At 43.1% G+C, this 263172-nt stretch overlaps 5 protein-coding genes, 4 long non-coding RNA genes and 1 other non-coding gene across 16 annotated transcripts; 6 read left to right on the plus strand and 4 right to left on the minus strand.

Moving 5' to 3' along the window:
- The first annotated feature begins 10891 nt into the window (after window positions 1-10891).
- On the plus strand, window positions 10892-10964 carry TRNAV-CAC (transfer RNA valine (anticodon CAC)). The gene has a single exon. It is a non-coding gene; the product is annotated as a tRNA-Val (tRNA).
- Window positions 10965-42338: 31374 nt separating this feature from the next.
- On the plus strand, window positions 42339-52885 carry VSX1 (visual system homeobox 1). The gene is made up of 5 exons (XM_053383549.1): window positions 42339-42832; window positions 45897-45975; window positions 47753-47876; window positions 49356-49536; window positions 50891-52885. The coding sequence occupies exons 1-5, from the start codon at window positions 42379-42381 to the stop codon at window positions 51160-51162; spliced, it is 1110 nt and encodes a 369-aa protein (XP_053239524.1). The 5' UTR covers window positions 42339-42378; the 3' UTR covers window positions 51163-52885.
- Window positions 52886-56524: 3639 nt separating this feature from the next.
- Window positions 56525-64834, minus strand: LOC128411324 (uncharacterized). The gene is made up of 2 exons (XR_008329759.1): window positions 64685-64834; window positions 56525-59131 (listed from the first exon to the last, which is right to left on the minus strand). It is a non-coding gene; the product is annotated as an uncharacterized LOC128411324 (long non-coding RNA).
- An 80-nt stretch (window positions 64835-64914) lies between these two features.
- ACSS1 (acyl-CoA synthetase short chain family member 1) lies at window positions 64915-98760 on the plus strand. Of its 5 annotated transcripts, XR_008329760.1 has the most exons (15): window positions 64915-65613; window positions 72345-72441; window positions 78205-78404; window positions 78994-79169; window positions 80900-81052; window positions 82265-82412; window positions 85205-85342; window positions 86652-86744; window positions 91459-91571; window positions 92032-92158; window positions 92629-92756; window positions 93366-93429; window positions 94439-94557; window positions 95745-96015; window positions 98536-98760. XR_008329760.1 is itself a non-coding variant. In XM_053383550.1 (14 exons), the coding sequence occupies exons 1-14, from the start codon at window positions 65262-65264 to the stop codon at window positions 95919-95921; spliced, it is 2085 nt and encodes a 694-aa protein (XP_053239525.1). In that variant the 5' UTR covers window positions 64915-65261; the 3' UTR covers window positions 95922-96949. The 5 variants fall into 5 exon arrangements, 4 of the variants coding, with proteins under 4 accessions (XP_053239525.1, XP_053239527.1, XP_053239529.1 ...); XM_053383550.1 differs by lacking the exon at window positions 98536-98760 and having other exon boundaries at window positions 95745-96949; XM_053383552.1 differs by lacking the exons at window positions 64915-65613; window positions 98536-98760 and adding an exon at window positions 66407-66888 and having other exon boundaries at window positions 95745-96949.
- LOC128411329 (uncharacterized) lies at window positions 79134-99714 on the minus strand. Its single transcript, XR_008329763.1, has 3 exons — window positions 99529-99714; window positions 80255-80449; window positions 79134-79213 (listed from the first exon to the last, which is right to left on the minus strand). It is a non-coding gene; the product is annotated as an uncharacterized LOC128411329 (long non-coding RNA).
- Window positions 99715-99855: 141 nt separating this feature from the next.
- On the plus strand, window positions 99856-121384 carry APMAP (adipocyte plasma membrane associated protein). Its single transcript, XM_053383555.1, has 9 exons — window positions 99856-100119; window positions 104679-104795; window positions 108320-108435; window positions 111993-112085; window positions 114628-114744; window positions 115645-115819; window positions 118278-118412; window positions 118755-118947; window positions 119932-121384. Exons 1-9 carry the CDS (start codon window positions 100028-100030, stop codon window positions 120139-120141), a joined length of 1248 nt encoding a protein of 415 aa, XP_053239530.1. The 5' UTR covers window positions 99856-100027; the 3' UTR covers window positions 120142-121384.
- On the minus strand, window positions 113852-118759 carry LOC128411331 (uncharacterized). The gene is made up of 2 exons (XR_008329764.1): window positions 118610-118759; window positions 113852-113949 (listed from the first exon to the last, which is right to left on the minus strand). It is a non-coding gene; the product is annotated as an uncharacterized LOC128411331 (long non-coding RNA).
- A 2349-nt stretch (window positions 121385-123733) lies between the features above and the next one.
- On the minus strand, window positions 123734-144910 carry LOC128411328 (uncharacterized). Of its 2 annotated transcripts, none has more exons than XR_008329761.1 (4): window positions 144858-144910; window positions 135079-135240; window positions 133410-133506; window positions 123734-124048 (listed from the first exon to the last, which is right to left on the minus strand). It is a non-coding gene; the product is annotated as an uncharacterized LOC128411328 (long non-coding RNA). The 2 variants fall into 2 exon arrangements; XR_008329762.1 differs by having other exon boundaries at window positions 133410-133595.
- Window positions 144911-145093: 183 nt separating this feature from the next.
- Window positions 145094-154234, plus strand: EPCAM (epithelial cell adhesion molecule). Of its 2 annotated transcripts, none has more exons than XM_053383556.1 (9): window positions 145094-145433; window positions 148531-148635; window positions 148770-149013; window positions 149620-149685; window positions 150111-150171; window positions 151168-151269; window positions 151591-151785; window positions 153004-153045; window positions 153770-154234. In XM_053383556.1, the coding sequence occupies exons 1-9, from the start codon at window positions 145364-145366 to the stop codon at window positions 153809-153811; spliced, it is 927 nt and encodes a 308-aa protein (XP_053239531.1). In that variant the 5' UTR covers window positions 145094-145363; the 3' UTR covers window positions 153812-154234. The 2 variants fall into 2 exon arrangements, with proteins under 2 accessions (XP_053239531.1, XP_053239532.1); XM_053383557.1 differs by having other exon boundaries at window positions 151591-151726.
- Window positions 154235-158174: 3940 nt separating this feature from the next.
- Window positions 158175-214775, plus strand: MSH2 (mutS homolog 2). Its single transcript, XM_053383560.1, has 16 exons — window positions 158175-158541; window positions 161628-161782; window positions 162892-163170; window positions 165447-165593; window positions 171575-171724; window positions 173698-173831; window positions 188085-188281; window positions 189591-189700; window positions 201359-201482; window positions 202944-203094; window positions 203239-203336; window positions 209609-209854; window positions 210513-210717; window positions 211597-211844; window positions 212835-213007; window positions 214309-214775. The coding sequence occupies exons 1-16, from the start codon at window positions 158271-158273 to the stop codon at window positions 214477-214479; spliced, it is 2859 nt and encodes a 952-aa protein (XP_053239535.1). The 5' UTR covers window positions 158175-158270; the 3' UTR covers window positions 214480-214775.
- The last annotated feature ends 48397 nt before the right edge of the window (window positions 214776-263172 follow it).

A 263172-nucleotide genomic window follows, 5' to 3' on the forward strand; every position in this document is an offset into this window, starting at 1 on the left:
AGGATAAGAACAGAAATCGTGCTTTGGCAGCGCGGCGGCAGCAGGAGGCCCCATTAGCTAAAGTGCTTCAGGTTAAGAACAGTTTCAGGTTAAGAACGGATCTCCGGAACGAATTAAGTACTTAACCTAAAGTACCACTGTAATTCAAAAACATCAGTTCTTCGGCAATCAGCCTTCTTTATGGTCCAGCTCTCACTTCCATACATCACTACTGGGAAAACCATAGCTTTAACTATATGGACCTGCTTCCTTTACCATGCAGTTAAATATTTATTGCTCGCCTAACGCTGTTTGCAGTGTCCTATGGCTGTCTATTGAAAGAAACATACACCTGAAGTTCCTGGCAAGGTTGAAAGAAATCACCGGTTTTCCAAACGTTTCAAAAGTGCTTTTTAAAAAGTGTTTTTCATATTACAGATAACTTTTCCTGCCATGGGCCTCAATGGGAGGAAGGGCAGTATAAACACTGAATAAAACTAAATAGCCAGCAAGTATGCTTGCTGCTTAAAATAAGAATTGGAGGTGCAATTACCGGTAATCCTTGAAAGGTACTGGAATTACACTTGATGTTAGCTTTCTTGAGTAAGCTTGGTTAGGCTTTGATTGAAAGAGTGTTAATGTTCTGCACATTTGATATAGAAACAGTCGTTTATGTGAGCAGAAAGTTCCAGGTGGGGAAGGGGATTTTGCAATGCACCTAAATCAGGAATCTGAAGAAAGTGACAAGTTTCTCTTCTACCACATGGCAGTTGCTACAAATGGAGAAGCAATTATGTAGAAGCTTCTGCTTAAGTTGGCAAATGGCTATGTGCCCTCAGCATCAGCTTTTGCCATATCTAAAAAATGAATACATCTTTTAATACAAAATCTTCATTTTCCTAGTTCTAATAGGCTATTGTCAAAAGAGCCCTAGAGGTAGAAATCTCTGAAAGCATCTGTGTCAGGTTTGCCTCATTCTAGTAGCTACAGAGTTCCAGAAAGACATCTACTTCTGCTTCATTGACTATGCAAAAGCCTTTGACTGTGTCGACTACAGCAAACTATGGCAAGTTCTTAAAGAAATGGGAGTGCCTGATCACCTCATTTGTCTCCTGAGAAATCTCTATGTGGGACAAGAAGCTACAGTTAGAACTGGATATGGAACAACTGATTGGTTCAAAATTGGGAAAGGAGTACGACAAGGCTGTATATTGTCTCCCTGCTTATTTAACTTATATGCAGAATTCATCATGCGAAAGGCTGGGCTGGATGAATCCCAAGCCGGAATTAAGATTGCCAGAAGAAATATCAGCAACCTCAGATATGCAGATGACACAACATTGATGGCAGAAAGTGAGGAGGAATTAAAGAACCTTTTAGTGAGGGTGAAAGAGGAGAGCGCAAAATATGGTCTGAAGCTCAACATCAAAAAACGAAGATCATGGCCACTGGGCCCATCACCTCCTGGCAAATAGAAGGGGAAGAAATGGAGGCAGTCAGAGATTTTACTTTCTTGGGCTCCATGATCACTGCAGACGGTGACAGCAGCCACGAAATTAAAAGACGCCTGCTTCTTAGGAGAAAAGCAATGACAAACCTAGACAGCATCTTAAAAAGCAGAGACATCACCTTGCCAACAAAGGTCCGTATAGTTAAAGCTATGGTTTTCCCAGTAGTGATGTATGGAAGTGAGAGCCGGACCATAAAGAAGGCTGATCGCCGAAGAATTGATGCTTTTGAATTATGGTGCTGGAGGAGACTCTTGAGAGTCCCATGGACTGCAAGAAGATCAAACCTCTCCATTCTTAAGGAAATCAGCCCTGAGTGCTCACTGGAAGGACAAATCCTGAAGCTGAGACTCCGATACTTTGACCACCTCATGAGAAGAGAAGACTCCCTGGAAAAGACCCTGATGTTGGGAAAGATTGAGGGCACAAGGAGAAGGGGACGACAGAGGATGAGATGGTTGGACAGTGTTCTCAAAGCTACCAGCATGAGTTTGACCAAACTGCGGGAGGCAGTGGAAGACAGGAGTGCCTGGTGTGCTCTGGTCCATGGGGTCACGAAGAGTTGGACACGACTAAACAACTAAACAAGTACAGTACAGTATCTGATATTGCCTGTGGTATTATGACATCTAGTGGCTATAACTGGAAATAACCATTAGAAATTTGCCAATGAGAATATAAGAGCTGGGCTGGATCACACCAAAAGAGATCTAGTCCAGCAACCTCTTTCCATATTAGGCAACCAGTACTCTTCCCAAGTGTGATCCCCAGCTACTGGTGTACTGAGGCAAACCATCTCTAATTTGGAGCTATCATGCCTAGTAATTTCATTGATAATTTCATTGGCCTCTGGGTCAAGAGACAATGGAGTGTGCCTCTGGGGGTGAAGTTAGGCATTAGCAGCACCAAAGTGACCTCCCCGGGGTACAGGCCTGGGCAGTGTGTATGGAGGTCTTGGACTGCCCAGATGCCAAGACCCCCTCTTGACCTCACTGATGTGGTCCAAAGGCAAGCAGAGCAAATGTGTGTAATCCTTTTTCAAAGCTATCCAAGTTTGTTGCCTTCACTACATGTTGTGGGACTTAATTCAAGAGTTTTAACTATGCATTGTGTAAATAAATAGTTTATTTTGTCTGTCCTGAATCATTGAATGGTCCTGTGATCTAATATTATGAGAGAGGCAGAGAATTTTCTCTCATCCACTTTCTCAACACAATGCTAACTTTAAACATTTCTGTCAGTTCCCCGCTTACTTGCTTTTTTTCTAAAGTAAAAAGTTCCAGAAGTTGTAACCTTTCCTCATAGGGGAGTTACTCCAATCTCTTGGTCCTTTTGGTTGAACCTATTCTGATATTCCAAATGTGGCAACACCATAGATTTGTATAACAGCTTCTTGATATTGGCAGTTTTATTTTCAATCTGTTACCTTACGATGCCTAAGCTAGATTTTGCCCTGCCATACATTGGGTTGACATCTTCACTGAGCTATCCACTACAACCCCAAGGTCTCATTTATGCTTCTTTGGCTACATGTCTCATCCTTACACATTCAAAATGCAGAAAATTATTGTTCAGTCACAGGAAAACAAGCCCCTTCTTGTATAGTGGAATTATGTAGGGGTGCATGTGGGTAGAGAAATTCAAGGTACAGAACTATGTGGTTTTGGAATTCCTAACTAAACACCAATTTTGTTGGTTTTGTGACTTGGACCATCTGAGCTTCAGTGGAACTTCCTACCAAGTCAGTGTTCATGGGTCATTCTTAACTTGAAATCATGAAATGTGATGTCAAAGTGCTAATTGTTCTATTCTTTAAGGTTCTTTAACCAATAAAACAGTTTTTAACCAACAGGGGGCAACATTTTGCTACGCAAACTTGCATTTTGACTCCTGCTTGTTATTAAGCGCGTAGGCTGAGTCCTTTTACTTGGAACAGAATTATCTTCACATTTGCGTGTGCGAACCAAGCTGCTAGCGCTTTCAGACTGCCTTTCATAGTGCAGGTTGGGAAGATCCGTAGCTCAGTGGAGAACACAGGTGTCAGGTTAAGTTCTTAACATTCCCAATTAGACTTCAAATGAAAGTTGCACTTGCTGAGATTATCTCTTCTACACAACTATTAAAAATGCAGGAGTCCTGTTTTCTTTTGCATCTGGACACCCTATTTTTTATTTATTTACAAAAATATAAATATATATATTGCCCACTCCTAAAACATCAAGGTGGTGTATTCCCTCAGAGGAGTGCAACCCCATTCAGAACAGGCAACTGGCCTGTCTTCCAGACACAGGAACCACCTCCCCACAGAGCCTTCATCTTCACAGGCTCTGGCCTAAGTTTATTGACCCTCATCCAGTCCACCACTGCATTCAGGCATTGGTCCAGAACTTGCACAGCCACATTCAGATATTATGAAGAAACCAAGCAGCATGTCATCAGCATATTGATAACACTCTGCTCCAAAACCCATAACAGCCATTCCCATCCACTTCATGTAGAGATGTTAAATAGAATCAGGGACAAATTGTGGGTGGGGGGAATCATTGGGACAATTGAATGTAGAGAAAGAGCTCAATACTCCTTGCCCCTTCAGCCCATTTACACTGCAGGGTTGCCATATTTTGAACAGCAGAAAAGAGGACACATTTGTTGACTTCTACTTCTAACTTTGGATCTTTATGATGACTCACTTTACATACTCATGAAAAAGAGGACCTGTGGCAACCCTAATTTACAGTTATGGTTGCTCTGCTGCTGCTGCTTTAGGGATGGGGGGGACTGATAACAACAACAACAACAACAACAACAACAACAACAAAAATTTATTATTTATACCCCAGCCACTCTGGGTGGCTTCCAACCAAATATTAAAACACAGTAATCCATCAAACATTAAAAGCTTCCTTAAACAGGACTGCCTTCAGATGTCTTCTAAAAGTTTGGTAGTTGTTGTTCTCTTTGACATCTGGTGGGAGGGCGTTCCACAGGGCGGGTGCCACTACCGAGAAGGCCCTCTGCCTGGTTCCCTGTAACTTGGCTTCTTGCAGCGAGGGAACCGCCAGAAGGCCCTCGGAGCTGGACCTCAGTGTCCGGGTAGAACGATGGGGGTGGAGACGCTCCTTCAGGTATACTGGACCGAGGCCATTTAGGGCTTTAAAGGTCAGCACCAACACTTTGAACACCTGGAAACGTACTGAGAGCCAATGTAGGTCTTTCAAGACCGGTGTTATGTGGTCTCGGCGGCCACTCCCAGTCACCAGTCTAGCTGCCGCATTCTGGATTAGTTGTACCTGACATTCAGAAGACATCTTAAGGCAGCCCTGTTCAGGGAAGTTTTTAACGTGTGATATTTTACTGTATTTTTGTTTTTTATGGAAGCCGCCCAGAGTGGCTGGGGAGGCCCAGCCAGATGGGCGGGGTATAAATAATAAATTATTATTATTATTATTATTGTAGTTTCCGGGTCACCTTCAAAGGTAGCCCCACGTAGAGCGCATTGTAGTAGTCCAAGCGGGAGATAACCAGAGCATGCTCTACTCTGGCGAGGCAGTCCGCAGGCAGGTAGGGTCTCAGCCTGCGTACCAGATGGAGCTGGTAAACAGCTGCCCTGGACACAGAATTCACCTGTGCCTCCATGGACAGTTGTGAGTTCAAAATGACTCCCAGGCTGCGCACCTGGTCCTTCAGGGGCACAGTTACCCCATTCAGGACCAGGGAGTCCTCCACACCCACCCGCCTCCTGTCCCCCAAAAACAGTACTTCTGTCGTGTCAGGATTCAACCTGAATCTGATATAAAGGGATGAAAAAGGCTTGTGATAGAACTGATTCCTAAAGAAGAGAGAGAGACCATACAGACAGAAATGGCTAGAGCAATCTATGCAGGCCATAGTCACTCAGAATGGGAGTGTGATAGACCATCTACACCTGGGGAACTGGGCACCTATTCCACTGAATTACACGTCAGGTTTTCTGAGCTTGCTAAACGGAAAACATGAGGAGTGTGCCTTTTGATTATTATAAGATGAATGGTGGGCATGATTCAGCACTTTCAAGTCTCATGAGTTTCAAATGGAGACTAAAACATGTAGATTAGGCAACAGCAATACATCCATGTGGAATCAGTGATACTCACTACTGAGTAAACATTTAAAGGAGTAAATGGAAGTCAGTGCAGCTTTTTGTAACAGGCAACCAAATCCCATGCACATTTACACAGAAATCAGTTCAGTGAAGCAAGTAGAGATTGGTGGCGCTCTGCTGCAGTCCTCTGAACAGTTTAGGAATGAGTTCTTTTGAACTCAGAAGAGCTTACATTTGAATAAGCATGTGATCAGAGTGGAAAATGTGTAAAGCAGGCTGGCAAAACATAAATAGACTGACATCAGGATTAAGGCTGAGCAGGCCTCCCCTCCCTTAAAAAGCAAGCTGGATCAAAGCCCCTAAGCAGCAGAATAGAGTGTTATGGTGTTTGTCCAGCAAAACCTTCAGCTTCTTAGCTAGCCTTTGCCTCTTTAACTTTTAACACACTTCTCCAATTAAGCTCTGGCCCTCAATTAATCATTAAGATGACAGAACTGAAGAGTCAGGCACAGCTGCTGCAATTTGATTTATCCACCAAGCAGACCTGTTGATGAGGGGAGAAACATTGGCTTTAATTTAGAGTGAATTGGGTCTGAGGATTTGGTGGGTTGTTGTTGTGATGAACTGGAACCTCGTCTTTTCCAGCTTTGACAGCGGGAAGATCTTGATGTGATTTGTGTGGGCTCTTCCAAGGCTTGACGTTTTTCTCTGAACAAGGCTATAGTCATTATATTGGACGTGCCAATATTAATAATTTAGGCTCCCTCTCTTTCAGTTCTTTAAAAGATAGTATCTTTTACTTTCAAAGATAAAATAAATAATAGGCATACAGCATTCTGGTTTTTCGTTCACCAAGAATTAATCCTACTTGTTACTAGGCTCTTTGCTAACAAATGCAAGGGCTAACAAGACTTTATATTTTCAACTTCTATTAAATAATAATAACAAACAATTAGATATTAATAAAATTTAAAATGACAAAACCCTTATCCACCAAGGCGAGGCATATGCGTTTACTGACCAGAACATTGGTATCGACAAAAAACGTTTTTTTACTGCAATAAACCAGTGATAGTTCAATTTAGTTGCCGTATGGAAATTGGACAGTGATAATCTCAGAAGCAGGAGCGTTACAGTGCAGATAGCTCTTGGTTTGGGAAGAGCTCCTTTGATCCTCCCAAAGAGCAACAGTTGTCAAGAAAAGCCTGGTTAAATGTAAACTCTCCCTCTCTTATTCCCCAAGGATGAAGCCACACTAGGTAATAGTAGATAGGTAGAGTTGGATTGTCCGAAAAAGACCAAGCTAGGCTGGAGACTGCCTCCAGCTAACCTATTGCTGACCCATCTCCCATGAAAAGCATTCCCATTGCTAGAATGCTCCCACGAGTAGCTTGGGTTTGAAATTTACCAAACCAAAGTGATATGCCCCTCCAGCCCTCTATTCATTACTTCAATTAACAATCAGTCGCCTGAAAAATGCCCCAATCTGTTTCATGGGGAGGTGCGTGGAAAATCTATGAGCCAAGCCAATTAGCATCCCGTTTGTGGCTCTCTGGGGAATTTAATTGGAGCTACTTGGTTGATCGAAGGCCCAATAACATTTTCATTTTGTTAGGGAGAATGCAAGGTTTGTTAAATGAGCAGATTCCCTTAAGGCCCATCTGCGGATCGGCATTTCCAGGCCAGAAGGGGCAATAAGGCAAGCGTGCTTTTTTTTGCATACACATGGCTTCTGTATTCCCGGGACCAGGCTACAGCAGCTGGACACAAACAGAACAAGCCTTTGCCACCCGGGGTGGGCGTTACAGCTTCTCCACTAAATTGTTGCACACATGAGCAGGCCCATTGTCTCCTTTTAAAAGGGCATTTCAACTGCCCATTACCAGGCAGCCGCCAGACAACAAAAAGGATGCAGCCTCTGTGTGGACAACCTGTCTGCTGAACATATTGTTAGGGGGCAATTAATTTGCAAATTGCCTGTTTGTAAATCCAGGCCTGAATCAGTTACCTTCCTCTCCCCAAAGCGTGCTTTCATTTTCAATTACGATTGTTGTTGTTTCTCCCCTCTCTTCATAAAAGGAAGTCCCATGAATAAGTAGGGTAATCTGACGAGGAGCACTGAACAAAAAGAGTAATTGTTTCTGCCTTGACAAGTGGAAGAAGAAACAGTTTTAAGCAGAGCTTTTTTTCTGGGGGGACGCAGGGGTACGCGTACTCCCTAAACATTTTGTGAATCTCTGTACTTTTGTCCATTTACTGTATTTATTTTCCCTGATTTGAACTATAAAATGGTGATTTTCTTGAGTCAAAATGAGAGTACCCATAAACATTTTTTTAAAGAAAAAAAGCACTGGCTTTAAGGGGGGGGGTCAGATAATAATTTTTGAAGTGATTTGAAGATGGTATGATTCACCCACCATTCCTCTTGTATTACAATATTTTCCTTTGATTGGCTATTGTTTCTGGTCAAGTAAGTTTGGCAGGTTTTTGAAGTGCTTCAAAGAATTTGCAAACAAGCAATATAATAGAGGAGTGTTCAAGCCACGTGGAATGATGCTTCCTCACAAAACATTTAATGCTGAAAAAAATTGTCTCCAGCTTGAATATATTGAAGGACAATGGTCTGTTTTGCCTGTAATGGAAAACAAAGGTTTCTGCCTTTGTGAATGAACTGCAGCGAACTCTTTCTTCACCTTCTATCAGAGGAGCAGATTAGAAGCTTCTGAGTTTAAACAAATATCAGTTCACTGTGACATCTAAGTTTGGGAAACTGTGGATTTTTTAACCCTAGTTAGTGGGCATAAACCAGATCAAACTGTGGTTTCAGATCCTAGTTTGTTCACTAACTAGTGGTGAAAAACACACATTCCCTTTAGAACAGATAACATGGGAGCTGTGGTTTGTTGAAAATTGGAAGTGGGAGCTTCTGATCCCCTTCCTTGACAAGGGAACATTGTTACATTTCCCTAATATATGCATATTATATGTATTTACATATTACAGATATGCATTGATGCAAGTCTATCTGTGTTGTAGAAAACGACGACAGTCTGTGGGTAGTTATTGTTATTTCCTATTGAGCAACACAGGAAACCTCTCTCTAAATGAATAGGTGTACACCCAGAAATGGAACACGTGAGTACAAAAAAAGACAGGTTTGCAAACACATGCTCATATTTTCTAGGCTGCAGCTCCCTGCTGAGTGTATACACTTGGTGGCAAAACCCAGATTGGCCTCCCCGTAATGTATGAATGCCCCTAATTTGTAGAATGGATGGTTGCTGGTAGGATTTAATTTCTTCAAATTGGGTTGTGGCACAATTTTTTGAGAGGACTTGCTACTGCCTTGTTAGTGAAATGTGGAAAACAACATCGGCTGAGCAAAGAAGCAATTAACTTATTGCTGTTTGTTCATGTAGTAGCCTTATGCCATATTGCACCCTTTCCCTTCCCAAACTTGTCAGTTCCAAACCAGCTTTGTATCTTTATTCTGTGCCATTGACAATAGAAAAAGTGGTATATTTATCATGGCAAATTCTCTAGGATGAGCGGATTATTGCTGTCAGGAAATAAATAGACGTTTTGCCGTTTGCACTATGGTAGGCTGCTGGGGGTAAAGGGGATTGAAGCTGTTATTATGCCTTTAAGACAACAGAGGGGATTGGGTTATTCGAAATTGATTAGGAAAAAAATGCTTTCAATTTGATTTCTTTACAATAAAAAGTTAATAATGTCAAAGCTAAATAATAACATTGTTTATTTATCTGGGTCTTCCAAGTCAAGCACTTTTGGGGATCAGGCATCCGGCTGGTGTAAAGGTTTCTCCTGGTGTAAATCAAAGCAACTCTGTTTCATATGATAGTTTTATGCTGAAGATAAAGCCATGTGATTCCTTGCAAACCATCACCTTGCTATCAGAATCATGGGAAATCATATAACAGGATTTGATGAAAGCCAATCATATTAAAGAGCAAATAAGGTAGGTTAGGGACATGTGAGAGGGAGACTATTTAATTTGTCATCTTATGAACGTTTTAATATCTGAAAAGCTACCAATTTGTCAAGTCGGTTCGAAACTCAGGAGAGAGCTGCTAATCTTTTTATGATTATCTACATTTTTTATTACTGATATTATTTCTATTTACTACAGAAAATCAGGAGGCGTACACCTGGCCTAGCAATACTCTTGGCCTAATCTTCTTTAAAGCTCTGTAGGGCATTACCAGATATAATCTAACCCTCCCAGGTTAATGTCAATGCCCTTATGGGCATAAACTCTTCTCCAAGAGAATTAGGTATTTTCCTTGTTATGAATGCAATACCTTTCCAGAGAATGTCACAAAAGAAGTTTCCATGAAAACTGGATTGGTTTCTAGCAGAATGATGCTGTTTTTCTTGAGAAAGGGAAAAGTGCATGGGAAGAGTAAACACCCCTGTTTACTTTACTGCCCCCCTAAATAAAAAAACTGGCCAGAATAACAGGTGATAGTCATATTGATCATCAAACCAGAAAACAGTGGTACCCAGCAACTTGTTTGACTGCAATATTTGGGGAAGGGTTGGTATTCTGACCATAACTGTCAACTTACAGATTTGAAAATAAGGGACCAGCAGCCTCGAAAATAAGGGATCAGCAGCCAAAATAAGGGATCAACAATTACTTTGATAAAATACATATTTTGTTGCGTGCAAATGGCTTTAGATACCTATTAGGTCCATAAATTACCATATAGCATATATTCAACACAAAAAAGCAACAATTTGTTGTTGACAAAGGACAGCTGGACATAGAAAGGGCTCCATTACCTTCAGTAGCTTATTTAAGGGACATCATCAATAAGGGACAGCAGCGGGACATGGCGCTGGGATAAGGAACTGTCCCGCCAAATAAGGGACGCTTGACAGCTATGATTCTGACTCCTGTCAATTTAGCTAGAGACTGGGATGCAGAGGCATTATTTAAGGAGGACAGGATAAGTATTTCCCACTACATTTTAGACTCCATGTGATTATTACTTAGGAGCACATGTCTGTCTGGCCCACCTTTAGTTCTACAGAATAACAATTTTCCTAAGTAATTAAACTGACATAGGTTTTAGGTATGTATGCCAACAGCACCACCATCTCTTTACTTTATAAGAAGGGGGTGAATGGATTTGCTGTTCAAGAAAAAACTGAGCGGTGTTCAATACTAGTCCTACTGAAGGTAGAATTTAGTTGGGGACAACCCTGGGTCCAGCCTTAGAAATTGCTTCTATTTTAAAAACAAATTACTGACTTATGAAAGTTATATATATACAGCTGGGTTTCTGTATACAGCTGGGTTTCTGTAGTGTAGTGGTTATCACGTTCGCCTCACATGCGAAAGGTCCCCGGTTCAAAACCAGGCAGAAACAGCCTTACATACATTTTCCTGCCAACCTAGCAGTTCGAAAGCATGTCAAAGTGCAAGTAGATAAATAGGTACTGCTCCGGCGGGAAGTAAACGGCGTTTCCGTGTGCAGCTCTGGTTCGCCAGAAGCAGCTTAGTCATGCTGGCCACATGACCCGGAAGCTGTACGCCGGCTCCCTTGGCCAATAAAGCGAGATGAGCGCCGCAACCTCAGTCGGCCACGACTGGACCTAATGGTCAGGGGTCCCTTTACCTTCACTATATATATATATATATATATATATATATATATATATATATATAATTGTTGCAAACCACTTTGATTTCTTTAAAAAATGTAATTGCAGTGTACAAGTATGGAAAATAAATGAATAAATGACTTATGAAGACACTCCCTTGCTGAGTCCTGCAGACTTGGTTCCTGATGGACAGCTCCCCACCTGGTCTCTGTCCCTCTGTTCTCATTTTGTGCTTTTTTTATGTTGTGAACCGCCCTGCGATCTCCAAATGATGGGTGGTGTACAAATTTCATTCATTCATTCATTCATTCATAGTACCTGCTGCCATGTGTCATATCATGATGGACATCTCCAGCTAATTCACATCTCTTTAAATTCTCAGGAGCACCCACTTCTGCTTTTTAAAGTATATTCTCCTCCTGTGTGTGCCTTCACTCATGTTACCAGGATGGCAGAGTTGGGCATCACCCTTAGGGGAAGACATGGTATAGGTGCCTAAGATACAGCTCATGCTCAGCTTCACAACTGAACTAGTAATAGGTATATATACAACTGCCTTAAACAGTGGCTCACCCATCAGTTTTGGCCCTTCTTTCTGTGCCTTCATTTTTTGCCTTCATTGGTTTGCCTTCATTTTTTAATTTATAAAAGTACTGCCTGAACATTTCCCCCTTCACTCATCCCCCTTTTCACTGAAAATTTGATTTATTTATTTTTAAAGGTACAAAACTACTATTTGGGCTTTTTCTAGAGCAGGGCAGCCAGCCAGTGTTATGTACAACAGTTTTCTGGTTTCAGACTTCCAGAATCCTTCCCTAACCCCACAACCCACAAGTTAAAGTTTGCTTGGATTGACTTACAGTGTGGGCATTTCCAGAGCAATCCCCCAAAATGAAATGTTTGTCTTGACCCTTAGATTGCTTTCTGTTTGGAAGAGCCCTTGTACATTCGACAGCATGATCTTCTGCTGCAAGCTGCAAGCACCCAACGCCCTCTAACTTTTAAAAGTATGCTGCTGCCCTTTTCAAAACATCCCTCCCTCTCTTCTCCAAAGGGTTAAGCACTTTATTTAGATGGGTTTGTTGGTTACGTTATAGTGCTTTGCTTGTTCTGAGAATTAATGAAAGATAAGCTAAAAGTTCATTTATAAGAGTATTAAAGGATAATTATGATGGAGTAAATGCAGAGGGTCAAAAAGCATTATGATGAACAGCTACATAACATACCGCTTGGGAAACTGGCTAAAACATATCTAGTAATAATACTAAATACCCACCTTTGGATTCCATCAGATGGGGCATTCTTCCATTTTATATTTTATTTTTATCATTAAACTCTTCCTTTGCTTCCTCCCCCCCCCCCAATTTTAATTTAAAGTGAGCTATTTGGAATTTTCTCTTCATCTGCCCATCATGATAACTCAGCCTCTGCGACTTAAATTAAAGTTGAAGGCAGGATCGCGAATATGTGACCTTTTAATATCAACAAAATAATAAAAAAGATTTGGGTAGGAAATCTGTTTCAATCAGATTAGAAGAAAAGTGGGTAAAGCTGATTACAAGCCCACTAAACACAGCATTTGGGCAGAGTGTTTGTTCAGGAACAATAGTGTTAATTCCACTCTAACAAGAATTATCAGGGAAATCAATAATTAATGGAAACCTGTTATTAACTTGCAAAGTTAGGTGTAGGGAAAGTGAAGGGGAAAAATGGACTGCCCTGTTTTAGCGTGACCTATTAGATGGATAAACTCCAAACAGCATTGTAGGCGAGGAGGGGGGGCAGCGAGATGCTGGGCCCCTTCAGGCTGCTGTAGACCCTTTCCCTGAATATTCAGCTTTCATTTTTTAAGAGAAAGGCCTTTTACTCGTGGGGATGTATGGAAAGATATATAGGCTCTGTATTCAAGCCAGTTGACTAAGTGAAAAAGCCACTGTACTAGGTTGGCTGACAAACACTAAAACCCCCCAACATATTTTAAAATGTGTATGTGTGTGTGTAATTATAAAAGTCCCACAAATTGTCTGAAAATGGATTTAATTTCAGATAGGCTTTTTGGGGTGGGACATGGGTTGCTGTCAATAAGCCAAAATTTATTTCTGGCCACCCTCTTACAGCTGCTCTTGAAACTTCTCAGTTCTACATATTTGCTAATGAGGGATGGAAGAACCTGCAAGTTATGCCTGGCTTCTTTTGCAAATACACAGTTAAAAATGTGGAACTGGCATGGTTACAGGGGCCACATAATATTCATTCTGCTCTTCGAAGAAACCCATATTTTAATACACCCTTTGGAACTCCCTGCTGTTGACATCAGACAAGCACCTCCTCTGCATACTAATTGGTGTATTTTTGTCCAGACAAGGCTATCCAAACATGTAGAAGATGATACATGTTTTAATCTGTTTTTAGCTTAACTGCGACATTTTACTTTTGAATATTTTAAACACCTGTTTTTAACTTTGTTCAATTTTTGGAGTGTCTCAATTCCCAGTACTTTTAATATAACACATTTTCATTGGATGCTTGATCATGAGAGAATGGCCAAGCACCCAGTGATAATACATGTAGATGCTTTTGCTTTTTCTGAACGTAGGCTCAGCTCCAAATGTGATGGGCCTTTGGCTAAGTTTCCTCGGGTGGGTCCCCTCTTAGACTGGTGGGTCTTCATCTGCAGGCTCCCCTGGCAGTGGCAGGTAGCTGTTTAAATACCCAAGATTGCTCCAAAGCAATGCTATGTCGGGGAGTATTGTGGGAAACCCTCACACCTAATGTCTGTAAGCCAATGGTCAGGGCCCAGGGCAGGCATCAGCACCAGAAGGCCCTACCAGGATGCTGGGGACCTGGCAGCTGCCCAAGGGTGCTTGGTGCTGGTATCTGAATGAACGTGTGCAATTAGGGGAGCCTTATTGGAAAACACGCAGGGGAAAGTGCTGCAAACCGGAAGGTCGCTGGCTCACTTCTCATCTTGGCCACTGGCTAATTTCAGACATTCTCTAAAGGCCAGATTGTACATTACCATAAATGCATCGCCTGCTGCCACCCGGCATCATCTCATGGCTCCTGGATATGTTTTAAATTGGAACAGGATCACAATATCATGTCATCACGCTGAGTGTTTCCTTGTCCCACCTCTGCTAGTCTGACTGCCACTTGAGGCAGGGAGGGAAATAAATCTGGCCAGGACCTGGTGATTATTGGCTTGCGGTAACACAAGAGGCAGACTTTTTCACTGGCAGCACAGGTGTTATGGAACGCACTCCCTGCTGAAATACAAGACATCACATCTGTGTTGACGTTCCTCCAGCTTTTGAAGACACACCTCTTTGCCCAGGCAATCCCTTGATCGCTCAATCTATCCTTTTTTGAAATTGCTCCATTGTTTTAAAGGGATTTCATTACTGCGTATTTTAATTATAGAAATTTACATTTTACTCTTTGTATGACTTTTTAAATATTTTGTAAACTGCTTGGAAGCCTATTTTGGCATCAAGCAGTGTATACATTAATAAATAATAGCGATGCTGAGTGTGATGGTGTCACATTGTGCACCTGCTTTCACTAAACTTTGCTGGGAAATGTGGGAAGAAAACATGAGCCATAAGCAGCCTTATTTGGCTCTTAGAATGAATATGGCAATAGAGGGGGAGTAATATTGGCCTGGGACGTGGGTGGCACTGTGGGTTAAACCACAGAGCCTAGGGCTTGCCGATCAGAAGGTTGGCGGTTCGAATCCCTGCGACGGGGTGAGCTCCTGTTGCTCGGTCCCTGCTCCTGCCAACCTAGCAGTTCGAAAGCACATCAAAATGCAAGTAGATAAATAGGTACCACTCCGGCAGGAAGGTAAACGGCGTTTCCGTGCGCTGCTCTGGTTCGCCAGAAGTGGCTTAGTCATGCTGGCCACAAGACCCAGAAGCTGTACGCCGGCTCCCTCGGCCAGTAAAGCGAGATGAGTGCCGCAACCCCAGAGTCGGCCACGACTGGACCTAATGGTCAGGGGTCCCTTTACCTTAATATTGGCCTACCTATTGTAAAGATTACTAAGCGGCATACAGATCACTTTGAACACTCATCGCGTACTATATATAAATATTTCACTTTACTGTAGTGCTAAGGAAAGCTGGACTAGAACTTAAGAGATTTAGGGTGGTGTTATACTAAGAAGTCCAGAAAGTGTGGTGGTGGGACGTCTTTGCTCTAGAGGGATGGGGGACCCCCTGGTACAGATTTAGAAGGACAGAGAGTGGCAAGCAGAAATTCTTGCTCCGATGAAATAATTAGTGCCAAGTAGGATTCCACCCCGAGGCTCAAATGGCCACTCAGCCGACTGCAAAAATAAAACAAGAGGAGCTTCCTGAAAGAAAGGTGAAATGAAAATGAAATAGACCCATGAGTATTGAGACTGTTCTGTATAAATAGCTATGAAAAATTCTGTAGGAGAATGACAGAAGCGATTGTGCTCTGGGCTAGCCTAGTGATGCTAAACACCACATATAATGCTCGATGCTGTAAAGCAAGGAAGACTTAATGTTCGGGGAGGAGGGGGGTAGACGAGCCCTTATTACAATCTGTCCTGTCTTCTGACATGGTTAAGTGCCCTCGTAACAGGTTTCTTTCTTTTTTTGTTGTGGGAGTTAAAGTGGCATGTGTAAAAGCATGTGAATTGATCCCAGCTTCACCAGCTTCCCCTCCCCATGCTGGCCCCTTTTGATAAAAACAGCCTCATCTGTCCTTTGCATATGGTGTGTGTGTGTGTGTGTGTGTGTGTGTGTGTGTGTGTGTGTAAGAACAACGCGTGTGACTTGTCATTGGAGTAGGTCATTGCAACCAGATGCCAAACAGATAATAGTTTGGGGAAGACAATATACTTCCAGATTATACAGATGTTCTGTACAAGGGAGATGAGCTTGCATTTGCAAACAAAATAAATAAAAAATTGTTGCTCTCCGACTACACATGCCTATTTGCTTCACCGAAGCTTTCTCCAAGAGAACCTCTCAAGAGCTGAGCTGCCGTCCTAGAAGGTGGAATGCATTCTTCACATACAAAATCTCCCATATTTGATCCTTACCCACAACTACAGGCACATGTGACTTGAGAGCCTTGTCTAGTCCTCTCCTTGTCCCATACATCAGGCAAGCAGAGAGATGCTGCTACCTGCCTACTCACCCTCTGGAAGCATTTTGTTTTCTTTAGTTTTGGAAGAGAGGAGCAAAGAAGGAATTTCTGACTGTTTTCTTTTTTGATTCTTTAAACTATTCATGCTTATGTTGAGCAGGAACAACAAGCTATATCAGAAACAGCAAGGCTGGAAAACAGCAGGGAGCAGCCTCCTTGTTCTTACCTCCAGAAAACTGAGGTACCGAGAGGCTAACAGATAGCTCAAGGTGCCTGGAAGTGGTTCATGGAGCTAATGTGTTTCAGGAGTCCGGAGGTTTTTTATACATGTGGAACCTCACTCTATCATTTGTAAGACAAGCAAGAACCACCATATCATCAATAAACATGTATGCACCAGTTCCATTCAGGGCCAAAAGGAGCAAGAACCCCTTCCCCTCTTTGCTGAGTTACAGTTAGGAAAGTTGATGAACGGATACCAGAATTTGCTTGTCTTCTCCTTCCCTGTGCATTCCTTTTTCCTTTCATGTTGTGTCTTTTAGGTCGTGAACCTGTGGTCAGGAATTAACTTGCTTGTATCTTGAACACACTTACCAGGGAAAATGCCCTACTATGTATAGTGGGACTTACACCTGGGTAAAAGGGACGTGGGTGGTGCTGTGGGTTAAACCACAGAGCCTAGGGCTTGCCGATCAGAAGGTCGGCGGTTTGAATCCCCGTGATGGGGTGAGCTCCCATTGCTTGGTCCCTGCTCCTGCCAACCTAGCAGTTTGAAAGCACAAAGTGCAAGTAGATAAATGGGTACTGCTCCGGCGGGAAGGTAAACGGCGTTTCTGTGCACTGCTCTGGTTCGCCAGAAGTGGCTTAGTCATGCTGGCCTCATGACCTGGAAGCTGTACGCCAGCTCCCTCGGCCAGTAAAGCGAGATGAGCGCCGCAACCCCAGAGTCATCCGTGACTGGACCTAACGGTCAGGGGTCCCTTTACCTTTACATCTGGATAAACATGCATAGTTTGTATTGTTTTTAGGAACTTTTAGGCACATTATTATTATTATTAATCACTGTGTTCTGTTGATACCACTCAGTTTGATACTGAAGGTTATACAGACCTCCACTAGTGATGTCATGATTGCCCTTTAGCATAAAGCAGCATTTCCTGCCAGACTTTTTTTGGGTGGGGGGCTGGCCTCTCAACACCACTCTCCCCACTGACCATTCCCTTGCTGTTTTCCTCCGGCGGCAATCTACACAATTGCTCAGAGGGAGAGTGCAAGGCAAGGGGCAGCTGTTGCTCCTTCAGCACATAAGAAGAGCCCTGCTGGATCAGGCCGAAGGTCAATCCGGTCCAGCTCTCTGTTTCCATAGTGACCAACTGGATGCAAACCCACAAACAGAACCTGAGCTCAGCAACATCCTCCCCAGTTGCAATTTCCAGTAACTGTTACTCCAAAGCATTCTGCCTCTGACACTGGAAGTTGGTCTTTTCCCTGCTTGAACGTTTGGAGAGGGCAAGCGAATGGGCTGTACCAGTGAGGAAGAGGAAGAGGAAGAGCAGTGCCATGAGGTTGCTGCGGATGGACTTCTGCTGGGGATGGACGTTGTCAGGTGTCTAGCAATGGCGGCTTGTAGTATCAGCTTTGGCATAAGGAGTTGGAAACTGAAACATTCTCATGAGCCTTTGTAAATTATCAAAAGTCATTAGAGGTCCTAAGACCCTTTGATGTTCTGAAACTAGGAGCCATTATCACTGGCTCAGTGTAGGCATTACTGCTGTCACACAGTGTGTGAAAATCAAGGCGCCACCCATGGGGTGAAAAACTGGCATTTCAGTTGACCAGGAGACACCATTCATTTTGCAAATCTCTTCGCTAACTGATTGGTTTACTTGATTAGAAAGCTGGACGAAGAAGCCATTATCTGGGGCTAGGAAATAGAATCAATCTGATTATTCGAAGCTGCCTTTCCTCTGGAATGCATAAACACCAAGCTGTTTGTGTCAAATGGGGACAAAAGAGTGGGAAGCACAATGTAAGGGACGAAATCCTCCGATGTCGTAAGTCCCGTGGAGATGCCATAGAGGGAATGGTCTGATCGTGGGGAAAGGGTGGGAGGATCTCAGAGAGCTGGGGCTTGAGGACTCCAGGGAGGGTGCCAGCGGCTTGCAGGAGGCAAAATAAGCCCTCACCCCCCAAAAATGTCAGAACCTGAGGAGGCAGGGAGTGAGCTAGAGAGTAAGGAGCTGGATCCAGGGGAGGGACCAAGTGTTCTGAGAAGTGTTCTGCCACTGCATTTTATATTTTATTTCATAAAATGTATATAGTTGAAGTTAGTTGTTGTTGTTGTTTAGTCGTTTAGTCGTGTCCGACTCTTCGTGACCCCATGGACCAGAGCACGCCAGGCACTCCTGTCTTCCACTGCCTCCCGCAGTTTGGTCAAACTCATGCTGGCAGCTTCGAGAACACTGTCCAACCAGCTCGTCCTCTGTCGTCCCCTTCTCCTTGTGCCCTCCATCTTTCCCAACATCAGGGTCTTTTCCAGGGAGTCTTCTCTTCTCATGAGGTGGCCAAAGTATTGGAGCCTCAGCTTCAGGATCTGTCCTTCCAGTGAGCGCTCAGGGCTGATTTCCTTAAGGATGGATAGGTTTGATCTTCTTGCAGTCCATGGGACTCTCAAGAGTCTCCTCCAGCACCATAATTCAAAAGCATCAATTCTTCGGCGATCAGCTTTCTTTATGGTCCAGCTCTCACTTCCATACATCACTACTGGGAAAACCATAGCTTTAACTATACGGACCTTTGTTGGCAAGGTGATGTCTCTGCTTTTTAAGATGCTGTCTAGGTTTGTCATTGCTTTTCTCCCAAGAAGCAGGCGTCTTTTAATTTCGTGACTGCTCTCACCATCTGCAGTGATCATGAAGGCCAAGAAAGTTGAAGTTAGTAATGCAGCTAAATACCAATTGCTAGAAACCACAGGAAGAGAGAGTGCTCTTGTGCTTGGACCCTGCTTGCAGGTTTCGAACAGGCAACTGATGGATCACTGTGAGGAGAAAATGGTGGACTGGATGGGCCATTGGCCTTAAGAACCTAAAAAGAGTCCTGTGGAACAAGCAAATAGTACTACTTCCCCCACCCCTGCAATCAACATGTGATATACACCATCAAGCCGCACTGAAATGAATGGGAAGGGATTGCACAAGAATAGAATAACGTTCTTGCCTACATTTGGGTCATTTCAACTGGGCTTGCCCAGGACCATTCTCAGTCTCATTTTCTGCTACCTTTAATGGCATTCAAAAACTGCCAGCTGATGTAGCTGCTCCACGATCACATAGTTGGAAGGGGTCTTGCCAGGCTACTTAGGGTGACTGGTTTATTCAGCAGCTATCCTAATCTCTTTATGTGGTGGTTAGACTATGTCTGATCTTTATTGAGCAGCCATTCTGATTTGTTTGTGGGGTGGTTATATGACAGCAGGCTTTCATCTTGATTTGCTTATGGGGTGTTTACACATCTTCCCACTAATCACCCATTGGTCCTATGCTTTTCAGTGCATTTCTCTGTCACTTTTCAAGACACAAGGATTCTGTCTTTTAAAAAGTAGCTTTGTTCCATTAAGGCCACAGAACAGTTTAATCCACTGTAAGTGCTCAAACCTAAAGTTCTGGTGTGCGCTTGAATCCATCCTGCAACATACTAACAGCCTGGAGTTACCTCTAGGTCAATCCCGTGCGTAATGCAGAGCATACACAAAAGATGGCTAGCCAGCTTTTGCTTGAAGAGCCACCATCCTTCTAGGTAACTGTTTCCATTATTCCACTGACCATCAAGGAGTTTCTCCTTATATTCAACTGACATCTACCATCCTGTTACTTAAGCCCTTTAGATCTAGTCCCGTCCTCTGGGGCAGCAGAGAACATGTCTTTGCCCTATTTTATATGATAGTCCTTTGTGTATTTAAAAAGTACTATTGCGTCCCTCCACATTCTTCTCCTCCAAGCTAAACATTCCCAGCATCTTCAGCCTTGGTTTGCATAGTGCTGGCCATCTCCATTGTGCTCTTCTGAGCCCGTTGCAATTTGTCTATATCCTCCTTGAAGGGGTGTGGGTGGTGCTGTGGTCCAAACTACTGAGCCTCTTGGGCTTGCCGATCGGAAGGTCGGCGGTTCAAATCCCCACAACGGGGTGAGCTCCCATTGCTCTGTCCCAGCTTCTGCCAACTTAGCAGTTCAAAAGCACACCACTGCAAGTAGATAAATAGGTACCGCTGCGGCGGGAAGGTAACTGGTGTTTCCGTGTGCCCTGGCTTCCATCACAATGTCCCGTTGCACCAGAAGTGGTTTAGTCATGCTGGCCACGACCTGGAAAACTGTCTGTGGACAAATGCTGGCTCTCTTGGCCTGAAGCAAGATGAACGTCACACCCCATAGTCACTTCTGACTGGACTTAACCGTCCAGGGGTCCTTTAACCTTTTTAAAAAATATCCTCCTTAAAGTGCTCCAGATAATGTTTGACTTGCACAAAAAGTAGTGATACTAAATCCTTAGGAACTTTGGTTCTACTGATTTGTGCTTGGATCACTTCTGAGTCATGACACATGTCAGCAGAGACCTTTGTGATCATATTCTGCAGAATGTGTGTGATACCATTAACGTACTGGAGCGGTAAAGCTGGTACCAGTTTTAGAACAAGGATGGCAGGCAGCAAGAATATAAGGTGCACAGACTTCCTGGTGCTTCTTCCAGCTTCTTAAAAAGTCTGCAGTGATCATCACTGACCAGAGGTCTCGGCAGCTGCCTGAAATGTAAATGGGATGCCCTTCCCTCCTTGCAAGGATTTTGTGAGCGGAGGTTTGCCCCTAAGAAACAGCATGCAGATTGTGCCGCAGTGTCAGTTCCTTGACAATCGGTGACACTCGAAGCTTTCAGCAAAAAGAACAGATTGAAGACAGATTGCACGGATGATGTGCTGTGGTGCTACATAGATAGGGAGTGGCTACAGAGATATTTAATCATTCAACATTAACACAAGACATCTGTCACCATGCTCAGCAGTGATGGGGCTTTGCTGCAGCTTGGAGCAAAAACAATATGTTCTGGACCTCATAATCACTTGAGGGGAAATTCTACTTTTGCAAAGAGTTCTCTTAAGCGAACAGTATAAATCTGTATATTTTATTATAGCAATCCCAACTCAAATCCTTCAATAAATGGAGTTGTTATTAATGTGCAGCTGTTAAATAACAAAAAAGCAATAACAGATGAATCCCTGAATAATCATGCTGATCTCAAATGGTATGAACAAGGAACCAAAATAAATGCCTACATATTTTTATTATTGTTTTCCATACATGTTTCAGTTTCCCCCCAAATCCTTGTTTCTTAATTCCTCTCTCCCAAATGTCTCATTCTGTAATTTAAATTGTTACGTGTGTTTGCTTGTTTGTTTCAGTATTCATATACCACCTTTCTATGATGATGTGTACTCAAGGCAGCGTACAGAATGTGCGTGTATAATGACCAAAATACCCCTTAAAAATAACAACACCTAAAATACAGTCCTAATAAGAAAGCTTAGGCAAATGACAGAAAACAAGACCATAAAATGCATAATCGAAAAGGTTCAAAATAAATGATGCCTTAAGAATAGATTTTGAGATTTCGATATTTTATGGATTCAAGCACAGAAGTAAAATGAGATGGCTACAAGCCCAGTTAAGAACTACACCTTTAGAAAAGACATGTTTTGAGATGTTCTGAATTAACTTTGCTCCCCAGATGGTTTAGGCTGGTACATAAATTTCTGAGAACATGTCAGTTATTTAGTAGCATACTGTAGGTACAGCTACCATACTGCAAGTCTTGTGACTTCATCCTATGCATTCTCCATCAAAAAGCACACTGATGAATGTGTCATCGAAATATTCTCATGACTGTATTCCTTGCATGAGGACCCCCTGCCCCTACTAACAGTGCTACAGATGTGTATTATTAATTTGTTTCATTTCTAAAAGCAGTTTAACAATGGAAACATATATAAAAACATTTTCAAATCCAATACAGGTGCAGACTTGGATAAAAATCTCCACTTTAAAAAACTTGTTGGGAAAGCCAGGTCCTCAACAGGTAGGCTCTGAGATGGCCCCTATCAAAAAAGCAGTGGGAGGGAGTTCAAGAGGGTAGGTGCTGTTACATTAAAGGCCCAGTTCCTACATTGTATGGAACAAACCACCTGGTGAAATGGTGTCTATAGGAGGCCCTCTCCTGCAGAAAGAATCATTCAGTTGACTATGAACAAGGTAAAATGACATTTCAGGTAAAGGCAAAGGTAAAGGTAAAGTACCCCTAGATAGTTAAGTCCAGTCTAAGGCAACTATGGGGTTGCGGCACTCATCATGCTTTCATGCCGAGCTAGCTGGTGTTTGTGCACAGACAGCTTTCCAGTTCATGTGGCCAGTATGACTAAACTGCATCTGGTGCAATGGAACACCGTGATGGAAACCAGAGCACATGGAAATGCCGTTTACCTTCCTGCTGCAGTGGTACCTATTTATCTACTTGCACTGGTGTGCTTTGAAACTTCTAGATTGGCAGGAGCTGGGACAGAGCAACGGGAGCTCACTCCATCACAGGGATTTGAACCGCTGACCTTCCGATCAGCAAGCCCAAGAGGCTCAGTGGTTTAGACCACAGCGCCGTCCCAAGCATGCCAGTACCAGCACTTTGAACTTAGCCCAGTCGCTATCTGCAATTCTTTCACTAGCAGCTTAACATAATGGTGTCTCCAGCGAGCAATTCAGCTGCTGCATTTCTGAGTCAACTTCAGGAGCAGCCCCACATAAGAGTAAAAGCCACTTCTGGAACTATAGCAGAATATAGTGCAAGTTTACCACTCCATTCCATATTATTTGCAAATGGATTCCCCCCCCCCCGAAAGCAAATAATATGGAAGTTAGCACCAAACTTGCAGTATTTTGCACTATTGTTCTAGAAATGGCTTTTACATTGTGTGAAAGCTCGAACGTAATGTGGAACTTAACAGTCAGAGAAACATTGCGAAAACAGAATAAACTGCCAAGTGAATGTAGCCTTGGATATGGAAAACAGTCCACTAGTTTTCCTGATTATATTACTAGTACTTCTGCCCTGCTTTTTCATGTTTCTTTCTGATTGCAGTACCTGCTGGGTTATAGAACTGTGGCTTTTTGACTGGTATATGAGCATGCCATGCTAAGTTCCATTCATACCAGTGGGCGTGGTGTGGCACAACAAATATTATTGGACAATATTGCTACTCCCCTATGCTTTCAGCACACACCTGCTTCTGTTTCCCTGTGAGTCACCCATGAAAACAGCAGGAATGAACTGTATGTAGGTATACCACCTCAAATTCCATCTCTGTACACCCACGATATTCTGCGTTAACGGGGGTTGCAAACGGTTTTCTTTCTGGAAGGAATTAACATGGAAATGAGCACTAAACTTCCACTATATTCTGCTAGATTTATGGAAGTGGCTTTTACGTTGTGTGAAAACTCACATTTAATGCAGAAATTAACAGTTATAGATATGCTGGGGAAACAGAATAAACTGCTGTGTGAAGGTAGCTAAGGTCTGCTTCTGCCTCTCTGGCATCGTTTTGACTTCTCAAACGGTGATGCAGGATTCCTCACCTCACCAACCATTTAAGGCTCCATTCTCCACTGTAAACAGATATAAGGTGAACATTGAGGGTAAAGGTAAAGGGACCCCTGACCATTAGGTCCAGTCGTGACCGACTCTGGGGTTGCGGCGCTCATCTCACTTTATTGACCGAGGGAGCCGGCGTACAGCTTCCAGGTCATGTGGCCAGCATGACTAAGCCGCTTCTGGCGAACCAGAGCAGCACACGGAAACGCCGTTTACCTTCCCACCAGAGTGGTACCTATTAATCTACTCGCACTTTGACATGCTTTCGAACTGCTAGGTTGGCAGGAACAGAGACCGAGCAATGGGAGCTCACCCCATCGCAGGGATTCGAACCACCGACCTTCTGATCGGCAAGTCCTAGGCTCTGTGGTTTAACCCACAGCGCCACCTGCGTCCGAAACATCGAGGGTGGTTACTCACAAATGTTAGTGTGAGATTCTGTTATAGGGTTCTGGCTTTTGAAAATGTTGTTAGCTTTCAGCAGTCTGCAGTAGTCTACATTTATGTTATTTTGATGAAGTCAAAGCGATATTCATCTTTCTTGGGAGCTGTCCAAGGCTCTGCACAATCTGAGCCATCCTTGGCAGCTTGAAACCTGTTCTCCTTACTTGGTTTTTTGATGCTGGATGACCCATGGCCTGGGTCTGTACCCTCCAGGTCTTGTAAAGTTTCCTGTGGGCTCATTCTTTCTTGAGTAGGGTACAATCCTGTACAGCTGCTATTCATTTCACATGTTTATTTGGCTACTCTTTTTACAGTGCCCCTCCCATTTTACCCTCACAACAACCATGTGAGGTTGCTTAGGTTGAGATTTAGCAGCTGGCCTGAACACCAACCAGAAAGATTAATGGTTGAATGGGAATTTGAACCCATGCCTAAATCCAACTCTGAACGTGGCAGCTTCTCTGCCTTGGATTGGGCCCTAACATGTGCTTGAACCCCTCAATAATTTTTGCAGTCCCAAGCAGGCAATGAAACAGGACATCTATTGAGCCCTTGGTGGGCTGACATACATGGTTGGTGAGGGGGGCGGGTTGTAAGTCTTGTGTTATATCCATTTTAGAGATTGATCAGCTGAGGCAAAGAGATTTTAACTTTTCTATGAAAACTATCAGTGAAGTTGAAAGCAGGCACTGGATGAAATCAAGTAAACCTCCTTAACTTCTTGTCTCCCATAATTAGGAAGAAAATTTTTCCCACTGAAAATAATTAAAGATGGCACCTATATAGCTGTAGTACCAGAAGGAGTTTAGTCCTTGAAAGCAATGATGCACAACTGTTAACTCAAGTTTGGGTGTCAGTCTGCATTTGGAAGAAGATGACAGCCATTGGTGAATTCTAAATGCGACAGGGTGCTTCTTTATCTTATGGTCATATGTCTATTTTAATTTTTAGATGGGTTAACTTTCCCCCCCACTCCAAGCCATACTTTGCAACAGGGGGCTTCCCTCTGAAAATTAATACCATATGGTAAGCTATTCAAGCTATCAAACTTGGATAGTAATTAATATAGAAATACTTCTGTGGATGCTTTGTAACCCGGTGTGTGCCAATTAGAGATGGGTGAACTGGCCTGGAAATAGTAAAGGATCAGACATGCTTTAACCCAGATTTCTAACTGTGCTGAATTCTGTGCCAGGCAGCTCTTAGAAAGCGTAGATCTGTGCCTCTTAATCCCCCTGCCCATTACTCAGGGTAAACTCAATTGAGTATGGCAAATGGTTTTCAACCCGTACTCCAGACCACTTAAATTGCTGGGTATCTCAACACACCACAACTTTGTCCTTTGGTGCTGGCATCATCAAACATCATCATCAGCATCATAATGAGGCCCTGGGCCAGGCTGCTAAGAAGGGCTCTTTATTATTTATTAAATTTCAATACTGCTCTTCATCGAAGGATCAGAGGGCAGCTTACAATATAAAAACAGAAGAAAATGCATGCTATAGTAATGAACACCCCCACCCCATAAGAGGAATACTTTTGCCTGATGCCTAAAGATATGCAATGAAGTTGCCAGGCTTGCTTCCCTGGAGAGTGCCTCATGGAGGAGGCACAGAAAGAAGAGCCTCCAGATCACCCTCTTCCTGCCCAGTTGAGAAAACATGGTCCAGATGTGTTGGACTGATGACATGTTGGGACAGCCCCATGGTTATGAAGTCCTGAGCCACCCTAGAGACTTTTGCCTTGGCATGGATGTTGAAGTCCCCCAGAACCAGCCGTCTGAGATTCCTCAGCACCATTTCTGATGGCCACCAACTTGGATGGCTGTAAAAGAGAATTAGACAGAGGCCAGAGATATCTAGTCTGCTGCCACATGCCTGGTCATCTGTATTTCTGTTTCCCTGGGTTAGGGGTTATATACTGGTGGTGGTGTTCTGTGACTGGGTGTTGAGTTACACCATTCCCTATGCTCTCTCGTGGTGATGTGGGCAGGGTGGTCATGAATGAGGAGGAGAAGCTATTTCCTTCCCTCCCACTGAAGTTTGGAAGAGGGAAATTTTATGCAGCAATTCTGAGGCTGATTTAAAGTTCAATAATCAAAAGAGCTGTAGTCACATAAGGATATAAGGTAACACAAAAGTGGTGCCATGGATGTCTTACTACAATTTTTCCCATTTTAGCCACCTGAGATCTTCTTTTAGCATATCTGTCGTGGGTGGCCTCATAGGCTGTGTTTTGCCAGCGTTTGTGGCTGGGGCTGATGGGAGTTGTAGTCCAAAACATCTGGAGGGCACCAGATTGGTGGAGGCTGCTTTATAGGCTGATATTTCACTCTTTTGATTAATTTCATTAAAAATGTTGGCCAGAGCTTACACTGGATTAGCAACCATTAGCATCTCATCACTGCATACTGTACAATTATCTGTTCCATTTTTTTAATTGATTAATTATAAGCCACTGTTATGATATTATTCTGAAATGTATTTGGTGACAGATGTTCACTAAAAAGGGGACATAGCAATAGGAAAAATACGTATGTTTTCCTCTCTTTTGAGAGTTTAAACATTTTAAAGTACAATTTATGTGCTTGCCCAAGAGAATTGTACAAATTCTTGCGCTATCTCTGGAAAGAGAGCTTTAAGGATTCTCTGCTTTGTCAAAGTCTTGAACGTGTTCTTTTATTTCCTTCTTTAATTATCATCTTTCTCTGTATCTGATACTATCTCTAAATTTCCTGCACTTAACAGCTAAACTGACTATTAGCTTGTGCTGCTAAATTTACTGGAAGACACAGGAATGTCACAATAGCAACAGTTTCGTTCACAGTCTAAAATGGGCAAACAAGGAAGGGATGAAGACTAACAGCTTGGAGGGCAGGCTGGCTACTGCCAAGTAGCAAGGCAAAGTCCTGATTTTCAGGACCTTGGAAAGCTCTCGTTTAAGAGATATGATGCCTCAGAGTCCCCTGGGGACTGACACAGAACACCCTACTTGTCCAGAGTTTCTGTGCTCTTTCTGAAGCCGTTTTGCTCCTTTTGGAGGATGTTGATTTAATGAATATGGCAGCTATTGTATGTGGCTCCTTCTTTGGTGCTTATATTTTCTTTTTTCCATTTTAATGAGAGGCTCACTAATGAGCTTGATGGTTTCTGTTTAAATTAGCACATTTGGAAGGAGTGATCAAAATAATAAGTTGAGGCAATTGGACAAGCATAGTGCACTAAAATAATAGCTCTTTTGCAGAGATAACTGAAGTGGACATCCTTTTAGCTAGTTTGCAGCTTATCACAGCTGGAGTTCCACTACTCGGTTCTGCCGTGTGGCCAGGTCTTCCCACCAGCCCACCAAGTTGCAGCTCCTGTTGTCCTTTCAATTAACTCTAATTAGGTATAAGCAAGTGCAAATAATTGCTATGTCCAAAGCTAATTTAGTACTTGTGCTATATTTAATTTACAAGTGATGCTGGACTTTGACTGAAAGACTAATGGAGATCCCTCCATTGACTTCAGAGTATTTTGTAGAGGGTCCCTTGGTAAATAGAGACTGAATTCAGGAAGGCAAGAGTCTCTTTATTTTGAAGGGTTTCAGGTGGTTAAATAATTTGGCTCACCAGCTGTTTATTTTAAGCAAGCATAATTTACAATGGCTGGCAAAACACTTGGATTATCGAATGATTTAAGGAGTTGGATATATGACTTATGAAGTGCTGTACATAATTAATCCTACAAGGGGGACTTTGAATTTACATTCAGTGGCTTCTAATCATTATGGCTATATTGTACCTGAACTGTCAGACACATTGTTATGCCTTTGAATACCACTTGCTGGGAAAGGCAGGTGGGCAGTGTGCTGTGGCATCCATGTCCATCTTTCAGGCTTCCCAGAGGCATCTGGTTGGCCACAGTGGACTTCTTCCATTGTGCAATTTGCAAGATAGCATACATCATTTCAGGTTGTGCTTATGTAACTATTTTTGATATGATTCTTAATGTTTGTTTGGTCATTACTAAGTGTCTCTGAAGGGACTCACGGCAAAGGCAGTGGCAGAGACAAGTAATATATACACATAAACCATTAATAGTGTTTTGTCTAAATAAAATGATTTTTATACATTACTAAAATTAAATCATTATCACATACAGTGGTACCTCGGGTTACAGACCCTTCAGGTTACAGACTCCGCTAACCTAGAAATAGTACCTCGGGTTAAGAACTTTGCTTCAGGATGAGAACAGAAATTGTGCTCCGGTGGCATGGTGGCAGCAGGAGGCCCTATTAGCTAAAGTGGTGCTTCAGGTTAAGAACAGTTTCAGGTTAAGAATGGACTTCCAGAACGAATTAAGTTCTTAACCCGAGGTACCACTGTAGTAACATATGAGCACCACCAAATTCTCAGCTGTAGAGAAACAATCTGACTCTTAAATTTGGTCTTGTTGGAATTAGCTGTGCCTTCTCCACCTCTAAACCTGAGGAACTTCATATATTATTTCAAATAATTTCACCACCCAGCTGTTTCCAGAGCTACCTAAATGCCCCACTGGGCCTGTGTTCTATGAAGTAGCTGAAAAGGTTGCTACATGGTAAGGTAAAAGGTAAAGGACCCCTGGATGGTTAAATCCAGCCAAAGGTGACTATGGGGTGTGGCACTCATCTCGCTTCAGGTTGAGGGAGCCAGCATTTGTCCACAGACAGATTTCCAGGTCATGTGGCCAGCATGACTAAACTGCTTCTGGCGCAACGTGACATTGTGATGGAAGCCAGGGCACACAGAAACGCCAATTACCTTCCCGCCACAGCAGTACCTATTTATCTACTTGCACTGGCCTGCTTTCGAACTTCTAGGTTGGCTGGGGCAGAGTAATGGGAGCTCACTGTGTCACACGGATTCGAACTGCCGACCTTCCAATTGGCAAGCCCAAGAGGGTCAGTGGTTTAAACCACAGCACCACCCACGTCCAGTGTTACATGGAAACTAGGCACATTCACTTATCTTTAATTCTAATTTTATTGGTTTAGTCTATTACCATTGTAAACTAAACATTCTTTCTGTCACTCGCATAATGTTGTTCTTCACTCTTGTTCTAAGTACTTGTAGGCAGTATGGGGTTCAAGCCTTCTGGATTGTTAACAACCAAAGGACAAAATAGGAGCAAAACAAAACACAGAAAGTAATCTATTGGGTGCAGAAAATAGGGACCTTCCTTGGTAAGTAGGGAGAGTTGGAGCCTATGGAGCAGAAAATGCAATTCTGTCCATGATTCTAGAAGGCCAGTGAGGAATCTGGACATAAAAGGAAATATTATGCATCTTTAACTAATGTAAACTTTGCCCAGCATTGGGTGGGAGAAATGCCCTTAAAATGAATTTGTTGTTGCTGTGAATTGAGGCACATGGGGTGCAATCCTATATATGTCAGCTCAGAGGTAAGTCCTGCTAAGTCTAATACACCATGCTCTCAGGTAAGTGTGTATTAGGCTGCAATCCAGTATTGTCTGGGAATAATTCTCAATGAACTCAGTGGGGCTTATTTCTGAGTAGACAAGTATAGGATTGCAACTGTAAGTGTATGAGGCAGGTGCCATTTCAAGTTACTGAAATAACTGTGTTTTTTTAATGGATATATTTTGCATCTTGCCACATTAGGAACTGGATGTTCATTTACTTCTCTCCCCGCACCCACTGTGTATTTCTCCACGAATTAATTAAAAGATCTAGCCAGGACTGCTCTGACAGCTGTCTTGCTCTTCCACTTTCCAGCAGTTTGATTAATCTGTGACACTCCAGATGCAAAAGTCGAGTGTGTCAACACACGCTTTGCTCTTATCTTAAAGTCCATTTAAATCATGACTGCTCTTCTGTTTTTAATCAAAGAGAAACGCCTTAAGAAAGAAATCTATTACCAGGAATTAGCAAGGATGTTGACTGGGCACCCTGCAGATGAGGCTAACAGGAATATATTGTAGCACCAGAATTGGAGCATGCAACCAATTGAATGGGTGTGACTTCAGATATATATTAATTATAAAGGAAAGATGTGAGGGTGCACTTTTAGACTTTCCCTTTCCTCCAGATGATACTAATACATCATTCCTGTATCTGAAATTCATATGTGACACCTACACAATAACCCCTTTTGAGGCAAGGTGCTTGAGAGGGTGGTTGCAGTTCAGCTCCAGGTACTTTTGGAGGAAACCAATAATCTGGACCCATTCCAGTCTGGGTTCAGGTCTGGCTTTGGTACAGAATCAGCTCTTGTCATGCTCCTTGAGGGATAGAAATGGGGAGTGTGACCCCCTGCTCCCATTGGAGCTGTCAGTGGATTTTGACATCATTGACTCTGGTGTACTGCTGGACTATTTTTGTGGGCGGGGAGCCGAAGGCAGTTTTTACAATGGTTTCACTCCTACCGGCATAGATGATCTTGGAGAACAGAACTGGGGTGTCTACACCCTGGTAACTCAGTTGTGGGTTACCACAAGGCATTGTTTCATCCCCAATGTTATTAAACATCTATATGAAGCCATTGAGAACAGTCATCAGGAAGTCTTCGGTGTCTTCGGTATACTAACACCCGGTTCTATTTCTCCATTAAATCTGAGACAGAAGAGGCTGTGCGGAAGCTGAAGCTGAAGGTAGGCTAGGTGTGGATCAGTAGACAGAAGCTGAATCCTGCTAAGACAAAGGTACTGTAGGTGAATGGTTCCCCGGTCTGAGAATTGGGAGTGTTGCCTAGATTCTGCTGTCCACAAAGGTGAGTGTGGTTTCTTGATAAACATGCAGAAATTAGGATCCTATCAATTAAAAGCTAGATGCAGGCATTAATTTGATCGGTCACTTCAGAGGACTAAGGAGATATCAGGTGCAACTATTGTTGTTGTTGTTTAGTCGTTTAGTCGTGTCCAACTCTTTGTGACCCCATGGACCAGAGCATGCCAGGCACTCCTGTCTTCCACTGCCTCCCACAGCTTGGTCAAACTCATGCTGGTAGCTTCGAAGACACTATCCATCCATCTCGTCCTCTGTCGTCCCCTTCTCGTTGCTCCCTCCATCTTTCCCAGCATCAGGGTCTTTTCCAGGGAGTCTTCTCTTCTCACGAGGTGGCCAAAGTATTGGAGCCTCAGCTTCAGGATCTGTCCTTCCAGTGAGCACTCAGGGCTGATTTCCTTCAGAATGAATAAGTTTGATCTTCTTGCAGTCCATAGGGACATAAACCTGTGCCAGACAACTAGGCAGAGACTGGAGGAATGTTAAGGAGTTTGTTCTTCCTTGTAGTCCATACAATGGGGCCAATGCACTGATTTGTCAAGGATACATTCATCTTTCTGTCTTATGTGTTTGTAGATGCTAAATTGGTCTGGAGTATGACAGCAGCACTATAAGGTAGGTTTGAGTTAAAATGACATGCTTTCCCATAGAGCTTTATGATGCAACTGCTTCAGGCAGCAGACTCCAATGAAAGCAACCATTACCTTGTGTCTGATCAACAGGTATGTCTAGCTTTGGTGCATGACACTTGACCCAGAAGGTGAGACCTGCATGGAGATGAGCAAATCCATAATCATTCACTTCCTAATTGCTGAGGACACACTAGAAAGGTGATATTGCTCTTTTTGGAATGCCCTCTGGCAATGTTTTGACAAGTCTTACATTTTGTTGCTGCTATGGTTAAACAGTTGGGAGTCAGAAATCCTCACTGATCTTCTGCAAGTCACCCAGAGAACTATCAGTACATCTCGATCTACTTTCTGCGCTCCCAATGCAAACGCAATCCCCAGGATTGCCTTACACGTGACTGTAGAGTCTCCATGTGCCCTGGAGGGAGGGGATGCTAGAAAATTAGAGCGAGGAGCGATGTTTGATGTCCTGCTCTTTAAGGGATTAATAATCTTTTGGCGTCGGGGAATAGGCCAAAAATCTTCCCTTGCAAAATAATGAGCAGAGAAACATTTACTGATTAGTTTAATTCCAGATAATCCTATCTGATGAGCATATATCAAGAGATCCTTTAACTGATTTACTGTCAAAAGGCTCAGTCCAGAGCATGCTCTACTTGTGTTCTTCTTTGCCCCCCCCCCCTTGCAAGAAAGAAAGTGTGCAAATCATGGGAGAACGCAGTGCGGAAGTGCAAAAGCCATGTCCGTGCAAAGCGAAGCCCAGGAGCAAAAAAGTACACTGACAAAGGGTTCAGAGTAGAAGATGCGTAGAAAATACGCAAGCTAGAGCACGCAACAGGCACATATTCCTGCAAAATCCCCAGGTACACTGCAGAAAGCCGGTCTTTATGTCTAGCTGGTAGTTTTTGTCTGCTTCTGTGTAAGTAATCACATCTCTCTCTCTAAAGTGCAGGAGATTTAAAACTCTTATTTCCTCTCCTCTGTCTATCGGCTTTCTCTCGCTTTTGAGCTTTTATGTTTCATAAACTGATTAGGAGCAATTATATATGCTTTATCCCTCAACTTTCCAAATGACTTGGCCATATGCATATTTAAGGCTTCCTCATCCCCGCCAGGAGCTCAGCCTTTAACGTAAAACTGCTGAAATTAAGCTGATTCTGGTGCCACATCCAAAAAAGGGTGGGGGGGGAGGGGAGGGGGAAATTAGGGGTTTATCCATTAATATCTAGTCGGACAGGAAATTTGTTGTGGGTGGTGGTCGGATTACTGCTTCTCTAATTACTACATCAGATTTGCTCCCTTGCACTACCAGTGAAAGTCTTCCTCCCCACCCCACCCCAGTATTTTTACTGTGTTTACAGTTTTAAGCAGGTTTTAATAATAACAAAGAAAAAAAGAGTAAAAATAAATAATGCAATTGTCGTAACTTGGAGATCGTAAATAAAATAAAGGTAAAACTTGCAAAGTCAGTACCAAGACATGCCATCAGTAAAATATTTTGCAGCTTGTGACTACATAGTAACAGACAGTAATTCCAAAAATAAAGTACAGATGACAAGCTAGAATTTTACTAAATCCAGACATTTGCCTAAACCAGTGGGACTTGGTGTCGTTCAGCTGCTACATTCACACCAGGGCCTGCCCAATACATTTGGGCACCTGAGGTGGACCCCAAAATTGGGGGGGGGGGAGTCCTTCCCACTGGGGAAGTAGAGGTGAAGGAAGATCTACATCAAGGACAAGTGGGGGGAAGGAAGGTTGATATTGGGATATGCTGCCCCAGTGAATCCTGCCACCAGAGGCACTCAACCTCACCTTGTCTCATGTGTGGGCTGGCCCTGATTCATGCAGAAAATAAAATCAAACCTAATGACAATAAAGCAATATTGGGCACTTTGACCTCTGGATACTTTTAACTTTCGCAAAATAATTTCAAGGAAGGCAAATTGCCAAGTCTTGGTATACCAACAATCCAAATTATCAAGACTAAAAATCTTCCAAAACTTTGCAATTGTAGCCTGTTCTGCTGTAAGGAGATGTGAAACAGATTCTCTGCTCTTCAAATCCTGATCAGTGTTTACAAATAAATTTGAAAGTACCAGATAAGGGGAAGAGTGGACTGTTTACTCAGTTATTTATTTTATTTATTTCATAAAATTTATACACCACTTGATTGAAAAAACGTACACACCCTCAACGTGGTTTACAAAAGGAGTGAAACAAAATTATTGGTAAAAACAGTTTAAAACAGCTATTTAAAACATTTTATAAAAAATTATAGGCAGTGATAAACTAAAAACACTAATCAACTTTCTACATATCTGGATAGGCTTGTATAAAAAAAATATGTTTTGTTTTAGGTGCCTAAAAGAATACAGTGAAGGTGCCAGCCTGATGCCAGTAGGGAATTCCAAACTGTAGACACTGCCACACCATAAGATCAATTTCTTACAATATGGAACGGGTATTATGTGATACCTGTAACAGTGGCACAGATCTAAGCAGTTGAGTGGGCATTTATGTTCTCAATGAGATTTCCTCAAATACCTTCTCCCAAAACCCCTGGGAAACCCAGCCAGATGGGTGGGGTATAAATTAATAATAATAATAATAATAATAATAATTATTTTGGGACAATTCCACCACATTTCAAAAAAAGTCTCATTTTCCTGGCACTCCCTCCAGTATAATGGGATGGCGCTCTGGTGTATAAAAGAGAAAGGTTGTGACATTTAATATCAGCCATGTTTTATAGTGTTCTCGAAGCCACAAACATGAGTCTGACCAAACTGCGGGAGGTAGTGGAGGACAGAGGTGCCTGGCGTGCTCTGGTCCATGGGGTCACGAAGAGTCGGACACGACTAAACGACTAAACAACAACAACAACAACAACAACAACATGTTTTATTTCCAATGAGAGTTCTCTAGGATGCCCCTGTCTTCTTCCCACCCAGGCCTATGATTCTGGTTTAAATTAAAAGTGGCCTTTAACAAAATGTTGTACAGCAGTGAAACCAGCTCCTTTATAACACTCTGAAGAGTCAACAATAATTCTCTCAACTGGGGTTAACTGTTTAGTGACATCTTTTTAAACTGATCGGCAGGGAAGAAATGCTCTTAATTGACAACCTAAAAGCCCTTGAAGGGGTTTATCCCCCAAACAAGTTTTCATTGCCACAATGGTTAATGGAGTGCCTTATTTATAAAAAATCCAGCAAGAGGAACAATTTACAAGTTTGCCAGGAGTCATTGTTATATATGACTCCTGGGTGGGTAATGTTACAGTGATAAGCAGAGACATTTCTGGTGCTAGAATCGCCACCCAAATGTTAAATAACTTAGGAATAGAATTCATGTTTCCAAAAATGTTTAGTATTTAGTAAGGCACTATGTGTCTCAAGGTTCTCCATTGTTACCCACTGTAGCCAAAGGAGCTTTTTCCCAAATCAGTGTGCATAGGATTTCAATTTTCAATTATAATACACAAATTAATCTCTTATAGGTACACTAAACTCAGTACTGTTAATATGAACTAAAATTCCTAAGCATATCCTTTCAACCTTCCACATCTTTAAAAAAAGAGACCCCCCCCCACTTTATTTACTTAAATTAAGAACAAATTTTAACATGCTAATATTTTCATTAGGATGTTCTGGATACAACTACTGTTCCAAAATGCATTCAACTTTTAATGTAATTCTTAACTTTAATTTTTGTTCCCTGCTTTCCAACTAGTAGATCAGTCACCTAAAGATTTAATTGGTTCAATGGGACCAATTCTGATCTACAGACCATGTTGTGCAGCACACAGGTTAAATTTGGGATTTGTTTTGTGTGTAATATACTAGGGATTGAAAAGGTTAAATATGGTAATAAAGATTTACTTTCCTTTGAACAAATAAGGGTAGTTATTTATTGTTTGAAATGCTCAGGTAGCTTCATAGTTTAATTTATCTATTTAAGATAGGAAAAAAATTGAGATGCTGGTAATCTACAGATATATTTAAATATAATCAGTAACTTAAATCAAAGGCAGATGAATCAAACAAAATTCTGTAGTTAGATGACAGCTGTAATAAAATGTCTTTACACATCAGTGTGTGTGTGTGCTTTTAACAGTGTTACTGAGGCAAGGAAGAAGGGCTACCCCTATGCTATCCATATAATCAGTTATCAGTAATCAATATATTCATATATATGCTCACACATAATCAGGGCTTACAGTATTTTATAATCCATTTGAATCAAAGGGAAGCTGTGCCTTAGCTAACTGCATATTGCTTGAAACAGCAAAATTAGGAGCCGACCTTTCCCCTACAAACATCCGTGTACCCTGGACAAGGGGAAGACGTGAATCTGAGATTCTGGTACAAAATCCCCTCAGATACAGGCTAAATTAATCCACAGAACAGGAAGAGCAAAACCACAAAATCTCCAAACTCCCTGTCCTGTCATAACTAGGGGAGAGGTTAGACAGAGCGTCACTGCAAGCAACGGAAAGCAGAACTAGAACTCCGTGCTTGACCAGTGCTTGACCAGGAGCTGGTAGCATGGCAAGAAGCTTGCTAATTGGCTAATTTTCGCTGACAATATTGTGAGTCCCTCATGGTTGTCTCATGATCTATGATTTGCTGTGATCTGCACAGGTATAAAGACCTCTGGATTTCTGTCAATCGGGGTCCCAGTTCCTTTTGGAAGAGATTCCAAACTGGGTCCTTATTGCCTGGCAATAAACTTCACCTTCTTATTCTCCATTGCTGAGTCTGCCTGATCCTTATTTAGCACCGGGCGAGTACCTGCTTACGTTCTCGTGCTTCATTACCTGTCTTGAGACCATGGAACAATATAGGCTACAAATCTCAGGCATGAATCATGTTTCTATTCTGTAGTCATCAATATGTTGCTGTTCCAAACAGTGCAATCCTATATATATCTCCCAATAAGTTCAATGGGACTTACTCTTTGATAAGTGGATACAAAGCAGCCAATGTTGCTTCTTAAAAATCTACAGCTATTTCCCCTTTCCTGGTTTGGGGGAAGCAGAGCTGCTAGCAAAATTACCAGCAGTCCTAATAGCATTGTCATCAATGAGTCAGTCTGAAACTACTAACTCCTTCTTTTCTTTTCTTTTCTTTTCTTTCCCTTCACACCTGACTAATTCAAAACGAGATTCCAGCTTTTTCTTCTAAACCAAGAATAATAATGATCAAAAAGCAATCGTCAAAAGCAAAACCATAAAACCCAAGCCATTCACATCACAATTACCCTAAATGAAAGTTATTGTTTTGCTAATCCCAGGAACAGCTTGCAAGGGGAGATTTGGGTCTTTCTTTAATAATGTAAAGTTAATACGCAGTCCTCTTGTAATTATCTTTATCAGAAGACCCCTGTTTAATCTGCATGTTTAGCAGAAAAGGACCAAATCAAAAAGTGATCTGCTTTAGAGCACTTGATGTAAGCTGTTTGTAAATCGTTTGCATAAACAGATGAAGCGGGGAAATGCAATCCAGGTGCAAGAAATGGAATCAGAGGTACAAATAGCTGCAGTCTCCCCTCTCCCGCTTTTCTGTTTTTGTTTGGTAACACGTGGCTCGTGGTTAAACGCAACAACTCTCTCAATTTAAAAGAGAGAGCCTGAAACCTAGCAGATTTTAGCTTTACTGGTGGATTTGACGGATGCTAAAAATAAAGTTGACCTGGAATCACAGCTTGAATTTGGCCAAGCCTGATGCCAGTGTCCAAAAGACACACTGAAGAGCTGGCAAGCTGGCTTTGTTGGTCAGCCAAATAACAAACCACCCAGAAACAGTGTGGAATTTGCAGTTTTTCTTTCTTTCCTTAAGAATGCATTTTAGTTAGGATATATTTTTCTTGTGATCACTGCTAATGCAGAATAGAAACTGGGAGGGGAGAAAGCCAGTTTAAAACCAATTGTACATGCTAACCAATGTAGGTTATATGGTGGAATTTCAACATGGAGTGTGTTCCTGAGAGATACCCTACAATCTCCCCTGATACAACACAGATTTGGAGCAAGTTGCTCTCAGGTGTCCTTTTCCCTCCCAGTAATTGCCAAAATAAACAATAAATGAGAAGTGTGTGTGTGTGTGTGTGTATGAGAGGGGGGGTATGTGTGTGTGTCAGTTTATCTCTTCTTTTCTGCTCACATGTGAAGTGGAAGTTTCTATTCTGTATCAATAATTTTGAGTGAGGGGCTAAAGGGTAGCAATTATTCCAGATTAATTCTTACAGAATAGATTGCTGCAATCCTAGGACTATCATTTACAGAATAGGGAGCATTGAAAGGAGGGTAAAGGGAGGCTTGCTCCCAAGAAGTGCTGGATGTTTTGGGGAAGTTTAAATCATAAACTGGAAATTAAGATAAGGCTACAATCTTAGACATGTTTATTTGAAAGTTAACTTTAAAAAGATCAGTGGGATTTGCTGGAGATTTGGAGTGGGAGAATTCATGTCATAGGGTCCATTATTTCTCTTTCAGATGTCTGAAATGTGGGGCAAGCCTTGCCCCCTCCCCAGAAATACACTTGCCTCACCCCACAGCTTCCACCTGCCCCCAATGCTGCCCATGCTATCACTTGTAGATGGACTGAGAAGCAACTCCCTCTTCCCTTTGGGATAATCGCAAAAGCAGCTTGTAGAGTGCAGCAGCTGAGAGTCATTTGTACACCTGACACTGATTCCTGCCCCCCTCCCCAAAAACAAAATTCCATTTCCCATTTCTTTTTGTGCAGCTTACTAATGGAACACCAAAACACCACACCAGTGAACAGACAGCAATATATTGTCTAAGATCCTAAGCGAAAAGGACAATGTGTCTGTGAGCACATGTGCCAGTGAAGAGCTTTTTTTAAAGTTGAGGGCCACATTTCCTTCTAGGCAACCTTCCAGGGGCCATATGCCAATAGTGAGTGGGGATCAGAGGCACAAATAGGTGGAGCAACAAATGTATATTTTACCTATGTGCAGTAGGCTAGTTTCTACACATGTTGCTCACAGACCCTAGTCTTTAGCTAGGCTAGCAGGAGGCAAACTAGAGTTCAAGGACACATTTCATGCTCATGGAGGGTGTGAAGCAAGCCAGTAAGGGGTACAGCCTGGAGAAAAAGAATGTCATTAGGGAGAATACCCAGACTGAGAGGCTTGGAGGGCTGCATTTGGGGGGGGGCAGGGGGATTGATATGAAGAGAGGCAGACTCCTTGGTTTTCTCCATCTGTGTTGCTTTGTTTGCCCCCATCCCATTGTTTACCATCTTGTCTGATGAAGAACTATGGAGAACTCAAAAGCTTACACATTGCTTTGTGATAGATTAAGGTAAAGGTAAAGGGACCCCTGACCGTTAGGTCCAGTTGTGGATGACTCTGGGGTTGTGGCGCTCATCTCGCTTTATTGGTGGAGGGAGCTGGTGTACAGCTTCCAGGTCATGTGTCCAGCATGACTAAGCCACTTCTGGCGAACCAGAGCAGTGCACAGAAACGCCGTTTACCTTCCCGCCAGAGTAGTACCCATTTATCTACTTGCACTTTGTGCTTTCAAACTGCTAGGTTGGCAGGAGCAGGGACCAAGCAATGGGAGCTCACCTCATTGCAGGGATTCGAACCGCCGACCTTCTGATCGGCAAGTCCTAGGCTCTGTGGTCTAACCCACAGTGCCACCCGCGTCCCTTGTGATAGTTTAGTTGTCCTATTAAAGGTATTGTCTTAATATGGATTTTGGCATTCATGCAACAAATAACCTTGCTCATGGGACCTGTCCAGGGTTCTGAAGGATTTCTTTCTGATTGCATGTGCTTCCTAATTTTGTCCCCCGTCCTTAAGAGTCCTTAGAGTTGTAACTTTCCTGCCTTTTAGTCCCCTGCTCTGCGAGTCTACCATAAACTCCTGCCTAACTTTCTTCCTTCAGACTCCCATTGACTCATCCTTGCCTTAATTGGAAAAGGGGTTTTCCCTGTCTAGGGGAGAAGACGATGGAACCTCTATTGGAAGATGCCATAGTTCAGTGGGAGAGCACATGCTTCCCATGCAAAAGGCCTCAGGCTCAATCTCTGGCATTTCCAGCTAAAAGGCTCAAGTTGTGGGTAATGAGAAAGCCTGAGAGCTGCTGCCAGCCAGAGTACAGAATTTGGGGCTAGAATGATGAACAAATGGCTTGAACTTCTGTAAGGCGGCTTTGCAGATACAGTCTGGCTGCCATGGCTTACAATAGATATTACTTCTAATGGAATGTTTTGTAAAGCATGCTGTGATTTTAATAAATCAACTGTTCCTCCTGTGCCATCAGTATTCCCTCACTACATAGAGAATTAAGACAGAACAGGCAATTAAAGGTATCCAAGGGTTCATTGCCAAGAAATCTGATGATTCTTGATTTTCCAGGTCCGAATGGCTGCAGATGATTATTGGGATGCCTTCACTGTCTAATGAATGGTTATGCTAAATATGCTACAATGTAGACCCCCACTTATGGGACACGGGTGGCACTGTGGTCTAAACCACTGAGCCTTGGGCTTGCTGATCAGAAAGTCGGCGGTTCGAATCCCCACGACGGGGTGAGCTCCCGTTGCTCAGTCCCTGCTCCTGCCAACCTAGCAGTTCAAAAGCATGTCAAAGTGCAAGTAGATAAATAGGTACCGCTCGGGCGGGAAGGTAAACGGCGTTTCCATGCGCTGCTCTGGTTTGCCAGAAGCGGCTTAGTCATGCTGGCCACATGACCCAGAAGCTGTATGCTGGCTCCCTCGGCCAGTAAAGCGAGATGAGTGCCACAACCCCAGAGTCGTCCGCAACTGGACCTAATGGTCAGGGGTCCCTTTACCTTTAGACCCCCACTTACAGTTATGCTGTGTTAGTATCTCTGAACAGACACCCTGCTATGTTGCTAGTGGTTATCTTTAGCATTCTTTATTACTATCTGTCGCCATATCACTATGACAGAATGAAGAGGTGGTTAAGGGGTGACAATATCCAGTGGTCCTGAGGGGAAGACCATAGCTCTGTGGCAAAACATCTACTTTGCATGTAGAAGGTCCCAGGTCCAATCCCTGGGATCTGTAGGTGGGGTTGGGAGAGAACCCCATCTGAAACGCAGGAGAGCTGCTGCCAATCAGTGTAGGTAGTACTGAGCTAAATGGCCACCTGTCTGACTTGATATAGCTTCCTATGGGCTATGCCTTGAGAATCCACAAAAGGGCAACCAAAATGATCCAGGAGGTGGAGCTACTCAAGGTTGCAGCTTTTGGGACTTCTAGGTTTAGAGAAAAGGAGAGTAAGGTGACAGGATAGAAGTTTGGATAATACTGGAATTCGTAGACACCCAATGAAGCTGAATGCTGGAGGATTTTGGACAGATAAAATACTTTTTAATGCAGTTAAACTACGGAACTCTCTTCCAGAAGAGGCAGTGACGGCCACCAACTTGGATGGCTTCAAAAGAGGGTTAGACCAGGATGCTTCTGAATGCCAGTTGCTGGAAACTGCAGGAAAGGAGGGTGCCGTTGCGCTGAGGTCCTGCTTGCAGGTTCTCACAGGGATGTGGGTGGCCAGTGTATGAGAACAGGATCCTGGATTAAGATGGGCCACTGGTCAGATCCTGCAGGCTCTTCTTGTGTGCCAGTGACGGGGGGTGGACGGCGTGGAGGGCAGGGAGACGGGGGACAAACGCCGAAGCCGATGGGGCTTCCACACCTCGTAGTGAAATCTGTTGTTGTTGTTTAGTCGTTTAGTCGTGTCCGACTCTTCGTGACCCCATGGACCAGAGCACGCCAGGCACTCCTGTCTTCCATTGCCTCCCACAGTTTGGTCAAACTCATGCTGGTAGCTTCGAGAACACAGTCCAGCCATCTCATCCTCTGTCGTCCCCTTCTCCTTGTGCCCTCAATCTTTCCCAACATCAGGGTCTTTTCCAGGGAGTCTTCTCTTCTCATAAGGTGGCCAAAGTATTGGAGCATCAGCTTCAGGATCTGTCCTTCCAGTGAGCACTCAGGGCTGATTTCCTTAAGAATGGATAGGTTTGATCTTCTTGCAGTCCATGGGACTCTCAAGAGTCTCCTCCAGCACCATAATTCAAAAGCATCAATTCTTCGGGGATCATCCTTCTTTATGGTCCAGCTCTCACCTCCATACTTCACTACTGGGAAAACCATAGCTTTAACTATACGGACCTTTGTTGGCAAGGTGATGTCTCTGCTTTTTAAGATGCTGTCTATGTTTGTCATCGCTTTTCTCCCAAGAAGCAGGCGTCTTTTATTGTTACCCAGAGCAAATAATACCTAAGTCAGAAAGCGGAGAGGGAAAAGAGGGAGGGAGAGCAGGGGAAAGAGTGATCGGACCGCGAGGAAATTGGTGGCAATTAATTCTCAGGGAGTGACCCCCCCCCGTCCCGCGCACACTTTCCCTGGAGCTGATTGGCGCCGGGCGGCTTGGGGCGCGCAGGATAAAAAGCCTCGGAGAGTCTCTCGGCGCTTGTGTGTAGGCGCCCGGCTGCCGAGGAGAGGCGAGCAGAGGCAGCAGCAGCAGCAGCAGCATGACGGGCCGCGAGGAGATCGCGGAGGGCAAAGCCAAGGGGAAAGCGCTGGCGCCCAGCGGAGGCGGCGGCGGCCCCGAGAAGGCGCGCTTGGGGAGCCCGTCGGGAGGCAGCCTGCGCTCCAAGGGCTTCGCCATCACCGACCTGCTGGGCTTGGAGGCGGAGCTGCAGCCGCCCGCCACCTCCTCCGTGACCGGCTCGGGCTGCGAAGGCGGCGGCGGGGCAGCGGGACTGGCAGGAGGAGGCGGCGGCGGCGGAGGTCCCTTGCCCGTGGGCTTGGGCTTCTTGTGCGGCTTCGCCACGCAGCAGCCGGCCGGGGCGCATTGCCTCCTGCCGGCGCACCTGCCCTTTCTGCAAGCGCGCCCGGAGCACCATCACCACTCGCACCACCACCCGAGCCACCACCCGCACCAATACGGCCCCGGAGCCGAAAAGCACAAGGAGAACATCTCCGGTAAGCGAGATCCCGCTTGGGGCAGGTCCTCTCCGGAGGGAGGGGAACCCAGGAGAGCGACTGCCGTGGGGCGAGAGGCCGGGAGGGGTGGAGGAGCGCAGGCCGGGTTAGATCGAGCAGTGAGCGGCCGGAGGAAGCGCACCAAGCAGGGCAGGAGCCCGACCTTTGCGCAGCGTGGCTGCTTCGGGACAGCGCTGCTTTCCGCAGGGCGCTCAGACAGCACAGAGCTGGCTGGCTGGCAGGCGCCGATCAGCTCCTTTTGGACACCCCCGAAGTTCCAAGAGCACTTTGAAAGAGTTGTTGTGTGCCACCTTACGGACCGAGAGATCTTTTGGTAGGGTCAGCGGGCTGGAATTTACTTACCAGATGCGTGAAATATTAAAAGTTGGTAGGTGCGTGCACTGCACGCCATAGATAGACGAACGAACGAACGAACCAACCAACCAACCAACCAACCCACCCGTTAGGTCTTCATACTGCATGGGTCTTGCATTAATAGGCTATCACCAATCTTTATTTTCCAGCGCAACATGCAAATTTGGTTTCCATATCTAAAGTTGATAACAATCTTAAGTTTAATATATTTGCTAACAGATACCCTGTGCCTTTTAAAAGCAGTATAATATGAACCACCACAACATGAGGTTTCCTCAACTCTCACTACATCTCTGTACAGGCAAAAGTGCCACCTGTTGAATCCTGGAGATCATGTAGCTGTTAAACAGGACCTGTCTGTGTCCATGAAAAAGGTGTTTGCATCTTGTCCTTCCAACAACCCACATTACAGCTTCACACCGTTCTAACACCCTACGGTGTGTTGCTTGAGAAACAGTAACTTGGAAACATAGAAAGAATCAGACCACTAGTCAATCTGGTTCAATTTTGTCAACATTGACTGGCAGCAGCTCTCCATAATTTAAGACACCAGTCGCTGCTAGCCCTTCCTGGAGATGCTGAGGATTAAATCTGAAACCTTCTATGCACAAAGTACATGTTTTACCACTGAGCTACGGCCCTTCCCAAAGAGAGCCCATACCCAGCCAGTGAGCTTCATAACTGAGCAGAAATCTGATCATGGAGTTTATCATATCTGTCACCAATACTCTAGCCCCTGTTCTAGCCAAAGGCAGAGCTACATGGATATGCTAATATTTTACATGAAATCCTGGTGACCTGATCTGCTGGGGGAAAGATTTGGAAGGAGATGATTTGGAGCACCAGGCGGCTATTTCAGAACCATTAACTGCTGGCAGACATTAAACAATTTCTGCAAATAAAAGTGCTGATGAGAGAACTCCAAAAAGATCTGAAACAATCCTTATATGGATGGGCCATTTGGATGACAAGCTTCTGCATGTGGGAACACACATGCAGAAATATTTTCACATGTGCAAATGTTCACACAGATTCACCAAGGACCATTTATGTGACATTCTGTTTATAAGGGATAACGTTTGGATGTGCAGATGTATATAGGTGTAGAAATATAAGGCAAACAGCTTGTTGGGACAGGTGAGTCCGTGGGAAGAATCTAACAGCATTGCTGCTTACAGCACTATTATTGGGTGAGGAGCATGGGTCAAATATTGTGGCACGGTGTTTTCCAGTGTGTGACTTTGGTAATTATCTCTGTGGGTGAACACTAGGACTTAAAAGTTATATGCACATTTTTGCTCATGCATGTTTTCACTCAGATCTTCACACAACACACACCAAACCATGCTTGAGTTTCTCTTCAGTGGTTATAGTTCATTTAGCTGCAGTGTTGAACATCAGCATGGCCAATGGCAATCAAAGGTAGGCCTTTCTCACTTGATTGGAATCCTCCACCATGGTGGGGTTCTAACCAGGTAGGAAACACCATGGCACTGGGCTTCCTCAGGTTTCCCATGGGATTCAATCACTGCTGTGTAAGCGTGTGATGGCAGCTTCTGTCTTTCCAGGGAAGAGATTAAAGGAATGCCTGCTTGAGTTAGTAATCTCAGAGGCAGCACGGCTGCCAGCTGAGAGGTCAGCATAAAACTGAAGGAGGGAAAGGGCACTAAAATACTATTGAGCTGAAAATTTCAGCGGCTGTTTGAAGGTGTTGGTTCTTACAGAATTTTGCTGAGCTAGAGTTCTCTTGGGTTTTTTAAGGGTTCTGCAAAACAGTATACATTGGAATAAAAAACTGTCCTATGCACTATGGGAGAACGGAGGCGTTTCAAAGTAATTTGCTTAAACAAGCAATCTCATATAATATTTGATTCTGTATATCTTATGCATTAATAAAATATTGAAATGGAAAAATAAAGGCTGTTTGATAACTTTTATTGTGATTCAGAGAAGGCTCCATCTAGGACCAACTAGGTTTACTTTGGAGCCCCCTATTCTGTTGGTCCCTTGGTAGAAGAATTGGACTTCCTCTGATTCTATTCCTGGCCTAGCCCACCTGCTCTAGTTGCTCTGCTAGTGCTGAAAAGCTGGTGTTTGTGGCAGCTTCCCTCCCATTTATTTTGCCAGGCAGTGGAGATGGCTGGAGTTGACCTATATTCCTAATGACTGAGGAGAGCAGTTTCAATCAGCTCTGGCCACTTGCCAGCCCTGTTTGTAGTCCTGGTTGGCAGCTACCTGCCCCCCTCCTTGGTGCTTGCCACAACAGGGACTATTGGACATAGGCTGGTTCAAAGGTGGCATATGTGGTAGGTAACAGTCAATATATGCTCATTAGTGGCTATTTTTTGACACTGAAGATGCTGTACTAAGTAGAATATTAGTTGGCACTGCAGCTGTGAAATGCCCTCCCTGGGGAAGTCTACAGAGCTCCCTCTCCCATTTTTAGATGGGCCTTAAAAGCAGAGTTGCCATTAACAAATTGTACTTCTGAAAGCTGTCTTGTTGGATTTTTACACTAATGTTGATTTTCTTCACAGTAATTTTTATTGCTCTTTTACAATTTGGAAACGGCTTTGGGGAAAAAAATCTGTTTTAAACAGTGCATATAAATAAGTTGAATAGAACAATGCTTATATGGGGAAAAACTTTTGATCTATATTTATGTTTTTCTCCCCAACCAAACTATTAGATGAAGACAGTTTGTCGGGGGACAAGAACAACCTCAAGGCATCCGATTCTCAGATCAAGAGAAAGAAACGGCGGCACAGGTATGACAGATAAATATAACTGGAGTCTTCCCAGACACAGCTTGTAGCATTAGATCCCAAAGTTAAACTTTGTAAGTACGCTACATTCTCTCTCTTTAAAATCTCACTTAAGCTGCAATCTTATATTCACCCACCTGGGAGTGAGGATCATTAAACTCAATAGGGCTTACCTCTGAGTAGACACACACAATAGGATTTCACTGTTAGCATTTCTGTATTGTATTGGACAGTACTGTATAACTTTTTAAAATGAGTTATCTGGTTTGTAGATGTTGGAGAAAGAAACTGCCAGTTGATCAGACATGTGAATTTTTGCTAGAGAATTCTGGGGCTTGGGACAAGACAGAAATCACACCATTTAACCTGGAAGTCCTAATGGTTAGTTGTGGTTACTCAGTGGCAAAGGAAAGACACTTTGCACATGGTCAGAATCTTTTTCTTTTTTTATATGCTCAGTGCTAAGCCTCAGCAGTGAAAACAATATATTGGGGAAAACCTGGCTCAAAGTAAGCCCTGAAGGCACAACAGAGACATAGCTCAGTAGTAAAACCCATGTTTTCCACACAGAAGGTCCCAGGTTCAACCCCCAGCATCTCCAGTTGAAAAAAGGATTAGCAAGTGATGGGAAAAGCCTGAGACCTTGAAGAGCTAATGCCAGCCAGTGTAGGCAGTACTGGGCTGGATGGACAAGTAGCCTGACTTAGTATAAAGGTGGCTCTCTGTGTTCCCAGATTAACTGAGCCATCCTAACCATGTCTACTCAGAAGCAAGGCCTATTTAATTCAAGGGGGCTTACTCCCAGGTAAGTGGGGTTGTAAACCTATGCATATCTAAGGTTGCACTGTCTTGAAAGCACAACAGTAAACTTCTAGGCAGCATGAAATCTGATTGAGCTAGGAGATTCTGAGTTAATTTAAATCACAGGTTGGTAATGAAAGGATTTCTCTTCCGTTTTAGACTTGGAAGACCTGGTAATATTTCTGGATTTTACAGAAAAAAATAAATTCCTAGGCAGATGGAAACACAAAGGGACACCCTTCTATGCCAGTTCTTATTTTGTACAGCATTCTGGAAGTTATAGTTTGCGCTCTGCCTGCTTGTCTGAGCAGCAGAGCTTGGGGTGGACTCTAGCTCCCTCTTGTTCATTCCCATTACCTTGCACAAGAGCAAGGTAATTTAGACATCAAGGTCTCAGACCAGGTTGGAACAACTCCAATCAGCCCGTCAGTAAACCCAATGGTCAAGGATGATGGGAGCTGGAGTCCATCAACAGCTGGTGGCTACTAGTTTCCCAACCCTGCCTAAGGCATCAAAGATTAAAAGTCACAAATAACTGTGCTGCTTTTATAGTAGTGAAAACATTGTGGGCACTTTTCCCATAGAAAGCAATGCCAAAAAATACAGCTCATGTGTTAATTTCTCATTCCTCCAGATGTTCCTGGACTATATAATTCCCATCATCCCTGACCATTAGCCATGCTGACTGAGGCTTATGGGAGGTGGAGTTCAATAATACTGGGGACCACCAAATATTATCTGAGGCCTGCAGGATGAATGCAGTCCACCAGCCATGTACTCCATCACACACACATGCAAACACACACACACACTTGCAGTTCCAGGCAAATAGCAAATACAGGAGTTGAACAAGTTCACTTGGTATTTCTCACTCTGGACTATATAATTCCAACCTACACATCTGCTACTAGAGCAGAAAGTATTTTCTGAAGGATGTGACACGGCCATCTGTGAATTACTGAGATTATTGTCCCTGTAGGACTGTGTTTACTGCCCATCAGCTGGAGGAATTGGAAAAGGCTTTCAATGAAGCCCACTACCCGGATGTGTATGCCAGAGAAATGTTAGCCATGAAAACAGAGCTCCCTGAGGATAGGATACAGGTATGTTGTTTGTTATTGTTAAGCCACCATAAAGTGTGGAAATGGAAAGTTCATTTAGAGAAGTTTTTAATGTTTGAAGTTTTATTCTGTTTAATATTCTGTTGGGAGCCGCACAGAGTGGCTGGGGAAACCCAGCCAGATGGGTGGGCTAATAATAATAATAATAATAATAATAATAATAATAATAATAATAATAATTTACAGTCTTCAGTAAAGGCTGCCTGTATTGAGTGACAACACATTCATTTAAAGCACTGATCAAACACAAATCATGGGAGCTTACTAGACCCTCAGAGCAGGTAGGAATGGATATGTTCCTGGACTACAATTCCTGTCATGCCTGACTATTGACCATGTTGGCTGAGGCTGAAGGAAGTTGAAGACCAACAGCATCTTTTATTTTCAGTTAAAAAAATGTTGAGTATCTGCCTGATGGGGAATTTGGTACTCTAGCCCATCTGACTTTGACACCTTTGGATTAAGGAGCGGCTGGGTAAATCGTTCTAAGGAATTATTTTTCCTAGCAAATTGTGCAACAGTGCAGGAGGTTAGGCTGTATAATCTTCCAGCCATCTGATTCTAATTCATTCTATAAAAATGTACAGTGGTACCTCGGGTTACAGACGCTTCAGGTTACAGACCTCGCTAACCCAGAAATAGTACATCGGGTTAAGAACTTTGCTTCAGGATGAGAACAGAAATCACGCAGCAGCGGCGCAGCAGCAGCGGGAGGCCCCATTAGCTAAAGTGGTGCTTCAGGTTAAGAACAGTTTCAGGTTAAGAATGGACCACCAGAACGAATTAAATTCTTAACCCGAGGTACCACTGTATATAGATGGACAGGAATGGCCCATTGAAATAAGTAAAAAAATAACTGATGTTAGTTGCGATATCTAGCCTGCACTTTCCAATATTATGACTCTCTTGCCACTGTAAATTTGCACCAGCAGGGTGCTGGTACTATACAAAATGTAGAAGTGACATGATTCCAGACCAGGTAGTATTTCACAAGTAAGGCAGTGTTAGGTAGTATTAAGAAAGAAAAAGAATAGCAAAAGGCGTGAAGCTTAACCTTATCAGTTAATTTATGTAGTATCATCTTCACTTGGAACAAAGAGTTTTTTTAAACTGGAACTTAGTTCTGGCACCTCTCAGGTGGGCACCATTGCCATTATAAGAGAACAAGCAGGTGTTCATAGAAACTTCTGTTTCTAGAAAAATAGCACTGAACACAATGAAAGGAAAAAGAATTTCTATTGGTTATTTAGTGCAGGAATAAGATTGAGAAACTGTTCATTTGGTTGTTTGTGTCTTCTATCTTATTTATGCCAACAGAGAACTCAAAAATTACTTAGAAAATATGCTTTCTTGATCTGACATGTTTTATTTGATGTTCTTTCCTCCCCCCCTCCCCCTCAGTCCTCCACACAAATATCGATACTTTTGCTAAATATATACTTCTTGGTGTACATCCAAAAGGTTTGGTTTCAAAACCGAAGAGCCAAGTGGCGAAAGCGTGAGAAGTGCTGGGGCCGCAGCAGCGTGATGGCAGAATATGGTCTCTATGGTGCTATGGTGAGACACTCCATCCCACTACCTGAATCAATCATCAACTCTGCCAAAAGTGGGCTTGTGGGCTCCTGTGCCCCCTGGCTGCTCGGTAAGCAAACATATAGTGCTCTGCATTTGCTGGTTGGGCTGAAACTCAGTTAATTAAGTGGGAAGGGCTTTCAAAATGAAAGACACTACTGGGGTAGAGAGCAGACTTGGGCTTCACAGCCTTCATCCCAGTTGTGTTGCTGAGTGCATTTGTGGGCACTGCTGCAATGATGGTGAAATCTACCTTCCAACCTTCACTGACAAGGATCCCACTGTGTTGGGGTGGGTGGGTGTGCACTCATGTGTTTGCTCATGCTTGCACACATACTTATAATAATATACAAATCCATTCTCTATTTACACCCTATACACCCACTCTCTACCCCAGCAATGCTTGTCATTTTGAAAGCCCTTCTCACTTCATTAACTGAGAAATAAGGAAGTGATTGTTAGCTGACTTGCCATCACTTTTATAAAACACTAGAGTGAAATTTAGATTTAATTACATAAAGCGACATTTTGTTCTTGTGTTAAGCACAGATTAACCTTTGGTTAAGAATTTTATCAGAGCTGATAGAACAGCTTTCTTCCTAGTCCTTCAAACTTCCTCCTTGTACGACAGGGACATTGCATGGAGAAAACAGCTGCCTTGCTTGTGAAATCCCCTATGGAGATCCCGCCATGCTTGAATATCAGAAGCAGAGCTACTGACCTGTCTTCCATGAATCCAGTTGTATGATATCTTAGTATGCATGGCTAATGATGGAACCATGTGGATGGGGAGGGCAGATCTGCTCATGTGTTTTACATGAGCAAGCTATGGCATGTGTGGTACTGCAATGGATGCAGCCGTTTATGACTATTATTTATTTTTATTTCACAATATTTATATACTCTTTGATTGCAATGAAACCTCAAAGTGGTGTACAACAAGAATAAAACGATAAAATTATCAGTTAAAAAAAAAGTTAACGATTTAAAACATTCAAAAAATAATTAAAATGATAAACTAAAAACTGTATTAAAACACATGTCAATATTTAACATGTCTGGACAGGCTTGCCTAAGCAAAAATGTTTTTAACCTGACACCCAAAAAAGTAGAGTGATGTACTCCTGATGTCAGTAGACAAGGAGTTCCGAAATATGGGTGCTGCTGCACTAAAATGTAAATTTCTTACAAATGCAGAATGAGTATTGTGCGGCACCTGTATTAGTACTAGTTCTGCAGACTGAAGCAATTGAGCGGGCATATATGGGATAAGGTTATCTTGCAGGTCTACTGATTTCAGTGGGCTGCTATGAGTTGACCCCAATGAGTTTCAGTCAAGCTAGAGTACTAGCTTTCTCAGTCACTGTTAGGTTTAATCAGTATTCTCTCTCAGTACTCTCTCTGGTCTTTGCTTTTCTTTAAAGGAATGCATAAAAAATCAATGGATGTTACAACTAAGCCCGAAAGCGAGGAAAAGGGGAACAGTGACTGGAAATCTCAACGCCCTGAAGAGGAATTAAAAATTAAGCAGGTAGAGCAGGAAAGAAGCTCCACTGACAAATTTACCTCAATGGACAATTCGGATGACATTGCAATGGATCTCTCCAGCACAGCAAAGCATGAGAAAAAGCACGACACTTTGAGACAGTGTCTCAGTGGAGGCCCCCAGCCCAAAATGAAGGACAGTGAGCACTAAGAATCAGAAAGAGGAGAGATGTGATACAATAGAAAATAAATAAATAAATAAAGAAACCTCTTCAATGCTATGGGAAAATATATTTATTAATGTTAAATTAATATTTATTAGTATTTTTCAACTAACTAATGCAACATTTTACATAAAAGTGGGACCTTTTTTAGATGGTGCCCATCCAAAATATAAAATTTATTTTTTCAGCATTAAAGTTGTTTATACGTAAACAAGATAAATTGGGGTTACTGACTTTTTTCCTTTAAAATGTCTCACTAAGTCACCTTTTATTAGCAGCTCCAGAAAAATGGCCAGGGCATCCTCATTCTATAACATGGGAGAGATTAACCTGTGGCCCTCCGGATGCTGGACTACAACTCCCATCATCGCTGATGATTGGCCAAGCTGGCTGAGGCCAATGGGAGTTGCAGACCAAAAGCAACTGGTTAGCCACACCTGCTATAGTAGAAAAAGAAACGGAAGACACTCCATCTAAGCTAATCCAAGGTGTGGTATTGACAAAAATGCTTTGGGTGTTGTTATCAGAAGTGATCAACCTTAGGGAAAATTTGTTCCTTAGATTACATACTACTATAGGACAGGAATGGTTAATTTCTATATTTCTGGTGACATTACAAAGATTAGGGAGAGGAGGGGAGGGGATACAACAAACCAGCCTTGACAAGCAATGCCTAGCGATTTAAGGGCTTAACATGTATCGAAGACATGATGTTGGAATGTGTATGGAGAACCATGGCTTCTTTTCCTTACAAGTGAAATTGTCAACAAAAAGCGTTTGTGCACATCTTGAGTCCTACAGGGGGTCGACTATCTGTTGACCTTTCATTCTATAGTAAACAAGGTATACTTATACAAAACTCTGAAGGCCACCAGAATCTGTTCTGACAGCATCCCCTTTAATTTCACCAGGATTCACACCACCACCACCACATGCTGAATTGAATCCTCTTGCCCAGATAGAGAGTTCTGTGGAACACATGCACTGTTTTCTTTTGTGTCAGAGAATGCTGTGTACAGCTCTAGAAAATGAGAATCTCAGTCTATAACAGAACACTGTGCTGAACAAATTCACTTTGCACACAAAGACTATTTCCTGACCCTGAAGAAAACAGATTAGATCTTGCCTGCACAAAGCTGTGTATCAACCCTCTTTGTTTAGAAGATGCTACATCAGGGTACCTGTGTTTACAATATGCAGTAGGTCCAACTGATGCAGGGAAGCAGATGGTACCTGGGAACACTGTGGACTATCTCCTTTTTCTTGACTCACTGATTTCACTTTGAGCTGCAGCACATTCTACTTGATAAGGAATCTGTCCCTTTTACCATGATTTGAGCATAATAAATGGAATTACACTGTGCATTTGTACAAATTTGTATTTGGGAAAACATATGCAATAACTCTACATTTTTGAATGTTATTTGACATGCTATGCATAGAATTCACACTTGTATTAAAATATCAAGCCATAGAACCCAGAAATAAAAATTCCTATTTTGTAAAATGCCATAGGAAAAATATTTTGTAATTATGTCTGTAAAAGTGTTAATGTTTAATCTTTTTTCCTTTGTCTTTTTATATTTGTCTGAAAGCACTTTAGATACCTCCATTTTCTGAATGTTCCCCTACTTGTTTTGTTTGCCACTTATTTATTATTATACATTCACAAATAAAGTTCTGTGTTTGTTTGTGGCTTTTGAAGATATATATCTATATTAGCTGCTTGATTTTGAGAATACAGCTTCTAAGCAAGTCCTATTTTGGTTACAAAAAGCTTTGTTGATGAAAGAGAGAGACTTGGGTGGCCTAGATTTTTCAGCAAACGGCCCCCCTGCTGCAAAGACTACATTGCTGATTTGACATCAGCCTACTGTACTCAAAGCTATGTATGAACATAGAGCAAATGTGTGAGCTTGTGGGGTAGCCCGTTTCAAAATCTGCAGTCACTCTCTCTGTGCAGTGTGCAGAATAAATCTTCACAGGGCACTAAGACTGCTATCAGACAATACAATGCTTCATTATTTCCTATAAGCTATCTGTCATAAAATCATAGAATTGTAGAGCTGGAAGGGTCCCAAGGGTCATCTAGTCCAACCCTTCGCATTGCAGGAATCTCAGCTAAAGCAGCGGCGACAGATTGCCATCCAACCTCTGCTTAAAAGCCTCCGAGGGAGTCTGTTCCACTGTCAAACAGCTCTTACTAACAAAGTTTTTCCTGATGTTTACTTGGAATCTATTTTCCTGTAACTTGGTTCGAGTCCTACCCTCCAGAGCAGGAGAAAATTTGTTCCCTCTTCCATGTGAGATATCTGAAGATGGCTGTATCTCTTCTCAGTCTATTTTCCAGGCTAAACAAACCCAGCTCCTTCAACTGTTCCTCATAAGACTTGGTCTCCAGACCCTTGATCATCTTGGTTGACCTTCTCTACACATGTTCCAGCTTGTCAACATCCTTCTTAAACTGTGGTGCCCAGAACTGGGCACAGTATTCCAGGTGTGGTTTGACCAAGGCAGAACAGAGTGGCACTATGACTTGCCTTGATCGGGACACTACTGTTGATGCAGCCTAGAATAACATTAGCTGTTTTTGTTCCTGCATCACACAGTTGACTCAGGTTAAGCTTGTGGTCCACCAAGACTTCTAGATCCTTTTCACATGTACTGCTAGTAAGCCAAATGTCCCCCATCCTATATTGGTGCACTTGGTTCTTCCTGCCTAGGTGCAGAACCTTACATTTGTCCTTATTGAAATTCATTTTGTTAGCTTGCGCCCAGTTCTCCAATCTGTTAAGGTCATTTTGAATTCTAATTCTGTCTTCTGCTGCATTAGGTACCTCTTCCTGTTTGGTGTCATCTGCAAATTTGATGAGCATCACCTTAATTCCTTCATCCGAGTCATTTATAAAGATGTTGGGCAACAAAGGCCCAGTACAGAACCCTGCGGCACCCCACTTGTCGTCACTTTTTCTCAGGATGATGAGGAACCATACATACTGGGTTCAATAGAACGTCCAAAGTATCTGAATATAGATAGCTAGATATAATCCCTCAATATAGGAGCATTTAGAATGATCCAGTTTCTGCCTACATTAAGATTATTAGAAAATTATCCTACTTTTTCCTCTAAAGAAACCAAGCAGATATTGAGAAAGGGAGAAATAATTTTGTTTTCACAGCAATTTAAATAAATAAAATTCATGCACATGACGGATCTTTAGGTGACATGCCATAGCCCCAGACACTGTCTGAATGTCCTTTAGAAACAGCTTCTTAGACAACATGAAGAGCTGAACAGGCAGTGTGGGGGTCCCACTGTCACCTAGAGGTATCAAGCAAAATGTGATGACACACTGGGCTTAGCATTGCCTTGCCCTCTGATGTTTACCTGATAGCAATATCCTGCTGGTAATAACAATTCCCCCACCCAACAGCACTGGTTCTAGCTTCTCATATTAAGGCATTGATACATATCCCCATCTCAGTGTCAGATCAGGGTTTTGATTTCCTGCTTTTGGGCACCTGAGAGTCCTGGATTTCAGTGCTTGACAACAAGGGAGACAAAGATGCCACAGCAGGGCTGAAAGCAGTTTTCACTATGTCTGAGGACTTCCCAGAGATACAGTGGATCACTGGTACTACAGACTAGAAAGGTGCTTTTCACAAGCTTCAATCATTGACCAAGAAGTTATCCATGAGGGTGGTGCTGGTATAAAGAGACAGGGCTCAATTTCATACATTGATTTTCTTAACTAGATAATTTTTTGGATGTAGCTTTTTAGTCTTCCTAAAAAACATTTGTTAGTAAATACATAATTTTTAAAGATGTAAATTACAGGTGGATTTGGGGACAGTGGCTGTGGGTTGTAATCCAGAAAGTAAAATAATATTTTTTAAATGACTAAACGTCATACCATTTGATAAACCCGTAGTACATTTTCATCTTCTGTGTAAGACAGAATTGGCCCCAAATCACATTCTAACAGACATATTGAAATGTTTCCAATTTTTTCTGCCAGACAAATTTTATCTGAAAATGATGTAAAGGTTTTATTAAAATCTAGGTAATTCCAGTCTGGAAAGATTCCTAATAGAGATCAACATGTGAACAAACACGTAATGATATTCCCACCTGGAGCAGGACTGGCAGGTTGTCTACACAGCAAGAAAATGTAGAGAGAACTCTAACAAAAACATGAGCTATGAAAATTTTAGGAAAATATTGTTCAGGACATCATAGTAATGCAAACGCTATGATCAACAGATGCTCCGGATTGTTATCCTAATGCATGTTTTGAAACACTCTCAAAATAACTAGGTTTGGCTGGAATAAACAGGAAAGGATGAAAAGAGATTGGCGAGTAAGTAATTATTTGTGAGTGACTCAAATGCTGAGTTCCTAAAAGTGAATTTGCAGTGAACATGATAAATAATGATGGGTAAAGGCTTATTTAATCAGAAATTAGGCTTTACAAGAGCCGAGGTTTGGCACATTTAAAGCCTAATCCTGATTCGGCAGCATTTGCAAACAAATTTATCTGGGCCGTGCAGTGCTGGCACTAGCATTTTGTTGCATTTATGACCACACCCCTTACATGACACAGATGGCACATCTCTTTGCTTGTCACATTGGAAAACAGAAGCCAGATATCACTGGAAATAATAAAAGCAGAGAAAACATACATATTAAAAGCAGGAATTTCTAAGCTTCAGTTTTTCAACCCTCTCCCTTTTAGGCACCGTAAAATCACCTCTGCTATGACCCACCCCATTATTCAGGCTATGCTGTTATACCTAGAACCTGTATTTCTATTGCTTTGACATCTCTCTGAACAAGCCCTTCACACACACCTTTCTACTCTACAGATGTCCCAACACAATCCTAACTATGTATGTCTGAATAGAGAGGAAGTATTTTGTGGATTCTTCTAATATAAAACACATTGATGAATAACACAAAAAGGGCTCGCGATATGTAGCCTTGGTTTTTGCTATCTAAACCAAAACGATTAACCAATTCTTGACAGGGAAAACCTCAAATAAGGTTATGTAAGTATTAGAGGGTGGCACTGCATCTCAGTTAAAGGGGGACAAATTTTGATTGGGTTGCAATAGAAATATAATAAAATAAAATGGTATTTACAAGCCAACCTCTTTCATATAAACATTACCCTAATGATTATCACTACTACCATTTATTGTGATGATGCTGAACCATTAGTTGGTTGGTTGAAGTGATCTGAACGGGGCTAGTAAGCAGCAAGAATAAACAGTACAAATGCTTTTCTAGAAACAACCATCTCTCTCCATCTGGAATGTTTAAAATAGAAACATGCATAATGCTGTAAGTAATTTCACATTCTTTTTAATTTATCTGGGTTACAACAACATTTTCTTTCATATTTACATCTTTTCACTTTGCCATATGGACAGTTAGATCCTAGGATTTAAGAGTATTTGCTGAATTAATGATGAGAGGTGTGGGGGTAGGGAGGACATAAAAAATGAAATGTGAAAAAAATGAGATTATTTAGATTTTAATTTGTGGAGGGGGTTACGAGATTGACTGGATTATATGTTTCTTTGGCTTTCATAAGAAGACTTTCCCCCATTCTTTTTAATAATGAATGACTCATGTTCACATAAAAGGGAAGGCTGTGTGCATTTGTTGCAGAAACATCTGTATTCTGCCATTACTGAATGATTTAGGAATATTAATTTTTAACTGGCATTTTATCTAGGTTTATCCCATCTTGCTGCTTGATAGAGTTTCAGATTGAAAGATTAAGCAAATGTGATGTTTAAAGAGATTGCCCCCCAGAGGGTAATACAGGTTATTGCACATGAGAGAGAACATGAAGTGTTCATTACTATCCAGTAAGTCATATAGAAGAAACAAGCTGTGTTCCCCGCCTGCCCCCAAGATCGCAGATGAACTGTGGGATTATGATCCACGTCCCTTTTTCCGTAGTTCTGGTTTGCATTGCTGATAGCAAGTTTGCCTTGAGCCTCCTGCTATGTCCATTTTCTTTCCCCCCCCCATGTATGTAGTTACACTGGAGGCCTTAGTTTGTATATATTCAATTAGTAATGCCTATTTCACTTCTCCATGAGCACAGCAATCCAAACTATGGTTAACCACATTTTGTGTGGCTGCTGACAATCTGGCAGTGCAAACAATGCTGCATCCAAATCTTGCTCAGTGGTGACTGGGAGGGGCCACAACTGGCAGAAAGCGCTGAAGCCAAGCAGAGGTCAGAAATACTAGCAGAATGCAGCAGCTAGGTTACTTGTGGGGGCAAAGTACCATCTGCATATAAAACCTTTATTGCGGTATTTACACTGGCTGTCTATCTCCTATTGGGCCAAGTTCAAGTGACTTGACAGATCACTTTATCTACTGTATGTTTTGGAAAATACTTTGTCCGTTCATCCACCTGTTTTCTATAGGTTCTTGAGAACCTATGTCATTGCCAAACTGAGCACAATGATTCCCAAGGTGGGAGTAGCAATTTTCATTGACATTTGGATGCCAATGCCATCTTGAATCAAGATGGCAGATGGTAACGTGACTTTGTCCATTTTTTGGCATAGTTTCGCCAAACTCAGAATGAGGGTTTCTGAAGTGTGGGCAACCATCTTTGTTGATTTTTTAACACCATGTGCCATTTTGAATCAACATGGCAGACAAAAACATGACTTTGGTTTGACTTCACCTGATTTTAGGCATGACAGGTCCAAACTCACAAACTGCGCAGTCACTCAGAGCAGGACCATTGTGCTATCTCTTTCATACATCTGTGAACACCTGCTGAAGCCCATCCTGCTGAGGCCCTGGCACAATGGATGTGCCAGGCCACATGACACACTACAACCAGACATGCCAATCTTTACTTATGATCGAACAGGCATTTTGGACATTTAAGATATAGCTATGCTGGGATACATGTGCATGGCCTTCTCCCCTGCAACATTTATGATATGATTTGCAAATAATACTTTGGTAAAGCTAACAAGAAAGAAAATGGCTAAGATCCCACTGATTGGCTAGTAAAGGAGTAGTGTTTCTACTAAAACACTCCTGCTAAACATGTGATTGATTGTTTCTTAAAAGGGATCTGCAAGCACAGGCGTGGTTGCTCTGTGTGCTGTATTGGATTCATTGCATCATCACCATCAAATTTATATCTCAAACAGCTGTTTATTTTGAATATACTTCTTTCTCTCCTTGTTAATTTTACTTATCCTTCAATATACCTCAGAATTTGTATACACCTATCAACGTCTCTGCTTTGTGCATCAATAAAGTGCATCTTGTGCATCACAAGATATAAAAAAATTGTCCAGTAGCACCTTAGAGACCAACTAAATTTGTTCTTGGTATAAGCTTTCGTGTGCATGCACACTTCTTCAGATACATATATTTCACATTCTTGTTACACTGCAGTCGCAAAGTTCAGGAACAGTCCCGCTTCAAAACTTGTGATTCATGCAATAAACAGAAGAGGGCACTCTTCAATTATTTTTCACTTTTAGATCATCGACAAAACTGTTGATGAATGAAAGTCCAGTACACCAATGAATTATTGGCCATTTTCATTAAACCCTCTGAATCACTAAGCAGCAATTATAGCTATTCCTTAATTATTAAGAGATCTTGAATATACACTCTTCTTCTGTTTATTTAGTACAAGCAAGCAGATTACAGTGGTACTTCGGTTTAAGAACAGACCGGTTTAAGAACAATTTGGTTTACAAACTCCTCAAAACCAGAAATAGTGTCTTGGTTTGAGAACTTTACCTTGGTCTAAGAATGCAATCCAAACGGTGGAAGGGCACCAGCGGCAGGAGGCCTCATTAGGGAAAGTGCATTTCAGTTTAAGAACGGTTTCAGTTTAAGAATGGACTTCTGGAACGGATTAAGTTCGTAAACCGAGGTACCACTGTATAAGGATTCTGGTAAAAAAATAAATAAAAAGAAAAATCAGATATATTGAATGCTACAAAATTATATCAGTTTTACCGCAACATAACTGTTATAGTCAAAGGGACGCAGGTGGCGCTGTGGTCTAAACCCCTGAGCTTCTTAGGCTTGCTAGTTGTAAGGTTGGCAGTTTGAATCCATGTGACGGGGTGAGCTCCCATTGATTTGTCTCAACTCCTGCCAATCTACCAGTTTGACAGCATACCAGTGTCCGTAGATAAATAGGTACAGCTGCGGCAGGAAGTTAAATAGCATTTCCATGTAATTTGGCACTCGTCACAGTATTCCGTGCATCAGAAGCAGTTTAGTTACGCTGGCCACATGACCCAAAAAAGCTATCTGTGGACAAATATTCAGTTCCCTTGGCCTGAAAATGGAGATGAGCGCTGCAACCAATAGTCAAATTTGACTGGAGTCCAGGGCTCCTTTACCTTTTTACCTTATAGCCAAAAGATCCTGGGAATTATACTTTGGTGAGGGTGTTGAGAACTGTGATAGAAATCTCTAGCCAGCTCATAAAACTACCATTCCTAGTGGTCTCAGGATAGAGGAGATGACTGTTCAACTAGCTTAAGCCTGTAGCTTTATGTATGCCCTTTGGGAACATATGCCACTAGAAACTGAAAGCCAAAATTTGGCTGGTTCATTTATTTAAACATATAAAACACAGCCACCCAATACTGCCAATAGCACCTAGATATATCCGTCCCTGTGTTTGTTTTCCACCACCAACACCATCTCTCTTTCTACTTAGGCTTCTAACTTCATAGCTCCATCAATTTTGCCCTTAGATCACTCTTCCTCAACACCTCAAGATGGTTTTCTTTCCTGCTTTCTCAGGTTTCTTCCCACTCAGCTTCACACCTGTCCATTGCTATCATTTTTTCTCCCCTTTCTATGGTACAAAGACATTCTGCCCTCAAGGTTTCTACTATAACACATTATCTTTCTTCACGCACAGTGACAGGTATTTTCACCAAGAAAATCTGAGAAAACCATGGAGGCCATGTACATAGCCAATATACAGTATCAAGCCATAGTTATAAGAACAGAAAATAATATCACAATAGGAGCTGACTTTTACAGCAGAGATTGCCATGGCCAAAGTGATCAACGAAATGGAGTAATTCCCCTATGAAGAAAAGTTGCAGCTCTTGGGAATTTTTAGTTTTGAGAAAAGTTGAACAAAAGATTACATGATAGAAGTTTATAATTTTGTACATGGCATGGTGAGTGGATAGCGAAAAGAATTTCTCTCTCTCATAGCACTACAACTCGTAGACATCCAATGAAGCTGAATATTGGAAGATTCAGGATAGATAAAGGAAACTACTTATTTACACAGTGCAGTTAAACTATTGAACTATTAAACTATTGAACACAGGAGGCAGAGATGGTCACCAACATGGAAGGCTTTAAATGTGGACATAAAAATATGTGGCACTGTCTTTGTGGATTCTCACTGATGAGGGAAATGCATTATTTGTATGCCCATAGATATTAGGCTGTATCTTCACTCCTCATGTTAGAGTGCTCTGCTGAATAGAAATCTGAAGCTAGCTTTCCACTTTCAAACCAAATATTCTAGACTCCATAACACTAGAGAGGGCCCTCAGGAGGGATTGTGTCAATGGCCATATGGTCTCACCATTCCATAACAAAACTAGAGACTCAACAATATCCTCTGTCCTCTATCCACTGGACACCTTCCCCTGCAAACAGTCAGGAATCTATCAGATTCCATCACTATCCAAGGGCAGACCTTCCTAACTGGTCCTCAAATGGACCAATGACCATTTGAGACAGGCCCATGGTTGCTATAAACTCCTGAGCCAGACCTGATACACCAAGATGGGATGTTGAAGTCACCCCAAACCACAGTTCTGGGTTCCTCCAACACAACACCCAGGGCGGCCTAGATCAGCTAAGTCAGGACAGCTGATGAACAGCAGGGTGGGTGGTACACCAACAGCATTTCTAACCTGTCTTTTTGGCCCGACACCAAATGCAGGTCCTTCAGTACCACTCTGAGAGAGAGGTTTCCTGGTGGTGGGAAGTAAGCCCCTATGTACTACAACAACACCTCCTTACCCCCTCCAGTCTGGGCTGATGTCGTACTGAATACTCAGGTAGGCAGAGCAGAGTCAGATCTGGCCTCCCCAGCAATACACACAAATCATGGAACTTTCCAGCTACCTGCTTACCCAGACATGTTTTAGAACCATCATTCAATATCATCAGTTACAACTGGGAGATTAGGGTCACAAGATAACAAACTAAGGTCCAGTAGTAGGCACATAACATTCCACATGCCAAGAGGAAGATGTTGAGCACTTCAACACTCCTCCCCTTGTATCTTACTTGTGAGGTTTGCAGTCAATATCACAAATTCATGTTTTGCTAGACAAGCACAGGGCTTGTGGACAGAGAGTTCTTTAACTTCTTAGAGAGGACGTCTGGAGTTCCTCCAGGTGGGAACTCTGTAACAAAGTAGACAATCCTTTCTACTTCCTTCTGCCTGTGAGGAGACTTTCTCTTTCCACCATGACTCAAAGATGACCAGATGTGCATGACTAAAGCTCCTGCATTAAGCCATGTTAGCTAAGACTACCAACTTTTATTTTACTGTAACCTATAAGTATTTTTTGCTCACTACTTTGCTGTATTTGCTGCCTGCATTGAAATGTAAGTAAACCCTTTTTCATTTATCTTCCTAAAGAAATGTAGTTCATTATTTGGAATGGAGGTGAAGAGGGGGAGGTCAACAGACCACAAATAATTGGGATTAAAATGTGTAATTGGCTAATTCCTAAGCTTTAATGAGCTGCAAAACTTACAAATGTTTTACTCTGCTAAAAAGACTTCACAACCAGTTTTTATTTTTGCATTTCTCCCACGCACATTGGGAGAGGAGGTTTAGATCTAAATCTACAGATTTAATCCTCAGTCCATTTTCCACATTACTGAGTGGGAACACCACCCAACCAAACTTCCCCTCTACCAGACTCTCACCCCAGGTTGCCTCCCACAGTGCCTGCCTACAATTTCATAGCCTGACTGACAATAGGAGATGCCCCATGTCTCCCCAAATCAGCAGGTAAAAAAGGTAAAGGTAAAGGACCCCTGGATGGTTAAGTCCAGTCAAATGTGACTATGGGGTGCAGCACTCATCTCGCTCCAGGCAGAGGGAGTCGGCGTTTGTCCACAGACAGCTTTCCGGGTCATGTGGCCAGCATGACTAAACCTCTTCTGGTGCAACAGAACACTGTGACGGAAGCCAGAGCACATGGAAGCGCTGTTTACCTTCCTGCCGCAGCAATACCTATTTATCTACTATTTATCTACTAGTGTGCTTTTGAACTGCTAGGCTGGCAGAAGCTGGGATAGAGCAATAGGAGCTGACCACCGAGGAGTGGATTCGAACTAAATCAGCAATCCCCTTTGGTGTAAACTCTGCCACTCACAGCAGAGCCTGTTCTTATAGCAAGGCTGGCTACGGACCACAGCCACACCTCAACTGTATTCACTCAGCCAACAATCAACCAATACCTTGTACTGCAATCAGCACAAACACTCACTTATATATCAGTGCAGGCAAATATATCAGTGGACAAACTGATGCAAGCAACAAAACATGCACACTATCTTGCTGCCTGGGAGAGTACACCAGGCAGGGGTGGTGCCAAACAGCCTTCCCTGATTAGTCTTCTGTTGGTCTGCTCCATTCAAGCAAACACATGAATTAGATATATCTGTTTCTGTGGAAAACACAATCCTCTTAAACAGAGAACTGTAAAGGTAGCATTCCCCGGTTCACAAAAGGATACCAATTATCACCGTTAGTAGAAATAATTACAGTACTCTTTCAGCAGCCAGCATACATTTTCCTGCAAAGAGATTTTTTTGAATGAATAATGAAGGCTCAACAGATGGGAAATCGTTTCCAAATGAAGCATAAGTATCTCAGTGATTAGCATGGGAATAGCAATTCAATGAGAGCTGAGTTCCTACCAGAACTGTAGAGGGAAAGTAGCGTTTAATCCTCCTCCTCCTTCATACCACCCCAAATATATTGGCAATATTACATTTTCAAACTCAGTCTTAAACACTGTTGATACAGAACTGAAATTGTGATCTGGAAAAATGAAGAAACAGAAAAGGCATTGAATATACAGTCATACCTCATGTTATGTTTGCTTCATGTTACGTTCTTTCAGGTTACGTCCCGCGGCAATCTGGAAGTACCGGAAAGGGTTACTTCTGGGTTTCGCGCTAGTGCATGTGCAGAAGCGCCAAATCGCGTGTTCGCACCTGCAGATACGGCGCTTCAGGCTGCGCTCTTTTCATGTTGCGCACGGTCCTCCGGAATGGATCCCGTTCGCAACCAGAGGTACCACTATATTCCCCTAGAGCAGAAGCAGGGAACCTATGGCCTTCCAGATGTTGTTGAACTCCAGCTCCTATCACTTCTAGTCAGCATAGGCAATGGTCAGGGATCATGGGAGCTGTAGTAAAATAACGTTGGGTGGGCTACATGTTCCCTTTCCCATCCCTGCTCTTGGCTTTTTCTGTTGTTCGCCAGAAGCGGCTTAGTCATGCTGGCCACATGACCCGGAAGCTGTATGCCGACTCCCTCAGCCAACAAAGCGAGATGAGTGCCGCAACCCGAGTCATCCACGACTGGACCTAATGGTTAGGGGTCCCTTTACCTTTTTAACCAGGAATTCCTTAATGAACAGTGGATTGGACTAAGTCTGATTTTAAATAAAAACTACAGTGGTACCTCGGGTTAAGAACTTAATTCGTTCTGGAGGTCTGTTCTTAACCTGAAACTGTTCTTAACCTGAAGCACCACTTTGGCTAATGGGGCCTCCCGCTGCTGCCATGCCGCCGGAGCATGATTTCTGTTCTCATCCTGAAGCAAAGTTCTTAACCCGAGGTATTATTTCTGGGTTAGCAGAGTCTGTAACCTGAAGCGTATGTAACCTGAAGAGTATGTAACCCGAGGTACCACTGTAATTTAATATGCAAAAAATGCAAGTAGATGTAATTTAAGTCTGAACAGACATGGAATCCTATCTGCTTAATAAAAATAAGCATACATCACTAACATAATATTTCTAATATAATCTGGATGAGAAATGGGTACAAAGCTGGGTGGCAGTATATGCATTACTAGAGAGGCATGACAATATATTTTGTCCACCTATCACTTGGTTTTTCTGTGACACATCTCTTGGGTGCTTTGGCTGAGATTAAGACACCTCAGCAGCTATACACGCTGGCACACTTTCTCCACAAGATTTCGAGATGAGGCAAATAGTTCAAAAGGTCCATAGTTAGCGTATGTTGGGGGTCGGAGGGCAAGCATTATACTTCACACATGAGGAAAAAACACTTTCCATATTTTATGTTTTGCCCCCGGGTTACTTACGCCTAGCTTTGTGTCAATTTCTCTTTGGAAAAAAAAGCACCTTGCCAAACCCTAAGGTCCCGCACCAGTCGAAATTTATTTACACACCCACCTTCCCAACGTTTGCAATTAGCGTTTCCGAATAGTAATTCAGGTCTCAATCCTAAGAGAGATCACCCGCAAGAGTCGTTTTGCTTTTCGGCTGTGGGAGAAGCTGCAGCTCTAAACGTGCGGTTTACAGAGAATATGCTTTTCCTCCTCAACAAACCTGTGGTGCAGGTGAGGCTGAGAGAGAGAGAGAGAGAGAGAGAGAGAGAGAGAGATCCCGCCTCACGGTTTAACGGCTTAACCGCTACCCGCTACGGCAGTTTTCGAAACTCAGGAACTTTTCAATTGTTTCACAGACTTCTTTTTTTAAGTTTCCCCTCTGCTAAAGAGGCCGAGCGCTCACGCTCAGTTCCTCTTTCGCCTCATGAGACGCAGGGGAAAAGGGCGGGAAAGGCGTGGTGAGGCGAAGGAGGAGGAGGAGGAAGCGCGCAGGGCCAACTTGGCTGGGCCAACTCGGCGCCTCAGGCCAGGCGGGCGGTTTGGAAAGCCGCTTCCCCTTCTTCGCCCCCTCGGAGGCGGCGCCGAGCCGCTTTCAGCGCCCCCCGCCGCTACGCACCTGCCAAACCTTCGCCGACGGCCTTATGGCAGCCACACCGTCCGCGGCTGCTGCCCTGAGCCGCTTGCGGAGCGCCCTGAGCAGGCGGCGAGGAAGGCTGCCCTGGTGGAGCCGGAGCTGGCCGGGCGCCCCCTGGGGACGGCCTTCGTGCGGCCGCCTCCTCAGCGGCGGCCGTTGCCTCTCTCAGGCGAGCGACCCCTTCCTGAGGGGGAGCTATGGCGAGGTGTCGCGGAGGGCGGCCGAGGCGCCCGGGGCTTTCTGGGGGGCGCTGGCTCGGGAGGCGCTGCTGTGGGACGCCGCGCACCACACCGACTGCGAGTGGGATTTCGCGCAGGGCCGCGTCCGCTGGTTCTTGGGCGGCCGCTTAAATGTGGCGGGTAAGGAGCGCCTTCCTTGGGCAGGAGGGGCGAGGAGTTGCCCCTGGCGCGCACACGTCTTATATATATCTACCGTATATATCTCTCCTCGGTCCCTCTTCTCATTCCTCGAGTCCTTCAGCTTTCGAAAGCTTATCTAATTCAGTGCCTGGAAGTCACTACCCCAAGTGATATGGAAAGCCAGGCGCCTGCAAAGTGATGAGGTGGCTGTTAATGCGGCGAAGAGAAAGAAAATAAGGGGTCGAATGCGCTCTGCAGAGGCTCAGAGGCAGCTGCATTGTGTCAGGTCGGGCCTTTTAGATCGGCCCTGCTGCGAAAAACAAGTTTTAGGGCCTGAGCTGTGGCTTTCTGGAGCTGAGCTCAAGGAGCCCGCATGAGTTGTAAGACTACACAAGTTTTCCAGTGCAGAATGCTCTGGAAATCTTGTGCATCTGCAGTTCATAGGGTGCCTAGGCTAGGAAAGTGTTTTGGAATAAGACCTCGAAGAGTCAACATAAAGGAAAAAAATTAGCTGTGGCTTTTAGGATAATGCATCTTCATATTTAAAACACATTTTCTCCCCACCATCTGCCATGCATTTGTGAAAGCCAATGTGGCCCTGTGGATAGAGTACAGGAAATAGAGTTCAAAGTAGACAAACAAGCTTTTTCAGCAATTGTCAGCTCACATAATGGAAGCAACCTTTGTTTTGTGTGATGCAGGTGGCCTTCCTTAAAGATATGCTGGGAGGGAAAGCAATATGCAAATAAGTGAATTGCTCATTATTTTTATTTCATTGTGTTTGAGGTCACCATTCTCATATGACATGTTTTTTGCTGCTGTGGTTCTTGTGAGGTAGGGAAGCAGCATTTTCATCTTACAAATTAATAGCATTTAAATACTTTGCTGTGGGATGGCAGGGGAGGGGGGGAGGCATTTTACCTCCAGTGGACATTTCCATTGGTGCTTGGAAATACCACACGGAATGCGGTTGAGCAAGCGTTGCAGGGCCTCCCTTATTTATACTGTATATTCATATATCAACGTAAAAGGCAGATTATAAGAACAGAAGAATAGCCTGCTGGATCAGGCCAGTTGCCCATCTAGTCCAGCATCCTGTTCTCACAGTGGCCAGCCAGATGCCTGTGGGAAACCAAGGAGCAGAACATGAGCACAAGAGCACTCTCCCCTCCTGTGTTTTCTAGCAACTGGTAGTGGGGAAACATTACTGCCTCCAAAGTAAAATGAACAAAAGACAGGTCCCTGTACCAAAGAACTTACAAAGAACTTTTGCAGGTGTATATATATATATATATATATATATATATATATATATTTACCAAAGAACTTAAAAGTCATAATTACTTAAAGCTCTCTGAGAGCTCTTTTGGGTGCATACTCCTGGTTGCTTGCTGTGTACCATATTGAGAGTGTGAGAAGCAGAATAAAATGAGTACCCTTGCCGTGTGTGTGTGTGATTATGATGCACACAGGTTGGATATATACTAAAAGCATGTCTTTCAACATTTGAGATTGCCATATAGGTTTACCTAATATAGGAGATATGCTTATATTAATTGATTTATTATTATTTCAGGTGGCAGCTTTTCTATTGATTAACCTTGAGAATGAGCATAGTCCCTGGATGTTGGCTGCAAAGTGCATGTCATTTCACATTGGCCTACAAACATTTCATGCATTAGACTTTGCAGTTATATTCAAACAGTTAAGCACAAATAAATAACAGTATTAACTTGTTGAATCCATAATTCTGACCCCATCGAGGGTTACTGTGCTCCACTAAAAAGAAAACTAGACCCCAAAGCCCTTTAATTTGTTGCCCTGTTTTTCCACAGAGTTGTTAAAAATACAAACCACCACTTGCTTCCTTCATTGTTTTAGACTCTTCACATCTGCTCCACAACCTTTTAACCACCTGGCTGACCTCAGATCTTCTGGAAACTTATCATCTGTTTTAAAATGAGATTGGGCATTTTTTCTAGTTTGGGCTGATTCATTTGTAACTGTTGCATTAACAAGCTAGATATAGGATGGATATATAGATATCTGACTAGTAGAAAATAAAATGTTGTCCTATCAAAAAGCTATACAATGCCATAAGAATGTAAATGAAACAGCTTCCAGAAGCTTTCCTTGCAAAAGAACCTATTATTAGATTTTTGAAAATACCGCTGTTAAAAATAAGACATGTATAAATAAAGGCTTTGTAAGACATACTGTACAGTATGTACTTTTACAAGATTCTATAGAAAGAGTGAATGTATCAATACTGAAACAAGGAAAGCTCAAGGAGCTATAGTTGGTGATGGTGCTAACCACTTAATTCAACACAAATTCTCTCAAATAGTTGCTATGGGCACTACATTTTTCTGGTACATGGAATGCTTGTTGCTAGGAAGCCTCATTTGTGGAAGTTGAACTTGGCTTTGTAGTAAAAGCACTATTTGTTCCCACCCCTCCTGCTTTTAAAACTTGGATAGTAAATGAAACTGTTAGCGGATGAGGATGTGATTTCTCTTTATTAGTGGTTTTCTGCAGGGTCTGTAATACTAAAATGCTTTGTGACTATTATTTTTTTTTGAAAAATAAAAATCTAACTTGACCACAGTTGACAATTGAAAAAATGACCCACAACCGCTCCCAATATTATGTACTTAGCATGAGACTGATTTTTTTTTTTGCTCCTGCATCCCTTTTCCTTTTTGCCATGTCATAATGGTTATGATATTTCAGCAATTACAGAAGTATAAATAACAAAAATGAAGATTAACTAATAGAAAAACAGTTCCATGAGCTTTAAAATTGATTCTGTTACTTTAATGGATGGACAAGCCGTGCACCCTCAGTCCCTGCCTTATTTTTTATTTGGAACAGAGTATTACTCCCACAGGGACACGGGTGGCGCTGTGGGTTAAACCGCAGAGCCTAGGACTTGCCGATCAGAAGGTCGGTGGTTCGAATCCCCGCGACAGGGTGAGCTCCCGTTGCTCGGTCCCTGCTCCTGCCAACCTAGCAGTTCAAAAGCAGTGTAAGTAGATAAATAGGTACCGCTCTGGCGGGAAGGTAAACGGCATTTCCATGTGCTGCTCTGGTTCGTCATGCTGGCCACATGACCCGGAAGCTGTCTGCGGACAAACGCCGGCTCCCTTGGCCTATAGAGCGAGATGAGTGCGCAACCCCAGAGTCGGTCACGACTGGACCTAATGGTCAGGGGTCCCTTTACCTTTATTACTCCCACATGTCCTGCTTTGAAAGAAGCTGAATATACCGAAGGTTTTTCCTGTCTATTTGTCTTGGTAATATTCTTTTTTCTCCTTTGGCAAAGATTATTCAAAGTAGAATTATAAGTTTAATGCTAAACATAATGAATCTGTGACTGTAGACTTCGAGCATATTCAATGACATATTGAAAAATTAAGGGAAAATAGTGAAAGATGAAGCTATTTGAGGTTCTTACTGTACAATGTTGGGGACCAACAATGAGAGAGGGCTATTGCATTCATGCCTTGCTTGTGAATTTCCTAGAGGCAACTGATTCTGCTGTCAAAGTCATAAAGTATGTGTTAGTGCAGCTTTGGTAGATGAGAACTGAACATTTTGGCTTTAGCATCCCAAAATTGCTTTTTTAATAGCTGCTTTTCTCCTGTAAAGTTGTTTATAATAACAGGAACTTAATTTTTGTTGTGTTAAGTAATACTAAAGAATAGGTGAAAGTGCCTCTCAGCATGTGCTATGCCGAGTGCTGATCCCTCACTGCCAAATGATTTTGTGTGCAATCAATAAGGTTCTAATTGTAATCACTGTTTTAACTAGCAATAACAAGGTAATAAGATTTTAAATCCACAGTGGTCCATTATAAAGTAAGTGGCTCTGAAGCCCTCTGATAGGAACTGGTGTCCCCATGGCTGTTTGCCGCTAGCTGTGATTGCATAAACAGTGGCTATCACCAACCCCACTAAAGTTGAATGCTAACCTTAGCAAATGAGGCACATGAGATGATACTATTCAGCAAAAGCTCAGGCTACAGTAATCCTGGAACAGTACTACTTTATAGGGGAAGGGTTGTTGCTCAGTAGTAGAGCATCTTCTTTGCATGCAGAAGGTCCCAGGTTCAAGCATCTGCTGGAAATGTTCCCTGCCTGAAATCCTGGAAAGCCATTGCCAGTCAGAGTCAGTTCCACCTGTGGGGTGGTTGTGGGAAGTGGCATGATTAATGTTCTCATGGGTGTAGCCAGGGTTTGTTTTGGGGGGGAGGGAGGACTGACGTGATTGGTCAGTTAAGGATATTACTTGATGGGGGGGCAACTGGCGCCCCTTGGCTACACCCATGATTGTTCTCCATATATAAAAAAGCTTCCTTTCTTTAGAAACAATTACAGTAGAAGTTACGTTAGGACCTTTCTCCCCACTTCCTCTCTGTTAATTTAAATACAGTTGCACTCATTTACACTTACAGTTCATTTCAGTTAATAAAAAAGATACAGCTGTTTCTCTTACACTGCTCTGTTAACCATGTTTACTCAGAATTAAGTCCTACAGAGTTCAGTAGGCCTTAACTCTCTAGTCACAGTGCTTAGGATTGCATCCTTCATTATTCCAATTGTTCTCATTCAAAGTGCAACACAGCTTCATAAAACTCATGGGATTTAAACCTAGGCACATCAGTTCTTCAACACTTTCTGGATGTGAGTTTCTATTTTCAACAATTACCCATTTTCAACAATTACCACAGTGATCAGGTTTCATCATTGCAGCTGACATGCTGGAGAAATCTACAGTAAAGTCACAGATGACATTTTCCAGAAATGTCACATTTTCTTCAGCTGCTTCTTTTTACAAGTTAATATTCTACAAGGTGAGGGTGTTAAGGTTACTCACAGATGGCTTATTATGCTGAAAGAAACTGCTTTAGAATCCATTTCAGTTTGATCATTGACTAGCATTTGGTCCAATTCTTTGTAGCTTACATGTGACATTGTTCAAAATTCAACAGGAAAAGCTGCCAACTTTCATTTATTTTAATGGAGCTTTCTATGTTATGCACACTTTTGTTAATTATATTGTGACTCCATTTCATATTTGCTCTACTTATCACTCTACTTATTTGCTCTACTTATCACTTTCTCTTCTTATCTTCATATCACTGTTGTATGCATTCTTACTTAGAAGATGACAATAACTTGCTTAAATTGGTTTAGAGTTGATGTGTTAACGTTTAATGGGGGGAATGTATCTTCTTGTACATGTTTCATAGAAGAGGATAGCAAATTGCATTGTAATAAAAGGGTAAAAAGAAAAAATGATTATAAGGTGTATAAAAATATTTTAAAATAAGTAGAATTTAGCTAAAAAGCAATTCTCAATCAAGTCACCAGTGTATAGAAATAATCAAGGTCATGAAAACCATTTAAATGTTAAATATTAAGGAAGAGAAGAGTTAAATGACCTAGTTAAGCTACCATTGCCATACACATAAGAGTTGAGAAGGTACTTGAATGTGGCTGGAATAATTAAAGGACTCTGGTGCTGCTTTTGTTTATTGAAGAAGCCTTAATTTTCAAGGATGTGATATTTGGTCTCAGGCATTGGGGGGGAGGAACATACAGTGGAATTAAGTATTTTACTGCATAATTTTCCCAGTAAAGTTTCTTTAAGCTTTGTATAGTGAAGAACTGTCCTTGATTGTTGATTACAGTATTTGTAAATACGTAGAGGACTCCCTTAGGGTCCAATTAAAAGAAAAGGACACCAACAAGGGCATTGAAGGGATTGGCTGAAGAGCACAACACTACAGTATTAGGTTTCCAAAACATGAGCTTATAATTACAAAACATAGGCATTTTTAGAAGGGTGAAACATAATTACACAACAGCTGCCTACTACAAAATCTGATGGCCAAACTTCAACTTTGATTTTAAAAGGCTGGATTTCCTAGCCTTTTAAGTGCTGGAAAGAGGGCGTGCTAAACTCAAAGCTGAGGGAGAATTGTGTGTATCAATCATCCTGTGCTTAGGAGGCAGGACTCCTTTCAGTATGTTATACACATTCCAATCCCTCCACATAATTGTAATATTTAGCAGAGAGAGTGGGGGCGGGGGGGGAGCGCTACATTAACCAAATGGCTTTCAGTCTCTTGCCTTTCCAATGTCCTGTTGCTCTGCCTTTCCTATGCAGGCCTTAGCTAGAAGCTATATTTTTCAATAAATATAAATAGATAGATAAATATTATGCATACATTCCTGGCTTACATACCAATCACATAGCTCTTGTTTGCCTGGTTTTAGACTGTAGGTGGTCTAAACTACAAAGAAAGTCAACAACCCATGAAGGGAGTTAGTCAGTTGTGGCCATCTTGTGTTATAAAAATAGAATCCTACTGTTAAAGTTTCAACAACTGTATATGGCAACTGTATCTATTGACATCCTTACATTTACTGTCTCAGCATTCTTGTAGATGCTTGACTGTAGTATATGTTTATAAACTAAACTGATGTACAGTGGAATTTCATTTTAATGATTCTGAAATACTGAAATCATCTGAATACTGTACTTTGATGCTCTTGACTATTTCATTGGGACATTATTGTAGATTTGCATGTCAGAGGCTCTTTAAATAAATTATATTTGTTCATTATCTTAAAAAAAAATATTAATAGCACAAGTTGATTATCAAATCTGACACTTTAGAATCTACTGTAAATGTTGCTTTTTTATAATTTGTTTCTCTGCAGTTAACTGCTTGGACCGGTATGCACAACACTCTCCAGAGAGAGTGGCTTTGATCTGGGAAAAAGATGAGCCTGGCACTGAAGAGAAAGTCACCTACAGGTATGACTTCAGAATGTGTCTTATACTGCAGTTGGGGCATGCTTACTGCCTACTTCAAGAGCTTTTGTACAAAATCTTTTCCATTCTTTAATGATGGCCAGCCTGAAGAAGAGGAATCAGTCCAGGAGTAGTGGTGAACAAGATGGCAAAGATAACCAGTGTTTCTTTTAGCAGAGCGGTTCCCAAATAGTGGGTTAGAACCCAGCAGTAGATTGATGAGACATTTGGCGGTAGCTGAGCAGCCTGTCAGAAAGAGGCTACTGGAAACCATGTGCCAATGTAGCCTAAAGAATATTCATAACTGCTCAGTTGTCATTAACAGGTATTTAATAAGGCAGAATTTCATTATGATTAAATAATTTCTGAACCCCTTAAAATATTAAAAAATATGTCTACAAAAAAACAACAACGGACAAATTAATCTATTACAAAAAATTACAAGAGTACAGTTACATCTAAACATAGTTACACATAAAAATGTAACAAAAATTTGCCTGACGATGCTATTTCAACACATGTACAGTAAGAAGCTAGCTATGTCAGAAGAGGAAATACACTAGCTTCAGCTTGATCGCAAACTGTAAGAAAAAGGAACCAGTCCACATGGATGTGAGGTCTTTCTGCAAATGAACATTGGCTGCGTCTAAGAAAAATGTAAGAATATCTCTGTGCAGCCCACCTTGGAGGATTTGTAGTGCCTCATCACAATCCTGGATTGCCAAGAAACCAAGTTAGGGTAGAGGAGCAAAAGTGAAAGCTGGTTGCACAACAGCGGTGGCCTTGGCATGGGGGTGACACTGACAGGGGAGAGTGGTGGTTTGGAACAATGGCAGAAGTATGAGTGAAGTCCTATGAATTATTTCAGAGCTGTGCATTCTTTATCTGTCTCACATGAGACAGCAAGGGAATGGAAGAGGAAGAAGTTTCAGGACAGCAAGAAGGGGGGATACTGAAAGGAAATGAGTGGCTCTTCTAAACAATGGCAGGGGTAAATTGGTCATGGGAGGGAAATTGTGGTTTTAAACAACAGCAGAGATTGTACCTTAACACAGTGTATTTCACTCCTGGAACCATTTGCTATCTTCAACATGATGTTCCAGACGCAAAGTAATAATTTAGAAAATATATGTTATTACCAAGCAAGTACTCACATGCACACAACATCCATAAGCTGAAGTTAACCTTCTCTAACCGAACAAGCTAACTGACTGACTTGCTCTTAAGATTCTACTCAATTTAAAGCTACAGCAACATATACAACATATACTAGGAGGTAGGCAAGGGAGACTGGCTGGCACAGACCTTGTCTTCTTAATGGCACATCACCTTGCTCTTTGTTTTCCAGACTGGCTCTTCTCCCAGGTGATTGCCTGTATGGGAAACTGATTTGGCCTGTTTGGCTAAATCCAGCATCTGGCAGCCCATTTTAATACTCCAAGCCTTGATTAAACTCCAGTACCCACTAGACCCAGGAATTTAGGGGAGGATCTGACACCAATAAATTTAGGGGAATCAAGGCACCCACAAACTCCTAACAATATATTCAAATATTTAGTTTCATATTCAATATGATGGAGTCATATCCACTCTAGTCTGAGATTCGTATGAATAGCATATTTAGTTTTATTTATGAAATTAAATACATTGGAACTCTCAGCCAAACCATTCATTGCATTCAATGTCTGACACATTTAATGTATATGTTGCTTTTTAAATAGCAATTTCAGGGGCAATTTGGACATGGTGCATTTATTTATTTAACATAATTTCTATATTATTTAATTGTAATAAGCCTCTAAGTAGCGTAAATAAAATGCGGGGCCCTTCTACACTGTGATTCTGATGAAAATTGCCCCACAGAGCACAAAGTTGCTATTTGCTGTGGGAGCTATATTGCTGTTAGTGCCAGTAGCAATTTATATCCCATGGCAAATGGCAGTTTCGTAGTGGGTTGTTTTCATTGATAGCACAGCATGGGGCTGGAAGAGGAACGGATAGCCGCATGTGTTGCATTCTTGATCCTGACATGGTTCCCCTCCCCCAAATTGTGCATAAGGCTCATTGGCTATTTTAAACGCCAGTATGTTCCTTTAGGTATTTTGTTAGATTTGCCTTCAAGTAAGAGAGTTTGAAGAAACTGAGCTCTGACCATACTCTGGTCTTTGGCCGTCTCAGTAGGGACAAGGCCTGCAAACAGTGTTTCCTTTCAAGCTGTTCTGATATCTGTTAATAATAGCAAGCTGTTGGGAGACTTATCAGCTAATTAACCAAGCTGCTATAAAAATGCATTGACTGCTCTAAGGAGTATTGTCCATGCCCAGCTGTTGCTTTCAATAGATGTAGGTATCGCACAGAAAGCAGGTGACCAGTGAAATAAAAATATGTGTGTTGACAAGAGGCATGAGTACTGTACTTTATCAGTAAATAGTGTGGACATTTTAGCAGGGATTATTATTATAGTCTGTGTTATATCCACATATTATTTATTATTTATTGAATTTACATCCTGCCCTTCCTCCCAAAGCAGATCAGAACGGCAAACAGATACACAATTTAAAAACAAAGGAAAAAGCATTCTATAACAGTCAACATTCTAAAGGCAGCTACAATTGAAAACATCTAAAAGCAGTTACAGTGACAGTTAATGATCCTGAGGTTGCCAGGAGCAGTATTCTTCAGCCACCAAATGCTTGGGTAAACAGGAATGTTTTCAAATTTCTCCTGCAAATTAATAATGATAGAGACAGGTGCCCCTCGCTAGGGAGGGCTTTCCACAACAGGCAAAGTACCACTAAAAGGGCCCCGTCATGAGTCAGCCGCACCAGCTGGGCAGCTCCCAGCAGTGGCACTATCAGCAAAGCTTCACCTTCTGATGATAGGGTCTGAGCTGGAGAAGGCACTTTTTTGGGTCCTTGGAACCCACGCCATTAAAGGTTTTATATTGCAGCACCAGTATCACATGGTCCCTTCAAGCTACCCCTTATCAATGCAGCAGTTGCATTCTTCACTACCTGTAGCCTCTGGACTGTCTTCAAGGGCAGCCCCATGTAGAGCACATTACAGTAGTCTAAGCAAGAGGACAACTGAGGCCAGGCTATCCCAGTCCAGGAAGGAACCATAGCTGGTAAAACAACCTAAGCTGGGCATGAGCACTCGTGGCATACATACTTCCATATCTGAAAGTAAATAATGTGTACCTCCTACTTGGAGTGTCTGGGAAACACTGAGATGGTGTTGGGAGGATAGGCCATTTTCAACTTGGGCCTTAACTTGGGAGCAAATATTTTCATTGGGAGTTTCTCATATCCCTAGTTCTTTTTTTTTAAGCAGGTCAAAAGCTGTTTGCCACTTGTTCAAAAGTTTTGGCACTTTGCTTCCCTCCCTGTAGAACGCCCTCCCATCAGATGTCAAAGAGATAAACAACTATACAACCTTTAGAAGACATCTGAAGGCAGCCCTCTATAGGGAAGTTTTTAATGGTTGGTGTTTTTTGTGGTATCATGTGTGTTGTAAGCCACCCAGATGGGTGGGGTAATAATAATAATAATACTGTAGTAGTGGTAGTAATAATAAAAATTAATAATAATAATAATAATAAAATTAGTGTTATTATTTTGACTTGTAGCTACATGTATTCGGAAAATATATAATACAGTGACAATGAACTGGTGACCATCAGTTAAGGTTTTGCTCTGGATTTTTGCAGCATGATCCTGATGCATATTTGCAAAATACACAGTGCCATCTTGACTCCTATTTGCAAAATACACAGTCATAAAACTGATCCATTGACAGCTACCAGTGGATAGATAAATGTAATATATTTCCATGAAAATATTTGCTTTATCTCAGGAGAATGCATGGACGCATTGGCATATTGATAACTGTATAGGAACTGTCAGCACAAGAGGCTGTCGCCTTTTTTTTAGAGGTGTCGAATTGCGGATGCCTGGATAGTGTTGCAGCCTACTTCTTGAGTGGAGGAATGGAAAATATTATACAACTATATATATATACATTAATAGGAATGGAAACAGTTCTAGCTTTTGTTGCTGGCTGGCTTTCTTTCTGATCACAACACAGGGAGGGAGGAGTTTGTGGCCCTCCAGATGTTGCTGGATTGCAGCTCTTATCATTCTGCAAATTCTCCTGGCTGTTTCCTCCTGCTGTGCTTCATCTGGTTACAGAGCACTACTGGGAGGAAAAATAGCCAAGGGCATTTGCAGGGGATAATCCAGCGGTGGCTCGTGCCTACAGGGACTGGTAGGGCAGAAGGCAGAGAGCTGCACGAGGGCAATGCTGAGAATGAGAGGAGGCACTGACAACCAGTGCCACCCTCAAGACTGAAAGCAGGTAGGTGGAGCCGGATGAGGTTGGTGGAGCAGTGTCCCATTTGACGTAGTGGACCAGCCTTCACCAGACTCATCCATGGATATGAGCAGGATTAAACTCCACCTGTCAATTCTCACTTGTAAATGTCTTCTGGTCCCTTTGTTAGTAATAGGAGACAAACCTCAGCTTGGAAATCTTGAATTTACTTCACAATGTGTAGTTCTGTCCTTATAGTCCCTTCTGAAATGTTCTGATCCTGTGCAGGACTTTGATACCATATTCTTGAAACATATCTGAATTATTTGGATAGTGTGAGATGGAATGGTTGTCTACTAAGACAGCTATGGTTTGGCAGACATCCGAGTTTCTCATTTTTGTTTAGCCATAAAACTTGTAGGTAGCTTTGGAAGAAATACGAACTTTATATCAGTCTCCATTTAATTATTTTTAGACTCTATTCTAAGAGTAAAAACAACTTTTTAAAAAATAGCCTTATTCATAGATTTGTTGATTTCGGGTTGGGCCATTAGTTGCGTAAGAAGTAATTACACAATCAAATGCATATGAAACAAATTACAGTTTTTAAGGCTGAGCAAGGAGGCATGCTTCTTACAAAGCATTCTTTTTTATATTTGAACACTGTAAGTGTCTCTCGAATGCTAAGAATGTTGATGAAGGCCAAGTATTCCTCATGTCAGTATTTCAAAAGCACCATTGATTTCTATGGTTCAGCAAATGTTGTTATCCAAAAGACCAGCAAGAGGCAAAGCTAAGGATTGTTATACCATTTTTTGGTATAATTCAGATAACAACTTCTCTGAACTTTAGATCATGTATTAAAATGGTTGCTCTCAGCTGTTAAAACAGTGCATATATTTCATTATATGACATACCTCATTCTGTCTTAATGGCAGGTAATTAATACATAGTAAATAACTAAATCCTGCATAGATGGGGACTTTGGTGGAATAATAATTATCTGTTACAGATATTTAGACTGGCCAGTGAATAATTTCCAAAACATTTCCCCCCATTTCATAAGTTCACTACTAACAATGAGTGGGTACCAATTGCATGTACTGTACAATATTAGGCAAACATGGCAGTTTCAAATTTTTATTTTTATTTTAATAGCTTTTTGCAGTTTCAAATTTTTAACTTTATTTACGATATAGAAGTAAAGTAAAAATACTAAACTGGATCATCCACTAGGACATAAAAAAAAATCTGGTGGAAATGGATTTCCCCCCAATATAAATTACTCTAATCGGCACTGGGGCTTTTCCTGGGATATCTTCCAATTCGAAATTTTCTTAAAAACTCAAATTACTAGGATTGGCATTGCTTTATACAAGCCTTATGCTATAGAAATACATATTTAACAAACTGGAGCATACAGAAATGACATGGTTGTTCTTTCCTGTGTTGCAGGGAGCTTCTGGATATGACTTGCCGCCTTGCTAATACATTAAAGAAAAATGGAATAAAAAAAGGGGACCGAGTTGCTATTTATATGCCAGTGTCCCCAATGGCAGTGGCTGCCATGTTGGCTTGTGCCAGAATTGGTGCTGTTCATACCGTTGTCTTTGCTGGATTCAGTGCAGATTCATTGGCAGGGAGGATCAATGACTGTGAGTAGTTTTCAGATGCTGGGAAGGGGCAGCTGATAAACATTCATAGTACAGTATGACTTTTTTCTCATATTACAGGGCAGTTCTCTTCACACACAACAGGCATTCCCATTATGCATGACTCATATTCTCCATCATTGAAAAGAATGTGTTAGCCTCTGTATGCACAAAATGTGTGTACATTAGAGCCCTTTGTAGTATGTTGTGAGGAACATTGGCCAATGGGCCTCATTACACCCACCAGCCAATTATATGATATCAGATGCAGAGATTTGTTATCTGCGGGCTAAGCATCACAGCACTATGATAAGAGTTAAGCCTCTGCTTAACTATAGAGTCTTGAAGCTTCTTACAAACTAACAAATTTATCAGGGGGTGTAATCTTTTGTGGACAAGAGTCTGTTTCTAGTTTTGCTACAAGACCTTTTGTTTCTGCTGCAACAGAAAACACAGCTACCCCCTCTGGTTACTGTGTATGAGCTACTGTTCTGCTATACTATACAGTATATAATGTCTTGGTTACAATATTACTCGGAACAATAATGGAGGAAAACAAACTGCTAAGTCCACAAATGATTTTTCTTGTTAGCTGAATGCAAAGCAGTCATCACCTCTAACCAGGGAGTCAGGGGCGGACGTGTCATAGAACTGAAGAAGACTGTGGATGAAGCTGTAAAGAATTGTCCAAGTGTCAAGTGTGTCTTTGTGACTCAGAGAACTACCAACAAAATCCACATGGGCAGTCGTGATATTCTCCTTGAAGAAGTATGTTCATGATGTTCATGGTACTTCTTTTAAATCAGGTATTTCTATAGGGTGCAATAATATTTTATCACAGCAGGTTATATGCTGGTGTTTTGTCTAGGACAAATTAATGTTGATGAGCCTAGTTTTATAATGAATCAAAGGCCAGGCTGAAACTTGGAATTGTCAAGTTAGTGCATCCTTGGATTGCAGCTTCATATCTAGAGATGAGAGTCCAGAAAAACTGGGGAAATTTGGGGGGGGGAACCCATCTTTCCCCCCCCAATCCCCATTATTTTCTGAAGCTGTTTGTTTTTGAAAATTAGACACATTTTTGGATTAAGAAATCTTTTACTTCAGAATTACTTTTAAGACAAGGTGTTCATATATTTATTCTCCCAAAATGATTTTTAAAACTGTGTAGCAGGAAGACTTAGGTGAGTCTGTGTTCAATCTTGGATCATGAAAAATTGCAAGCAAAATAATAAATAAATAAATAAATAAATAGTAGCAATGTAAAATATTATGAACGAGGAGGTGTGTTAATTAAAAAAACATGTTGGAATAAAACAGTCATCAAAAGGTGGGGAGAGATGGAGTATCTACTCCCTTGGGTGGGGGGACCACAACTGAAAAGGTACTCTTTTTGTGCCACCTCTGCACCTCAGATGGCAAGTGGGAGCATGGAGGAGCCTCTCCAGAATGAAACACTATTCTTGAGCAGGTTCATTCAGGAGGATGTGGTTCTGTATCATTGTCCCAAGACGTTTCAAAGACCAATGGCAGCAACCACAATTGAGTCTGAACGGATTTCAAACGAGGAAAGTTGGTCAAGGATTGAGCAATATGTATAAATCTCCTGGTCTTAGCAAAAGACCTAGTGGCTACGTTTTGAACCAACTGTTTCTGGACTGTCTTCATGGACAGCCCTGTGTAGAGCACATTGTAGGTCTCCAACTAGGCAGTGACAAAGGTATGTATAACAGAGGTCAGGTCTGATTTCACCTGGTAAGGACACTGCTGACTTACCAAATGAAGATGGTAAGGCGTTCCTGGTCAGTGCCTGCACCTGAGCATCTAAGAGAACTCTCAACCAGCAAACTTACTGTTTCAGGAGACATGCAACCCCATCAATACAGGTTGCGCACATATATCCAGATCAGCATATCTTCCATTTAGCAGTACTTGTCTTGTCTGGATTAAACTTCAGTTGATTCACTCTCGTTCAGGTCAAAACTGCCCTCAAAACAGCAGTAAAGAACTTCCACTGTTTCCCCAAGTTCTTGCTTCTTCCAAGATAACTGAAACAAAAGAGGATGGATGGTCTCAGTTGTAATAGCTCCCAGTGAAGAACAGTGCAATGGACTTGTGGCTCCTGGCTGAGTTACCCAGTAGCTAATTAGTTGGTACACAGCCTCTGGACAATACCGTATCCATACCCAAGGTGTGCCTGGAGTTTACTGGAAATGGCAGCTGTCAGTAGAGTGCAGCACAATAGACTTTGGGCCACTGTTTCTGCACAGAAACATGAAAATGTTTAAATAAACAAAACCACAACTCTATGAATCCAGAACAGTGCTTCAGTTTTTATGAAATGGCACTTTTTGGGATGTTTTTATGTTTAAATATGTGCTGTAAGCCACCAATCAGATGGGTGGGGTATGATGATGTTGTTGGTGATAATAATAATAATAATAATAATAATAATAATAATAATAATAATATACTTCCTCTTTCTTTTCTTTATTTAGGAGATGGCTAAGGAGGTGCCAGTTTGTTCCCCTGAAATAATGGACAGTGAAGATATGCTCTTTATGCTTTATACCTCAGGGAGCACAGGAAAACCTAAAGGGATTGTTCACACCCAAGCTGGCTATCTCCTTTATGCTGCCTTAACGCACAAGGTACACCAGAAATCATATCTCTTGGAAAATAACACTTGTTGTTTTACTATATCAGTAATAATTGTGGAGAACAGATAGTAAAAATAAATTTGTTTGTGTGTGGGGAGATGTACTGATGGTTTTTGGAAATGGTGCCTGGTAAAAATTTCTCTGATTCCTTTTGCTACTTAAAGTATATGCACACCAAAAGTTGACATTTTAGCCCTAAAATGTCTAAATAATTTATTCAGCTTCAGTATTGAAAAGTATTTTATTCCCTCCATAATTCTGGTTATACATTCTATTGGGCAATGCCACTTACCAGAGATTTCATTCACTTATTTACAGCATTTGTATTCTGCTACAAAAAATAGATTTCTTTGGGTGGCTTAAGAATAAATGAGTGAAAACAGGCAATAAACAAAATAACATGCAAAATGAAAAGCTACATAAACACAACAGAAATCAAAACTCATTGCACTCCAAAATGTTAAAACTGAGAGGCGCAGACTACATCAATTAAAAAGCCTGGGTGAATGGAGAGGTTCTGCTGAAAAGGGCTTAAGAACAGTGCATAGAGCAGGCATAGGCAAACTCCGGCCCTCCAGATGTTTGGGACTGCAATTCCCATCATCTCTACCTAACAGGACCAGTGGTCAGGGATGATGGGAATTGTAGTTCCAAACATTGGAGGGCTGAAGTTTGCCGATGCCTGGCTTAGAGTTTCCCTAAAAGCAACTTCCTAGTTAGTAGTCAATGCCCTCCTTTCTTCTGCTACCTTGGTCATTTTGCTCCTCCCTGCTCACACTGGGACAAATCAACCCATGATCTCTGGCTTACATATGAATTGGGAATCATGGTTTGTTTCACTCCCAGCAATGTTTCTTCTTGGCGTGCTGACAATGGTTTGATGGAGCAAAATAAATCATATTTCCTCAAAGAATCCTGGGAACTGTAGCTCTCCTCTTGCAAAGCTACAGTTCCCAGCACCCTTAACAAAATGCAGTTCCCATGATTCCTTGTGGGAAGGCATGTGCTTAAATGTATGGTGTGGATCTGCCCTTGGCCATCACATGAAACCATGAGTGTGAAGGGCTAAGTGGCTGTACACCTGTTTCACCACTTGAGGTGTACCATATGGTAAATAACTGCTGAAGAATGCTGGAGAGTTTAATTAATTACTTAATTATTAAGCATGTAAACTCTAACCTGCTTTACTGTTCATCTTTGTAGCATGTGTTTGACTACAAGCAAGATGACATTTTTGGTTGTATGGCTGATATTGGTTGGATCACGGGACACAGCTATGTTGTGTATGGACCACTCTGCAATGGAAGCACCACAGTTCTGTTTGAAAGCACTCCAGTCTATCCTAATCCAGGTGCCTTAAGTAAAAACTTAAAAGTTTAACTCCTGGGCATAGAGAAGGGCTGTTCATGTAACAACTCCCAGTTTCAAACTCTGGCATCTCCGTCTAGGGCTGGGAAAAGATTCCTGTCTATAATCCCCAGAGAGCTACAGTGTAGACACTGCTTGGTATGTACATGATGGTAAACCACAGATTACCATGCAAGAACAATGCACTGGTGCATGCTGCTCAGTTGCCCCCACTTTGCTCCACCCTGCATGCCTCTGGGAGAAACATACCATAAAGTATGGCTTAGCATTACATGTGACTTGGCACTTGTGGTTGGTTTCTCTCCAAACAAACCACAGGTGGAGTTGTCTTGCTGTTAGTGATTTGAAAAAAAGAAACCAGGAGTGTTGGTTCACACATAATCTGAAACTGAGCATCATAGCAACATAGAGCAGGTACAAACCTGCTGTACCTGGAACTGGGTGTGGAGAATGCAGCTGAATGGGACACAGCTATGGCAGCTTGTGGAAGCACCTTCCACCTTGGGCCTGGCCATAAAAAGCAGGTCTAGAGTGAGAGACTAGGGTGATGTCTGCTGTTTCCAGGCATTCTTCTTGGTGTGAGACTTTTGTGGGTGAGCTAAAAGTTTGTTTGGACCCTGGGTGAGAACCTGGAGGCTGATAGGGAGGGAGTGTCAGAAGTAAAATTAATTTATATTGACTTCTATATCTTAGTAACCTTCTACTGATGTACTTGTATTAAGATATTAGAAATGAAAATTTTCAGAGGTGATGTAGCAGCTGCCAACCTTCCACCGCATATATTTGGTGAATCTGTAGCATAAGGACTGCAGACCAATGGATGTATGATAAGGTTTGGTCTTAATTGTTAAGAAGAGATTGTCCACATTCACCTGCCAGTCACAATCTTGCTATGTGTTTAAGGAGTACAAATGGTATCTCAAATGATCTGTTTTGGCTCGATTTAAAAGGTAGATGTTGATTTTAGTATAGATCAGTGGACTTAACTGTTCCAGCCTTAAACATGAGCCTGTACAAAGTGTTTTGGGTGGGGTATACTAATAGTGGTATCAGCTCAACAACACAAAGCACAATGATGGGCTAGTGTGACAGGCAGAAAGTCTATAAAAATATTGGTGCTTTGTGCCCATATTACAATGTATGTATTCTCATTGTACTCGAATTATACTGAGCATGTAGTGGGAGACCCACCCGAGAGCCCCCCCCAAGCTCCCCAGCAGGCAAGGACACCTCTCCCATCAGTTTCCTCTGGCCAAGATCCGTGTGGATAGATGGGGCCCAGAAGGAGCAGGGAGGTTGGCTGGCCTGTGCATCTTCCAGGAAAAGCCCTCTGGAGGCACAGCTTGCCCCCAAGGCAAGGGGTCCAGGGAGCCCCCTCCCTCCCTTGGAGACAGGAGGGGTTGGGAAGGCCAGGCACCCATCCCAAGATCTGAGGAACAGGACCCCCCCCCACGCCCAGGCACCAATGCAGGGGGGAGGAGCAGAGGCCAGGAGAGATGGAGACTGCATCTCACCTCCAGCAAAGGCTGCCCAGTCCTTTAATGCCCCTGTCTCCACCTGCAGAATGGGTCTGTCGTCAAACTGTCCCACCCAACAGGGCTGTTGTAAGGATTGCTCAGAGAATATACCTGCTTTGGGGGGGGCAGGAGGCCAAGCAGTCCCCAATTGGGTCTGGCAGTGGGATGGGGCCAATATTAGCAGCACAAACATGTCCTATTGGCAAAAGAGCCAATAGGAGCAAGACCTGAGGGTCGCCAGTCACACCCATTGGCTGAGGCTGGGGCAGGGGCCTGACTCACAGGGCCAGAAGGGGGTCTTCTGTAGAGGCTGGAGGGACCCACTGCAAATGGGGCGCTGCTCCGGCCCCCTGAATAAGCCACACTTATTCTTGTTTGTGCATCTTGGTTTCTGATGGGGGGGGACCCTTGCCGCCCGTGCCAGCAGCAGCAGGAAGGCCCCCTGCTTCTCCCCCCAAGCGCCCGCTTCTTTGCTGAAGGAGCCCGCTTCACCTCGACTGCCCTCCCCAATTTGGAGGGGTCCCTCTGCTTTTCGCTCCAGTCTCCCCGTACAAGGGGGTCCCCACATACCTCTCTCCACGCCGCTGTTTCAGCGGGACCCCTGCTCTGGGCTTCCACACAGGTAGGCTCCCTGAGCCTGCTGCTGCCCCTTCTTCTGACACCCCCCCTGCAGGTGCTGGCAGGGGGGAGGCCCCACACCAGGCCCCCCTAGCGCTGCCCGGGGCGCCTGGGACCACGCACTGCCGCTCAGCCGAGGGGAGCTGGCCTCCCAGCCACGCAGTGGAAGAAGGCTGAGCACAGGGCCGGACATGCAAAGAGCCCCACGCGCCCCGGGGCCTGACCCTGACCCAGCACGCCTTGCTGACTGACCAGGCCTGCGAGCCGGTGAACATGTCCATTTCCTTCCCCGTCGTCTGTTGTCGCTCACTCCAGGCCGCCAGTATTTTAAGCCGTTTCTAAGTGCCTTTCGATTGTAGTTTCTGTTGGATTTCGCCCCGCCCCTCTTGCCTCCATCACTGTTAGCGTAGTTGACGACAGGAAGAGATAAGCTACGACCCAGGCCTCTGCGACAAGAGGATGGCTACTATGACGGAAATAATAAAAGAGCATGTAGTGCTTATGGGAAGATAGGAGTGCCTGGCGTGCTCTGGTCCATGGGGTCACAAAGAGTCGGACACGACTAAACGACTAAACAACAACAACAAAGTGCTTATGGAGTTCACAGAAAAAATTACGATGACCATTTGGAATTTTGCAGGTCGCTACTGGGAAACTGTTGAAAGGTTAAAAATTAATCAATTTTATTGTGCTCCCACTGCATTGCGATTGCTGCTGAAGCATGGAGATGAATTTGTAAAGCAGTATGACAGATCTTCCCTAACTACACTTGGATCAGGTGAGAATGCACAATTTAAGGCTTTGTTCCGTTTGAAGTCAGTACTGCTGATTTCTATGGAAGCAGATTTTCCCAGTCCTGTAATAATTTTGAGAGAGAGAAGCTTCTTATTCTGTCAGAGATTTATGAATTAAATCTTAGAAATATCTGAGAGTATGAAGAGTACAGTGCAAATTTTGTTGACAGTGGAAAATGTCACATTACTCTTCAACTGGGAGGTCAGGATCCATATGTGGATCACACTCTAACCTTAGCTGGATTGCACCAGTGGAAGCTTTATCTTCTAAAAAAAGGGGAGAGATAAATAATAACCAGATGGCAAAGGAACACAAGGACTTGTGCCCCACTAATTATTTCTAATTTACCTGCCAAAAGTACTTCTAGCACCCAAGAGTCCAATAATTGAGTGGTTAGAGATGCTTTCAGTAGGTAAAGCTTTTCTCACTCTGGCATGACAAGCTGAAACATCCTTGAATCTCTGCAACTATTAAAATTGCAGGAGGCTTTGCTGTCCCTGTTCGCAGCTTAGAGAAAAAGTAGAAATATGCACTCAATGATTGAAGTTGGGATCCATCTCAACATTTGGGATTAAAGATGGATCCTGGAGATGATAAGGAAGAAGACTACTTACACAGCCAGTTTAGTCCTGTGTCACACTCGCATTGGAGCTGTGAGTGGACTAACCTTGAAATGGTATGGCAAGAGTGCTGTAGAAGCTCCAATTTGAGCACTGAGTGCACCAGCCAATAAATTATACTTTATTAATCAGACAAAGCACAAATTCATAGGCTGCTGTATTTGCAAGGGCTGGCCACTCTCATACCTCAACAGTAGTAATCTAACTGACAAGATGATGTGAGCTGCCTCTTTTGCAAATATCTGAAGAACATTTTTGATTGTTGCCGTTCTTGGTCTTGTGCACCCAAGTGCTTGTGGCTGTGGAGAAACAACCTGGGAAATTTGGTTCATGACACCCAACCCCCTTACTCTTTATAGTATCTGCAGTAGATGCAAATACACACATTTCATTTTCAAAACTTCCAAAGTTTTCTGATTTTTAATTCGCGTTTGTAACTTAAAGGTTTACAAAACCTTTCTTTTTAATTTCATCCTGTTGCTTTATGTCCTATTTTTAGTAGAAAGGACAACCAATTCTGAACATTTTTAGCATGTTTCTCTACCAGTTCTTCTTTTTGCTAAACATATCCAGTTCCTTCAGTCATTCTTAATATGATTGTTGATCAGTTACCAAATATAAAATACTTTTGGCAGAACTCGCAATTCTTCCTTTTACTATTTTGGATTTTAGTGGGAGAACCCATAAACCATGAAGCTTGGCAGTGGTTCTACAATGTGGTAGGAGAGGGACGCTGTTCTCTTGTGGACACTTGGTGGCAAACAGGTAAAAATAAATGACAGTTTTAAAAATCTTTCTACCCCTCCCCCTTCACACACGTACACACAGAGCATTGTGTGTTTATTGGGTAGCTGCTAGCATCCTGTTTAAAGCCATCTTATCAGGCTAGAGGAACAAGAAATGGCTTGTGCAACAACCTCTAGGCCTTTGGAACTGCCTGGGGCATCTGACCTTGGTGCAAGTCTTCAAACTACTGACTTCTTAATACTAAGGGAATATCTCTAAATTATAAACTCTCATTACAAAAGAGCCTAGGGTTCGGATCCCCTGAGCTGTTTCGTGAGAACACCCCTGAAGTTAGTCTATCTAGTTTAAATATTTATTTGAAAATAGAATGATTTTTTCCATTATTGCTGATGCTCAGAAGCAGAAACCTTAATCTCTCAAAAGCTTTATACCCAATGCAAAAACAAATGCACACATTCCTGTGAGAGGATTTATTATTTCCTTTGGATAGAAATGGTAGTGGTAAGAATAATTCGCATGGAGTGTTTATGAGGATATAGAATGTGAGTTGATTTGCCATCGTGTTAGCTCAATTGCACATCTCACAATCAATTTAAAAATAGCTCATTAATTGCTGTTTATCCGCTCTGGAACATAGCTCTCTGAAGCAGCAGTATGCCACAAGATAATCAACTTGAACAGGCATAAAGATTAACAAATCAGGCTTTACGAATCCATTTGAAAGCATTTGGATGAGTGGATAAGTGAGAGGGAGATTATGAGTGTGTGTGTGTGTGTGTGTGTGTGTGTGTGTGTAACAGGGAGCTCATTGTGCACATCTTGTGTTAATATATTTGCAAAGTTTGATCAAGCTCTACACCGTAGCATAATTTTCAGATCCAGTGTTCAATGAACCTTTAGCCCTCAAACCAGAGGTAGCTTGCCTTATAGGAGGTCAGATTGTTTGTCCATCTCACCCAGTATTTTCTATTGTGTCTGAGAGTGTCTGCCAAGAGTCTTGGGCAGAAGTCTTTCTAATCACCTGCTATGTTTAACTGGAGAGGCCAATAATTTTCAGTATGCAAAGCATGTGCTCCAGTGATTAACTGTGTTTCTTCCCCATTTATTTTGGAGACTTACACAAAATTGAATCTGAAAAGTCTGGTAAAATAAGAATAAAAATCATTTGATGCTAGAAAGACAGCAGCCAGTTCTAGGGGAGCTTCCCTGGGGCAACATTCCAGAGCTATAGCCCTTTCCGGGTAACCATCTACTTCACCTATGAAGGCAGGGGAACCTGCACAAGTGTCCCTGAGCCTCAGGTAGTAAGAGTTTAGCAGCTGAGCAGGCTTGTGTGGGAAGAAGTTGCCCTTCAGGTAATCTAGTCCCAAGCCTCATAATAATACCAGCATTTAATTCAAGGTTAGCACAGAAATATCTAAGCATGGAACAGCAAGCTCCAGAACATTAAACAATGCAGACTTGCCTGCATTGTGGGCTGAGCAAGATCCAGCTGCTCAGCTCCACCCCCTTGCCTCAGAAGCCCCGAACAGGCTCTGCAGTCTAGCAGACAGAAACCAAAAACTGACACCAAGGATGTGGGGAAAACGGTCATAATCCTTTCACCATAGAGACATTTCTGACACCATATTAGGATTTGATTTTTATTCTGAGAGTTTTTTGTAAGGTGCTTTGACAAGACTTTTGAGGTTATATAGTATTCTAAACAAAAGTTTGTCACGACGCCAAAAGGATGCATGGACTATGGCGTGGTGCTAAATGCAGCTTGAATATTCAGATACTACTGTGGTTAATGAATCTAGCAAATTTCAAGTATTCAAAGCATTTTGGGTACATTGTATTATTAATCTTAATAGCCTGTAATGTAGGAATTATTATCTCCCTTTTCAGATAGGCGGCTAAGAATTTAGTGGCTTGTCTATGGGGTTTTTTTTAGGTGAATGTGAAATTTAGGGTTTAACTACACATACCACATACATGCATGTGCCTTAGGCCTGACACTAGTTTCAGAAAGTTGTTGCTGTTTTTAGTTGAGAAGCAGTGGGCTTGGGTAAGGGGTGCTCAACCTTTTCCCTATTCACTATGTCTCTTGCACAGTTCTCTTTCTAGTTTTACTGTTCTGCCAATTTCTAAACTGACTTTCATCCATCAAGATCCCAGAGCGGTTCTAAAATAATTACATTAACACAATAAAATGTAGTCATTGAGAAGCATTGTGATATAATTTTCTTTGAAGCACCTTTTTAAGATAACCAACAAACCAATAGCACCTAGTACCCAAATCCAATAAAAAAAAACTAAAGCAAGAACCATTAACTGTTGTTTAAGATGCATACCAATGCAGCACTTACGTTTGAGAGAAAATAATGATAACTATATGGGAACAATTCTCAAGTTGAAACTTAAGTCTTGGAAGTCAGTACTATACACTTCATACTCCTTCCCTGTTGAGTGTTGATGTGCTTGTGATTATTTTACATGTGAGTTTATTTCTGTTTCCTTTCTTATAAAAGGAGAAGAGTGTTCTGTTTCCCTAGTTAAGAGGACAAACAGGATAAAGGGACTAATGCCTTAAAAGTGCTATATGCACGATAAATAGTAACAATAGCTTTAATGTATTTTGCAGTGATTTGTAATTAGGGCAAACATCCATTACCTTTGAGACATCCCAAATAATTTCCCTGTTAGCATATAAGCCATGTTTGAGCCCTGATCTCCATAAATAGGGGGTGGGGTAGGGAGATGAAGGATTGCTGTTTTGTGCCAACTAGGACAGCCCTACCCTCTCCTTTTCCAATCAGGAGACAAAATCCCTAGATAGGAATAGCAAAAATTACACATTTACCAGTAGCTCTTCATTTGCAGTAAATCAAAGTTATCAAAGGAATTGAATACAACTGTTGGATATGGCTTTCTCTATTTGTAGGGCCTAATATTCCGGCGGTTTTATTACTTTTGCTTCTTTTTGTGTATCTGTTAGTGTTAGGCTATAAAAGATCTGATTAAGGTTGAAATCTCTGATCTGATTTAACATTTATCCTGAGAGAAATGAGGAAAGAATGATTAAGAGGCTCAGTCCTGAATTGAAAATAATCGCAGAATGCCCATAATGGGTGGGAGAATCTAATCCTATATAATAATAGTATTTTAGTCTCATAAACCGCTTTTCAAGCAAACCATTTGAAGTGCTGTGAAAACAGCACAAGGAAGCACATTCCATAATATCCTTGCACTTCTATCACTGCTGTTGAAATTACTTGCTAAGTGTATGAAATTGGGTTGAATACAATTTTCTTGGCAGCTTCATGTTGGGGAGAGAAATAAAACAAGCCGCGTCCCTGTATTTTTGCACAGGAACTGATACCTTCCCTATACTAGTCACTGCAACATGTTAAGAACTTGTCCCCAAAGATGCCACTATAGATGCTTTAGTGTGGTTTCATGAAGTGACTATAGTCCCATTGGCACCAGCATAGCCAGTTGTCAGGGATAATAGGAACTGTAGTCCAAGATCGTATGGGAGTCTATAGTTGCTTGCCCCTCCTTTAAGATGTGGTTGTCTCCCCCACCCAGCAGCATCCATCTTTTTCCATTGTGGATGGTTTGGCAGTCCATATAATGTAGTCTAGAAATCTAAATTTTAACCCAGTTCTGCAGGTGCCCATCTTTGCTCTTAACCATTGCGTGGCTAGGGACAGAGACAAAATTGAGTTTGTTAAAAAGGAGCTTGCGAAGGAAAATTTTATGTCCGGGAGAATAATCATTTCTGTGGCTCTTGATAATGCTGGACTTCTGGTGTAGTATACCCACCCTTGGGAGTCCAGATTGATGGGGATCCTGTGGGAAATGGCATCTATGTACGAAGCATGGTCTGAAGACACATGGCACAGCAGTTTAGTTGAAGCTAAAGTTCTGGTCAGTGCCTGGGAGCCCCATGTATGCTGCCTGGAGTTTTATCATGGGAGAAAAGCACAATATATATATGTGTCATAAATAGATCCATTGCCTATCCATGGGCTTTTGTTAACCTCTCAGGAGCCCTTACCCATACTTGCTTATCATCATCAGAGTCTAGTCTAGTTGGAATTCACCAACTTGCAATACAAAATGAAGTTTGGGTTCATTCTTGTAATGCCTTTACATGAGCCACCCTACCAATTATTGCTTGTTTCTCCTGGCAGCCTGAGAAGACTAGATTAGAAGCCTTTCTACTGTCAGTTGAGCACTGACAGATGGGTTGCATCTAGAAATGCTATATTTCTTACCTTCCAGTGTTCTCTCTCCCGTCTGCCTGCCTGAGTGCGAGAGTCCCCCCCCCCCCCCAAAATAAACAGAGATAATTTTATTGATGGGGATTTCAGTAACTGGAAATTTGGGAAACTGAAAAGAAGTAAGTCAGGCTCCACTATATAATAATGCTTATATTTATGTGTGTGAGTTTGCCTTCAGAGGTTTGAGACTGGGGCGGCAGTCAAACCTTATACCTTCAGATATTCTGCCTCTCAGATGAAAAGACTCCCTGCAAGGCATGGATGGTGTGGATTGGAATTATTTGTTATATATTGGAATTGTTTGCAAGGTTGTTCTACGTATTTTTAAAGGGTTCAATCCACTTCCCATTGCAATGAATAATAAACCTGCTATTGATTTTATTGGGGCTACATTGTGCTGTAGCCTACAGGAGAGCAGAGGATGCATGGATTTCAATTGCTTTCCACCATTTTTCTTCCAGAAACTGGTGGCATTTGCATCGCTCCTCGGCCTTCAGAAAAAGGAGCTGAGATCATTCCTGCCATAGCAATGCGGCCTTTCTATGGGATTACCCCAGTATTGATGGATGAAAAGGTGAGATTTGTTAAAATATGATCAATGAACATTCAAAGACATAGTGCCTTTTTGGTATATGTATTGTTCCTAAACTCCCAAATCATTGTTTCATATCTATCTACCTACCTACCTATCTACCTATCTCAAACATTAATAAAATCCTGGATAAATGGTTTGCTGCAAAGGATTGTGAAACTTAGACAGGTGTTAAGGATTGCTTATCATTTATTATTTTCTTTCAGGTCAGACCTGCTATCCAGATAGGACTTTACTTTTGTTAAGGAAATTGCTGACTGTATCAATGCTCTCTAGTCTAGGACTTTGATAGAAGGTTGTGGTTCTCTTGCTGGTCCTAGCATTTATGCTGCTAATGTCCTAAATTGTAAATGTTAATGAAACATACAGTTAATAGTTCAGCTTTTGCAACATCTCTGTTTAATTGTTATATTGACAGTTGCTCCTTTTTTTGGACTCTCAGGGAAATGTTTTAGAAGGCAATGATGTCTCTGGAGCTCTCTGCATAGCACAGCCTTGGCCAGGTATAGCAAGGACCATCTATGGAGACCACCAGAGATTTGTAGAAGCTTATTTCAAAGCTTACCCAGGTGAGAGTGGAAACACTGGTCAAGTAGTTCACCGTAATTTTTGCATAAGCTGCTGACTCTTTTCTTTTGACAGTACTGTATGGCATATGTAACACTTCAAAAAAGAAAGAAAAATCAATTTTGTACCAGCAATTTCTGTACAAGCTGGATATTGCACCTTGTATTATCCAAGCCAGTTAAGCATATGTGCGTATATATGTAAAACCAACAGTGATAAAAATGAAAAGTTCTGAAACATATTTACTAATTGGTGTTGTTTATACATTATTTTATGTACATACTTCTAAAATGTCACCTATGGCATGGGTTATTTCCTCCCATTTTAAAAAAATATTATCAATGAGTAGTTATGAATCATGTTCACACATACAAATTATTCTGTAAGGACTAATGGAAAGTGTCCATTCTGATGTTGAATTTTAGTGCTGCCATCAAAGGCATTAACGGACACTGCTTGTTTGTTGTTACAGGTTATTATTTTACAGGTGATGGTGCTTATAGAACTAAAGAAGGCTATTACCAGATAACGGGGCGAATGGATGATGTCCTCAACATCAGTGGGCACAGACTTGGAACTGCAGAGATTGAAGATGCTATGGTAATTACCAGGGTAATGAAAAGTGTTGGCCCTAATTAAGTTAAGTCAGTGGGAACATAATTGACCATCGGGGAATCACACTATTCCACAAGATTTTCATTTTAGGGCATGCTCACATATTGATATTCATTGACATCTTCATTGTGGCATTAAGAGATAACTTGCTTATGTGGTTACAGATTAGTTACCACAGACAGTCGACCACCTGATATCACCATAAACACAATTATTAAGAAGGAAACGGTTCACACATCTGGTGAAGAGTCAGTGGCTGATGAGAGATCAAGGCCTAGTCTTTTCAAATGGATTAGAGGGTAAACTCAGGAATACCACATCAGACTACATATAAGAAAATACCCTTGTATATACAAAACAATATATTGTGAAGTGGTGTTCTAGCCTAACCGTCTCACTGATCTGCCAGATTTGAGTGCGTAGGAACCTCTTTTCTTTTTTCCATGGAGTAACGTTCCATTACAGAAACTGCTGGTGGCAGTTTGAAGAACTAGGCCCAAGTGACATGCATACATGTATACATGAATCTATTCATGCAACTTGTAAAAGGAAGTTATGAAGCATAACTTTATTTTTTTATTTGTCTTTTTAAAGGATGAACATCCTGCAGTACCTGAAACAGCAGTAATTAGTTATCCGCATGATATCAAAGGGGAAGGTAAGCAAATGAAATGTTTTGAAGATTTTATTCAAATACTTAATTTCATGTTTAATGATTGCTTTTTATAGGGTCAGGTAAGGAAAGGTATGGTTTAATAGAAAAAAAAATGAATAGATTCTATTTCAGGTGCCCCTGTTACCAGTTTGACAAGATGTGCAGAATCAGAATTTTAAAACATACTGCCGGATTAATAGTATTTCATTGAATTGAAATGCTTTTGCTTAAAACATTTAGCAACAGGATTTGTATATGAAGTTTAACAGGGTCAGCTTATAAACCAAATTCATGATACCTTGATCCAAGAATTCTTGCACAAGGAGTAGTGCTTTTGATTTCTCATATTTGATTCTCTTTCTGTACATAAGGAAGCACGTGTAGAATAATTCAGTATTTATATATTTATAAGATTTCTTACCTGCCCATCACGATGTAGAACATGAGACACTTAATATCAGGGTCATGGGTTTGAGCCCACTTTGGGTAAAAGATTCCTGCATTGCAGGGGGTTGGACTAGACAACCCTTGTGGTCCCTTCCAACTCCTTAGTTCTATTATTCTATAAGAACTTTGAACACCTTAGTATTTTGAGGATTCATTACTCAAAATGTGGCATGATTTGGCATTAAAGCTTTTGGTCTTTAAGGCTGCAATGCTATACACACTTACTTGGGATTAAATCCCATTTAACTCATATGACTCCCCTTTAAGTAGACATGTGTAAGTCTGCACTGCAATAATATTTTCACAACTGTATCTAAGAATGGTACTTGAATTTTAAACATTTTTAAACAATGAAGAAAAACTACATTGATCAGAACAGGAATTTTAGCATAATTTCTTAACTTGACTAGAAAAGAATATCCTTACAGCCATTGCTTTAGGCAAGACTTTCACACTTCATTGTACTCAGCAATGGGCTACTCTACATGTGCTGTCTTATGTAGTGAAAAGGAAGAGTGGAGAGTGGATTAATGTATAGTAAATGAACTATGCTCCTTTCTTCCAGCTGCATTTGCTTTCATAGTTCTCAAAGATGAGAAAGCACATCCAGAAACCGTTACCAAAGAGCTAAGGGCAATGGTTGCCTCCAGGATAGCCAAGTATGCTGTGCCTGATCATGTTCTGGTAAGTTCTTCAGGATCAGAATTTGTCTTTAATAATGTCAGGCTACAGGGGGTCAACATGCATCTACTGACCTTCCTTATGGCACTGGGGACAATTTCTAGAGGAGGAAAATGTATCTCCCAGACTCCTCTCAGACTAGTTTGTACCTGCCCCTTGTTTGGTTAAAGGGACTTAGCAGCACTCACCTGTTTCCCACTTCCTTCTTTAATGGTGAAATGGGGACAGCTGTTTGTCCATTATTGACTAGAAGTGCTTGGGTAGTAAAATTGATCTACATTTTTCATAGGCTTTTTTCATCTTGGGAATCCATAACTTAAGAGGAATAACTCCAGTCATGTTTCTTTGAATGCAGTTGCCTTTGTTTAGCAATTTCTTGATTTAGCAAACACTGCATTAGCTTGATAACCCTTGAACCTGGGGGGTGACTTTCTTTTACTTCCAAAATATATTGTCCTCTGTTGTAGTGCTACTGCTGTACACAAAACTTACTTCATGATTAATTCCCTTATAGTCCTTTTATAAAATGGCATTACTAAGCCTTGTAGTAAACCATGGCTTCATATTACTAGACGCTTGTTGTTTTTCCAAGCCTAAGTTCCTATTACTTGACTTGTGCCACCGTTGTTCTTTGTCCTCTGTACATATACCACTTTTCTTTTAAAGGTAGTATCAGAGGTGTCTTTTTGCATATGTTTACATTTACCACTTCAAGAATATGGCTAAAAGATCACAATGGCACTGTCCAGATGCAAAGGGTAACCTATTATAAGAATGTGCCGTCAGGCTTGGGCTTAAGCAGACCCGTTACTTTCTTCTATGCGTGCAAGGGTAGGAAGTTTAAAGTTTCCTTTTGCTGCTTGGTTTCTTGTTATGTCCAAATTCAGGAAAGCTGTCGCATCTTCAAGCCATACTTAAAACATACTTGGATCAAACCACAGTTTCAGATTGAGGTGTCTTCCAAGTAACTTTCTTGATTGAACAAACTAGTTTTGCCATTTTTGGACATGGTAGGAAACCACAGTTTGTTCCAAATTGCGAAAGAACACTTAAACATTTTCCGTTTGCAGTTCTTGTAATGGGGGAACCAGGCCAGAGGCTGAAGGCTGTATGTGTTTGGTTTAATTTAACATATTATTGCCATAGTGGTTCACTCTCACAATAACACAATTCTTCCCCTTCTCAAACAGGTAGTGAAGCGCCTTCCTAAAACTCGCTCAGGGAAAATAATGAGAAGGTTGCTACGGAAAATAGTGACAGGCAATGTCAGCGATATGGGAGATATCACCACACTGGATGACTCCAGTGTCATTGAAGAAATACTTGATGCATATGAGAAGTACAAAATTAAGCATCCTACTTTGTAATGAGAAGCTGTGGGGATATGTTCCATTAGAAACTCCGAAAAACAAAAGGAACCCTCAAATACGCACAAGTTTTCATGGAATTCTGCTTAATCATGTGAGGCTCAGAAGATTCTCCTTCTGAAAAATACATATACTACAATACCGTCCGTGTGTATTTCACTGCACTTTGCCTTTCTTTGAAACTATGCAGCATGTAGGTTAGATCCTGATATTTTGGATATCCTGCCTATCTTTTTTAATACTTTATTAAAACCACACAGAGTGGGAACTCTAAAGTAGAAAGCATTAATTCAACCTTAAAACCAGTGCCTTGGAAATATTAATCACTCTTTGAACTTACTCTTGGGGGAAATGCTTTCTTCTGAGTACCCCATGATATCTTTCTGGATGCTGCATTCATTAACAGCAGAGGAACATTATTCATTTAAGTAGAATAAATTATTTTTCATATTTTGTGAAAGCAAATTTTAAATAGGAATAACTGAAATATAAAATTTTAATAAGGATATATATGTTTATATGGCTTGATGAAAAATGTGTAGAGAAAAAAAGCATTTCTTCACCTTACATGGAACTTAAAATGGCTACAAAACTATCATTTCCTAAAATTAGTAATCAAACAAAAATAAAATTGAAAGGAATCTTGTTGAAGCTTATTCCGGGAGTAAATTTACACGTCCGAACTCATTGAAAGGGTTTACACAGAACCAAGAAGAAGGGTGGAAGACAAAAAGCCTCAAAGGGGATTTTTTTTTTTTTAAGGAACCAGAGGGTCTTGGCTGATATTATGGAAATGCAGTATTTTATTGATCCTGTGACCAAATAAATCCAATTCAAAAAATCCTGACCTCGGATAGACACTTGCTGAACATGGAAGTTCTATTTTTGATGCAATTTGCTTTTACTGGAAGGGATGCTCATTTTTCCTTTGATGATACAGTCATAACACCTCTTAGGATTCCTTTGTATTCAAATAATATATTGCCTACTTTTTATGCCCTTTACAAATAAATGTGTTTATGTTTGTATGTATGTATGTACGCAAACACGCATCTGGCGGGGGGTAAGGTGGCAAAATGGGTCTTTGACCCAGGTGACAGAAAGCCTAGTTTCGGCCCTGCAAACCGTGTTGCTTTTAACAAACAACAAGATTCTTGTTAACAGTCTGTATGCGAAAAAATCTGCTATAGTTTTTACAGCCAGTTATTGTTGATACTTTATGCAAGGTTTATGAAAAGGTATATAATGGCATGTTGTATCAAAACCATATTAGGATTCAAAGGGCTGCAGCTAAGTAATACAAATATTAAAATACCTGAGTTAGTACATTAACTGGACTGTGCCTATATTCCAAAGGGCAGGAACATTTATGAGGGGGTTGAAGTATTTAGGATACAGATCTGTATGTCTTTGCAAAGAGCTTCTATGGTTGGTTGCAGCTTTTGAACTGGAAGAATTCTTGGCCAAAACCTCAAACAGGAAGAGACTTCTTTTCATTTGCTTTTAAGCATGCTAGGCAATCTTCTCTACGATCTCTGCCTTTTATTAGGTAGCATAAATTATCCAATGTTACTTTTTGGAGCCAAAAGGAACTGTTGAAAGGCTTACTTCTAGTAGTTTATCCTACCAACACAGAAAATTGGTGCCATCTAATGGCCACTAGGCAGCATATCTTAAGGGAATTGAAATCTCCCTTGATTAAACAAATATTTGCTGATTTCTAGTCTGCTCGAAATCTATAAAAATATCCACTGTGGCAGTCTAATGTACACATTCCTACAGAAGGTCTATATAGTCCCCTCATTTGTTCTTCAAACACCTGAACATGGCTTCACTCCCTCAAAACTTGGGACATGATAAGAGCAGCCTGCACTCCCACCACAGAACAAGATGAATGATAGCATCTCTATTTTTGCAGAATATATGCTTTACATACAAATATTCTGTATTAAAACAGCAGCTTCTGAGTGAAATTGAAACCTATTATGCATATGTTTAATTAAAAATGCAATTAATAAATTTGAATATAATTTTAAAAATTCAAATCGGCTTACCAGTTTTAAAACCAAATTATGCTATTCTAATTAAAAATAATTACAGTTAATAAGGCTAAGGATAAAAGTTTATCCAAGAAATGCTGAAAAACGTCTGGTCAACGGGTTTAAGGGATCTCCTGGTACACAAAGTTTGCTGGTGGGCTGTCCCCTGTATATGGATCCCCTCAGACATATATAGTGCTGGTAGCAGCCGCAGCAATCTGAGGGTGACTGAAAGCTAGCATATTAGTAATTTTTCACAGTGTCCAGCCCTAATGTTGCTCCTGGGAATTATGGGAATCAGTAACTAGTCACTAATAGGCCCTGCAGTTGGAAGCCCAGGCCAGGTGTCAGTGATGGTGCTGGTCTCTGGAAACCTTTCTAGGATGCCCAGGTGTGCTAGAATATCAAAATGCTTTCTGTCAGGGGTGAACAGCCCTTTTCAGCTAAAGGCATTTCCTTCTGGTCAACAACCGCATGCCAATAGTGGGTGGGTCCAGAGTCAAAAGTGAGAATGAAATCTTACCTTTGTACAGTAGGCTGGGTTCTAAACACACTCTTCTCTATCCTCCATCCAGATAAGCAAAAGTCATGATCAAAACTCAAGCACGTGTTCCAGCCATCCAAAAACCCTGAGAGTATGAACCAGGGCAAATGAGGAATGTGGCCTCCTCAGGAGAATTATGAGGGTCTGACAGAGGGCGTTGCATTTGCTCCCCAGGGGCTGAGGCTACCCACTTCTGCATCAAGTAATGGAATACTCATTTTAAGCCAGAAAGTGCACTTAAGATTCCTCTTGCAACTAATGTTATATGTAAGGTAATATACAGTGCTTTTTTTCTTTAAAAATGCTTAGGGGTACTCTCATTTGCCTACTCGTATTGAAATACTGCCCTTCAATGAGGCAAAACTTAGATTCACAAAATGTTCAGGGGTATGCGTCCCCCCAGAAAAAAGCACTGGTAATATATACAATTTACAATTGCAGCAGCGCTCAACTTGACAAAGCTGAGTTACATCTGTATTGGTGCAGAACCTGTCTCTATTCAGACCCTCGTAAGCTGAATTTATTTGATGAAATGTAATTCAGGCAGCGTCCTGGTAGCTTGAAATGTTTTCCTGCCGATTTATGAATATTTCTATTTCTGATGTTGCATATGCACCCACTGATTCTTTGGGCTCAGATACCCAACTTGCTCAGGTACAGTAAACTCCAGTGGTTATTCCTTCCCAAACACCTGTTTATATTATCATCCTCATTATCATCATCATCACGATTGTTACATTTGTACACCACCATTCATCCAAAGATCACAGGAAGGGCGTTTCATGACATAAAAATACAAAACAAAAACAAAATACATAATAAGAACAGAAACAAACCAATATGGACATTTAAAGACATTGCAACTGCCCGTTCCTAATGCAATGGCGTTCTACGTTCCATTTTCCTCGCGGGGAAAGATAATACGTCTTCGACTCCGCCCCCTAAGCATGCAACTGTGACACCGATTGGGCAGGCGTAGGGAGAGGGGGCGTGGTGGGTAGTGTGTGGGCGGGGACGGGCTTACCGACGTTCAGACTCGTAGTGTGGGCGGAGCTGCGTATTATAGAGCGTCAAGCGCGGGTGTGTCAGAGAGAAAGTCGATGCACTGAAACGCCTCACCCAGCCATTGCCCAAAGAGCGACGAGGCGCTGGCTTCGTGGAAGCTGAGGGCGGCCCATTCGGCTCTCTGATCACAGGGGAAGTGGCTTCAGAGCTGGCTGCCGCCGATTGGTCTACCCTGGGCGGCGGGGTGGGGCTTCGGCGGGGCCGTTGGGTCGCGGGTGGGCGGGGCTTTGGCGGGGCGGCCGTTACGAGGAGGCGTGGCTCTGTGGCAGCCGTTGGGCGGTTATGTAGGGGGCGGGGCCTGCAGGGCACCAGCCTGGCGGCCGTTGGGCAAGCATGGAGGCGGGGGCGGAGCTCCGGGGCGGGGCGGCACCTGCTCTTGGCGCTGCGTGGAGAGCTTGTTCTGCGGCGGCGGGCAAGCGCGCTTCTTCTCAGTCACGCCGAGGGGCGACGGGGGCAACATGAATGAGGCGGAAGGCCTGAGGCAGCGGCGCCCTATCCGCCCTCAGGTGATTACCGAGGACAACACGGCTCAGGAGACCAAGGATGGCAGGTGTGTGAGGGGCGTCGTCCGGCTTCTCAGGGAGGTGACCTCGTGGGCGCCCGCCTGCCTGTCCCTGAGGGAAAGGGGTCCCTTCCTGCTGTTCCTCCGGGCGCGGAGCGGGTCCGCCGGGGCGCGAGGGGGCCGGAAAGCGAGTCCCCGCCTGGGCCCTTGAGGGAGCAGCTGGGTTGGGTGGGCGGCGTGAGGCGGCATTCCCCCTCGGCCTTCTTTTCTGACCCCGGGTTTAAGGAGCGGGTCTTGCCTGGCCGAGGGTGCTTTGGGGCGGGAGGGGAGAGGCTGAGCTGCAGGGTGGAAGGAGAAGAGGGCCGCGTAATTCTGCAACGAGATGCTCCTGGGCTCAAATCTTTTTGGAAGGCCTCTCATCTGCTGGCATCTATTCGTATATAATAATAATAATAATAATTAATAATAATAAATTCTTTTCTCTCAGTGCTACCAAGGCATGTAACACGATGTAACACAAACACGGTGTATTGTGTGTCTCGTATTGCATTGTATTTTGGCCCTGCTGTTTACAACGCTTTCTTGTGCCTCCCTAGAATAAATACACACGCACGCGCGCGGGGGCCCCTTCTGTGATCACAATATAGCTACAATAAAAACCAACATGTGGATTTTATTAGCTTTGCTCGTATGCTACACTCAAAAGAATTTTGGGCATTCATTTCTAACCTACCAAAACGTAGATCGAAAAGTGCTTGGGAAGGAGGAATCCAGCTCTCCCCCGCCCACCCATTATACAAGGCTGTAAAGTGTCAAAGGTGCTCGTGTTGTATAAACAAAAAGAATAATTCTGCAATAAAGGCAATGAAATGGCAGTAATAAAAAAAACAACCCAGAAGAGAGACCTAAGTCGAAACCTTTCTAAATCCTAAATGTGTGGTAACTAGTTACGGAAATTTGGGAGTTCTGCACATGCACGTGAAATGTGAAATCCAGTGTAGCCTGCTTCACAGGGTTGTTGTGGAGGTTAAATGAGGAGGGGGAGAAGCATGTATTGAGCTCATTGAAGAAAAAAGTGGTATATAAATACAATAAAAATAATAACTCTTCCTTTATTAAACTCTCTGTATAAAATGCCCTGGTCAGAACTCTGGTGTTGAAAATTGGTTCCAGCATTGAAGCCTGTTAAGCTCATTTGCAAAGGAAGCATTATGTAGAGAGGATAAGGGTTAACTAGGGGAGAGTTCAGTCATCTTTGCAGCATGGCGAAATCTTCAAGCTCTGTTGAAGTATATGGAGTTATCTGGTGACAACATTGTTCAAATACTAAATTCAGATAAGTGATAGTTTGGTGGATTTGTGTGAGCAGCTGAAATAGGAGAGTATGACTCAAAAATGCTAATAGTCATGGCAATCATGGCAATAGTATCCATGGCAAGCCCCTTCATAAGTACATTTCTGAGTATGTTTGCTTATTCTTACTGTGTTCTTAATGTGACTTACTATGTGGTTTGGGGGATGGCTTAGTGAGTCTGAATTAAGCCCTAGCCACTGGAAAGAACAGCCTGGTTTGCACTTAATGCTTTATCATGGTTTATTAAACGATAGTTAGTAAACTCTGGTTAATAACTATGGTTTCTGGTTTGCACTTAATGCTTTATCATGGTTTATTAAGCGATAGTTAGTAAACTCTGGTTAATAACTATGGTTTCTTTACTGCCAACAAACCATCATGTGAAGCCTTGATTTTTGCTGACTTATGAGCCTTGGTTTCTTCTAACTTTGGCTTGACATTACAGTGGTACCTCTAGTTGCGGACACGATCTGTTCCAGGGTGCTGTTAGCACCCTGAAAAGTCCACAACTAGAGACCTCTTCTGCGCATGTGCGTGGCGCAATCAAGCACTTCTGTGCGTGTGCGCATGGCGAAACCCGGTTGCCGCGTTCGCAAGCTGAAAAGATGCAATGTGAACCTAACGCAACATGAGCTATGACTGTACATGCAAACCCAGCACTCTGTTCATATTTCAGTTTGCATTTGGACTGCAGAATACTGTAATTACATTTATGCTTCCTTGGAGGAGTATTTCCCTATTTCCCAATGGCTAACATATCTGATTCAACTTCCAGTAAACACATGTTTCCATTGTACACCTGTACCTGGAGGTAATCTATGGAAGAGAAAAGGGGATAATTATGTCACATCTCCTTGGGACATAATGTTGGGTAAACCTCTGGGGTAAACCTGCTTGAATTTGTTGTCCTTTTCAGTGAATGTACCTATCCTTGATCTGGTGTGTGTGAAAAACAGATTATAATCTACATGTTACCTTCACACCAAATCTGGGAGAGAGAAATTTGGGAGAGAAATTACTTAGGTAGGATACTTTCTACATTGCAGAAACATGTAACAAAAACAATAAACTTCCAGCGCTTCAGGTTCTGGTAGTAAGCTCTTGAGTCACACAGACCTATTGCAATCTTGGATGTTTGGGGTGGGGCAGAGCTCTTTCAACAATAGTTCTCAGGTATAACTAATACGATAATGCCAAATTCAGATGTCCCAGAATTTCTATACTGGGAGAAGGCTGCATGTTGGTGTCATCAAAACTGCAGTTTGAGAAACTGAATTTTATTTTAATTATTTAACGGGGAATTCTTTTTGCCTGTCTAACAAGAAGTAATCCCATTCATTTCAGTGGGGCCTGTTGGCTGATGTTTGTTATCTGTTGTATGGGCATATCTCCTATGGCTGAATTTCTTTACCAAATTCCGTGTTGCTGGTGGTCTTCAAATTAGACATGTTAAATGAAAAAGAAGTATACGGATAGGTTTTTGAGCAGCACAATTCATTTTTATCCATGTTCAGCATTTCTTCACTTCTTTGATGAAATGTTGATGTTCAGACCTTGCCAGCTCCTAGGGCCTTTAAGCCTGTCTTATCCCTTCCCAGTTGTTTAAAAAAAGTCATTTATGTGCTGATCAGAGAAAAAAATGCTGCGTAACATTCCTCTTAGCAGAGTTTTTGTCCTTGATTTATGAAGGACACCATACTGTATTTGTTAATAACAAAGGTCTTCATGTATCCAAATCTATCTTTGTAGATAACTGAAGAGAAATGGTACAGAAAATGAGATTTCAAGTTTTCTTTTCTTCGTTTTCCTTTCACAAATCATGGTGATTAAAAAGCTTGCTAAGGGTTAGAAATGCAACCTTTACCCTGAGAAAGTAAAATCTTAAGCTGGTTTCATCCACAGAACTTCAGTTCTGTTTCTCCCACTTACTTACCCTTAATCTCTCTTGCGGCTATAAAAAGGTTTGGATTTAAACTGTCAGATTCATGCATTGTGGATACTACTTCAAACACATAATAATAATAATAATATTCAATAATTTTATTATTTATACCCCACCCATCTAGCTGGGTTGCTCCAACCACTCTGGGCAGCTTCTAACACATACTGGAAAGTACCAGTCACATTTAACATGCAGAGTTCTTAAATCCACTCACCTGTTCTCCACTGGCAAATCCCCTGTTCCCACATGCCTTCCACAAAGATTCTTTGCGTAAGCTGCAAAGGCTCAAGTAAACACAGAGAAGGCATCTCTGCAGTTAAGAAAGAAGTAGAAAGAGAGAGGAGGTGATTTCCCTCCCTTTCTTCTGACTGAGCTTTCTGCATCACAAGCTATATCCTTCCTTGGGACTATACTGTTAAGAATGCAGGTGGGATACTATGAACTTTAAATGTTTAAATTCTTGCTTGTGGATAAGTAACAGATTGGGAAGAAGGGTAGGCTAGAATCTTCTTAGACATGATTTCCATGTGCAGGGAGCTTTTCTATATGAGGAACCATTTGGATGTGAAATCTTACACCTGCATTTTGCAATGGTATGATCCTGAGATGTGTTTTCTGATCTACTGAATGTATAGCTCAGCTGTAATGTCACTGGTAAATTGTAATGGGTTTGAAAAGGATATTTGGAGTTTTTTCTTCATTTGACTATCGATTCCCCTTTGATTAGTGGAATAACGTAATCACTGAGTTTATACAACATGCTCATGTGGAAAAACTAGGCATACATAGATGTATTGCTAGTTAGGTAAAGGTAAAGGTACCCCTGCCCGTACGGGCCAGTCTTGACAGACTCTAGGGTTTGCGCTCATCTCACTCTAGAGGCCGGGAGCCAGCGCTGTCCGCAGATACTTCCGGGTCACGTGGCCAGCGTGACAAAGCTGCTCTGGCGAGCCAGCGCAGCACACACGGAAACGTCGTTTACCTTGCCGCTAGTAAGCGGTCCCTATTTATCTACTTGCACCCGGGGGTGCTTTCAAACTGCTAGGTTGGCAGGCGCTGGGACCGAGCAGCGGGAGCGCACCCCGCCACGGGGATTCAAACCGCCGACCATGCGATCAGCAGGTCCTAGGCGCTGAGGTTTTACCCACAGCGCCACCCGCGTCCCGTATTGCTAGTTACACATTCATAAAATAGTATAATCTTGGCCTGAAATCGCTGTTACAGATATACACTAACACACTGGTGATCATTGTTTAAAATTGTGCAGAGCTTCAATTTAAGTTTCTAATCTGTTTTGTATTTTTGTTACAGTACTTACAGCAACAAAGTATTCCGTGTGACTTTCATGACTTTGGCTGTATCGCTAATTATTCCCTTATTTGGAGCAATAATTCTTCTGGAGTGTCCAATAGACCCTCAGCCTATAAGGTGAGTTACAAAGTATGTATGATATCAGAATGTAGCATATAATTTAAGTGTTTAACTGAATACTTAATTAGGATTTTTTTATCGCCGGTAAGTTTAATTTTTTTCCTTCAGAATGCAGGTATTAGTAGGGTAAGACCTGATTAAACTGTGATGTGCAGTATACACAGGACTGTGCAGCCTGCTAAGAAATATGGTATTCTGATATTGAAAGACGTATTGAAAGCTGGATTGCTTTCGGTATCTCAACAAATTTCACATTTGCTGTCTCAGTTCAGATCTTAGAAATGAATAACAGTTGCTGTATGTATTTTTTAAATAAATGCAATCAAATATAATAAGGAAGATGGAAAATTGATTTTTGAAGCGAAACGAACAGTGCATCCTTTAAGACTGTGAGCAAATAAGAGGCTCTTCAAGCACAATAGGACTACTTTGGCAAGTGTTCTCATCTGGCTAGAGTTGGTTATTCATTTGTTTAGCACTATGGGAATTGTGTCAACTCCCCTTGGTGTGTCTGCTCCGCACCTGTCTTGCGTATATGTTTGCAAAGGTGCCTACATGGACTTGATCCAACACAATAAGTATACCTTGTTCATGGGTTGTGCAGATTGCTCAGCTAAAATGAGCCTATGGTCTCTCTGCAGACATGAAGCCAAATGTGGATTCAACACATTTTTAGGAATATTGAGGAATATTGAGGGAAGGAAGAAGGATATTTGTATGGTACCCACGGGGAGAGCTTAATGATAAGAGTCCCAGTTCTCTTGTACCTCGAGCCAGGAGTTCACCAAGAAGTCTTTGAAGGAAATTGTACTTTGGAGGCTCTGAGAGCTCCCAAAAGTTGACATCTCTCATTAGGGAAAGATTTCAGAACAAGGAGAACACTCCAGATTGATAAAATCCCATATTGTTGGAATGAGACTATTCAGTTCTCATTTCAGTCTTGCCAGGTGTTAGTACTAAAGCTTTACTGCATTGGTTTTGAGAATGAATATATGTTTGGATGATATATATTTAAACCGTATTTGGAGTAGATCTACTGAAATCAGTGACAAGTTAGTCATGACTGACTAAATTCATTTTATTTCAGTGGATCTACTCTTGAGTACGGCTTGGTTGGATGCCACCGTTCATATTTTCACCACCAGGGAGAAGGCCTTTTCAGTAGTGGCACCTGGTTTATGGAACAGTTTAACCCTTTCTTAGGAGTGCCCCCACATGACTTAAGGGAACTCATACAAATGCTTGCATGTGAATTTGTACACACCCCTGAAACTCAGGATAACGCTTCCATGCATCTGAGGAAGTGGGCTGTTGCCCAGAAATCTTTTGCCGTAATAAATTTGACTTACTTTATTATTATTTTTCATAAAATTTATACACCACTGTATTATTTTAAAAAATGGTTTACAAAAGATAAAGCAGAAAAATCAAGACAAATTTACAACCTTTAAAACATACAAAAGTTAAAATACTAAAACAGATTAAAATTACCTCAACTTTCTAAGCATCTGGGTAGGTTTTTCTAAAAATGAATATTTTTAGCAGGTGCCAAAAAGTGTATGGTGCTCATCAGAATAGTCACAAATGAAAACTTGGGCCCAGGTGAACACCCGAGTCACAGCTTTACAGGAATACAGCTTACATTCACGTGATAATCTGAGACAGTTGCATACAGTTAGGCATGGGAGACTAGACTTGTTCTTGTGACTGGTTATGCAGTGGTGGTATGTTGAGCAAACCTTTGTGGAAAGAGGAAGCTGCCCGTTGGTCAACAGCACCCAAACCTGCTGAGCGTTAAATGCTGCCACAAACACACAAAGAAAGGTATGCTGGAGAAGCAAATGCAAACAAATATTTGATTACACATTAGAACTTGAAAGCTCAGAGAAAAATTTGCAAAGGCTTTTTTTGGGGGGGGGGACTAAGTCAAACATGGTTGTTGTAAGTTATGTATCATTATGACTCCCTGCTGCCTTTGGCACCCTGCCTCCTGGGTCCTTTTTTATTTTATGTTTGAAACTGGGGGCGGGTATGGTGTGACAATGTTTCTGCTTTTTGCATTATACAGTGGTACCTCGGGTTAAGTACTTAATTCATTCCGGAGGTCGGTTCTTAACCTGAAACTGTTCTTAACCTGAAGCACCACTTTAGCTAATGGGGCCTCCTGGCTGCTGCCGCGCCGCCGGAGCACAATTTCTGTTCTCATCCTGAAGCAAAGTCTTAACGCAAGGTACTATTTCTGGGTTAGCGGAGTCTGTAACCTGAAGCGTATGTAACCCGAGGTACCACTGTGTTTCAATTGTGTTCTTTGCTTATATAATGTAGGCCATCCATATAACTTTCTTATGAGGAGTCATACATATGTCAGAATAAATACTTTATCTTTTTGAGATGAAAAAAGTTTTTAAGGCTACAGTCCAAAGCATACATCTGTGAATCGGGTCCCTCTGAAATAAGTGGGGCTTACTGTCAAGTAAATAAGGTTAGATCAACCTGTAAATCTTACTGTCATGATAAGTTTCAGGAATTGACAAGTTTAACATTCGTAATCACATCTCTGTCCTTAGAATCCTCCATTTCATACAACCTTTCATGTTGTATTCAGCTTTGGTCCATTTAACTTACATTATCGTGACAGCAAAATACAGGATTAAGTAGCTCTAAGCAGATCTAGAACAGGGAAATGGCTACTATTTCATTTAGGTAAGATTCTTTCCTAAGCTGTTCAGTAGTGTTACTGAACACCTGGTGGTATGATCATTTCTCTGGATGACTACATCTTATTGGCCAAAGTAATCACGGTGTGTATTTTGAAATGATCTGTAAGGTGTTCCATAAAAGCAAATCTTCATTAAGAAGCATTTTAACTTGTAATGGAGAATTGTTTCAGAAAAGCTGTGGAAATACTGAGTTACAAATATGCAGTATTGAAATGCTTCAGCGTTAGAAATGAGTACAATGTTGAAAAGTGCTTTAAAATTGAAAGCATTGCCATTTGAACAATTGGTGTTTGTTCGTTTGACACCAAACTAGAATAGGAAACTAGAATAAAAGATTTAAGAGTGGAATTTTCCCCAATAGGTGGTCCATTGTATGTCCTTGTAATAGTGTCCATCATGCTGATCTTGCAAATGCCCTGGGTTTTTTTCCCCTATTTGGAATTAAAAGAGATCTGCAGGGCTCTCTGTGGCTTTTCCATCTCGAGTGTGTTGGCTTGATGCTGGCTTATTTTGCATGTTATGTTAAACTATAGTTTAAACTTTCTATTAAGATATTGTAATATTATGGATCTTATGTTGATATGTTTTATGTACACAGTACATACCTTGATCAGACTTCCATACGCAGTATGGGCAGAGTGTGTTTGAATCTCATATCCAGCCTCACCTGCCTTTTAGTGCCTGAGGTAGAAAGGAAAACTAGGTTTATCTGTACCAAGAATCTTTCCAAAATTGGTTGGCTGCCTGCCCTTTTCTTTCAGTCCACCGATGAAATTGCTTCTCCTTCTTCCCCTCTCCTAGCTTCAAAGAACCTCCTCTCCTCACTGGCGCATTAGAGCCAAACTTCAAGCTCCGACAAGCAGAAAGGCTATTTGAAAATCAGCTTGTTGGACCAGAATCTATTGCAAACATCGGCGGTAAGCACAATAATGTCTGCATGCTAAACTGTGAAGGGTCTTAATGCTTGGAGCTTGAGTCAAACATGAGACCTTCTGAGCCTAGCAAAAAATCATTTTTTCTCTTGTTCTGTTCTTTTCCCCAAATACTTAACAGCAGGCTTCCTCAAACTCGGCCCTCCATAATAATAATAATAATTTATTATTTATACCCCGCCCATCTGGCTGAGTTTCCCCAGCCACTCTGGGCGGCTCCCAATCAGTGTTAAAAACAGTACAGCGTTACATATTAAAAACTTCCCTGAACAGGGCTGCCTTAAGATGTCTTCTGAATGTCAGGTAATTATTTATCTCTTTGACATCTGATGGGAGGGCGTTCCACAGGGCGGGCGCCACTACCGAGAAGGCCCTCTGTCTGGTTCCCTGTAGCCTCACTTCTCGCAATGAGGGAACCGCCAGAAGGCCCTCGGCGCTGGATCTCAGTGTCCGGGCTGAACGATGGGGGTGGAGACGCTCCTTCAGGTATACAGGACCGAGGCCGTTTAGGGCTTTAAAGGTCAGCACCAACACTTTGAATCGTGCTCGGAAACGTACTGGGAGCCAATGCAGATCTCTCAGAACCGGTGTTATGTGGTCCCGGCGGCCACTCCCAGTCACCAGTCTAGCTGCCGCATTCTGGATTAATTGCAGTTTCCGGGTCACCTTCAAAGGTAGCCCCACGTAGAGCGCGTTGCAGTAGTCCAAGCGTGAGATAACTAGAGCATGCACCACTCTGGCGAGACAGTTCGCGGGCAGGTAGGGTCTTAGCCTGCGTACCAGGTGGAGCTGGTAGACAGCTGCCCTGGACACAGAGTTAACCTGCGCCTCCATGGACAGCTGTGAGTCCAAAATGACTCCCAGGCTGCGCACCTGGTCCTTCAGGGGCACAGTTACCCCATTCAAGACCAGGGAATCCCCCACACCAACCCGCTCCCTGTCCCCCAAAAACAGTACTTCTGTCTTGTCAGGATTCAACCTCAATCTGTTAGCCGCCATCCATCCTCCAACCGCCTCCAGGCACTCACACAGGACCTTCACCGCCTTCACTGGTTCTGATTTAAAGGAGAGGTAGAGCTGGGTGTCATCTGCATACTGATGAACACCCAGTCCAAACCCCCTGATGATCTCTCCCAGCGGCTTCATATAGATATTAAAAAGCATGGGGGAGAGGACAGAACCCTGAGGCACCCCACAAGTGAGAGCCCAGGGGTCTGAACACTCATCCCCCACCACCACTTTCTGGACACGGCCCAGGAGGAAGGAGCGGAACCACTGTATGACAGTGCCCCCAGCTCCCAACCCCTCTAGACGGTCCAGAAGGATGTTATGGTCGATGGTGTCAAAGGCCGCTGAGAGATCCAGCAGAACTAGGAAACAGCTCTCACCTTTGTCCCTAGCCCGCCGGGGATCATCAACCAGCGCGACCAAGGCAGTTTCAGTCCCATGGTGAGGCCTGAATCCTGATTGGAAGGGATCCAAATGGTCCGTTTCCTCCAGGCGTGCTTGGAGTTGTTCAGCAACCACCCGCTCAATCACCTTGCCCAAGAATGGCAGATTTGAGACTGGGCGATAGTTGGCCAAATTGGCCGGGTCTAAAGATGTTTTTTTAAGAAGCGGTTTAATGACCGCCTCTTTCAGCGGGCCTGGGAAGGCTCCCTCACAGAGGGAAGCATTCACCACCCCGCAGAGCCCATCGCCCAGCCCTTCCCGGCTTGCTTTTATCAGCCAGGATGGGCAAGGATCAAGGAGACAGGTGGTCGGTTTCACTTGTCCAAGCAGCCTGTCCACATCCTCGGAGGTAACAGATTGGAATTGATCCCATGTAACAGGACCAGACAGAACTCTAGCACTCTCCCGCCCTGGCCCTGCTCCCACGGTGGAGTCTACCTCCTTCTGAATCTGAGCGATTTTATCTGCAAAAAACTTTGCAAAAGCATTGCAGGAGATCTTGGGGTCCCTACCAGGCCCCGGTGGTACAGGTGGTTCCGATAGATTGCGAACCACTTGAAAAAGTCTCCTGCTGCTGTTTTCTGCAGATGCAATGGAGGCGGCGAAGAAGGCCCTCTTCGCCGTCGCCATTGCCACTTGGTAGGCTCGACGTTGAGCTCTAACCCGTGTCCGGTCTGATTCAGAATGAGTTTTCCGCCACCGGCGCTCTAGCCGTCTCAACGATTGTTTCATCACCCTCAGCTCCGGGGAAAACCACGGGGCTCTCCGGGCTCCATGCAATCGGAGAGGGCGCTTGCAGATGTTTCCAGATGTTTTGAGACTACAATTCCCATCATCCCTGACCACTGGTCTTGCTAGCTAGGGATCATGGGAGTTGTAGGCCAAAAACATCTGGAGGGTTGAGTTTGAGAAAGCCTGCTTTATAGTAGTAACTACTCCATAAGTCATGTTGGTAACTCTTGGTGTAAGCATTGATCTTCTGTTATTGATCCAAATAACTGTGCAATTGATTTCTGAAATAATCAAATCTTTAATTATATAAAGCACACAGTGAAAGAGCATGTCATGTTAGAAGATATGACACTCTCTAAGTTGTAACAGTGGTGTGGTTTCTGTAGCTGTTGTGTTGTGGGATAAGTGAAAGAGCTAGGGAGAGCTGATCTTATACATCCAGAGAACTAGTGTACCTGGTGTGCTCAGGGTCTAATACTCAAGGTGCCTGCTCTTGTAAGTGGATAAGTGTCTCAATGGTTGCTGAGGAGCAAAAATGGAACAGGGCTATTGCCTTCATGTCCTGCTTATGGCCTTGCTAGAAGCATCTGGCTGCTCACTGGGAAACAAGATGCTGGCTAGAAGTCCTTTTTTTCTGATCCAACATGGCCTCTGTAACTTTCCAGGAAGCAAATGGCAAGAATCACTATAGATTCACAGGCAATGCCATTTATTCACAGTTCATAATCAAAATAATAAACAGCAAACGTATAAATTGCAGAAAATATAATCAAACACGTATACTACAAAAAAATAGGACAATGCCGAGAATGTCAAAATTCAGAAATAAGAAAATAACCATGAATGCACAAGGTTGTCCCAGTGTTACAGTTAAAGGCCGGTCAATCTCTGATTACTCTGACTAAGGGGAAATGCATCAAAATAAAAAGCCATCTATTAGCTTGGATTATGGAAGATGAAAACAAACAATGCTTTCCCTTTCTACTGGAACTTTAATTGGTGAATAGTAGCCGCCAGAGCTGCAAAAATCCATTGATGGTGAGAAATCCAAGAGATACCAACAATAAAGAAAGTAAAAATTGAACAAGTATTGTATCTCAATATAAAGGATCTAAGTTATCCCTACAAAAGGTTGTGTATTTGGAGTCCTGTTGTTTATTAGCCAGATGCTGACTGGAGTGTGTTCATGTGGCTTTGAGCCACAGATGACTGCTACTGTGGACATGATTTGAGGCTGACTTTAGTTTTAATATTTAAAGGTCATGAGATTTTTTTATGAAGGAACAATGTGCAATTCATACAGTACTTCCAGTTTCCAGAATTCATAAAAAGCTTTTCCTACAACTTGTCTCTCTTAGATGTGTTGTTCACTGGTACGGCGGATGGAAAAATTCTAAAGATTGAAAATGGCGAAATACACACCTTAGCCCGACTTGGACATGGCCCCTGTGGTAAGTTAGAGGAACCACGTATTTTATTGCTGCTATTGCATTTCGGTCCGAATTGTATAGCGATTGTACTGTCAACATTTTAAGCTTTGCTAAGTCATTTGCTTGTATATTATCTAACTCATTTTAAGGTGCACTAATGATTTTTCTTTTCCTAAATGGAAAAATAGCTATATTTCATAATGTTCTTCACAGTGCATTTTAGGCAGTTTATTTTTGGTATATCGTTTCATAGGCCTTATTATGCAGGTTTGGTCTGAGAAGTGTGCCAATAATTGACATGAAAGTGTGAAGACAGGGATGCCCCTGTGGAATAAGAACCTATTGCTAACACTTTGGAGTAACGATCAGTAATTCAGTGCACACTACCATTTGTTATTTTTTTATCTATGCAACTGTATCAACACTTCCTGGTGGTTCTCTTTTTGTGCTCCTTTTAACCTTCATGCCAATGATTCTAGCTGACTGCTCAACTGCAGCCCTGATTGCCAGCTTTGGTTGAAAATACCCTGGCTGAGTTTGACATGGGACAGCAACAGAGAGGATGTTCGGAGCAGGAAACTGACCATGCAGTGGTTAAGAGGAGCGGATTTGTAAGGGTCCATGTGTCACAAGGTTCTGCAAATGAAAGGGGAATGCAGCAAGGTCTTGGGAAATCGATGCTCTCCCAGAGTACCAATGGCTACCAATGAAAGAATATACAGGTTCCCTTATTCCAAGCTACCAAACTGCCACAGCTATATTCGGGCAATCTTCAAAAGAAATTATTTATTTCCAAACCAACCTTCATCCAATTAGTACAATGCTGTATAAAAAAATTAAACTACTAAAAGGAAAAAATACATTAAAACCCCTGCCATGTCACTGCCAAATGCACAGCACCCATTGCTTGTACCACCAGCCAGTCTCCTGCCAGTCTCACTGGACAGGTTGGGACCTGCTGGGAAAGGCACTCCATCAAGTAGTCCTAAGCTGTTCAGGAGTTTATAAACTGGGCCCAGTAGCTTATGGGAAGCCTGGACTGGTGGTGTTTGGCTACACTTGGGGATATCATACAGCAGCCAGGCACAGTCAGTTTCTCAATATAATATGGATAACATGCCCCTCATTCTGGCACTGTACATCATGCTATCTTGACTTTAGCTTAGCTTAATACTATAGAAAAACAGAGGAACTACATCTGAAATTGCACATGAAAAATGAGGAACTACAACATCTGAGATTGCACGTGGAGAATGAGAAGCCTCATTGCAGCATCCAGATTTGCACCATTACTTGTAGGATCTCATTTCCTTAACATCTATCCTTTGATTTTGTGTTTTTTAAAAATTCTGTGTAGCTTTGCCTTTTCTCTAATGCTTCCATCCATTTATTTTGTTATATAACACAGTCCAATAACTTACACTCAGGATATCCCCTTCAAACACAGAGGTGCTTAAGAGAATATAGGATAGCAGTGGTTCAACTTTTTGGAGTGATTGGCTTTAGCCTGTTAAAGTTGAGAGAGGCAACTCTGCATTGTTCCGGCTGGAAGTGTTTTCCTACATAGAACAGTGGAAGAGAAATGTATTTTGGAAAAAGGAAATGACTTCGCTTGCCACAGGCTATGTTTTTCACAAGCTGTGCCATGTGAAGTCAGTAAGGGGCAAGAAAGAGACTGACTGTTGTTCAGTACTGCTTGTTGGTAACTTGCAGAATGAACGTCTAGCTTCAGATTATTTCTCCTTTTGTTATAGGCACTGATACTGCTTGTGTTGGTTTCCTTTTCTGGAACAGCCAGTAGAGGGCACTGTGAACGTAAAAGTTTTAAACATTTGCTGCTTCTTTGCCTACATCTTCATTCTGCATGCAAAAAGAATAACTTGTCCTAAAAGTGGCAGCAGAAACATAAATGCAATAAAAAACCGCAACTAGAAGAGATTATTCACCACATTTATTATAAGGCAACTAGTTAGTTGTCCATGAAATCTTATGGCACAATAAATATGTTAGGGTGACATTGAAGTGTCAGCCTACTTGTGCAAGAGGGAATTTCCCTGTTTTCGGGGGGGGGGGCAGAAGTGGGAGGAAAGGAAGGGGAAGTTGGATCTTGTACAAAGGGTTGCATTCAGCATAGCACTAAACAAAGAGTTCCATCAGTGCAGGGATTTATCCTTGCATAAGTAAACATTCTCTTCCTCTTGTGTGCCTCCTAAATCTGTTCTGGGAGTTCCCCCACCCTCTGGAGCAGATTTAGGGATAGCACAGGGCGCACACAGGAGAAGGAGAGGGGTGAAAGTCTTGTTGTGTTCATGCACTAACACAATTTAATGTTGCCCGGAAAATTTCAATAGTCTGCAAGGTGCATTGTTGTTTCCTGCAACAGACCGCTAAAGATACCATTTTGGAATTTTCTCAGCATAAAATGGTGTTGATATCAGTAAAGTTTTGCTGAATATTTGTTTTTGGATTAAATTGTGAAGTAATGGCATTTTTTCCTGAAGCAGTATAGAAATCTTTGTATAAAAACTGCTGCTGTTAACTTGCTGGAAATGTGTCTTAAAAGGAACCAGAGAAGATGAAACCACATGTGGGAGACCTCTTGGAATCAGAGTTGGACCAGAGAACACCCTTTTTGTGGCCGATGCATACTATGGACTCTTTGAAATCAATCCTGTCTCAGGTAAACTTGCACTCATGTTTTTCCTGTTCATGTTTGCTTTGGCCTGGCATTTCTTTTGTCTTCCTTGTGAAGTCGCCATGCTCTCCTATTCTTCAGATGCTTTCATTTCCCTGCTTTCTTCTCCTCCTACTCCTTTTTGGCAACTCTTTGCACCCCCCTTTCCCCTTCACTTCCTTTTCCAACTCTTCTTTGCATACAGATCACCCCCATTTTCATGTCTCCTTCCTATTCTGCAGCTGTTTGCACACACACCATGATGAAATATGTCACTCTTTTAAGATAAGCAATCCTGCCATCTTGTTCCGTTAGCGAAGATTATCAGCTGATGAATGTTGTACATATATGAATGTTTGCTTGCTAATAAAATACCTGTTCTAAATTACTATGCTGAATCTGGGAAATCGTGCTGAAAACAACCCCTAATTCTGGGAATGAAACATGTTGTGTGAAAGGACTACGTAATATTCCATGGCTCTGCATCCTTTTTCTCTCATACACAAGAGGAAAATTACAGTTTTAAACAATGGCAGAGGTTTAAGCAGAGCAAGCAGAGAGAAGGAAACACTCAGGAAAAGGTGGCTGTTTAAAGCAAGGTTTCAGTACAGCAAGAAGGGAGTTGGGAAAGTCTCAGCCCGATGGATCTGTCTACTTTAAATAACATACGACAAAAGCACACCTTGAAATGCAAGCAGTTCATTTTAAGAACAAAAAAACCTTTCTTATGTGCAAACACAGATTCCTCTTCCTTAGCCAAAGTAAATGAAAATATTTGTAAATTATTTTCTATCTGCCATTTTGATGCATAAAGAAAGCTCTTATCATTGGAAAGTTATTAACTACTCTAAACTTAAAGCATGTAGGAAAGCAAGGGGTTAACCAAGTCCTCCTTTCTGTGATCAGGTGAAGTGAAACCACTTGTGTCCTCCAAGATTCCCATTGAAGGAAAAAACATGTCCTTTGTGAATGATCTTACACTGACGCGAGACGGAAGGAAAATCTACTTTACTGACTCCAGTAGTAAATGGCACAGAAAAGACTATTCCTTGTTAATCATGGAGGCTTCCGATGATGGACGGTAAGTCCCAACTGGGGAAAATCCTTGCAGTGTTTTGATGCCAGTTGCGAAAGCAGAATTTTGACAGAGTAATACGACTGAGTTGCTTAGTGAGTTTCTGGTCTGTAGCACGGCTGGGACTGCCTGGTGTGGAATTTTCTCTTAGCCAATGTGCTAATTCTTAATTAAAGGTAATAGTAATAGCTTAATTGAACGAGCAGCCCCACCCTTGAGCTGGAGTTTAGGTTTCTTGTGCTCCTACTAATGCATACCTGTGAGCCAGTGCTGTGGTTAGTGTCTTTCAAGAACGGCCCAGACAGGAGTGGTGAGACTTTTGAGGAGCCTGCACTAGCAGGCTGCTTGTTTATGTTAACCATAGTTCAAAATAAACTATGCTTAGAGTTGCGTGGAAACCAAGCCAATAAAGGCAGATGAAGATGATGGAATTTTCGGAGCTAGCCGACCTAACCGGAAGAGTCCGCGACCAGAAGGAGGAGGAGTATCAGGAAGAGTGGAATAAATTTAATGATTATTTAGTTAAATTTGTTAAGTTAAACTAACTGAAAATAGCTTGCAGATACTTAATGGGCTTAGGATTTTATTTATGTTAAGTGATGAATTAATATGTTTAATTCCATAAGGTGAAGATCTAAGGATGTTAATGTTTTAAGTTAAATTTCATAAAAATTGGGATTTGGAAAACCGTTAAAAGGACATGCAATGAAATTCAACCAAGGGGAAGCGAGGAAGTCACTTAACAAAGTTAATAACTGTAATTTTCAATAAGGCTATGATTTATGTTTGTCTTGTGTGTTTGTTTTTGTTTATAATATTGTGAAAGCTAATAAAATTTTTTTTGGGGGGGGGGGGAAGGAAACCAAGCCAATAAAAATATGGCATTACTGTACAAGCAAATGTGTGAATGAAGCAACTAAGAAACATGTAGGTTCACAGAAGTTATTTTTTAAAAAAAGATATTTATTGAGATTTTCCACCTTAATACATTAAAAAAGCAAAAAGCAAAAAACAAAAAAGTTAAAAACACATAAAGTTTGCAATCCGTATTTTCAATAACATATTTCCCTGACTTCCCCACACCTCCCCTTCTTACATTCCAATTCAAATTGTTAGTTCAACAAGTTCTTATCCCCAATTTTTGACCTTTTTATATTTAATTCATTTTAGAAAAACCAATTTTAACTTATAAACATCAATATTTGTACATCAGTGTTCATTCTTAAAACTTTTTTCTAAAGTCGACCCAAATTCCCTTCCACGAATTCCCCAATTTTCATACTAATAACAAAACAAAATAAAAAACAGATTATAATTGTACACCCTTTGGATTCCCAAACCCCCCCCTTTCCCGGTTTCGATCCCCAACAAATGTCCATCAGTCTTAGTCTACTATCAGCCTGGAGACCTCACGTCCGAGGCTCTTAATTCTCTCTCAATTCCTCTCTGCCGGTTTTTTTTGGTAGTCCTTAGTATTAAACACCAGATCTCGGAGAAGCTCTGTCCCAATAGGGTCCATGTTTCTTCCAGCCAGACCTCCATACTTAAAAGTAGAGCCCGAATCTTGTTTCTTACTCCTTTTAAGTCCAAATGTCCCGAAAGCTCCAACTTCCACCTTAATCAAATTTGTAATCCATAGGTCTTCAGATCTCCACATAAGGAGATCTCTCCATTCTTCAATCTCCAATTCAGACCAGATTTTCATCATCCAGTACTTATTTTCCTTTGTAACCATCATGTCAGGCCTCTGGCTCTCCTTTGTCATCTGCAACATTACATCTCCTCCTTCCTTTTCCTCAGAAACAACATATATCTCTTTCTCCACACTCTCAAATCTCTCAAGTTTCTCTTCTTGTCCAGCTACATGAACTTCCTGAGTCAAATCCTTATCAAATTCAATGAATTTGTTTACTGTTAAGTCCAGAGTTGCAACATTGGTAGCCAAAACATCAATTTGGCCTTGTAACTTTCCCAAGAGAAGAAAAACTCTGTCCAATTTAGCTTGAATTTTTCCTCCTTCAGCCATTCTTGTAATGTCCCAAAACCCCCTCTAGAGGGATTTTGGTTACTTAATCTTCCTTCCAGTTCAAATCCAAAAATCAAGTTAGTTTGTATCAGTTCTTCCAGTTCTTCCTTGTTTTCAACAAAATATAACCAAATTGTAACAAATATATCCAGCAGAGACAGCAGAAACAAAGTTCTCTTTTTCCTTCTTGACAGCTAATTTGACAGCTGTCAAACTCTTCTATATCTCCTCAACAGGCTCTCTCGCGGATCAAGTTAAATGAGCCTGTGAGTATTGAAATCTCTAGGAAACTGGATCCCTTCTGCCTTTTGGGTCTCCTTCACATGTGCTCCTGGTATTGGTTCTGTTGTTGTCTACATGGTTATGTATTAGTTTGCACGTAACTTTATGACAAATGAATTTAAAAATTAATGACTGTGTTAATGGTTTTGCCCTTAGCTTGCTTGAATATGACACTGTCACAAAGGAAGTGAAAGTCTTAATGGGAGGGCTCAGATTTCCAAATGGAGTGCAGCTTTCACCTGCTGAAGACTTTGTGTTGGTGGCCGAAACAACTATGGCAAGAATACGAAGGTATGTGGGATGCCTCCCGAGGTGGCTATACATTAAAGTTTGCACCAACGGCATTAGCCAATTGTTTTAAGCTCAGCTATCTTTTCAGGAATATATTTGATGCAAAGTTTGTTGATCATCCTTGTTGAAGAGGCTTTTCTAAATACTGTGCTCTGCAAGCGAACTCACTGCTTTTACTATGCAAACTGCAGACTCACTTGCTCTGACGAATTTTGCCCACTTGTGATATAGTAGGTCTTTTCATGCCTCTTCTTCCTCCTGGGAAGCACTTGTTGGTTTCTATGGTTCCTCCTTGACATGTGCTATTATCTTGTAATATATTAATGCACTTTAATTTTGCAGATACTACGTATCTGGCCTAATGAAAGGTGGAGAAGACATGTTTATAGAAAATATGCCTGGCTTTCCAGATAACATACGTCCAAGCAGCTCTGGAGGTTATTGGGTGGCTATGTCAGCTATTCGGTCCAATCCTGGATTTTCTATGTTGGATTTCTTATCTGAAAAACCATGGATTAAAAGAATAATATTTAAGGTAAAACAAATTCTGCTTTGATGATAAATTGCATAACCTATCTTGAGAGCCAGTTGGTTTGTTTAAAAAAAGACATTTAAAAGCAGTATATTAATATTAATGTTTCTCAAAAAGTGATTCGAAATAGCCGATTTATGGACAGATCATATTGCCCTCACAATGATAGAGCCAGAATACCAGGCAATATCAATCAAATGATTAAATTGTGTGATTGTACCTCGGGTTACATACGCTTCAGGTTACAGACTCCGCTAACCCAGAAATAGTACCTCGGGTTAAGAACTTTGCTTCAGGATAAGAACAGAAATGATGCTCCAGCAGCGCAGCAGCAGAGGGAGGCCCCATTAGTTAAAGTGGTGCTTCAGGTTAAGAACAGTTTCAGGTTAAGAACGGATGTCTGGAACGAATTAAGTACGTAACCAGAGGTACCACTGTAGTTTTTGTTTTTACGTAGCAGAACAAAGCATAAAACGGATGCAACAAATTAAAAAGCACTAAAACTGCAACATTCACTCAGATAGACAGGAAATGAAAAATGCTTTAAGATTAAAATGCTTACATTAGCGGTTCTTAAAAAAACAAAAAAACCACCCATCATGAGGAGCTTAATTTGGGCAAATTTTAGGGAAGCTTTAACACTTCCCGTTGATTTAGTGCACCCTTACCCAACCTAGTGCCCTCCAAAAGCCTTGGACTATGGCTCCCATCAGCCCCAGCCAGCATGGTCAATGGTCCGGAATGGCGGAGAAGTCATCTAAAACATCTGGGTCGTGGGCACCAGGTTGGGGAAGGCTGGTTTAGTCAAGATACTTGAGCATATGCTTAACTCTGCCCCGAAATAAATTGTGCTTCAAAGAGCTTTTGGATGGTTGATACTCTTTGGACATTCTGGGGTTTAAAAATCTGAATTGGGTAACATATTTTAACTGACTGTTCAGTGTACTTGTAATGCTTATGACTGAGGTGAATACTTTCTTCCCCCAGCTGCTCAGTCAAGAAATGGTGATAAAATTTGTGCCCAAGTACAGCCTACTTCTAGAACTAAGTGACACCGGATCCTACAGAAGAAGCTTCCATGATCCGAATGGAATGGTGGCAACTTACATAAGTGAAGCACATGAACATGATGGACATCTCTATTTGGGCTCCTTCCGGTCTCCCTTTATTTGCAGACTGAACCTCGAGGATGTCTAATTCTCTCAGTCAAAAGCACTGCCGCTGTTGTCTTGAGTTCCTCTAGAAGGGCAAACGGCCCAGGAAGAAGAATGAAATTTCAATCAGTCATGAGCACTGTAGACCCTAAGTAATTTGCAGGGAATAAAGTTTGAGTGTTTCTTACATTAAGCATGCCATGCCATAAAACCGGTGAACCCAATCCGCTATTGTCTTGTGCAACTCCCATTTGAATTGGTGGGCCTTGCGTAGAAGAAGTTCTTGGTGAGTTGTATACAATCTTTGGTATCTTTACTTACTTACACATAAATACAAAATTACCTCATGAAAACAAAAGTTGCTACATCTAATAATGTTCTTTAGAAGCTGCTTCCACTAGTGAAAGATGTACATAATTCTGTCTGCACTTCAAATAACATACTGGAATTACATCCTTGGACTTTACTTGCTAGTCCAAAATGATGTCTTGCATGCATTTGCTTCCAACTTGGATTCGTCTTTATAAGCATGTTTTTCTAAGCATGCATATTATAAAAGCTATCATTTATAGATGTATTAATAAGCAAATAAATTACAGGTATAATTCTATTTTCTGTCCGCTGTTTTCTGCATGGGTAATTTTAAAGACATGAGATCACTCCTGTGTGGCTCTCTAAACTTGAAAATGTATCCTCCGAATGGTAAATAGATACAACTGACTTGGAAGAAGCTTGTTCCAGAGTCTTATTTTGTCTCTGCGCAGATTATTTGATCACTGACACAATCTTTTCAGTCGTAGGAATGCTTTCATGTCATTAGATTGCAATGTAGGAAAAAGCCTTTAAACCCTGTACCTGACTGGTGTACAAGCTATCCGTTGAGGCCTTTATTTCTCGTATGGATTTGACTGAAAACTGCACTCATAGTAATAAACATAAGGTTGACTCAAATGTATAAATTGTATGATTGAAATAATTTTTTGAAGCACATAAGGAACTGATATTTTGTTACTTAAAGTATATTTTATTTTATTTTATGTTTTTGACTCATAAAGTTAAGTGCTTTTATTATTATTTGGGTAGTTCAGGGGTGTTTTTTAAGATGTCAAGATTTTGTCAGAAGAATTTAATATGCATAAGGTTTTTAAGAGTAAAACCAACCAATGCTTTGCTGGCTTACTGAGTTACATCTGGGCAGCATTTCAAATAACACAAACAAATGTTTAAAATCTTTATTATAATTTGTCAATGGAAACAACAGATTAAATGATTAAATCATCCAATAATTGTAGTACAGTATCTTAATTATGTATATCTTGTCTTTCCTTTTTAAAAAAGTGATTGTGAAATTTACTGGATAATTATGAACATAAAGCTAAACATAATAAACCAACAAGTTAAGGACAAAACTAAAAAGTGGCAGTAGCAAATAAACATTCAGCTAAAACTCAAAGCTTCAAGACAACAAAAGCTTAACAAGGGCATCGAATTAAAATACTTGTCAAATAAAGCAATTTTTGTCCAATACTGAAAACTTGTGAACAGAGGAACCAGGCATAAGCATCTAAGAAGCGCCACCACAGAAAAGGTTCAGTCCCCCAGTTATATTACCCACCGCTGTTCACTAGGCAGAGGAACCTGGAGAACAGCTTTGCCAGATTTTCTCAAGACATTTGCAGGTGGTCCTTGAGAGACCCTTGTCCTAAGCCAAGCTGTGCAGGTCTTTACAAGTTAAAGCCACTGATTGGTTTGGTCTTACTGATTTCCCCCCCCCCCCCCCAATGTTAGGGCACTAACATGCAATGTGTTGCAAACAGATTGCCACTTTGGAAACCTGTACAGTTGCAAACAGATTGCTGCTAGTAAACCTGTACAGGGCACTAAATTTGCAGGCACGTGGTGGGTAGAAGTACAAATTCTGTATGAGAAAGAATTTGGCTTCTACAAGAGGCATGTCTTGCCTTGAAACTTCCTGGGATTTTTTAAGTATAAAAAAAAACAACCAGCAGGGAAATAATTTGGCAGTTTTTTAAAAGTTCAAAAATAAACCCTGGGTTTAACCATGGAGTTAAGTTGCATGTATGTCCCATTAAAATCAGTGGGAACTAATTTAGTGATTAACTTGTCATTGATTCTAATGGAACCCAAGGTCCAATTAACATCATCTGGATCCAGCCCATTATTACCTTCAAATTTTATTAAAGGAAATGGATTACCATAAACTACACTTGGTATTCCAGTATTTTCTTAAAAATTATCATTCCTACTCAACTCTGCTGCTGCCTACCTTTACCCAAAAGACACCCATTTTAGTTTATTGATAATTGCTGAATTCTATAACTTAACAAGCCTATCTCTAAGCTGGGGTATTCCATATATCTTTTATTTAGCATATAAAGGTTTTGCTGTTGTGATCATATTAAAAAAATACCTTACGGAAGTTCTTTTCTGAACTAAGTAAGTAAATTTTCAGATATTTTGGTATCTACATTTCAACAGCATACAGCCCCAGTGTACTTGAAACTCATGAGCATAGTGTACAATTATTTCAGGGGAGTTTCTAGGTCCTACCTTACATCCGGTTTTCTTTTTTGAAAAGGTAGTTAATCGGTAGCTCAGTCTATTCAGAGTAAGCATGCAAAAGTTATCTCCAAATGTTCAGGGCCTAATCCACTGAGGTTCTGGACATAGTGAAAGGGGATGAATTGCGGTATTAAGTTCAATGCCTAAGCCTTTGCTAACTGGTTAAAAAGGGAGGCCAGAATGATAGCGGTCTATACCTGTCCTGTCCTGAAATTTCAAGGACCCCATCTGCTCTGAAAACCAACGGAGAAAATAGAAAAATATTTCTCGGTTCATATAGTATCTCTATTTTTAATCCAGAAAAAGCAATAGTGCACCAAGTATTAGAAACTTGAGAAATAACTAGTCTTACTCTTTGTGATTTCTGCATTTGGCAGTCCCTTAAGATGTCTCTCAGGCCTAGCTTAGACAACTCTGTTCCTCTTCAATCGTTGCAGCAAGAAAGCAAACGCCACACTTTGCATTCAGCTGCTCCTTCGTGATTCATGCTCTATTGGGATTAATTATTGATAATGTAGCTGCAGTAAGTTTCTATGGTAGGCGAAACGGCTTTGTCGGGCAAAGAACACTGGCTCATTGCAATAGGAGAAAGCATGCTGCTCTCCTTGGCTGTAGAGAGGTCTGACTTCGGAGTGTGCATGGACATGTTTCCTGCAGTTTGTTACGAGACAATTTAAAATTAGATTTTGTAGGAGGCTCGCTGCTCACTTTCTAAGCTACCCATTGGAATCGGGGCTACCTGTCAGGAAATTCCACATGTATGGATTTTCAATTTGTGTTTTGCTAAATGATTCCTGTGCATTCTGCCATGTATTTTATATATATATATATTTGCCCTTGCCCTGGTGCAATACACCTTTTGAGTGCTGTGACAGAAAGTATTGTTAAGAGATGTACTTCTGAGCCCACATGCTTGTCCATAACACGCATGAATTCAGTGTACAGCTGTTAGAAGGAACCTTTTGCATGGAGTCACAGTGCTTTTGATAAAAATGTATGCTTACCTTTAACCCTTATACGTATACCCGGATCAAGTATATGTCACAATAGGAAGCAGTAAAGTTCAGTTTATTACATGGACATGAAAACAGAAAGTACAATTGCTGCAAATATGCAGGCAGCAAATGATCATTAAGCACGTACATACACCTCTATTCTAAAGACTGGTTGGCATCTGTCTGTCTCAGGAAACAATGGAGGATTGCACCTTCGGGGTTGAAGTCAAACTGTTGGAGAGTTATCGCAGCTACTGTGGCTGTAGAGAGTGATACCAGAGAGACAAGTTTTGCTGCAGCTGAGGCAGATGAAGGCATTAGACTAGGGGAGCAAAATTTTGCACAGGGTTCAGATGTTTGTTCAAGATTACACTGCAAGAAAAGAAAAGTGTATATCCAGAGGATTTGCGATTAATTGTTATGGTTTGTATTAGAGCAATGTTGACAGCACAAGCCAAACCATCTATTCCTCCAGGGATTTGTGGTTTGATGTAAGTCAGAAAATGTAAAGTGAAGTCACTGGGGCAAACAGAATTCTAACCTAAGCATTCCTTGATAGGGCGTGAGCTAATTGTGACTAACCAGGAAAAGGATCTTTGGAGCACAGTAGATAGCTCAGTGAAAATGCTGAGCCAGTGGCATTACAACTCTGAAAAAAAGGGTAAATTTTGTGTTAAAGATATTTAGCAAAGTCTCATGATATTGGTAGTTTTATTTGCATCTATAGTGTGCGTAAGTAGGATTGTAGTCCACCTATATGGACCTTTGCTCTGATCCAGCAGCGCTCTTGTTTTCTTGCCTTTTGAAATGCACACTTTATGCATCCAATTGCTAAGAACAATAGTTACTCAGTATGTGGCACTAGTGAGCTTCCCGCAAACAGAGAGGCTCCCAGGGACCTCCTCCTCTGTGATTCCCCTGGGAAATTCAGCCAGACTTCTGTGACTCATGAGTCACCACCCGGAACTCAACTTCCCCTTCTGAAAAGGAGTTTCTACACAAAGCAATTTCACGTTTCCCAAGCTAGGGGCAGCGTTGCCACTTTTTCTTTGGCAATGCTCCTGTGCCTTTAGTACCTGCATGACAGGCAGAATGTTTGTCCTTCTAAGTGGCTTTTGGGGGCAGGATATAAACTCTACAAGCCGCAACTGCATTGGCCAAGTTACCTGTGCAAGCCAAACCACCTGCAGGGAACCAGGGCTTGTGACAGAGTGGTGTAGCCACTGCTGCATCGGCACCCCTGCAGCGGAAGGCAGGTAAAACACTGCTCAAATGACAGCAGTGGTGCCAGCTCAGGATCCGTGGATTCTGGCCCAGCTTGGCCACTTGCCTTCCTCAGCCCTGGAACACTGTGTTAGAACATTCCACTGGCTACCTCAATAGGAATCCTGCTGGCAGTACTTCTGCCTACCCCTTTAGCAAGCTGGAGAATAATGGAAGCAGTTGAACTGTTTTGGGTGTGGCAGTGTGGCAGTGGTGGTGGTGGGGAACCTGCCCATCCAATCCCCTTCCAAATCCCCTTGATGGCTGATTAAAACTTCTTGTTCTTTTTTTACTGTATTATGGATATAAAAAAAGGTAAAGGTAAAGGACCCTTGGATAGTTAAGTCTAGTCAAAGGTGACTGAGGTTGCGGCACTCATCTTGCTTTTTAGGCCAAGGAAGCCGGTGTTTGTCCACAGACAGCTTTCTGGGTCATGAGGCCAGCATGACTAAACCGCTTCTGGCGCAACAGAACACTGTGACAGAAGCCAGAGTGCACGGAAACACCGTTTACCTGCCTGCCACAGCAGTACCTATTTATCTACTTGCACTGGTGTGCTTTCGAACTGCTAGGTTGGCAGGAGCTTGGACAGAGTGTTTGGAAGATTTGCCAACATGGATACCAATTTTAAAGCTTACAAAAGATCTTATAGGCATAATGATGCTTTTGTGGCTAGAAATTTCTAATAAAATAAGGGGTGGGGGAAGGAACAAGTGCTTGGTTTGTGCAAGTACCAACCCCCCCCTTTTTTTTAGCAAGGCTTGTCTTTAACACTGGGACAAGCAAAAAAGCATAGGAGAGGAAACCTCCTCTTCCCTATTGTTTCCTCTTCATGCCAGAAAAAGCTTTCTTGCTGAATTTGTTTTTAACTACACGTTAAAGACAAAGAAGGCACTGTGCCATTAAAAAGGCAAATCAAAACACCTTTCTTTGCAAAACTGTTCCATGCTCAAAAGAATGCCCAACTCTGCAAACACATCAGGTAAGTTCACAATAAACTACACACACACACACACACACACACACACACACACACACCAGCCTGCATACTACAGACTTTGTAATAATTTATCACCTATTTTTCCAAGTTTCCCTTTGTCCAGAATATGGGGTTTCCTGAAGGTTTAGATTTTTTTTTCTTGTGCAAGCATGCATCCAGGTCTGGCAACAGCAAAATACAGTTTGTGAGTTAAATCAGCCAATGCTTGCTCAATGCTTGGTGCAGATTCTTCTCATTTTCTGAGAACTGAGCAGTTCATTGTCGTATAGTGGGTGGGACAGCTCTTATGATATATACATGCACCATAGCCCATAAAAAGTGCCTTCCACCCAAGCCAATACAATAAAGCCTGCAGTGTCGGGTGTATAAAAGGAAACTCAACGGCTGCAGTCAAAGTCCATTTTGCAACTGCCAAATAGCAAGGTGGGGCAAAGTTGCCACTGCCCTTTTTCTCTTTTATGCTGCTGCACCTTAACGTAGTAACTTTTCTGGTAACTGAACAAGAATAGGTACACCAGAATGCTAACTATCCCATGCATATTCCTCAAGCATTGACTGTGTGATAGCCACATATGAATGATCCATCAAAAAGACCTTGCCCAACAGAGACTTCTAATTTCCGTTGTTACCAAAACAACTACAGTATTTTTCAGTGAAGTCCGTTCATGCCATTTAGGCAACTCCTGCAGCCAAGCTGGTGCCAAACGTCTTGCTCTGCTTTCCTTTGGACCACATCAATGAGGCTGAGAGGGGACCTCCATACACACTGCCCAGGCCTGCACCCTAGTGGGGTCACTTTGGTGCTGCTGGCACAGTGCTCTGACTTCACCCCCGGAGGCGCACTCCATTGTCCCTCGAGACCGACAGATGCCAACAACAACCGTCCAAGCCTTCGGATGCCAAATACCCAGCGTTGGGCAAACATTAAGTGAATCACACTTGCACAGGAGAGAACAGGTCCTCGGGAATCCAAACGTCCTTACAGCAAAGGCAGCCAGTTAACTATGCTGAAGGACCTCGCTTCAGGAGGCCAGCACATTTCATCATTCATCATCATTTTTAATTTGTATACCACCTTTCCATCTTACAATACTCAAGGCGGTTTACAAGCTGAAGAAACAAAAAATGTACATTTTATAACAATCTAATGCAATACAAAAATGTGATAATAAAACATAACTTTAAAATAGGCAACCTCCATCAAAAAAGTAACATTCAACAATCATTAGAATAGTATAAAATAATAATATCAACATTTAAAGTTAAACAGAAATCCACTCAACAGTTACAATAATATCTAAACTGTAATCAATAAAACAACGGCAAGCCACAGTACATAAAACAATACAATGCACAATGAGAAGCAGAGAGTGGGGCAAGGCAGGTGGAAGGAGGCCTTGCCTGATGGAGTCTCTCCCCTCATTTGGCCCCAAATGGCTTCATGAAAATAAAGCACCACTGAGGGCGCTAGTGCCTGTTAGGATATTGATGTTCTGTTCCACCTTAAGAGGAACAGATATGTGGAGTTATTGTATGTCTCCTGGGAACTTCCGTTCTGCTGGGAACTTCCGTTGTATATTGCTTTTGCTGTCCTGCTGTTTGCTTGGACACGAAGGGAAGCAGACATGTTTTTTCCTTTGTTCCTGAACTATGCTGAATAAAAGCCTGTAAATAATGCCTACACATGTCTCTGTCCGCCACTTCTGTTGTGGAGATTTATTCAATCTGCTGATAAGAGCGTGCTCAGTCTCCAAAGGGTTCGGAGGCTTGAGTCGGTGATTGATGCTGTTCCGAGAACCGGAGTTCACCCGGCTGAGGGCCGGTGGCTGGAGCCAGCTGGGAGCCTGCCAAATGCCCCCATCTCCCCGGACGCATCCCAAGAGCGCCCTGAGTAGGTGGGATATCCTGACTGTTTTGCTCAAGAGGGCAATCTAGGCGACAGGAAGCACTACAAATTCTTCAGCCAGTGCATACCCAAGGAGCTGCCTCTATTGCTTCTGGAGGACACTGCGCCCAGTAATGAGTCCTGTCAGTGGAAGCCCTGCCCAAGTATTAACACTTCCCCCCTCCTGAAATAAGTTCTTGTGGTGGGTGTCAGGAAAACCTCCAGAACATAGCAAGTCTGGAGGAGATGGCACATTCCCTCTGGGAAGCTGAAACACTTGTACAGATAAAGCATCCATCATTGATTGATGCTGAATCCCACTCATTGTCTAGGATGGTGGGAACAATGACATACCAGCCAATTGTCCCGCTTTGAGAGGGACATCTTGGATTCACAGAAGCCAGGAGTGGATCCCGGATATTCTGCTGCCGCCACTGTGGCCTCCAGCATGGCTGCCGCCATACTTCAGGCAGCTGGGCTGCACCTCCAGAAGTGCAGCACCAGCTTCCGGAAGAACGTTCGTGGCCTTGGTGGGCCTTGCAGTGGCGGGGAGGGTCATGTCCTGATTTGCCCTTCCAATATTTTGGAGGGTACGCAATGAGAGTTCTGACATTTAGTCAGTGACTTGGTTAGATTCATGAAATAAAAACCTTTTGATTTGAGGGGGGGTTGCTCTTGATTAAATGAACAACAATCTTTATTTGGAGCTCTATTTTTCCTCCCTAACCTTGGCTCTGAATTACATTCCCACCATTTTTTTCTTGTTTTCCTTTGTTGTTTAGTCATTTAGTCGTGTCTGACTCTTTGTGACCCCATGGACCAGAGCATGCCAGGCACTCCTGTCTTCCACTGCCTCCCGCAGTTTGGTCAAACTCATGCTGGTAGCTTCGAGAACACTGTCCAACCATCTCGTCCTCTGTCGTCCCCTTCTCCTTGTGCCCTCCATCTTTCCCAACATCAGGGTCTTTTCCTGGGAGTCTTCTCTTCTCATGAGTTGGCCAAAGTATTGGAGCCTCAGCTTCAGGATCTGTCCTTCCAGTGAGCACTCAGGGCTGATTTCCTTCAGAATGGATAGGTTTGTTAGCAGGAATGATATAAAGGATTTGGGAAATGCTGACTGTTAATTGGTGAAAGGAGGGAAAGTAAAGTTACATTATACTAAGACTAATTACAGGACTAAAATTTGAAAAGATGGAAAGGATTTGCTGAGATAGATAATCAATCTAGAATACAAAAAAGGGAGGTGTGAGGAGGTCAAGGAAATAAGCTAATGAAAGATAAGTAATGGGAAGATTTATTGTATTTTTGTTTTTTGTTTTTTGTTTAATGGATTTTATTTTTCTGGTTTTTTTTCTTTGTGCCTTATCCTTTTTTTTTACCTATTGTGATGTGTTGTATTGTTTTTTGTTTAAAATGATGTTTTTTACTTTTTCTTTTCGTACCCCTTAAAACTTTAATAAATATTATTTTTAAAAACCCCAGAATGGATAGGTTTGATCTTCTTGCAGTCCATGGGACTCTCAAGAGTCTCCTCCAGCACCATAATTCAAAAGCATCAATTCTTTGGCGATCAGCCTTCTTTATGGTCCAGCTCTCACTTCCATACATCACTTCTGGGAAAACCATAGCTTTAACTATACGGACCTTTGTCGGCAAGGTGATGTCTCTGCTTTTTAAGATGCTGTCTAGGTTTGTCATTGCTTTTCTCCCAAGAAGCAGGCGTCTTTTAATTTCGCGACTGCTGTTACCATATATTTTTTTTATAAAGATATTTATTAAGTTTCCAATTTTATACAAACAAAAAGAAAAAAGCAAAAAAGTTTAAAAACACATACAGTTCACAATACTTAATTTTCAATGACATATTTCCCTGACCTCCTCATACCTCCCCTTCTTGTATTCCAATTCAAATTATTTACTCAGCAAATCCTTATCTCAAAACATTGCAGCTGGAAACCCCTTAATTTCAATCCAACATCATTCAACATTCTTTAATTTTACAATATTTCTGTAAATAGTCCTTAAATTTCTTCCAGTCTTCTTCCGCCGACTCTTCTCCCTGGTCACGGATTCTGCCAGTCATTTCTGCCAATCCCATACAGTCGATCATCTTCATCTGCCATTCTTCCAGAGTGGGTAAATCTTGCGTCTTCCAATACTTTGCAATAAGTATTCTTGCCGCTGTTATAGCATACATAAAGAAAGTTCTATCCTTTTTTAACACCAACTGGCCGACCATGCCCAAGAGAAAGGCCTCTGGTTTCTTCAAGAAGGTATATTTAAATACCTTTTTCAATTCATTATATATCATTTCCCAGAAAGCCTTAATCTTAGGGCACGTCCCCAATTAAACTTTATCTTAAAGGTGAAAGAATGTACCTTCGGTTTCCTTACATTTCCAACATTTATTATCGGGCAAATGATAGATTTTTGCAAGCTTGACTGGGGTCATGTACCACCTGTATATCATTTTCATAATATTCTCTCTTAAGGCATTACATGCCGTAAACTTCATACCTGTGGTCCATAACTGTTCCCAGTCAGCAAACATAATATTATGTCCAACATCTTGTGCCCATTTAATCATAGCAGATTTAACCGTCTCATCCTGAGTATTCCATTTCAACAGCAAATTATACATTTTTGACAAAGACTTAGTTTTGGGTTCTAACAGTTCTGTTTCCAATTTAGATTTTTCCACCTGGAAGCCAACTTTCTTATCCAAATTGTAAGCCTCCATTATCTGATAATAATGAAGCCAGTCTCGCACTTTATCTTTTAATTTCTCAAAACTCTGCAATTTCAATTTGTCCCCTTCTTGCTCCAAAATTGCCCAATATTTTGGCCATTTGGCCTCCATGTTAAGTTTTTTCTGAGCCTTAGCCTCCATTGGTGACAACCACCTTGGGGTTTTATTTTCAAGTAAATCTTTGTATCTTATCCAGACATTAAACAATGCTTTCCTGACAATATGGTTTTTAAATGCTTTATGTGCTTTAACCTTGTACCACAAATATGCATGCCACCCAAACACATTATTAAAACCTTCTAAATCCAAAATGTCTGTGTTCTCAAGAAGCAGCCACTCTTTCAGCCAGCAGAACGCTGCTGATTCATAGTAAAGTTTAAAGTCTGGCAGGGCAAATCCACCCCTTTCTTTCACATCCGTTAATATCTTAAATTTTATTCTAGGCTTCTTGCCCTGCCAGACAAATTTAGAAATGTCTTTCTGCCACTTCTTGAAACAGTCCATTTTGTCCAAAATTTGCAATGTTTGAAACAAGAACAACATTCTAGGCAATACATTCATCTTTATAACTGCAATTCGACCCAACAAGGAAAGCTTCAAATTTGACCAAATTTCTAAATCTTTTTTCACTTCCATCCAACATTTTTCATAGTTATCTTTAAACAAATTCCCATTTTTACCTGTCATATTAATCCCCAAGTATTTCACTTTCTTAACCACAGTCAGACCTGTTTCATTCTGAAACTTCTCTCTTTCAATTGGTGTTAAGTTTTTCTCAAGAACCTTAGTTTTTAACTTGTTCAATTTGAACCCTGCAACCTGACCAAATTCTTGAATTAATTCTAAAACTCTTTTAGTACTAGATTCTGGCTCCTGTAGCGTCAAAACTAGGTCATCTGCAAATGCTCTCAATTTATACTGTTTAGCTCCGGCCTGTATACCTTTAACCATCCGGTCCCTTCTAATCATATTCAGCAAGACCTCCAGGACCGATATAAAAAGCAAAGGGGAAATTGGGCATCCCTGTCGTGTCCCTTTTTCTATCTTAAATTGTTCCGTAACCACATTATTTACAATTAATTTGGCCTTTTGTTCAGAAGATATTGCACCTATACCATTCTCAAAGCCATGGCCTACCCCCATACCCTGTAAGTTCTTTTTCATAAAACTCCAAGAAATATTGTCAAAGGCCTTCTCCGCATCCACAAATATCAAAACTGCTTTAGTATTTATATTCACTTCTAACTTTTCCAAAATGTCAATTATATTCCTCAGATTATCAGATAAATGTCTTCCCGGTAGAAAGCCCGCTTGGTCCTTATGAATCTCTTCAATCAATACTTTTTTTCAATCTCTTAGCCAAAATATCAGCAAAAATTTTGTAATCCACATTTAATAAGGATATGGGACGGTAGTTCCTAAGTTGAGTCTTTTCAGTCTCTGTTTTTGGTATTAGTGTAATATAAGCCTCTTTCCACGATTCTGGTGCCCTTTTCCCTTCCAAAATTTCATTACAGACTTCCTTCAAAGGTTGTAATAACCACTCTTTCAAAGATCTGTAGTATCTGGAAGTCAACCCATCCGGTCCTGGAGACTTGCCTAGTTGCATATTTTGAATGGCACCTTCTATCTCCTGGTCAGATATTTTACAATTCAACATTAATTTACTTTCTTGTGAGATTTTTTGTAATCCATTTATCTTCAAAAATCAATCAATGTCCATTTCATTCTGTGGCCCTGCGACTGCTGTTACCATAGGGAAATTCTTGTTGCTGTGGTTGTTAGCTTCTTGCCCTCAAGAGGGATGGGAAGAGTCATGTAGCATCTACTCCTTTTGTTTTTCTCCTCTCTTACCCCTCCTGTTTTCTATTTGTGTTCTTTTTGTAAATTTCAAATCTATATCTGCTTCGTCCAATATTTTACAAACAGGGCATATCAATGATTCAATATAAATAAGAGATTTAACCTCCTATAGAATTCCACTTTATCTTACTGGTTTATCGTCTGTTAAAACCACAGACCTGGCTGACTCAGCTCTTGGCAAGTGCAAATCATGATTTGTGGAACACGTTGTGTACACTACTGCCCCAACAGACCCAGATCAGCAAGAAGGCTCAACGGTTGCTGAACATTACCTGGGGGTTTCAGAACAGCAGCTGGGTCCTGCCTCCACCCCTCAGCCACAAACTCTGTACCAAATGATAAACCTTGGACCTACACATGCAAAACCTAGAAAAGGACTTGCATGTCAGATACTTCTACTGTATCCTGTACCCATACCCTACTTAAAACGTAGTGTTTTCTTTTATTATCATATGTAACCTAGCACTCCAGGTGCTGGCACTGTTGGTTGCTGAAATTGCACTTTTAACACTGTGTCAAAAGAGAGCTGAAGGAATCGTTTCTGCAGCTAGTGTCTTAATTCCAGTGATTTCATGTCCCCAGTGAATGATGGTTGTATTCACTGTACACTATACCATCACACATATTTGCATTTTAGCTCGTGTTCTAGAAGAATGCTGTGGTCTGTGTCTGTGTGTTGCGCAAGATTTTTGGCATGTGAAAGTGTGCATTTTTGCTGCTTCCCCTGCCCCCCCCGAAAAACACTTCTACATTCTGTTCACCGCAGTAGACACTTCTGCATTCTAATTCCAACATATTTCTGTTCTGGGAGAAGTCTGGAAAGCCACAGAAACCGACTAGAAAGTGAACAGAGAGTCTCTGCTATATAGAGGGCTCCTTCGCTACAGGCACAATAGTTATAGGAAAGTGGGGCATACGGTTCACCAGAAATACCTTTCTTGTTGAAAAAAGCAGGAGCCATGGTAGTACTCACCCTTTTCGTTTATGCTTATTTCCTTCGATTCCTCCTCCTGCCTTAGCTGGTTTTTGTTTTCTTGACAGTTGCATACAAACTGCAGTAGTGAAGAACTCTGAGCATGTACAGAAACCAGAGGGTCATCGTCACACTTTGCTTCTGTTCAAGTATTTGACTCTTAATCAAGCTTGAGTCTGTACTTTCCTTATAAATTTAAACAAGGGTTTAAGTAAGCTTTAGGCTGATGACACACGAAAGCTTGTTTGTCTTGCGATACAGAAAGGTGTGGGATTTTGCTTTCTTTGAACTGGATTCCACCCCAACTGCTACCTTTATTTATCCACAATAACAAGACTTAACTTGCTACATATATTTGGGGAATTCTTGGGTGGTGCAATAAAGTGTGCTAAGAAGTAGTGCTCACAGAAAATGAGTAACATTTCTCCTAAGACATTTTAGTCAAGCCCAGAAGAGCAATTGTTTGGCTAAACTTTAAACACTCCTCGGTGCAATAACTTATTCCTTCCTATAAGGCGGATTTATTGAACTGAGATTTTAGAGATCAATTTTTGCATTCTTGGTGATGCCACTCTGTTCGCCAGACCAGAGGCACTAGAAAATTAATACACTTTCTTAAATATAACCTCCAGGTAGCTCTTTGCTTTTCTCAGGATGTCTGCGAGAGAAATGCAATATCATGCACATGGACTATACATTTTGCCCCATGTATTTGTTACAAGGGGAACATATTACTGTTACTTAATTCCACACCCGCCAACATTTCTCTGATAAAAATAGGGACAACCTATTCCATCATCATCATTATTATTATTATTATTATTATTATTATTATTATTATTATTATTATTACTACTACTACTATTATTATTAGTAATACCCCACCTATCTGACTGGGTTGCCCCAGCCACCCTGGGCAGCTTCCAACATATATAAAAACATAATACAACATTAAACATTTAAAAACTTCCCTATAAAGGGCTCCTGGTCTCACCTGTATAGGCAGCCCCCATGACAGCAAGGGATCATTGCCAAACGAAAAACAAGGATACCAGAGGGTAAATAATCCTTGCAAATTCCCCCCAGGTTCTCTGTTTAATTGGATCTTTAATTGGCTTTAAATTACCGGCATGTGATGGGAAAGGGTTGCAACAACGTACTGCTGAATATGCCAGCTACATGGATCAAAGGTTTGAATTAAGATAAGAATTTCTTCAGCGTGAGGGTCGTTTGGGGAGAGGGAAGCCCACAATTTATTTATTCTAAGCTTCTTTTATATATTTGTGATTCAGCAACCCTTTCTGGAATATAAAATAAAAATATATTTACAAGTGAGGAAAGGGTGTTGGAGTAGTACTGATATTAACAAGCAAAAATGGAAACTGTGTGTGATCTGAAATGAAGAAAAGAGGGGGAGAGGAAGCTCAAGTAGGACTGTGTTGGAAAGACATAGTAATTTCTCTCACCTCTGTTTAAAAACAACAGAAAAGGAAAAAGAGACTGAGATTTGTGGGTGCTACTGACAGAATGTAATCTAAGATAAAGTTTAATTGGGGCATAAATATCTTGCTGGAAGGAAAAGAATTGGGGGGCTGTCATAAGAATGCTGCAGAGATTCTGGGAGTTGGAAAGGGGTATTAAATCTTCAGCGCGTACGAAAACTGCCCACCTTTTCCTAGGCAGAGGGGGAAATGGTGAAGATCTGTGACAGAATGGTTTCTAGCAGAATGTTGCCTGTTCTGAGACATCGAAGTGAGGGATGGAGAGATAAGACCTCTGAGAAACTTCGATATTCAGTTCTGCCCGAAGCCACGATGGGAGAAAACCGCAGCTGGGAAGTGAAAGAGACAACACCATATATGGACACAGAAGGAATCTCCATGATCATTTTCACACGCACGACAGAATAAAGATAATCATTTGAGTTCTTCACTTGAAGCTTTATAAATTTATATATTGTTCCCAATAATATTTTAATGGTCTGGCAACCCAACACAAATCTGCTTCTTAGTTTTGGTTCAAGAAAATTGTGTAAATCTCCTAGTAAAAATTCCAGAGCAACATACAACCAATGTGTTTGTCATTCCAGCTAGTAGCCCATCAGATATTTTTTTAAGTGAGAATCTTTACAAAATTGGTTATTTTCAGAAAATTGTTCTTTGTATTTAGTCCTCCTCAGTTTTAGTACAATGAAGGGATTACCCAGAACCTGAAGTGAGATGAAAAAGCAAGGGCATGGGGTTATTTAATTGCTTCTGTCAGTAAGCGGTTGACATATTCACAGCAAACTTGAATTAAAGCCACAGACCTGTGTATTGACAGGCCCTCCATCTCTCTCACACAATTTTATGACTTTACTACAAGATGCAACTTTGAAGGTAGTTCTTCTCCTTCTAAGCACATGTGAAAAGGATCTAGGAGTCTTGGTTGACCACAAACTTGACATGAGCCAACAGTGTGACGCGGCAGCTAAAAAAGCCAATGCAATTCTGGGCTGCATCAATAGGAGTATAGCATCTAGATCAAGGGAAGTAATAGTGCCACTATAGCAGTGTATTCTGCTCTGGTCAGACCTCACCTGGAGTACTGTGTCCAGTTCTGGGCACCACAGTTCAAGAAGGACACTGACAAACTGGAACGTGTCCAGAGGAGGGCAACCAAAATGGTCAAAGGCCTGGAAACGATGCCTTATGCGGAACGGCTAAGGGAGCTGGGCATGTTTAGCCTGGAGAAGAGGAGGTTAAGGGGTGATATGATAGCCATGTTCAAATATATAAAAGGATGTCACATAGAGGAGGGAGAAAGGTTGTTTTCTGCTGCTCCAGAGAAGCGGACACGGAGCAATGGATCCAAACTACAAGAAAGAAGATTCCACCTAAACATTAGGAAGAACTTCCTGACAGTAAGAGCTGTTCGACAGTGGAATTTGCTGCCAAGGAGTGTGGTGGAGTCTCCTTCTTTGGAGGTCTTTAAGCAGAGGCTTGACAACCATATGTCAGGAGTGCTCTGATAGTGTTTCCTGCTTGGCAGGGGGTTGGACTCGATGGCCCTTGTGGTCTCTTCCAACTCTATGATTCTATGATTCTAAGCATGTCATTTTGCAGCACGTTTGGTGATGCCTATGTGGAATGTTTACTCTTATGAAGAATGTTGTTTGTCTGCTTTTGAGAAGACAATGCTTAAGTCAATGTGAACTTTCATACTGGAAATTTTAGGAAGGGGTAGGTGTGCACTTCTTAACAGGTCACAAAAGTGACTTTAGTGACTCATACCGTATCATGAGAGGAAACAGAAAAGATTGCTATCACAAAAGTCCTGTATACTCAGGAGCATGAATAGAGCTGGTGGCTGTGTTTCAACTTGTTAAGCTACCATGCTGAAATGCAACATGTTCTGTAAATACGTCTTGTTGATAATAATATGCAAGCAAGGAGTTATGCTGCTCGTTTTAGTACAAAATTGCCAAAGCACGAGTAAGACATTGCCATGAGAATATATGTCTACAGTTCCTTTTAGATCAGCAAACTTTTTCAGCAGGGGGCCGGTCCGCTGTCCCTCAGACCTTGGGGGGGGGCGGACTATACTTTTTTTGGGGGGGGGAATAAATTCCTATGCCCCACAAACAACCCAGAGGTGCATTTTAAATAAAAGGACACATCCTACTCATGTAAAAAACACGCTGATTCCTGGACCGTCCGCGGTCCGGATTGAGAAGGCGATTGGGTCGGATCCAGCCCCGGGCCTTAATTTGCCTACCCATGTAAATTTAGATCAAGATCCAAGTTGTGCATTCAGGGCGCAATCCACTGAAAAGTCCTTTGCAAAGTCCATTGGAATGAATAGCAGCTGTGCTCTTGCACTTGCCCCCAGTCAGTTTCATAGGAGTTGTGAAGGAGAACCTCCCACTTAATGGTGTGATGAGGCAAGAGCAGGTCGAAGTCCAGACTAGAAATTATTAAGAATCCTGGAAAACTGGATGGAAGCAAGTGACAAGCAAAAAAGTAAAGGATTAGTTAGTTCAGAGGTTTGAATTTGGAAGTTGTAGCCCCAGGGCAGGCTGGAGGATCAGATCAATAAGCTGAACAGACCACATGCTATCTGCAAGGCAGGCATGCTTGGGGAGAAGCCAGAAAGTGGTTACTTAAAAGGACATAAGAATATCAGAAAAGCCCTGCCAAAGATCCATCATAGTCCGGCATCTTGACCAACTCACACTCACATGACTATGGGAAGCCAGCCAGCAGGACTTGAATGCAACAGCCCTCTTCCCAACAAGGAGTAAAGGGAAATTTCAAATGGAGACAAAATTGACAGGCAGAGAGGGGCACAATGTCAAACTCTGGACATGTGCTAATACTAATGAAGTTGGGCAGGCAGGCAACTTCATCATGTGTGCTCTCCAGTTACTATTTTTTATCTGCTCTCTGATGTAAAAAATTTGGAATAGCACACGTCTCTCTCTGGGAGCAACACTACTGCTAAAGCTGCAGTTCTAAATACATGACTAATTTCAGACCAGTGTTTGGCTACTGCTGCCAGATAACTCCCTAGGGAGGGCATGAACCTGGCAACGAAGTGGTGCAGAATAGATATTCCCTACCAAGAAGAATAAATGGATGCTGCAAATATTAAGTACTGAGCAGGATACAGTCAATGGGCAGACCAAATAAATGAGAGAGAGATTAAGTCATGTATTGTATTAGATGGAGGTGTTTTTGTTGGGAAACTATGCAAACATTTGACTAATATAGAACTGTTCATCAAACCTAGAAAAGAGTTACTGGTAGCTCAAAAGCTTGCAGATTCTTCCACTAAAGGAAGTGAACCTGATAGACCTTATTAGAGCATTCATTCATTATTATTATTATTATTATTGATAAATAATACATACATTGCTTTCCTATTATAATACACAATGGTACAATAAAATGAGTATGAATATAAATCCAACCAACTGCAACAAGGAAAATAGAAGACAATTCTAGAGTTACAGGAAAGCAAAAACAAAACCAGTGTCAAGGAAAGGTCTCACAAACAGCCAAATTACAATTCTATGGGAGGGGAATAGAAATATGTTGTAAGGAGGGTTCTCCTGGGCATGGACTACCTTAAGGCATGCTCACATTATTGCTGTTCTCTAATCTCTTTCAATAGTTTAAATATGATTGGGTATTAGCAGTGCTTTTTTTAGGGGGTATCCATGGGTACGCAGTACCGGAAACTCTTTTTGTTGTTGTTAAAAAGTGTGGCACTTACTGGAACAACTTCATGGTGAGTACCAGCACTACTTTTTGTAGAAAAAAAAGCACTGGGGTATTAGGAGCACTATGGGCTGCCTAGCCATGACCTATGTGCATCCTAGAACTCCATGCTCTGGGTCTGGGAGCAGGCAGAGATCTACATCACACAGGTGAGGCTCAGGAACAGCTATAGCTGCCTGTTTGCTCACAGCCTTTTCTCCCCAGTTGCTGTGATGGTCACAGCCACATGTCAGTGAGGAGCTGCAGCTCTAGTATGAATTGAACCTGGGATATTTTACATCCAGTATACTTATTTTACATCCAGTATACATTTTACAGCCGGGATGCGGGTGGCGCTGTGGTCTAAACCACTGAGTCTCTTGGGCTTGCCAATCGGAAGGTCACCGGTTCGAATCCCTGTGATGGGGTGAGCTCCCGTTGCTCGGTCCCAGCTCCTGCCAACCTAGCAGCTCGAAAACATGTCAAAGTAGATAAATAGGTACCACTCCAGCGGGAAGGTAAATGGCGTTTCCGTATGCTGCTCTGGTTTCGCCGGAAGCAGGTTAGTCATGCTGGCCACATGACCCGGAAAAACTGTCTGCGGACAAAACACCAGCTCCCTCGGCCAGTAAAGCGAGATGAGCGCCGCAACCCCGGAGTCATTTGCGACTGGATATAACTGTCAGGGGTCCTTTACCTTTTTATACATTTTACATCCAGTATACTTAGGAAGTTATTGGAAACCACTGGAGTTCTCTCTTGCGTGGGGCTGGCTGGAAGTTTGCCACAGGCATTTAGCTGACCACTGTGAGAGCAGGATGCTGGACTCTATGGGCCAATGACCTGATCCAACAGGCTCTTGTTCAGTTTTTACGAGAAAATGTGTCATGAAAAAAGTGTGTGTTGTTTCTGTGTGATCAAATAATACGAGTGAGTAATAGTTTCCTCTGTCTAGCAGACAATGATCATGCTTTGCTTACACTGATGACGAACTCAAGAATCCACCCTTGCCCTTTGCTTCGCCTTTTAATTTCTCTCTTATCTTCCTGATGGTCTCCATTTGCCTGTTACTCCTCCTCGCCTAGCGCTCTCTCTCTCTCCTGTTCAGATTGCCCTTGGGCACCGTATAAAAATAGCTTGCTGAGCTCATGGAAAGTTGTACCTGGTTCTCAGCACTTGGGTACCTCTGCCTGTTCTTCTTGGGTTCTACACACAAGTATATATGCAGTACTTTTTGAAAGGGGCAGATTGTACACTTGTTCAAATAATCCGCTTACAGATATGGAGCAGATAGACAAACTCACTTCATAAAGATTGCTTAAGAAACATACTCTTGTGTTCCCCATCACCGTGATTTAAAGAATGGTAAAAAGCTGTGGTTGGGGCTTTGGGGAGCTGTCAATTAATTTTAAAAGTGTATTGGTTTTCCAAGGCCTTCTGTTAACAGCAATTATACTTTCTGATACACACACAACTCCCTGTGCTCTTTCTATTCTCACACATTTTTACTAGCATGTACACACAAGAAACAATAAAAGGAGAAAAAGCAATAAATCAAACACAACAGGTAAAAGGAGGGGGCGAGAAAAGGCAGAAAGTGCCTGCTGTTTCTTGTTCCGATTCCTTTCTAAGATACTTGTCACCAGATAACATGGGTAGCAACAGTATGGAAACTGAATAAGTTTTCCGTGACTCTTTCATTGAATACTTGTGGGCGGAACGGGGATTTTTTATGTTTTTGTTTCCCTGAGGGCTAAATCCATGGGAAGTAGCCATGGAATGCTATTATCCGTATTTAGTATAACAGGTTGCCATTTCTGTAATGCTTTAGTGTAAAATATGTTTTATAATTCTTGGCTCATTTGTGTATCATAATTTTGTTTGTTCCTGGAGTATTTATACTTTCTGGGTCTCTGTAGAATTTGAAGCAAGAAGGAAGGGAAGGAATGCTTGTCTCCCAGGGATTGCAGAAATGAGGGGAACAACTTTATGGCTTTTGTCACTGCCCAGAGAAACAAGGGACCCTGGGAGGTTGAATCCCTTCCTTTCCATCTAGGAAGAACACACGCTAAGGGAAACATCAACCTTGCCCCAGGCACCAACCAGAGAACAAGTAGTAGTAGGGAGCTTGCCTTACCCTACCAGAAAAATTACTGTTCCAACTCCTAGTTACCCTAGGACTATAAAAGGAAGGACACAGTGCCCAGAGGAACAAGGACCACTTGCTTTTGTACTTCTGTGAAAGAAAACACACTTGCGAGGCAGATCAGCTGAGCTCGACTTAGCAATAAATTCTTGCTTACAACTCACAACTACATTCCGGCATTACCAAATCAATCTCCCTCCTCTACCTTTCCCCATCTACTCCACCTTATTTTGTGTGTCTTGTCTTTTTTGTTTGTATGCCCGAGAGCCTGTGTCCCTTTTTTTATAGACGGTATCTGCCACAAGTATCCTATTTTATTTTGATTGGTGTGAGCCACTTTGGAAGACAATTTTTGTCTGAAAAGCAAAAAATAAAAATACAATAAATTCTTGGGAAGAGGATTCATGTATTCAAATACCAAGGATTTCAGGCATATTCCTGGCAGTTCTCTGGGTCTGGTGTATGCTCACTGCTCCATATTGTAGTTACAGCAGTATTGCCAGTATTAAGTATGTGTGAAGGGCAATCCTGTGTCACAAAATGTACTTATTTAAAGTATTTCTATGCTCTTCTTCAGCCAAAAAGGCTTTTGGATCTGCTCAATAAAAAGTAAAGACAGTATCTCAAGCTAAACATTGATGGTCATGTGTCAGAGAGCCCTGATTCATCTGTAGTGCTTGTACTACATGTTTAGGGTAGTGGAGGGAAACCTGTAGTCCTCTGGGAGTCGTTGGACTTCAACTCCCACCAGGCCCTGCCAACATGGCCAATGGTCAGGTATGGTGGGCACTGAAGAACAGCAACATGTGAAAGACCACAGGTCCTTCACCCCTGGTTTTGAAGGACAGATCTGTCCCTTTTAAAAATCCACATGGTCTTTGTGGTTGAAACTTGGCAACCAGAGTTTGTTCTCTGTACTACCTTTGAAGGTGACTCGGAAACTACAACTAATCCAGAATGCGGCAGCTAGACTGGTGACTGGGGGCGGCCGCCGAGACCACAGAACACCGGTCTTGAAAGACCTACATTGGCTCCCAGTACGTTTCCGAGCACAATTCAAAGTGTTGGTGCTGACCTTTAAAGCCCTAAACGGCCTCGGTCCAGTATACCTGAAGGAGCGTCTCCACCCCCATCATTCTGTCCGGACGCTGAGGTCCAGCGCCGAGGGCCTTCTGGCGGTTCCCTCATTGCGAGAAGCAAAGCTACAGGGAACCAGGCAGAGGGCCTTCTCGGTAGTGGCGCCCGCCCTGTGGAACGCCCTTCCAGCAGATGTCAAAGTGATAAACAACTACCTGACATTCAGAAGACATCTTAAGGCAGCCCTGTTCAGGGAAGTTTTTAACGTGTGATATTTTACTGTATTTTTGGTTTCTATGGAAGCCGCCCAGAATGGCTGGGGAGGCCCAGCCAGATGGGCGGGGTATAAATAATAAATTATTATTATTATATTATTATTATTATTATAATAACAGGCAGAGATCATTTCTTGTGCTGCTACGAGTTTGAGCTCTATTTAATGGGAGAGGCCAGAGATTGGACCTGGAATGGGAGAGGCATAATGAGCACGTCTCTTTCACTGAACTATGGCCCTGATCCATGTTTTATGGTACCTGAAAGACCGACAATTTGATTGTGGCACAACTTTTATTGTTGCCAAAGCTCCTCCCACAATAATTCTGTTTGTCTTAAAGGTGACACAAAGCTCTTTTGGCGTTTGTTCCTTTTCCTTTTCCAGTTTGCTGGACATTCATAGACTCACAGAACTGTCGAGTTGGAAGTTAATATTTCTTGAATATCTGCTTTCCCCCCTGTTCCTCTGTACTGCAAATAAAAAAACCAAGGAAAATGCAAATAAGGAACTGGGAACCAACTTCACTCTCCTGTAAAACAGGATAGTTAAAGAGTGTTGGGAGCAGATCTTGACTATGCCCAACTCTGAATACAAAAGAGAGATTTAGGTGTGCAGAATCATTTTCTGCGGCTCTCAAAGCAGATTATGGATGTGTGAGTGAATCTCAGGTTTCCTCCATAAATCTGATAAAGTAAGGTTATTAAGAAAAGCATGAACATACCAATGTAAAGCAGCTTCTTGCAGGTGGATCCATCAACAGGGTGGGAATACCACAGGAATGGCTTGGTATTAATAAGTATAATATTATCTCTTTGTCTGTGGGCCAGGGGTGGAGTACTTAGTCAGCTTTCTATGCTTCAGTAGGATCTGCTGTCAGGTCAGCACTCCATAGAGACAGGTAGACTTATAAACAGCTTCCTTTTTAATAGGAACAATATATGACAACATAAATTTATTGCTGCTAAGCTAAGCTGAACAGCTCAGGCAGCTTTTTACTAACTCCAACATTATAGGAGGGAGAGAGATGGGGCTACGAGGCTTCTCCATGAGCTCTGTTGAAAGACCAGCAACTTTATTTTTGTCCTCTCTCTGAAACCTTTCTATTCCTGCTAGTCAATACAGAATGCTGTAACTAAGAAATAATGCCCAAATTTGCTTTTTTTTCTCCTCCCTTCCAATTCATTTTTCCTTTTGTGTTGTGCTCTTTTAGACTATATGCTTGATGGCAAGGACTGTCATATCACAGACCTTTCTAAGTCAATCTGGGCCATTTTGGGCTAAAGAGTGGGATTTATAATTTTAAAAAATAAACATATACAGTATGCAGAGAGACAGTACAAGAGCCATACCTAGTGAGACTAAATTATAAAAGGGAAGCTCTGGGCCCAATTCAAAGTGCTGGTTTTGACCTGTAAAGCCTTAAACAGTCAGGTATTGCTTAAACAGCAATCCTTCAGGGACCACCTCTCCCATGCCCAAAAGGTCCATCTCTCCCCATAGGAACCAACTCAGACCTTGTGATCCCCTTAAGAACCTACCCGCCTCTCCTCATTTGAACCAACCTGGACCCTGTAATCATCACCTGAAGCCCTTCTTCTTGTCCCCCCTTCAAAAGATGTCTGGAGGGTGGAAACATGAAAATGAGCCTTTTTCTGTGGTGGTTCCCCATTTGCAATGCTCTCTCCAGGGAAGCTCATCTGGCACCTTCAGTACCTATCTTTAGACTCCAGACAACAATGGTTCTCTTTAACCAGGCCTTTGGCTGATTAATATTCCATGGCCTTCAAGTGTGTTCATGGGAGTGGAGTTCTTGGTTTTTGTTCTATTCTGTATTCTGTGTTCTCATTTTGTATTTTTAGGTTGGGAACTACCCTGTGATCTTCAGATGAAGGGTGGTATACAAATTCAATAAATAATAACAGAATAAAATAGAATTTTAGAGTTGGAAGGTACCACAAGGGTCAGTTATGTAGTTTTATTAGTGGACACTAGAAACCCTGGTTCCATTAGAAGTCCTTGAAGACACATTTATTACAGCACAAGGAAGAAGCTTTCGATAGATGCAGCTCACAATCCATCAACTTTAAAATTTGAGGGCATCCCCTATCCTTTCTGACTTTCCCCACAGGTGCCCTAAATTCCCTGTCCCTGTGTTTGCGACAGATTTCACCAGCGCCACCAATTTTTTCGGGCACAATTGCGACAGTTACCAGCAGGCTGCCAGGCAGTCAAAACCTATTCCTTGAACTTTAAATTCTTGCGGGCTAACTTCTTGGTTTCTTGTTGGGGTGTGGGGAGAAAAGGGACCGAGAGTTTTCAGTTTGCGAACTGTGCTGCTATCCACCGGGCGAGCCCCAGCCTTCCCCAGTTCGACCAGCACACAGGTACAGTGGTACCTCAGGTTAAGAACTTAATTCGTTCCGGAGGTCCGTTCTTAACCTGAAACTGTTCTTAACCTGAGGTACCACTTTAGCTAATGGGGCCTCCCGCTGCCGCCGTGCGATTTCTGTTCTCATCCTGAAGCAAAGTTCTTAACCCGAGGTACTATTTCTGGGTTAGTGGAGTCTGTAACTTGAAGCGTCTGTAACCCGAGGTACCACTGTAAATTGTGTAAACACCACCCATCCCCATTTTTTAAAGTTACATTCAGACGGCGCTCCAGCAGGATCCACCTGCATTCCCTCAGACAGCAGGTGCCAGGCGCCTCTTACCTCAGCACCCGCCCTGCCCCTCTCCAAAGGTGTCTCGCGCCGGAAAAGTCCATATATGGCCCACCGGGCGGGCAGGTGAGCCTCTTTCGCCTCGGCTGCCGGACTCGCCCCGCCCCGCCGGCCGCTCCCAGTTTCGCTCAGGTGGCGCTGCGGGCTATAAGCGCTGGCGGGAGCCCCGAGAGACTCATTTGTCCTTCGCGGGAGGAGAAGGAGGAAGCGGGAGCGCGCGAGCGAGAGAGAAAGCGAGCGACACAGGTGCCAGGGGAGGCGGCGGCTGAGAGGAGGCCCCAGGTGCAACCTGAGACGTCGGGCGCGGCCGGCCGAGAGGGGGCTTGGTCTACCTGCGGAACCTGCTGAGCAGCTTGAGCGTCTTCGCGAGGGGAGAAAGGGCGCCGCGGAGCCTCGAGGAGAAGACCTGTCGAAGCAGCGCTCCTCTTTATTACTATTTTTTTTAATTTTACTTATTTTGCCTCCTTTGCCTACCTGTTCCTTCAACTTGCCCGGCGATGGAGCTGCCCCGCGGGACCGTCTACCTGGCGCTGGCGATGCTGGCGCTCGCCGCCACCGTAAACAGCAGTACGTATCCGTCGAGGAAGCCTCCTTCTCTTTCCCCCTTCCTTCTCTGCTGCTCCTTCCTCCGACTATCCGCTCCTGTGAGGGGGTTTAATGGCGCCTTGCCCGGAGAGAACCCCTTCAGGAGCGAGGCGAGCCGTGCCCGCTCGCCACAAAATGGCGCCCCGTCGGGGCGGGGAGGGAAGGGGCGAGGCGCTTCTTCTCACCGGGACAGAAAGAGCTTCGGTTTGCCTTCAGTGGGTGGCGGGGTGGGTGGGGGTTAGGGGACAAGGGCTGGGGGTGCACCTGGCTGCCCCCCGTCGAGGATCCTGCTGCTTGGGAAAGAAGCTCCCTGGAGAGAGAGCGAGGACCTCCGAGGAGAGTTGGGGGTGGCGGCCCGACCCAAACGCGGTCCTCGGGGGACTTTTTCTTCAGATTTTGACCCCACTGGAGTGTTAGGTCTACTCACCGAGAGTGGATCCGTCGAAGTCAAGGGACGGATTTGGATCCTCTGGAAGTCTTAGCTTAGCTAGGTACAACCCCGCGCCTCGAAGACTTCCCGTCCTGGAAACTAACTTAAAATATATATATATAATTGCATTTCAGAACTTAGATTGAGGTTATTATTTTAAAAAAGGTGTGCTGAGATGTGGGCAGTATATAGTATTAGTGCGTGTCTCAGGTGAAGCAGCGCTTCAATATGGTTATGCCGATATTCACTATAACTTGTCTTAAGAAATGGGAGGTAAGGCCAACTTGGGCTCAGCAGCTACAGGGTTCCTTTCTTGAATGTCGTCGGAATTTATTTATTTTGTGTCGTCTCTCAAGATAAGGAATTCCCTGTGCAGAAGAATCTTTCTTCCCCTACCCCCCCCATGACATCTAAGCGTTGCCAGAGGTACTCTTCTTTCCAGGGACCGTTGCCTTTCAAACGTTGTCTGCCCCCCCCACCGCCCCCCAGGTTTGCCTCGAAAGAACAGGAATGAGGCTCAGTCTGTGACATCACAAAGAGGAAGTAGTTTTAAAATACATAGCTGTTGAACTGCTAGGTGATGTGCAGAGTTTGGCCTCACCACTAGGTGGAGTGAGGTGGCTGCGGGGGGGGGGGCAGGTGAGATGTTTGAGGATAGGACTGTGTTTACTATACAACCTGCCCTGCAACTCCCTACTGTTGTGGCTTATGGGTGTGGTGGAGGACACTGACCCATTGCCAATGCTAGGTCCAGTTGGCCACTATGTAGAATGATGGTGTCATCTTAACCCTTCCTCTCGGACAGTAAAATTTCCTGGAGCAGAACCTTATAGGGCTGTGATATTAACGGATCAATCACCTGATTAACCAAAGCAGCCTTCTTTTTCCTCTCCTGCTGCTGTGTGTTCTATGGGTGACTGAGCTGACCTGTGTGAATAGAAGGCTCATCAGTGTTGGTTATATCTGCTGTCTGATGGGAGTGCCTGGGAATGACAGGAATATGATTGTTTTGTGCAGCTTACAAGCCCATGGGGGTTAAATGGGCTGCAAGGAGCACAAGAGCTGTTGCAGCCATTGCTGGGCACTTCTCCCATCAGGAAGAGAAGAGGCTTCATTGTTATAGTTCTAAGAGCCCTGGAAAGAACAGGCTAGAAACTTTTGCTTTCCTTTTTAATCTGTGCCAGCTCCTATGTGATTCCTGTTGGTAAATGGAAGCCCATCCCTGAGGCCTTGAGCTGTTTTAAGATTTCACATTTCCTGGTAGGAGAAATAGAGCAGAGTAGAGATGTGACTGGCTCCTTTCTCCTGAAGCAGAGCGCCCCGCCCGCCGGACAGACATCCGCAGCATGGGGAGCCCTGCAGGAGTTCCCCGCAGGGCTTCCCACGCTGCGGATAGCAGCCTGCCGCCCGGCAGGCGGAGTGCCCTGAAGCAGGGCGCCCCTCGCGCCGGGCAGACATCGGCCAGCCCCACAAGCTCGGGGGACAGCAGGGAGGCACAGGGCCACCATCCCGCTGTTCCTCAACCTGGTTCAGTTTCCCCGACCTGCTTTTGGGGGGGAAATAAAGGGGAAAAAATTCCCTTTATTTCCCCCCAAAAAAACTAGGTGCGTCCTATGGGACGAAAAATACGGTAGTTGACTGGCAAGCACTTCAAGGTCTCGCCAAGGACTTACAGATCCCAGTTACTATTTCCACCACTACCCCTTTGGATTTGCTTCTACATTCAGGTGCCTATTCTGTACAGTTAAGTGTTAGTGCAGTTGTTGGAACCCAGTGGGATTGGGAAGAGGTTGCTAGCCCTGAAATGCCTTCAGCACTTGCCTCAAGTCTGAGTTGCACAGGCATGCAACTGACTCGCACAATTATTACACAAATACCCCAAGGCTTGTGGAGTATTCTGCTCACAAGGTTACACTTTCATTTTTACTGCTTCACACTTAGCTACTTGGGCAGATCTGTTCCACTCCAAACAATCTGTTTACCAATCCTCTTGGGGTTGATTCTGTGTATATAAATTTGCAAAGGAACAATGGGATTAAGGTTTTTTCCTTAACTTAAATAGAAACCTATCTTTAGAAAGATTTTTCCTCCAAAAGCATTTTATTTATAAAAAATAAATTTAAATAAAAAAATCCATTTAAAAAAAATTATTACTTTTTATCCACCCTGATCCAAACTAGAGATTGTGGTTTGTTCTTGATGTTGTTTGAGCAAAACAAAACTCATCTCTGGTTTGGATGTAGCATTGTTTGTACCTGCTTGCTAGAAGGGAATAGTAAAGCAGGAGTCTACTGTGTGCTGATGGTAAACAGTGTAAATACTCTGATATGCAAACTGCACTGTTTTGATAACATTATTACAATGCACCAGAAGGAAGTAATTTCAGAAATATTACAAAAACAGTTTTGGAATGGGCTTCTTTTTAAGTTAAAATTCAGTACACTTGAGTTAAACCATTTCTTCTTAAAATGATAACTTCATCTGAGCTTTGATTTCTGGTGTCAGTTGTTGGCTTTATCTTGAGTGCTCGGAGATCTACTGAGAGAGAGACTTTTTCTTCCTCCTTCAGAAGTGAAGACATTTACTTGCCTATTTGGTGCATGGTACCTGACTGGTTTCCTTCCTAACTGATACATTTAATTATTACAGGTTGCTTATGCCTGAACAACAAGCACGCGGTAAACTGTGCTTCAATTAGCAGTACATGCAGATGCACAAGTTTTGGGTCCAATGTCACAGTGGACTGTGGAACATGTGAGTACAACAACTCCTGGATAACTTGCTTCAGTTTTAAATATGAGCTGGGAAGCCCTAGCATTCCAGCAGAATCATACATTTAAAACTGAAATGGTAACTTTAAATGTGGTTCTTTGCCATCTTATTTTCAGTGTCTTCAAAATGCCTGCTGATGAAAGCAGAAATATACCGCAAAAACACTGGCAGAAGTAATAGACCACAACATGCTATTAGAGACAATGATGGCATTTATGATCCAGAATGTGATGACAATGGTAACTTCAAAGCTAAGCAGTGCAATGGTACAGACACTTGCTGGTGTGTGAACTCAGCTGGAGTACGAAGAACTGACAAGGGGGGTAAAGACATTAAATGTGATGAAGTAGTAAGGACAAGGTAAGCCTCCAATGAAACTGCATGTACCTTGAAATATAAATATTTGGTGCCAGGCAAATATATAAACATGCAGGTACAAAACATTAATGTTTTATGTCACAGGTGGGCAACCAGCAAGCAACATATGTCCCTCAGCAGCACACTCTGCAGCTTGCCATGGCTCACTCACTTCCTGTGTTGCCAAGCTGATCAGCAATCAGTGCAGAAATAGATTTCCCCTGCATTGAGAGCTGGGTGGGAGTGTGGTTTAATTTCTTCCCTGCACTACAAGGCACTCCTAATGCAGCCAATATCACTGTCCCCACACTGCTAATAGTAACCTAAGGCACTTAGTCTACTTCAGAGCATGGGGATTAAAGTGAATATACAGCCCTGTGCACTGCCTGCCACACAATTTGCCCAGTGGTATGTGTCTCCAAATGTCTAGCCCTGCAGATGTGGCTCTAGGAGTGTTGGTGTTTGAGGTTGCCCACTCCTTATATTGTCAAGTTTGTTCCCACTGTAATTTTACAAATAAAAGATGATTTGAAATCCTATTTCTTAAGCTTGTATTTAATGTGTGGAATCGGCCAGCTAAATTCCTGAGGGCAATACTTTATTTTTCAGCTGGATTTCGATGGAAATGAAGCACTCTGGGACAGAAACTGATTTGGACAAACCTAGCCTTGAGAGGTATGTCTTTAGTCTGTTTGAAGTAATTAGGATTGCAAAACATACAATTTCTAGGGATGGGAATGTTCTTCAGAATGTAGTTCAAAAGGAAGTTATTTGTATACTAATGCAGTGTTAACTTCCTCCAAAGCCATTGTTCTTGCTATACTGCATCTACACTTTGCTTGTTTAACTGATGTTGGTAGCAAAATATAAGTGGGCTGGTTTAAGCCAGCTTTGCCTCTGTTTCTGCTAGTGCCAAGTATGGGGAAAGGTGTAAATACAGTTGCAGAAGTTGTAGTTGACAGGAAGGAACCAATAGAAGTTGCTGATGTGTCCCTTAGGGGTTAATGCAAAGATGTTAGATTGTTGTTAGAGGATGACACAAGATTCAGTTCTAAATCACATGTTCAAATACTAACAGTTTCTAATTCTTGTCTTTGTAGTGAAATCAGAGAACAACTTTCTCAGCGTTACAAATTGAATAAAAATCACATAACTGCTACGGTATGAATAGCAATTTTTGCAGATTTTCTGTCATATTTGGATTCCTATAGACAATTTTGTGCTAGTATTCACATACAGTCATACCTCGGGTTACAGACGCTTCAGGTTACATTTTTTCGGGTTGCGGACTGCCGAACTGGACTGGACTGGAACGGGTTACTTCCGGGTTTCAGCGGTCGCGCATGCGCAGAAGCGCTAAATTGTGCTTTGCGCATGCGCAGAAGCGCCGAATTGCAACCCGCGCATGCACAGATGCAAGGCTGTGGGTTGTGGACGTTGCGGGTTGCGAACGTGCATCCTGCACGGATCACGTTCGCAACCTGAGCGTCCACTGTATTTCTAAAAATGGCCTTTAAACTTTCAAGATAGAGGAGATATACTTGAACCCCAACGTTAAATATTTAATTTTACTATATAAAGGACTTTCTGTTGTAAGTATTTTATATTAATCTAAAAAGCCCAGCTAAAAGCAAAATATACAATCAACTACTGAAGGGAAAACATAAAAGAATTGAGAAGGTTCAAGATGGAGTCACCCAGAATTCCCAAGAACAAGTTTTAGGGATGGAACGTATTAGGCTTCACAAAAAAATGTGCCTCTTTGTAGCTTTCACATGTAATTCCATAGCCTGCTAATTCAAGACTTTTTGTCAGTGTTGGTATCATACAGCTGTGATATTTGAACTGTTATATTAATCTCTTTTAATACAAGTTCTTGAAACAAACAAACCACTTGTATTAAAGTGTATGTTTTATATATTCTGTAAGCTGCCCAGAGTGACTGGGGAAACCCAGCCAATTGGGCAGGGTGTAAATAATAAAATTATTAATATTTTTTATTATTATTACTATAGTACTATTCAAAAAGAACATGATTTTTAAACTCCAAGAGATTTCTAAAAACCTAACAAAGTCACATTCTGTTTGTTTGTTTGTTTGTTTGTTTGTTTGTTTGTTTGTTTTGTGGATCTAATTGCTGTGTTTTCTTCATCCCAGTATGAAAAGCCTTTCGTTTTTATCGAACTGAAACAAAATGCTACAGAGAAATCTGCCACAGATGTAGATATCGTTGATGTGGCATACTATTTTGAAAAAGATGTAAGTATACCAGTCCCTTTGTGCAAGGTAGAATAGAATGGTTCATGTAAACTCAGTGCTTTACAGGCAACGACTGATTTACGCTAGTCCAATTTATATGCAGTTGAGCACATGGGCAGTGTGGTGACCCGTAAGTGACCAGAAAAGGGGGCGGAACAGGGTGGGGACGTAATAAGCCTGTGCACGCTCCATCAATGTGCCTGTGGATCAGAAACGTAACCCCACACCAATCAGTAGTTGCCTGTATTTCAATGATTGGATATTGCTTGGACTGCTTACTCCAAAAGAGGAAGTGTGTAACTAGTGCTTCTACTCTTTCAGATCAAAGGGGACTCTTTGATTACAGGACCAAGACTTACCTTTGACAGTTCAACAGGACCTCTTCAATCTAATGATGTTATAATCTACTACATTGATGACAAGGCACCAGAGTTCACAATGCAACATTTGAATCCTGGTATTATTGCTGTAATTGTGATTATAATACTGGCCATAGTTGCTGGTATTCTTGTGCTGGTATGTTTTTCTAACTGTATAAGATACTTTAACCCCATTCTTCAGGTTAAAAATGTTCCAGAGTTGTGTAATAAGGCAACAGTCACAGTAGCAGCAGATATAAAATAGCTAGTTATAATATAATGGAACTTGGTATCTGAAGCCTCTATTTCAGCAGAGACTTTTGTACCAGATGAACTTCCTTGGGCGAGTATTCTGAAGGTTGGGGGACCTGAAGGGCCTTCTGGGAGGATCTTTAAGGTTAAATAGCTTCATGTATTGTGTCCGAGGTAGTAGTATTTTATGTGGAAATAGCTATTGACTCCTGAATAGGATAAGAATAAGCGAGGTAAATACTTGATCGTCGTACATGCTATAGGCTGAATTTAGGTAATAGGAAGCTATCATAGTGAGAGCAAATGCCCAGTTTGTTAAAGTAGCGGCATGCAAACTTTTCGGAGATCATATTGTAAGTCTCTGTAATGGGCAGACACTGGTGTGGGTGGCTGCTGCTATGAAATATGCTCATTCCAGTCCAGTTTTCATACCTTAGTCCAAATTACAGAAATAAGTGGAAAAAGGTGCTTATACAGAGTTGGATCACTGGATCATTATTCTCACAATTGACTATATTGATTGACAGTGGCTCTCCGGGCTTTCATTCCACGGGTCTTTCCCCGTCCTACCTGGACATGCCAGAGGCTAAATCTTCAACCTTCTGTATGCAGTGCATGTGCTCTACCACTGAGCTACTGTGCTTCCCACAGTGACCTGGCTTGCAGTGATAAAAATAAATAAATTCTTATAGTAGATGAGACTTGGTCCTGTGTGCACATGAACCAAGCCCACCCATGAGACAGGGTGCAGCACCCACCTCAGACAGCGGAATCACAATGGCTGCTTACAGATCCACTCATCTTTTCTGCCCCACTTGTGAAACACCTGAATTTGATGAAAGCTGGAGCACCTGAATTTGATGAAAGCTGGTGGGACACTGTGGTGGGGTGTGGGGGCAGTAGGTGGCAATTCCTGTTTTGTCTTAGATGGTGAAACGGGCTGGGCCGCCCCTGCTTGCAGGTCTCATAGGCAACATGGACCTGACTGGCCAGAAGGTTTTATCGTTTAGGGGACCTAAGTGAATGGGACCTGGGAAGTCGTGGATGTTGCATGAGTGTTCTGTGGATCCTTGAACTGCTAAGCTTTGCAAAAACTTGGTGTAACCTGTTGCTCTCCCTGCAGGTCTTTACTAGAAGAAAGAAGGGGAAATATGAAAAAGCTGAGGTGAGTTTTCAAAAATCAAAATCAAAGGAACTGTTAAGAATTTAAACAATAGCATAGTACTATAAAAATTCCTCTGACCTTGTAACATCTGAGGTGCATATTTTACGGCTTATTCTAGCTTTTGGGGTTCATTTTTTTAAAAAAATTAAATTGTTTTAATGTTGTATGTAAAATTGTTTTGACCTGCCCTTTGACCTTAGTGTGAAGAGTGAGTAATAAAAATAATAATGAAAACTATAATCTAGCAAGAAAGTGAACAGGAACAATTCTCAGGTTCTTACAGTATCTATTTGCTTAACTTGCCATGCAATAAATTGCGGTAAGGTTCATATGCCATGTTTGTAACAAGTATGGCCAACATTCTGTGTGTGAGAGAGGGAATGTGTTTTGACATCTAACAATTTGGGGAGTCACTTAAATGCTGCACACAGGAAATATTATTTTCTAGAGAGCTTAGGATCTGATACATACATTGGCCCAGGGAAGAGGTTTTTTATGTAGTAAAAACAAAACTGCAAATTACAGCTTTGTAGATTCTTCTGTAGACGAGTTCAGCCAAATAGCTGAACATACGACATTATTGGGATCAAGGGGAGTTACATTATAGCAAAAATTAGCTTCTAGGCTGGTGACTGGTGTCCATTCTATTGGTAATATTAATAGATGAACGTGTTCTAAAGGCATCAAAACTGAAAAGGAATAAAACTTTTTTTTTTGTCTTCAGGTAAAGGAAATGAATGAAATGCACAGAGAACTAAACTCGTAACTGCTGTAACATGAAATAAGGATAAACATGGCAAAAGCATGTAAACTGAAGATTACCTGTAGAGACTTTTTTTGTTTAAATACTTCCTTACAGTTTAATAAGAGGATTACTTCAAATTTTGACACTAGACTGCATTTTGCTGGGCTGTAATCCATTTTAAAAACATTTTTACTAGTTGGGCAAGATGAATGTCCTTTCTTTGTGTAAAATGACTGATGCCTTTTTGTTGGATGTATGTTAAATAACTGTTTTGTATAAACTTTTTTGAGGTGTCTAGTAAGTTACTAAATGAATTTGGCCTCCTTGCATCTCTTGCAGATCATGGAATATAGTGTGTGTGGGTTTTTTTAATGCTTGTAAATATTTTCCTTCAAATTTGCTCTTTTTTTTTTACAAGTAATTTTAATAAATTCTGAAAATCTTTTCGGCTCTTCTGTGGTATTTCTAAGAATGACTTAATGGGACACTTCCCGATATCTTCATTCTAGTTTTATAGACAGATAACTCTAAGTAGATTAGCATTTAGGAAAAAAGTATTTTGATATAATAGAATTGTAGAATTGGAAGAGAGCCCAAGGGTCATCTAGTCCAACCCCCTGCAATACAGTAATCTCAGCTAGGTCATCCATGACAGATGGCCATCAACCTCTACTTAAAAACCTCCAGTGAAGGAGACCACCATCTCCTGAGGGAGTCTATTCCACTGTCGGAACAGCTCTTGCTGTTAAAAAGTTATTTCTGATACTGATCGGAATCTCCTTTTTTTGTAACTTGAATCCATTGGTTCAGGTGCTATGCCACTTATTTGGCAGTAAGTTCTATTGAACAGAGAATGTTTGAATAAACAGGTATAGGACTGGGCTGCAGGGAGGAAAACCTGAAGAGTAACAGAAGTGCAAAGAAGTACTTGGCTGGAGGACAGCAGAGCTATCATTTGGTGCACATTTCCTTAGGAATAATTTCCACTGAAGATTGCATGCGTAGGATTTATAGATAGTTATGTTCCCACCTTTTGCTGTACCTGTCTAAAAGGGAAGCTTTGGCCCTCTAGATGTTGCTGAACTGCAGCTCACCATTCTCCCTTGCCATTGGTCATTCGTTCTGTAGCTGATGAGAGTTGTAGTTGAGCAATATCTGGGGGAAGAAATATTTCTCCCTCCATCTTAAGTGTGTTATGGCAAGTTATCTTCAACGTTTTCTGACTCTTGACTCACTTTTCACCCAAACATAAACCTGAGGACCCATTTTTTAACCACTTACCATATATTTGCATGGTGGTACTGCTGCTGTTGTGACCCACTTTAGTTCAGGCCATGAGCACCAGTTGAAGATCAATGTATTATGGGGCCTGCTATACTAGCTCGATGAAGGTACTTGCATACAAAGGCTGTAAAAAAGACATATTCCATGCTAGGGATCATTAGGAAAGGAGCTGAAAATAAAAGTGCCAGTATCACAATTCCCTTATATAAATCTATGGTGCGATCACATTTGGAGTACTGTGTATGGTTCTGGTGACCTCACCTCAAAAATAATATTGTAGAGTTGGAAAGGGGGCAGAAACTGAAAATGGAATTGCTGGACTGTGGAAAACAGGGGAAAATATTTCATACAGAACTTAAGGCAAAAGTTGAACAGACCAGTGGTTGTGAAAGTAAATGAAAATTATGTGAAGGATTAACATCAGAATGGTTTATTGATTAAGAAATGCAATGTGAGATTAGATGATCAGCACTTCAGAGCATGGGAAGTCACCCAAAGATAAAAAAATTGGCATTTATATTTGGCTTTTTTATTGTATTGCAATTTGGAATGTTTTAATGTGGTTCATTGGATTATTAAATTGTAAAACTTAATATTATATATATATATATTTAAAAAAACAACAGAAAAGGGGCACCAAAATTATCAAGGCCATGGAGTGACTCCCCTAATGAAAAGGTTGCAGCATTTGGGGCTTTTTAGTTTAGAGAACAGGCAAGTAAGAAGTGACATGATAGAAGCGTATAAACTGTTCGTTCTCAAATGGTGTGGTGCGCCACACTAGTGTTGCAGGAGAGGATGGCGGTGGGAAGATTCAAGGACAACCAAAGGAAAATATAAACAATTAAGTTATATGGTATAGTATAAAAACATTTGTGAAATACAGATGGGTATCTTTTCACGCGGGACGCGCTGTGGGTAAAACCTCAGTGCCTAGGACTTGCCGATTGTATGGTCGGCGGTTCGAATCCCCGCGGCGGGGTGAGCTCCCGTCTTTCGGTCCCAGCTCCTGCCCACCTAGCAGTTCGAAAGCACCCCTAAGTGCAAGTAGATAAATAAGTACCGCTTTACAGCAGGAAGGTAAACGGCGTTTCTGTGTGCTGCGCTGGTGCTGGCTCGCCAGAGCACCTTCGTCACACTCAAAAAGTTTGAGAACCATTGGTATAAACATGGCATGGAAAAAGTGGATACTTTTATGCTTATTCTCCCTTTCTTGTTCCCCCTGGAAATCCAGGGAACCTGTATGTTGGAAGATTCAATGTCAAAGAAAGTCAAGACTATGGAACTCCCTCCCACAAGGATGGCCACTAACTTGGATGGCTTTAAAATAGCATAAGGCAAGTTCATGGAGGAGAGGGCTACCGAGGGCTACTAGCCATAATGCCCTATACAGTGGTACCTCGGGTTACAGACGCTTCAGGTTACAGACTCCACTAACCCAGACATAGTACCTCGGGTTAAGAACTTTGCTTCAGGATGAGAACAGAAATTGCGCTGCGGCGGTGTGGAGGCAGCAGGAAGCCCCATTAGCTAAAGTGGTGCTTCAGGTTAAGAACAGTTTCAGGTTAAGAACGGACCTCCGCAACGAATTAAGTTCTTAACCTGAGGTACCACTGTATGCTCTGCCTGCACAAGCAGCAAAACTTCTGAGCACCAGTTGCTAAATGCCACAGGAGGGGGGGAGGGTGCTCTTGGGCTCGTGCTCTGCTCCCTGGTTTTCCCCACAAGTATCTGGCTGCCCTCTTTGAGAGCAGGATGCTGCACTATCTGGGTCATTGTTCTGATCCAGCAGGGCACTTCTTTTTATATTTTTAACTAAGCTCATTTAGCAGCGCAGTCCTACACCTGTGTGCTCAAAAGCCAGTCCCACGAAGCTCAGCGGGGATTGCTGGAGGTAGGATAGACAAGGACCACTAAGCAGTGATGCCCGCAGAGCTCAGCAGGGCTGGACTTCCCAAGTAAACACGGCAGGTGGGCGCAGAGCATGGCTAAGACCAGGGGTAGGCAACCTAAGGCCCGGGGGCCGGATCCGGCCCAATCGCCTTCTCAATCCGGCCCGCGGACGGTCCAGGAATCAACGTGTTTTTGTTGTTGTTTGGTCGTGTCCGACTCTTCGTGATCCCATGGACCAGAGCACGCCAGGCACTCCTGTCTTCCATTGCCTCCCGCAGTTTGGTCAAACTCATGCTGGTGGCTTTGAGAACACTATCCAACCATCTCCTCCTCTGTCGTCCCCTTCTCCTTGTGCCCTCCATCTTTCCCAAAATAAGGGTCTTTTCTAGGGAGTCTTCTCTTCTCATGAGGTGGCCAAAGTATTGGAGTCTCAGCTTCAGGATCTGTTCTTCCAGTGAGCACTCAGGGCTGATTTCCTTAAGAATGGATACGTTTGATCTTCTTGCAGTCCATGGGACTCTCAAGAGTCTCCTCCAGCACCATAATTCAAAAGCATCAATTCTTCGGTGATCCGCCTTCTTTATGGTCCAGCTCTCACTTCCATACATCACTACAGTGGTACCTCGGGTTAAGTACTTAATTCGTTCTGGAGGTCCGTTCTTAATCTGAAACTGTTCTTAACCTGAAGCACCAATTTAGCTAATGGGGCCTCCTGCTGCCGCCGCGCCGCTGGAGCACGATTTCTGTTCCTATCCTGAAGCAAAGTTCTTAACCTGAAGCACTATTTCTGGGTTAGCGGAGTGTGTAACCTGAAGCGTATGTAACCCGCGGTACCACTGTACTGGGAAAACCATAGCTTTTTACATGAGTAGATTTTATGCTTTTATTTAAAATGCATCTCTGGGTTATTTGTGGGGCACAGAAATTCGTTCACCGCCCCCCCCCCAAAAAAATAGTCCAGCCCCCCACATGGTCGGAGGGAGGGTGGACCGGGCCACGGCTGAAAAAGGTTGCTGACCCCTGGCTAAGATCCTCATTCATTCAATAGCGAGAGAAGGACAGACAGGCGAGCCCAAAAGCCCGCCCACCATTTCCAGAGCATGCGCAAAACGGGCCCTGAAAATCTCAACCGCCGTCGCGGCGCGCGCATCCGTTGCCATGACATCCGGCAAGGGCTCGAGCGGGCTCCGAGGAGCACGTGACTCGCTACGGCGGCCGAGAGGGCGGCGTGGCAGTCGGCGTCTGAGGAGGCGCGACCAGTAAGCGCGGCAGTTTTTTTCGGTTGGCGGGAGATTCCGGCAGCATGGCGTCCGACTTCAACGCGGCCTTGGCGGTCTCGGTGGACATCGCCGTCGGCGGCTCCCCCTCGACTTCGGCGCGCGAGGCGTGCTGGCCCGATGGGGCGAACGCCGAGAGCAACTTCGTGCGCGCCATCCTGGCGCTGCCGGAGAAGCCGGACACCACCGTGCGCTTCTTCGAGCGCGGCGACTACTATACGGTGCATGGAAAGGACGCGCTGCTGGCCGCCGCCGACGTCTTCAAGACGCGGACGGTCATTCGGATGCTGGCGCAAGGTAAGGGCGCCGGGGGGAGGGCTGAGTCCGGAGGCTGCCGGCTCTCGGAAGGGACAGGGGGTCGTTCCCCCCCCGCAGGTTTCCGTCGGACGCCGGCTCCGTTAACACGACGGGGCTCGCCGAAGCTGCCTCTCCGTTCGTCAACTGCTTTGTTGCCGTTCTTCCAATCATCATCATTAAGTAAATTTACCCGCCGCCCTCCAGCCGAAGGACGCAGGACAGTTCATAACATGCATTCATAACAACAGCTCCTCTAGGAAGCTTGCTTGCTTGGTTTAGCTTTACAATATAAAATGGGAACAAACAGTAACCCCTTCTCCAACACGCGCATTTTGTTCTTTTCGTTTGGAAGCAGGAAAATAACGCAAAGTTGCAGCAAGTCTTGAACAACAGGAGCTGAAATGAATTGGGTGGGGGAAGGGCGGGGGAGAAGTGGGATTCAGCCACCTGCAGCCGAGGTGGGGGGGGGGAGTCTGCTTGTGGTCAATTTAAATACAGTACAGTAGTACCTCGGGTTACATACACTTCAGGTTACTTACGCTTCAGGTTACAGACTCCGCTAACCCAGAAATAGTACCCCGGGTTAAGAACTTTGCTGCAGGATGTGAACAGAAATCGTTCTCTGGCGGCGCGGCAGCAGCGGGAGGCCCCATTAGCTAAAATGGTGCTTCAGGTTAAGAAGAGTTTCAGGTTAAGAACGGACCTCTAGAATGAATTAAGTACTTAACCCGAGGTACCACTGTATCAAGTTTTGATTGTGTGCTTGTGGGTTTCAGAATCAGCAAGAGTCAGGGTTTGCTTTAGTTGAGATTCCGAAAAATAGCACTCACCTATACAGTGGTCCATTCTTAACCTGAAACTGTTTTTAACCTGAAGCACCACTTTAGCTAATAGGGCCTCCCGCTGCTGCTGCGCCGCCGGAGCACGATTTCTGTTCTCATCCTGAAGCAAAGTTCTTAACCTGAGGTACTATTTCTGGGTTAGCGGAGTATGTAACCTGAAGCGTATGTAACCCGAGGTACCAGTGTACAACTAATAGGGATGCGGGTGGCACTGTGGTCTAAACCACAGAGCCTAGGGCTTGCCGATCAGAAGATCGGGTGAGCTCCCGTTGTTCGGTCCCTGCTCCTGCCCACCTAGCAGTTTGAAAGCACATCAAAGTGCAAGTAGATAAATAGGTACCGCTCTGGCAGGAAGGTAAACAGCGTTTCCATGCGCTGCTCTGGTTCGCCAGAAGTGGCTTAGTCATGCTGGCCACATGACCTGGAAGCTGTACGCCGCGGCCAATAAAGCGAGATAAGCGCTGCAACCCCAGAGTCGTCCGGAACTGGACCTAACGGTCAGGGGTCCCTTTACATTTACTTTTATACAACTAATGCTATTAAAACAGTTCTGCCAGATAAACAGCTAATTAAGTTATAAAAAGCAAGCAGAGCCTGTAATTAGAACACAGAAGTAAAGGCAGGAGATTATGTTAACTTCTGAGCTTAAAGTATTAAAAAAAATAATGTTATATGTGTATCTTTTATTTATTTATTTTCTGCATTTATATCTCAGCTTTTTCTCCAAGGAGCTCAAGGTGGCATATATGGTCCTCCCTCTCCCTTGTTTAATCCTCACAACAACCCTGTGAAGTAGGTTATGCCGGCAGTGAGCTTGTGGCAAAGTTGGGATTTGAACCCTGTTCTCCAGTGTCCTAGTCTGACACGCTAACCATCACATTGCAATAAATATATAGACAAAAGCAAAAAAAACAAAACCCGGTTCCATTAAAATGGACTTTTGCTTCAAAAGTCTTGATCACCAGTGGCTCTCTGGTGTGTACACACACACACACACACACACACACACACACACTGGTACCTCAGGTTACATACGCTTCAGGTTACAGACTCCGCTAACCCAGAAATAGTGCTTCAGGTTTAGAACTTTGCTTCAGGATGAGAACAGAAATTGTGCTCCGGCGGCACGGCAGCAGCAGGAGTCCCCATTAGCTTAAGTGGTGCTTCAGGTTAAGAACAGTTTCAGGTTAAGTATGGATCTCCAGAACGAATTAAGTACTTAACCCGAGGTACCACTGTATATAGACCCACCCACACCTGTGGTGCAGCTGCTGTTGTAAATGAGTCTGTCATGTTAGACTGTCAATATGTGAGACTGAGCATGATTTGCAATGATTTTGATGGTATCTTGGCTGTCTCTGAGTGCAGATCCAGGTCATTGAGCTTGGGCCACTACCCAGTAGATATGTTCTATGTTTATGATAGTATTTTATTCTCTTGCTAACCATGCTGTTTTAAATGTGCATTTTATACTTTACTTCCTTTACTAATGTTTTCTTTTTATTTTTTGTGTTAACTCTGCTGTTCTAAATGTGCATTCTGTAGTTGACTTCCTTTGCAATGTTTTATTTTGAAATCTTTAAGATAATATTTTAGTTTCCTGTTAATTATGTTGCCTTGAATGTATACAGTGGTACCTCGGTTTAAGAACAGCCTGGTTTAAGAACGATTCGGTTTACAAACTTCGCAAAACCGGAAATAGTGTCTCGGTTTGAGAACTTTACCTCAGACCAAGAACGGAATCCGAATGGTGGAAGGGCACTGGCGGCGGGAGGCCTCATTAAGAAAGTGTGCCTCAGTTTAAGAATGGTTTCAGTTTAAGAACGGACTTCTGGAACGGATTAAGTTCTTGGGGAGGTGACCCCCCGGGGGAATCAAGCCCCCCTTCAAGTTTACACCTGTGGTTTGGAGATTTATTTTAGAGCTCTCATTTTACTGTCTTGATTCAGTATGTAAGCCTTTTGTCTATATGCAACAGGAAAGGTATACTTCATGTGATTTCTTCTTTGCTTTTTGCTTTGTCACGTTTACTTTCTAAGCTGTTTAATCTTTTTTTAAAAAAATCTTTTCACAGTAAGTGTGGGAGCTATCATGAACGTAATCTACATCAATTTGAGCATGTTTGATTTCAACAAGAGCAAATTAACTTTCCCATCAAAATCAAATGTGTTTTACTTCAGTGGATCAAATTTTCTCTGTGTGGTATGTCAGCCACTTTCCTTACGCTGCTTTCTCATCTCTTAGGAAACCGGAAACTTGAAAGTGTTGCGCTTAGCAAGATGAACTTTGAATCTTTTTTGAGGAATCTGCTTTTGATTCGTCGCTACAGGGCTGAGGTGTATAAGAATAAGGCGGGAAATAAATCCACCAAGGAGGGAGAGTGGTATTTGGCATATAAGGTAAAGTCTTCATCACAAACAGTTGCAGTAAATAAAATACTTACTGCTTTGCAAATCTGTGTGTGCTTTTCATCTGATATCTAGTAAGATGCATTTCCTACTGCCTTTCTGCTATCCATTAAGATTTTGGGTTCTATTCTTTAGCAGTTGGAGTCACCTCGCATCACTCAAAAAGCATCACAGAGCACCAGTTGTGTTGAGAGCTGAATAATTATTTGGGTGAATAAGAGACCAGTGCGTAGATCCTGAGATAATAAGTCTGTGCCTGCAATTCTGTGCCTCACATGTTTAAATTGTCATTATTGTTACATACAGTTACTGATTCACACTTGCATGCACAAGAGGGTTAATCTGAGCCCAGAGCTCAAGTTGCCAGAATGGGTGTTGCTTAGCAGGCTTGCAGCAACCTCTGCTCCCCCTCTTTCTCTCCTTGAGTACGAATCTCTTCCAAACCTCTCTCCAACATTGGTTTATGGGCCCAGACAGCACCTAGATTGTTGAGAAAAGTTTTTGAATTTTGAGCCTTTCGTTTTTTTGTTCTCTTGTTTTTGCTAATGGGGATAGCAAACCCCCTGCCAATGTTCTCTTTTCTTTCCCCCATCCACCAGTTTTGTTTCTGTGCTTAGGCTAATCTAGTCTTGGCTAATCTAATCACTTTTTGAGTGATTTTGTTGTTGTTGCAATTTTGGTGGTTTTGCTTTTGTGCATTTTGGGGAAACTTACTTTTTGACCATGGCAGCCCAGGATCCAATGAGTGGCCATAGCTTTACCCTTGCAAAGCTTACTGACTCCACATTTGCCCTGTGGAAAATGAGATTGGAGATCCTTTTAAGGGCATAAGGGACATTAAATTGCATTAAGAATCCTAGACCCACAGACAATGATGAGGAAGCTGATCCATGTTAAGCCTTGTGAATCTGCAGTTGAAACTTTAGAGTTTGCATTGGATCTGTCAGCAAGAGGCCTCAGGCGAGATGAAGAAACTATTCAGGCTAAGACTACCCAAATAGGTGTTTCAAAAGGTCTGTCTACTGCAGGGAGAGGGAGGCAGGTGGACCAGATACATAGGTGAAGAAACTCTCAAACTGTGATTTTTCTTTCTTAAATAGGGCTCTCCGGGGAACCTTGCCCATTTTGAAGACGTTCTGTTTTCTAACCACAATATGTCATCTTCTGTTGGTGTTGTGGGCATTCGAGTATCCTCAGCTGATGGGCAAAAACTTGTTGGAGTTGGGTTTGTGGATACGTTAGTGAGGAAGCTGGAAGTATGTGAGTTTCCAGATAATGACCAGTTTTCAAACCTTGAAGCTCTGCTAGTTCAGATGGGCCCCAAGGAATGTATTCTACCTGTTGGAGAGGCTGCTGGAGAGATGGAAAAGCTGAAAGAGGTAAGCCATGGAAATGTTATGGGCTGTAGGCTTTGTTTACATAAATTTGGAGCAGAGGTGGGAGCAGCTCATTGAAGATTACATTTGAAACAGGTCTTCAAGCCTTAATTCGCTTTAGCAGTTAAGTTTATGTTGAGTTTTTGGTGGAGGTCAATGCTTCTGATTCCAGTTTCTGCCTTCTATACCAGGCTGATTAAGTTCGCTGAGATGGTGGTACTTTTGTTATAGCTGCTTTTCAAGGACCTGGCCCAAATGTCATGGCCAAACCATGGCTTGATTCTCAGGGTCATGTGCTCCTCCCTTCACACTCTCAGATTCCCTCGCTCACTACCTGGTTTGCATTATGTTTGAATTAGGCTAGCTGTGGTTACTGCCTGGCGCCTACAAACATGAGCCATGATTACTAGCCAAGTAATCCTCTGTCCTTCTGCCAGTTCTACCCCCACTCCTCTTAAATTTGGTAGAAGACTTACAGAAGTGGACAGGGTTTGGCTTTCAAGTTAATTTGTGCTCCAGGTATAGAAAAGCTAAGAAAAAGTAGGATTCTCTTCTCCCTTTTCTTTTAACATTCTTCATTGGTTCTCAACCATTTTGGTATGGCAACTCACAAGTCCAAAGTTACTTGGGATGGTGTCACATCAATTTATTGTCACGTATTTTCGGAGCATAGGTATTTGGCTTTCAGCAGTTTGATGAAATATTTATAGTATGTACAAAGTTATTCACAGCTTAGTTTATAGGAATGTAAAAGCATCAATCATCTTTTCCACCATATAAGGGGAATTGTAAGGAGCAGGGAGTGTATATTTCTCACCCAGAGGGGAAAATAATGAGCTTTTATGGAGAAACCAGTGCTTTCTTCATAGTTTTTATGTAGTGTGATACATGTCAAATAAGCATGTTCATCTTTCCTAGTGCTCATCTTTTGTTAATAATGAGTAGTTCATGTTCTAAAATGGACACAATCCATCCAAAGTGAAACATGTTACAGCTGCAATCCCAGGCTCACCTGGGAGTCCAATGGAACACAATGGGATCTTCTATTTCTGAATTAAAGTGGCTCCATATCCTATAGATTTTAATGGGAAAGATTTAATGTATGTAAAGTACCTTCCCCCCTGGACTCTATAGGAATGCTTATATTTTGCCAGAATCTCGCCCTACATTAATTGCTAATACTACAAACGATTAAAGAGAATACATTATTGTGTTTGTTATTAAATAATTCACTTTGATTATTAGTTTATCAGTAGTTACATTGATTCAAACATTGTGGTTAAAACGTTATGGTAAGATCCATTTTGAATGAATTCATTGAGAGATTTACATGCATGTTTACATGGAAGTTAGTAAATTTCTGGTAAAACTGCAGTTCTGTACACATTTACCTGGGAGTGAGCAGCCATTGAGTTCAGTCAGTTTCTGAGCAGACATGCATAAGGTTAGGCTGATACGGGTGCACTTAATAACAAAAGAAGAGTCTGCTGGATCAGGCCAATTGCCCATCTAGTCTAGCATCCTGTTCTCACAGTGGCCAACCAGCAGGCCCTGAGAACAAGAGCCCTCTCCCCTCCTGTGGTTTCCAGCAGCTGGTATTCAGAAGCATATTCCAACCATGGAGAACCTGCAGCTCTATAGATGTTGCTGGACTCCCCATTAGCCTTGCCCGCTTGGCCAGTGGCCAGCATACAAGAGGAGTTGATGTCCCATAATATCTAGAGCGCCACAGGTTCCCCATCCCTCTGTCGGAATCAAGCTTATCAGCCTTATCTCAGAGGTATTTGCCTATCTCCAGGCATTCGGCTTGAGTTCCTTGTTGACCTCCCCGTCTGCGACTCCCAGCAAGATCAGGCGAGATCTCAATCGGCGATCCTCCTCTAACGTGAGAAGAACACACCACTCCTCCCCTCTTCCCTGCCATCCCCAGGGAGGGGAAAGAGACAGACAGAAATGTATTTACATGCCTTTATTTCTGTCCTTCTAGCAGTACAGAGAAACGTGACTGCACTCTCTTAACTCCAACAGCAGAGAGAGAAAACTCCTCCCATGTACTTCCAGTACAGATCATGTGACACTCTGAGCTAACATCCTGTGCTCAGTACACTGAATAGACTGTCCCTTGGTTCCCACGGTACAGTCCCATACATCAACATCCTGTTTGGCTTTCCAGCCACCTGGAGCTCGCTGCTGCATTGCTCCTTTTTCGTAACACCCTCCTCTAACGGAAGAGAACATTCTCAATTTTTATATCTAAATATATATATATATATTTGCAGGTTGTTCAGAGAGGAGGGATTCTGATTACAGAGAGGAAAAAGACTGAGTTTGTAACAAAGGACATTGTTCAAGATCTCAACCGCTTGCTGAGATCGAAAGGGAAAGAGAAGATGTCTAGTGCAACATTACCCGAAATGGACCAAAAGGTGGGTAACTTGAGGCTTGAGGGTGGGGGGATATATATCATAAAAGTGTCCTACCCTGGTAGCTTGTGGCTTCAGTGGCATTTTGCACCTGCGCCTCCTCTTTGGCCACTTGCAGGTAAATTCTTTTTGAAAGGGAGAGGAAATGGCCGAACCTGTTTGACAGCTTTCTTCTTTGTACGGGTTTGGAGTGGTGTTTTGAACCTGTATACCAGAATTCAGTGCTTCCCAGTGCTTTGTGCCCTATAGAGCAATCCACTGGTATGAGTGGAATTTGGAATAGACTGATCTCCAGCTGAGCCTGGGCTATGTCAGAAGTCTGTTGGCTGAAGTCCCTCATCCCAGCACAGCCAAAGATACACTGGCAGAAGTCATCCATCGTGGCTGTGCCAGGGCTTAGCTGGCTGATCTGAGTCCCTAAAAAGAGGCATTCCAGGGGGGTGCTGCATGACAGGGCAGGGAGAGGTTTATGTCCATCCAAACTGGCTTGTGCTATTCTTCCTGATGAATTGGAGTGGTGTCTCAATGAGGGTCTGAACCAGGCCAAATTGCAATGGCTGGTATTTTGATTTAGTTTGGTAATTTTGTTTATACATGCTTGTATTTTATACTCAAATTGCAAAGGCCAGTGGTTGATGCAGATATCTATCTATCTATCTATCTATCTATCTATCTATCATCTATCTATTCCTTGATTAAAGGAATGCCAGTTGGCTTAGCATGTCAATTAGATGTGCATGTGGGTAAAACAGTAGGTCTGAAACAAGAAGCATATTTTGTTTTCTCAGTTGGTTAAAGTGTGATGCTGATAATGCCAAGGTTGCAGATTCGATTCACATATGGGACAGCTGCATATTTCTGCATTGCAACTGTACAATTCTCTGATGCAAGCGTGTCATGATGGGAATCATTTTAGAAGAGGTGTTCCCTGTTGTGTGAAGGAGAGAAGAGAAATTCCCTTTATGATGCTTGCAAATTCTACTTTTTAAATAATAAAAAATCAGCTCTTAAATATATCTATAACATGGGTAAATAAATTGCTACCTTATTAGTTGGGAGCCCATTTTTAGTCAGCTAAAAGTTTTTCATTGATCTCACTGCAGCTCATTTGCTGGCAGCCTAGATTGGACAGTTGTCTTTTGCTGGCTGCTATGATGTATGATTGCCGCCAGGGGTCAGCCTAGCACAAGGGCCTGCAAACAAAATGGTTAATCTGGATGATACTGGAGGAATCGGTATCATCCAGATTAGCCATTTTATTTGCAGGCCCTTGTGCTAGACTGTCCCGCCCCCGCCACAAATGCCATTCTATGCTTACAGCAGCTTCTACAATGCTGATTCTGTTAGAGCAAAAAACTTAAACCAATCTTGAGCATTCTTTTTTTTTTTAAGTTTCCTGAGCATGTTAGGTTTTGCATTTTAAACTCAAATTGTAGCACTGCCAATGCCACAGAAATAAAATGGGTGTTTGCTACTGCTGTCCTGCTGTTGAACACCTTTACCTGGGAATAAGTACCATTTTGTTGCAGAAAACAATAATACATAAAATGAGCACCTGTAACAATGTAACTGCCTGGCTGTCTGCTCCTGGACTATAGTATTAAGGGGAAGAGCCTTAGCTCAGTGGTAGAGCATCTGCCTTGCATACAGGAGATCCCAGGTTCAATACCTGGCAGTTACAGGTAGGGCTGTTCCTATGTTCCAAAAATATGTTTTAGGAGAAGAAAGAAAGGATGCTGCAGTGACTCAGGCATTCTCATACCAGTTCAGATGCTGATACTGGGCCTGTTTGCCACTTCACTGACATCTACTGCTCCCTGAGTGGTCATTTGGTGGCTCTAAACTTCAGTCCTGAGGTCTAGTCCTAAGCTGCACCCTGGGATGCACGGCAAAAATGGACATGGTCAAAACAAATACTTTCTTGCAACTTCTCATTGAAGTTAAATATCAAGTAAGTTACACAAATGCTTTTGAAGTATTATTTTATTATTATTTGCTGGAGAGACTTCCAAATACATGTTGCTGTCTCACACATAGTGGTATATACATTTTTCTACATGGGTCCTACCTCTGTTTAGACAAAATGGCACATGTAAACTAGCCTTTGGCTGCTATTTTTTGTTTGTTATTTTGCATCATCTGTAAAATTAGAATGATGTAACTCACAGGGTTTTTTTGCAGATAGACAAGATAAAGCCCTCTTTAAACATTTACATTGCTACAGAAAGCAGTGCAACCGTTACAGCATGGATGTGAAGAATATTTTAAAAGTGATATTTAGCATTGCTGCCTTGTCTAGTTAATGTATAAAGCTACTGTACCCACCCCATCTTAATCCATATTTTCAAGAAAGTTGTTGTAACCTTTATTTATTTATTTATTTATTTACGTACGTAATTCATATTCTGTATTCTCAATATATACTTGTGTTCCCAGGGTAACTAACGTAGTAAGAAAAGATGATTTAAGATGGTGGTGATAATTAACAACAACAACAACAACAACAACAATAATACAAGGAATGAAAACTAATGCAGCAACAGCCAATTTAAATATACAGTGGTACTTCCATTTATGAACTTAATTCATTCTGGAAGTCCATTCTTACACCAAAAATGTTCTTAAACCGAGGCGTGCTTTCCCCAATGAGGCTTCCCGCCGCTGGTGGCCTTCCACTACTTGGCTTCCGTTTGTTTTCCGGGGCAAAGTTCGCTAGCTGGAACACCTACTTCCGGTTTTGCGGAGTGCGTCGCCTGAATCGTTCATTAACAGGACTGTACTTAGACCGAGATACGACTGTATGGTAAAATCAAGCTGTTATATCAGAGCAATCCAAACTGCCATGGTAGAAAGCATTTGTGGGTACTGGAGCCACCTTTCCATTCAACTGCCAGTCTCCGCCAGCTGGGGAACTACACTGGCGAAGATCATCCCCATACAATTGCTCAAATGGCGAATGGGCAGAAGCCACTGCTGCTGGTATTCATACCAGTGGTAGCCATCAGAAAACCCCAGAGCAAGGCTTTTGTGGGGAGGGCTGGACTGGCACAGGGTTCACTTGATTCTGTGCACCCCCTGCTGCCATCGTGAAGACAGGCCCAATCTCAGCTTCTTCTCCAAGATGAGCTGTGAGCTGGTGCAGCAGAGATGATTTGTGGATGCTGTGCTTGACTGCATTGCTCCAGCAAGCCCTGAAGCTGCTGTCTAGGGGTTAGAATTCCACCCTAAATTAAAGAATGCTGACATTCTTAAAGTACTGTAAACAGGTGACTGGGAGAGGGAAAGCCCATCAGTAATTACTATTTTTCAGGGAAGCTCTTCTGGAATCTTTAGGATGGATGCTTAGAAAGTTGAGGAATTGTTAATCCGTTTTAGTATTTTAACTTTTGTATGTTTTTTAAGTAGGGCTGTAAATAATTCTTGATTTTACTGTTTTACCTTCTGTAAACCACTTTGAGGTACCGTATTTTTCGCTCTATAACACGCACCTGACCATAACACGCACATCGTTTTTAGAGGAGGAAAACAAGGGAAAAAACATTCTGAATGAAACAGTGGATGTATCATTTTTGTGCTTCATGCTGTGGCCACAGACATGTGATCTGATGGTGAATTTGGGGTGACCCAATGCAAAGATCCTGAGGATCCATGTGGATCCATGCTTTTTAACCACATTTTTGCACCATTGCAGCCCCAGGCAGCAGTGGGTGCGTGATTTTGGGGGGGGGGGCAGGCTGTAGCCATGGACATGCTATGTGCTCTGATGGTGAATTTGGGCTGACCCAATGCAAAGATCCTGAGGATCCATGTGGATCCATGCTTTTTAACCACATTTTTGCACCATTGCAGCCCCAGGCAACAGTGGGTGCGTGATTTTGGGGGGGGGGCAGGCTGTAGCCATGGACATGCTGTGTGCTCTGATGGTGAATTTGGGCTGACCCAATGCAAAGATCCTGAGGATCCATGTAGATCCATGCTTTGTAACCACATTTTAAGTGGGGAGGGAAGGAAAAACACAGAAGGGACAAGGAGCACGAGAGGGGTGTGCAGAGAAGCAGCTGGCTAAGAATGCAGGAGAGGGGTATAATGGGAGGGAGGAAAGGAAGGCAAAAGTTTCCACCCACCCAAGCCAGCCAACTAGCTCTCTCTCTCTCCCCCCCCCCCCCACCTGCATGTTGCCTGCGAGTCCCTAGACGCAGGAATTCGAATGAAGGACGCTCTGCTTTCCCCTCTGCTTGCCTGGAGGGGAGGGGCTTTCCCTGCTCTTTGTTCCGTTTGAGCAAACACAGCAGCGAAACAGAGGAGGGTGGGCAGTAAGACCCTGAGGCAGAATGCAGGAAAGCAGCCGCTTCCTCTTTTCAGGTTTCCCTTCTCCGAGACGCGCAATTTGATTTTTGCCTGATTTTTGCCTCCACTCGCCCCAGTCGGCTCCAGGGACCACACATTCGCTCAATAACACGCACAGACATTTCCCCTTCCTTTTTAGGAGAAAAAAATCTGTGTGTTATAGAGGGAAAAATACGGTATTTTTTACAATTAAACGGTGTATAAATTTTGTGGAATAATAGTAATAATAATAACTGTAGCAAAAAATCTGTGAGAGATAGGTTAGACCTCTTGCATTCATTCTACACAAGATAAGTGACTGACATCTTTTAAAATTACCATTTTTTTTAACGCTCTCCTCCCTCACCCACTTAAAATTACACACTGCCAACTCAGTGCGTGGGCAATTTTAAATTAACACACATAAGCTATGGCTAGCACTTCCTCCTCCTGCTGGGGAGACTGCCTGAAAACATGTATAAGGCTTGCTTTTAAACTAATGCTCTCCCAAAGGTTTTCTTTGAACCACACCTGTGGTTTTGTTCTTTATGACAACCTTTATTTGAATGGTGGAAGGCTTGTGCAGTTGCTAAGTGTGAGTTAAAAGTCCTTGGTTCAATTCTCATCTCTGCCACAAACTTGAATGTAGCCTTAGTCTCCCTCTCTCTCTGCACTTGAACTACGCTTTGCAAATGTTTATTGGTGATGTTTAACATGCAGTTTCAAGTGAGAGAAGTAGCACTATGACCTGCTAAAAAGAAAAAGGAGGAGTTTTGCAGAAGAATATGGGCATCACTGTCACTTTTAAACAGAAGATCTGTTTGTAGCTAGCTTTTCAAACAACTGCAGTTTACGTTTGCATTTCAGCACTAAAGTACTTTTGTTATACTTGCATAGTCCTTTCAGTGTGGAATAAATGGCTGCTTCTGTTCTTTCCTTACTCTCCTGCTGCAGATAGTGGCTATTGCAGTTTTCTGAACACTTAATTTAAAGGTGTGTGAAGGATAAAGCCTTTGACCGGGACAGTCCAGGATAGGGCTCTTAATGCTTCCTGCCCTACTTTGGCTGTTCACCTTGTCTCTTCCTAGCAGAGATACAGACCCTAGTTCACATATAACTTAGAGTCAGCCATGGCTTTGTGCAAACACATGTGTTCATTGAGTGAATATTGCAACTCCTCTTGTTGCTTTGCTGCCTGGTGGGCTAAACCATGGTTTGGCTAAGTGTTGTATCTAACCTGGGCTCATAGTTTTCCTATAACCATGGTTTGTCCTGTGGCTTACCGTGGTTTGTTTGGAGCCAGACAAGTCATTATCCCAGCTTTGGATATAATGCTATACCAAACCATTGCTTAAGTCTGGGTAGCATGGCAGCAGTAGGATCGGGGGGCAGGGGGAGAAACAGTGGCTTTGCAGTCTTTGCTCCCAGAACCCAGGTGCTAACTCATTTTCGCTTGTATCTTCGGAAGTAGATTGCCGTAAAAATTCTAGCAATAATTTCATTTGGAATTATTTAACTGCCGATTCTGCTGTTCATTTGGGAACTCTTCCTTAGTTGGACGGCATCCAGCTCTGTACCTAAAAGTACGCCAGTGACAAGCTGCCTGTCTTCCTGCATGTGGAGTAATCCCCCCTTTTTTTTCATACCCCCCCCCCCAGATCGCCATCACTTCCTTGGCTGCAGTGATTAAGTATTTAGAACTCTTAACAGACGAGTCTAATTTTGGACAATTTGAACTCTCCACCATGAACCTTCATCAATATGTCACACTGGATCATTCCGCTGTCAGGGCACTTAACCTTTTCCAGGTAAGCCGGGGCATTGCTATGTATGTAAGACTCTGGGCACAGACCTGCAACACAAACTTGCCTAAAATAGGGACACATGCCCTTTTTTGCACATCTGTTTTAAGTTGGATACATTTTTTGGGTGGGAAAGTGGCATTCAGATAAGCATGTAAATGAAATGTGAACACAAGCTCATGCCAGAAACAAATCTTAGTTGAATTAAGAGAACAGTATTCTCAGGAGTTAGCCCAGGTTAAGGATTTTCGAATCGGAACTTATTTTGATCAAGGCATACTCAAAGTAGACCCACTGACACCAGTAGGTTGCATCCAACGCTGTGTGAGAGGACTTCTGCTTGCACAAATAATTCCTCTCCTCCCTCCAGCTCCCTGCGCACTCCTCAGATCTGCTCCAGAGGGCCCCCCCAAACCTCTGGAGCAGATTTTGATGGCCTAACGCAGTGGTTCCCAACCTTTTTTTTGGCCATATCCAACCTAAGCATCTTTATAACTCTTATTATTCAAAAAGTGAACTATTCACGTGGAAGAAGCCTAAACGGCCATTAATTTGGTCTAACTTATTCTTGAATTGCCCCTCCCCTCAAAATCAAATTGCCTGCTGCATTAGTCATGTCCATCAATTCCAGTTGGTCTGTTCTGAGCATGACTTAAGTGGATATAATCCACTTATTAAATAAATCATAATAAACTATGCCTGTTAATTGATTAAAATCTGCAAACAAATAAAACAATAAATTGGAAGAGAGAAGGTGCACGTACATCTCAAAGGAGGCTCAGGGTCAAGGCTTAGGGACAATAGGAGTTATAGTCCGGTAAGTCCTGGAGGGCTACTACTTCCTCATCCTAGATCTAATAGATTAGATAGACTACATGTTGCAGCCCTTGTTTTCACAGGTGTTCACATGCAAATATATGCAGATGCCCTGCAGCTAGTATTCCCCACTCCTGCATAGCATATTAGGCTGGCAAAGCTTAGATAAATAAAATATGTGCTGAAAGCTTTAAGAGAATGTATTTTGTGTTGCATCGATGGATCAGACAGCATTTGGGAAGGAAAATGTTGGAGAAGTAAACCTTTAATCCACGCAATGTGGCAGAATCTGCCTTGACATAAGGGAAGACATAAGCCACGTTGTGAAGCTAGCCAGGGACGCTTTAAAGTTATATTGATCTTGGTATATAGCCCTGTAAAGCCTGTTATTTTATTTCAGAGCTCTACATGGCTTTATTGTTTTTAAAATCGGGCTGCGCTCTGATACCGCTCCACAGCTAAGTTCCTGGTTCCTCATCTTCACAGATCTAGTACATTTGTGTACATCCACACAGAAGGGAAAGACCCTCGCCCCCATTTTTTTCTCCCCTCATCTCTCAATTCAGCTAGCTTGTCTTCCCTGTGAGCCGCCTCCTTTGTTACTGGAAGGATGGGCTTGAACTCTGTTGCAGAATGCCAAATTAACTCAAGCATAAAGGAAATAATTTTATCTATTATTACATTTACACCCCACATAAATCAAGTTGGTTTATGTTTCTAGAGTGCCCTGGAGAAGAAGAGGGTGCCTTTTCCAGAGCTATGCTCACCGGAGCATTCTTGGAAATCCAGGGGGGCCTCAGATAGCCCAGAGCGCTCTCCCAACACTGCCCTCCAAAGAGCTCACACACTCATGCGTGGCTCTTTGCATCCCATGCTCAAAATAACCCTGCAAGGTTGAGAGACAGTGATTGGCCTAAAGTGACCTAGTGAGCTCCATGAACGAGTGGGGATTTGAACTCTGGCATTCCAAGTCATAGTCCAACACTCTAACCACTATGGAGCACCACCTCTTGATTCAGAAGAAAAGTACTAAAATGCAGAACACATACATGTTCTCACTTGCCACTATTCTGCTTTTAGAGAGGTTTCACTCACTTTTGCACAAATGTTTTTTGGTTTTTCTTTTAATTGACTTTCTACCACAATGTGTTATTTCCCCTCAGCGTTCTTCAGAAAATGCTCAAGGTACGCACTGTTTGGCTGGCTTGTTAAATAAGTGCAGAACGGCCCAAGGACAGAGGTTGGTGAACCAGTGGATCAAACAGCCCCTAGTGGACAGGAACAAAATAGAAGAAAGGTAAATATTCTCTCCTTCAGCGCTGATGCTTGGAACTGCCTAGATTAGAAAACGCACCACTACTTTCCTACAATTTTGGATCACAATTTTTGTTGGTGTTTAAGCGAGTATATTGAGTTGTTTGCTTTTCAGAGGATGGTTGTTTAGATTGCTCCGAAAAGGCGGGGTTGTTTTTCAGTAGCTGGAAGGAAACTAATCCAGGGAGTTCTGGTAAGGCTGGAAAACTTCCTGAGTGTACATAATCAGTGGTAGTTCTAGTGTTTAGAACCACCCTTAATAGGTTTTCTCTGTTGCAAGTCATGAGTTTGTTTATGATAAGAGGAATTGGGCTTCAATTAGTTGGACTTATGAGCCATTGAAATCAGTGGGAACCAAGTGCAGCTAATTTAGTCTTGAGTCCAACTCTCTGAGTTTTCTGCTGCTTCTGTTAACAGTGAAACATCAGTACTGGACTAGGCATGCTATTTCCTTGTTTTATCTTAACGTTTGTATTAGCTGTTGCTCTCATACTTCCGATTCTGTTTGTCTTAAGCCATTAAAATGATTATTTGCTTCATGGCACCAGACTTGGTATTACATTGGTCATGAAATCTGGGGAAGCTGAGTGCAGCTAAAGCTGAGCATCTGACCTTTTAAAGAAGTAATGTTGATTTGCATCCTTGATCTTGCAAACAACAAAAGCTCCCAATTCAGCTCAGGGCTGTGTGATTCACTTGTGGGTCAACAGAGAGGGAAAAGAGGATTGCAAATGACAGTCGGTGCCCCTGCTGTGCTTGCATGGCAAAGGGGCTTCAGCTTAGTCTTACAGCTCCAAAAATACCTGTCACAGTTTGTCTGGTGAATGTCTGGAAGGCTGATTTATAATGTATGTTAGTGGACTACCTGAATTTAACTAGGATAGGCTTAATGGATTTGTTTGATTAAAGTGGACTCTCAGGCTTAATGAATCCAATACATTGAATAGTTTGGCACCAGTATCTTCTGGCTTTAATACTGTGCTGTACAATTTTTAAGTTTTAGTCCTTTAGTTCTGAAAGGGAAGAAGCTGGATAATGAATAGACATGGAAAGAATAGCCAGGGGCAGCATCAACAAAGTAGTTTTTTCATTATAAGGGCTTCTGGCTATGCAGCTGAACCAAACCTCCCTCTCCTCTCCCTGCACCCTGCCCAGATATGCTCTGCAGCATTGGAGGAACCCCCAGAGCAGATTTAGTGGGCACTTGAGGAGGGGTTCCCTTGCGTAGCCAGAAATCCTTGTGCTATCACAGTATTTCTCAATCTTGGGATCCCAGCTGCTGTTGGACTACGACTCCCATCATCCCTGACCACTGGCCCTGCTGACTTGGGATGATGAGAGTTGTAGTCCATCAACAATCCAAGGTTGAGAGACACTGCTAACAGAACTGCTTCAAGCGATACCGCCCCAGGATACAGCGTGGCCAAAGCAGAAAGTGCTTCCAAGTATGTGCCTGTCTGGGGTGGGTTTAGGTGTCTCCCAGTTTTCACAATGACCGCGCACCTCAGTGCACTGCATGCAACCCCAGGGAGGTTGCCGGGCATTCAGGAGCAGCTTTTAGGAGGTGGGAAAGGGTTGCAGCAGAGAATTCCATAAAGACTCTGTGTGCATGTGGGTGACAGCACTGTTAGGATACAGTTCCGTTCCACCTTAAAAGGCAACAGGTATGACTCTTGTGTGTCACATGCCTGTTTACTTCCAGCACTTGCTGGGAACTTCCGTTTGTATCTAGCTTTTGTGTTACTGCTGTTTTGCTGGAGACGAAGGGAAGCAGACATGTTTTCCTCTGTTCCTGAACGATGCTGAATAAAATGCTGTATGTTATGCTTACACATTTCTCTGTCCGCCTCTTCTGCTGTGAGAAGATTTACACACTCTGCTGACAGAGCGTACACGGGTCTCTAAATGTATCTGAGGCTCGTGTCGCTGATTGATTCTGTTCCAAGGAAGACCGGCTGCCGTCCGGTGGCTGGAGCCAGCTGGGGGCCTGCCTGATGCCCCCATCTCCCCGACAGTATCCCAACAAGCACAGCCTTAACCAGGCAGCATTCACTGTCTCTGTTCTGCACCCATCTCAAGTTTGCTACATAAGAAGAGCTGGCTGGCTGGACAATCTAGTCCAGCCTCCTGTTCTCAGTCGCCAACCGGATGCCTGCAGGAAACTCCTCAAAGCAGGATCTGAGGACAAGAGCAGCCTCCCATTCTGTGGTTTCCAACTGTGGAGGCAGAGCTTAGCCAGAGAATCATAGAACTGTAGAGTTGGAAGGGACCACGCAGGTCATCTGACTCCCTGCAGTGCAGGACTTTTTTGCCCAAGCTGGGGCTCCAATCCACAACCCTGAGATCAAGAGTTCCATGCTCCACCAACTGAGCTATCCTACATCGTGGCCACCCTCCATGAGAATCTCCTCCACTGCAGATCTATAGAAGTTGGGATGGTAGTAGTGCCATTCTCCTAAAAAAGAAGCAGCTCTTACTCAGAAGATATCTTTCTTTAGGCTTGTCAGCAGCGACCAGTGACTTCAGCAGACAGCATGTGGGCTTATAAGAAGACTTTGTGTGGGAAGAACTATGAATGTCTTCTAAAGCCCGAGGGGAAAACACATCAGGTTCTGTTCAACAAGGCCTGACAGACTCCCTGTGGAGGATTGACTTAGACCAGAACCCTGTATGAAAACCTTTTTGTGGTGTTCGTTTGCACGGGTGCCTAGATCCTTGCTCAGCTACGGTGGGCAAAGACTTAGGGAGCTTCTCTCTTGGGGCTGTTGTGAAGGTTGTAAAGCAAGCAAAGTGCTTGCGGTGGTATATAAATTACTTAACGTAACACACACCCCACGCTGGTTATTATAGTAGCGGTAGTAATATTTCTTTATTATAAAAAGTTATATCACGCTTTCCCAAAGGAAATACCCAAGGCAGCTAACAATAAAACCACAAGTTTACATTAAAACAATATACCAAAAAAATACAAAAGAGAAGATGAAACCAGCTGCCAGCTAAAAATTAACACTTTCAGTGGATCATATGATTTAGAATATGAATTGTAGAGTTGGAAGGGACCATGATGGTAATCTAGTCCAACCCTTGCAATGCAGGAATCTTTTGCCCAACGGGCTCAAATCCACAGCCCTGAAATTAAGAGTCTCATGCTCTGCCGACTGATCAACTCTTCCCCTCCCCTCTTCTGTAGCTCCCCAAAAAACTCTCCAGAGAATTGGGGGGCCCTCCTGAACGGTTAACACTGTGGGTCCCGTGGGGCTTGGTGCAAGGGGGGAATTTCCCAAAATCAGGTGGGGGGAGTCTCCCCTGGCACTTCAGCCCATCACTGTCCACATCTTCTTAGTGAAACCGTTTTTATATTTGTATAAGCCTATTTTGGCATTAAGTGGTATATAACTTTTAAGAAATATTAATTGCATTAATAAGTAGTAGTATTAATAATACCAGTAATATCATTATCTTCCTCCTTCCTAATGTGATGTGCTGACAGAATGTTGCTCGCCTAAGACAACAGAGTTCATGGTAGACATGAGTCCTGGTCCATAGGCTTCTGTCTGTTCTTCGGAGGAGCAGCTGCAGAGGTGCTCGTGGCACTGTAGGTCGGAGCCTTCTCTGAGATAGCACTGACGTTAAGGCATTCCTTCCCTTGGGAATCTCCATTCCTTGTAGGGAAGTTCTATAACTCAGCGGTAGACCGTTCATTTTGCATGCGGAAATTCCCAGATTTGGTTCCCAGCATCTCCTGGGAGGACTGGGAGAGACCCTCTCTTCGGAATCCCAGACATGCTGCCAGCCAGTGTTCTGGCCAGGTTGGCCAATGTTCTGACTTGCCACAAAGTAGCTTCCCACTTTCCTATGTTTGGTGGCTTTCGGACGTCAAGCAAAGGCAATCTTTTCCCACAAGGACCTATTTCTAAAAAATATAAACACTCTTGATTGTAATCTCAGGTATGGCTTTCTGTTGATTTACGTTCTGTTTATACAGTGCGCTAATTGCTTTTAGTTCTTTTTGCAAGCTGCTTGGGTTTTCTTTTTTTAATGAACCTGTGTTGTAAGCATTTTAATGAATGAAGAAACGTAAAAATGCTGCATCTGGCCAGTGCCGCTTCAGACTGCAGGTGTGTGTATTTGTGTATGTGTGTGTGTGATGTGATCCAATGTTTCTTTGTGCATCCCTCACCATACTTTTTTTTTTAAAAAAACACAAAACAAACACCTTAGATGCTCCATTGGATATTTTGTGAGAACAAAGCTGTCTCTGCTTCTCATCCATAAAATCACAGTTGTGGGCTAATGAACAATTTCTTCAGGCAATTCAACTCTGTGGTGCCCAGATCCAAAGTCTGAGGAGCATACTGTAAATCTGTTGATGTTGGATTAAGGCCGCCAAGTGATACTTCAGCGCTCCCAGCAGCAGCAAGTTTTTAAGTACAGTACAGTGGACGCTCGGGTTGCAAATGTGATCCATGCAGGATGCACGTTCGCAACCCGCAGTGTCCGCAGCCTGCAGTGGCGCGTCTGCGCACATGCGGGTTGTGATTTGGCACTTATGCATAATTTAGCGCTTCTGCACTTGCGCAACTGCCGAAACCCGGAAGAAACCTATTCCGGTACTTCCGGGTTTCGGCGGTCCGTAACCCGAAAAAACGCAACCTGAAGCGTCTGTAACCCGAGGTATGACTGTACACAGATGCAGTTTCTAGCTGGCTCTTAACTACCTGCTCCCAGTTGCTAAAACTCACCAACTTAAAATGAATGTGAAATGGCAGTCTTGCCCCCTGAAGTGTCTTGCAAGTTAATGAACACCAGGTCAGTTGTGTGATCTTCTCTTTCCCCTTTTCTTTCCTGTTTTGGCAGAATAGCAGCACAGTTGAAGCTTAATCAGAAGAAAGGCCCATAACACTAACTTGTCTCCTGCCAAATTAGAACAATGGAGTGGTATGCAACTGCTCTTTACTCAGGAGGAGACCCGGTGAAATGAACGTATGTGACTAAGCCAGGTCAATTAATTTCAGTGCGTATACTCTGAATAAAACTTGGTTAAATGTCACCCATAGACTTCCATAGAGAGGGGTGTATGTGCAGAAACCAACCTACTGCACAAATGTATAGTTTTGCCTCTGGCTCCAGCAGCTTCTGGCATGTGGCCCCTGGAAGGTTGCTCAGCGGGGAATGTGGCTCTTGAGCTGTCAAAGGTCCCCCCCCCTTGGTTTAGCAGATACCAGTGAGCCTATCTTCGTCCTGGGCTTGCTCATTCCCCTTCTCCCCTTTCCTCCATCCAGGTGTCTGGGAGGCGGCATTCGGAAGCTTCTGCTGTGAGTTAGCACCTGCCTCCTGTGCTGTCAGCACTGTGGTTAACACTTTACTATGGATGCTTTCAACAAGCGAGTGTCAAAAACCTTAATACGACGATGACGGGTTTGAAATGAACCATAATTAATGTCTGTTTCCAGGCATCTGCATGTGTCTTCCAGGGAAACCTACCCAATACCTAGTTGAGTATAAAGGTCTTTAAGGGCTTGTTTAAATGCTAGGCATGTCTTTTAAAGGGGTGGCTTCCATTCAGTGACAAGCGTAAGCCACTTTTGCTGCTAGAAAACTTGATTTCTTTTTAGAAATATTATTCTGTTATTGTAAAATTATTTCATTTCTGTTTACTTACTGTTCCTGTGTTTCGCAACTTTATGTTGGCATTTTTTTTTCATTTGTCTGCACTTTTGATTTAGAAAAAAGAAGGAAAACACATCCTGAAAGCCAAATTTAGCAATTTGGTGGGTGAGTTTGACATGTAAGAAATGAAATCCTACCAAACGGCATGGAAATGAGTTCTGGGTCTTTGGTGTCTGAGCTAGTCCTAGTCTTCTCATGGAAGAAGTGGACACTTGTAGTTTCTCTACCACTAACCCAAAGTGTGCAGTTTAGTTTGATAGTGCTCCATTCATTTTTCTAAGTGTGACTCCTTCATTGCATTTCAAATGGCACCCGTTAAAGCCCTCATGGGAGTTGTTGTTCAAAACATCTGGAGGGTACCAGGTTGGGGAAGGCTGGTTCACGCTGTTGAGTTACATTTTTATAGTCTCTTTTAATGCTGTAAAGGTCTGGCCAAGCTCAAAGTGAGGAATTGATTGAACAACATGAAATTGTTCTGGGATTGAGTGGAATTGTGCCAGCATAGCAAAATCAGCATTGAAAAGGCATTTAAACTGGTAGTGGTCATTTTGGCTGTGATCAGATAACAGGTATGAACGTTGCTTGCGAGACCTCTTGTCTTGCTGCTATAGATAAAATGCTATTAGAATTCTCTAGAGTTTAGAGATGGGCCACTAATTTTGGATGGCCTTGGTAGCCTGCCAGGATTTGGGAGCATCAGTGATCTATGTCTTTCCCTCCCACGCCCCCTCAACCAAAAGAAAATCCTTTGGCAGGTGCTTTGGAAACATTCTGACTTTCAGGGCCCTTCCAGAGTGCAACGCAGGTTCAGGGACCAGAACTTCTTATCTCACCTGAATTCCAGTCCTGAGGAAGAGCTAGGATTGACAGCTGATTTTTTTACTTGCTCTTTGGAGGCATTCTGAGTGCATCTTAAAAGCTGCATAAAGTCAGAGGCAAGGGAGAGAGGTGACGTGAGAGGGCAGTGACCGTGACGATTTTAAAATAGTTGTCCAGAAGTAGCCTTCTTTCCAAAGCCCATTCATTCATTCATTGCATTCATATTCCACCTTTTCTTCCAAAGAGCTCAAGGTGGCGGTACATCGTTCTCCCCCTCATCGTTTAATCCCCACGACATCCCTGTGAGAGTAGGCTAGACTGAGAGACAGGGACTGGCTCAAGGTCACTCAGTGTGCTTCTTGACTGAGTGGGAATTTGAACCCTGGTCTCCCAGGTTCTAGTCTAACACTAACCACTACACCAGCCCAGTAGAAAGTGAACTAGAGACATTTTGCATGCAAAGTGTGTCCTTTACCACTGAGCTATAGCCTTTCCCGTTCCGGCAGAAAGATCAAGTCACACACGATAGCATTCAGAAGTACGACCAGTGCTGCTGTAGCCTCAGCTATAAATTTCAGTACTCCTTCATCCTCAAAACGCCAGATGTATTATCCGAGGTGATCAGTCTCAACCCTGGCTCGTGATTTCTTCTTCTTTAGTCGTAGCCGAGTAAGATTGTCTTCCATAAACACGGTTTTAACAATGAGTCTGTAAGTGACTGTGGAGGCCAATTTTGGATCCTCATGTCCTTCCACAGTGGGGACAATGGTTCCCGGGTGGGAGTTGATCACTGTGTGGATTTGCCAAGCGTGCCTTCCTCTTAGCACGTTTCTCCCTTGCATCCTGAGTTTGAGTGTCTTCAAAGTCCATGACACCTTTGGTAAAGGCTGTTCTCCAACTGAAGCGCTCGCAGGCCAGTGTTTCCCAGTTGTCGGTGTTTATACTACATTTTTTAAGATTTGTCTTGAGGCAGTTTTTTAACCTCTTTTGTTGACCACTGGCATTGCACTTTCCATTTTTAAGTTCGGAATAGAGTAGTTGCTTTGGAAGATGATAATCAGGCGGATATCCGCACAACATGACCAGTCCAACGAAGTTGATGTTGAAGAATCATTGCTTCAACACCGGTGATCTTTGCTTCATCCAGTACATGGATATTAGTTCACCTGTCTTTCCAAGTGATGCGTAAGATTTTTTGGAGACACCGTTGAAGGAATCTTTCGAGGAGTTGGAGATGGCGTTTCTAAGTGGGCCATGTTTCACAAGCATACAGTAAGGTTGGTAGTACAACAGCTTTGTAAACAAGCATTTTGGTTTCCCTGAGAATGTCCTGGTCCTCAAACACTCTGCACTTCAATTGGGAGAAAGCCGTACTTGTAGAGCTCAGGCAATGCTGGATTTTGGCATCAGTGTTGACCCTTGTGGAAAGATAACTGCCTAGGTAGGAGAAGTGACCCTGACCCAGGCACATCAAAACCTTGGCGGGGCAAGATAAAGGTCAGGGAACAGTCATGCCAACATTCTTATTATAGCACATCATCCCTGGAATTGTTGGAAACCAGGGGTCTCCCAACATGAAGTCGCTTCTAATGGCTTGTGAAAAGGCTGTCAAGTGGGCTGCAGTGTAATCTATTGCTGAATTTTATTAGGCAGCAGGGACAGCTGAACCTGTTCCGATGCTCCCAAGTGCCATGGACTCTCCTGTGCATCTGATATACCTGTTGTTTGCAGGAACGCCAACCCCATCTGCCAAGTTTCCTTGTTAATTTCTCCAGAGCCCTGCATTATTATGCATACCAACCACTTGCCTTTAGCAGGTGCAAAGGTGCAAAATTACAGCAAGGGGAATCGTGCACATGCAATTCCCCAACATCTCCGGTACATCTGTGCTGGCATGAACCACAGTTGGGTCTCCATTTGTAGTTGATCTAGATTCCTTTCCCCTCCCTTTCCCGCTCTTCCACCTGCGTCCATCTTCAGAGGCTTGCACTGTTTTCAGGTGGTACTGAGGACCACATTGGCTGCTGAGCAGGAGCTAAAAGCGTTGTAGCCAGCTAAGTTCTACTCAAGTGTTGACATATTAAAAAGAATAGTCGTGCCTGTGAACATCAGTGGGTCTACTCTGAGTAGGACTAGCACTGGTTACAACCCAATGTCTGTACCTCTTTATAAATAAGCTACATTTGCATTGCTGTACTTTGAGTCTTACACATCCCTGATAAATTTTGAGGACTTGTAACTTGAAAATTTATTCTGTTCAAAAGTCTTTGCGCACCGTGAGAGGAAAGTATTCTCTGAGTGGAGACATGCTGTTTATACTTATAACAAAAAGAACCAACACTTCACATAGGGTTTTTAATGTTCCTAGTGGCACATTTTAAGTGATCTCGATTTTGGATTATCACCAAAGATAAAATTTATGCACCTCTACACGTTTCAGAGCCTTAAGTCTGTTAAGGGAAAACTGCAACATTCCTTAGTTGTTCTGGATACAGCTTCAGGGCAGCATCATTCTGACTAGATAAGCCAGACATATACAGTATACATAAATACATAAATATTCAGCTCTCCAATACAGAATTGTTAGGTAGGAAGCAGACCTGCCCTGCCCCTGGGACAGAAAAGTAATACATATGAACATTTGGATAATCTGAAGCAGCATGTAAAAATAAATACAGATCCAGCAGATTTGCTCTGCTCTAGCAGAAAGGATTCACATGAAATAATAGCCATGGGAAAATATTTATTACCAGTTTAATAACTTGTAAGTGTTTAAGAATAGGACTTGGGGCTCAAATCTGACATAAAAATTAGCAGGCACCTAGGAAGCTGTACAGTGGTACCTTGGGTTACAGACGCTTCAGGTTATGCGTTTTCGGGTTGCGCACTGTGCTGAACCCAGAAGTGCCAGAACAGGTTGCTTCCGGGTTTTGGTGCTTGTGCATGCGAAAAAACATCAAATCGCGACCCGTGCGTGTGCAGACGCAGTGCTGCGGTTTGCGAAGGTTCCACTGTAATTCATTACAGAGCATTCTGCAGCTGACTTCAAAGTCACTATACAGTGACTTGGTACCTCGCAAGATGAATGCCTCGCAAGACGGAAAACTCACAAGAAGAAAGAGTTTTCCGTTTTTCGAGGTGCTTCGCCAGACGAATTTCCCTATGGGCTTGCTTCGCAAGGGAAATCTCCGGGGACCTCTTTTAAAATGCTGGCGGTCGGGAGCAAAGACTTTCGCCCGCCACCGGCCTTCAGAAGAGGTCCTGGACCTCTTCTGAAGGCCGGCGGGGGGCAAAAGTCTTTGCTCCCCCCCGCCTGCCTTCCCGGGACAGCGGAGACTTCTCCGCTGTCCCGGGGCGATCTTAAAATGCTGGCGGGCGGCAGCGAAGCCTTCGCTGCCGACCCCCAGCATTTTAAAAGCCCCCGGGACAGCGGAGACTTCTCCGCTGTCCCGGGCGATCTTAAAATGCTGGCGAGCGGCAGCAAAGCCCTCCTGTCCCCGGAGCTTGCGGGGCGGGAGGTGGGGAGAAGGGCTTTTCTTCCCTACGCCAGCCTTCAGAACAGCCTTCTGAAGGCTGGCGGTGGGAAGAAAAGCCCTTGTCCCCCGCCCCCCCCCCAGCCTTCAGAAGAGGTCGGGGGACAGACTGTCCCCGGACCTGGTCTGAAGGCAGTTTCCATAGGAACGCATTGATTGATTTTCAATGCATTCCTATGGGAAACCGTGCTTCGCAAGACAAAAAACTCGCAAGAAGAAAAAACTCGCGGAACGAATTAATTTCGTCTTGCGAGGTACCACTGTACTTTCAACAAAAAGACTTAACAGGAAGCTCTAGCATAAAACTACAGAACCAGCAAATTCTGTTGTACTCAGTTTGGATTAAATCAGGACTCTGGTTTGCTCTTTCTCTGTAGGTGTTAACAGAATCTTAATGTGATCCTTCCCCACCCCCAAACTATAATTGCTCTCTTGAATGGGCTCCTCTGTTTTGCTCTTGCATATATTTGTGTCTTGCAGAGAAATGCCACAGACCCACTGCCACCCTTTTAATCTGTGACCCTCTGTTTGCAATTTCTCCCTCTTGTGAATGAGTATCTTATCTGCCCCGTCATCTGGGGATGGCACTTGCAATGAAGGAAGTGGACTTCCCCACTTGGGGGCCTTGTGCTGTGATAAATCTGTTTTGTAAGATGCTACAGGACTACCTGTTGTGTTTACTGCAACACGCTGCTACCTCTCTGGCAAGCCTCAAAATTGCAGCAGTGGATTCTGCTGAGCACTAGAAAAAGATATGTAGTCCGCACTTTGCCTTGATAACCTCAGCATCTAATTTCAAAGCCTCCCTTCATGCAGTTCTTACAGTTTTGTTATTTAGTAATAACAAGAGGGGAGCACTCTGCCCCAAAGAACTGCAGAACGAGAGGCATATAAGAGATCTATGACACTGAAGTGTGAGCAAGAGAGAGGTGTGTGAATTACATGAAACTCTGGCTTTGGTGCACATTAAGGAGTATTATATATCTTAGTGCTAAACCATGTTTCTATTTTATATCTTATCCATGAGTGTTTGGGGTTGTTTTTACTCTTTTTAAAAACTGGTCTTTAATGTGTGCCTTGGTTGGTGTTATGCTGAATGCTGAAAGCAACTATTGGAGGAAATTTGTGTTGTTCATTTATTATATGAAATACTCTTGGTGGTTAATTGTTTTTTAAAATAAAAAGCTTCCTATTCATCATAGTTGCATAAAACAATATGGAAATGTCTACCAATTCCTTTACCCTGCCTCTACATTTCTTTCTAATGCCAAATCATGGAAGCAGAATAAATTTAGAAGTGCCAAGCAGTTCTCTGCAAACAGACCAGGTTTGCCTAATCTCCATTGTAAAATTTGATAATATTTGCATGGGTGCGTTTTCGTTGAACATACAGTACTTCATGTATTGCTTGTTTGTTGATTTCTTCCAGTAGTCACGTTCAGCATTAACACGTTTCAGAGAAGCATTGTTTGGTACTAAGACATATAACAGTCATTGACACACCAAAACCCGTACCCCTTGAAGGTGGCATCTGTATGCAAACAAACAAACAAACAAACAAACAAGACAGGTTATTTGCCTCAAATTTTGAGATTTTATTTGCTTTTAAAAGACCCTCATTCCACTCTAAGGCAAATTCTCCCATTCCTTCCTTGTATTTTGGAGTCCTGCTTATTTCTCTTTGTGCCTTCGTGCTACAGTTTGAATTCTCCATAAGAGCATGGTACCTATAGTTTCTTCAGCCAAAGCCTGACGGTTACTCAACAACTGCTGGATACGTCATGCAATAAGATGCTTCAGCTCATGAATCTGAAATGTCATTTTCCTTTTTTAGCACCATCATGATGTTTGTGCCACATTTAGTTGTGATTCACAATCGCCTCCTGGATCTTCTTCTTCGTTCCCAGCAGTGCTTCTGTCTAGCCAGTGTCCCTTGATTTGAGGTCATATGTTTTATTCCCCCTTCTTTATTCTGGGCTTATTTTTTCAGCAAGAAACTGCTTTGCAAATAAAGTGGCCCATCAGCTGCTTTCTAGTGATATGGAAAGAAGGCAGAGCCTTCATTTCTGACATTCCTTTCTCCCTTTCATTTCCAAACTTCCAGGAAGCATAGGGCATAAGGGGTGGTGATGAGCTACTTGGAAACTGGCAGATGCATTTGTCAGGACCAGATCTGCCCCTGGCTCCACCAGCTTCTGATATCTAACCTAATTTCCCCCAAAGCCACAGTTGTGTCTACGAAGAAGAAAAGCGTAACGTTGGTTATGCTAGCGAGGTTTTTAGCAAGATGTCACTGAAGAGTTTCTACTTAATTCCAGAAGCATTTAACGGAGAGTTAGCCTGTCTGCTTATATGTGAGCATAAATTAACAAGTCAGCTGTGCACTGAACTGACGGCAGATCTCAGCCCTCTGTGCTTTGACGGCTACCAAAGCTTGCATTAATTTGTTCTTCCTAGTACAATAATGCTGGAGTGTAGGAAGGTAAGGGATCGTCCCCTTTATGGAGAAAGAAGCAATAAAAATATCCCGAGTGCTCTTTTTTTTTCTGCAGAAGCAGAAAGAGTTAGAATTCTAATGCCATGGAATTATTGCAGGAGTAGAAGAAAAATCATCCTTCAAGAGGGTGCATTGAGCTTTGGAGAAAATAAAACCCACTACTTGCAGGTCTCATTTGTCATACGACTGTGGGAAAGTCTCCTTGCTTTATGACCCTTTTTAAAAGTGGGATTTTTTCCCCATATAGCCTCAACAATGAAAAAAAATGGGAAGAAAAGAGAATTAAGCGGGTAATGTTCTCTAGAATTCATTCTTTCTGATCCCTGCTTTGGATTTAACGGAGGAGGATGGGTCATATACTTTGACTCAAGGCGTTTCTCTGGAGGTGGCATTTTGGCACCTGAACTGAAAAACCAGAAGCGTTCTCCCAGTCTCTCCTCCTGCACATGTACCCGTCTCCCCCTTGCTGGCTGTGCTGCTCTTGAGAAGCCTTCTGCAAAATTAAAAAAAGCAGAGAAAGTTGATTGTCTTATTGGTACTTGTTTGTGGTGGATGGAAGTACTAATTAAAAGACAAAGCTGGTAAGCTTATTTAGCTTACAATATTTGGAACCTCAGACTGCATTTCTGCTAGTGAGACTGCGTCCCCTCCTGTCCCCACTATCGGGTTTTGCTTTGTGATGAGAATGGGAAGCAATTTTGTCTTTTGAACGGACTAGGTGGGGCCAAGAGTGCAATATCTTGTAGAGCCCCAACATGCTTCTGTAGAGAAGCACGTTGGGGCATACACGTCAATGTTTGGCCCCCAAAGAATGAAGCTTAGTCGGGGAAGGGGGTAGATGCTGTTATGGCTTCTCCTTGTATATGTTCTTCCTTGGAGAAGGAGAGAGTGCTGTATAGGCTGCATGCAAAGGTCCTATGGGCCAGTTCGAACCACCAGTGGTCCACCCCATTTCATTTGGGTGGTCCATGGCTTGTCTATCAAAATGGAATGCAAAGTCATGGTTGCAGGACACTTGATTTCAATCTCTGTTTTAAAGATTCGTCTTTTAAGCATTACTCTCTGTGTGTTTGTGTTTGTGGGTATGCTTTGAACATCCTAGGCCTAGCCTGCTTCACAGGGTTGTTGAGAGGATAAAATGCAGGTGGGAGAACCATGTACACCACCTTGAGCTCCTTGGAAGAAAGGTGGGATAGAAATGTCATGATGTTGATGATGAAGTTTTTAATGTTTGAAGTTTTATTCTGTTTTTAGTCCTCTGTTGGGAGCCTCCCAAAGTGGCTGGGGAAACCCAGCCAGATGGGCAGGGTATAAATAATAAAATTAATAATAATAATAATAATAATAATTTAGTGTTCTGCTTCAGGGGAGGGTATTGCTGAACTTTTTAAAGATAACAGTTTCCCGTTTAATTCTCATTGAAACCTTTGACCAGACATTTATCATGAACATTATTGATGGCAGCAAAGCAAACTGCCAAGTGACTGGCTCCAAGCTGTCAAGATTTTCACTTGTTTGGCTCTTCTCACTATGATTTTCAGCCACCGTCAGGGAGTGGGCTGTTGGTGCAAGCTGAATCTTATGTGCTTCCATTAATAAATAAAGGAGGGAGTGTAGGGACAGAGAGCGATTGTAGTTGCCTCCGGAGGCTACGAAAGCCCTGTGTGCACGAACTGACTTTTTGGTCTCTTTTTGTTTCATCTTGTCCCACCCTCAGGCTAAACTTGGTGGAGGCCTTTGTGGAAGAAGCAGAGCTGAGGCAGTCTCTTCAAGAAGACGTGCTCCGTCGCTTTCCGGACTTCAACCGGATAGCGAAAAAATTCCCCAAGAAAGCCACACTCCAGGACTGTTACAAAATATACCAGGCTGTTAATCAGATACCGAATGTGATAGAAGCACTGGACAAAGTTGACGGTGATGCATTTTCACTGTTGTGCTATATCTGGAATCGCCATTTTCTTAAGCTGGCGAGAGGCAGCGAGGACTTGAATACAGTTGCTTGCTTCATAATATGGATTCCATTGGGACAAGGGTGGAGTGGCTTTAGCCCTCCAGATATTGCCGACCTGCAACTCCCACTGTCCCTGGCTATGCTTGCTGGGATAATGGGAGTTGTAGCTCCACCAATACCTAGAGGGCCAAAGCCTCTCCTTGCTTTCAGAGCTTGGGCTGCAGAGTTTGTGTGTGGGCTGCCCATCTAGGCTAGGAGCGCTGGAGGAGGAAATTGCCCCCAATATCACTCTGCTTCTTGAGTGGGCCTGGGATCAGGTTCCTGCCGCCCAGGGCTGCAGCCCACAATTCTCAGGCGCTGTCATAAAAGAGGAGGCATAAAGCCATCAAGCACAAAGCAAGAAAAACAGTAGAGGCAATAAAAGCTCCATATAAAACCAGCTGTAAAAGCTATAAAAGCAGCGCAAGGGCTGGAAAAAACACTGGCAATTAAAAGCAGCTAGTTTACGTGCTGAGAAGCCTTGGCAAATGAAAAAGTCTTTACGTTAAAAAAAGAACACATTCTTTCCTTCCTTTTTCACATAGAAAGTGTTGCTTTTGCAGGACTAATTTGTGAAGTGCATGGCTAATTTTTCCTCCAGTTTTAAAATGTTTTAGAGCAGCCAAGCCAGTGCCCTCCAGAGCTGGTTGGGGGTTGTTGGGAATTGTAGTCCAAAATCCTCTGGAAGGCAGAGGCTTAGCAGAACAACCAGGCTGTTTCCACCTCTCTCCCCACCCCACAACTCCTGGTTTCAATATTAATAAGTGTATCTTCTCAGTCAGGGCAATTTAAAGTACATGGTTGGATTTTTTTTAAAAAGCAAAATGGTGAACTTAAGAGAACTGCCTTGCTCATTAAGAGAAGAAAAAGGATGGACTATTTTGACCTCTGCAGATGTACTTTTCTGATTTGAATGTGCCAGTAGCTAAGAAAATGAAATGGGAATGTCTGAAATATATATGAAAAAACACTCTTTAATTTGGCAGCCTGAGGAATGCATTGTGTCTGTTGTCTTTTAAAAAATTAAAATTGTCTCTGCAGTGTTTGCCACCTTTCCCTGAAAATTGGCTTCTGTATTGCTCTTTAGAGAGCGATTCTTGCTTTAAACATATTTGCCGTTTTGATCTGTTTTTAATTATCTTATCTGTAGATTGCCTTGAGATGGCAGTTTACAAGGCAAGGAATAAATTGATGGTGATTATGATACATGTTTGTCTTTTTCCTTTTTTTCAGAAAACAGCAAGACATTAGTACAAGCAGTGTTCACAGGACCTCTGAGGGAGCTGCTGTCTGACTTCTCCAATTTCCAAAATATGATTGATGAAACTTTGGACATGAACACGGTAATCTAAAGGAAGCAGAATAATATGGCTTGGTTCTGTCAAAGATGTGCTGGGTGGATGATGACCCGGTGGTATTAGCAGCAAGCACAACTTTTCTACATTTAAACTTTTCAGCCTGCCTTTCTAAAAACTTATTCAAGGCTGTTCCGCCAAAATGACTAAAAACAGCCGTAAAAGAAACCAAGTGTCAGCACAATTTAAAAAATCACCAAGGACTGGCATTAATCAGATTATAACATAAATCTGTCCCGTCAGTACTGTATGGCACGTGTTGAAGCTAACTGTATGATGTGCTTCAGAAACGTAGGGAGTAACGGACACAGAGTTTCTTAGGGAGGGAGGTCCAGAGACTTTATGCCACCACAGAGAAGGCCCTGCTACAGACAGCCATAGGGCTCTTCCCTTATATATTAGATGTGGTGGGTCCTCTTCTGAAGATCTGAGTGGCCAGGGTGGGGGCGGGTTCCAGTGGGCAGAGACATCCTTCAGCGAATGTTCTGTGATCATTTCGCCTTATTGACATGGCAGATACCTATTTACATCTCTTGAACACTGGTTTGAAGGCCGGCAAGCCTATGCAGCTGCTTAAACTTTCTAGATTAGCCCGTCATTTAAACGATTATTTTATACTGGTTTTATGGTGTGTTGGGTTTTATTATACGCTTATATATTGTTGTACATTGACTTGATATATTATGAGTTGTCGGTATATAAATAGCTTTATAAATAAATAAAATTATAGGGCTGGGACGAAAGACCAACCAGTCAGAAGGCTGTCAACACAAAACCTGCCTCTCCAAGGTGGGAGCATCAACATCCAGGAATCGCATCCCATAACCAACACAGCTGAGCGCCTCTAACATAGAATGACATGCACAGCACCATGATGCTGGCATATCCAAGTAGCTACACATGAGTCTTAACTAATTCTTGAAATGCAGTTACATGCTACAGGAACAGTGTGTGTGTGTGTGTGTATAAGTAAAACAGTAGTGCTAATGGGGAATCCTTTTGAATAGGAGTTGTCCCTACCACAAAGAGTTGCTTTGATTTTTCATGTGTGTTAATTAAAGTTTGTTGGGCTGCCTGGGTCAAGATATGACTGGAGGGTTGTAGTCAGTGTTAGAGCACGTTCCCACTTCAAAACGCACCCCTTGGTGCCTCCGGGTAAGGCTAGGAAAGACTCCCTTCCTGAAATCCCAGAGGGCTGCTGCCAGTCAGTGTCTGCATTACTGAGATAAATGGACCGTTGGTCTGGCTTGGTTCTAAAGCTTCGGATATTCCTAGATATTCAGCCGACTTGAAATCTGGATGACGAGAAAATAGAAAGTTAACTTAAGTGCTGTACATATAGAGTCTGGCTCTACCCCCATCAGAAGTTCACACAAAGAAAAATGGATTCTGCAACCTGTAGGACACAAATAAAAAAAATGTGCATTTGCTTGTTTTGCCAGCCTGACGTTCCTGCAGGTACATCCGTGCAGCCTGATCTTGCCGCTTCTCTTCGCAGCAAGTAAGACAGTTCTGCTGCCGCTAGGGACCTGTTGCCATGAGCCACACCTCTTGAGTGTCTCTCTGCTGTCGAGGATTCCCTTCGGTTTTACCCACCTGCTTTCAAAAACAAAAGGACGAGAAATTCTCCATATATTAAAGTAGATAAGTTTAAATGAAGCCAAGTAAGACACATGACTCCAAGTTTTGTTTGTATTTCCAAAATCCATGGAAGTTAATTAAGGCCGATGTTGGAGAGGCAGCTGCGGTTACTGGAACAGCAAACTGTCCGCAGTGGGCGAGAAAGCGGGATCTCGCAGGTTCTGATTTTACGGCCTTGTGTTTCGCATTAAGACCTGTAAGAATCTATCATTCTCTTTAATAGGGTACGGTAAAGCTGCAGGTTGGCATAGCAACCAAATTAAATTGCTCGGCCTGCGCTGAGTAAACTTCCAGCTTCACGGACTTAGGTTTATAGAGCCACAGATACATTGCATGAGGTAGCGTGTATATATTATGGCAGTTTATATAGTGGCACTTGTGTACATTGCACTTCACAGAACAGTGTCACAAGCCTCCTGTGACAAGGAGCTTATAGTCTCTTCCAAGCCTTGGTGGGTGTCCAGGGGGAGATATTTTCAAGGTTGAGATTTTATTTATTATTTGAGAAATTTTTACAAACTGCTCAACCAATAAGCTCTCCAAGTGGTGTGCAAAATAAAATTACAGCTGGGGCAAAGGAAGCTGCATTATACTGAGCCAGGCTGTTGGTCTATTTAGCTCACATTGTCTGTCAGAGACCTTCTGCATGCATAGTAGCTGGTCTGCCACTGTGCCGCAGCCCCTGAACAGAACTAAAGCCCACAAACCAGTTAAAAGCAAATGGCTTGCCCAAACTGGAAAGCTTTCAGCTAGTGTCAAAAACAATAAAGTGTGAGTGCTTGCCCCATGTCAGTAGGCAGGGACCCCCAGAGCACAGGAGCTACCCCAGTGAAGGAACATTTCCTTGCAAATGCGGATTTGGCATTATGGGGCACTTGGAAAAGTAGGAATTGGGAGTCCTGCAACATCTGGAGGGCCACAGGTTGCCTACCCCGGTTTACTAGATAAAATCCTGGAATTGGTCGCACCATCTATGTGTTTTGGATGTTACACTTGGAAGTCAGAGGTGAAGTGTCTCTTGGTTGATGTCAGCGGTAGAAAGGTGGGATCCCATCCCATACTATTTTGCATGTGGACCAGGTCATAGACAGCTGAATTTGGTTGGCCCAGAGTGGCCCCATCCTTGATCTGCTCCATATGTGCTTTGGAGTAATTCTGACTGGCTTATAATACCAGTATTATCTCTTGACTGGGCTCCAGTTTGTTTTATGTATTTTATTTACATGCCTACCTTAACTGCTTAACTTTTAAAACTCTTAAGCAGTGTACACTGTGTACAGGGTAAAAACAATATCCCTTTATTGTTTTGTATGTGTGTATAATAAAACAGATTCAGGGAAATCGTATAAAGCAGGATTCAGTCTTATGACTCATGGAAAGTGTATATTTTTACAAGACGTGTGAAACAACTGATGGCAGAAGGAAGGGTATTATTCCGCAGGGTATTCTGTAGGGTACAGTGCCACAAGTAGAATTTACCCATCTGATCCAAACGAACTTACTAGTCCATAGAGGGGCAGGTGGTCTTTCAGGTTTGGCCCTCATCCCCTCCATTAACCGAACCCAAGCACTGATTCAGCACTTCCACCCCTTGCCAGAATCTAATGGAAAGGAGAAATATTGCCTGGTGCCGCCAGCATACTGATGGTCACCTTCCTCTTGATCTCAAGGTGAAGGATCGCAAGTTACTCAGGCCCTAGGCTTTGGGTTAAGTTTGTAAAGGCCAAGTGAATGCAGTGACTCAGACCTGCAAAAAAAAAGGGGGGGAGTTCAGCTGGGGATGCGTAGCACTGGGGTGGTAGAAAGATGCCATTTACAGTTGAGCTAACACGTTCTCTGGCAGGGCATTGCAAGGTAGCATCCTCTGGAATGTCAACAGCATGAGCTGGGAGATACTCCCTGGCTGAAACCCTGGAGAGCTACTGACAGACAGTACTAAGCTAGATGGACCCCGAGGGTCTGGCTTGGTTCAAAGCTAGCTTCCTGCCTCCCTAACATTTTAGCTGGCAGCGGTAGAGACTGAGCCAGGAGTGCCTGTATGCAGTGAAAGTGCTTTGCCATTGAGCTGTAGCGCAGAAGAGGGACGGAGAGAAATAATTGGTGTGCCCCTGAATGTAGTCCAGGTAGCTGCCAGGAGATGTAGGGAAAGATAAGTTCACTTCCCCTGTTTTCTCTTTGGGGTCTGCTCTGCACTTTTCTGGGAATATTTTGACTTCCTCGGTGGTGGCATTCAGCTGTTCCTGGTCCGCAAGCAAGCAAAGGGCTTCTTTGTAGTTGCTGATAGTACAGTGTGATCACAAAGCTCTGTCCCTCCTCCCATTCCCTGCAGGCTCTAGATAGCTTTTCTTTGCTGCAATGCAGGTTACAATGTGATGTGCAGAAAGCACACAAGTCCTTTCCAGCATTTTTGTAATGAATTTTTCATCATCCTTACAAGTTTGGGAGTGAAGGGGATAGAAGGCTTTCACCTCTTTTGTTATTTCCCCCAAAGCTTCTGGTAAAAGCGAGGTTCCCTCGTCCCATTTTGAGTAGTGTGACCTACGAGAAACCCGTTTTTCCCTGATGAAACGACTGTTTTGAAAATAGCTTTTTAACAGATAACGTGTGAGCAGCGTAAGGACGTGGCAGCTTAAAGTTAAAAGGATTTTTTTCTCCTAAAAATGCTAGGGATGGATTTAATAGAAGATGGTTTTTGAATTTTGCTTTCAGAAACCCATTATATGGATTTCTCAAATGGGCAGAAAAGTGCAGAGTTGATAATTTGAAGTTAACATGTGAGGGCAAATGAATGGGAGGGACCAGTCTCTGGATATTGAAAACCATCTTGTTTGTTAACTGATGAATCAAAGTGCGAAAAAGCTTTAATAACATATTATGAAGAGGAAACCAAAAACAAAGCAATTTGCATTTCTGAGGATGCTCTGGTACAAGGTGAAAAGAAAGAAAAGTACTTTTGAGAGAGGCAGTGACTCACCTTGAGGACTAGAATCTGTTTTTGAAAAAAGGGGAAAAAAGCATAGATCCTCAGGAATGTTATCTTATACCTAACATGAGATGAGTTTTCAAAAATCAATTCCTGGTAAGGTAGGAAATGTTTTTTGACATAGCTGAACCTTCAGTGCAGAAAAGTCCTTCCCCCATCCCTTAACATCCAGAAGTTTAAAACAGCAACAATAGAGTGTCTGTCCTCGAAGTTAAAATATTAGCAGAGCAATCAAGAGATCTAGTAGCACAACATATTAGTGGATCATTTTGCTTGCCTTTTGGGTTTTCATCCCACTGTGTGTGGCTGCTAGAAGTTTGTAGACCTCGAACCTAGAGCTCCATAGCCCTGTTTCAGATATTTCTGCATGCTGCTATATATCTAATACTTAGTCAGACCTTGTGCTTCTTATTTATTGTCCTTTTTGCCATTGATGACTTGCTGCTATTTGAGATTTGTTCAGCAATTTGGAGAAGAAACCCACTTCCTTGGAATCAGCCGGCTGCCTGCCTGCCTGCCTGACTGTATCTAGCTACCTTTTGACCCTTGCTCTAGATCTAGGTACGGTCAGGCAGCCGGCTGATGAACTTTTCAATTGATTGATTTGACTTCCGTACTTATCTGGAAGGCTGGGCTGATGTTTCGGGAGTGCAGTAGACCACCTCATCCTCTGTTTTGCTAATGTGTCCCTGCTGGGTAAATGTTAGAGCATCTCTCTGACAAAACGATCACAGTAGCAGCTGCGTCTTTTCACAAAAGCCCTTCCAAGCAGAAGTGAGCCCCCCAGGAGGACACCCGTTTTGGTTTGAATATGCTCCAGCAATCTGCTATTAGAAGTGGCAGCGCCGTTGTTTCCACATGGAAAGTTTACCAAGAAGAGGTCTGCTTTGTCAGATCAGTGGCCCATCTAGTTTTCCACAGTGGCCCATGGGAAAGTTCAAGCAGGGTAATTAAGGCAATAGCTGTCCCATTCTGCTGCCGCTTAGCTTTCTCTATCATTGGAGGTCCATTGATATAGCTATTATGTGCCACTTTTGGACCCAAAGGCCCACAAAGCAGTGAACAGATTAATACAAAAGAAGAATAAAAGCACAATAAATGCAGAAGTAAACCAGTAAAAATGTGAAACTGCACAATTACCTGTTGTGCTTAATATACATCTGTGAGCTGTGCTCTTGATCTCACCAGACATGCAGTGCCCCAGAATTTTGCCTATCACTTAGAACAGGGGTCAGCAAACTTTTTCAGCAGGGGGCTGGTCCACTGTCCCTCAGACCTTGTGGGGGGCTGGAATATATTTTGAAAAGAAAAAAAAGAAGAACGAATTCCTATGCCCCACAAATAACCCAAAGATGCATTTTAAATAAAAGGACACATTCTACTCATGTAAAAACATGCTGATTCCTGGACCGTCGGCGGACTGGATTTAGAAGGCGATTGGGCCAGATCTGGCCCCCAGGCCTTAGTTTGCCTACCCTTGACTTAGAAGCAAGGCTGGCTCACCTTTGCCTCCCCTTCCTCCCAACCCAGCTGTCCCATTCTCCCAAACCCAAAAGGGAGTGTCTTAATACTCATCACTGCAAAGAAGCAGCCCAGAGACGTCGCCGTCAAGTCATCTAGTCTAGTGGCCCTCAAAACACCTGGTGGCCGCAGATTCCATACATAAATGGTGCATTGTATGAACTAGTGGCATCTTTTGAGTCTGTTCTTCCTACCACATCTGCATTATTTAGCATTAACGCCGTTCTTGACACACTATGCACAAATTGTTCCTTTGGACATGGCCCTACTTGAGCAAGGCTGCAGTGATTCAAACCTGATTACGAGAAAATGTGTGTGTAGTAGTTTGACATCGCAATATATTATTGCCGAAGATCTGTTCACTGGATTTCTGTGTTTTTTTTAAAAAAGATATTTATTAAAGGTTTAATAGTTACAGAAAAAAGAAGAAAAAAGAAAAAAACAATAAAAAGTTCACAATACATCAAAAATAAAAACAAAAAACAAAAAAAAACAATACAGCAAAACAACAAGAAAAGCGAAAACATTTAAAAACACATCCAATATTATTATATCTCTACCTTTCATTTATTTGTATCATCGACCTCCTCACACCTCCCTTTTTTGTATTCTTGTTCAATTAGCTATTTCAGCAAATCCTTTCCATCTTTCTTAATTTTTGTTCTATAATTTATCTTAACACAATCTAACCTTAAATTTCCACTTTGACCCATTAACAATCTATTTTTACTTAGTTCTTTGTAACATTTCTGCTAAAGCCATATAACTTCATTCCATGGATTTCTGCAGTGTTCATAGAAGTGTTATTCTGGCGTTCTCTTTTGGGGATCTCGAAGGCAGCCTGACTAAACTCTCATTCTTTCTTTAGAATTCATACTGTGCTTTGTGGCCCCAAAAGATCATTGCTCCTGAGGAACTCATGGAGAAGATTTAGATTTAAGTGTGACTGGAGTGTGAAGTTCATCTGCATTCCAGATGATCTGCCATTTTGGGCGGGTGGAAAAGACAGCGTTATGCCTCTGAATACCAGTTGCTGGGAATCTCAGGTTGGCGGAGTACTGTTGCGCTCATGTCCAGCTTACAGGCTTGACATGGTCCTTCAGGCTCATCTTACATTTTTATGTTCTTTTTCAATCTGAGCTTACCTGTTCAACAGCATCTCAGTGTAGAGTATTCCGGCGCCCTTCAGGTGTTTTGGATGGAAGCTCCCAGCACCTTAAGCTGACATTTGCTGGCCAGGAGTTTCAGTCTAAAACACCTGGAGGCACCAGATTGGCAAAGGTTTGAGTCTTTCCTGAGCTAGGCAGTTTCAGGCTGTGAGTGAGGAATTGTCACAGTGGTGGAGAGAGGTTCTAGCCTAGCCTGCTGATGTGCTACTCTTTTTTTTAAGTTGTTTTGTATTTTCAAAACTCAGTAATAAAAGATGAACAATAAAAACAGCTAACATGTTTCTCAAGAAAGATCAGACAGTGACTGCACCGTCTGATCTTTCTGGAGAAATGCTTGTTAGCTACTTTTGAATTTCATTGCAGACGTATAGACTCTATAAGAAGGTACATGGAAACCAACCAAAATCTCTCCACAAATTGCCGTGTGTCTTGGGTGGTATTCTTGTATGGTCCTCACATTGCATATATGAAGTAAATGGTTGCTTAGTTACGTGAAAAGACACTGGGTTTGTTTTACCCTTGGCCACTCGGATTTGGCATGTCAGTTGCCTGAGCAACTGCCCAAACTCAAGTACACCAAATCAAGGGACAAATCTGTTGTTGTTGTTTGTTGTTGTTTAGTCGTTTAGTCGTGTCCGACTCTTCGTGACCCCATGGACCAGAGCATGCCAGGCACCTCTGTCCTCCACTGCCTCCCGCAGTTTGGTCAAACTCATGCTGGTAACCTTGAAAACACTGTCCAACCATCTCGTCCTCTGTCGTCCCCTTCTCCTTGTGCCCTCCGTCTTTCCCAGCATCAGTGTCTTCTCCAGGGAGTCTTCTCTTCTCATGAGGTGGCCAAAGTACTGGAGCCTCAGCTTCACGATCTGTCCTTCCAGTGAGCACTCAGGGCTGATTTCCTTAAGAATGGATGCGTTTGATCTTCTTGCAGTCCATGGGACTCTCAAGAGTCTTCTCCAGCACCATAATTCAAAAGCATCAATTCTTCGGCGATCAGCCTTCTTTATGGTCCAGCTCTCACTTCCATACATCACTACTGGGAAAACCATGGCTTTAACTATACGGACCTTTGTTGGCAAGGTGATGTCTCTACTTCTCAAGATGCTGTCTACGCCTGTCATTGCCCTTCTCCCAAGAAGCAGGCGTCTTTTAATTTCGTGGCTGCTGTCACCATCTGCAGTGATCATGGAGCCCAAGAAAGTAAAATCTCTCACTGCCTCCATTTCTTCCCCTTCTATTTGCCAGGAGGTGATGGGACCAGTGGCCATGCTCTTCGTTTTTTTGATGTTGAGCTTCAGACCATATTTTGCGCTCTCCTCTTTCACCCTCATTAAAAGGTTCTTTAATTCCTCCTCACTTTCTGCCATCAAGGTTGTGTCATCTGCATATCTGAGGTTGTTGATATTTCTTCCGGCAATCTTAATTCCAGCTTGGGATTCATCCAGCCCAGCCTTTCGCATGATGTATTCTGCATATAAATTAAATAAGCAGGGAGACAAAATACAGCCTTGTCGTACTCCTTTCCCAATTTTGAACCAATCAGTTGTTCCATATCCAGTTCTAACTGTAGCTTCTTGTCCCACATAGAGATTTCTCAGGAGACAGATGAGGTGATCAGGCACTCCCATTTCTTTAAGAACTTGCCATAGTTTGCTGTGGTCGACACAGTCAAAGGCTTTTGCATAGTCAATGAAGCAGAAGTAGATGTCTTTCTGGAACTCTCTAGCTTTCTCCATAATCCAGCGCATGTTTGCAATTTGGTCTCTGGTTCCTCTGCCTCTTCTAAATCCAGCTTGCACTTCTGGGAGTTCTCGATCCACATACTGCTTGAGCCTTCCTTGTAGAATTTTAAGCATAACCTTGCTAGCGTGTGAAATGAGTGCAATTGTGCGGTAGTTGGAGCATTCTTTGGCACTGCCCTTCTTTGGGATTGGGATGTAGACTGATCTTCTCCAATCTTCTGGCCACTGCTGAGTTTTCCAAACTTGCTGGCATATTGAGTGTAGCACCTTAGCAGCATCATCTTTTAAAATTTTAAATAGTTCAGCTGGAATACCATCACTTCCACTGGCCTTGTTATTTGCAGTGCTTTCTAAGGCCCATTTGACTTCACTCTCCAGGATGTCTGGCTCAAGGTCAGCAACCACACTACCTGGGGTGTACGAGACATCCATATCTTTCTGGTATAATTCCTCTGTGTATTCTTGCCACCTCTTCTTGATGTCTTCTGCTTCTGTTAGGTCCTTACCACTTTTGTCCTTTATTATGGTAATCTTTGTACGAAATGTTCCTTTCATATCTCCGATTTTCTTGAACAGATCTCTGGTTCTTCCCATTCTGTTGTTTTCCTCTATTTGTTTGCATTGCTCGTTTAAGAAGGCCTTCTTGTCTCTCCTTGCTATTCTTTGGAAATCTGCATTCAATTTCCTGTATCTTTCACTATCTCCCTCGCATTTTGCTTGCCTTCTCTCCTCCGCTATTTGTAAGGCCTCGTTGGACAGCCACTTTGCTTTCTTGCATTTCCTTTTCATTGGGATGGTTTTCGTTGCTGCCTCCTGTACAATGTTACGAGCCTCCATCCATAGTTCTTCAGGCACTCTGTCCATCAAATCTAAATCCTTAAACCTATTCCTCACTTCCACTGTGTATTCATAAGGGATTTGACTTAGATTGTATCTTACCGGCCCAGTGGTTTTTCCTACTTTCTTCAGTTTAAGCTTGAATTTTGCTATAAGAAGCTGATGATCTGAGCCACAGTCAGCTCCAGGTCTTGTTTTTGCTGACTGTATAGAACTTCTCCATCTTTGGCTGCAGAGAATATAATCAGTCTGATTTCGATGCTGCCCATCTGGTGATGTCCATGTGTAGAGTCGTCTCTTGTGTTGTTGGAAAAGCGTGTTTGTGATGACCAGCTTGTTCTCTTGACAGAACTCTATTAGCCTTTGCCCTGCTTCGTTTTGATCTCCAAGGCCAAACTTGCCAGTTTTTCCTTTTATCTCTTGCCTCCCTACTTTAGCATTCCAATCCCCTATAATGAGAAGAACATCCTTCTTTAGTGTCACTTCTATAAGGTGTTGTAAGTCTTCATAGAATTGGTCAGTTTCAGTTTCTTCAGCACCAGTAGTTGGTGCATAAACTTGGATTACTGTGATGTTAAAAGGTCTGCCTTGGATTCGTATCGAGATCATTCTATCATTTTTGAGATTGCATCCCAGTACAGCTTTCGCCACTCTTTTGTTGACTATGAGGGCCACTCCATTTTTTTTACGGGTTTCATGCCCACAGTAGTAGATGTGATGGTCATCCGAACTGAATTCACCCATTCCCGTCCATTTTAGTTCACTGATGCCCAGGATGTCAATATTTATTCTTGCCATCTCATTTTTGACCACCTCCAACTTACCCAGGTTCATGGTTCTTACATTCCAGGTTCCTATGCAATATTTTTCTTTACAGCATTGGACTTTCCTTTCGCTTCCAGGCATATCCGCAACTGAGCGTCCTTTCGGCTTTGGCCCAGCCGCTTCATCAGCTCTGGATCTACTTGTACTTGCCCTCTGCTCTTCCCCAGTAGCATGTTGGACGCCTTACGACCTGAGGGGCTCATCTTCCAGCACCATAACTTTTATATGCCTGTTGTCTTTGTCCATGGAGTTTTCTTGGCAAGGATACTGGAGTGGCTTGCCGGTTCCTCCTCCAGGTGGATCACGTTTGGTCAAAACTCTCCACTATGACCTGTTCATCTTGTGTGCCCTGCTTGGCGTAGTTGATAGCTTCTCTGAGTTCTTCAAGCCCCTTCGCCACGGCAAGGCAGTGATCCATGAAGGGGCAGTGATCCATGAAGGGGTACACCAAATCAAGGGACAAATCTGTTACGGAATGCCAACATCTCGCTATCTCTAAATGAGGAGCTACTGTTGAAAAGTTTAACATCTCTCTATGACATAAATGTTTATTAGAATCATCCCAAATCCATATCATTTTTGATATGCATAGAGTTCACGTGACTGAACTTTTTTTTAATAAAAAAAGGTAAAAGTCCTCACCATGTGATTCATTCATTTATTTTTATTTTATGTAAGGTGTTGATCAGCCCTTAGGCTGCAAACCCCAGAATGTTCTGCGAACTTAACATATCTTTTGATAAATACTTGTTTTGACTCTTAGACTGATCTAATCAAGAGTTTTAATCTTCCACATTTGTTACTTAGTTTATGTGGTCTCAGAAGTTGCTTTAGATGGTGGGTTTTAAATGCTTCGTAATATGACCGAAGGGTCATGGCGGCTGCTTTTAACTCTTTTGTGGATAACTCTTCTCTCTCCATATCCCAGGTGGAGAGCCACGAATACCTCTTGAAACCCTCCATTGAGCCGAGCCTCATTGAGCTGAGAGAGAATATGGATAAGCTAGAGGAAAAAATGCAGGGTGTGCTGAAGGCGGCAGCAAGGGAACTAAGTATGTTGGCCTGACCTACACTTTATCTACACAGTGATTTAGAGTTTCCCCCCCAAAGCCACTTCCAGTCTGTGTTCTGATGCTGAAAAATGCTTCACATTCTCACTGTTTAAAATACAGTTGTGCACTTGCTTTTTAAAAAAACCAAAAAACCAAACCTGTTGTTGGAAACTTCCCCCACAATACATGGTCAAAGGAGGAGAACTGGCTATCTTCTAAGGTCCACTCTTAGTCAGTTCATGCCTGCATGAAGCACAGCAAACTTGACCAGCGCCTTGTCTCTGTTCAGTGAAAACCTCTTCTCCTGCACCCAGAATCCCCTGCAGTGCACAGGTTTTCTTTGGCAGACACACAGAGATCTGTTGGCAAATGAGGCGATGTGGAATGAGTGCTTTAAAGCTGCCATCAAATGGTATCATTGCAACTATGCACTGTGTGAAGAAGGCCTCTTTCTTTGTATGTCCTGAATCTCTCACCATTCAGCTTTTGTTGGATAACGTTGGAGTCTAGTACAGTGGTACCTCGGGTTAAGTACTTAATTCGTTCTGGAAGTCTGTTCTTAACCTGAAACTGTTCTTAACGTGAAGCACCACTTTAGCTAATGGGGCCTCCAGCTGCCGCTGCGCCGCTGCTGCACGATTTCTGTTCTCATCCTGAAGCAAAGTTCTTAACCCAAGGTAATATTTCTGGGTTAGCGGAGTCTGTAACCTGAAGCGTATGTAACCCGAGGTACCACTGTACTATATTGCAAGGGATCACAAGGGTCATCTAGTCCAACCCCTTGCAATGCATGAATCTTTTGCCCAGCGTGAGACTCAAACCCATGACCCTGAGTCTTGTGAGAAAGAGAGAAACGTCTACCTATATACCTTCTCCACACCATGCACAACAGGGGAAATCTCAGTCATTCTTCCCACTTGCCCTTTTTCTAAACTAAATAGTCCCAACCCATGTAAGTTTTTCCTAGTAGGGGAAGTATTTCAGACCCTTGATAACTTCTGGTTGCTCTTTTCTGCACCTTTTTGAGCTCTACAATATACTTTTGGAGGTGCAGCAGCCAGAACGGTTGAAGTACAGGCATGCGTTTATCCTTTGTGATGATCTTGTCAATCCAGTGTCAATAAATAAAGCATTCCTATAAGAGCTGCACCCTCTCCTTGCCAATTTGGATAATCTTAGGTTTCCGTGGCATTACAGTAGAGGGATTTCTAAAGTGGTGAGTGGAACCGCAGTTTGAAACTCCTCTAACTCTTAGCGAGCTAGGTGTTAGGAATTGTGCCAAGCCCTGTGACTATGAGTTAATTTCTCGGCAGGTGGCCTGGTACAATATCAAGCAGCAAAACCCAGCCAAGAGAGAAATTTGACTCACTGAGTGGGGATAACGAAAATGTGATTTGTGTGTTTATAATGCCACAATCAGTCATGGATTTTATTCTCCCCCAATCCCTTCCCATGAAACAGGTCTGGAAGCCGGCAAGAGCATCAAATTAGAATGCAACTCCCAGTTTGGGCATTTTTTCCGAATCACCTACAAAGAAGAGAAGGTCCTGCGAAACAACCTGAAGTATAAGGTCTTGGAAACCCAGAAGAACGGGGTGAAGTTCTCTAACATGTGCGTGAAACACATATCCCTGCCTTTGCTTCGGAACGCCAATGGAAGTGTCCTCTAAACTTCCTGTGGGGTGGGTGCGAGTCAGTGAAGTGTTCTGCCAGGTTGCAGAAGTTTGCTAACATTTTCCTTTTTGTTCCTGCACAGTCAACTGAAAAGCATCAATGAAGAATACATAAGTATCAGAGGAGAGTATGAAAAAAGCCAGGCCATCGTTGTTAAGGAAATCATTGGCGTTGCCTCAGGTAAGGAACACTGTGTGCTTATACATGGAATCACCAGATATGTTCTGAGGATATGTTTTAACCAGGAGTAGAACACCCACACACCATTTGTGGAGTGAGTACAAAAGTAATTGGTCTGCTCTCAGCCTGCGGCCTCTCTGAAATAGAAATGTGACCCATCTTGTGGTGAGGACAAACTACGTTAACTGCGGAAAACAATTTGCCAACATGGCCTGCAGCTGTACGTCTGCTTAGAGGTGCCAAGCAGAACCTGGTTGGGTTTTCCTCTGGATATTATATAGCACTCAGCTACAGATGTCAGCACAACTGCTGCTAATGAAACAGAAGGCACTTCAGAACCGTAGCCTTCCTTCCACCTTGGTTTCCTGTCCCTGTTCTGGTTTTCCAGGAACATTCCCTGACATCACGGCTGTTCAGACAGTGGCGGGTTGGGTGGTCTCGCTTCTAGAAACAAAAGCGAGCATGCTAGCAACTCTGAGCATCAGTTGTCTGAGGTCACAGCATCTCAATCAATGTCTAGAGAGGGCTTTAAAACTGGTAGGAACTGCCAGACGTCTGTTTTTATATCCAAATACTATTCTTTACTTTAAAACATGCTGGTGCCATTTTTTGTCACTGATCTATTATTTTTGGCACGTGTACATGTCCTGTGATTTTTAATGTGACAGTTTGCATCTCTGCACCCCTAAGTGTCCTAAAGGGGCGCCATTGCAGAGATCTCTGTGCTCATGAATCGGATGTAGATTCAAGCAACGGGAACCCTCAAATCCTGTTCCGACAGGGCACTGATGTGCAGGCAGCTTTAGCATGAGTAAGATGGTGATACAGATGAGAAAGTCTTGTGGTTTTCTCTTGCGTAAGCTGTTCCAGATTGCTTAAATTCTTGGGCGCAGCGGGCGCCCAAGCACTTGGGCACGACAGCTAAAGGAATGTGCTGTTCAAACAGTTAGCCTCGTTTAGTGTGTGAGATTGGGCCTCGTAGCGTTTTACCTTTGTGCGCTGCGTTTGCATTTTGCTGCCAGCTGTTTTGAGTGAAACGGAAGTGTTGATTATAACACCACCTGCTTTAGGTGTTAAAACGTGCTGAGAGGTATTGATACTGCACCGCTTAGGTAAAATGGCTGGAAATACATAAATGAATAAGAAAAGAAATACATTGTCAGCTAAGATTGTCGTTTTTTAAAGGTTTTATAAATTTGTTTAATGGTGCATTCATACAACCGACCCCCGCCCCCTTGTGCTGGTTGCTGTATTTGCCATGTGATTGGTTTAAAGCTCAATTAGATGGCCTCTGAAGGGGTCCAGCTTACTAAGACATCTGCAGCCAAAGCTTGATTTATATCACAGGGCACATCCAAACCATACATTTAAAGTGCTGTGATACCACAGTCATGGCTTCCTCCCAAAGGATTCTGGGAGCTATAGTTGTTGAGTGCGCTGAGAGTTGCTAAGAGGCCCCTGTTCCCCCTCACAGAGCTACAGGTCCCATAATGGCTTAACAATCAGTCCTTCTTCACAGGGAACTCGGGGAATTGTAGCTCTGTGACAAACTACAGTTCCCAGAATTCTTTGAGAGAAGCCATGACTGTCTAAAAAGGCATCATAGTCCTTCAAATGTGTAAACACGGCCATAGTCTGTCCATTTTAGCCCAGTTTTCATCTTGCAAAAGGAAGGAACTTGACATGGCCTCTGTGGTGACTGTTTTGTATCGAGCTGGCAAAAAGACGCAGGTAATTTAGTCGGTGCTGAATCAATTTCGCCGAGGACAGCTGTAATGAAAAGCCTGCATAAAATTCATATTTTTAATCTGCTTAATGAACGAACAAATAGATTGCACCGTTTAATCTTTTCATTCTTCATTTGTGGGTGCTCTGGTGTTTAGTTTAGCTGTGGAATCGTCTGGCTTCTTTGTTTGACTACATCTTGTGTTTATCGCTTGACGTGAAATGTACAAAGCACTTTACAGAATTACATAAGCAAAATACAGTTCCCTACCCCAAAGGATCTTACAATCAAAATTTCTGTAGTAGAGGTAACACTAAGGGAAGTTGTGGGAAGAGAGATAAGAAAGGGCTGGGAGGACGCCCCCCCCCCCCGCGAGCAGGTTTTTTGGGCATGCATGGGGAGCTGCACAGGAGAGGAGAGGTAGTGGGAAGATTAACTGAGCAATCAAAAGTCCATTGCGCAAGCAGAATGGCAGCATTCTGTACAATCTCCAGAGAGCCTCCGCCTGTCAGTTTGTAGGCTGTACATAGTAAGATTGACCAGTGGTTTGACTTTATTATATGGCAGCTTCCTGTGCCCCTTTCCTGCCTGTTATGGGAAAATTAAAAGTACCCTACCACCATGTGTAAAAAAATGAACAAAAACTAGAATCAGGAAATCTGTGACTGAATCTCCATCTCATCTGGTTTGACCCAAAGCCAAAGTGGCTCTACTGGAGCACGCTAGCATGTTCAGCAGCAGTTTCAGGAAAAGCTGCTTGGGTGAATGCCTCCTAGCTTTGTGGGTGCATGGGAGCAGAATTGCAAACGTCTCAGTGAATACATTAGTGGTGGTTTTCTTAACTGCATTAGCTAACACCACCCACCTTCCCTAACTTCTCCTTCCAGGGCAATTATCTATAATTGTTTCCCCAGTAGCCTTTTGTGGGTAGAAACTGGTCTCTGAACATCTGGCCAGACATCTTTGCATGGTAGTTAGAAGATCTTTGGGGGCAATAAAATGCACAGTTGGGAGGCGTTGTGAAAGTGAATTGGGGTGTTTGTTTGGGCGGGGCGGGTGGGGGAGAGAATGATGCTGTCAAGAAGATCAAATTCTGTCCCTGTGGAAGGTTTAATGTATAATAGAGAGACAGCAGGTCTGTCTTGTCAACCAATTTATGCATTCAGTGTTAACAGCTAGTGATATGCCTTTTCAAAGCCAGGGTTGCTCACAGCAGTTTAATTAGCCCTTGCTCTTTACCAGTTCAATGAGACGGCGAAGGTTTGCGCTGGAAAACTTTCCAGAGAGAATACTAAAATGTGCAAGAGTGATTTCCCTGGTGTGCACTTGCAGAATGAGCTTTCTGAGTGCTAAAACGTCACCTGACATCGCTTACATACTTTAGGACTTGGCATGTAAGCGGCAGGATCCTTCCTGAGTAGTGTCAACAGGCTCTGAGTGTAGTTGGTTTCAAATGCTTAATTGGAGCTTAATGATACTTTGGCGCAGCCCACAACTAGTGCTTTATAGTACTCCGTGACTCTGTTCAGGCGTAGTACCATATCTTGGTTTGATGCTACAACAGGGTGAGGAACCTCAGGGGCTGAATGCAGCCCCCCAAACCTCAATATCTGGCTCATGGGACTTTCCCAGGCAGCACCCCAACTTCCCCTGCTTTACACTGTCTTTGAGTGCTTTATCCTGGCTGAAATGAGCTCTGATAGTGTCTCTTCACTTCCCAGGATGGAGAATAGAAAGGGTGGGTGGGTGGGTGGTTGTGGGTGTAGAAACAGCCTACCACACAAAAGCCAAATTTACATTCATTGCTATTTAGCCTCAGTCCCACTGCCCCACAGCTCTCCATCTAGGCAAGCTACAGGTATTATCAGTTCATGAACCCAGTTAAAGGACAGTTTGGGTGTGGAACATGGCTGCTTAGGGGTGAGAGGACATGGCCTGGGGTGAAGAGGGCTGCATCAAGGCCCTGGCCTGAGGTTCCCCAGCTCTGATGCAGACTTTAAAAGATCAACAACAGCAATTTGAACTGGGCCTGGAAGCAACTGGGCCAGGCAGCCACTGCAGATAAGCTAGATCTGGAATATTTCACTGAGGCTTCTTCCGTGACCAGATGAGCAGCAGCATTCTGCGCTAGCTACTTCTTGAAACATAGAATACATGTAGGTCGTGTTTCAGTCACTTGTGTGGGAGGTTACTAAAGCATGAGGGACTGAGTTCATCTGAAAAGAGCATCACATTGGCTCACTAGCTTAACCCAGCAAAATGCACTCCTAGGCTCTGCAGCTGCCTGAGAATCCAACAGAAGTTCAGCGTTTAGGAGCAACCCCTGGTTGCAAATCTCATCCTTAGTGGGGGATCTAACTCTGATAGGATAGTTTTGGGCTGTCCCATCATTATCACTTCTTTACTGCCTGGATTAAGCTTCCATTTGTTATCCCTTATGCAGTCAGTAACTACCTTCAGGCATATTTTTAAGGAATGCAGTGCTTCATCTGAAGTTGAGGAGGGACGGACGGAGTTGGGTGTCATTATTAGGGGCAGACTCAGGGACGCGGGTGGCGCTGTGGGTTAAACCACAGAGCCTAGGACTTGCCGATCAGAAGGTCGGCAGTTCGAATCCCCGCAACGGGGTGAGCTCCCTTTGCTCAGTCCCAGTTCCTGCCAACCTAGCAGTTCGAAAGCACATCAAAGTGCAAGTAGGTACCACTCCGGCGGGAAAGTAAACGGCGTTTCCGTGCGCTGCTCTGGTTTGCCAGAAGCGGCTTAGTCATGCTGGCCACATGACCCGGAAGCTGTACACTGGCTCCCTCGGCCAATAAAGCGAGCTGAGCGCCGCAACCCCAGAGTTGGCCATGACTGGACCTAATGGTCAGGGGTCCCTTTACCTTTTTATTAGGGGCAGAACACTTTTTATGGCCCAGACATCGTCAGCGACTTAAGTAGTGGTTTGGGGTAGTTTGCTTCACTTTGAGTATTGGTGGTTGAGGATTTCAAGAGGCTTCATGGCTGAGGGGTTGGGGGAAGATATTGTTTCTGATGAGCACTGCAGTTGTGGTGGTGTGTGTTTAAGACTTGACTATCCCCTGCATGTGGAGTCAGGCTCCTGCGGATTGAGCGGACTAGGCCAGTAGCGGGTCCAGCAGTCAAGAAGACTGTTTCTGCACGTGCTGTAGAGGGAAGTGAGGGGCACATGGGGATCGTCAACCTGGGAATTCAATGCACTGAGCACCGGATGTTAGCTCAGAGTGGCACATGACCCTGTACTGGAAGTACATGGGTGGAGTTTATTCTCTCTCTGCAGTTGGGAATCAGAGGGTACAGACGTGTTTTCTCTGTACTGCTGAAAGACAGGAATAAAGACATGTAAATATATTTCTGTCTGTCTCTTCCCCCCCCCCCCCTGGGAATGGAGGAGGGGGAGGAGTGGTGTGTTCTTTTCACGTTTGAAAAGGATCGCCGAAGAGACCTCCCTTGATCTTGCCGGGAGTCGCAGACAGGAGGTCACAAGGATTCAAGCCGGGCACCTGGAGGGTGGCCAAATTCCTCTGGACTAAGCTGTGCTCTGCTGGCTTGAAATCCGACAGGTAGCCCATCTAGGAGAAGGAAAACCCTGATCCTAAACCTCTGCTGCTTTGCGGCTAGACTCGTTCCTGAGAAAGGCTTTGGGAGCAAACCTTGAGGAACAACCCGTACCTGCTAGCTTGTGGGACATCTTTGGGAGAAGAAAAGGTTAAAGAGTAAGCCCTGCACAAATCCAAAGTGGAGTCCCTACGATGGTTGGATGGCACCTTGTGCGCCTCCTTCCGGCAACTCCTGCAGCCAAGCTGGTCCAAACATATTGCTCTGCTTTCATTTGGACCACCCCAGCGAGGCCGAAGGGGGCAGGTCTTGTCGTCCGGGCAGCCCAGGACTTCCATACGCACTACCTAGACTTGTGCCACAGTGGTTTATGTGTCCTTTTTTAATGTAGTGAAATAGGTGTGGCTATTTAGACTGGCTGTTTTTTTAAAGTGAAATGAAAGTGGTAAGGGAGAGGTGTAGCATTTGCTTTGCATGCAAAGGTCTCAGATTCAGAACCCAGCATCTCCAGATAGGACAGGGAACGTCCGCTGTCTGAAACCCTGGAGAGCAGCTGCCAGCCAGTATGAACAGTACTCAGCTAGATAGACCCTTGATAGGACTTCGTATAATGCAGATTCCTGTGTGGACACTGAGCCTGCAGGGAGAGGGACCACTCAGCCAGAGGGGACAGCAACACATTTCACTGAGGTGCAAGGATATTGCATAACTGAAACGGCTGCACCTGCAACCATGAAGCCAGGACCCCAGTTGACCGCCCCCACCTTGCGATATTCAAATGCAAAAAAAAAGAAAAGTGTTCTATGTTCTCACCTGCAAGTTGGCTTATCACACCACCAGCTAGAATTCCCATTGTGTGCTAGGATGGTAGAAGTTGATAGAAGCGGGTGGCAGTGCCAGAATAATGTCTGGATTCCTTTTAGATTTCTGCAAAGCAGGAAGCTGCATTGAGCCTGTGCTTTTCCAACAGGGTATAAGGAGCCCATACAGATCCTGAGTGATGTCATAGCCCAGCTGGATGCTATTGTCAGTTTTGCTCATGCGTCAAATGCAGCGCCGACCCCATACGTACGCCCAACAATTCTGGAAAAGGGGACAGGGAAGATTGTGCTGAAAGCCTCAAGACACCCCTGCATTGAAGTTCAAGATGACGTTTCCTTCATCCCGAACGATGTGACCTTTGAGAAGGGCAAGCAGATGTTCCATATCATTACCGGTAAAAACTTCGTTTATATGCCATGCCTGTTTCCCCTCTTGCCTCCATCTTCTGTGTTGTATGTGTGCGTGTTATTTATGAGGATGCTTGTAAAATAAGCCTGTATCCCGGCCTCAAAACAGAGAAGAAATGAGCCTATAATAATTTCTGCAGACGAGCGTTCTGCATTTAGGTGGGTGTTTTGATTTGAAATGGGGAAGCAATCTTCAGGCAAGCCTTAGCGTTCCAGCTTTCAAGTTTGAAGTCTGACTGACAACCAGTGCAAAACTGACCCAACATGCAAATCAGTGGAAATGATTTTCATAATATGCAGATGGAACAGCCATGGTTGCATTGGTGGTGGTGTCGCTCACTGACAAGGTAGAACAGCTTATGAATATGATAATTAATCAAAAGTTAATAAAGAAGGACATTGAAGAATAGCTGTATTTAATCAGAATTATTGTTTTGTTGGTTTTAGGTAGCATTTTGCTTCAATAGATACTGTTTTTATATCATGTACTGTGTAAGCCACATACAGATTTTTGAAATACTAAGTAGTTTAAATTAAAAAACAGCACAGTATGTTAAACTGAAGTTGCATATTAGGTTGTCAAGAAGACCTTTACTCCTCCTGCTTGAAATGCTGCTTAATTTCCTGCTGCTACTTGCTCTGCAGGTCCAAACATGGGAGGGAAATCCACCTACATCCGCCAGGCAGGGATGATTGTTCTCATGGCCCAGATTGGCTGTTTTGTGCCATGTGACTCTGCAGAGATAAGCATTGTCGATTGCATCCTGGCTCGGGTAGGAGCTGGAGACAGCCAGTTGAAAGGCGTGTCTACCTTCATGGCGGAAATGTTGGAGACGTCTACCATCCTTAGGTAAGACCTCCGTTTGCAAACCTTGCTTGCCAGAAGCCCCAAGTGTTTCTACAAGCTTAGTGACCCCACTCCCCAAGGTGCTTATGATCTGTTTTGTGCACAGGACAGATACTCTCTGAGACTGGCCACAGCAACTGGAATACAGTGGTACCTCAGGTTACGTACTTAATTTGTTCCAGAGGTCCGTTTCTTAACCTGAAACTGTTCTTAACCTGAAGCACCACTTTAGCTAATGGGGCCTCCTGCTGCTGCCGCGCCGCAGCTGTGCGGTTTCTGTTCTCATCCTGAAGCAAAGTTCTTAAACCAAGGTACTATTTCTGGGTTAGTGGAGTCTGTAACCTGAAGCATATGTAACCTGAAGTGCATGTAACCCGAGGTACCACTGTAGTATCTTTTTGAGAATCTCAGAAGTCTCCAAACATAGGAAGAAAACAACGGGCTCATTTTGCTTCTAAATTGATTGCCGTTTTAGTTCAGTATTATTGGGAACAAATGGGACCTACAGCAAAATGTTTCAGTATCCTGTGTTCCTGTTCAGTCCCATAGTCAGATATCAGTACCCTTCTCCAGGACACTCCATTCCACATGTAGGTTCTTCACCCTCCTTCCCATGAAATTCAGACATTTACATTCTTTGGCTACTGAGCATCCTCAGTCCCTGAAGTACTTTTGGAGTGTTTGGGCTACACAGGAGTCCTACACAGGAGTTCTAAACTTTGGAAATAGAGGGAATGTTATCTGGAGGAGGCTCTTAAAAGAGAGGAATGTTGAGGAAGTAGCATTTGTGTATCCTTGGTTGTTCAGGGGCCAGTGGTGTAGTTTTCCTGTTTAGTTTTAAAGCTGCACCACTTTTGACAACTTTATTGCCTCTGATTTTAGGATTGCAACAGAAAACTCATTGGTAATCATTGACGAGCTTGGGAGAGGAACATCTACCTATGATGGATTTGGATTGGCCTGGGCAATCTCGGAATATATTGCCAGCAAAATTGGAGCGTTTTGTATGTTTGCCACTCATTTTCACGAACTGACTGCACTTGCTGACGAGATCCCCACCGTGAATAACTTGCACGTCACAGCGCTAACCACAGAGGACACGCTGACAATGCTGTATCGTGTGAAAAATGGTGAGACTCACTTCAGATCCCTGGAACAAATCTACCCTGTTTACTGTAGAGCAGCCTTCACCGGTCTGATGTCCTCCAGATGTTTGGGACTACGACTCCCATCATCCCTGCCCGTTGGCCATGCTGGCTGGAGCTGATGGAAGTTGGAAGGCACCACATGGGGGAAGGTTGGCGTTGTGAGAAACCTATGGCCCTTCCAGACATTGTTGGAATCCAAATCACTTAGCCAGTGGTCAGGGATTATGGGAATTGGAGTTCAGCAACACCTGGTGAGCCATAGATTCCCTGGTCCTAGTTTAGTGTATTGTGAACACTGGACTCATGTCCAGGAAGAGGAGTTGGGAAGCTTTCACTTTTAGTTAGCAGCCTGTCATATCACCTGGAGGGCAAACTGTGGTTAACCCACACTAGCTGATTGGTTTCAAACAAGCCTGCTTTAAACTACTTCGAGAAACTGGCTTGTTGAAGCAGCCATGGTTAATGTTAGCCACCGTTCCTGTTTTGAATGACACAGGAAGCCACCGTTAACTTAAATGGAAGTTTCCAAGCTACTCCTCTTTTGGGGGTGTCCCAACATTGCTTGGCTCTGGGCTGGATATGTACATATTTCAGTACCCTTTTCCATTCCTGTCCTCTGAATCCTTTCCAATTTATGGCCCCCGCAAATTACTTTTAATGGTTGACACACGATGCTTTTGCAACCCCAAATGGACATTTTCCTTTTGTACTCTTGTCCCATTTTGATAACTTACTGCTTCTTAGCAAAGTTCACTTTTATGGTGTTTGAAACCCCCTAACCCAGGCTGAGTTTCAGATTTCCCCAGCTCAAGCAGGATTATGTTTAACTGCTAGAAATTGGGGCTGAGTTTGACCCGGAGATCACTTTTCAGGCAGTCAGCCCCCCCCCCTTCTGAAATAAGCAGCATGGAATCAGATGCACAGGTTGTGCTTTCAGCTTTTGAGGACTGACCCCAGTGATGCTTCTTCCAGGGCCTTGTGACCAGAGCTTTGGCATCCACGTGGCAGAGCTAGCTGCTTTTCCCAAGCATGTGATAGAGAATGCCAAGACAAAGGCCTTGGAGTTGGGGGAGTTCCAGACCGTTGGAAATCCACAGGCCGAGGAGGAAGAGCCACCAGCCAGGAACTTCTACAAAGAGAAGCAGGTTTGCTAACTGTCATACGCTTGTTGAAATCATTTCTTTCCCCCTTTTCTATAATGTATCTACAAGATTTAGATACGGATTTGTCAACAAGAACCTCTTAAGTGATACCACTGCCCCTGGAATGGTGCCCACAAAAAAACATTATAGGGTGCATAGTATACTCTGCCTGCCTTCCTGTCTCTTGAATCCACGTGATGGGGTGAGCTCCTGTTGCTCTGTCTCAGCTTCTGCCAACCTAGCAACTGGAAAGCACACCAGTGCAAGTAGATAAATAGGTACCACTGCGGGGTTTTTTTTGTGCACTCTAGCTTCCGTCACGGTGTTCCATTGTGCCAGAAGCGGTTTAGTCATGCTGGCCACACGACTCAGAAAGCTGTCTGTGGACAAATGCCAGCTCGCTTGGCCTGAAAAATGAGATGAGTGCCACACCCCACAGTTGCCTTTGACTGGACTTAACCATCCAGGGGTCCCTGTCTCTCTATGTCATTTATCAGAAGACTGATACCACTTTGAGCTCCCTGAGCCATCTCCTCCAAAACCAGGAAATTTAGCTTACTGCATCACTGAGAGTTTTGCATTCTGCGGCTTCTTTGCTTTAAGATGATGATTTGTGGGTGAGCAACAGCTGCTGCATTAACAACCGCTCAGATGATACTTTCTGTGTTTTTGAAGCACTGGCTTGCAAAAGCTCACTCGCCAATGTGTGTTTAATGCTTAATCCTTTTCAGTCTGCAAATTTCTTCCCTGATTTCTTCAGTTAGACTGATGCTGTCCAGACACGTTTGCTGAATGGTATAAACAGAACTGTAAAGAACGCTTTGTGAACTGATTTTGAGAAGTAGCCATGTCAGTTTGCTGCAGCAAGGAAACTCTAGTTGCACCTTAAGATAATGAACCGGATTATTGTAGCCTGGGGTTTTACGGACTAAAGCTCATCTCATCAGTTACACACAGTATTAGGAATTAAAGGCTATCAGGACTTGTATAAATCACTTGGGTGCAGCAGCCAAAGCAAATAGATTCTGTGATAACAATCAGTATTCACACACACACACACACACACACACACACACACACACACACTTTAACTAGGAGTCTGAATCTAGATCTTCTGTGTATCACATCTGCTTAATTTGCCATTTTCTGCCATTATAAGTCATTGATCCACAAACCCTGGGTTGTTGAAATTGCTATTTTCAGTGCCAGATGAATGCATTCGTAGGGGCTTAGAAATGGCGCAGCAGAAGCCTCTGAGACTCCCCACCCATGCTGCATGAACATCATTTTCTTTTCCTTTCTAGGAAGGTGAAAAAATAATCAAGGATTTCCTTTCTAATGTGAAAGCATTGCCACTGGCGGACATGTCTGAGGAGGACATCAGAACCAAACTGAAGCAGCTGAAAGATGAAGTCGGGGCAAAAAACAACAGCTATGTGAACGAAATCCTTTCCCAAACAAAGCTAATTGCGTGACATGAGAAAATCTAAACAAGGAGCCGTTTGAACTCAGGTTGGAAGTGCACAGTTGCACTCAGTCAAAGGCCATTGCCAAAGGAGGTGATGCCATGTACTGTTTCTCACAACGGCAGGTGCCATGTTAAATACTGGAGACCAGAACAAAATGTTATTTCCCAGCTAGGACTTACTTGCATGTTACTTATTGAGTGGTTTTCTCCTATGATGGGGTTGTGGATATGTTGAAAATTTTCTGTGGTATTCTAATTTTGAAATGGTTGCCCATAAATAAATGCAATGCATCATGGTTTAAACTGTTACTCCTTGTTTTATTTCCGCTGCATATAGAAATATTTAAATAAGCAACAGCAGGAAAACAGAATTGGACATGGTGCTCACTATTGCTAGAAATGTTCTCCCATGCCTTATTACATCTGTGTTGAGACTGTTAGTTCAGCAGTTTACAATGGGGGTGGGGAGGCCTTTTTAGCTTGAGGGACGCATTTCCTCCTGGGAAACCTTCCAGGGGCCAGAGGAAAAAATAGGTAGAGCAACAGCTGTAGTAGGCAAGAGGTGTAACCACAGTTCAAGAAGGTTCTCCAGCCACAAGCAGAAGGACTCAAGGGAGCAGTGAGGGGCATGGCCTGGGGTGGAAGATAACTAGAGAAGGTTTTGAGGGCCAGATACAGTGGCCTGGAGGACTGATTTTGGCCCCCTGACCTGAGATTTCCCCACTTACCCCTTATTTACAATATTGACTGAGTGAGAACTACAGGTGGGTAAAGGAAGGGGGGAATTTACAGTGCAATCAATACTGCAAATCAAGTAAAAGTAGCTTTCTAAGAAGGAAGAATCGGGCCTGGAAGGTGGAGCTGTTTTGAGCACCAGAATGGAATGGAGCTCACAGTTCTTTTGCCTAAATATACACTCCTGGTTGTCACTGGGAGTTTTCTTCGTCATTCCAGCTGAATAATTTCGGGAAAGGGCAACACTTCACTGGTAGAGCATACAGGAGCTTCCAGGTTCGATCCCTGGCATCTCCCAAGGATGGAGAGACCTCCATCTGAAACCTGGAGAACCGCTGCCAGTCCGGGTAGATGGACCAATTGGTCAGACTCAGTATAAGATAGCTTTGTATGACCCCAACTACAGTGGTGCCCCGCAAGACGAACGCCTCGCAAAACGAAAAACTCGCTAGACGAAAGAGTTTTCCGTTTTGGAGGTGCTTCGCAAAACGAATTTCCCTATGGGCTTGCTTCGCAAGAAGAAAGCCCATAGGGAAATCTCCGCCGGCCTTCAGAAGATGTCCTGGACCTCTTCTGAAGGCCGGCGGGGGGCAAAAGTCTTTGCTCCCCCCGCCTGCCTTCCCGGGACAGCGGAGACTTCTCCGCTGTCCCGGGCGATCTGAAAATGCTGGCGGGCGGCAGCGAAGGCTGCGCTGCCGCCCACCAGCATTTTAAAAGCCCCCGGACAGCGGAGACTTCTCCGCTGTCCCGGGGCGATCTGAAAATGCTGGCGGGCGGCAGCGCAGCGTTCAGATCGCCCCGGGACAGCGGAGAAGTCCTTGCCCCCCCCCCCAGCCTTCAGAAGAGGTCGGGGGACAGACTGTCCCCGGACCTGGTCTGAAGGCGGTTTCCCTAGGAACGCATTGATTGATTTTCAATGCATTCCTATGGGAAACCGTGCTTCGCAAGACGAAAAACTCGCAAGAAGAAAAAACTTGCGGAACGAATTAATTTCGTCTTGCGAGGCACCACTGTATACCCCAAGTACATTAGTACTGTCCTCAACCTACGATATCGTTGGGAGACTGAAAGTTCTGGTGGCATCAAAATGTGCACACACACTACACTAGACATCTTACTTTCTGTGGGGAAATATAACATCAAAGGTGGCTTTTGCAGCCCGATCCTGTGCATATCAGCATCAGAATAAATCTCACTAATTTCCATGAAACTTACTCGTGAGTTGGATTGCAGCCTTAGTTTGGATGGATTCCAAGGGTAAAATCCCTTCTTCTGCAAAGGGAGAGCCCAACTCTTCCACAGGCTCCGAGGTAAGAAATCATCCATCATACAGGCTGTATCTTGCTGTTTTCTTCAAGCAGAGAGAAGGAAAAGCTACTTGTTCTAATTTCTCCCCCCCCCGACTTTCTGGAGTACATTTGCACTGAATGCAGAGCCATCAAAGCCTCGCAGCTGAAATTGTGCTGCTGTTGAGTGTCCAAGTGTCACTTGACTGTCAGCCCTGTGTGCCGATGAGATTTTCTTCCTCTGGTGTGCTTATTTACACTGGTAATTCATCCAAAGAAGGTACTGAGGACTGAAGGCACCGGTAATATTAGCAGTTCATTCAGTGGCTTTTCAGTTACGGAGGAAAATAGCATTTGGTTGCAGTGAAAGACCTTTTTCCCCTCTTTTTACAAAACATGGCCCACGGTGGTATATTTCAGAGGTGCTGTCATCTTTGAAAAGGATGGTTTCTGCTTCTATTCAGCGGAGGAAATTGGGATATTATATGGTAGAGTTGTGAGCATTAGGCAGGCAAATGCACTTGCAGTATTTCATTTTCTGGGGGGGGGGGAATTGCAGAATGCCCATTTTTTACTTGGTGTTTGAAAGCACCACCCTGGGTCCGCATTTCTCTGTTTTTTCATTGGTGAGACTGGGCCACTGCCTGAAATAAGAAAGTTTGCATTTAATAATAATAAATGTGCTGGAAGTCAGCCACTCGGCACATATAAGAGCAGTAGACTCGTGATCTGGTGAACCGGGTTCGCTTCCCCGCTCTTCCACATGCAGCTGCTGGTTGACCTTGGGCCAGTCACACTTCTTTGAAGTCTCTCAGCCTCACTCACCTCACAGAGTGTTTGTTGTGTGGGAGGAAGGGAAAGGAGAATGTTAGCTGCTTTGAGACTCCTTCGGGTAGTGATAAAGTGGGATATCAAATCCAAACTCCACCTCCTCCTCTTCTTCATTGCACCACCAGGGCGGCGTCCTGGTGATGCAGCAATAAAACTGCTAGCGCCTTTGCAAAGCTAAGCGTGAGCACGGTTTCAAATTGGGGGACCACGTGTTGAGATTCCTACTTTGCAGGGGGTTGATGACCCTCAGCGTCCCTTCCAACTCTACAATTCTATGTTTCTATCTGCCTCACATATGACTTAAGGTGTGGGACAGATGGGCATGGTTTAGGAGAAGTTGCCTCGGGCTCATGGGGACACATGTTAGGCCAACTCTGGCTTGCAAACTGGAGGTTCCCCATCCCTAGCCAACGACATGATTAGCCACTTGGTGCTTCAAAGCATAATGGCATTGGGAATGGTCTAAAAGTGAATGATACCATTACGCTGCAATAAGTATCAACAGAACACTGCCTGGTTGTCCTGTATAGCCTCCTTGAGCATGTGATAGATGAATACGTAATTCTGCCTCGCATGTGCTAATCTAGATAATTGCCATCATAACAAGATTTTGTTTCTTTAGATCTGCAGTAAATAACTTGCCTCTTACATTTCTCTTAGCCTCCCCCACAACAACCAGCCTTAAAAAAAAGCAAAAAGCTGTATTGCTAAACGTCCGATTTCTAAATATATTCTCTCATCTGTTTATTTCAGCTTGGCATTTATCTTCATTGGGGGGGGGGATGGTGAGATGCGCTTGGAGTGCATTCTGACAAGTCATCACTGTGATGAAAATAAATGACATTTAAAGCAAGAAATAAAAATAAAATAAATCTTTGGTTTTTGCCCATGCACACCCAAAAGTTGCTTATTAAAGAGAATATCCTTTCCAGCAAGGTGGCACAAATGTTTCTAACATTAGGATTTAACATTTTCTGTGTTGATTAACAGAATAGTTTTTCTCCCACATTGTTTCCTGATTCTTCTTTCTAGCAACGGGGAGGGGTTGTCACGCACCGTAATAAGCCGGATATTGTTTTCTACAAGATATCAGATATATTCATGGCACATGCCCATATAATGAATGTTACTCAACTCAGGTTTACTGAGTTGAATAGTCCCGTTGAAATTAATAGACCTAACTTAATCACGTTTTCTAATTTCAGTGGTTCTACTCTGAGTAAAATTTAGCTAATAATACTATTGTTACTGTACTAGTTCCATTTAGAAATGCACTAGATATCTATGTGCAGATAGATATATTTTTTATTATGAGAGGAGAATCTGTGACCCTGCAGATGTTGTTGAACTCTTAATTTGCATCACCCCCCACCAGCATGAGCAATGGAGTTGTAGTCCAGAAATATTTGGAGGGAAACGTGTGGGTGTACACACACATACACACACACACACACACACAGAGAGAGAGAGAGAGAGAGAGAGAGAGAGAGAGAGAGAGAGAGAGGGCCCTCCAAATGCAGTGTAAGGCGGAATATCCAAAAAAGGATCCTATGGTAAGATTTTACTCAAAGAAATGATTGCTCGCAATCACATTATTGGCCCTTGCATAGTTTCTTATTCTTCACTATAAGAAGAACAGTGTGTGTGTGTGTGTGTGTGTGTGTGTGTGTGTGTGTATAAATGTAAGTGTAATCTGGATTAGTGCCACGTTCATGGATAAAGTGAACCATGGTCTCACACCAGAGCACTTTGCCCATGACAAGTGTTTGATAAAGAAAAAGCAAGCATTCAAGGGACCACCATGTGGTTTATCATCATGGTCTTGTTTGGTCCTGAAAGGGTAGATTCACCCAAGTTAGGTCTGGCTACTGAGTGGGGTATATGGTGTTAGTTTCTGTTCTTATCACTGTGCAGCTGCTTGGAGTCACAGGACTCTGTTTACATTCCAGAGACCTTCCAGTCTCACGGGAAAGGAGACAGGATGTGACATTAGTGGTTTCCCGTTTCCTTTGTTCAGTTGCTCTTCTTTCATAGAGAGAGGATGTTTTTTCTGTCTGCGTAGCTTAGAAATAAACTCTTTACAATGTAGCCCAAACCTCTCGTCTCTTTCCTGTGCTAGAAACTCTGCTGAATGGAACGTGCCTTGGAGCCTCATCAAAGGCTCAGGTCGTTCTTCGTCGAGAGGCGATTCCGAAGACTTGGGGGGAAGAAAATGACCTTTATCAGCTTGGCCGAGCAGAGATCCCGACATATGTTCCTTCCCCATTCACTTCAATGGAAGGCATAAGTTCATATGCTCATCCCTACTCCCTCCACTTAGATCAAGGGGAAGATGTTGCACGTGGGGACACTCTCTGAGCATGGGTGGCCCCCTTGTCATTCGACCTATAAGAAGAGTCTGTGGGATCAGGCCAATGGCCCATCTAGTCCAGATTCCTGTTCTCACAGAGGCCAACTAGTGCCATTTTTATCAGAGCGGGAGAAAATAATGCATTCCCTTCATGCCATGTATAATTTTATAAACTTATGTCACCTCTTACTTTTTCTCTCTACTAAATAGCCCTATATTGATGTCCAAGTAAATACTCCTTTGCGTTAAAGGATCTACATTGGCTCCCAGTACGTTTCCAAGCACAATTCAAAGTGTTTGTGCTGGCCTTTAAAGCCCTAAACAGCCTCCATCCTGTATACCTGAAGGAGCGTCTCCACCTCCATCGTCCAGCCCAGACACTGAGATCCAGCTCCTGCTGGTGGTTCCCTCACTGCAAGAAGTCGTGTCTGCTCTGTGGAACACCCTCCCATCAGATGTCAAGGAAATAAACAACTATCTGAGGTTGAGAAGACATCTGAAAGCAACCCTGTCCAGGGAAGTTTTTAATGCTTGATGTTTTATTGTGTTTTTAATATTCTGTTGGGAGCTGCCCAGAGTGGCTGGGGCAAGCCAGTCAGATGGGCGGCATATAATTAATGATGTTGTTGTTGTTGTACTCTGAGTATTTGGAAGGGAAGCATTTCATGGCTCACTTTTGTTCTGTGGTTATCAAAAAGCTGCTATTATTCTGAAGTTAGTAGCGTTCAGCTGGCCGACTGAATAATCCACTGTGGATCTTTGCTTATAATTGGCCATCACAGGATCATAACATATTGGTCACCAGGTACTTCCTCAATCTCAGCCATTTCAACAATTTCCTTGGAACTTGTTTGAAGAGGCAGCCAGGATCTGATGGGCTTTCAGCACTGGGTACCAAGGTGGTTTTAATTATGGCAAAGGGTTCACAGTAGTTAAAAAGGGAGTGTAATGCCTCAGATGCTACCGGTTTTCGGTTTTGATGCTCCACGTGTGAAAAGACTGATAAAAGAATTAGCATTCTGTGCAGCTTTTTCCAGTTTCAAGAGTGAAGTGCTGGCTTTGCTTTGACTGCTCTCAATCAAGGATATCAACACAGAGGGAGAAAAATGGAAAAAGAACCTCCCTAATGTTCTGAAAACAAAAGAATGAATTTCTTCTGAGGTTTAAGGGCATTCTCCCCCATCTTATCTGGTTATTTATAGCCTGTTCTGGCTATAACAGGCAACCTTGAATTAACATCTCCAAGTTTATGCCTTCTTGTTCTATTGCTCTGATCACTGCTACGCCAGGTACCAATCTTGGCTTTTATTTGCTTAATTTTAAAAATGGCAATGGCAGCAATTACAATAACAAATTGAGTGGGGAAGCGATCATGCACAAACACCTCTTGGCGGCCAGCTCTGCAAAGAGAAGAGAAACACAAATAATTTTGTCGCTAATAAGGCAGCGTGCCCGAACGTAGCAAGTGTGGCTTCTCCCACACACAAAAACACGGCCAGCTTTGGCATAAAGCAGCTAATGAGAAAGGAAAATTAAAATGTCGCCATCAGACCTCTCGCCATGCCTCCCCTGGAGGAGAAGAATGCCCATCAAGTAATGCCATGCTGCTCTTTAAAGGGATTAACAATCATTTTGTCCTGGAGGCAATGAGCCCTGCCTTAAACTTAGCCTTGGAGCTCCAAAGCAGGTGTCTTTTTCCAAAGAGCAGGACTGAAGGTTTTTCCCCTCCAGTTGGGTAAATGGGACATTTGCCCTTGGGTACTGCTCTGGAAGGATGTTCTGTATAGCCAGCCACGGAGATTCTCCTCTCATGCTGTGTTGCAAAGAACCACTGCTTGCTGCCACTCTTCCTCGTGCAGCCTTGGCCTCCCGCAATGAAAGCTGTGATTATTCTGGGATTCCATTGTTAAGCATAATTGTTTAACTGAAATGGGGGAATACCTAAATGTGTATTACTGAAGGCTTTAATGTGGGGAAATTCCACTAATGTATATTGTGGTCTCTGAGCTCCTAGATGGGTTGATAAGTACGATAACTATTGCTGCTTTCTGCTAGCTAACATGTGAGTGTTTAACCTAGATCAAGTGGCAAATGGAGATCAGGTTTCAAAATGGAGATTTGCAGCCAAATACCTTTGTCACCTGATCTACGGTTAAACACTATGTCAGAGCTAAAAGGAAAAAACAAAAAACACTATGTCAGAGCTAGCAGAGAACAATAACAATTAAGTATCAACCCATCTAGGAACCCAGAGAGCTTAATATAGCCCCATGGAAAATCCCCATGATGAAGCCTTCAGTAATACACATTTAGGAATTCTCCATTTCAGTGAGAAATAAACAATTATACTTAACACCCTCCTTTCTCCTGCATCTCCCTGTGCACCCTCAACATCAGCTCCAGAGGATTAGAAGACCATCTGGACAAGATTTGGTGGGCAGGCAGCAGAGGAGGAAACAGAAGTTCTGCTGTGCATTGCTTTGGAAACAACCCCAAGTAGCCAATGTGTTGCTCTCCAGATGCTGCTGGACTAGAGCTGCCATCATCCTTGATCATTGGGCCATGATGGCTGGGGTGGATGGGAGCTGGAGGTTAGGAACATCTGGAGAACAGAAGATTGGCTACCCCTGAGCTAGTAAGTCTATCTGCGGTTGTTCTTCATGAATTCATCTAATCCCCTTTCGATGCCACCGAAACTACTGCCCATTGCTGCGTTCTGTGGCAGCAACTTCCACAAAGTTGTTACCCACTGCATGAAGAAGTCCTTCACTTTTGTCTGGCTCTCCTGCCAATCAGTTAAATCGGCTGACTCCGGGTCCTAGCGGTATGAGTGCGAAAAGAAGTAGGTTTCTGCCACAAACCTGAAAATGTGGAAACATTTATTTATGTTTAATGGAAGAAACTCTGTGTTCAGCAAAGTTGTTTACTTGGGCCTTTTGCTGAGGGCGTCGAGTGAAAAACGATTGTCCCTCAAGTAACAACATAAATATTTATCTTATGGATTGAAATAAAACATGGCGTGCCTGGAGAGTCAAAGGTAAAGTTGTTTTTTAACCTTGTAAGGAAAGAGTCTAGAGGTTTGAGCTTAATTAAATTATAAATTGATCCCTCTAACCTTTTTGTCTCAAATATATATATAATGCATGGCAAGCTTCATTCTGGGATGCTGGTAGCCAACGGTATAATTTTCTGCATCCTGGCAGAGGTAAAGGAGAGGCTGCTGACGCCCTCTGAGGTGATTTTCAGCGCACACTGAATTGCATAGAGCGCTATTCTTCACACACTGTTGTGTTAATGATCCAGTTAGCCATGAAAAATTGTGTTGGCTTGTAAACACAACTGCCCTGTGGGGCCTCAATTAATGCAGGATGCTTTGTGATATTAGCCTGGGGTGAAAAGCTGACTCGGTTTTATTTCACTTATTCGTTTAATTTGAAAATTTATAATCTGCTTTTCGATTCATGGGAGCTCTGAAAAATGATGAAAAACCATTTTTTTAAAAAAAAATCACTGGGACCCCCCCCCCCCGCAATTTAAACTGTAAACAGTAAGGAAAACCTCAAAGATAACTGAGTCGAGAGCTTTTATTTTCTTGTTTTGCCACCAATCAAGTAAACTCTCAATGAAGATGAAAGGCTTGAGTTAACAATAATAATAATAATGTTTCAACAGCATGCCTGAAATGGCGTCAGGGTTTGGGACTATGTGAATCTTAGGTGGAAACAGATTGCACAGATGTGGAGTCACCACTAAAAATGTCCCGTAACCTCAGTAAGTGTGCAGTCATTGGGGAAAGGTATTGTGCGGGTCAGATTATTTCTCCAAGTAGGTCTTAAATAGCATGGAGGACCAAACCAGAACCCTTTTGGAGAGTTGCTTCTGCATAAGCTTCTAGTTTAAATAAGAACAGAACCATGTTAACATGAGCCACAGAGCGGGGCTGCAGCGTGGATTGGGAGGTCCGCACACAGCTTTGTTTTTAATATAAAAATGAATTCCAGCTCCAGCTTTAAAGCCTAAATAACAAATATGTGGGTGGTGAGAACACCCTTAATTCTTGTAGTCGGGGGGTGTTCCTCATTGTCTGCTTAGATGTCTAGCCGCTAAGTATGTTGGGATGTAGAGGGTTGGTGCGATCACCCATTAATCTTTTAGCTGGCAAAGGTTTACTTTTGACTCTCCCAGTTTGTGATTTGGCTGCCTTGTGTTGCTTTGCTTGCTTGTTGATTTATGGATTTTATTGCATTCTACAGTACTACAGTGGTACCTCGGGTTAAGAACTTAATTCGTTCTGGAGCTCCGTTCTTAACCTGAAACTGTTCTTAACCTGAGGTACCACTTTAGCTAATGGGGCCTCCCACTGCTGCTGCCGCGCGTTTTCTGTTCTCATCCTGAAGCAAAGTTCTTAACCCGAGGTACTATTTCTGGGTTAGCGGAGTCTGTAACCTGAAGCGTCTGTAACATGAAGCATCTGTAACCCGAGGTACCACTGTACAAACTCTGCTATAGTTTGGAGGCCTTTGGGACAGAAAAGAAGCAGTGTATGAACGAATCATTTTCATAATGTCTAGTAGCAGCTAGACTAGTGACTGGGAGTGGCCACCAAGACCATATTACACCAGCGCTAAAAGATCTACATTGGCTTCCAGTATGTTTCTGAGCACAATTCAACGTGTTGGTGCTGACCTTTAAAGCCCTAAATGGCCTCAGTCCTGTATACCTGAAAGAGCGTCTCCACCCCCATCGTTCTGCCCGGACACTGAGGTCCAGCGCCGAGGGCCTTCTGGCGGTTCCCTCACTGCGAGAAGTGAGGTTACAGGGAACCAGGCAGAGGGCCTTCTCTGTGGAACACCCTCCCATCAGATGTCAAGGAAATAAACAACTATCTGGCTTTCAGAAGACATCTGAAGGCAGCACTGTTTAGGGAAGTTTTTAATGTTTGATGTTTTATTTTGATTTTAGTATTCCGTTGGAAGCCACCCAGAGTGGCTGGGGAAACCCAGCCAGATGGGCGGGGTACAAATATAACAACAACAACAACAACAACAACAACAACAACAACAACACAGTGGTACCTCGGGTTACATATGCTTCAGGTTACATACACTTCAGGTTACAGACTCCGCTAACCCAGAAATAGTGCTTCAGGTTAAGAACTTTGCTTCAGGATGAGAAAAGAAATCGTGCTCCGGCGGTGCGGCAGCAGCAGGAGGCCCCATTAGCTAAAGTGGTGCTTCAGGTTAAGAACAGTTTCAGGTTAAGAATGGATCTCCAGAACGAATTAAGTACTTAACCCAAGGTACCACTGTAATAGCCTTTGTAGCCATGTAGCCAAATAGGTGGCCCCACTGCCCAGTTCAGAATTGTGCCTTTTCTCTGTATTCCTGTATTCTTTCTCTTTTCAGTTAACCAAAGCTGTGCCATGATAGGCAGGCGATGAGAGCCCGCATGGCCCCCTGCCCCATTAACAGAGTTTAGGAATGCACAGCAGTAAAGGAGATTCAATTAGGCTGACCAGAGCCAGCTGGAAGATGATTGAGGATGACACCTTGATAAAGATAACGGGAGTTTCTTAGGTACGAAACAACTTCAAATATGGAATGTCTATTTTGAAGGCCAGACAAGAACTGTTCACGTGTTGCTGTAACCCAGACGTTTTCAACCTTTTTGAGTCCACAGCTCCCTTAACCAGCTACATTCTTTCTGCGGCACCCCTGTTGGGCTCAAGACCCCAGTTATGTCACCTTCTCACCCTTTTTTGAACACTCCCTTGTGGAGTGTTCCCTCAGCCTCCTTTCCCTTTACCCTCTATTTGGGAGTCCTCTGGGCAGCTGCTGCCACCACCCCTGGTCTCTGAGCTGCCTCCCCTGCCCCAAAGAGAGGTGCCTCCTCACACTGTCCCACAGGGGCCTGGACAAGAATCTACACACATATTAAAAAAACGCTGTGGAAATGCTTTTTAAAAAAAAAAAGTTTTGAAAAATACTTTGAATTTTGCATAGCTCACTCTCGCCATCTAGTGACGCATTTGTATATTGCACTTTACAACACATTTAAAACGTTTAATTTGCAGCTGTGTAGCTGAGTCATGGGACTTGCCTGTCCATTCCCAACAGCAAGGGCTGGCTGGCTGGGCTCCCTCGCCCACTTGCTTGCTTACTCCGAGGCTGCCTCAGCTCCTGGCAACCAGCACCCCCTGACCAGCCCGAGAGGCACCATTTGCCTGCAGAGCTTGTAGCCGGGGCTGCTGCAACAAACAGCCGTGCAAGCCTTTGGGAGGCAGAGACGCGAGAGGGCATCAGAGGAGGGAGGGAAGGAAGGAGGGACAGTGTTGCCTGCGGCATCCCTGACCATCATTAAAGGCACCCCAGGGTGCTACAGCACACTGGTTGAAAACCACTGCTGTAACCAATAATATTGCAGAGATGATATGGGCACGAGGGCTTCATGTATTCAGAATGCTATATAGATGCCTTGAACTCTTGTATTTGCTGCCCAGCTTTTGGAATTACAATGAAGCTGATCTTTCCATGACATACTGTTAATAATAATAATAATAATAATAATAATATAATAATAATAATAATAATACCCCGCCCATCTGGCTGGGCTTCCCCAGCCACTCTGGGCAGCTTCCAACAAAATATTAAAATACAATAATGCATCAAACATTAAAAGCTTCTCTAAACAGGGCTGCCTTCAGATGTCTTCTAAAAGTCTGGTAGTTGTTGTTCTCTTTGACATCTGCTGGAAGGGCGTTCCACAGGGCGGGTGCCACTACCGAGAAGGCCCTCTGCCTGGTTCCCTGTAACTTGGCCTCTCGCAGCGAGGGAACTGCCTGAAGGCCCTTGGCGCTAGACCTCAGTGTCCGGGCAGAATGATGGGGGTGGAGAAGCTTTATTTTGGCTAAAGAGGACTGGCATATTTCCAGACTCCCATTGTAGGGTGACACCTTCTTGTGAGATTCTCACGGGCATTGGCTGGCCAGTGGGCAAAATAAGACGTTGGAGTAGACAGACCTTTGCTCTGACACAGGGGTGGCGCTTTCTCACTAATATTTATTGGAAAAGCAAAACTGTGTATGACTTCGCTTATGTACCCTTCCCTCTTGGGGCTAGTTTTGTGCCACTGGACTCTGTTATTTGGGATGCATCCTGGCCGTCCTTGATGTGTTGAACAAGGCCCACCCGACAGCAATCCAGTTGCGATTTCCCACGAGCTTCGCGGCTTGAAAAAGCACAGCTGCAGCTCTGGCAATTGCTGCCAGGTAATTGCTACAGCTGCAGCGCTGTCAGGGTTCTGTGCTACGTTGCTCATTTAATTGCAAGCACACGATGCTCAGGAGATTTTTTGAGTCAGGCCTGTAGCATAGGGCTGCCAACTTTGATATTTTTAAAAATCTGCTACATGGTTGGAGTTTGGGGCAGGGGTGGTGAAATATACTCAGAGTCGATAGTGTATTTCATGCTCTTTATTCAGCTCATAGTGGTGAGGAGGGAATGGAAGTCCCCTCAAAGTATCTGCTTTAGATACATTCTTTACACAATGGGCTGCACGTGATTGGCTAATTCAGGAATTCTCCTGTAGGCCAATCAGGTTGTGGATTCACTTCTATCTGGAGCTGGATTGGGTGGCTCCTGCCGACCAATCATACTGCTGCATTGTTCTAGGACCAAGTAGACTGCTGCATTTTGGATCCTATTGTTCTAGGACCAATCAGACTGCTGCAGTTTGGATCCTAATGTTCTAGGACCAATCAGACTGCTGCAGTTTGGATCCTATTCAACTCAGTAATAACAGGTGGGGAACCTGTGGCCCTCCAGGTGTTGCTGAACAACAGCTCTCATCACCCCTGACCATTGGTCATGTTGGCTGGGGCTGATGGGAATTGGAGTCCAACAATGACTGGAGGACCACAGATTTCCCACTGCTGGTTAAGGCAGCGGAAGGACGGGGCTTTCAGGGGACTCCATCCCATCAGAAGGTAAAAGGTAAAGGGACCCCTGACTGTTAAGTCCAGTCACGGATGACTCTGGGGTTGCGGCGCTCATCTCGCTCTATAGGCCGAGGGAGCTGGCGTTTGTCCGCAGACAGCTTCCAGGTCATGTGGCCAGCATGACTAAGCCGCTTCTGGTGAAATGCCGTTTACCTTCCTGCTGGAATGGTACCTATTTATCTACTTTGACGTGCTTTCAAACTGCTAGGTTGGCAGGAGCTGGGATCGAGCAACGGGAGCTCACCCCGTCACAGGGATTTGACCCGCCGACCTTCTGATCGGCAAGCCCAAGAGGCTCAGTGGTTTAGACCACAGCACCACCCGTGTCCCCTATCACATCAGAAGGTGGAGCCAAATCCAAAGCTTTATCACTTGACAGATGAATGTCACATGGGGAGAAAGAAGTTCTTCTTTTTATCTGTTTTTCTATCCCTGGATATTATATGATATAAATGCGATAAAGGGATTTTGTTTTGTTTTTTAGCCCCCCCCCACCGTTTTTCTTTCACTTTCTCATTACTATAAATTTGTGTTTTGTAAGGATTATGAGTATTTTGGAATCACAGAATTGTAGAGCTGGAAGGGACCCCAAGGGTCATCTAGTCCAACCCCCTGCAATGCAGGAATCTCAGCTAAAGCATCCATGACTTTTGGCCCTCCAACCTCTGCTTAAAACCTCCAAGGGAGGCGAGTCCACCACCTGTTTCATTGCTGAATAGCTCTTCCTGTCAGAAAGTACTTCCTGATGTCGACTCAGAATCTCCTTTCTTGTAACTTGAAGCCATTGATTTGAATCCTACCCTCCAGAGCAGGAGAAAACAAGCTTGTTCCCTCTTCCATGGGACAGCCCTTGAGATATTTGAAGATGGCTATCGTATCTCATCTCAGTCTCCTCTTTTCCAGGCTAAACATACCCAACTCCTTCAACTGCTCCTCTTAAGGCTTGGCTTCCAGGCCCTTGATCACCTTGGTTGCTCTCCTCTGCACACGTTCTATTTAATGTTATCTTACTGGGTTGCCCCAGCCGCTCTGGGCAGCTTCCAACATATATAAAAAAACATAATAAAACATTAATCATTTTAACAAACTTCCCTATACAGGATTGTCTTTAGATGGCTTGGGAGTCGGATAACTCCATACCCTTCAACATTTATCCAATGAAAATAGATCCCAAGGAAAAGTGGGACATTCCAGGATCAAATCAGAAACCAGACGGCTTCTCTAAATCAGGGACGTCCCTTGAATAATTGGGACACTGGGAAGGTCTGCAGTCAATCCTAGCCATCATGGGGTCAGAGTTGTAGTCAAACAACACCTATAGGGCACCAGATTGGGGGAGGCTGGGTTTGTGTGTTGGGCTAGGGCTTCATTCAATTTCTCATTGACTGTATACCTTTGGGCCATTCGCCATCCCTTAGCCTAAGTCAGCCTCTCTCAACCTTGGGTCCCCAGATGTTGTTGGACTACAACTCCCATCATCCCTGACTGCTGGTCCTTCTAGCTAGGGATGATGGGAGTTGTAGTCCAACAACATCTGGGGAAGGCCGGCCTACACAGGGTTGTTGTGAGGATAAAATGGAGCAGGGGGTGGGTGGGTGGGAAAATAGGCCTTGAATTCCTTGGGGGAAGGGTGGGATAAATACGGACCCTCCAAGTTTTTTTAATGTTTAATGCTTTATTATGTTTTTATATATATTTTAAGCTGCCCAGTGCTGGGGCAACCCAAGAAGATTAGTGGGTATAAATAGTAAAACTATCATTATGCAAAGGGACTTTCAACATTTCATCAGAGAAATGTTGGAGGATATGGAAATACGTAACAATTGTATATCTGCCCCCCCCGCCCAATCCAGCACTTGTACCAGTGACTGGTCCCACTGCACTCAGTGAAGCTTACTTCCAAGTAAACATGCATAATCTCAGGCTGCCGGGCTCATCTAATTGGGCCATAAGGAGTTCTGCTGGATGTTTTCAGAGACGGAATATGATTAGCACTGATTGCTTTCTGTACGTTTATTTTTGTCCTTAATTGGACATTCATTGAAGGAGAGGCATTATTAGGAAGGGAGAGCATTTTCCTCTCTCCAATTTTTATTCTCAAATAAAACTAGTTAGCTGCTACGCAGCATTTTGCCCTCCCCCTCTTTATGAAAAATGCCAGCTATTTTAACTTGTATTTTGACTAGTCTGCCTCTCTGTCTTTGCTTTCTGCATCCAAGTATCTATCAATAAAATATTACGGCTCCAATGACTCTATTCATTGAACAGCAGGGGGAGAAAAATCTTCTGGGATCTGTCACCTGATTCTCTGGGGGGTGGGGGTGGCGTTCCAACAAGTTGTCTTCCCACATAGCGCTGCTTTAAGTGCAATGAAATTCTTCGGTGCTTTCAACTAAATTGAGAATTCTGTTTGAAAAGGCGACGCTCTCCATGGGCCTTGACTCCAGCCAGATTTATCTTTCGTTTCCCAGTTTTCAACTGATGTACAGCAGAAACTCCTCACCTGAAATAGATGTTAGTGTGACATACTTGAAAGCAAGAATGGAAGCCTTTCATTGTTCCTTATTGATTAAAAGTTGTGTCTGCAGCGCCCGCTGCTGACGAGGATTTCGTAAGCGAGTAAAGCAAACCGCAATCGAACAATGAAGTAATAAAACACAAATGAAAAACAAGAACCGTAAAACAGAGTAGCACGGCAATGAAATGAAAATCAATATAGAGCAAGCATAACAATAGCTGGACCTCAAAACTAGGACAGGAATGGTTTTTACCTGCCTTCAGAAAGCCAGCAGGCAGGAGTCTGTACAAATGTCTCTTGGAAAAATGTTCCTTGATATTGGGGCTACCACAAAAAAGACTCTGCTCATATATATCATATAATCCAGCCAAATGTTAAGCACTCTAAGCTCCAGGGATTTAGGAACATAGGAAGCAGCCTTCCTTCCCTTCCTTCCTTCCTTCCTTCCTTCCTTCCTTCCTTCCTTCTACTTAGGGTTGCCATACGTCCAGAATTTTCCAGACATTGCCAGGATTCAATAATTGGAAACAGTGTCCAGGCAGAAATCGCTTAAATCACTAAAAATTCGGACATATGGCAACCCATGTCGGAAGTGGGAAGTGTAGATTTGGCGAATTTCCTTTAAAATAGTTTAAAAACTTTTTTTTAAAGATTTTTTTGCTTTTGTGTACAGCTTTTCACCTTTTGAAATATGGCAACCCTGGTATACCTTTATCTTCCAATGAATTCAATGTGATATACATGGTTCTCCTCCTCCCCATTTCATCCTCACAACAACCTGTGACGTAGGTTAGGCTCAGAGATGATGACTGGTCCAAGGTCACCCAGTGAGCTTCATGGATGAGTCAGGATTCGAATCCTGCTCTCCCAGGTCCTAGTCTAATCATTACACCGCACTGGCTTTCAAAAAAATTATACCTAGTAATAGAAAGATAAAGTCATAGGGACCCTAATGACAATAAAATGAAGATTATTTTTGAAAGCTGAATGCAAACGTATGCTAGTGTATGTGAATAAAATACAGAATTACAAATACAAATAATCCAGACAAGTCACCGTATATAAAAAATGCAGTTCTTCAAATAATACAGATAATATTAACGAGATCTCCAGGATTTTATTTCATACTTCTTCAGATACAAATTGGTGAATTATTTGTGATTGGCAGCCATTAATTCGCTTTCAATTTTTCTTTCCATTTTTTTCTTCCTTTCAGGAATATGTTATTTCCAAGGCATTTTTCCCCCAGCCGGAACTCAGTTCTGGCACTCCTTAAGTGAGCGCCATTGCCATTCTAAGAGAACAGTTTCATGGTGAGTCCCAGCACCTCTTTTTCTCAAAAATAGCATGGGTTATGCCCATAAATTTTGAAAGCATAAGACAAAAATATAAAAATGTTTATCCATTAAATATAAGACTATGCAGATGTATGAAACATGGTAAATAATTAAAATAACTTCTACACACAGTTGGGCATTTGAGTTCATCCTAAAGAGTTGTTACTCCAGGAACGGCAATCTAGAAGGCTGCAATATAAACAGGTATTTTAAAAAATAAAATACTCTACCTGGAAATGCCAGGGATTGAACATAGAGCTTTCTGCATGCAGAGCAAAAGCACTATAGCTCTTCAGTAGGTGCGGGTGTGTTTCAGATCTTTAAATCAATGGAAATTAAAAGGGCTTAACCTTTGCTGGCTCATGCCCCTTAGTCCTCTGCATGGACATTTGTAAAGAGAGAAAGAAAATAACATTTGGATCCTTAACTGAAGATTTATGCTGACCCCAGGATACTAAATTCCTTACCAGAGGAATGATTAGCAAATCTATTGCCTGTTACAGCAGTTAACTTGAAGGTCAAGACTCTTTCGCCAAGATATTGTTGCTTTGACACACAAGTTCAATTTCTGCAAAGATCTTTTATCACATTTTTAATCTTTCTTATTGAACAGTTCTACATTTGGGGCATTAATGAGAAGCTCTTGACCAGGCAAGGTCATTGCCTAGTTCCTGGCAGACGTGACTGCTGTCCAAAATGGAATAAATAACTGCAGGGAAAACTGTGAGCATAGGGCTGTCACGATATTAACCTGTTAGCAAGCCTCCTCAGCGGATATGCATTTCACAAACTGTTGCATAGTCTCTCCAATTTCTGAGTGCTGTGAGATTCCGGGGGTTACCTAGGTTTTGTGTTTCCTTTGGGACAGTCTTTATGATATATGGTGTATTCACACATATATACAACCTGAGTCTGCGATGGAGGGGGTCACAGCATGAACTCCCCGAGAGGGCCTTGTTTCCTTCGTAGCCGCAGGTTTGGATTCAAATGGAAATCAAATATCGCTCTGTCTCTCAGCTTGCTGCTTTTCTTCTAGCTTAAATCACTCCAAACACTCTGCTCTCAACCCTGCCTCTGTCTTTCTACCTACCCATGAGTTGGGGGAGGGCCTCCCACCCATTTTTCATCTTGCACAGAGCCCCTTCCTTTGTTCCCTTAATGACCCATTGCCTCACCAGGAAGCTAACCTGGCTACTCAAGAATAGAACCCCTCCAAAACTCCTAACAATGCAAACAATCTCTTCTTCTTTGGCAATCACTCATAGCCGAGTAAGATTGTCTTCCATGAACACGGTTTTAACAGTGAGTCCGTAAGTGACTGTGGAGGCCAATTCTGGCCTTCCACATATCCTTCCACAGTGGGGGTATAGGTTTCCGGGCGGGAGTTGATCACGGTGAGGGTTTGCCAAGCATGCCTTCCTCTTAGCATGTTTCTCCCTTGCGTCCTGAGTTTGAGCGTCTTCAAAGCCCATGACACCTTTGGTAAAGGCTGTTCTCCAACTGAAGCGCTTGCAGGCCAGTGTTTCCCAGTTGTCGGTGTTTATACTACATTTTTTAATATTTGCCATGAGAGAGTCTTTGAATCTCTTTTGTTGACCACCAGCATTACGCTTTCCATTTTTAAGTTTGGAATAGAGTAGTTGGTTTGGAAGACGATAATCAGGCATCTGCACAACATGACCAGATCAACAAAGTTGATGTTGAAGAATCATTGCTTTGACACTGGTGAACTTTGCATCTTCCAGTACACTGGCATTAGTTTGCCTGTCTTTCCAGGTGATGTGTAAAATTTTCCGGAGACACTGTTAATGGAATCTTTCAAGGAGTTGGAGATGACGTTTATAAGTGGTCCACGTTTCACAAGCATACAATCTAGGAGTCTTGTGAATTAGGGTCTTTAGGCATTGACAAGAGTGAGTCTTGGCAGATTTATCCAGTCACTTCGCAGGTCTTTAAAACTGGGATATTTTCTGAGCACACACAATGTTGGAAGACAGGGTGAGTGGGTGTTGCTCCATTGCCTTGAGAATGCAATCCATTCCCTACTTTCCAAGAGGGCAATTCACTACATTTTGTAGTGAAACTGATTGGTTGCATAGCATTGTGATGTCGCCTTTCTTGGTATGTGCTCCCTGATTGACTTGAATAACACAGTAAGGAAGCAGGAGGGAATGTGTAAAGGTAAAAAGGTAAAGGACCCCTGAACGGTTAAATCCTGTCAAAGGCAATTATGGGGTTGCAGTGCTCATCTCACTTTCAGGCTGAGGGAGCCGGCGTTTGTCCACAGCCAGCTTTCCGGGTCATGTGACCAGCATGACTAAACTGCTACTGGCGCACGGAGGACCGTGACGAGTGCCAGAGCGCACGGAAACACATAAATAAATAGATGCAACTAGTTAAAAGAGGCACATTTAGATTTTAGTTTTTCTAGGGCAGGAGTCAGCAAACTTCAGCAGGGGGCTGGTCCACTGTCCCTCAGACCTTGGAGGCAGATGGCGGACTATATTTTGAAAAAAAATATATGAACGAATTCCTACGCCCCACAAATAACCCAGAGATGCATTCTAAATAAAAGGACACATTCTACTCATGTAAAAACATGCTGATTCCTGGACCGTCCGTGGGCCAGATTAAGAAGGCGATTGGGCCGTATCCGGCCCCCGGGCCTTAGTTTGCCTACCCATGGTCTAGGGATACTGATGCTGCCTCCTCTTATTGCTCCCATTATTCTTTTGGCAGCTGAGATTTTGGGCCAGCATTATTTGAAGCCTTGCTGACAATAATTCCCACCCTCGAAATCTTCTTTGCTGAAATGTGAAATAACGTCCCCTGGCCCTTGCTGTATTTAACATCCTTTTCCTCTCACTGGCTTGTAATGACTTGTACAACGCGGTCATTTTGCTGAAATCACAGTGTTGACATGGTTTTCAATCAATACCTTGTAAAAACACTATTTTCCCTCCCCGCTTGCGTCTTTGATATTGCAATGTGCGCTTATACCTGTTGGCTGTATGAGGTATTGGCTTTCGTCTTTCGACTTGCCTGTTATCACCTTCCACTTTTCTGTGCTGTTGCTGGGGGTCTTGTTTGAGGAGCTTAACGTTCAGTCAAATAAAGGAGCAGCAGCAGCTGCCTTAGGGCTATTGTAGTGTGCGTTTATCACAGGATGTTTCCCGCCAAAGAGGAAATCCAACTGGGCTCTGTCATGAGTACACAATGCCTCCATCTGCTCTCCCTGAAATCAATGGGAACATTTCCGAGAGTGAAAGATGGGTTGCAGAGAAATATTACAGAGGCGGGTCTTGATGGAACAAAGACTTTGTTCCTCTTGGTTGTTAGATCTCTCACTGAAAGTAGGGATGAACTTGACCTGGGGAAAGTTCACAAACACAGCCTTGTGGAAGGCACCTATTGCTCAGCACCACTGACATCACTAACTTCTCAGTTCCCTGGCACAGTTGTGTAGCTGCATTTGTGAAAACCAAGGCATATGAGGAATGGTTGAAGGAGCTGGGTATGTTTAGCCTGGAAAAGAGGAGACTGAGAGGAGAGATGATAGCTATCTTCAAATATCTCAAGGGCTGTTTCATGGAAGAGGGAACAAGCTTGTTTTCTCCTGCTCTGGAGGGTAGGACTTGAACCACTGGATTCACGTTACAAGAAAGGAGATTCTGACTCAACATCAGGAAGAACTTTCTGACAGTAAGAGCTGTTCAACAGTGGGATGGACTCTTTTGGGAGATTGTGGACTTTCCTTCCTTGGAGGTTTTAAAGCAGAGGTTGGATGACCATCTGTCATGGATGCATTAGTTGAAATCCTTGCATTACAGCGGGTTGGACTAGACCAGCGGTTCTCAACCTGTGGGTCCCTAGATGTTGTTGGACTACAACTCCCATCATCCCTGAGCTCTGGCCTTGGTAGCTGGGGTGATGGGAGTTATAGTCCAACAACATCTGGGGACCCACAGGTTGAGAAAGGCTGGACTAGAGGATGCTTGGGGTCCCTTTCTACTCTACAGTTCTGTGATCCTAAACGTTGTGGTTGGGAAGCAAGATGGAGGCTGAATCGATCGGTATAAATATAGATGCATGCATGCTGTGCTTTTTTTTAGAAAGGTGAGAAGCCCACCTCTTCAAAGTGTGGCATGTTGTCTTTCAGGCACCCCCTAAACTAATGTTCTTCAGCCTGGAACATCAGCCTGGAACCCATCATCCGCAGCCATCCTAGCTGATGGCCAGGGCTGGTGAGAATTGTTGGGCAGCAGTATCAGAGGACTCAAGGTTAGCAAGCTTCCCTTTTTCTGAGTCAGACCATTGGTCCTGTGATAAGAATTTTAAGGTCTTAGATATATAATAAATGTACCAACCAAGCACGTACATAGATCAGCACAGGAAGACCAACCTGAAACCATTTTTGATTCCCAAACTGACCCAATGTTTACTCTGCAAGGTCAAAGGAAAATGGAAAAGCCTCCCCATTGTCTTTTCCTTCACAAATCCTGTCTTAAGTGTATGTCTGTGTTTGAATAGGGTGAGCCTGTGACCTGGCTCAGGAACTAAGTATTTATCATTACAAAGGACAGGCCAGGCTCCTCAGGGTATCCAATCAAGTGAGCCTTAACAGGTAACCTGTCAGACGAGATAAGCAACGCACTCAGATTTCTGCTGTAGACTGCCTTTTCTGTGATGTAGGTATGATGTATCGGGGGGTGGTCTTTGGTTACACCCCTTCTTTGATGCATGTATGATGTATGGAGGGGTAGTCTTGAGCTCCAGGGCAGGGAATTTAAAATGTCTATATAAGGGCAGGTACACCTTGGTTCTGGGTTCCTCCTCCTTTCCTGCGTGTGAGGGGATCACCCTGTTGCAACAGATCAATAAAGATCAGGCTTACAAGCTGCTTTGCTTCTCAATATTCTCTGGTTGGCCTCTGTTATTTTCTCCTACCAATAGGGAACCTACGTAAGGACTCTATATGGGCTCTTGGATACCCCATTAAGGGGAAAAGGGCAGATTTTGTTTACAACAGTCCATAGAGCTCAGCTTCATCTACACTGAATGGTAGCGGCTCCACAGGATTTCAGACTGGGGTGTTTTACCAGCTGGACCCGGAGATGGCAGGGATTGAACCCGGGGTCTTCAAGAATGTGAAAACAGGGGACTTTCAGACTGTCCCTTCTGCATGCAAAGCGGATGCTCTGCCACTGAGCTACAAGCCTTTTTCCAAAGGTTTAAAAATATTTCCTTAAACCAGCCTATCCCCTCTGGCATAGTAGAGGACACTATCCCATTGCCAGTGTTGAAGCAAGATTCAATCGCTAGTCTGGCTCACTTCTGTATGTGGAATGGGGCAGACGACGACTTGTCCTTTGAATCAGGCATCAAGACGTCGTTGACTGGGCCTGATTTATTGCTCCAGGAGATTTGTATTAACAGCCCCTATTCAGAATCCAAAGGACTGTGTTGGGAAATGAAAATAAATTACGCACTGATGCACCCTGGTTACACACATGAGGTTCCTAAACCAGGAATTCTGTATTGCGTGGCGAGTTCCCCCTCCCCGGGAAATAAAGACACAAGACACAAGAGTTTAAGGTTAATGGGTCAAATTAGGCCACAACTTTATTGATTACAGGAATTGATAGGTATTGGCTTAGGCATTGGTCCTATCAGCTAACCGGCTTCAGCCAGCATGGATGAAGACCGGCAAGGGTTAACCACCAGTAGGTGGAGTCCTGCTGAGGCATGTCAACTAGGAGCTCCCCCGGAGTCACCGCTTGGGGGCGTGCCGTTGGCCCACACCTCCATAGGCTTAGGACGAGGCCACGCCCCCCGGAATCCTTTACCGGACTACCCTTCAATTTTGGGGGGAGGTGATGGTGCTTCCTCCCCCCATGTAATCTGCATAACAATACCCCTACCAATGCCTAACCGCCAATGCCCCGAAAGTTGTGACGATTGCTACGAGGTAGGTGAAAAGACCAGATGGCCAGAGCCAATTTGCCAAATGGAAAAATTCCTACCAGGCCCCTTGACGGCGACCAACCTGAGTCCATAGCAAGGACGGAAAAACCTAACCTAAGGGTGGGCGGGGAGGGAAAACCCGGTCAGCTGTAGTGCGGCGATGAAAAGAGGGCAGCCCTCGGCCACGCCAGCCCTAAATAGGGCCGGGCCACGCCCCCCGAACCAGCCGATTGGCTGGTTGGGGGAATGACGCTGCTGAGGATTCCCCTAGTATCGCGGGGGCTGTGCACCAGCCCCTGTGAGCGTGGGGAGGGGCTTGAAGCGCGCAACCCCACCTCCTCTTTAGTTTTGGAAGTGGCTTTCTTGTTCTAGAAGTGCATAATCCCACTGTCCCCAGCCGGGCCACCTGCTTTCCGGTTTGCTATTGGAATTGGGGGTCTTGGATCGAAAGGGATTTGTCTTTGTCTCTTTGGGTGCCCCTGTCTCTGGTTCCATGTGGTTGTTAGCACAAGCCTTCAGAGTGGCTTTGGTTTAGCAACAAAAACACAGAGGACAATATCTGCTTCTAGGAAGATGCTTGTTTTGACAGCGAAAGCTTAGAGGATGAATGGACACAGGTGCCGCATTTGCTTTCAGCAAGCATATTTTGTTCAGCCAATATCATTTTGGCCTAGTGGAAAATGAAAGGCACAGTAAGCTAAACAGCTTTTTTATTAAAACAGCTACAGTATTTCTTTAGTATGCCCTGAAAATAGTGACAGTCCCACTCACCTCACAGAGTGTTTGTTGTGGGGGAGGAAGGGAAAGGAGAATGTTAGCCGCTTTGAGACTCCTTAAAGGGAGTGAAAGGCGGGATATCAAATCCAAACTCTTCTTCTTCTTCTTCTGTTGCGAGTTAGTTGGCTTGTGCCAGAGCACTGGACCAAAAGATGCTCAGGGTTTTTGGGGGGTGTCACACTCTCACACAAATCATCTGGCTCACACCAGAGCGCCAGACCAAAAGATGTTCATTTTTTGGTCTTGCGCGCTCATACAAGTCGCCTGTGAGGAGCTAGGGACCAAAATGTGAGCATCCCAATTTTGATCAGTGGGATGTTGGAGGGTATGCAAACACAGTTGATTGGGAGGTATCGTGCAACAAGCCCACTTCCTGGAATTATCAGACTTTTTACAATAAAGAACATGGTGGGGAAATGCACTGGAAAGTATGGGATGACACTTGATACATCGTCTAACCTCCCCACCAACAAATCATGTTAAATGCTAAGTAAAGAGCCAGCATAATCTAATCTCCTTGCAAGTGTAAAAGGCTGAATGCTCAATAAACAGGTCATCTGGAAGTGCCCATATTGTGTGTATCAGAACATTAACAGTACTTCATTAGGGCACGTCTCCCCCCACACAATGGACAAGCTGTGTTCCGTATTGGAAAGGAACGCTGCAGTTTAATACAAAAGCAAGCTTAGTAAATATCAGCATTCGTGCACAGGGCTTTGCTGGTTTTACTATCCCTGGAAGCAAGTGTTGAAACTAATAAGCTTATCGCACCTCATCCTCTTGTATGGCTTGGTGATCAGGGCCTCATTAGAAAGAAGATAGTTTAAATAATGAAATGCGATCAATGAAACTGCATGAAAAATGGTTTGGTGTAAAAGTAGTGCAATGCATGCTGGGTATTATTGGAGATCTGTGCATTGACTATTTTGGGCATCATCAATCCAAATGCTCTCTTCTGTGTTGAAATAGGAGTCATTATGAGACTTAAATGAATGGCAGCCACAGTGCAATAGTCTATTGTTCAGATACATATCCATACTAGAACCAGTGTTATTAACTGCTGAAGGAGATGTGTCTATTTCATTCAAACTGTGCGCTGAATGTAGTTGGTATCATTTTTTCTTCCTTTGTATTGTTGTTTAGGGTGCCTCTGGTCTGTCAATATTTTGCAATGTTATGATATTACTACCATTCATTTCAATGCAAAGGAAACACAATGCAAATTGGGGAACGGGCATAATTAGGGCTGACAATATTCACTGGATTGATTTTGCATTGCAAAATTCAGAGAAATGCAAATTTCAAAGGAAACTTGTGTTTCAGTTTGCATATTGTTTAGGAAATTGCAAATCAGGTAGGTTTGCCTTTGAATATGCACTGCATCAAATTCCCCATTATAAAAATTCTAAGCTGTCACAAATGACATGCACACACACACACACACACAAACCACATGTCTGAAATAGTACAGAGAACAAGACCAAAGTCATTTTTAGCCTACAGTTGAACTCTGAAACCCCCTCCAAAACAGATAGTAGGAAGTTCTCGATAAAACCTTTCCTGATAGACATGTGTTCCTTACACTTGCTAATCCCTCAAATCCTGTAAATAAACTAACTTTTCACCACCCCTCTGTGAAACCTGTCTGACAAGTATCTGTTGCAAGTAGAGCAGACCTGTCAAAAGAGCATCTTCTGTGTATGAGCAGGGATAGGTATGATAATGGATTCAAGAACCATTCCTAAAGAATGGCCCACACTGGCCAGGAAAAGACAATCAGCATGCATGATCAGGTATCTTGACAGACAGCAGGCAAGTCATACTCTCATATGCCTGCCTCTTTTCTGTGACGTTTCTATGATGGTTGTCTCAGGCAATTTCTAAAGCCTTTAAATGCTGCTACACACCTTTTTCTGGGTCCCCTCACCTTCTTGCAAAGGGGGGGGTGGACTCGGTTCCAACAGAAAATAAAGTTCTGCCTTTCTTTCTTCGACAGTTTTCTACCTCCACTCATTCCTCTCTGACCGATAAAGAACTTGGGGGATACTTGGTCCCTTGATGGGGAGTTGGGCTGTAAAAGCCAACCCCATATTTCCTTATAACACCCCACCCCTATTACCAGACTCTCCGTGTCCCTATTTTCCAGGGACAGTCCCAGATTTACAGAAGCTGTACCAGTTTCTGATTTGATCCTGGAATGTCCCACTTTTCCCTGGGACGTCCCCATTTTCCTTGGAGAAATGTTAGAGGGCATGGAGTTATGTGACCTCTGAGCCAAGGAGATAAGTAACCAAATAACCTTTAGAAGACATCTGAAGGCAGCCCTGTTTAGGGAAGGGTTTTTTTTAATAAAGTGCTTAATGTTTTATTATGTTTTTATATATATTGGAAGCTGCCTAGAGTGGCTGGGGTAACCCAGTCAGATGGGCGGGGTATTAATAATAATAATAATAATAATAATAATAATAATAATAATACAGTCATACTTCGGGTTACAGACGCTTCAGGTTGCGCGTTTTTCGGTTTGCGCACCATGCCGAACCCGGAAGTACCGGAACGGGTTACTTCCTGGTTTCGGCGCTTGCGCATGCACAGAAGCACTAAATCGCGCTTTGCGCATGTGCAGAAGCACCGAATTGCGACCCAAATGTGCGAACACTGCAGGTTGCAAACGTGCTTCCCGCATGGAGCACGTTCACAACCCAAGTGTCAATAATAATAATAATAATAATAATAATAATAATAATAATAATACAATAGGATGTCCCATTTTCATTGGAGAAATGTTGGAGGGTGTGTATTACCAGTCCAGGGTGTCTTCAACAGCAGTCTGAGAAATTAAGTAGGTGAAGTTATCTCCATGCCAGGAAAGGCTTTACCTGCCACACTTCTGCCTGTGAAGGTGTTCTTAAACTCACGGGAGCAGAAAAAGCTATTCTTGCAGTCTTCTTCAGGCAGTGAAAGCAAGAAGTTTATTTTCCTTTGGCAAAGAAACCTGTTCTTCCTGCCCAATTAAGTTGTTTCAGCTTGTTTTTCTGCTGTTAGAAAAAATGCATATTGCTCCACAAGTTCCTCACAGATGAGCGGATCCCTTTGCTGGCTCCACAGGTAGAGCAGGTTTGGAAATGCTCCCGTCAAAGGTCAAATTGACAAACTGCACGCAAATTGGCACAAAATGGAGGCACTGAAGTCGGATGCAGGCAAGGTCCTGAAACATACAACGCTTATACTCTGAAAGGCAAACCCAGGCTGACTAATCGTGCCTGCTTGGGCATCTTTCCAATAAAAAGAAATGTGGGGCTGTTTGGAATTCTGAGCCAGTTCCAAGAAGGTGAAGTGTGTCTGTAGCTGGAATGCAAATGACTTCTCAAAAGGCAAATATTTAATCTCAGCCTTTCTTCCAAGTGTGTTGAACGCCATTGGTTAGAAAACGGGTATAGGGCTGGGTTTTTAAATATTATTATTATTCTCAGAGAAAGAAAGCGTAAATAGCACCATGAGAGGAGAGTTTCAAGAGATCATTCAGATGGCTGAGTTTGTCCTTGTTCTTGCATATGAACCGAAATAGCATTTTGAGACTGTCTCTCATTACTCATGTGTGGAATGCAGGATACAAAATTGAAGGCTGCTATTATAAACTAACTAACTGACTGACTGACTGACTGACTGACTGACCGACCAACTACCTAACTACCTAACTACCTAACTAACTAACTAACTAACTAACTAACTAACTAACCAACCAACCAACCAACCAACCAACCAAATAACTCTCCCTAATCTTAGCCAGACTTTAAAACAGAGGTGGCAAACTAGCACTCACTGGAACAGATTTGGACTTGGGAACAGCTGTAAGGGCACTTCCAGAAATCCCTTTTTTATTGTGCATTGGCAACAATTTATGCTCATGGTAGTATCAGGGCAGTTATGTGTGATTCAGCTTTCAATACTGTTCACATCTGCAAAAGCTTTTGGACAGACATACGACTTTGTTTCCATTCGTTCCATATCCCATAACTTCCTGCTGAAATCCAGTCGTTCCATATCCCATAACTTCCTGCTGAAATCCTGCGACTGTTTTGTACCACAAATGTTCCCCTTTATTTTTAATGCTGCTTTTGTTGAGCTATAGCACAAGATTGCACCTCCAGATGGCAGTGATGTGGTAACACTGGGGTAGCAGCGCAGAACAACCAATAATAATAATAATAATAATAATAATAATAATAATAATAATAATAATAATGTTATTCTTGAATGCCAGCCATCTGACTGGGTTGCCCCAGCCACTCTGGGTGGCTTCCAGCAAAATATAAAAACTCAATGAGACATCAAAGATTAAAAAAAAAACTTTAATGGCTTTTAAACCTCCTCACAACACACAAGACACAGACATCTCTTCTCCTCACACTGTTTACACTCTGCAATGACAGACAGCTCCTTGCTGATCAGGCCTGCCCTTGGCTGTATCTCTGACAACATCAATATTAATGCTGTTTGAGGTGAGCCTCTTAGTACAGCTGCCCTTGAAGCGTTTGCATTGACTTCTCGATCTACTTTAGAAGCCACACCTTCCTCTCTGTTTCTCTCAGTGTCACTTTAAAGCTGATGGTTGAGCCAAGTGTCTCCCTCTCAGGAGTCTAAAAACCTTACGGGGATATTGATCCTATCTACTTCCTCTGCGGAAGGCAAGTGGGGTTTGCGTGGTGAGGAAGGGATGGCAGACCAAACACCAGGAGGGAAAAATCAAGCGGGCCGTACCTCAAAACAGTACGGAAAAAAAGAATTTCTTCAAAATAATAAAACGTGCTTATAAAATGCCCAACACATTTTGGCAAAAATATAACTCAGTGGTAGAGCATCTGTTTTGCGTGTAGAAGACCCAGGTTCAACCCCCCAAGCCTGAAACCATGGAGAGATACTGCCAGTTTGTGTAATCAGGTACTGAGACAGGTATGGCCTCAGCCCAGTAAACCTGAAGGAGCGTCTCCACCTACATCGTTCTGCCCAGAAGCTGAGGTCCAGCTCCAAGGGCCTTCTGGCAGTTCCCTCACTGCGAGAAGTGAGGTTACAGGGAACCAGGCAGAGGGCCTTCTCGGTTGTGGCACCCGCCCTGTGGAACGCCCTCCCATCAGATGTCAAGGAAATAAGCAACTATCTGACTTTTAGAAGACATCTGAAGGCAGCCCTCTTTAGGGAAGTTTTTTAGGGTTTGATGCTTTATCGTGTTTTTAATATTTTCTTGGGAGCCTCCCAGAGTGGCTGGGGAAACCCAGCCAGATTGGCAGGGTATAAACGTTGCTGCTGCTGCTGCTGCTGCTGTTGTTGTTAGTATTATTACTTCCAGTTTGTATAGACAGGTACAGTCATACCTCGGGTTACAGACGCTTCGGGTTGTGTGATTTCGGGTTGCGCACCGTGCCGAACCCGGAAGTACCAGAAAGGGTTACTTCTGGGTTTCAGCACTTGTGTTTGCACATGTGCAGAAGCGCTAAATCACGCTTTGTGCATGCGCAGAAGCGCCGAATCACAACCTGTGCGTGCGTCGATGGGTTGTGGACACTGCGGGTTGTGAACGTGCTTCCCTCATGGATCACGTTCGCAATCCAAGTGTCCACTGTACTGAGATAGATGGAGCAGCAGCCTGACTTGTTATAAGGCATCTTCCTGTGTTCTTCAGGGGCACAATATTGTTGTTTTCCTACTAAGGCAACATCACTAAAAGTTTGAGTTGTTTAGGTGATGTTGCTATGGCAGGATTTTTCTATTTTTTTATTTTTTGGTGCTCTTGAAAAAGGCCTAATTGACCTGGAGGTCCATCTGTCAGGATTCTTTAGTCGTGATTTCTGCATTGCAGGGGTTGGAGCAGACAACCCCGTGGGGTTCCTTCCAGCTCTGCGATGCTATGGTTCTGTGATTCTATGCCTCTGGCATTTTATAAGCGTATTTTCCTGTATGAAGTTTTACCTCCTTTCACAGAATCATAGAATTCCCTTTCCCCTTCTGCAGAAGATGGTGCCTGACAGGTTTCAAACCACATTATTTATTTTTTTACGAGAAAGTTTGGTCAAGGGCACCTTAATTAGCACTCTGCAGAAAATGCTGCGTTTGGCTTTGTTAGTGCCATATGGTGACTGTGGACAAGCTGGGCCTTTCTAGATGATAAAAGCTCAATCCAGGCAAAGATAAGTGCTTTTAATTTCAAGAGATGCAAGTAAGTTCTGCACTAGTTGAATCTTGTGCTGCATTCTGGAGTAATGCTTTTGGGTGCAGCCAATGGACATCGAGGCCCGGCACGATGTCCTGACATCGCTCCACATCCGGTTTCACATTTGGCCTTGATAATGGGGGGCCCTGACCCCCTCAAAAATAAAAAAATTGAGGGGGCCTGTGGCGATCACACAGGGCCCCCGGACGTTTGACGGTCTATTGACCCTGTGCCACCACTGTAATTGCTTTCTTTGCTGCCACCAACCCATTTCTCCTCACGGGTACACACAGAGTCCAGTCAGTTGTTAACATTAACAAATAATCAAGTTTATTTTATAGGCATGAACAAGCTTATGGTTATAGTTAATTTTTCTTGGCAGTTTCTTAATCTTAGTTCCTAATTCATTCCTAATAACTTCAAACTGATTATCCCGACTAACTATCTGACTCCACCTAATAATTCCTCTCACTCTTTCACCACACAACTCGACCAACCCACAGACTATTCCTCCCTCTTCTTTCTTCAACTCCCAACTCTCAACTGACTTTTACACAACTCCAACTCTCACTCTAACTCCTCCCCTGGGGTTCTCACTGGCCAATCACATCACACTCATTTTAACCCTTTCCTTATGACCCACCTAGGAGGCAAATGCCACAGGGCCCAAAGAGCCTCAGCCCCCTGAAGCCAGCACTGATGCACACGACTAACAGCATTTTGAGACTTCTCTGAAAACCATTCCTACCTCCTTAAAAGGCTTATTGAGAATAGGTTGGGAATGAAATAATTGTGCACAGCTGAAAATGTTGGCAGTATTAAAATAAATTCAACAGTGTAAACAAGTTTTGATGGATGCAATAATGGAATACTGAATGGTATAGCTTTTGTAAAATATGCAGGGATTTATGATATGTGAAATGAACTATGGAAAGAGAAGAAGGGAAGTCACAGATATCTTTAGGATGTAAAAATGAGTACTTTAAATTGTAAAACAGAAAATTAAAAAAAAGATATACAAAAAAAGAGAGAAGAGGCTGGGAATGGAGTTACTGCCACAGCCATGGTCTGGCCAGGTATGGTGATAATTGGTGGAAGGCAGAAGTGGAGCAGGCAGACCAGGCCCTCTGCCATTTTGGGTCCATTTCAATTTCACATTTATACATGCCCAAGTCTGTTCTGCCCTGTTTCTTCATTTGTCTGTGAATTTCCCCTCAAAAAAAATCCACGTGAAAGCAGGCATTCTATCACTAAATACATATTTGAATACACATTTTAGTTTGATATACACATTTCTATTATTGAGGAATTGGTGCTTTTGAATTATGGTGCTGGAGGAGACTCTTGAGAGTCCCATGGACTGAAAGAAGATCAAACCTATCCATTCTGAAGGAAATCAGCCCTGAGTGCTCACTGGAAGGACAGATCCTGAAGCTGAGGCTCCAGTGCTTTGGCCACCTCATGAGAAGAGAAGACTCCCTAGAAAAGACCCTGATGTTGGGAAAGATGGAGGGTACAAGGAGAAGGGGACGACAGAGGACGAGATGGTTGGACAGTGTTCTCGAAGCTACCAGCATGAGTCTGACCAAACTGCGGGAGGCAGTGGAAGACAGGAGTGCCTGGCGTGCTCTGGTCTATGGGGTCACGAAGAGTCGGACATGACTAAATGACTAAACAACTACAACATTATTGTTAGCATTACTATTATATTTATTTATGTCTCACCTTTTCCTCAGAAGAGGACTGTCTTCCCTTCTTGTGACATGGGATCTCTGAGACAACAAATGAAACTGTGTTGGTAGGAATCTGAACTATCCCAACTGAAATTAAGAGAATGCGTTAAATACTTGTGCTTAATTGGCTTTGAGAGCTAATTAGGGGCTGAAGGAGTCTTGGGAATTGCTGAGAACACTCACGCTTGCACTTACAGTGTGAGAGGTAAAGTGGCAAAGCATCACTTCCCAGGAGCTGCTCTCTTGGGAACAATTACAAGTGTAAAGGCTACGCTCATATAGGGGGGGAATATGTCATAGTACAAAAGTGCTCATAAAGGAAGATGGGGGAGGGAATGTCTACACCACACATTCCTCCTGAATACTACTGTTGAGAAGCAAAGTAAAACAATATTTGAATGCTGCCGTGTTGGATTTCAAAATAAGACAGAAGGGTTTTTTTTTCTGAATTAAGTTTCTGGGACGATAATGCAGCTATTTTCAGTTGTTTCTGGGTAGGTCCAGTCCAGACACAGTTTTTTCAAGATAAAGCTTTCTGTTGCAGGGAAATAAGGTTTCCCTAGCACATAAAAGGGCTATTTTATGCCCATCAGCACAAAAAATGTAATGTATTTTTAATCTTTGTTAATGTATTTTTAATCTTTGTTGGAAGCCACCCAGAGTGGCTGGGGAAACCCAATCAGATGGGCAGGGTAAAAATAATAAATTATTATTATTATTATTATTATTATTATTATTATTATTATTATTATTATTAACTATTGGGTATCCTAGTTGCTTTTGCAGAGGGATGAGATGGGTTTGTCAAGCTGGAAGGAGGCAACCCACCTAGAAGGAGGCTCCCCAGCTATGAACTTTCCCCTAACCTCTTCCCAAATCTGGTTTCTGGAAGTGAAATAAATGGCGCAGAACAAGCAGGTGGCAATTTGCCTTGATCAGGTTTTGGCTTTGTTTTTTCTTTAGAAAGTACACACCATTGCAGTTTTGATCTTTAGACTTCTAGCCAACTTGTCCCTTATGAGTGTAAGAAGGAACTTGCTTGCTCAGAGCAAAGTTCCCATCTCTACCAGCATTCTGCTTTTCCCTCTGGCCAACCAGATGCCTTTAGAGAGCTCACAGTGATGGCCAGAAGACAACAACTCTCCCCAACTCCCCAGCAACTGCCATTCAGAGGCATTCTGCCACTAAGCCTCAAGGTTCCATATAGTCACCAACTCCTTCTAACAGTGAACTCTGGAGCCAAACAGGACCACTGAGAAACAACATGGAAGCAAAATATAGTTCTTTCTTCCTAAATTATTGGTCTAGGAACTCAAGAGCGGCTTGTGAGAGCCATGTGGTCTGAGTTGGAGCAACCATCTCAAACCTCTTCACAAGCTGAGCTTCTCGGGTAGACTGAGGGAAAATAAAGGCTTGATGACCTAGTTCCTTCCAAGGTGAGGGGAAGTGGGCGAAGCAAAACCTGGCAGGACAGTATTAACCCCTTCACGCATTCATTAGACTTAAGCCTGTTGTTTGAAGCTGGTCATCCCACAGGATGAACAACTTTGCCAGATCTGGTCTCTGTAAGTTTAGCATTTTTTCCTATCTTAAAATTCAGTTCTTCTAAAATGACAGCAATTTGTGATTAAAATGAAAATTCATCAGCATTTTGAGTGTGAATTTCTCCTAATAAAATGTCTTTTGGTATTCAGTTTTGCCTAAAATGTACATTTGTGCGAGAGTTCCCTCCAATATGATGCATTTTGTCATGTTGCATGCGTTTTTATGCACACTTGCCCCTGACTGATTCATTTTTGTACACAGTGTTTGGTTGCAGAAATGCTCAGAGACAGTGACTGGCCCAAGGGCACTCAGGGAACTTCATGGATGAGTGGGGATTTTAACTCTGATCTCCCAGTCCAACACTCCAACTGCCACACCAAACTGGTCAGTGTCAATTTAGTTGAATGCCACCTTGTGAGCGTATATAGGGCTTCAAGAAGGAGTTCCTTTGCTTGCCTTCTTATGCCTCCAGGTAAGGTGGGGGGAAGTGATTGAGAGAGGAGACTCAGGTGAGATCTGGGAAGGAAGGTTGGCACAAGTGACAGGTTTGGCTATCAGCCAATGCAGCCTTTTCTCAACCTTGACTCCCCAGATGTTGTTGGACTACAACTCCCATCACACCTGACCACTGGTCCAGTTAGCCTGGGATGATGAGAGTTGTAGTCTAACAACATATAGGGACCTAAAGTTGAGAAAGGCTGGTCCAATGCATGCAAGTTAATTGCAGCAACCTTCCTTCCATGGAAGGCTTCCTCCCCGTTGCTCGGTCCCAGCTCCTGCCCACCTAGCAGTTCGAAAGCACACAGTGCAGGTAGATAAATAGGTACCACTCTGGCGGGAAGGTAAACGGCATTTCCATGTACTGCTCTGGTTCGCCAGAAGCAGCTTAGTCATTCTGGACAAACACCAGCTCCCTCTGCCTATAGAGTGAGATGAGCGCGCAACCCCAGAGTTGTCCGTGACTGGACCTAATGGTCAGGGGTACCTTTACCTTTTTCCCCCTTCCATGGAGCATCCTTTTGGAATACTGACAGCATCCCACACACTCAGATTTGCATACTAGCGTTTTATTTCCGCATTGGGTTTATTCCCTCTCCTGTCGTGTTTAAAGACGTTAAATTATCAAGATCATAAATTAAATCCACTGCTGATAGCATGGGAAAATAAAATGTTCTGTACCTGGTGCTGAAAAGTCAATAAAGTTGGTGCAGAGTCTCTTGGTAACCTAGCAGCCTTAGTGCCAATGCATTGCTAGTGTAAATGGAAATCGGGCAATCAGCAGAAAGGAACATCAACTGCTCCTCAGAACAAGCAATGGGCGCTCCTAACATGGGCTTAACAAATGCCTTTTTCAACAAAAAAAATCCCCAGAGAACTAAAAGTAATTTCCTGTTTGGCTTCTGAGTTTGGGAGCAAACCACCATGGCAGGGAAGTGCAGTAATCCTCAGGAGCCCCCACATGGCATAATTTGCTGCTACTTCAGTCTTAGGATAGGAGGTGTGAGTGTGCCCCTTATCCAGGAGTAAGGAAAAAATGTTCCTTATTTAGATCTGTTTACTGAACTCAGTTTTGGGGAGTGAATCTGTGTGTACAGTGCAGTGAATAAGCCCAGAAGCTGTAGAAGACCATGAAAGCAAACTCTGGGCTTCTGCTGATGTATTTAAACAGATTTTAGACTCTTGAGTCTTGTCTGCTGGGGCAAATTTAAGCACATCGTTTTCCAGAGATGCCTTTGTGCCGATCTTATTTTTTTTATAATTCAGACTTCCTCTTTTCTAAGTTTCAAAGGTGCATAGTCCTGTTATGAACCCAGTGCTGTCCCCTTGGTCTGAGCAGTCAGGGAGAAAATCACAAGCAACTTGGGAAGAGTGTGTGTGTGTGTGTGTGTGTGTGTGAGAGAGAGAGAGAGAGAGAGAGAGAGAGAGAGAGAGAGAGAGAGAGAGAATAGAGCCAGTGTGATGTTGTGCTTAGGAGTTGTTGTTGTTGTTTAGTCGTTTAGTCATGTCCGACTCTTCGTGACCCCATGGACCAGAGCACACCAGGCACTCCTGTCTTCCACTGCCTCCCACAGTTTGGTCAGACTCATGTTAGTAGCTTCGAGAACACTGTCCAACCATCTCGTCCTCTGTCGTCCCCTTCTCCTTGTGCCCTCCATCTTTCCCAACATCAGGGTCTTTTCCAGGGAGTCTTCTCTTCTCATGAGGTGGCCAAAGTATTGGAGTCTCAGCTTCAGGATCTGTCCTCCCTGTGAGCACTCAGGGCTGATTTCCTTAAGAATGGAGAGGTTTGATCTTCTTGCAGTCCATGGGACTCTCAAGAGTCTCCTCCAGCACCAGAATTCAAAAGCATCAATTCTTCGGTGATCAGCCTTCTTTATGGTCCAGCTCTCACTTCCATACATCACTATTGGCAAAACCAGAGCTTTAACTATATGGGCCTTTGTTGGCAAGGTGACGTCTCTGCTTAGGAGTAAGGAGACCCAAATTTACATCCCTACTCAGCTGCAGGACCTTGGCCAGACCTCCTGCCTAACCTCTCTCACAGGATTGTTTTGAGGGGGAGGTAACCTAAAATGTGCATTATCTCTCCAGCCAGTACTATTTTGTTTGTTTCTGTAATATTCCTATTAATGCTCATTCCGTTCCATATGAATAAGAAAAGCTCTAAGCATGTATTTCCTCCTGGTCCAGTGTTTTTAAAAGCTAGGGTTATCCCCCCCCCCCCGTAGGAAAGTCATCACACTCAAACAATGAGTCAGCAGCTGCCTCTGTACTCTCCTAAGCCTTCCTGCAGAGATGTTTCAGAAGGCCAAAAAAACAAAAGTAGGAGAAAATGAAGCAGTGTGTGTTTGTGTATGTGACCTGAAAATGGCTTAGGACGTCAACTGGTGTGAAATTGCAGAATGGAGGGTGCTTTTATTTACAGTGCCACAGGGAGTGTTTATGTAACCATCTTTTCACATCACGGTCCATTTGCTACTAGGGTTTCCACCTTGCTCCCTGGACACTGAGGGGGATTCTAGAAGTGGGTGCTGTAGCACGGGGACAGCCCAAGACATTTTGCCGCTTGACGCAAACCAGGAAAAGCCCCACTCCTGCTTTGCCACCTGAGGTGATGGAAGGCAGCAGGGGAGAAAAAGAGAGGAGTAGCTGGAGGCAGCAGTGGTTCTGCTCTTCCCAGGTGTTGGCTGTGGGTGACAAAAATGCACACTCTTCAGGAGCCCAGATTTGCCACCCCTCCCAGGTGTCCCCAGACTGCTTGCTGCCTGAGGCCACTGCCTCACCACGGTTAATGGTTGGGCTGCCCCTGCTTTAGCAGCTTCCAATTGTTACTTTTCCTGCTTTAAGCTGGAAGTGATGTAGTAACTCCACTTCCAGACTTGGGAATCAAAATAAAATTCTGGATTCAAGTTGGCTCTCCCCCTTGCCAAATATTTGGTGGGGACATTTTCACTGATTGATGGGAGGAAAGGGTTAACAATTTCCACCCCAACCTCCCACTGTAATCTCCTCAGGATTGCCATCTCCACAGCAATTTGGGTTTTCCTCAGAAGAATCTACGAACAGAAAGATGCACTGACAAATTTGTGTCCTTTTATGTATCTATATAATGGACAGGCAGGCAAGCTGTGACCCACTTCCTGGGCCTAAGTGAAGCTAAAAAGGGTTCACCCAAGCCCAGAAAAACCCCTCGCCTCCATCACGACTGCAGGATCCAAGGGAGGCATTGTTGCCATCCTGCAATGGCGCCAGACCTGGTGGTAAGAGTGATTACACAACAGGCGAAACGTGTTTTTCAAAATTCTCTTCTCTTCTTTCTTTATGTTTCCACCACCGCCCCCTTATTTTTATTCAACACCCCCTAATGGCATTTGAGGCTACAACAACAACAAAACAACAATAACAATTTATTTTTTATACCCCACCTACCTGGCTGGGTTTCCCCAGCCACTCTGGGCAGCTCCCAACACAATATTAAAAACACGATAAAAGATCAAACATTAAAAACTTCCCTTCTGAAAGTCAGACAGTTGTTTATTTCCTTGACACCTGAAGGGAGGGTGTTCCACAGGGAGGGCGCCACTACCAAGAAGGCCCTCTGCCTGGTTCCCTGTAACCTCGCTTCTCACAGTGAGGGAACTGCCAGAAGGCCTTCGACGCTGGACCTCAGTGTCCAGGCTGAACGATGGGAGTGGAGATACTCCTTCAGGTATATGGGGCCGAGGCCGTCTAGGGCTTTAAAGTTCAGCACCAGCACTTTGAATTGTGTTTGGAAATGTACTGGGAGCCAATGTAGGTCTTTTGGGACTGGTGTTATGTGGTCTCCCCGTCACCAGTCTAGCTGCCGCATTGTGAATTAGTTGTAGTTTCCAGGTCACCTTCAAAGGTAGCCTCACGTAGAGCGCATTTCAGTAGTCCAGTTATTCCAGTGGCCTTCAGGGGGTGGTGTCACCCACTTTGGAAAATACTGACCTAATCCAGCACCTGATTCTTAAAGTGGTCAAATAGATGCCTGTCGGACCCTGAAAACAAACTCTGAGCACCACAGCATTCTCCCCACTTGTGATTCCTAGCAACTGCAATTAAGAAGTGTACTCCCTCTGGCAGTGGCAATAGAACATAGCCATAGGGGCTAGTAGCCTCTGATAGCCGTCTCCTTCATGAATATATCTTATTCTTTTTTTGAAGCCATCCCCTTTGGTAGGAGCGAACTCCATAGCTTAACTAGGTGCTATGTGAAAAACTAACGGGACGCAGGTGGCCCTGTGGGTTAAACCACAGGGCCTAGGACTTGCCGATCAGAAGATCGGCAGTTCAAATCCCCGCGATGGGGTGAGCTCCCATTGCTCTGTCCCAGCTCCTGCCAACCTAGCAGTTCGAAAGCACATCAAAGTACAAGTAGATAAATAGGTACCACTCTGGTGGGAAGGTAAACGGCGTTTCTGTGCACTGCTCTGGTTCGCCAGAAGCGGCTTAGTCATGCTGGCCACATGACCCGGAAGCTGTACGCCGGCTCCCTCGGCCAATGAAGCGAGATGAGCGCCGCAACCCCAGCGTCGGCCATGACTGGACCTAATGGGAAGGGGTCCCTTTACCTTATGTGAAAAACTACTTCGGATCTGAATCTTCTGGCATTCAGCTTCATTTTATGAAGGCCCATGAGCTGATGGTCCATGCTGGTCCACAGTGAAATAGACTTCCTTGGAAGCTGGTTGACTCTCCTTTGTTTTTCATTGAAGGGTCTATCAAGGGGTGCCATATCCAGAGATGCTGTAGCTGCACATTTCCTGCACTGGCTGCATTGGACTGGGTCTGCACTGAATAATGAGGTCAGCTTCATTATTCGAGCCTTGCACCGCTCTGCTTATGACAGCCACTGTTGAATCAATGTGGGAAATGGATTCACTTGGGCAAAGCCTCGGCTTTCACTTGCAATAAAACACCCAAAGATGGCTATAATGGATTTCCAATAATAATAATATAAAAACCAGATACGTGGCTGTGTCACCTACCGTCGTCTCTATGGTGATAATAAGGCCATTGTTGCATACATTGCACCTCCTGTTCAGCTGTGCTTGAAATGTCAACCTGGATCTCAGGAATCCTGGATTAGAAAGAGCTGGCTTATACTGTACCACAACAGAGGTCCATCTGGCCTCGTACTGTCAACTCGTCTCAAACTAAGCTGTCTAGTTTCTCAAAATGAGATCTTTTGCAGCCCTGTTTTCCCAGTTTGGAAACACTGGAGATTGAGTCTAAAGACCTCCTAGATTGAGATTTTTTCTTTTCTTTTCAAAATCACATTGCTTGGATGTCAGTTCCATAATTCATTTCAGTGGGACTTTCTTCCAAGTTATATGGTTAAGATGAGGCTGCAGGCATCCTTAAATATGAAGATTATCTTCCTCCATAAAGCAATGTTTTGATTAAAGTCAGCCAAGCTTTATCAAGTCACCTAGAGGCTGTGCCAGGGTCCTTGTCTGCATGGTGCCCTTTCTTAAGAAGGGAACCCTGTGGCTGTGAGTCAGAAAACCTGAGATGCCCAGGCAGCAAAGGACACACACACACCCTTTTACTTTTCTGACAAGGGACAAAAGTCACAAGAAACATAAATGAAAAGCTCAAGAGTCTCAGGCATGCATGCTCATCACTTGAGGACCGCAACGTCAAATTATGGCTTGTGTACTTATGGAACTCCCTGCTTTGATATCAGGACTCTCAGATCTCCACTTTTGCCACAGTATGCAATATTTTATTCACCTCTATCATATTCCGTCCCCCCTTTTCTGCCATTTCAGACCCTCCAAGTATCACAATTTCCCAGGGGCAGTCACCGGAGGTACAAAATGTGTCCCGCTTTCTGATTTGATCCCGGACTGTTCTGCTTTCCCTTTGGACGTCCCTATTTTCAACAGAGAAATGTTGGAGGGGACAAAATAGGATGTCCCTCTTTTCATTGGAGAAATGTTGGAGGGGATGCTGTTTCTCTAAACTAAAAAGTCCCAAATGCTGTAGCCTTTCCTCACAGGGGAGTTGCACCCTGTGGTATTATGTACTGAGTTGAATAGGATCCAAAATGCAGCAGTCTGATTGGCCCTAGAACAATAGGATTCAGAATGCAGCAGTCTGATTGGCCCTAGAACAATAGGATTCAGAATGCAGCAGTCTGATTGGCCCTAGAACAATAGGATTCAGAATGCAGCAGTCTGATTGGCCCTAGAACAATAGGATTCAGAATGCAGCAGTCTGATTAGTCCTAGACAATTGGATCCAGAATGCAGCAGTCTGATTGGTCCTAGAACAATTGGATCCAGAATGCAGCAGTCTGATTGGTCCACAGGAACCACCCAATCCAGCTCCAGGTGGAAGTGAATCTGCAACCTGATTGGCCTACAGGTGAATCCCAGAATTAGCCAATCACATGGGTCCCATTGTGTAAATAATGTATTTAAAGCAGACTTTCTGGGGGAACTTCCATTCTTCCTCACCACTATGAGCTGAATAAAGAGCATGAAATCCACTCTCGACTTTGAGTATATTTCACACCCATTCCTTGATCATTTTTGTTGCCCTCTCCTGAAACTGCCCCAGGCCTGCAATACCCCATTCTGTTCCATAGAGCCCATGACTCCCAGAGCAGCATTTCAGGGACTGCAGTAGGTGGGTGCGAATGCCAAAAATTGGGTGCTCCGCCGTGCATGAGTGGCAGTGCTTTGCTTTAGCACAAAGTCCCACCAATCGCTTCAGGCGATTGCATTTTATTGAGATAGGCTTTGTTTTAAGGATCTGCAATCCACCTTGGGCTTGGTGTTGGGAGGGAAGGAACGACTAACATTAGTAATAATAATGATGACGAGTCACCACAGGGGAAGCACCACAGACAAATTTTGTCACCTCCACGGCAAAGTGGAATTGGTTCGCTCATCCATTTGCAAGCCATCAAGTAATGGAATAAATCAAGTGATGTGCAAGGAATTAGATAGGTATGGGACAGACCCCTCTTCTGCTGGCAATTTTGGGAAGCTGCTGCCTGTCATAAAGGACAATACTGGCCTAAATGAATAGTTCAACTTCCTACGTGAAAGATACTGACTGCTGCATGTTAATGAGTCCGTAGCCCAGTTGGTAGAGCACATGCTTTTCATGCAAAGGATGCCAGATTCAATCGCCCCTGTCTCTAGGGGAAACCCCAAACTGCTGTCAATCAATGTTTACAATACTAAGTTAGATCAACGAATGCTCTGACAACATAAGGAGCTTCCTGTGTTTCTATATAAATAGTCTCAAAGCGTCTGCCCTAAGGCTTCCATTTATCTAGCATTCATCCTGATTTCCTTGCACAAAGTTTAAACAGAGGAGGTTAGATTGTATCTGGTCTTTATTGAGCATTCATGCTGATTTGCTTGTGGGGGGTGTTATATGACAATGGGTATTCATAGAATTGTAGAATGGGAAGGGACCACTACAGTCATCTAGTCCAACCCCCTGCAACGCAGGAATCTTTTTACCCAACGTGGGGCTCAAACCCACAACCCTGAGATTAAGAATCCCATTCTCTTACCAACTGAGCCAAGATGCTTGTCCCATTCATCTTGATCTGCTTGCAGGGTGTTTATACATCTTCCTGTTAATCATTCGTTCACGCCACATTTTTCAAATGCATTTTCCCTCTCACTTTCCTAACTGCAAAAAGTCAGTTTCATTCTAAAAGTGGATTTGTTCTGCTAGGGCAGCAGAGTGCTTTAAAGGTAAAGGTAAAGGTACCCCTGACCACAGGTCCAGTCGGGACCGACTCTGGGGTTGCACGCTCATCTCGCTCAAGAGGCCAGGAGCCAGCGCTTGTCCGAAAACAGCTTCCAGGTCACGTGGCCAGCGTGACTAAGCCGCAGCCGGCGAGGCAGCACCAGCGCAGCACACGGAAATGCCGTTTACCTTCCCGCTAGAAAGCGGTCCCTATTTATCTACTTGCACTTTGGGGTGCTTTCGAACTGCTAGGTAGGCAGGAGCTGGGACCGAACGACGGGAGCTCACCCCGTCGCGCGGGGATTCGAACCGCCGACCTTTCGATCAGCAAGTCCTAGGCACTGTGGTTTAACCCACAGCGCCACTCGCGGTCCCCTAGCAGAGTGCTTTACTCCACTTCAATTGCATGAACCCACATATTCTGGTAAGCTCTTGAATCCCTCCCAGAAAATGCTGACAGTGTGGAGGCACCCCTATTACCAACTGCATTATATTACAAGTTTTAACCAAGGTGCTGGGTCGTTTTCTAACTCTTGATAGTGCCTATGTGCTTTAAGCAGACCTTGATTAATCCAATTGACACAAATCAAAACTAGGCTTTATAGAGATCAAAAACGCAATGCCTTGAATGCAGCCAAGGCAGCAAAATCCAGAACCAATAAAATAAAATAAAAGCAACCGAGGGCTTTAGGAAACAGCTGCTCCAGCTGTTCTGGAGGTAATTGACTAGTTCTGGGTTATATGGCAAGAAAAGGCTGCTTGGTGCAATTAATTTTGCTTTCCAGTTTTGTAGCTTTCCCTTTGCTCTCTTTATGTTTCTTGTTCATCACCCAGTGTGTGAAATACGCCTCGGACAGCTGAACCTCCCCACTGCTGTCAAAGGAAAAACCCGTCGCAATCAGTATCGCCAATACGGGCGGTTAATGAAGCCAGCGGGGGATTGGATCTGTCACTTTAGCAAGCAATCCGCAGGATGCAGGACCGCAGGCTGCAGGGGGGAGAAGAAAGGCTCTTGCAAGCTAATCTGCAAGGCATGATTTGAAAGGCCCTGTTGTTTCACGGGAAACCAAAACGAGAAGGCAAAGCGAGACAAGAGCAGGGGGAAAGAGCACGCTGGGGTCAGATCCTGTTCCTGTGGCCAAAGAGGGGGCGCCACTCCCCTAGGAGGAAAAGCTACGACATTTGGGCCTTTTTAGTTTATAGAGGAGGCAATTAAAGAGGGAGGATAGAGGTGTACAAAATTGTGCATGGTGTGAAGAAAGTGGGCAGAGTTTTTCTCCCTCTCTCGTAATTGGAGCTTGGCCACCTAGGAAGCTGAAAGTTGGGGGACTGAGGGCGGATAGAAGACAGGACTTCTTCATGCAGTGCACAGCTAAAATACAGAACTCGCTCCCCCAGGAGGCAGTGATGACCACCAACTTAGATGGCTTTAGAAGATTAGACAATTTCATGGAGAAGAGGACTGTCAACGGCATCTAGCCGTGATGGCTTTGTTCTGCCTCCACTATGTTGCTGGAAACCACTGGAGAGCTCTTGTGCTCATGTTCTGCTCCTGGTTTCCTGCAGGCATCTGGTTGGTTCCTTTGAGAACACGGTGCTGTACTACATGGGACATTGGCCCTCAGCCTGATAGTTGTTCCGCCTGGCCTTTGGCTTGGAAACATTTTTATTCCCTCTCCCTCTTTCTTTTTTCCTTTCTCCTTCTGTGTTGGAACTCCTATTTGGGGACTTCCCTGCCTTTTTTCTGGCCCATGTAGGACCATTCTGGATAGTTAGCCTTGGTGAAGACTTGAAATTTTATCCCCAAACAAGTTTTTGATTGAGTTCCCTCTGAAATGAGGTTGCATTTTAATGCTTTAATGCTGTATTTTAATCTTGTTTTTTAAGCTGTATTTCAATCAATTGTTTTTATATTTGGTGTTAGCCGCCCTGAGCCTGGTCTTGGCTGGGAAGGGCAGGGTATAAATAAAATTTATTATTATTATTATTATTATTATTATTTATCCTGAGAACATTTCTTGGAATTTGTTCCACTAAAGGGGACTCCGGGTGCCTTCATGACATAAACTCTTCTTGGACAGCTTGACCAAATGGGATTACAAATTGACAGTCTGTATGGTCAAGGTTATGATAATCAGAATCACATGAAAGGCAAAGAAAATGGCATACAAAAGAGTACTGTGCAACAACTCACATGCTTTTGTGTGTCCTTCGACACACGCTCTTTCAACTTGGTAGTCAATGATGCTGCTAAGTGTTGTCTGGAAACAACTAGTTTCTTCAAATCTATATACACTTCAACAGATCTGTAATTATTTATCTGCATTGACTCAGCATTGACAAAATCTAGCTAGCCATGTATCAGACTTAGGCATAGCTGTTAAGCCACTGAATGAAACGAGATGGGAGAGTTGGAGCAATGCTTTGAAACAACGGAAATATCATCTTGGTAGTATATAGGATGTTTTAATAGAGATCTTTGACGACACAGGCCTAAAAGGTTGATCTGGAAATACTGTACTTCCTGAGTTGAAGCGGAGGCCCTAGCTGTTGCAATTTGTAAGTTCCAGTTGGTGGTATCTCTTGTTACAAGGTGCAACATCCTTTTTGAAGTCAATCTTATAAGGAAGCTGGTTTAAATTCAGCAAACCAATGGCAAGTGACCAGTACTTCCCTTGAGGGCAGCAGGTGTGATGATGGTTTGCAACAAGTTCTGATAGCTGCTATTGAGATTGCAAAGGAGCTAGAAATACTGCCAAACTTTGAGACATAATAAGTTAGAAAAAGGAGAAACAGCAGTTTGAGTATGAGGCTCAAGAAGAGGAACCACAAGAGCCAAACAGAAATTCAAAGTACTGTAGGTTTCTACTATTCTGTCTTTGATATGGCCATACAATCTGTTGAAGAGAGATTCCAACAGCTACAATAATATAATCCCATTTTTGGCTTCCAGTATGATATATGCAATCTCAACAAAAAATCTACTGAATATGTACTTAAGGCCTTCAAGAATCTGGAAAAATTGTTGATACACAATGGAAACAAAGATATTGATGCTGAAGATCTGTGCTGTGGACTTATAGTGATAACTCGAAGATTTCCAAAGTCTATGCCACCGAAGGAGTATTTCTTTTCATACTACAATAAAAACCCGTAGATAATGTGCCTAATGTTTCTGTTGCTTTAAGGATCCTTCTCACATGCCCAGCGTCAGTGGCAAGTGATGAGCATAATTTCTCAAAGCTCCGAAGTATAAAAAACTTACATATGCTTAGCTAAGTTGCAAAAGAGACTTTGGCAACTATATCAACTGAACATGCCCAAGCACCAGCTCTTGACCGGAAGGAATTGGTGACAAAATGTGCAGCAGAAAGGGCATGCAAAGTGAGATGTTAATGTGCCTGAAATTCAGACTTAAATTTTAACACTGCAATTCACAGGATTATTAAAAGTGATTTGTGTGCTACAACATTTTCTCTTATATTTGAGAAAGATAATCAAAGGTTGCTGTGCTACTTATTCTTACAATTATTATTTTTTAATTTAGCAGTTTCAAGTTTTGTGCTTTTTGTTTTCAACACAAGACATCAGTTTTTGAAAACTGAAGTTAGCAAATTTTTTGGAGGGGGGGGAGAGGGGCAGTTTGCAAGCAGTTAGCCTTATCTAAAGGTAAAGGGATCCCTGACCATTAGGTCCAGTCGTGGCCGACTCTGGGGTTGCGGCGCTCATCTCGCTTTACTGGCCGAGGGAGCTGGCGTACAGCTTCTGGGTCTTGTGGCCAGCATGACTAAGCCGCTTCTGGCGAACCAGAGCAGCGCACGGAAACGCCATTTACCTTCCCACCTATTTATCTACTTGCACTTTGTGCTTTCAAACTGATAGGTTGGCAGGAGCAAGGACCGAGCAACGGGAGCTCACCCCGTCATGGGGATTCGAACCACCGACCTTCTGATCGGCAAATCCTAGGCTCTGTGGTTTAACCCACAGCACCACCCGCATCCCAGCCTTATCTAGGGAGCTGTAAAAAAATAAAATAAAAATAAAAGGTAAAGGACCCCTGGACGTAGTTGGGAGCTGTATTCCTCTTCTCACTCCTGTCCAGGAGAATGCCAGATCCTGTCAGCACCAACTGCTTACTCATTTTTAAAGATCTGGCGTGCACAACGCAATTGCTAGCCACACACACGGTGAAATGGAAGAGGTGTTGTATGCCTCTGCAAGCACTTATTCTCTTGCCTCCACTTGCTTCCCTTGCCCCTCTTTCAGTGCTTCCTTTTCCAGATCCAGAGGTGAGAGGACTCTCAGCAAGGTGCTTGCCTGATGGGCCCTTGGAATCTGTCGTTGCAGTTACCACCTATAGGAGGAATGCAACACTAAAAAGGTAAAGGTAAAGGACCCCTGGACAGTTAAGTTCAGTCAAAGGCGACTTTGGGGTTGTGGCATTCATCTCGCTTTCAGACCAAGGGAGCCGGTGTTTGTCCAAAGACAACTTTCCGGGTCATGTGGCCAGCATGACTAAACCACTTCTAGCGCAACGGGACACGGTGACGGAAACCAGAGCGCATGGAAATGCCATTCACCTTCCCACCACAGCAGCAACTACTTGCACTGGTGTGCTTTCAGTCTTCTAGGTTGGCAGGAGCTGGGAGAGAGCAACAGGAGCTCACCCCGTTATGGGGATTCGAACTGCCAACCTTCTGATCAGCAAGCCCAAGAGGCTCAGTGGTTTAGACCACAGTGCCACCCACATTCTATAATGCAACACTGCGCTCTCCCAGTCATCATGGTCAGCTCAAGCATTTCAGCAAGAAGGGCCAGTAGCATAACCCACTATGGTGCTAGGTCTGGGCATTGATGCTGATCCTGAATCCAGCAATGACGGACATGTTGGAGCTGGGAATGTACCCCGTCTGAAACCCTGGAGAGACACTGCCAGTTAGTGGGGACCATACTGAGCTAGGTTGACCAGTGGTCTGACCTGGTATATGGCAGGTTCTTATGGCCCTATAATCAAGGCTCGAAGGGATAGGCAGATGGTCGCTGCAAACTGAAAAGCTCAGCTTGGGTGGCTTGTGGAGATCTGGGAAACATCTGACACTGGAGACAAATGTTTGCTCATTTCAATATTTGCTTTGGAATTGGCATTTTCAGAACAGCCAAACTGATTACCATGAGGACGGTCAACAATGTTCATATTGTTTCAATGCTGTTCAGTGCCTTCTCATTTCCAACTCTACCATTTTGTGATTCTGTGATTCCCTGGTTGCTGCTCCTTCTTGGAGTCTTCTTCTTCTTCTTCTTCCTCCTCCTCCTCCTCCTCCTCACTTTTCACACCTTCATTTACCTTCACTGCCTTTAAATTGACGTCCTGAGATGACCCCCAAAGGATGACTTGATTCTTGCAGCATCCGCAATGTCATCATGTCAGATGCAGCATTGTGAGGTCATTGACTAAATCACAGGGGTCGCCGCAACCAGGCTAAGGGCAGTGAGGGCAAATTAAGTAAAGGACAGTAAAGGCAAAGAGGACGGAAGTGCAGCAGTTAGAAGCAGCACCAGCTAGTAACACTGTAACATAGAAGCAAATATAAATACATGAATTCAATATTGCTGAAAAAGGTCAGGTGTTTCTTCTCCTACTGAACAGAAAACTTGAGCAGCTTGCCCTTAGACATGTGTGTATGGGGAGAGAGAGAGAGAGAGAGAGAGAGAGAGAGAGAGAGAGAGATCTTGACCAGACATGAGGTCTAGTGGACTTAGCTCTAAACATGAATTTGGGATACCTGAGTTCTAGTGCTACTTCTACTTCACAAAATAAGCAATTATTTTGTGCCCTTGGGCAAATACTCACCTATCAGCTGTAGGAATAAGAACAATCTGCCTTGCACAGTTATTGCGTGACGTTTACATTTTTTGGGGAAAACAAACCGCGGTAAATCATTTTTGCAAAAATGAAAATTATGTGCAACTGCTAAGTAGCAGCCATAGTTTCATTCTGAGGTTTCGTTGTCGTGGACAGCACACACACAAAAACACTCCTTACAAAAATCAGATATGTATGTTTTGGAATTGAAGCTAGGGCGTAGGAGGGTCGCAGTTGCAGTGTGTGTGTGTGTGTGTGTGTGTGTGTGTGTGACAGGGGTGCATGAGCTAGGTTTGCACTGATCCATCCTTCGCTGATTGTTTAGACCACATTCGCTCCTTGCATGGAGAAGCTCTACCAGAACTGAAGTTATCTGTGCTTTTGCAGAGTCCTTTCCCACAGCATCCAAATGCACAGGTGGCAGGGAAAGATGTCTGCCATTCACACTGGGGCTGGGAGATGGGGCTACAGCCTCCATGTCAGCAGTAGGAGATGGGGCTGGTCCATGCGTCTCCATGTGTCTCACCTGCTGCTTTAATTTGAAAAGCATCTCAGAGACTTTACATACACATGCATATCATTCATTAGCTTTCCACCAGAGCAAAATGTGTTATGATCCATCACTGTTGTATTTTAAACCTGTATGATGATGATGTTTGCTAGCTTAGCGTTACAGGGTGCTAGTTCTTCTAGGTCTAGGAGTATTTTGTTTAGCCCCACAATGTAACGCCTTTGCCTGGCCCCCTCCCTGTGTGACTCTGTGAATCTGCTCTGGAAGGTGTGTGGGGGACAGATATTGGGGTGCAGGCAGTGTGCAGGAAATGGCAAGGACGAGGAAAGTTCCATTGCACAGCCAATACTCCTTGCAGTAGCGCAACTGTTGGATATCACCCACAGAAACTGCCTTTCCTCAGCAATGCACCTCATTGTATCTTTATGAGGCCCCATGCTAGCCAGTGAAATGGCTAGCAAGCTCTTGGCTGCAGCTGTGGGGAGAACAAGGGAAAAGGAGATCCCTGCCTTTCCCAGTAGCAATTAACAGGCAGTGGTGAAGGCAGTGGGCTCTTCAAGAGGAAATGGCTAGCCAATCAGCAATCACGCGGTTGCTTACTGCTGACTGAGGTTCTTCTGCCACTATGCAAGTGTTTGTTGATTGACTAGTCCTCCTCCTCTGAGATCGGCATCCTGAGTCCACACAGGTGGAAGCTGGCCAATCAGAGCGGTATTTTCGTGGTGGTGATTGAAGCTTCCTTCAGCACCACTGCCCAGCTGCAATCAGTAGTGGTGGGAAATTCTTCTATTGCCTGAGACAG

This window comes from Podarcis raffonei, chromosome 3 (assembly GCF_027172205.1).
Source record: "Podarcis raffonei isolate rPodRaf1 chromosome 3, rPodRaf1.pri, whole genome shotgun sequence".
In the NCBI taxonomy this organism is placed as follows: Eukaryota; Metazoa; Chordata; class Lepidosauria; order Squamata; family Lacertidae; genus Podarcis; species Podarcis raffonei.

What these genes read in the sequence shown, in the direction of transcription:
- APMAP (XM_053383555.1), top strand. Translation starts at nt 100,028, where the DNA reads ATGAATGAGGCGGAAGGCCTGAGGCAGCGGCGCCCTATCCGCCCTCAG. An exon ending in ATAGACCCTCAGCCTATAAG is followed by an intron (nt 104,796 to 108,319) that starts GTGAGTTACAAA and finishes CCCCTCTCCTAG; the next exon opens with CTTCAAAGAACCTCCTCTCC. An exon ending in ACTATGGCAAGAATACGAAG is followed by an intron (nt 118,413 to 118,754) that starts GTATGTGGGATG and finishes TTAATTTTGCAG; the next exon opens with ATACTACGTATCTGGCCTAA.
- ACSS1 (XM_053383550.1), top strand. Translation starts at nt 65,262, where the DNA reads ATGGCAGCCACACCGTCCGCGGCTGCTGCCCTGAGCCGCTTGCGGAGC. An exon ending in CGGCCGCTTAAATGTGGCGG is followed by an intron (nt 65,614 to 72,344) that starts GTAAGGAGCGCC and finishes GTTTCTCTGCAG; the next exon opens with TTAACTGCTTGGACCGGTAT. An exon ending in ATGCTGCCTTAACGCACAAG is followed by an intron (nt 81,053 to 82,264) that starts GTACACCAGAAA and finishes TCATCTTTGTAG; the next exon opens with CATGTGTTTGACTACAAGCA.
- VSX1 (XM_053383549.1), top strand. Translation starts at nt 42,379, where the DNA reads ATGACGGGCCGCGAGGAGATCGCGGAGGGCAAAGCCAAGGGGAAAGCG. An exon ending in AGAAAGAAACGGCGGCACAG is followed by an intron (nt 45,976 to 47,752) that starts GTATGACAGATA and finishes TTGTCCCTGTAG; the next exon opens with GACTGTGTTTACTGCCCATC. An exon ending in TCCCTGAGGATAGGATACAG is followed by an intron (nt 47,877 to 49,355) that starts GTATGTTGTTTG and finishes TACATCCAAAAG; the next exon opens with GTTTGGTTTCAAAACCGAAG.
- EPCAM (XM_053383556.1), top strand. Translation starts at nt 145,364, where the DNA reads ATGGAGCTGCCCCGCGGGACCGTCTACCTGGCGCTGGCGATGCTGGCG. An exon ending in GATGAAGTAGTAAGGACAAG is followed by an intron (nt 149,014 to 149,619) that starts GTAAGCCTCCAA and finishes TTTATTTTTCAG; the next exon opens with CTGGATTTCGATGGAAATGA. An exon ending in GGAAATATGAAAAAGCTGAG is followed by an intron (nt 153,046 to 153,769) that starts GTGAGTTTTCAA and finishes TTTTGTCTTCAG; the next exon opens with GTAAAGGAAATGAATGAAAT.
- MSH2 (XM_053383560.1), top strand. Translation starts at nt 158,271, where the DNA reads ATGGCGTCCGACTTCAACGCGGCCTTGGCGGTCTCGGTGGACATCGCC. An exon ending in CATTCGGATGCTGGCGCAAG is followed by an intron (nt 158,542 to 161,627) that starts GTAAGGGCGCCG and finishes CTCATCTCTTAG; the next exon opens with GAAACCGGAAACTTGAAAGT. An exon ending in GGCGGCAGCAAGGGAACTAA is followed by an intron (nt 201,483 to 202,943) that starts GTATGTTGGCCT and finishes CCCATGAAACAG; the next exon opens with GTCTGGAAGCCGGCAAGAGC.